Source organism: Diabrotica undecimpunctata, chromosome 5 (assembly GCF_040954645.1).
Source record: "Diabrotica undecimpunctata isolate CICGRU chromosome 5, icDiaUnde3, whole genome shotgun sequence".
Taxonomy (NCBI): domain Eukaryota; kingdom Metazoa; phylum Arthropoda; class Insecta; order Coleoptera; family Chrysomelidae; genus Diabrotica; species Diabrotica undecimpunctata.
Window position 1 is genome coordinate 53333344 of NC_092807.1, and position 243793 is coordinate 53577136.

General features: G+C 33.4%; 3 protein-coding genes across 5 annotated transcripts in view; 2 read left to right on the forward strand and 1 right to left on the reverse strand.

Annotated features, from left to right (window-relative positions):
• The window catches only part of LOC140440628 (nose resistant to fluoxetine protein 6-like), a 131310-nt gene extending 52346 nt beyond the window's left edge, over window positions 1-78964 (reverse strand). Inside the window, exons 1-6 of one of the 3 annotated variants that reach the window (XM_072530994.1) lie at window positions 78777-78964; window positions 45717-45853; window positions 41437-41651; window positions 29249-29322; window positions 24974-25170; window positions 13984-14153 (exon numbers count right to left, since the gene is read on the reverse strand). In XM_072530994.1, the coding sequence (XP_072387095.1) occupies window positions 13984-14153; window positions 24974-25170; window positions 29249-29322; window positions 41437-41489 (494 nt within the window). In that variant the 5' untranslated portion in view covers window positions 41490-41651; window positions 45717-45853; window positions 78777-78964. The remainder of the gene's footprint in view (window positions 1-13983; window positions 14154-24973; window positions 25171-29248; window positions 29323-41436; window positions 41652-45716; window positions 45854-78776) is intronic. The other 2 variants (XM_072530993.1, XM_072530995.1) reach the window with 2 other exon arrangements.
• Window positions 78965-114387: 35423 nt separating this feature from the next.
• On the forward strand, window positions 114388-149179 carry LOC140440629 (uncharacterized). The gene is made up of 3 exons (XM_072530996.1): window positions 114388-114653; window positions 132651-132787; window positions 148961-149179. The coding sequence occupies exons 1-3, from the start codon at window positions 114599-114601 to the stop codon at window positions 149177-149179; spliced, it is 411 nt and encodes a 136-aa protein (XP_072387097.1). The 5' UTR covers window positions 114388-114598.
• A 9023-nt stretch (window positions 149180-158202) lies between these two features.
• LOC140440630 (O-acyltransferase like protein-like) lies at window positions 158203-236381 on the forward strand. The gene is made up of 9 exons (XM_072530997.1): window positions 158203-158270; window positions 173694-173890; window positions 185059-185231; window positions 196246-196414; window positions 200543-200736; window positions 206986-207133; window positions 208993-209164; window positions 210464-210606; window positions 236105-236381. Exons 2-9 carry the CDS (start codon window positions 173765-173767, stop codon window positions 236267-236269), a joined length of 1290 nt encoding a protein of 429 aa, XP_072387098.1. The 5' UTR covers window positions 158203-158270; window positions 173694-173764; the 3' UTR covers window positions 236270-236381.
• The last annotated feature ends 7412 nt before the right edge of the window (window positions 236382-243793 follow it).

Here is a 243793-nt window from a genome sequence, read left to right on the forward strand (position 1 = left end):
TACGCTGTGACCTACGTTTACCCATGACTCATCTAAATTGGCGATATTGTAGGCTTCTTCGCTGTATCGAAGAGTGAATCGTAGGTAACGACGACGCCATGAAATTATCCCCTGTTTCTCAATTAAAATCGACTTTCTGCAGCGTTTTTCAAACTTTAACTCAATATCGCACAAGTGATATAGTGGGCTTCTTGAAAAATTGAGCAAATGCCCCGCAGAGTTAACTGTAGCCAAAACATAGTTTATTTTCCGTGGTTTATTTTTCCAAAAAAATTTCGAAAGTCTCAACAGGCCAAAAGACAGTCTTTTTAAATGGAAAAGCTACTAATGGGTCTATTTTGGATCACCAATGGGTTAAGTAGTTGACGGAATCACATTAGCAATAATCAGAGTATCTAGTACTGTAAAAGGGCCCGCTAATTGATCATTATGAGCTGAGGATAAGTAGATAAGACCACTTATTTCTTCCTGTTGTTCGAGATTTTGAACTACCTACATTCCCTATTTCTCTTCAATGGCGCTACAGCCCAAATCGGGCCTTGGCCTCCTCCAAACTATGCCTCCAACCTAGTCGGTCCCGCGCTGATCTTTTCCAGGTTCTCACGTCTAGCAAATTTTGCGCGTCCGCTGCCACTTCATCCTCCCATCTTTTTCGTGCCCTTACTTTTGGTCTTGCGCCCTGCATTTTACTATCTAGGGCTCTTTTCGGCAATCTTTCTGTCTTCATTCTTACTACATGACCAGCCCAGCGAAGTCTCTGAAGTTTAACGTATTCTGAGATCGGTGTCTCTTTGAACAGTTGGTAGAGTTCATGGTTGTACATGGATATTCCGTTTTCGTTAATAGGTCCAAATATCTTTTTTAGGACTTTTCTTTCGAAGACTTCCAGTTTTCTTTTTGTCTCTTCTGTCATCACCCATGTCTCGCATGCATAACATACTATTGATCTGATAATAGTTTTGTAGACCCTGATTTTCGATCTCCAGTGTGTGTTTTTGGAGCGGCATAGTAATTGTTTTTGACAGTATAACAGTTATTATATAGAATTACAGGAAATGACAAATGACAATGCCTCATGACTCCTAAGAAGTCTTGATAATTTTATTTGTTTCTTGTAAGTCGGCGAACCTCGGGCCTACATAGGTGGTTCATATGAGATGACAGTGTCAGGGAACCCCAGGCAATATCATTGTTCGCGGTAGCTCCAATTCACCAAACTGTATTGAGTGTGGCCTATATGTAGAATCAGTCACCGCGATCTTATCTTGTCCTTGTAGTACATTTAATATTCACATAATTACTGGACTTTCAAAAATAACTATTTTTTACTAAATTTAACATATTTTAGCCAGTTTGATTTCCCCAGATATTAGTCATTTTAAAAGAGTTTTTCTTCAGTTCCCAAAGATTCTTAATTTTTTCCAGTTCTGAGAAAAAAATCCCCAGACCTGGCATCCCTGGGCAAGACAAGAGTCAAGGCCAGCTTCACCACTGTTTTTTTTTGTGACTAGAAGCACGGTAACGTTATTTTATTAATAAATTCCCAAGGTTACGGGAATGCATTTACCTTAGGTGCTTAAAATGTGCTCCATCTATTTCCTGACAATAATGCATTTTATTGCTAAACTCTTGTCGTACTTGTTCAAATGTGATGGGGTAAATTGCTCTACAGTCTTAAAAAATTCGTTGTTTCAAAATGTCAATAGTGTTAGGTGCTGTAGCGTAAAGCTTAGATTTCAAGTACCCCCCACAGAAAAAAATTTAATGGCGTGCTTTTCAGTGACCGAGCTGGTCATTTCATCGAACCTCGTCGTCCAATCCGTTTACCATGATATTCTTTATCTAGATAACGTCTTACTGCACCATAATAATATGCAGGAGTACCTTTGTGTTAACGTTATTTCCAAGTAGCCTAGGAGTTCGACTCGAGCAGTCGAACAGTACGGACGTGCTCAAGAGAGAAGCGAGCTTAGGTGGGGGCGACTGACCTATTTTCAACGGAGCTTTTCAGCTCCCGGTGGGTAAGACACCGAGTGTGGCATAGGCACTTGTCCTACATAATAGCGAAAAGCGGATGCGAGGTTGTTACTAGTTAAACCGTCGAGGAGCTGTTTTTATAGGATCCTCGCGGAGGCTATAACAGCTTCGCGTTTGCGAAGAATTCGGGATCACCTCAGTGTGTCGTCAGGGATAACACTGTAAGGCCTTGACATTTGACAAGGTCGGACAAAAACGGCCCCTGCTCCTGAGGTGTGAGAAACAGGAAGAGGATCCCTCACTGTGAATACAGGGAGTGAACTACCGCGAGGTACCTGGGATGGCACCCAGTAAGCCGTACTGACAGCGGTCAGTCGGTGGAAAAAAAAAACAGAGTCGTCTAAGTAGAATTTTCTTATATCTTATGAACTATTTGTTCAGTGCCTTACGGCAATATGAGTGATATTCCCCCCCCCCCCAGAAAGTGTTGTCACGCAGGTGACAACACAAGAAGAAGAAGAGAATGATTTAGCCGAATCATCAAACCCCTCTGTTGCCAGCTCTATATATATAATAGCTGTATAATAAATTTATTAAATCGACTAATCCTGCGATCCACGACATAGAAATCGTGATATCTTCTGACGATGACTCCTATCTGCCCGAGTCGGAGGAAGAAAAAAGGAGCGAAATCGACACCGATGACGATGTTAATACGATGGACGCCATCGACGAAGAGCCGAGCCCAGCTGCAGAATCGCACGAAGCCCCGCCCCCAACAGTAGTAGAGACACAACCCGCCGTGGACAACGTCTCCAAAAATGAAGCCGAGCCCGAAATCGGTAAGAAAATGAAAAGGCTAAGTCCCAAAGAAGACTCTCCGGAAGACGAAGAAGTAAAGAAAAAGGCCAGAGAAATGGCGGAAAGGGAAAAGACCAATGAGCTTTTAAGGTCGGTCAATGTACTGACGGAACAGATCAAATCCCTAAAAGAAGAAAGCCGTATCCGCGAGGAAAAGGCGAATAAACAAATCCAAGACCTTCTCGCTCAGATGACTGAGCTGATAAACGAAAACAAAGAAAAGGACAAGGAGATACAAAATCTTGTACAACATCTAATGGCATTAACAGCAGCCAAGGAGAAAGAAGAGTCAATAATGGAAATCGACCCGTGGAAAGCCTCCCTCGATAATGACGTTGTAAAGCTAGTGGAACTAGGAATCGGTTCACCTCCCCCCGCAAAGCCATCCGGTAGCAAAGGCAAGCCTAAAGAGCCGGAAAGAATCATAACAACCAAAGAACCTGCAGGTTGGACACAAGTCCAAAATAAAAAAGGAAAAAAGACAGGCACCACTACTGCGAAATCAGACAGTAGTGTGAAAACAAAAATAAGCGTCGCCGAAAAGCAGACGCAGATAATAAATCAGCGGAAAGAAAACGAATTTAACAAGGCTGCGAAAGAGGCTCATGAAAGAAGCCAGAAAAAGAAAACTGCCCAAAATAACTTGAGCAAAAATAGCCAAGTTGAAAAAGAAAACGACGTACCAAAAGACTCACCGCAAACAAGCGAGGAGCCTATAGTAAAAGAGCCAATAGTAAAAGAGCCGAAACCACCGGCGATAATCCTAAAAACTGTAGGAGAATACCAAAAAATCCTGCAGAGAGCAGCCAACCAAGGCATAATATCAGTCAATAAGTTTGCACGATCAGGCAGATCGATTGTTATTAACACAAAAACCAGAAAAGATTTCCTAGGAATGGTACACATCCTAGAAGAACACACTCCAAAAGTAGAATTCATCGCATATCCCATAGATAGCGATAAACTAAAAAGAGTCATTATAAAAGGGCTATCTGCTACTACTAGCACAGCAGCAATTAAAGACGAACTATACAATAAAGGAATAGAAGCAACAAGGGTGATCAATATGATCTCCAAAAAAGCTGATAAAAAAGTACTGCCACATTTCATCGTCACTCTCAAAGAGGAAGACGTTGCAAAAATTAAAAAAATATCTGATATATGCTACATGCGCATCTATGTGGAGGATGAATTCAAAATCACAAAAGACACTCTACAGTGTTATAACTGTCAAGGGTTCTACCACAGCTCAAAGGCTTGCCTACCACAGCTCAAAGGCTTGCCATTGCGGATCCAGATGTGTAAAATGCGGAGAAAACCACATCAGTAACGACTGTGAGAAAAGCCGGAAAACCGACCCCAAATGTGCAAACTGTGGTGAAGCGCACACAGCAAATTATAGAGGATGCTCTAAGGCCCCCAAAAAGAAAACAAGCCCCATAAACAGCGCTCCAATCAACAAAGGAGTCAGCTACGCACAGGCAGCGAAAAAATCCGCTGAAACCACCACAGAAGCTCTAGCACAACCACAAGAAGTGTCGGTACAGGACGCAGCTACCCTCATCGCAAACTTCCATACAGAGTATAATAACAAAATGATGGAAATGATGTCCATGATGGACAAAGCAACAAAAATGATGACTGCATTTGGAGAAGCCGTCCGAAAATGTTAGCAAACCAAAACGAAGATCTACGCATTGGGTCATGGAATTCCGGCGGAATATTCAAAAAGATCAATTTTCTGGATGAAATAATAAACAGATTAGAGCTCGATATCGTGGCCTTTCAAGAAACCAAACTAGTGGAAAGGAAAAAAAAACAAAATTTCCAGGCTACCATATCTATAGAACGGATCATAGAGCATTATCAGGAGAAACAGCTATATTAGTCAAAACGGAACTCGAACACGAGCACATCCCAACACCAGACGGACTGGTGACAATGGAAGCCACAATTATTCGACTTAAGGCCAACAACGAAACACTAAAAATAGTGTCAGCTTACGTTAGACCACATGATCCGATTTTCAACGAAGATTTGAGCCTAATACTGAACTCAGAAGAGCCAACTATAATTATTGGAGACCTAAATGCTAGATCTCCCAATTGGTTTGACAGGACGACCAATCGAAACGGAAGATATCTCTGCAACCATCTCGAGAACAGACCGAACACATATGTCATCGGACCAACAGAACCGACATGTTTCCACGGAGAACTCCCTACGTATCTCGACATTGCAATCCTACACAACGTGGGTCAACAATACGAGATACACTCTCTAAATGAAGGCGATTCGACACATAACCTAATCGTCCTGACCCTGGGCGCAATAGAATTGAACTATTTGCAGACCCACAACAGAAAGAAGACAAGTTGGCCAAACTTCAGAAGAATTGTGAGCGAGAACATCGGTAACATCCCAACAATTAATAATATTACAGAACTAGAAGACAGTGTAATAAAACTAGAACAAGCAATATACAATGCTATCGATGCCAGCTCCAAAACCGAAACAATCACAAGACAAAAAGGAAGATTCAGGGATATAAGTATAGAACTTCAAAACCTAATCAAAGAGAAAAACGGGAAAAGAAGAAGAGCCTACCGCACAAGAACGGTAGAAGACAAAAGGATTGCAAATGAGCTAGACAGGGAAGTGAAAAAACAACTTCAAAATCATAGAAATGAAAACTGGGACTCCTATATCGATGAGCTAAATCCTAACAAATCCGCCTTCTGGAAGTTATCTAAAATCCTCCGAAAGGACAAGAAACCCATACCTCCCCTACACGGAGTAAACGGGATTGTCCATACGGAAATCGACAAAGCCGAAGTCATGAAGGACGAACTAGAAAGGGCGTGTAGAAACAACGAACACCTCGACGATGACATAGACTTTGAAGAAGAGGTAGAAAGAGCAGCGAGAAGACTTAGAAGAAAAAAGGGCAGAATAGGTATTACACATACATCTCCCGAAGAAATAAAGGAACTTATAAAAATGACAAATGCCAAAAAAGCCCCAGGACCCGACAACATCACAAACAGGGCGCTGAAAAATCTACCAACAAAAGCTATTGTTTATATCACTAACATAATAAACAGCATGCTAAAACTACGATATTTCCCAGATAGATGGAAAGAGGCACACGTAATAATGATTGCAAAACCTGGTAAAAACGGCACATTTCCGCAAAAATACAGACCTATCAGCTTATTATCATCTATGAGCAAGATAGCGGAAAGAGTCATACTAAGAAGACTCAATGAAGAATCACAAATGATAGGGACCATACCAGAGGCTCAATTCGGGTTCAGAAGCGAACACTTCTGTGAATTACAGGTACTGCGACTTACAGAATTTATCACCAAAGGATTTAATGAAAAAATGTACACAGCTACAGCTTTTCTGGACGTCAGCAAAGCCTTCGACAGAGTCTGGCACCTTAGAACAGCGAGAAGACTTATAAGGAAAAAGGGCAGAATAGGTATTACACATACATCTCCCGAAGAAATAAAGGAACTTATAAAAATGACAAATGCCAAAAAAGCTCCAGGAGCCGACAACATCACAAATAGGGCGCTGAAAAATCTACCAACAAAAGCTATTGTTTATATCACTAACATAATAAACAACATGCTAAAACTACGATATTTCCCAGATAGGTGGAAAGAGGCACACGTAATAATGATTGCAAAACCTGATAAAAACGGCACATTTGCACAACCATACCAGAGGCTCAATTCGGGTTCAGAAGCGAACACTCCTGTGAATTACAGGTACTACGACTTACAGAATTCATCACCAAAGGATTTAATGAAAAAATGTACACAGCTGCAGCTTTTCTGGACGTCAACAAAGCCTTCGACAGAGTCTGGCACCATGGACTCATCTATAAAATAAATGAATTTGGTTACAGTGAGGCGATGACATGCCTCCTTGCGTCATATCTTGTCAACAGAAGGTTCAGAGTTCGAATAGAGGCAACCCTATCCGAAGTCGGGACCCTGGAGGCGGGTGTGCCTCAGGGAGCGGTGCTGTCGCCGTACCTGTACACCATCTATACGGCCGAAACGTCAAAAGAGCCAGGCTCTCTGTTGAGTCTTTACGCTGACACAGCAATAGCTGTTAGCTGGAGAAACCCGGATCATGCAGCTAATCATCTGCAAAGAGCACTAAACAGATTCCAAAGATGGTGCATAAAATGGAAAATAGCCCTAAATCCAGACAAAACACAGGCTGTAATATTTAGTCGCAAAAGAAGTGTACCAAATCGCGAAATTACAATCGAAAACACCCCAGTAGACTGGACCAACCAGGCTAAATACCTAGGGGTACATCTAGATAAGAAGCTAACGTTCACTGAGCACATCAATCAGCAAATACGCAAAGCCAAAGCGTTGAAAAGTCAGCTCTCAACACTTATTGGAAGGAAAAATAAACTACGATTTAAAACCAAAATCAGGGTTGCGAATAGTATTATCCTGCCAGTCCTAACATATGTAAAACACACCTGTAAAACAAACAGGAAAAAGATACAGACCACTCAAAATCAAATAGTCAGAGATGCCCTTAAGATACCAAGGTACGTACCCTTAAGATATGTATATAGAGACTCAGGACAAACAAGAATCCTACGCACGCTAGACGAGAGAGCATATGAAATTGTCAACGGACTAAGAAACCACCCAAGCAGAATGTTAAGAGAGCTGACTAACTACAATCAAAACTCAAGGACGGTACACAGAAGACCAAAACAACAGATAGCTCGATATAGGGAGAACCCGAACGAATAAATAAAGAATGAGATCTTTGCAATAAGAACGAACAAAGAAATGCAGTCAATCAGAAAACACACCAAAAAACTCTGGCGAGAGGGTACGCTGTTCTGTTTTAGGTTTTTAGGTTTTTAGGTAATTATAAGTCCAATATATACCGGGGTGTGTGAGAGCATTATACACTTGGGAATGCACACCCCAATACACGCACACAGATGGGATTAAGGAAAAAAGGAAAGAATTGTTGCCCAGGCATTTTATAGTCCCGAAGCCACAAGGAAGTCCACAAAAAAAATGTGTTTTCTGATTAAATTACGTAAATTCATATTCATATATTCATACTTTTCATTCAACCGTTTAACGTAAATTTACCTTATAAAGCAAATATAGAAGGGGGCCCGTCAGGCCTTTTATATACCGCTCCGCGGACTAGGCCCTTAAGGCAGATCGAATGAAAGATCTACTCGCGAAATTTGAGCACTGAGGTCATGTGCGGCATACATGGGCTTGGTGGCCGGACCCCTCTCGGGTGCTCAGCCCGCGAGGAGAACAAAATTTATTTTGCCAAATCGGCGGCTGAGTGACCGAGCACACACTCTTTTCCGGACATAGAGTCATCAGCTCAGGCTATGGTTGGAACACACGCTCTTTTTTCTTTTTTTTTTAGGGACTCAAGTCCCGACTTAAAGTAGAGTAAAATCAATAGAGTCAGTAAAGTAAATAGAAAAAAAAGCCTAGATGTGGCTACCCCTACAGTTAGGTGGCATAACCACGTTCACTAAAAACCGAGGATGTCCTATTACCCAGGGCATCTTAAGTAAATTTCAGATCATAAGCCTCCTCACGTAAGTCACACGATGAGGAGGGGTGGTGGAAAAGCCTGGGGGTCAGATAGGTACCACTTCGACTAGCGAAGTGTGACCGGTTTGATCTTCGGACATGTGGATCCCATTCTTACATTGGTATACACATGTTCCTAGGGGCAGGATTGATCACTGCGTGTGTGTGTGTGTGTGTGTTCCAAGTAGCCTAATCATCTGGATTATTTTTCGGAATTTTAAGATATAACAGCTTAATTGCGTTTTGTAACATCACTAGATACACTTTACTAGTTAAGTACCCATTGAGAAAAAACAGGTCCAACTATATGGTCTTCCAAAATATCTGCCCAAATATTTACTTTTTCTGGAAATTGAGTATGTTTTTTACGAAAGACATGAGGATTTGTGTCACTGCAATACCTCACATAATTGTTTTTATGTAGTCTGGTTGTTGATTAATTTGATTGGACTTTTGATTGGAATTTTCACAGAATTCTAGTCTTCGGTCGGGGCCATCTTCTGGAAGTTGGTGCATAATTTTTAATTTGTGTGGATGAAATTTGTTTTAGCACTTGGCGCACTGTCCTTTGACTGATTCCACAGATAGACGCAACTTGAACTGTAGAAGAGATAGGGTTCACTACCATGTTTGCAATTATGTAAATTTTTTTGTCGTCCTTAATAGTTGGTCGACGAGATCGTTTGGCATCTTGAACACTACCTGTTTCCTTAAATTTACCAAAAAGCTTCCTAAAAAAAGTCCTTCATAAAGGGATATCGGAATACGTCTCATTAAAAAGACGTTTAGCTGCATTGAAATTGTTCGCTACATTAACCAATTATTAAGACATCTGCTGCTTTGTCGGCTACAGCCAATGTAAACATTTAAAAGTCTCGTTAAATAATAATTTAACTTAATATTCTAAGTATAAACAATTTTACAAAAATTTGGCATGGTAAAATGAACTAGAGAATTGAAAAACGCTAACTTTTTTGACAAATAGCAAAAGGTGAACGATAGAATCTTTATTAATTAAATCTTCTTCTTCCTATGCCGTCCCCATTAACGGAGGTTGGCGACCACATTTTTAAAAGTTTCTCTGTCTTTTGCAACGTGGAATAATTCGTCTACAGTCATGTTTGTCCAATTAATTAAATGCAAACTTTTAATTTTAGTGTATATTTTATTTTTTCATTAAAATCAAATTAAACCGAAACAAAAATAGTATGACTGAATAGTATTGTTTATTACCTTTCAAACGAGATATCACTTGCCATTAGGTCCCATTTAAAATTATCGGCCAGAGTGCCTCTGTAACGTTATCCATAACTATAAGTCACCTATTATGATTTAAAATAAACGACACTTCAAAAGAGGAAGACCCAGATTAGAATGGCAACATGGCGTAAACAAGTCCATGAGTGAAAGAAATTTAACAACAAACGACTGCGAAGATAGGAAGAGATGGTGTTTAGGTATCGAACAACGTCGAAAGACGTTCTAAACCGATGTATATATATATATATATATATATATATATATATATATATATATATATATATATATATATATATATATAGATATAATAATATATTATGCTTTGATAACAAACACTCTATTAAGTGTAAAGAGTACTTATTTGACAAATAAATACCAATTGGTGCATTGTCTGATATTTTTAACAGAAAATGTGATCAACCTTACTGTCATTTTGTATATGCTACAATAGATGAAGCAATATGTTTTATTTAAGCACCATAAATATGTAAACAGGTAGATGTTGAATTATACTCAGAAAAGTATATTAAGTATTCTGAATGCAGCGCACATAATGGTAACAAGATTTTGTGACACCATATCAGCCACAAATCAGGCAGTGTAACATTTGACAATGGATTAATCAGCATTGGCTTAATTTTTGATATGTTATATAGCAATTAATTTACTAGCAGTGACTCCATTGTCAAGTATTTTTGCTGCTCATCTACACTGACCGGAAAAAAGTGGCCAACCCATAAATTTCCGAAAATAAAAATCCATTGGAAGTTTTATGCACTGTGTTTCATATTGTATTATACAACATCTTTCATTTTTAAAACAAAAAATGTCCATTACTGCTTAATTCCTTAGCATAATTTATTTAATTAGAAGGCTACAAAAAAAAAATAGTGTAATATCGAAACGAATTACAAACAATAAAAATTACGAGTGAACTTGAACAAAATTGTCCAATATCGGGTATTATGCCGTACATAAATAACCGTTTGCATACAGTGTGGAAGGGAAAGGAACAAATTTTAAAAACTTTAACGAAATACGTTCGTATTGTTCACGAAGCCTGTTTTGAAGTTCTGCAAAACTTTCTGGCTAGCCTGGTTGACCATTAGCCCCACGGTGAAGTTCATCCCAAAGATGTTCGATGATATTCAGATTAGAGCTGCAGGCTGGTCATTTTAGAGTATTAATTCCTACTTCCCCCAAGTAATTTGTCAGGATTCTTGCTGTATGCGACCGTGCATAATTATACATAAAGACAAAATTATCCCCAATAAATGGACCAAACAGAACTACTGCTTATAAAACATCCATTATATAACGGTGAGCATTCAGGAAGCCATTGATGAAAATAAGTTCAGTTTGAGCTTTAAATAAGATTCCAGTCCAAACCATGACACCACCGTCAAACTTTCTTCTCTGGGACATACAAGCTTGAGCATACCTTTCATTTCTCCATCTCCAAACCCTCTCTTGGCCATCGCGACTTTAAACAGAACCGTCATTCATCAGTAAAGAGAATTCAGCTCCAATACTGTAAGTTTTTTTTTAAATTAATGTCTGTTTTGTCTCTCTGATTGTGTTCTGTTTGTCCCTAAGTGTCTTTGATTGTCTTTATTTGTTTTATTATAATATATTTGACATAACAATTTTCTGCCAAAACAGAGACCAAATTAATCTACCGCAATTTGATAATTACAATTTAGAGTTATTGCCCACCGACTTTCATTTATTATCATATAGCTATCCTTTTAATAAACAATTTAATAAATTAACACACATTTCTAAAAAATATATCTATTGAATAAATGTAAATGACTTTAAATAATATAAAACATCACTTTTTTTTTAACAAACAAGTACACAATACCTACATCCTATTTCACTTATTAATATCTCTCCCCTCAAGAACTTCCCATCTAATTGTCAGACAGTTGCAATAGAACCGATGATTGCTCATCACCAGCAATCCAGGATAGTTTGAACTATGTTATATAAATTACTAATTAATAATTGTTGTACCGGCATGTAAGTAGTATTTTTAGTTATTTACTATTTTATTTCAATTCGTTAGATTATCTTATGTCATTTTATTGGTTTTACTTTGTCTGCTTTAACTAATTTTTATTCATATTAATAATCATAGACATATAATATTGGCATAATTACTGTAATTGTTCTCTTTATAAGACAACACCCTAATGTGGGTTTTTTTTGTAATTTCGAAACGAACGCGAAACCGGTCGTTGGTGGTATAATTAAATTGATTGTGAGTAAGTCTTATTTTATTTCTTCTTACCTATTTAATTAAATGTTTTCAACTTAGAAGATAAACAGTAACTACAGAAAACAACAACATAAACGTGAAAACTGTGAAAAATAAGCATACATGATCGCAATAAATATTTAAATTAATACGTAATACGAAACAGTGCACAAAACTTCCAATGAATTTTTATTTTCGGAAAATTATAAGGTCTTCTTCTTCTTCCTTCTTGTATGTAGGCTTTAAAGCATGTTTCTTCTTTAATATTAGCCTCCTAAATTGTCTAAATTATTGCATCATATTATTTTTCTTGGTCTGCCAATACTTCTTCGTCCATTTGGTGACTTATCTCGTGCTATTCGTATTATCCTATCCTCTACCATTCTACTAATGTGTTCGTTCCACTCGAGTTTCCGTTTTGTCACCCATCCATTTATGTTTTCTATATTACATGCTCTTCGTATCTTTTTGCTTCTCTCCCTATCCAACAGACTTTTTCCTAATATTCGTCGGAGTATTTTCGTCTCTGTTGTTTCTAATAGTCGTCTCGTTTTAGATGTGTCTGGTCTTGTCTTCGAAGTGTATGTTAATATAGGTCTAACTGCTGCTTTATAGATTCTTGTTTTTGTGTCTTTTCTTAGGTGTTTGTTCTTCCAGATTGTGTCATTAAGAGAACCCGCCGCTTTACTTGCTTTTAAGCTTTGTTGTCGTACTTCTTCTTCAACATCTCCGTAATTAGTTATATTTATTCCCAGATATCTAAACCTTGCTTTCTGCTTTATTATTTTCTCATCATTTTCGATTTTACATCGTAGTGGGTATTTAGATGTTGTCATACATTTAATTTTTTCTGCTGATATCATATTGCATTTCTTGGCCGTTGTATTGAAGATGTGTGTTAATCTTTGGAGCTCGTCTTCCGTTTCGGCGATTAATGCGGCGTAGTCTGCATAATATAATATTTGAATTTCTTTGTTCCTTATTCTGTAACCATGACCTTTACGTACTGCTTGTATTATTTTGTTCATTATTATATTAAAGAGAAGTGGGCTTAACGAGTCACCCTGTCTGACTCTGCTTTGTACTGGCATGCACTGTGTTGCCATTTATCTTTGCCTGTATTCGATTATGGAAGTAGATATTTTCGATAGTTTGTATAATATTGATTGTTATGTTTCGTTTATACAGTAGGTGTAAGACGTCTTGGACTTGGATGCGATCGAAAGCCTTTGTCGGGTCTATAAAGCATAGATCTGCTGGTTTATTGTACTCGATGGCCTTTTCTGTGATTTGTCTTAGTACAAAGACGGCGTCTACGCAGGATCTTTCGGATCTGAATCCTTATTGTTCGTCTGATAAAGTTGTTAGTTTATTGATTTTGTTGTTTAGGATGTTTGTCGTGAGGTTAAGTGCGGTATTCAGTAGATTTACACCTTTATAATTGTTGGGTCTTCTTTATCTCCTTTCTTGAACATTGGTATCATTATGCTGTTTCTTCATGCGTCTGGTATCTTGGAGTGCAATATTAGTTTTTGTATAAGTTTTGTCATCTCTAGGGTTATACTTTCTCCTCTGTGTTTTAGAAGCACGTTGGTTATTCCATCTCGTTCTGGTGACTATATATTTTTGAGTGAATTTATGGCTATTTATACTTCCTGAAAACTGATTTATATTTCGTGTCGTTATTCAGGTAAGTTATTGTGTTTTGTTGATTATTATAAATTTATAGGGTGGCCACTTTATTTGCTTTACAGTGTATGTATGTATATCCATGGAAGTATAGATCCTTCTTCTACTGACAAAAGTAAGCCAGATATTGTAACCATTTACAGTACCTAAATTTCATAAAAATTTAAGTTTTACCTATATTTTCACGAAAAACATAAAACACTGGCCAATGCTTGTATTTATTTTGAGTATTTTTGATTTAGATTTATGTAACATATAATAGCTTAATCTAAGATTTTATAAATATTATTGACTTATTGGTATTGTCTTTCTTACCTGAAATATCGGTTTATTATCAGTATTCCAACAGTCTTCAATGATAGTTGGCCTTTTTCATGAATGTTATACATTTGAATCGTCAGCAGCCACGACGATATAAGGAAAAAGTAAAGAACAATGAGCACTGGCAAACAACCTAATATACTATCCACAATAATGTGGTATACCTAAAATATAAGCTTATATTCATATGTAGTATACTTTTTTTAAAAATGTAAATTATTTTTATACATTGTAATAAAATTAAATAGTTTTAATAAAAAGTGAAAATAAGAAAAGGTCAAAACTAAAATTCTACAGATACAAAAGCCTTAATTTTCGATATTTTTCGAACCCTCACGACCGCATTTCACTACCTCGGCTATATAGTTAAACAGTCTACAAAGCACACGTCCCGAAAATACCACTTAACTGTCGCGACCGACAACGCTGACCCGACGATTGGTGTGTGTTTGTGTGTGTGTGTGTGCGTGTGTAGTTTCGTTGACCGACAAAAATAATTGAACACGACAGTCCAGCCGACCGATTTAGTTTTACAATCGCGACAGCTAACTTCCCCATAGCCAACCGATCGAGTCGGGACATGACAAATATTTTTGTAGACCAGCAAGCCTTTTTTTTTCGTCTTTTATAAGGGGAATGGGTCCAAATGTTCGAAATATACCTTGGTCCTAGAAGGTGGGCAAAACCGCCTTCCAGCCTCAGTTATGCCGGATTCCTCCAGTGTGGTTACGATGATATCTGAGTGTCTGATTGGGACGCAACATCGGCACGGTATTCACCCGATCTGTCATTTACGAACAATTCTCATGCATTCTAGCCCTTTCTTACTACGAATGAATTCTTTTGTCCTTCTGTTCCTTCCTGTTCATATTCAATCTCACCCCTTCTTATTCTGTCTTATCTTCTTGCTTACTCCTGAGTACCCTGCCTCCCTTCGGGTCGTCTTTCTTGTTGTTCCTTTTTCTCCAACGTTCTTCTCACATAAATATCTCCGTACATATATTTGAACTACTATTCACCGATATGAGCACCTAATAATCTCCACCAGTTCCGTAACTGATTGCACCCTGCTTCCTAGCTCTCCTGCTGGGCTCCTCTTATTTATCCATCTATCGCATACCAATAGAGTGTGTGAGATAGTATCCAGTATTTCACAGTACAGGAATTTGTCATTTTCTGCCTTTGCAAATCTGTAAAGGTATACACTGAAGCAACCATGTCCTGTGAGCATCTACGTCAGGAAGTATTTCAAACTCCGGTGCCCGCACTCCATCCATCTTCTCAGATTAGGAAACAGTGACTTCGTCCACTACGCCACCCTTCTCATCTCGTCCCATTCCTCTTGCCACACCATTATGGACCTTTCCCTTTCTTCTTTTTTTAAACGTTTTATTGCTATGTCTTTATTTCTTTTCTCTTTCTCTTTTCTTTACTAGCACGTGAATCGGAATACACCCAGTGATAACTCCCAGTGCCTTGGCGAAGACTGTTCTGTATGCACATGCCACACTCAATAGCCGCTTCCTATCTGCTTGGGTGAGCTGCTTTCTTTACGCCTTTGTTAAAACTGCAGTACTCCAGACAGGCGCAGCGTAGATGATTGCAGGATCGATTGCACAACAAAATGAAGTCCCCCCTACTCTCAGTTTTGGGCCCTTCGATGTTGGGCATGATCCCCTCATCCAGCTAACAAACTCACACATACACTAATTGTTAGGTTTTCTTGTCGGGACGTGTGTAAGCCGTTTTAATGTGTACTTATACACTTATAAGTTGGGTAGTAGTAGAGTAAGATGCATATCAAAGATGAAAGCACAGACCTAAACAACAACAAATGCTTGGTAATATCTTCACATGTAAAAATCCTATGTCACTATGTTCGTTTACGGTAATCTCCGAAACCATTAACCGATGGCAATAAAATTTTGTGAAAGGTTGTTTCACAAAATTTGTTTGGTTCAACTTACAAGATAGGCTATTTTTTATATCAATGAAGGAACCTTATTTTTTCAATTTTCAAATCATACATCCATTATTATTGGTCCGATTGGAGCGTGTGATGGGATATATCAGATGTAACTATGGATGAAAATAGATTTAGTATTAGACTATAGATTAACAAAATTAATAACAAATAGATTTAGTATCAATTTTGATTTATTAACTTAAAGAAGGCTCCTGGCTGAGTACAAAATTAACAACAGATCTAATTCTAATATGCGACAATGCAAATAAAAGAAGAGGACTTACCGAACATATTAAGATAGAAAAACAAACAAGGCAACAAACAAACAACAGGCAATGAAGTATGTGGGTAATAAAATTTTTTAAATATATGACAAAGTACACATAATGTCCAAAAGTTTGGAATATTTGAATATTTCATCTTTTCATTGATTTTTATATATCAATTCATCTGAATAGTTAAACATCATTTTGTTTTAATTCTTAACAATACTAAACAAATCTCAAAACCAGATAAACGATATGCAAAAAAATGATTTACTTTCTTGGAGTGAAAAACTTACAATGTACAACCTACATTTAAAAATAAATTAGTATAGAAAAAAATAATTTTTAGTAAAACTAATAATGACAATGAGTATTTCCTCCATTGGCCCGTATGCATGCCTGTCGGCGATTTGGCATGCTGCCAATTAACTGGTCGAGCTGAGTTTGCGGAATTCTCTCCCATTCTTCACGAGCAGCATCTTTTAGTTCTCGAAGTGTAATAGGGGGATTGTTTTGCTTCCTGATGCGTGTTTTGAGAGTGTTCCAAGCATGTTCAATAACGTTCATGTCGGGACAATTTGAGGGCCACTGTAATGTAGATATTCCTTCTTCCAGAAAATTTTGTACTGCTGCTGTTCGATGAGGCGGTGCGCTGTCATGCATAAACACAAATTTACCACCTACTGCCCCTCGGAATAGACGTACAACAGGATTTAAAACTTTCTCGATATACACAGCACCAGTGACTTTTCTCTCCAGAACCGGCAATGGCGTCCGTGTACCACTGATAATACCAACCCAAAACATAATACTGCCACCTTCAAATGGGACACACGCGGTTGGGCTGTTTCTAGTCGGGCTTGTCGTCCTGGGGCCCTCCAAACCAGTGTTCTTCGCGAATTAGATACCAAGCCAATTTTTGACTCATCAGAGCACATCACGTTATTCCAGTTAGGACCATGATGCAACCTTACTATTGTATCCTTACTATTTTCAGTTGGTAGGTTAGTTTAGGAACACGTAGCGGTCTGCTACGATACAAATTTACCGCATTTAGTATGCGTGTTATTGTTTGCCGTGAAATATTCAGTCCTAGAAGCCTAGAAATTTCTCTGGATATACCACTTGTAGATTCCAGACGATTTCTACGAGCTATTAATGTTATTTGCCGGTCTTGTGCCACTATTGTAGATCGATTTCTACTACTTCTGGGACGATCATTTGTATCTTGGGTTTTTGTTTTTAATTTTTGATACAGCACTCTGAGTAGCATCAACAATATTCGTGATATAACTTTGACTAAAGCCCTGTTGTAACACAGCAATTACTCTAGTCAAAATAAGATATCACATTTCTAGGAATTTTTACGGCTCAATTCAAATTTAAACAAAGACTGAAATAATGTGTAAATACGCTAATCAGTTGAATGTGACCAAAATCATATAAAAACGATTCAAATTTTTTATCATTTTCATTTAAAAACGCTCTGGAATGAAGATCAACAATAGTTTTAAAACCACCATAGGCGTAGATATACTATTTGTACGTATTCCAAACTTTTGGGTGTGTGTACTTGATGTATGACCTGTAAATGTTTCGGGGAATAGTCGAATTTGTCGGGGAATAACAAAGTAATAAAATATGTATTACCTGAGAGATCCTAATAAATCAGATATAATTTAAATTTGTAGAAAATTGTACATAAAAGTTATTAGTTTAACTGATAAATGTTTTATTAAGCGATATTACTTTATTAACCCTACGTTAGGCGCGTGGTATTTTGTAGCGGCCTTGGGCGCGTGGTCTACATATTTAGACCATTTTCTTTTATTATTAATTGACATCTGATGTGATAAATTTTTAAAAGGATATTTAAAATAGATTTTTTTATACATATATTTTAACATAAAATTCATTTTAATTAATATACATATATCTGTGTGTAGTTATTTAAAAAAAAAACGGAAAGCATGTTTTTCTACCTTTATTATTCTGGGATAAGTTTTGAACAACAACATAAAATTCTTAGTGCGCTAAAATTAAACCAAATGTAATTTTCCCATACTAATACATACTAAGCTTACCTAATATTACAAAATTGACAAAAAAAAAATCATTTGAAAGTGAGCACAAAATAAGTATATATTTAGTCGGTCAAACAGCTAGTGCACATATCTGCCATGTGTTGTTTGCATGCGTAATGGTTGCATTTTACACAAGCTTTTCTTGTAGATTTGTTGCAGGCTCGAGGACAAATATGACAATGTCCTACGTAATTTTCTGGTTTTACCGGTGGAGCAGGCGGGCTTCAATTCCAATCGCCTCTATCTGAGGCTTGATCAATTCCCAAGCAAATTGCTCAATAAACTCACTTCTCTTGACTTTGGTTTCAAAGGGATGATTTCCTTTATAATATACGCAAAGAGCGTTTATACCCGATATATTCAAAAGGTCGAAAAATATTACCATTGGCCAACGACACGTGTTTCTTGCGACATTGTAGTTTACACATAACTGATCGACACAATCTACACCAATTTTAGTTTTGTTATATCGGGTGACGATATCAGGTTTTTTGGAATCCCTTGTTTTTGGATCAATGGCATTATCGTGGTGCATTGAAGATATATATATACAATAGCACTAAAGGCCTTAGAGGCCCATGGCTTAAAAAGTTTGTTCTTTCTTCATTTTCGCTTTTCTTTATGTACTGAGATCTTCTCTGGCTCGATATGTGATTTTTCTCCATTCCTTCTTGTTATTCATTTTTCTTTTCTGGCCTTGTAGTCCAATTTCTTCCATATCTTTTTCTACCTCCTGATTCCATCTATTTTTTGGTCTTCCTTTTCTCTTTTTTAAAGTTATAGTGTAGTTCATTACCCTTTTTGAAGTCCTCGTGTTCGGCATCCTTTCTAGGTGACCTCGCCATCTTAGTCTCTGTGCCTTTATGACTCCTATTATGTTAGGTTGATTATATAATTTCTTTAACTCATCATTTGATCTTCTTATCCATAAACCGTCCCTTATTATTCCTCCATATATCTTCCTCAGGATTTTCCTTTCCCATATCTCCAGTAAATTCTGTTCATTTTTTGTCATTGTCCATGTCTCACTGCAGTACGTTACTATTGGTTGTATAGTTGTTTTGTATAACTGTATTTTTGCCTTTCTTGATAAAAACTTGCTTTTCAACATTCCACTAAGAGCATGTACACTTCTATTGCCTGCCATTATTCTAGCTTGTATTTCTTCTTTAATGTTAGGTTTGCGTGATATTATTGTACCTAGGTATGTAAATCTTTCTACCATTTCGAATTCGTATGATAATCTTTCTTCTACTTCTACTTTAAACTTTTGTCCATCCCTGAACTGATCATCTGTCCACTGCATACATTTTGTTTTAGTTTCATTTATGTAAAGTCCCATTTTCTTTGCTGCTTTTACTATTCTCTGTACTATCTCCTGTAGCTCTTTTTTTCCTCTTGCCAGCAACACTATATCATCCGCAAATGCCAAAACTTGGTGTCTTTTATGATATAGGAGTCCTTCTCTATTGATTTTCGCTTCTCGCATTATTCTTTCTAGGCATAAATTGAAGAGTAATGATGACAAAGGATCCTTAATCCTTCGTTTACTATAAATTTGTCCGATACATGATTGTTTACTTTGACTCTGTTTTCTGTATTCTCTAAAGTAAGATGTATCATGTTACGCAACTTTCTGCTAACTCCCAGTTCCTCAAGGGTCTCTTTTAATTCCTTCCTTTTTATTCTATCGTATGCTTGCTGGAAGTCGATGAATAGCGCTATCGTTGGTAAGTTGTGTTCATAGCTTTCTGCTTGTAATTCTCTGATTATGAATACTTGGTCCGTTGTGCTTCTCCCTCGTCTAAATCCGCACTGGTATTCGCCTATTATATTTTCAACTTCTTTTTCTAGCTTATCTTTTATGGATTTTGATAGGATTTTATATACGGTATTTAGTAACGCTACTCCTCTGTAATTACTGCATTCTGTTTTGTCTCCTTTTTTGTGTAATGGGCAAATAATGGCTTCCTTCCAATCTTCGGGTATTCGTTCTTTTATCCATATCTCCTTTATGATCTTGTATATCCAATTATTTAGCAGTTTTCCACCATATTTCATCATCTCTGCTGTTATGTTATCGCTTCCAGGGGATTTGTTGTTTTTCAGATTTTTTGTGATTTCCTCGATTTGTTCTTTGCTGGGTGAATTATCTTCTATGTCTTCTAAGTGTTCGATTCTTGCTTCTGTTTCCACGCATTCTCTTTGGTTTGACTTATTATTGCCATTTAGTAATTCATCAAAATACTCTTTCCATCTTTCGGCAATTTCTGTTTCCCCGCTTATATTATCTCCTGCTTTGTTTTTGACGAATATGGGTTTTTGTTGGAAACCTTTTTTTTCATTTCTAGCACCTTGATATAGGTTTTTTATTTTTTTATTTCTGTAATTCTCTTCTATTTCTTTTAGCTTATTTTCTATGTGTTTTCTCTTCTTTTCTCTCAGCACTCTCTTTACTTTTTGTCTTTGCTCCCTATATCTATTCTTTGTCTCTGTTGTTTCTTTCGTGATCATTTCAATCCTTAATGATTTTCTTATTTCTATTTCTTTTTGGCACTCTATGTCGAACCAGTCTTTCCTCTTTTTATTCTCTTGTTTGTTACATTCTTTTGCTGCTTTGTTCATTATTTGCTTTATGTTTTCCCATTTGTTCTCAGTTTGCTCTTCTATTTGTATCTTTTTTAGTTCTCTTTCCATTGTTTCCTCGTATATTTCTTGCTCTTTCTTTGTTGCTAATCGAATTGGGTTATGTATACATTTCTTTTTTTTCATTTTGTTTTTGTTTTCTGGTATCAGTTGCTTAATTTTGATGCCCACCATGTAATGATCTGAGTCGGCGTCTGGTCCTCTGTATGTTCTTATCTTCTTTATACATTGCTGTTCTTCTTTTTCGATTAGCACGTGGTCTATTTGGTTTTTAGTCTTTCTATCTGGCGATATCCAAGTTTCCTTGTGTATTTCTTTTCGTTCGAAATATGTGCTCATTATGATCATATTTTTTTCTCTTGCGAAATCTATCAGGAATTGTCCGTTCTCATTAGTTTCATTGTGTTTACTATATTTTCCTATTGTCGGTCTAAATACTTCTTCCTTCCCTATTTTGGCATTTGCGTCGCCTAGAATAATTTTCATATCGTATCTGGGTATATTTTCGATTGTTCTGTTTAATTCATTGTAGAAACATTCTTTGACATCATTGTCTTTTTCTTCTGAAGGCGCGTGAATATTTATGAGGGTGATTTTTTGGTATTTTCCCTTAAACCTGATACTACATATGCGGTCTGACACTGGTTTAAACTCCACTAGTGCTTCTTTTAGCTCTTTTCTTATCATAAAACCTGTGCCTAACGTTCGATTCTTTCCACCGCTGTTAAAAAACATTGTATCTTCTATTTCTAATATATCATTTCCCAGTTGTTTCGTCTCCTGTAAAGCTACTATGTCAAAATGGAACTTTTCGATTTCTCTCGCTAAGTGTTTAAGTTTGCCTTCTCCATATGTGCCTCTTACATTCCATGTTCCCAAAAGTAAGTGTTCTTTTCGTAATGTTTTCTTGTGTTTTGGTCCCGTTATCATTTTTTTCCTCTTTTTTCCTTTTTTCGTATTATCGCTAACCTTGTTCTGTGCTTGTTTCGTCAACTTTATTCCAGTAGTACATTTAGTTGCTAGTTTTTTGATGTTTTTTTACATATTGCGCCTTCTTTGTCATTCCACTTCCATTCGCTGTTATTTACCCATATTTTTTTTACTCCAATCTTGACTTCATTTCCTTTATTTCTTTCTTCTTGAGCAATGTTTCTAATTGTTTTCTGTATTTCTCGTTCTTTTGTGGTTGCATCTTCGTTGATATATATTTTGTACTCTTTAATTTCTTTTAACTTGTGCTTTTTTTCCATTATTTTTCTTTTTTCTTCCTGGTTTTCCAATTCAATTAGGCATGTTTTTTCGCCTAACTTGTGAGCATTCCTTATTTTAACCTCTACTCCTATATGTTGTTTGATGAAATTATTGATTGTTCCTTTTAACCCTGCTTGCTCATATGTGTCTATCTTTAGGCCGTACATAACTATGTTATTTATTCGTCGGTGTTTTTCCATAACTTCCATGTTTTTTGTTATTTCTCTGAGTTCTTCCTTGATCTCTATATTTTCTTGTTTTAGTTCTGAATTTTCTTTTCTCAGCTCTCTGTTTTCCATTATGAGCTTTTCTATCGTTTCCTTGCATTCTTGTTGATTTCTTTTTATTTCCTTAATATCATCGGTGAGGTGGCTCACCATTATTAGTAATTGATCAATTTTTGTTGCCTCATTTTTTTTCTCTGGAGTTTTTGTTGGTGTTCTCGAAAACTTCTTGCTCTTTCTGAAAATGTTATCTTCTTCCTCGCTGTCTTTATATCTGTCCTTCCTTTTTGCCCCTCCTTCTGAAAGTGTATCATCACTGTCTAAATTTTTCATATATTTTTCCATTTTCCGGCGCCAAACACTGTCTTCCACCTCAACAGTTCAGAGAAGACAGCGTTTACCGTATTTATTTTATGTTTATTAACCGTTGTTATTTTTCTGTGTCTACCCCGAAAGTCTACTCACAACGGCAACGTCGCAATTTCAAAGGTCAGAGTTTCGTTTCTATGTTTTGATGTTAATTAGGCTTATCAATTACAGCGATCTTACTTTTTATAGGGCCTTGGTGTTTTCGGATGTAATTTCACCGATTTTAAAGTTTTTTTCTTAGCACTCTCCTTCACTTAATGTCTTATATTGTTCACTGGATATTTTCAATAATTTATTTCCCGTTACAACTCTCAGAAATTGAGTTTATTGCAGACGACAAATAAAATATTTGTTTACGTTTTGGTTACCGTGTTGCCAATCGCATTGAAGATATGTACATGCAAAATAACAGACTTGTTTCTTTTGGGACAATAAGACACCAACGTCATATCCTCCTGATAACCAAAGATAGAGGTTTTCTCTTCTCTTTTTTTTTTATTAGGCAAGAACTCAGCGGGGATCTCGCGGAAATAAGTTAATTTTTTTTTTTTTTTTTTTTTTCGATGTAGCAATTTTCTGGTCAATGGAATACTGGTGAACCAATTATCGCCTGTAATATTACGATGAGTTCCCTCTATTGGCTGCACCAATCGTAGTACAATATCTTCAGCAGTATTGCTAACCTTATACGGGCCATCAGGTTGAGTTCCGACATATGTTTCGAGATTGAAAGTGTAAAAGGTTTTTGTATCAACCAGCGCAAACATCTTTATCCCATACTTCGCTGGTTTATTGGGTATATATTGCTTGAATGAGCAACGTCCTCTAAGAGCCAATAATTGCTCGTCAACAGTCAGATACGCACTAGGGATGAAATTATTTTGAAAATTAGCCAAGAAAATTTCGGAAACATTTCTAATGGGTGCTAATTTGTCTAATTGCCTTTTTTCTGTTCGTGTATTGATATCATCAAATCTTAAACAACGGAGTAGAAATCTAAACCGTTTTTCGCTCATAGCGAGGTAACATGATTCGACTCCATTGCCTTTGAAATTATCCCATACTTTGCGAGCGTTTTTTCTTGAACTTCTCAGTGTTCCTATTAAAAACAAAATTCCTATCAAAGCTCTTATCTCCGTTTCATCAGTTAATCTAGCATCCCGTTCCCTACAAAATCGCTCTTTTATGTTCTGAATATATATATTCGTTGAACAAACTATTATTCGAATGATTGCGTCAGACAAAAAAAGTTTAAGACAGTCAATTGTAAGCATTGCATTAAGGGCATCACGTTTTGGTCCGGGTAAGTATGTTAGAAGAATATGAGAACGCGTTCGCACTTGTACATTACCACAATCCTTTCTCCACTTTGTCGTCATATCCTTACCTTTGTAAAACTTGCCATCACCAATTTGTTTATCGTCGCTTTGTGATTCATCTTCATCTGATGTGAGTTCTAGTTCTGAGTCAGTCTCATGATCACTTCTTTCCACTATATTTTCATTTTCTTCTTCTTCATCTTGCTCATTTTCATCTACTGGGCTCTCGTCTCCACTTGATTCCTCTTCAAACCATCTTAACCATACAGCTGGGTCTGTACTACTCTGTGTACGCCTTTTCTTAGAGTCAGACATATTACTCTGAAACAAAGAAGAAAAATATTATAAAATTATGTATCAAAATAATGCATACATTTGTGCAAAAACACAAAATTGAATATTTGACAAATATGAATACATTTCTGAGAAGTACAATTCAAGAAAAAACAACACTTACCTAATTTATGACAAGTTTATTATATAAAAACACTACGTAGGTATAAAAACCGTTTTACTCGAAAAATAATTTCACACTGTTAGGCGCGTGGTCTACAATCGTAGACCAATCGTGTTTACACGTGTTTAAAAATTAGTTCAGACATACTAAACTTATAGATTACGGTGTTATTAATAGCTACTGAACGGCACAGCCTCATAGTATATCCCAACTCAAGACAATCGTCGTTCAAACAGATGTGGTCTACAGTCGTAGACCACGCGCCTAACGTAGGGTTAAACGTATTCCTATAAATATTAAGGAGTAACTGGAAACGTTTCGGGAACTCAAATTCTTATTTCCTTACCAGGATATTCCTATAACCGGTATTCTAGTAAACAGGTTCGACTGTATATTACTTACATGTTCATATATTTCAGGTTCCGATATAAAACTTGTGTTATTTGCTACTCCAACATGAATTAAAATTATAATTAACATTCCGAATACGCGACCACCATTCATGTTTATTAAGTTTTTAAAATCTGTAGTATTAGGTATTGTGGATCTTAATTTCCAGGTGTGGAACAACGACAATCTTGAAATTGCATATTTGATACCTGCAATAATAAAAATACTTATTTTTATTTATTATGATTTTAACAGTATTTAAACCTTATATCTGTGATTGCTACAAGAAGTGCCTAAGTCAGTTTTTCGCACTTTTGACATTTTTGGGCTAAGTGTCTTAAAAAACCACAACGGTTTCAGTGCAAGACATACCTAAGTCTATCTAACCTTAAATCACATTTTCATAAAATCAAGAAACACCTATCTCTCAAAGTCTCGTTTAAAATTAGTACTAGAAATACCTATGTAGACATAGGTTTTCTGGTTAAACTGAAAATTTGTACAAGAAATGTATAAGTCGACTTGGCATTATTGAGATTTAAATTTTTAATGTCAGAACTGCCTATGTCGTCACCTAACAGTCACTTCTTGTTTAAATGTATGACCGACAACATCGCAACGTTTTAAGGGTTACTTTATATTTGAGATTTGTGTAGTCTCTATGTCAAATTTAAAGATAATAAAGTGCTCGATGTGATTTTAGTTTTTCCATTCATTTAAAGTTATTTTTGTGACTAAATTAAGTTCGGTATAAAACATTGAAATAGACAAGAAATGTATAACATGTATTAAAGGGGAAAAACTTTAGAGCAAATGTGTATAAAGAATTCTGATAATGTTAAGTTGATATCATCTACTTACCATTCATCTACCTCAACTGGATTACATTCACCATCATTAGATACTAAAACAGACGAAGATTATGAGGACGCTGACTTGCACAATAATTTTTATTTGTCTGATAGTTCATATGTTTATGAACCATCCCATGAGTCGTCATTTGGTGATGAGTTAGTTGAGAATCCTTCCAATTCTCGCATAAAAAAGGCAAAGGAAGAAATGCATTGACAAAAGAACAGAAAACAAGAAAGAGAAAAAGAAATCCAATTGGTTGGCAGCGTAATAAGTGCCGGGATGCAAGAAACAAGGAAAACCCCTATTTTTCAACGTCAAATAAGTTTGTTCCTGGAAAATTTTTAAAACCTGCTTGCTCATGTAAACCGAAACTTTATGCACTGGACGTAAATTCTCAAAATGTTTATTGCTCAGAATTTCAATAAAGTTGAATGACTTTGACACAATCGACAGCTAAGCAAAAGACAGTTTACAATTTTTTAGTTTCTAAATAATGAGGGACAAAAAGTTTGCCGTTCTATGTATTTAAATACTCTCGACCAACCAAAGCTTTTCCCTAAACCAGAAAAAATAAAAGTATTATCTAAGAAGAAAAGAGACTATACAAGTGGTATCTGCCCTGAAGACCAAAGAGGAAGGAATGGATGCCAACAAAAAGTCATTGACGAAGCAGTTACGGCAATAGAAGACCATTTTTCTTCTTATGTTAGCCATTATTGAGCCAAAAGTAAATAAAGTAAGCCAAAGATCATTGTAGTTCCCATAATGTAACACCTGAACAAGTCATTTTATAGAAAAATATTTGCCAAAAAATTTAACCTGTCATTTCACCCTCATTCTAATAATATTTGTGCAAAGTGCGATCGGTATAATTCATTAATTGATACAACTTCTGATTTGCAAGAACAAGCAGTTCAAAAAGAAAATTATAGTCAGCATCTTGCCATGGCAGATCAAGCATACAAGGAGAAAAAAAAATGATAAATTCTGAAGCTGTAATTCTGAAAGTGTTGCATTTTTGTCATTTGATTTAGAAAAATGCTTAGCTAGACCCATGCTTTAAAACAATATTTCATTTTATAAAAGATCATTATGGACTTTAAACCTCACTATCTACAGTTGCATAGATAAAAATAAACATGCCGTTTGTTACGTTTGGAACGAATCAATAGGCACTAGAGGAGCACAAGAAATAGCATCCTGTTTGAGACAATATATATTTTTCTCACTGGAAAATATTAACGAAATTAACATGTACAGTGACTGCTGTTCAGGACAAACAAGAAATATTTATGTTGCTGTTATATTGTCTCTTTTGATAGAAAATTTTAACAGAAATGGAACAGATCTTGTGATCAATCATAAATTTCTTGAACCGAGGCATACTAATCTAGAAGCGGATACGATCCATGCAGCTATTAAAAAATTCAAGAAATATACAACTGTCAAAATAGAAGTCCAGTCTCGTCTAGTCTAAGAACAGAGACTGGGCGAACTTAATTAGAATGGTTGCGAGACATCCTTCTATTGAAAATATAGAAATGAAACAAAGAGATTTCCTGAATTTCTCACAAATTTTAAAAAGTCACTACGTACAATGAAAATATTTCCTGGCTTCACATAAGATGGTTACAGTATCGCACAGATGCACTTTCAAAAGTTTCTTATAAAACTTCTTTTGATTCAGATTATTTTAAGGCAATGGATTTATCAAGCTACACATTCACCTCAACTGTCTGGGCTTGCATCAAGCAGTAGTCTATGCGAAATTACGCTAACCCCACTAACCAATCAGAGAATTCCACTATCAGATAAAAAAATTAAAGACCTCAAGGACTTAATGCCTTACATTTCTGTATCAAGCAGGTACTTTTATTAATGTATTTTTGCTAGACCAGCACCAGCCCAAGCTGTAGATGATGAATATTTACCTGACGAGCGCATATATGAAGATGATATATGTAAACACCAGGAATGTATTTGCCCCTCTTTATTTTTAAGTAGAATATGTATCACAGATAATTTGTATTAAATTGCCTATGTCAACACACAATTAATAATTTACCTAAAATTTTTATTTCAAGAAATGACTATGACATTCAAAAATATAAAAAAAAGAAGAATTTTTGTTAAATTTTTAGCTGCAACTTATAAACTAATTTATTATCTCAACAAAATCACATGGTCGGTGTCAAAGATATATTAAGTAAATTATTTGTACAACAACACAATTTTAAGGGAGACAAATTTGGCCTTATTGAAAAACATCAAATTTTGACTTATGCACTTCTTGTACCAAGCCACACATATATAAAAAAAGAAATCAAAAAACCTTAATGCCCTAAGCTGAAAATGCATGCTAAGAGAGAGGCAAAGTAGATTAAATATCCTATATAAGGATAGGAAATAAGTTGTTCAAATTTGAAATAAGTAAACATCTCTGTAAAATTTTAAAGTTTTATTTAAATTTTCAAGTCATACTAAGATAATTTTTCGTAGTCGAAAATGAAAAATTTTATCAAGTATTTTTTTATTACAAAAACTAGAGAACTATTACACGACTGGATAAAAAAATACGTATAGTAAAACGGTTTTCATAGCGTAATATACCTTCTCGTTCATAATCGTCACTCCTTTCTATCTTGGTACTCTTCTTTCCTAAGATTTGTTTCAGACATTGCCTTCGTGGTGCCCTTCATCCATGTTGTAGCTACTCTTCCTCGTTTCCGTTTCTCTGTCCAGTGCGATATTCTTTGGGGATTCTGCTTTCTTTCATTCGCCTGATATATCGGAACTATAATACAAGTTTTTCTATGAATTCTATTATATTCCTCCGTATTCCGACTTGTCTCCTAATAGCCCAGTCGTCAGAAATTTGATCTTTAAAAACGACATGAACTAGTTGAATTTGGCTAGGAATGTCAATTTTAAACCCCCAAAAATACTAAAAACAAGTTTTTCACTCTTACCCCCGGACTACTTCCTAAAACCCCCACGTGGGGAGTGGGATGCTTAAAACCATCGATTTACCAAGAATTTGTACGCCGTAGACAAAAAAATTCAAACAAGAAATGTAGCTAAGATAATTTTAAACGAAAATGTTAATTAGCACTTTTTCTGTAGAATTAATTAAATTAATTCTGTTAATTAAATAAACATTGTGCGATTTTTGCCATGTTTTATTTCTCAATTTAATTTTAGAGGTAGCGTTTCTCCTGAGTTTTAGTTTTCTCTAGGACTTCCCATAACTTCACTTAATAAATTAATTTGATTTATTAATATTAAGGCTAAATGTATTCTAATCTATTAATCCCAGAACTGATTTGTAAAATTACTATAAAGAGAACCAGCAACTCCCATTTGTTAGACTGTTAATTCAATTCTTAAACTTGGTATGATCACGCATTATAAGAACTCAACAAGTATACTCACCTTTTTCCTTCTCATAGCTTTTTTCCTTATATGTGGCAAGTATTAACAAAATATTGTACAAAACCACCACAATCCTAAAAATATACATAAATGCAGGTACAGAAAAAAAAAATGATTTAACATTTTACAAAATAGTAATTTACGTAACAAGTTCCAAAAGTGATATTTTACGAGACGAGTAGGAAGTTTCCAGGGCGAACCGTAGGAGAGTCCTGGAATCCTTCGAGTCTCGTAAAATTACTTTTGGATCATGTTACGTACAATATTTTTTCTGCAGCCGTTTTGTATGTTAAAAAGAATATATGGATAAACTTTACTTATCAACTTTTATTAAACACTTTAAAGTTACTCTCGTAAATTCAACATTAGAAAAATCTACTTATGAATATTAATAACACAATTATAACAATTATTTACATTGATATCGTTAGGAATATAAACAAAAGTGGCAATATTGAAATTAGTGTTAGACGTGTCAGTACTTTTACTATTTTTTAAAATATTAACTTGGTTGCGACCATCCTTTTAAAGCCATGGTGTCTTTTCAAGTTGGTTATAGTACCACCATATAGCAGAAAAACTGAAATACAACTTAGAGAAATGGAACCTAGAAGCAAGCAAATACAACCTAAACGTAAACAAAGAGAAGACTCAAATAATGAAAATATCAAGGAAACAAGGGACGGAAGATCAAATAGAAGTAATGATAGACCAACAAAAAATAATACAGACAAATTCATACAAATACTTAGGAACAGTAATCAACAACAAAGGAGACATCGAGGATGACCTTAACAACAGAATGGAAAACACAGGAAAACTATTCCAAGCACTAAATAGAGGATTCCTTAATAACAAAGAAATATCAACAAAGACCAAGATGACAATATACAAAACAATATATAGACCTACAGTGACATATGGAGCAGAAAATTGGATATTAAACAAAAGACATCAGAGCAGAATTCAGGCAGCAGAGATGAAATACCTCAGAAGAACGATAGGAGTAAAACGAACTGATAGAATCAGAAATGAAGAAATAAGAGAAAGACTCAAAATCAAACCGATACTCGAGACAATCAAAGAGAAAAAATTGGCATGGTTCGGACATCTAACCCGGATGGACAATAATAGACAAGTTAAAAGAGTGTGGGACGCCAAACCAATAGGGAAGAACAGAAGAGGAAGACCCATTAAAGAATGGAACAGTGACATCTCGCAGATACTACAGAGTAAGGGTAAGACTTGGCAGGAAGCAACACAGATGGCATCCAATAGGAAGGAATGGAGACAGTTCGTTAAGAGCTAGGACACCTCAGAAGACCGTCAAATAGTGTAATGTAATGAATTGTATTTTAAACGGCCCAACACCGAAAGGTACAAATGGGTCTACTGATTAAGTAAGTATAGTACCACCACTATCAGCCAGTAAAGTGGCTGAGCTCCTTCGTAGACAGTGCCCGGTGTATTCTTTGGGATGCGGTAATTTAAGAAATTCAGCAATAGTGAAGGCGATTTTTCCAAAAGTGTGAATACCAATAGGTTGTATAGTAAACCTTCCATTTTTATAATATACAAATAATCTACGATGCGGTGTTTTTGCTTGACGTAACGACAAATATTTTGTATATAAAGAAATGTTATTTTCTCTAATAACCACAAAGGCTCTTTCCATGTTCGTTTTAGAATTAGAAATTTTAATCACTAACATGGTTATCCTATCTTCTCTATATCATCTAAACTCATTTTGCAAAGTTCCTCACGACGACAAGCGCCTGCCAAACCAATTATTAATGCAACCTAAAATTTACAAAAAAAAATAATAATAAAAAATGAGAAATTAGATTTAATTATATAATCTCTGTCATTCAGTAGATCTTTTCTTCAGCTTTTGATAAAAATTTATCGATTTCTTCTTTATTCAATACTTTCGAATTTTTTGGTCTTGTAGCCGATAGATTTTCTTTTAAGGAAAGCAATAACTTTGGGATAGCGGCTTATATCTATATTTAATTTTTAATGTTAAGTATGGACTTAAGCATCGAGTAATTGCTCCAAAGGCTTGATGGCTTCACGATATTAGATTTTTCCTTTAAATATGGAAGAATGACTTCTTCATTTATAGTATGTACATTTTTATCATTGCTTAGTTTTTGAAATAAATCGTAGACCAATTCATACCTCTTTCTTGACTTTACCGGCAATAATTCATAAATAGAGGCTTTAGCAGTTTCCCTTATCTCATCTGGAAAAATTTCGGCTTCACTTTCACTGTTGATTTTCATTCTTTCATCTCTTTCATTTTAATTGAAAAACAAAAAACTGAGCGAAAACACACGAATCTTAGGTAAATGACAAGCGTTGTCATAATAAAATACAAAGTTAATGTTATTGTCAAAGCCGTTACCTAGCTACCCAAAATCGTCCCGAAAGTAAAAAAATTAGTCCCGAAAGTAGCTACTTTCGGTACGAGTTGTGTAAAATGGAACTTTTGATTTATTAAATCATATCATACCGAAAGTTTTATTTTTGGGGACGGCTACAGAAAAATATTTTTTACAAGATCAAGTATATGCTTAATGTAATACATATAACTATAGAAAAGGTCACACTGAGAGTGCAGTACGGGTAAGATACGGCAATGCTTTTCTTATGGAGAATAAACGCGCCGTGTTGTCGGTTTTCTCCAGCTGTTGATTGCTCATTGTCTCACAGGACCGGCTTGGATAAAATGTATCTGCCGGCAGTACGAGTAAAATATTTTATATCATGTATACGTATACAGTAGAATAAAAAGGTATTGATGAGTTATTGACAACGAAAACTATGAATTTTGCATATAAAACGTCAACATGAGACATACAATTGAATCATATTCATAAGAGTAACATTTGAACACCTCTTTACAAGAACAACATACAATAACTGTAGTTTTAATGTTTTACATAAAATAGAAAAAACCTACATAATTTTTAGGAAAGAATTTGGAAACTTGGAAATGATAATATTTATAGATATTATATATAATATTCAAATTTCCAATTCTTTCATAGAAATTAGATTTTTTCTATTGTATGTAAAATATTAAAAATACAGTTATGTTGTTTCTATAAATAGGTCTTCATTTCTTTTGTAAAACTTCTGCTACAAATTACCATCATTAACATAATCACCTAAATATGGCCATAAACTTGTTTGTCATAATTAGTATTTGATAAACTCCAAGCTTTCCCTATTTCACCCCCTACCCATCCTTAGGGTGAAAGTGCTTTTAGAAAACGAAACTACACTTCAAAATTTAGTCCGAGTTTCAACAGAGAGCATGGAGTCCCATAAGTTTAAATCCGGTGAATTATTTAACGGTTGCGCTAAACTCGTAGTGTTAAATGTGTTGTGTTTTTTACAAAATACGGAACAACTTAATGTAAGTGCTGCTGTAAGACGTACTTCGTTGATAACTGGTGTTAGCGAAAGAAGCATTTACAATTTCAAAAAAGAAAAAGAACAGAGTGGAACGTTGAAATCGACAAAAAAAACGTAAAAAACGAGTGTGTCAATCAAATTCTAGAATATTCACATATGACGAGGGTGTAAGAAGTATTCTACGGAGAATTGTTCATTGTGAATTTTTCATGAAAAATTTGCCGCCATTCTTAAAGCATATACATAACTTCATACAAGGTAATGAGAATATACAGCCGTTGTCTCTTTCTACTTTATACAAACTTCTGAAAGATATTGGATTTGTTTATAAGAAACGTGACCGAAGAAGCATCATGGTGGAGCGAGAGGATATCATTCATTGGCGCCATAATTACTTGAGAACTATACGACGTGTGCGAAAAGACCATTGCAATATCATATATTTGGACGAATCGTGGGTTAATGTTGGCCAATCTATAAATTACGAATGGTGCGATACTACGATACAAAACAGTCGTGATGCTTTTCTCAAAGGTTTAAGTACTGGCTTAAAAGCACCTACTAAATGAGGTCCACGATATGTTTTATTGCATGCAGGTTTTTCAGGAGGTTTCCTTCCTAGCACACAGCGTGTTTTTCTGGCAAAGAAAAATGATGGCGACTATCACGATGAAATGGATGCCGTATATTTTGAGTCGTGGTTTAAGGAGACATTAATATCAAATTTACCAAATAATGGTCGCAGGAATGTCATTGTAATGGACAATGCATCGTACCACTCCCGTAAAGAGAGATTCCCTAACAATTCCTGGAATAAAGCTGCAATCAAGGAATGGCTAGTGGAAAAAGACATTTTTTTCGAGGAGTGTTATTTGAAATCCGAGCTATTAGAAGCAGCGCGTGCTTTTAAAGATCAATACGATAAGTATCATCTTGATGAGTATGCTTCACAACATAATGTTTATATTTTAAGGCTTCCTCCATATCACTGCGAATTGAATCCTATAGAAATGGTGTGGAACCAAGTTAAGCGAAATGTAATTTAAAATATATTTGTTAGTTTAAATATATAAATATAATATAATATTAAATAATTTACACTATAAACCTTATACCTGCTCATCTGGTCAAGTGTGGGCAAAGAAAACCATTATGCCATATGGAATAACACAAGGTTTCGCTGAAAACTACCAGGTTGCTATGTCAAGGAACTAGGTAAACTTATGTTGTGTGTAAAAAATGCGAGACTGCATTATGTTTTAACAAGGACAAAAACTGCACTTCAGATTTCCACAAAAAAAAAATTCATACTAGGTGTTAAAATTTCGCAGTGATTCAAGTGCGCAACTTCTTTTTTTAATAACATCACCGGGATTAAAAAATGTGCAAAGCTTTTTCGATATTCCCGTTCCTGATAATTTTTCACATATTTACAAAAGAAAAAGTTTTTCTTGGATATTGGGCTGGGTGCACGGAAATCGAGTTACCGGAGGTTCCACCCGGTATATTTATAGCTATCAAGAAATGTAATTTAAAATACATTTGTTAGTTTAATAAAGTATACAGTTTTATAATAAAATTCTCGCTAAAAACTTAAGGTCTTTTTATTCAAATTCATGCCTCTTATTTGGCTACTTGAAGGCAATTATTTTATCAATATATTATTTTATAATAAATAACAGAGCCCGGCGTAGAGATCTGGGTACGGTTCTGTGACTACCACTTGGACCTGTTTGTATCGCCAAGCACAAGGCGTGAAATCCGGCAATTGTGCATTCCTATATTAGCCGTACTGCACTCTCGGTGTGACATTTTCTATAGTATTAAAAAACCCCCACAGACATCATTGTGTCGATAGACAAATAGCTGGTAAATTGTAACACGATGCGTTATTTGCTGGTAGAACAATGTTTTTAAATCTTAAAATACGCATTTAGAAAATTTATAAAATGTCATGGAGCTTTTGTAAAAATTATTTAATAAAATTACACTGAATTAAAGAAATTACCGCACCATCTACAAAAACAAAAAAAGCGATTCATTGGTGTTAAAAAACAAAGTTGCTATAAATTTGTTAATGTCGATAGAAGGTTAGTGTCATTTTTAAGCCGTGTTAACTATCGCTATTTGTTGCTAACATTTTGCTATTATTTTATTCCAAATGAAAAATTTGACTAATAAAGAGTGTGCTCAGATAGTTGTTTTGCACCAAAAAAGTTGGAGTTACAGACGTTTAGGTGAATGGTGAATTTACGATCATCATCCAGCCTTAAAAGTTTACTGCTGAACATAGGCCTCTTCCTCGTGTTTCCGACCCTGTCTATTTACCGAGTTTTTATTTTTTCTTCTCAAATCATCAGCTAATCGTGTAGCTGTTCGAACAACGCTTTTAGTCGATTTTGAAACTAGTGAGAGCACAGGAGGGAAAAGGAGCTGTTTACTGTATCTCTGTTTCTTGTTTATAGATTCCGACGTTTCTTTTTTTAGTTTGTATATACTTTTTGCGTATGTGAGAAAAATACAACGAACGTTTTATTAAAGTGACGATTCTCCTAAGACGAACACAAATAACAATTCTGGGGTTATATGCCGTAAATGATGACTACTCAGTGCAACAGTGCAAGAAAAGGAAGCTTTTGAAGAAGACTTTAGAAAAATCCTGAACGAAATTCCTAACAGCCATGAGATTATATGCGGAGGAGACCTTAATGCCAGAGTAGGAAAAAAGTACAAAGTAAAGTGGTAGGCATGCATGGAGAAAAAAGTGTTAACAACAACGGAGAAAGACTCATAAACATATGCCAACAATATGAGTTAAAGATTTTGAATGGTTTTTTGCCCACAAGAACATACATAAATACACCTAGTATCAGCACACAAGAGGTCTAAAATCGATAATCAATTATTTCATAACAAGACAACAAACTAAGTTAAGAGTACGGCTCGGAACACTGCCTGATAATAGGATTAATATATACACCATTCGTAGACAGGAACCACACAGATATCAACAAAGACCACAGAGAACAAATAGAAAGAACTACGTACACCTTAGACAATCTAGATAACGAGAGCTCACAGTTACTTTACTCCTGGAGACTAACACAAAAAATTACAGGAATCACACAGATCAACGACGGATGAATACGAACATATAAAAAACTGCATGAAAGACGCAGCGCTAGAAGCCTTAGGGCCACAGGTGCGGAGAGTAGATAAACCATATTGGTGGGATAAAGAAGTGGAAGACAAGATAAAAAGAAAGAAGGAAGTATATCTAAAGTTATTACAACAGGGAGACGAACATACAAAACAACAGTATAAAAACTTGAATAAAGAAGTCAAACGAAAAGTGGTTAAAAAGAAAAATAGTGCATGGGAACAAAAATGTCAATACCTAGATAACCATATAGGAGGGACAAAGAGCTCTGAAGCCTGGAGAACTATAAAAACGATGAGAACAATGACAAAAAACCAAGTCATAATAAATAGAATACCAGAGAAGACATGGGTAGAGCATTTTGAGAACTTATTAACAGAGAGAAGAGAAAGGTTTAAACAGACAAATGAACAAGTGGAAGTAGAAGAAAGAATCTAAATATCAATAGAATAAGTGAAATAAGCAGTTAAAGGAATGAAATTAAAAAAAATTTCAGGCCTAGGCTGAGTACATCCAGAGTTGATTAGGTATGGATCATCAAAACTGTTTGAAATGATCCGAAAATTATTCGTAAGATTCTTAAACGGAGAAGAAGTTCCAGAAGAATGGAGACAATCGTATATCTCTCCAATACACAAGAAAGGCACAAAGACGGATCCTAAAAACTATAGAGAGATCGCAGTGATTGCTACTATAGGCCGACTATACTCAAAAGTACTACAAACCTGATAGAAAATGATATTAAAGACAAACAACCCGAAGAACAAGTGGGATATAGGGCCGGACGCTCCACTATGGATAATATTTTCACATTAAAAATTGCAATGCAAAAACGAATGTAGAGAAATAGAGAAACTCATATAGCTTTAATAGATTTGGAAAAAGCATATGACAGTATACCGATCTCCCATCTATGGATAGAAATGGGTAACTTGAAAATAAACCCAATTATTATTAACGCCACTCAAAAATATTACGAACAAAACTTTGCAATAATTAAAATGGGACAAGAAATCACCTTTCCTTTTCAAACAACAAAGGGAATAAGACAAGGCTGCTGTCTGTCACCCACCTTATTTAAAATCTATTTGGACAGATCCTTAGTGAAATGGGTAAAAAAAATGTAGAAACATGGGAATAACGGTGGAAGAAAACAAGCTATATACATTTTTCTTTGCGGATGATCAGGTAGTAATTGCCGAAGACAGCTACGATCTTAGCTATATGGTAAGAAAACTGCAAGAAGAATATGAAGTGGCAGGTCTAAATATGAATATGACAAAATGTGAATATCTCTCAGTTGGAATAGATGAAATATGTGATCTAGTCTTGGAAGACGACAAAATCAAAGACGTGCAATCCTGCAAATATTTGGAGGTCATTTTCAACAAGAAGGGAAATAGCGCAGATGAAATCAGGGAAAGAATATACAAGGGCAGAGCAGCGACCCGTGCCTTAAACTCTCTTCTCTGGCAGAAAACAATTCGACGAGAAACCAAAAAACACATTTACGGTAGTATAGTCCAAAGTATTACACTTTACGGTTCGGAAGTATGGGACGTCACCACAGCTAATAGGAACAAACTTATGACGACAAAAATGGATTATCTGAGACGAACCTGCGGTAGATCGAAACTGGAGAGAATTAGAAAAGAACAAATAAAAAACGAAATGAAAATGAAGAGAAATATCAATGATGATATAGAAAGAAAACAATTAATCTGGTTCGGACATGTTAAAAGAATGCCAGAGTACAGATGGCCTAGAAGAGTACTGGAATGGATCCCTCCTGAAAGAAGAAAGAGAGACGACCACGGAGAAGTTGGCGCAACGATATTGATGAAGCAATGGCGACAAGAGACTTAGAAGAGGCAACTGCATATATGACAGAAAAAGATGGAAATTGGGGGCGGAGAAGCGGCGACAGCCGTAATAAATCCGTTATTATATATATATATATATATATATATATATATATATATATATATATATATATATATATATATATATACTTTTTGCGGAGATTACGAATATGTATCATTTAAATAATTAGGTCCTTTTTTATTTTTTTTAGGAATATTTGAGGTAATTTTTATTGTATATATATTTATGATTATTACATACACTTCTTTATTAAACTTAATAAATATTTTATTTTTAATAGATTTTATAAAAAAAATTAATTATCCTATTCAATTATTCCTAAAAATATTATTGGTTTATGTAATGCTTGGAAAATAAATAATCCCAGATAAACTAGGTTTCATTCCTTGCTAAGCATGCTAGATGTGTGGCTTTTGTCGAAAAAGTTCGATTTAATATCCACGCGCTGAAACTTATTTTATTCGATATTATTATGATGCCAATATGTTGTGTTCAAAAGTTTTCCAAAAAATTTCCATGGTGACCTATGTATAACAATTATTTTTAATAATTTGAGAGTTATTTCAAGGCGAAATTGATTCTTATAATATTTATGTAAAACGCTTACTTTAAACGTAAAGGGCAAATAAACTACTAAAATAGACGAAAAACACAATTTTAGCGGTTTTCGAGGGCATTTTTTAACAGGTTGAACATCAGATGTAAAAAAAACAAAAAATTCAGGATGAAAGCTTAAGTCAATTCGTTTAAAAATGCTTAATTTTATGTTGATATCATGTTGCCAAAGTCAGTTTAAAATATTCATAAACAAATTGATATATCGTTGCATTTTGGAATATATAGACTTGATAAACGTCCAAAATTTAACGTTTGAAACACATTGTTTAAACATATTATACCACGGGTACTTAATATATATATATATATATATAGAAAAAGAATAAATAGTTCAAACAAAAATGAAATTTTTTATTTGTTAGAAATTGTTATAAATAAACAGCTTCCCGTGGTAAGCTTTGGGTTAATTTTTTACTGTGATGTTGTAGCATAATGTTTATTCTTTCGATTAAAATAAGATTCAGTTTACGGGTAAAAAATAAACAATGTATTTTAAACGTTAAAGTTTAGATGTTTGTCAAGTCTATATATCCCGAAACGCAACGGTATCTTAATTTGTTCATGAATATTTTAAACTGACTTATATACTATATCAAATCAAAATGGACTTGCGCATTTTGAACCTATTTTGTAAACTCGCCTCATAGTTTTGTTCTTTAAATTCGATGTATAACCTATTGAAAAATGGCCTCGAAAACGTTTAAGTTAGCATTTTTCGGCATTTTTAATTGTTTATTTGCATTTTAAGTTTAAAATAAATATTTTACGAAAAAATACAAGAATAACGTCTTGAAATAATTCAAATTATTAAAAGAAAGTAATTTTGAACATGAAAAATATATTTTTTTTTTATTTTTTCTTTAAAGTGTTAAATAAATAAATAAAAATAAATAAATAAATAGGTTGCCATGAAAATTTTTTCATTGAGATGACTTTTCCATTGAGAAAAATCTTAAATTTTTATTTGAGATTTTTTATTTTTAAAGAAATATTAGTAGATACTTTAAGGTAGAAAGAATTGAATAGTATAATTTGTTTTTTTTTTCATAAAATCTATTATAAATAAAATATTTACGAAGTTTATTGAAGAATTCTATATTAATCATAAATATTTATTTTTTACAATAAAAATTACCTCAAATATTCCAAAAAAAATAAAAACTATTGTTTTTATTGTATTTTATGTTTATATATTTATAAAAAATGTTTAAACAAATTAGATGGTTTATTTAAGAACCTAGTTATTTAAATAATACATATTTGTAATGTACACAAAAATTACATACGAATTAAAAAAAGAAACGTCGAAATCTATAAACAAGAAACAGAGATATAGTTAACCGCTTCTTCCCCCTCCTGCGCTCTCACTAGTTTCAAAGCCGACCAATTTTTGAGAACCAAAATTTTAAAGCTTTGTGAACGATTCCATTAAAAGGAATCTTTTTCGAATTTTTCACGTTAAAACCTTAAAGTATGTTCTTTCAAATGACCCTAATAAGGTCTCTTAATTGTTATAAACAAAGCTGCTATCAATTTATAAAGTCCTAGGTCAACTTTTTTTTTCTTTTAAATTTGTAAAATAAATCAGCCTGTCAAAATATGAAAAAATCAGTTTTTGCAGTCAATGGTTAAAAAGTTATTCTAATTCTTTATAAGCAAATAATTGACATGCTTTTGCCAAATTATTTTGCAATATTTAAAATTATTTTTCCTCAATAATAATAATAGAATAAGTCTTCTTCTTTTCGAATCTATCCGTATATTTAATATACCTATTTAATTTTCTGACTTTTATTGTTGCAGAAAACATTAATTTGGGATAAGCAAATTTAATAACTTTTTAACTCTTTGACCAATCGACTTAAAGTTTTTATCTTATTTAAGTACCGCATGACCAAATATTGTGTGTAATATAAAGGTTATAAGTTTATTTAAAAAAAGTTATTATTATTTTTAAAAAAACCGAAATTTTTGACTTATTTTGTAACTTTCTAAGAAAAAATAAGGATAGGAAAGTTTAGAAAACGCTATTTTAAAGGTTTTTATATGACTTATAAGTTTCTTTTCTTCTCAAATTTGTTAAAAACGCTTTAGTTTTTGCTGATAGATGAAAAAAGCGAAAATTTACCGTGTTTTGACCTTAATTTGTTAATAATTAATTAATTCAAATTCAAAAAATCGACTGCAGGAAACATATATGTTTTTGTTACAAAGGTCCATACTACTCAAAACAACTGTCGGTTGCCTTGCCGGACGAGTGACACAAACAGGGTAATTTTTTTGCTTATTTCCCTGGTATCAGATTACCTTGTTTCCGTGCAAATCCCGAGGCTGTGTTGGATTGTTTTTTGCATAATGATTTTTTCCTAGTGTCGGCTAGCAGGTCCGCCTCAACTTCTTATTTTCAAAGGACCAATGTTCCTGTTTGTTGATCAAAATCATTTCCATTTTCAATCTGGGGTCGTTATCAGTTCCATATTAGTATGGATCCTTAGTCCCATCCAGTCAGTGAAGATGCATACTTGAAGGCGAATCGTTATGTTTTAATATGGACTAAGGTTAAGACAACGGTTTACGCTATATCGTATTAGGAGATAAACTAAGGCTCGCGTAGACAGGAGTGTATCCCTAAAGCAAATCTGTCATCTATAGGGATCATAGATAAGTAGTTGACCGCTACCTATGTATATAAAACTTAAAGAAAAAAAAATCAATGGGTTAGAATGGTAAACAAAATGAGAGAGGTTATAGTACAAGTAGTAATACTATGAGTAGTTTAGTAGTTTAGTTTAGTAAACGTATTACTAGTCAAGACCTCCATGATCCTTTATTATTTAAAATATAAAATAATTATGTCGCTCTTGTAGTGATTACTTCCTATTTTATTTTAAACTATTCTGACTTGGCAACACCAAACTAAAGAAGACCAATAAGTCAAATGCATTTCTAAAATTGTCTTTTACTTTTTTGTACATCTATTTTATTCATTTAATTGTCAATAATCTCTTATTTCTATTATTTTTTTACGTACACCATTGGATCATATACTGGACATTATTTTACGATTTTATTTATTTTAAATTAGATAAGAATCAATACTTACAAACAAATAATATCAAAGGCATTTATTTCCATTTGTATTTTGTTGCAAGCCATATCTTCAACTTTGGCACTTAACTGAAATGACTTTATTTCTTGATTAACTAGATTAGACGATTAAGAGTAAAGTTCAAAGTCATCTTTTATAAACATTTTAGGGACACATAGAGTTCTATGTATAAATTGTCGGTCAAATTTAGTGGTATCTAAACTGAAGTTCTAAAAAAACATGTAATGGATATAATATACACTTATATGATGACTGCATATATACTAATTTTAATCCTAAGAAACTTAATATATTTTTGAGTAGCACTCAAATAAAATTTAAATAAAATCAAATTCCTCATAAAATTTATTGCGATTAGGTAAAACATATAAATTTGTGAAGATGGAAATGAAGAACTTACTACTATAAAAATTTTAAGAATAGGTTTTTATTAATTTTTTGTTCTTTGGAAACGTATTTGATGACCTGTAATATTTGTAAATATGGAACATTCCCGTTTCGAATCAATAACCTTCTACTATTGTACGCATCTTCTCAGATATCCACATATCCGATTCATCTACCAAAGCTGTGTCAAAAGGCTTTAATTTTTCTGTCACTTTCCATCCCAACTAAGAAAATTATTTTTTAAAATGTAAGAAGCTATTTATCATCTTCTTTCGAACCAAACCGAAGTTGTCATACTAGATGTCGCCAGAATTCTCCGTACTTCCAAACCCCCACCGTCAAAAAATATCAGTCTTTCAGAAAGGCGTGCCCTCAAAGAACTTTAAAACAACCCTGACATTGTTATCCTTCCGGTCAACAAAAGGTAATGCCACCGTTATTATCAACTCTACTCATTATTTCGACAAAATATTTGAATTTTTCAATTCCACGGAATACAAACGCGTCCTAAACAATCTCATCACCTATCTAGAAAAACGATAAATCAATCATAAATAAGTCTACTCTACCTCCAGACATCAAAAAATCTCCTATACCCAGAGAAAAATCAACTTGAATTCCAAGAGTATACGGCATGCCAAAAATACATAAGCCCAATGTCCCTCTAAGACCCATCGTCAGTGCATACAATTGCCTCACTCAAAAATTGGCAAAACATCTCGCCTTATCCTTACAACCATTAGCCGAACACTACTCGCCTCTCGCCTTTTATCAAAAATTTTTTGTGTGTGTTATTAGATCGGGATGTATGTAAGTACTACAAAGAATGCAGAACTCTAAATGCAAAACTCAGAACGCCTGACTGCTGTCTGTGTGCGCCTGGGATAAGGAAAGTGAAAAGAACGCATTGTCAGAAAAGATTGTTTTTTGGGTTATATTTACAGGTAGAGGAAGTTGCCTAAACCCGGGCCCCCATTTTGTTTTTGAATTTAAAAAAATTTCAATTAAAAAAAAACATTTTTCAATATATATATCTTACTATGTTTTATGTAGTAGGTTTCTATTTTATTTATATTTTTTTATTAAGTTTTATAGGCGTGAAATTTTTTTTTCTTGAACAATGCATTTTTGTGTGTTTGAGAAATGTTTCCTAATGTGGGTCCCTAAAAAAATATTAGAGAAAATTTTAAGAAAAACTTAAAAATACAACACTAACAATTTAAATGGACAAAATTGTAATATTACATTGAAAATATAATAATTGACAGTCAAGTACGACAATAATCGCATATATAGTTGTCTTCTGCGTCTGCACACTCAACGTGAGCCCAGAAGGAACACATAAGGCATTTAACCCAACGCTCTCCTTTACAGTCATCTGAAAATTTAACACAACAAAACAAACACTTCGCGTCCTCTTCAGTTGTGATGAAAGATACACCTTGTGGAATTTCTAACTCAGAAGAACCTGAGGATATGGTGTCGTCCGAGTCTTCTCCGGAGCTAGATTCTTCCTTGAACTTAAGACTTTAGGAACCACATTGTAAACAGATTTGCTTGTATCCATCCTGAGTGATGTGCCGCAAATATGGTTCCCGCTGGAGCCTGTTTTTTTCCGTTGATCGCTCAAATTCTTGCGTGGAAAAATGACTAAAGGTGAAACGAAGACTCCAGTTGCGTTCATACAGGCAACGATTCTAATGAGAGATCCACGCTCAGCATATGTCAGTGCAGCAACTTGCTTTTTTCCACCCAAAAAAATTACTTTTAGCCACTTTTGACTGAACGATAGATATACCACTTTCATCTACATTGAAAATTCTATCAGGGGTAAATTTTTCTTTGTCATAAACCTCTTCTACAAGATTAAAAAACTATCGGTATTTTCTTTACTGAATCATAAAGCTTTTGCAAAGGACGTGCCAGTTGGTTTTCGTTCAGATAACTTCTTGTTGTGACGTTTTAAAAAAAGACTTGCGCATTTTTGTACTTGCCAATTGTACAGCCATTTTTCGTAAATCTGTTCGTGTAAGGCCAAAGCATGACGCTTCCATAGCTAAACAATAAGTAACTAGTTCATTCTTAAGTTGTCTGCAAAAACCGGTGTCCTACCAACTTTTGTAAGGGATGCATCTAAGGGATTTCCATATTTTTCTTTGGCCAATCGCTGCAGAGTTGATCTTGGCACATTATACATGTTACTGGCATTACATTATACATCTTTTTAAGCCCATTGTCTTTTTTCGGCGAGCGTCAATCGCCTTTGACATGTCCGAAGGGGACCATGATCTCAATGTCGTTGTTTTCGGCATGATATCTGCAACAATATTATTTATCAATTTCAATTTTACAAGCCAAAAAAGGGACCCACATTAGGAAATTTTGGGGAGCACAGATTAAGCAACGCTTAACTAAAATTTAAATATCGAATTTCTTTTTTTTTAAATAAACTAAAGCCAAATGTTATACCATGAATCAGTAGCTTGTAATGTCTACTTTAAAATAATATAATGGTTAAAGTACTTACCAATATTTTATCAAAAGCGCGTCGAAATTTTTCAAAGATTTAGCTTATTCACTGACAACACCTCAAACGAGTTACGACAGCGACTGAAATGGTCGGCCGTGCTTTGGATTCATAAGGAACTTACGTTTAATGGGCCCGGGTTTGGGCAAGTTCCTTTACTAATTGAAATTTATTTTACTACATATATTTGATGATTATTTATTTATGTTTAGTATAATCTGTAGTCTAATAGTTAACAAGTTTAAATCGGGGAACGGAAATTTGTTTTTTTTTTTAAGAGATATATTAGTCATTTGTTATTTTATTAAATATCGGAAAAACAATTAATGAGGAAACAAAAAGCAAAAAGAGCCAACAATTAGAAAGGATGCAACAAGAACAAATTATAGATAATTTTAAGGAAACACAAAATAGTGATACATCTAAGAAATATACACTGGAAACATCAGCGTTCCAGCAGATCATAATAATGATACAACAGACAAACAAAGAAAAAAATGGGAAAAAAATATTTCGGAATATAAAGTTATTTTATCAATTTTTTTAAATATTTAAAAACAAAATTAGATTCAAGTTTTAAGGAAGAGAAATTTAAATTCAAATAAAAGTAATCTCATAGTGGGAGATCAATGCTGGTATATACAAATGGCTCTAAAACCGATGAAGAAATTAGAGCTGGAGTATATAAAAGGAAATAAAGACTAAACCTTAATGAAATCCTAGTTAATAACTTCACTATTTCCCTACAGAAATTTATGCTATAAAGATGTGTCTGTAGAAACTATTAAAGAGCAACTGCAAAAAAAGATCTGTAAATTATATTGGACAGACAGCTGAAATTAAAGGCACTGGAATCAAGTAAGTTAACTTTAAGTTCGTTTGCAACTATCGAAATAAATATTCCTAGACCCAGTACTTCTTATTGCAATAGCAAAAAGCACAGCTAGAAGAACGATATCAGACTGGGGGAATGGATGAAACATAACACATAACAAACAAATGGATCTGAAACATACGAAAGCTTTAAAAAAAATCCAAAGATCTACTAGATAGCAATAGGAATTATATCCAAATTATCATAGGTCTCTTAACAGGACACTATTGCCTCAAAGGGCAAATAAACAAAATAGGAGTGGCAGAAAGTACAAATTGTAGATTTTAGACTGAAGATGAGACAGCCCTATGACTTCACAGAAGTGTCACCAAAAACCATAATAGACTTTTTAAAAAAGGTTAGATTGAAAGGCTTAGGTCGACTGGAAAGATGCAGACTCCTAATAAACCAAACCTAACACAACCTAACTTAAAAGACACATTTTGTTAATTTATTTAATTGCATATTGAATAAAATATTACTTACCTTTATAAGATTTATAGTGTTTAAATTTGTAGATGGCACAATCAGTCTAACTTGTGCCGAACAATAATAATTACTGGGATCTTCAGCACATTGAGTGTAATTTTCCATTTTATATAAAGGTGGTAACATTTTTCAGTCTAGAAAGGAAAAATAATTTGAGATATGAAATATTTAGTGTTTAATTATTACATTACATTATATATATACTAGTTTAATTTAATTTAACAAAATTTGAGGTAGACCTATTTTGGAATACAGAAATTCCATACCTGATATTTACAATGTCGCCAGATTTGCCGTTTCTATTATATTATTAGTAACTTTGGTTTTTCAAATTCATCACCCTGTATATTCAGTCATTATTGGAATCTCCTATTTAATACGAATGTAACCATATGTAACAGTTATGATTTTATGTAGTCTGGAAGGTCTTAAATGCAGAAAACAGTGCAAAATATGTAGATTTTCATAAATTTAAATATTTAAATGTAGAATGCTGTGATTTTGACATTTTTTTGTTCACCATTTACAATATTATTTAAAACTGACAGTAGTTGTGTTTCGAAAAGTTCTGCAAGATAAATTGCTTCTCTAAAATGGCTCTTAACGAGAAAAAAACGAATTACTATTCTAATGATGAGAGGGTACGGTGACAGAAAAATATCTTAGTGTGAAGTAGCCAACGATCAATGATACTTTCCTAAACCGTTCTCCTATTCATAAGGCGATGGTACAAAAAACTATAAAGCGATTTGAGGAATGTAGAGAAGTAAAAGATAGATATCGATCAGGTAGACCGAAAAGAAATATGAATAACAACAAAACTTTAGATATAGTGCAAAGTTTTGTTGAAGATCCACATACATCCTCAAGCAGGGTTGCACAAGTACATTATGTAGGTAGTTCTTTAGTCTTACGTGTATTACGTAAGAATAAATTAAAACCATAACAAATTAAATTATTCCAAGAATTAAGTAAAGATGACTTCGATCGTAGATTAGAGTTTATTGCGGTAATGATGGATAAAATTGAAAATTATAAAAATTTCGTTAACAGAATATGTTTTTCCGACGAAGCAGCCTTTACACTGTGTGTAAATGTAAATCGACTAAATGTATGTTCAGGTATAGTAGGTACTCAGTTAATTGGGTAATTTTTTTATCGAAGGAAATTTAACGTCAGGTAGTTACGAAATGTTACTTAGAAATAAAATTTCCTACATTGAGAAACTTGTTTGGGGCCAATTTTATTCAGATTAAATTTCAGCAAGATAGAGCTCCAGCTCATTTTGGTGTAAATTTTCGGCGTTATTTAGTTGAGATATTTCCCGGACGATGGATTGATAGACGAGGTAGAATTGAATGGCGTCCACGTTCACCTGATTTCAACCCCAAAGATTATTTTTATTTAAGATACTTTTTTTTTTTTTTTTTTTTTTTTTTTTTTTATTTATTTAAAGGCAGCCGCATCAACCATATTGGTTATTAGCGGATGATTTTAATGAAAATAATAATGATTACAAATAACAAATAAATAACATAGTTATATGTGGTTCAATATGTTACAGTCTCTTAAAAATTTCACAATATTTTCACTGGTACACTCACTAAAAATATCCCTTATAACTGATGGAATTTTATGAGTTAGTCTTTCAGCAGCATCTGTCAAATAAACGTCAAAGTGTAAATACGAATTTAAAAGTTCTCTGCATTTTAAAGTTTTATTTCAGATAGTTTTACATATAAACTCAAGTTAAATTACACATTTTAAAGTTCTCTGCGATTTAGGAAGTCCTAAACACAGTTACATTCTATTTCTATAGTTTAATACATATACATTAGTACTAGCTTAGTCGTCGATCGTCGAAGGCTCCATTTATGGAGTCTTCTAACGGGGGCGAGCCCCCCGATAAAATGCCAAGGGATCAGGATGCGATGGATGATTGCAGTTATGGTTCCCATGGATTTTCATCCCATCAGCTAGAAAACTCGATAAGTAGTCTTAATAATATTAATCATTTAAACACCGATAAACAAACTAACTCATTAACTTCTAGTGAGATAGAAAAAAGCAGACCTGTATATTTATATGATAAAACTGATTTAGGGCCATTTCACATTTTTATTGAAAACAATGATAAAAATTTTACAGGCAAATTAAATGCAGTTAAGATAGGTGAAATATTATTTACCGTACACCCAGAAATTGATAATTATATTAAAAAAATTGATTCAATTGGACGCAACCGGATTAGAATAACATTTAAAAACTATGCTAGTGCAAATACCTTAATTACTTCTAAGTTGCTTATTCAAAAAAATCTAATTGCATATATTCCGAAATTTCAATTATTTAAATTAGGTGTAGTTAGGGATATAGAATCAGATATATCGGAAGAATATCTTAAAGAAAAAATAAAAGAATTTGATCACCATTGTAAATTCTCGGTGGATTACGTGAAAAGAATAAAGAGAAAAATAGTAACAGATGATAAAGTAGTTTTTAAACCTACAAAATCGGTAATTGTATCATTCAAATGTCAAAGTATACCAAAATATATCGTAATTAACCATGTTTTACATAATGTAGAAAAATACCAACAAAAAGTAATTATTTGCTACAACTGTTATAGGTATGGACACATGAGTAAGCAATGTAAAAGCAACCCTAGATGTCTTAAATGTCATGAGTCTCATCCTTCCGATTCTTGTTCTTTATCATCTTTTAATAAAAAATGTCTCTCCTGTGAAGGTGAACACTTTACTAATGAATGGGAGATATGTCCAGAATTCGACCGCCAAAAAAAAATAAAACATTACATGTCTGAAAACAGCTTGTCTTTCAAAGAAACGCTTAAATTATTTCCTAAAGTAACCTATGCATCGATAACAGCTAATAATTCCTCAATAAATTCACATCAAATTCCAATTATGAACGCTCCATCTTTTTCATATTCCTCTTCTCAATTGTCCACATCCCCTTCACCCCCCAATCAGCTCGCCCACCCTACAGTTTCAAACAGATATACAATAATAAAACCTCCAAAATCCAAACGACCCCTTCCTTCCTCGCAAGACCCAATAGCAATGGAACATCAAAAAATAATAAAGTTAAACCCCATGTCCACCAGACCTGGCGGCATTTTCAATTCATCTTCTTATCAATCTACATTTAATACAGAACAAGGATCCAAAATACATGAATCTCCCAAAGAATTGACAGAACTAATATCAAATATAGTTATAAGTATTATTTCTAATATGAATCACAAAAATTTTGAAATCCCAGAAAAATCAATTTTAATAAATTTAATTCAAACAGTTTTAAGTTCTCTCTCATATAATAATGAATAGTTTGGTAATTTGTCAATGGAATTGTAGATCAGCTAACTCTAATAGAGAAAATCTTCTCCACCTACTAGAAGACCAGAAAGTTGATATCGCATTATTATCAGAAACTAGATTTAAACCGGAAAAGTATATTAACTTTCACGGATATAATATTGTCAGAGACGACCGCTTTTCAGCAACTGTCGGTGGTGGCTCGGCAATTTTAATAAACTCAAATCTGTATTATGAAGAAGTCACCATGAAAGTCAAATTATTAAACATCAATACAGTAGCCATTAAAATTAAGTTTAAATCATTCACTGTCACATTTATATCGATGTATGTTCCCCCAGGAGAAAAGTTATCGTTACAACAGTGGAATAATTTCATAACATCTATAGAGAGACCGTTCATAATAGGAGGCGACTTCAATGCTCATCACATTGCCTGGGGCTTGGACAATCATACAGATATAAAAGGCAAAATCTTAATGGACTGTATAGATGATAACAATTTGATATACAAAAATGATGGCTCTCCTACTTTCTTTAGGAACTTTTCGAAATCGGCAATAGATCTGACCATTTGTACTCCTGACTTAAGTCATCTGATCACTTGGAAAACACTTCAAGACCTATTCGGTTCAGACCATGCACCTATAAGGGTCGAATTAGAGGATCAACCAACTCATATATATAACCCGTATTCACAAAAGTGGAATTTAAAGAAAGCCGACTGGAAATTATATGAACAATTTTCGGAAGATATCTTCTCTCAATCTAAAGATATAAATTCATATGAAAAATTTTTGCACAATATGAATACAACTGCATCCTACTGCATCCCCAAATTTAAAATAAAAAAACCAACTTCCAAAGGAAAATACTGGTGGGATTTAGAATGTGAGGAAGCAGTCAGAAGAAGACGGGAAAGTTTTTGTATATTCAAAGATCATCCAAACCAAGAAAACCTACTTAAGTATAAAAAAGATGATGCCCACGTGAAAAAGATCACTAAACAAGCTAAAAGAAATAGCTGGAGAGATTATGTCAGGTCCTTAAATAGGTCGGTCCCTATTAAAGATGTATGGTCAAAAGTTAATAGACTAAAAAATAGAAAAACTAAGAACAAAATCCCTATAATACTACCGGAAGCTTCATGGATAGAAGAGTTCCACCAAAATATCACTCCACTGTCTGCAGAATTAGTAATTCCTGACTTACAAGTGAATGCGCAATATGACTATCCAGAACAAATCCGCTTCTTAATCAAACCATTTTCTGGCACTGAACTTTACTTTTCGTTAAAGAAAAATTCAAATTCAGCACCAGGTGCTGATGAAATCCATTACTCGATGCTATCAAATCTTTCAAAAATTGGTAAGACTGTGCTTCTGAATATATATAATGAAATTTGGTCACGCCGCATAAAGATTCCTGACGATTGGCACGTTTATACTATTCTCCCGATCTTAAAACCCGGAAAATCGTTAAATAATTGTGATTCTTACCGTCCAATAGGACTGGCTTCATGTATACTTAAAACATATGAGAGACTTATTAAAAACCGTCTGGAATTTTGGTTAGAAAAGAACGACCTATTACCAAAAACTCAGTTTGGTTTTAGAAAAGGTAAATCCACACAAGAAAGCCTGAGTCACTTATTGATAGACATTTATGGTTCCTTTACTTATAACAAAGCAGTTAGTGCTTTATTTTTAGATATAAAAGGGGCTTATGACAATGTTAATCTCCACATTCTATATGCGAAAATGTTGGAAATAGGAATACCTGAAATTGTAACATGGAATATCATCAATTTGTATGTTAATCGATCAGTACACGTTAGATTAAATGGAGATAGGTCTAACACACGGTACACATCTTTGGGACTTCCTCAAGGTAGCATCTTGAGTCCTCTATTGTATATTCTGTATACTGCAGATTTAGAAAATAAACTTCCTCAACATATAAAAATCTTACAGTATGCTGATGATGTTGCAATCTATGTAGAAAATAAATCAATAGATAAATGTAATGAGTACCTTAAATCAGGATTGAATATTATAAAAAAATGGGCGACGGATAAGAATTTAACAATCTCGGAGAGTAAATCAACCATTGTTACTTTTACCAGAAAACGATATTCTCCTCCAAACCACCTACAATTTGATAATTATAAAATTCATTATAAAACTTCAATAAAATTTCTTGGCGTATTCTTAGACTCAAAATTAAATTGGAAAGAACACACAAATTATATATTGCGAAGAACGGAAAACGCAATGAATATCATCAAGACTGTAAGTGTCAGTAATTGGGGAGCTGACCCAAACATCTCAATATTACTATACAGAAATTTAATGAGATCGATCCTAGATTACGGATCTATATTTTATGGCTCAGCGTCAAACGCTGTACCCCAAAAAATCGAAAGTATAAAAAATAAAGCACTTAGGTTAAGCACTGGTTATCTTCGTAGTACTCCCATATTGGTCATGGAATGTGAGCTTAATGAACCTCCACTTTCATTACGCAGAGAATTCCTAAGTGAGAAATTTATAGTTAAAGTGGCAGTTAACAATAAACTGTTGTTGAATAAAATTGTACAACTAACCACTACATACCTAACTCATCATTACTGGGAAAAAAAAGAAGCAGCTTTTAGTTGTGGAAAGTTTTCTCAACGTTTTTAGTTACATTGACGACATACACCAAATGGAACAAACCTCGTCTCGAAAATTAAACTATGAAGATTATTTATCTCCATTTAATTGCCATTTAAGTAATATTCTTGCCACAGATTTTCTTACTAAAATAGATCACCTTCAGTATGTACAACATCATTGGGGGAGTTATCAAAAATTATATACAGATGGTTCAAAAATGGACGGCAAAGTTGGATATGCTATATTCTACCCCCAAAAAAGTATAAAGATAAACAACAGATTACCCGACAAAATGACAACTTTCACAGCTGAACTCATAGCAGTCAAAGAAGCCTACAAAATATGTATGAATCAAAAAGAACTAAACTATGTTATATTTACAGACTGCCAAAGCATTGTAAATAAACTGAAATATAATTTACATAATTTTGAAGAAAATTATATCATCAGTGACATCATAGCACTGAATAGTGAAGCTTTGAAATCGGGCAAAAATATCATATTGTGCTGGATAAAAGCACATATTGGTATAAAAAACAACGAAATAGTAGATGATCTGGCTAAAAAAGCAACAATGAAAGAATCCACTCTGCAAACCTATCAACTTCCTATGGGTGATTTAATATCTGTAATCAGGTCTCTCAAACGCACAAAATGGCAGGGACACTACAACAATTCAGACAAAGGCAAATTTTATAAAAGAATCCAACCCACAATTTCCGTCAAGACATGGTTTAAACAAGTTTCCAACAGAGGCTTCATCAAAACTATTTGTAGAATAAGAAGCAATCATTGTATGACTCCAGTATACAAAAGAAAAATAGGACTGGCGAATAATAATGAATGTATATGTGGGGAGCTAGCTGATCTACAACATATGCTGTTAGAATGTCCTTTACATTTTATTGAAATATCAAATTTTTTTACCAAGCTAGTTCAAGTTAATGTTCAATTACCTTCTAATCTAACACATCTTTTAGAGTCAAAGAATCTAGATGTATATAAAATTTTATATGGTCATATTAATTGCTTAAAATTAAAGCTCTGACAATAGAAAAAATAATAAAGAATAAAAAAAATGGAGAACAAAATAAAAAAAAGTTACTAAGAAGATCTAAACCTCCGAGGTGTCGAATCGGGTTTATGTCTTAGCGTAGTAATAAAAAAAATAAATAAAACAAAATAAAGAAAAAAAAGTAAAAAAAAAGTAAAAAAAAAACAAAAAAAAAAATAAAAAAAAAAATAAAAAAAAAATAAAAAAAAATAAAAAAAAAGATACAAAAAATAAAATAGCAAAATCAGAGTAAACTAGTAAGTAAGTTTCTAACATTCCATGTCTTAACTGTCATTACAATAGTTTTAAATTTAAATACTAACAATATCTTGTGTAAAGAGAGAACTCAAAACAAATTGACTGGCCAGTTGGTTGTCAAAACCAGTGCCAATAAAACACACACACACACACAGTCTTTCAGCACTATATTTGGGACACTCCGTTAATACGTGTTTCACTGTTAACGGCACGTCACAACTCGTACATTTTGGTTGAGGTTCCTTCTTGAGATATTCATGTGTGAGTTTGCTGTGTCCTAATCGGAGTCTGGTTAATACAACCTGAAGGAAACGGCTAGGGGCGTTGTTAGTCCATCGTCCAAAATTTGGTTGAATTTCTTTTAACTTTGAGGATTTTTCTTCCCAACATTTAGTCCAATTACATATCAGCTTTTGTTTAAAGTACGGATTAAGATCTTCTGCTAATGGTTTTATTATCGGTCTGATATTTGGGGAATTTGCTATTTCTCGAGCATTTTTATCAGCTAGTTCGTTTCCTTTAATGCCTATATGTGATGGTACCCACACGAAGACTAATGTTTTGTTTTCCAGCTGCTGCATCTTGTTTTTAATTAATTTAGCAATCGGGTTGCAAGTGTACATTTTTGACAGTATATGGAGGGAATTGATTGAGTCAGTAATAATAAGGAATTTATCTAGTTTGACTGTTTATATGTGAATTAGATCTTTGTATATTGCATACAATTCTCCAGTTATCACAGTGAATTCTGTGGGCAATTTAAAACTTTTTATTATGTCTCTTATAACAAATGATGATCCTACACCAGAAGTTGGTTTAGATGCATCTGTGTAAACTTGGGTATATTCAGGGAAAGAAGAAAGTATTCTATTATAATTGCTTATAAATATTTGTGGATTAGTTTCAGATTTATGATATGATGATAGTTCTAAATTTAAAGTAGGCAAAGGTATTAACCAGGGAGGTGGCGTGTTTACGTTTGCTGAATGTGTTGAGGGAAAGTTAAAAATTTCAATAGAATTTAAACTGTTTTTGATCCTTAATTGAAATGGTAAATGTGTTCTTATATTGATATTTGATAACGATGACTGAGTAAGAAAATGGTTTTCAGGTTGTAGTGACGATTGTTTTGAAGCGTAAGATATACTAAGTAATTTCCGTCGTTCATGTAATGATGGCTCTCCAAGTTCCCACTCGAGGCTTGCAACAGGAGTTGTTCTATAAGCTCCAGAGATTATGCGTAATGCATTGTTGTGTATAATGTCTAAGATTTATAAATTTGACTTCGACGCTGAATAATATGCAATGCATCCGTAGTCCAATTTTGATCGGATTAGGCTTCTATACAACAGTAATAATGTATCTCCGTCAGCACCCCATTGTTTGTTGGCTAAACATTTAAGAAGATTTATACCATTTTGACATGATATCGCCAATTTTTTTATATGTGGTTTCCAACTTAAAGTTTCGTCGAATGTTATGCCTAAATATTTTATCTCTGTACTTTGTTTTAAAAACTTTGTGCCAAATTTTAAGGCAGGTATATTAGTGTGAATAGGCTTTTTGGAAAAAATAATATATTGTGTCTTGGCAGCTGAAAAATAGAATCCACTCCTATTAGACCAACTTTCGATTTTATTTAGTTCTTCTTGTAAAAGTTTGACCATTAAGTTAATATTTTGTCCTTTAATAAACATTATCATATCATCAGCATATAATCTGGCCTAATAACAGATGCTTGTAGATGCTTGTGGTGTTCCATTGTCTTAGACAGAGAGTTAATACTAGAAAGTTCTCCATTACTACGTACTGAAAATTTGCGTTCATTTAGAAAGTTATTCAAAAATACCAACATGTTTTCTTGAATTCCCCAAGTCTGTAGCTTTGTTAATATTCTGTGTCGCCATGCTAAGTCAAATGCTTTATGGATGTCAAAGTAAACAGCTATGCATTTCTGTTTGTTACAGAAGGCCTCATTAATTTGACTTTCTAAAGGAAAAACATTGTCTATAGTAGATCTCAAAGGACGAAATCCAGCTTGTTCCGGTATAAGTAAATTGTGATGTTCCAAATGTCACATAAGTCTATTATTTATTATTTTTTCTAGCAGTTTGCAAGTAGAACATGTAAGTGATATTGGCCTATATGATTCTGCCGCTGTAGCCGGTTTGTTAGATTTTAGTATAGGGATGACAATAGCTTGTCTCCATAAGTCAGGAAATTTTTGTTTACACCAGCTTGTATTAAAAATATTCAATAGAAAGTCTAAGGCTTCGTTAGGTAACTGTTTTAAGAATATTGCGGGTATGTCATCTGGACCTGGTGATGTGTCTTTTAACATTTGGATTGTTTCTAATAGTTCTGTTTTATTAATTGGAGCATTTATATCATCGTTATTGGCTATAATTTCTATTGTATTTGCTTCTTCTTCTTCTTCCCGATATCGTAAAAAAGTATTGCTGTAATTTTCATTTGTAGATTCTTGTCTGTATGTTTCAGCTAATTTTTTTGTTTTCATTAATTAGGTTTCCATTTCGTTCTAGGTATTTTATTCCATTTTGTGTATTGACGTCAGACATCTTCTTAACTTTTTTCCATGCTGATGACATGTTTGTATTCCTGTTAATACTTTGAACGTATTTTTTCCAAGACTCTTTTTTAGATCTGGTAGTAATTAATTTTGCATATGCCCTTTTCTTCTTTAGCTCTATTAAGTTCTCATTGGTTTTATGTCTTTTAAAAGTATTTAAAGCTTGTTTACTTTGTTTTATTGCCAATTTACACTCTTCATTCCACCAGGGAACCACTTTGGTTTTTGTTATATACTTTGTTTTTCCCATTGCAATCGTGGCGGCTTCAGTGATTAAGTTATTAAACAATTTTAAAGTTAAGTTTATGTGAAAAAGACAGAAAAGATTTTATTTCACGTTCAAAGCGTCTATGTATCTATTGATACGTATTTCGACTTAAAAAGTCTCATCAGAATAGTTATTCATAGCCGTTCTTAACGTGAAAAATAAAGTTCTCTGTCTTATTAGAAGTAACAATAACATGACTTCGTTATGGACGCAATAGCGACATCTGATAGAAAAATCGGTAAGATAGTTTCGAAACAAATTCAGATTTCTGCTTTAATCTGGAGCCTTCTAAAAATTGCAAGACATGACCAGACGATGATAAAGCTGTTAAAGAAGACATGGGGAATCTAAAATTTGCATTCCACGACATGTCTATTCATCTAGGCAGAAATCCTAACGAATTTGTTTCTCGTACTCATACAGAGTAGATCCGAATAAAATGAAAAAGACAGAAAAGATTTTATTTCACGTTCAAAGCGTCTATGTATCTATTAATACGTATTTCGACTTAAAAAGTCTCATCAGAATAGTTATTCATAGCCGTTCTTAACGTGAAAAATAAAATTCTCTGTCTTATTAGAAGTAACAATAACATGACTTCGTTATGGACGCAATAGCGACATTTGATAGAAAAATCGGTAAGATAGTTTCGAAACAAATTCAGATTTCTGCTTTAATCTGGAGCCTTCTAAAAATTGCAAGACATGACCAGACGATGATAAAGCTGTTAAAGAAGACATGGGGAATCTAAAATTTGCATTCCACGACATGTCTATTCATCTAGGCAGAAATCCTAACGAATTTGTTTCTCGTACTCATACAGAGTAGATCCGAATAAAATGAAAAAGACAGAAAAGATTTTATTTCACGTTCAAAGCGTCTATGTATCTATTGATGCGTATTTCGACTTAAAAAGTCTCATCAGAATAGTTATTCATAGCCGTTCTTAACGTGAAAAATAAAATTCTCTGTCTTATTAGAAGTAACAAGTAACGAAGTCATGTTATTGTTACTTCTAATAAGACAGAGAATTTTATTTTTCACGTTAAGAACGGCTATGAATAACTATTCTGATGAGACTTTTTAAGTCGAAATACGTATCAATAGATACATAGACGCTTTGAACGTGAAATAAAATCTTTTCTGTCTTTTTCATTTTATTCGGATCTACTCTGTATGAGTACGAGAAACAAATTCGTTAGGATTTCTGCCTAGATGAATAGACATGTCGTGGAATGCAAATTTTAGATTCCCCATGTCTTCTTTAACAGCTTTATCATCGTCTGGTCATGTCTTGCAATTTTTAGAAGGCTCCAGATTAAAGCAGAAATCTGAATTTGTTTCGAAACTATCTTACCGATTTTAAGTTTATGTCTTCTTCAATTATAGGGATATTCGATATTTCTTCAGTAATTTTTGTTTTAAAAATGTTCCAGTTGGCTTGCTTAATTTTCCACTTTTGCAAAGGATTGGTTTTTGTTGTTGGGTTGGAAATTTTTGTTATTATTATTGGATAATGATCACTTCCATATAAATCGTCTACGGTTTGCCATGTGTGATTTAGTAACGTCGATGGGTCAGAAATAAACAAGTCAATAGCTGAAAAATTTCCAGTAGCTGCGTTGAAACGAGTTTTAGCTCCGTCGTTCATTACTGTTAAATTCAAGCTATAGATTACGTTTGCTAATAACTTTCCATTTTTAGTTGTTTTTTCGGAACCCCATAGAAGATTATGGCTATTAAAGTCCCCAAGAATTAATTTTGGTGATGGAATTTGCATAATTAAGTCGGAAAGTTCATTTCCTTGGATATTTTGGCTCGGGGGAATATAAATGTTACATATATGTTCATTTTTTGATTAGTACCTATTGTTACTGTTACTGCTATTGCTTCTAAGTTTGTATTAATTGTGATTCTGTTTACTTGTAAATCGGTTTTAGCATATATCGCAACACCGCCACTAGCATGATTTGTCTGTCTATTTTGATAGCAAACATTATATGACTTCATTGTTGCCTTTAAAATTAGTTTCTTGAAGACATATAATATCAGGTGAATATTTCCTAATAAGTACCTAAAATAAGGGTAAAAGGGTGTGAAAACTGTTTAAGTTCCACTGTAAAATATTATTATACATGAATTATATTTTTATTTAAATAATTAGTTTTGAGATATATCACTGTCTAAGTCAGATGAACCAACATGTTCGAGCAGTTGTTTAGTTAATTTTTTACTTAGTCTAGTACATTTAATTTTCATATTTCGATCTTTAGCCTGGGTATGTATTTCATTTAGGATTTCATTCAGGATACGGCAACGGTGTACTAAGCAGATAAAAGTAAATATATTTTTCTCCTACTAAAATCCCAAATATTGCGATTAGTAGCGAAAAATAATTTACAGTTTGTTTACATATGTGAATTTAAAAAGGCTTCGTAATACCACAGTGAGAAATTTCTGAAAAAAAACTCGCTTTCGGTAAAAACTAGTGTTTGAAGTGATAAAAGTAAGTAAGGTTATTTACAATATTCGAAACAGTCATACTGTGGAGGAACTCTTGCCGTTAGTTTTGCGACGTTGCTAAAGTTAAAAATAGTTCTGTAAACTGAACACTGATAGGAACTGCATTTCTGAGCGGTTGAAGCGAATCTAGTTCCTTTCGCGGTCCTTAGAAACAGATATGATGTACACGGACAGTGATGATAACGCGTCAGGAGGCAAGAAGAGAAAAGATAGAATGTCAACTTCATCTTTCTTGCAGAGCAAAAAAACTGCCAGAACTCCAAGCAAAATAAAACCAAAGGAAGAAGATTCGGAGGATTTGGACGACGTTATAAGCATGTTCAAGAAGATGATGGAAGAACTGAAAGAAATCAGGAATGAAAATAAGGAATATAAAGAAGAGATGATAGCGCTGAAAAAAGAAAATATAAAGATAAATCAAGAATTGGAAGAAACAAAAAACAAATTAACCCAGGTTGAAAACAAAGTAGAAAGAATTGAAAAACAGATGAAAAGAAATAACATAGTAATTACGGGTCTACCAATAAACGCAACAGATGAAACACTCTTAAAACATAACGTAAAAGATTTTATGCAAAAGCACCTAAAAGAGAATGTTGAATTAGAATCTGCAATGAAGTTAAAGAACAATATATGTCTGGTTCAAATGAAGGATTATGGCGAAAAAATTAAGGTAATGAAAGAAAAAAGCAAACTCAGATTTCTTACTGGAGAAAAGATCTTCATCAACGATGACATAACCGAAAAAGAAAGACACATGAGGAAGGAAATCGTAAATAAAAGCAAGGAATTAAGAGCTGAAGGTAGAAATGTAAAGATAGGGTACAGAAAACTAACTGTGGTTGGTATAAATTGGGTATGGGCCGGAAATGGTACTTTCAAACGAGAAAAATCTAGAAATATGGACCCAAAAAACGGCATATAGTAGTAGAAAAAGGAAAAGATGGAAAAAACGGACCCTAGCGATGAACAGGAAAATGAGTTTGAACATAAATAGCAAAATAAAAAATAAGAATATGTACCTAAATATTGCGACATGGAATGTTCGAAGAGTATACGAGGAGGGAGCATTAATTAACCTAATAGAAGAACTAAAAAAATATAAAATACACATCTTAGCAATACAGGAAACACATTGAACTGGAAACAACGTCGAAAAGATTGGCCCATACACGTTTTATACAAGTGGAGGCAATAATAGGAATTTTGGAGTGGGTTTTCTGGTACATGAAGACGTGGAGCAGGTATAACGATTCGTAGTAAAATCTGACAAAATGTGTGCAATTAGAATTAAAGGAAAACAGAACATGATATCGTTGATAAATATACATGCTCCAACAGAAGAAAAAGAAGAAGAAGTGAAAGATGAATTCTATGAATAATTAGAGTCATTGTGTGAAGACATGCCCAGACAAGACACTAAAATTATTATAGGCGACGCCAATGCAAAGGTCGGAAGAGAAGATATATATAAAAACATAACAGGGGGTGAAAGTAAACATTTGAATACAAATAATAATGGACAGAGATTAATCACATTCGCAATTGAAAACAGGATGAAGATAATGAGTACCCATTTTAGGAGAAAAAATATATATAAAGGAACGTGGAAAATTCCGGGGTCAAATGGAACTAATCAAATAGACCACATCTTAATACAAGAGAAGTTTGCGAATTTAATAACAAATGTGAAAACGTGCAGAGGAGCTGACGTAGACTCAGATTATTTTTTGGTTAGAATTAATATGAGAGAAGCAATAATTAAAAAGCATAAACGGAAAAAGAAAGTGCAACGTAAATTTAACTTTGAAAAACTGCGAAAATTTGAGGTAAAGCAGGACTATCAAAAGGATATACAAGAAACCTACGCCAAACAAGATAGTACTACTGTGAGTAACATACAACAAAAGTTCTTGAAAATGACAAACACTATAAAGGAAGCTACTCTATAAGATTTAGAAAAAACCACTGGTTCAATGACGAATGCAGAACAGAGTTGAAAAAAAGATCAGATTTGAGATTAAAAAGTTTACGTTCGCAAAAACAAGACGACCTAGAAAGGAATGCCGTACAACGAAAAAAAGTAAAGAGAATCCTAAGGGAGCGGAAACGAAAGTATATGGAGAATAAAATTAAGCGCATTGAAGAAAATTACAAGAAAAATAAAATAAAAATTTTTTATAAAGAAGTAAAATACATTAAAACTGGGTACCAGGGAAGAACGATGAATGTAAAAAATAAGCAAGGAAACCTGATAGTGGATGAAGACCAAATATGTGAAAGGTGGAAAGAATATTTCGAAGAGATACTAATTGACGAAGTGACTACTGAAGAAAATTGTTATGTTTCTAGACCTCAAATAGTAATAGAAGAAATACCAAAGCCCACAAGAGAAGAAATTGAAGAAATAATAAAAGATATGAAAAACCAACAAAGTCCCGGGGAGGAGGAGAGGTCTTAATAAACAAACTTGGTGAGCTAATACTAGAAGTATGGGATGCCGAAGAAATGCCTCAAGAATGGAATAAGTCGATTATAATTCCTATACACAAAAAGGGAGATATAACTGAATGCACAAACTATAGAGGAATATCCTTATTAGAAGTAATGTATAAAGTACTCGCCATACTAATTAAAAAACGATTAGAAATATATATAGAGAAGAATCTAGGAGAATACCAGGGAGGATTTCGGATAGGAAGATCAACAACCGATCAAATTTTTATGCTAAAACAAATCCTGACCAATTGCTATGAATACAACATTTCAGAACAAGTACTTTTCATTTATTACAAAGCTGCCTACGGTACAATAAACAGAAACAAGTTAATAGAAACACTAAAAGAATTCCGTGCCAGAAAAAATAATAAGATTGGTAAAAATGACAATTAGACAAACCATTTGTGCTGTGAGATGCAACGGTACAGTCTCAGAAGAATTCGAAGTGAAAAAAGGTGTTCGCCAAGGAGAGCCGTTGTCTACATTGCTATTCAATATAGTTCTAGAAAAAATTGTAAGGATTAGTGGGATAAATAGGTCCGGTACTATTTTATACAAGGAGCACCAATGCTTAGCATACGCTGATGATGTGGTTCTCATTGCAAGAAATGGAAAAGAACTATCAAATATAATAAAAAGACTGATTCGGGAAAGCTCTAAAATGGGACTGAAAGTTAATATTAATAAATCGAAGTACATGGAGATCTCGATCAAAAAAGGAATAAGCACCAGGGGATCCTTTAAATTGGAGGTGGAGAATGGATCAGTTGTAGAATTCGAGAAGGTAGATGAATATATTATGTACTTATGTACTCTTATTGATCAGACATGTAAAGAAGAAACTGAAATCAACCTGAGACTGACTAAGAGCAACAGGTGTGCTGGAGCCATGAGCAAAATAATTAAGGCCAAAGATATATCTCGTAATACAAAAATAAGAGTATACAAAACTATAATTAGACCCACAATGCTATACGCTGCCGAGACATGGACTATGAACAAAAACGTACAGAACACATTGGAAGCATGGGAAAGAAAGATACTTCGCAGAATATTTGGTGGAAAAGTAGTAGAGGGAGAATGGAGAAGACGAACTAATGCAGAAGTGTATCAGTTGTATGCTAACCCTACAATAACAAATGTGGTGAAAAAACGTAGACTAGAATGGCTCGGCCATCTAGAAAGAATGCAAGGTAATAGACTAGTCAAGAATATTGCTTGGAGAGTACCTGAGGGCAAAAAAAAGAGAGGAAGACCTAGAAAGAAATGGAGAGATGCAGTGATGGAAGATGTCAGAGAGATGGGAATCAGAGATTGGAAGCTGTTAGCTAAGAATAGAAAACGATGGAAATTATCCATCCAGCAATGGGCCTAAAAGGCCTGTTAACGCTGTACATACATACAATGTATTTCATTTATCATTTCTATAAGAGATGGAATATGTAGGGTATAGTCTTTAGCAATGCTTAATGCATCATTACTACCGTGAGTGTTCTCTAACAGATAAGTGAATTGTTGACTATCGAGTGGGAACTTGGGATTGTGATTGTCAATGAAATTGGTTATCTTTTGGGGCAATTCTCGAAATTCTAATGAGGGTTTATCTTTCGACTTCAACTTTTTCTTTGGAACTTTTGGAACAGGTGTTGGAAAGAAAGATTTTGGTTCTGAGGAATTAGTAATATCTGGTGTATCTTCTGGGCTAGGTATTGCAATTTCAGATAAATTTCGTTTGGAGGTGGTAGGTTCAGTTATCGGAGTTGTTTGAAATTCAAAAGAAGCGGGTATGTTGGGATTGGGCTCATTAAATGTAGGAGTAATAAGTAAATGTAGGTGTTTGTTCACATATCATTTCAGGGTTAGTAGTATTTGATATAGACTCACTTAAATTATTGCTGCCTAAGGAATGGTTTAGAGAGGAACTTTGTTGTTGTGATCTAGTATATGAAGAAGTTGAAGTTTGGAGTTGGGGGCCGGCACATTGAGATGCAAAATAACCTGGTTTCTTGCACTTATAGCATAATGAATCTGTTGTAAGAAATATGCGATATTTTAAGTCATCATGGTTAATTTCTAATGTATCGGGAATTTGGAAACTATCTTCTGGAGGAGATATGTACACCTGCCTTCGAAAACTAAGTATGTGACTCTACGCTGGATCGGTTGCTCCAATTCGTAAGAATGTTAGGGGTGACATTAGCTGTAATCCAATAGTTTTTAACTTGGTTTCCAATAAATTATGTGGAATTGTGGGACTTACGTTGGATAGAACAAGTCTTTGTGACGGGGTAACTAGCTTTCTTACTGGTATTACTGTGTTATTAATATTAATAGAATTATGTTCTTTTAAAAATTTGTCTACAGCTGATTTACTTGATAAGTATACACAAACACGGTTGTTTGAAATTCTGGATGAAAAAATTATGTTTTCTTGGATCTACAAGTGGTCCGAGTTCTAATAAATAATCTTGTAATTTGAGGCCCTCTATTGCAGAAAAGATAATTGCCTGATCTTTGCTAGGAAAAGTTGTTGGTGAGTGTATCAATGCTGTGGAGTATTTTTTAGTGTTTGGTGAGTTCTCAGTCTCAATAATCACATTGCCGTTATTACTATTCATTTTGGTCGTTTTCGATTTTTCGGTTTCATCAATTCGGCTGAGTACGGATCTGTTTTATTTAAAAGTTAACGAGCAACCAGATTTTGATAATTGCTCTTTTTATTCTAACCAAATTGTAAGGTTAGTTAGGACAATAATTTATTCAGTTTATTATCATGCAATCAAACAAAATCAAAGTTTTCTGTACTCACGTATGATTTCCTGCACTTAAAGAATCACTATAATCACTTTAGTAATAATTTTAACTTGTTAATTATCGGTTTTTACTATAAATATTTCAGAGCTGTTTGTGAAACCAGTTGCTGGTAGCACGATCAGGTCAGAATCTGATTTAAGATACTTGAAAAATTCAGTTTACAAAACTAAACCAGCAAGTCTTGCAGAGCTAAGGCAACGAATTATCGATGAAACTCGAATAATTTCTATACAATCATGGAGGAATGTGGTAGCCGCGTTCTACAATTGATTAGGGTACTGTCAACTCACAAATGGACCACATTTTGAACACTATGTTAAAAAATGTTGTAATCTATCAATTGTTACGTTTTAACATACTTGAAAATAGTTAGTATTAAAAAATTTATTTAGACAATTAGGCGTTGCCAGACTTCTGTTTTATGTATTTAAGATCTTCCATACTACATAAAATCATAAGTGTTACATGGTTGCCTCGTATTGAATAGTAGGTTTTAATAATAACTAAATTTAAACATGTTTAATGGCCTGTAAAGAACTTAATGAATCTGATAATATTAGTATTTACTCCGATGCAATATTTGGAGGCATCAGTTAAGAACAATTTATAAGTGGAATATTTGAGTAAATTTGTATGATACTGAAGCCTGACCTCAGCAGAAATGTGTGAATGCTTATCATGATTAAGTAAGGAGAGGTTTACTATTGGTAAAGAAACTGTCCAGGGAGGTGTCTGGTATATTTTTATGGATGCCAAGGTGATTTGATTGATATAATACGGTAATCTTTTAACTCATTCGTAAAATTGTACTGTCTTGGTGGTGTAATTTGTGTATGGTTCCAGTGATTCTTCCGATACTAAACTTGCGAGAAAGGTATCATCCTTTAAGCTTAGAATTTTTGAAGCTGTAATGTAAACATAGCAAGGAAATAAAGAAGGAAAAATTAAGGGATAATTAGCCTAATAAAGAGTAATAATTAATTAAGTAATTATTATATATTCAAAATTAATAAAGAATAAATTCGACACAGTTTAACGTATTCTTTACAAATTTAAAACAAAACAATTGACCCTGTTTAACACAAGCCTGAATGTTTAAAAAATTACGACACTTAGACCTTGTTGGAAATTAATACAAGGTGCGAATTGTTAAACAAGTGATAAGAATTGAGCTGACTAAGAAGTTTTAGCGTGATCCAGTTAAACACATGGAATAGATGGCATAATCAGCGAAAACGTAGAAACAAATCTCCACTTCGGACGTGACAAAAGAATCTAAGGTACGAGTTGGCAATAAATAAAAACAAAGAAAAGTGGGTCAAACGGGCAGTAAGAGCTCGGCGCCCGAGAGTGCCCCACGCGAGAGGCGCGGCGATCGGGGTTCGCGCTGTTGTAACTCGACGGGACAGTGTGACGTAGAAGTGCTGGTATCTGGAGATTCGAAGGTTCGCGACAGCGCGCCGTTTTGACTTCTTAAAAACTGACGGATCTCGAATCCCTGTAGGACTGGAGGCGTATTCATTAGCTAGAGCCTAAATACGCGAAGGTAACCAAGATTTATATACTAACCCAAGGTATATCTAATGATACGGAATTGTCCGCCCTTTAATTCCTTGCTTTGTCTCTTCTCGTCTCCCTTCGCGCCTGATCGAAACATTATTGGTCATAACTGATATTTTGTAGTGTACAGTCTATTTAATACATTGTAAACTCGAAATTTGTTTTTTTGTTATTCCCGGCCGTTACAGGTAGAGACTAGAAGACATACACAATTCCGCTTATGCAGTGCTCCGGCTTCTAACGTAAGCCCATAGCCTCTCACTCTTTGCAGGACCTGAAACCGAGAAGTTCTTAATCCCCTTCCTCCCAAAATCTCCCTACCCTCTTGTAAATCCGCGAGGTCGGAACCAGTCAGTCCAGACTAGTGGAACCAGTAAGCCTGGCCCCGCACGCAGGAATAAATATCCCCTAAGAATTGTAGATGCATTGATAAGGATATTGAGACAGACGTCTTCTACAATGGTGACAGCATTTATACACAGGAAGCATACGCAGAGTTAAAAACACAAACGAAAAGGCTAGGTCTGGAAATTAACACAGAAAAAACAAAAATAATGGTACAGACGAGAAGAAATATAATCCCACAAAACATTATGCATGAAGATGACATTGAAACGGTTGGAAAGTTTACATACCTGGGAGTAGAAATATATACCGATGGAGCAGAGGATGGAGAAATACGAAAAAGGATAACGCAGGCAAACAAAGCTTATTTTGCCCTCTCCCATATATTTCGGTCTAAAAGTGTCCACCGAAATACAAAGATGAGAATCTATAAAACTTTAATTCGGCCAATAGCATGTTATGGCAGCGAAGCATGGGTCCTGAAAGAAACATCCAAAAACAAACTCGACACATTCGAAAGAAAAGTACTGAGGAGAATACTAGGACCTGTGAGGGAAAACGGAATCTTCAGAATTCGATATAACAACGAGCTCTATCAACTGTATAAGGAAACACCCCTGTCAGACTTCATTAGAATACAAAGATTGCAATGGGCCGGACATGTGATACGAATGGGAGAGGATAGGCTACCAAAACGAGCACTGAACGCCAGAATGCAGGGAAAGAGACCAGTTGGAAAGCCAAGAAAGCGCTGGGAAGACACAGTAAGCAGCGACGCACAAGCACTTTTAGGAGTCCGTGTATGGAGAAGAGCAGCCACAGACAGACAAGGGTGGAGGCAAAAAATAAAGGAGGCCAAGGCTCATTTTGGGCTGTAGTGCCGTAGAAGAAGAAGAAGAAGACAGCATTTATTAGAGTGGTGACAATTTATTAAAGGGGTTTATTAGATTTATTACAGCTTCAAAAATAAATTATTACAGTGGTGACAGCAGTGGCACCCACCGCTTCTTCTACGTCACACTGCCCCGTCGAGTTACAACAGCGCGCCCCGATCGCCGCGCCTCTCGCGTGGGGCACTCTCGGGCGCCGAGCTCTTACTGCCCGTTTGACCCACTTCTTTTTGTTTTTATCTATTGCCAACTCGTACCTTGGATTCTTTTGTCACGTCCGAAGTGGAGATTTGTTTCTACGTTTTCGCTGATTATGCCATCTATTCCATGTGTTAAACTGGATCAGGCTATGTAAAACTTCTTAGTCAGCTCAATTCTTATCACTTGTCTAACAATTCGTACCTTGTATTAATTTCCAATAAGGTCTAAGTGTCGTAATTTTTTAAACATTCAGGCTTGTGTTAAACTGTGTCAATTGTTTTGTTTTTAATTTGAAATGTATACGTTAAACTGTGTCGAATTTATTCTTTATTAATTTGGAATATATAATAATTACTTAATTAATTATTACTCTTTAGTAGGCTAATTATCCCTTAATTTGTCCTTATTTATTTCCTTGCTATGTTTACATTACAAAGCGTAGCATAGTGATATATATTGTCTTCTGAGGTATAGTGGCATTTCTCCTTCTAGCACTTGAAGGCTTCTTATTGGACTAGTTCTAAAGGCTCCAAAGATTAGTTGTAGAGATGTGGTTTGAATAACATCCAGTTTTTTTAGTTGATTTTTATTTGCTGCTTCATCACAGATGCATCCGTAGTCCAGTTTGCTACTTATTAGTGTCTGATATAAATGAAGAAGAATTTTAGTATCTAAACCCCATTTATGATTGGATAAAACTCTTAGTAAGTTTATTCTTTGTTGACAGGATTTGATCAAATTGTTGATATGTGAAGTCCATGTGAGTTGTGAGTCAAATATTGCACCCAAAAATATGATTTCGCGGACTTGTTTAAGAGACTGACCATTTAGATACAAGTTTAAGTTGTATTCTGCTCTTCTTTTGTCAAACATTATTACTTTAGTCTTCTCAGTTGAAAAAGTTAAACCAGTCTCTAAAGACCACATTTCTAAGCTGTTTAATGTTCTCTGTAAAATTTGCGTAACTAGTTCTATATTTTTACTTTTAACATATATTACTAGATCATCAGCAAAAAGATTAGCTTTTACGGGAAGCTTTATGTGGTTTGTTATATTATTTATTGCGAGTAAGAATAATAGTGGACTTAAGGGATCATACAGGTGGTCCTTGAGGAATTCCATTATGGAGTGATTTCGATGTTGATATGAATCCATTCGTTTTTACTTGTATGGACCTGTTTTGAAGAAAGTTTTTAGTGGAAGCTAGAAAGTTACCATCTATTTTCCAGTTTTTCATAATTTTGAGAATATATTGCTTCCATGTTGTGTCGAAAGCTTTTTTGATGTCGAAAAATATTGCAATTACCTTTTGTTGATTTGTAAATGCTTTATGAATTTCGGATTCTAGTGCAACAACGTTATCAGCTGTCGATCTCTCTGAACGGTATCCGCTTTGTATTGGAGTAAAAAGTTTTTTCTTTTCCAAGTGCCATTTCAGTATTTTACTCAATTTTCTCTCCATTGCTTTTCAAATGTTACTGGTGAGAGTTATTGTACGATAGGAGGATGGTAAGTTTTTTGGCGTATTCATTTTTAAAAAAGGAATTATAATAGCTTGACGCTATATTGAAGGAAACGTTTTATTTGTGTAAATATTGTTAAAGATGTCAACTAAAATTTTCTTTACTGTTTCAGGTAGTTTCTCAAATAAATATTGTTGGAATATCATCAGGTCCTGAAGAAGTTTTTTTTTAGAATTGCCTAGGCTTTCGTTTAACTCGTCTAGTGTAATCGGTATATTGAGAGGGCATAAAATATCTTCTATTTTCATTTGTGATAATTCGGTTTTTTCTTTTTATTTTAAGAATGTGGCGTTGTATTGATCATTGCTCGAATATAGTTGATAGTGATCAGCTAAGATTTCTACAATTTCTAGTTTATCTGAAGTAATTAAGTTATCTGTAGCAATGGTGTCAATATGATTAATTTTGGTTGAGCCCTTAATTTTCCTTATTTTCAGCCAAATATTACTTATTGGTGTAGATGAATTTATTGATGAGAAATAATTGGCCCAGCTTTCTTTTTTGGATTTTTTTATTAGAAATCTGGACCTAGCTCTTAACGCTCAAACAAAACACGCAATTGTTTTCTTTGTTTCAAAAAGAAGTTTCTATTTCGATATTCCACCAGGGTACAGGTGTTTTTGTGGTAGCTTTAGTTTTTCCAATCGCTTCTCTGGGTGAATCTATTAAAATTTGTTATTGTTATGTTTATATCTTCTAATATTTTAAAGTCAAATCAAAATTGGTAGATGGTCGCTGTCAAATAAGTGTGAAAGAGTATTCAACTCAAGTAGTGGTGCTAATGTTGAATTGCTGAGGGATAAATCGATGGTTGAAAACGTGCCCTTGTATGAGTTGAAACGGGTAGGCATTCCTGTATTTAATAGCACCAGTTTTAGGTTGTTAATTATTTCTAATAGAGTTTTACCATTTTTGTCAGTTTTCGCAGATTCCCAAGATTCGTTACGACAATTTGTGTCAGCAAGAATTAATTTAGGAGATGGAATTTGTTCTATCACTTTTTGTAGTTCTAGGAGCATGGATTCTTCCGGATGTGGTAAATATACACTGCAAATATTAAATTTGAAATGATGAAATATTGAGACTGCAATAGCTTCCAGATTTGTATCTAACAGAATTTCTTTGGATTCGACCGTAGATTTCACAAAGATGCCAACACCACCACTAGCTATTTGCTACACCGGTCTATTTTTGATGTATGGTGTATAGTTTTTCAATTTTACATTATTATTAGAAAGTCCTGTTTCTTGTAAACATATTACTAAAGGTGAGAATTCATTTATTAATATTTTTAAGTTTTCAATATGGCTGTAAAAGCCATTCAAATTCCATTGAACTATGAATTTGGTTATTGGATAGAGTTGCTGTCGCTTTCTTCCTCAGTAATAGAAGAGTTATTTGTTCCATGTATCTTTTTTAAGATCCTTGAAATGTTGTGTTTAAGACGTCGATCGTTTGTGTTTGTGTGTACCATTTGCAATTCAGCGCTAAGTCCTTTTAGGTCATTTGTATAAACCTTTGCTACGTTTTCAGGAAACTTTGAACCTTAGCATTTGTAATATAGTCGCGTAGTTCTATGTATTTTAGTGTGTAAGGAATAGTAGCTGACGATAAAATGGCTTCTATAGGTTTGATTGAGGTTTTGATGTTCAAAGCTATTTTAATCCTTTTAGGTGCAGATTTCTTTGGAGCAGGAATTATTATTTTTTGATTTTCTGACTCTATTATTTCAGGAGATGTTGATATTTGTCTTTTTATAGAAGTATGTAGTAATATTATGTTGGTATTATTAGATAGTGATTAGGGTAGGTTTTGTGAGTTGAAAGAGGTATTTGGTAGTGGTTTGGTTGAAGAATTAGCAGGAGTACTGGATTGATGAGCAGTTGGCGTTTCTGATGTAAGGGATGTTTTCTTTACTGGATAATTTTTTCTGTTTCAGAAATATTAACATTTATAGATTGAGATAGCTGGTCAATATTTTGTATATTAATTGGTTCGATAGTGCAGTTTTTATCTTTGTGTCCTGTGTTATTACATTTAAAGCAATTTAGGTTATCTAAGGAAAGATAAATTCTGTAGGGGGTATTGTCATGAGATATTAGAAGTGAATTTGGGATATGATTATTAGTTGTTGGAGCAACAAACACTTGATGCCTAAAGCTTAATATATGATTGTATTCAGATTTTGTCATACCAACTTTTAAAAATGTTATTTTAGATACTGCAATAAGCTTAAATTTTTTGAGCTCTTCTTCGATAGTAGTGTTTGGAAACTGAAGCAGACATTTGATATTACTAGTCGCCTCGCAGGAGTAATTAATCTTCTAATTTCTATGTCGTTTCCTTGTATTAAAACGGATTTGTGACTATGTAGTAATTTTTCTAAGATTGTAGTGTTACTGAGATAAATGTTACTCTGTTATTTGAAATTCTGGACGCGAATATGATATGTTTTGGTTGTACCAAAGTTCTTATTGCTGTTATGTATTCGTGTATTTTTATATCTGGCACTGATGACAAAACAATTGCTTGTTCTTTGGATGGAAAGTTAAAGTTGCTTACGGCATTAAAGTAGGTTAATGTTGAAGAAGAGGTTGGTGTTGAAGTATAATATGGTTTGGTGATTACTGTGTCTGTTTTTAAATTGTTATCCATTTTTAATTTTTAATTTCTTCATTTAATAAAATTATACTAGAGCCGCTACTGACTTTAAGTAATTAAGCCGGCTTATCGGCGTTTGTTTAGTTTTCAATAAAATCCTTTAAATGGTTTTATCTGGATCAAATAAAAATTGTACTTACAATTTTTCTCTTCTGTAATTAGAAAACACTTCAATTTCACTCTTAGTACAAACTTGTATTTAAATTTTTGGTATAAACCAACAAAAAACACGTTTTATTCGGAGCTGAAATTTATCGACACCTTACCTACTAATGAGTCTCGAACTGGATTCACCCGTTAATTTAGTTTAAAAACAAATAAGTGATAAATATTTGTAGGATGAATCCGAAGACGAATCCGGTAAAGGTAAGCACTGGGTTCAAACTGGTATCTCAGAAAGCATTAATAAGTCTATGAAGTATGAAGAATTAACTAATATAAAAGAAACAAGCGACATCTACAATTATGTTAGGAATAGTGATGAGAATACACCTCTAAACAAATTTTCTTCTCGATGTAGAAAAGCTGATCCCTCTAAATGGCCAAAAAATATTGAGAAGAAAAATAAGTTTAACTGTTTGCCCTATAAGACAAAAAGGTATAAAGTCGGCAAAGGTCTAACAACCAGTAAACTGTCAATGTTGTAAATATAAATGTGGTCAAAATTTTTCGGAAATAGATAGAATTAGCATCTGTAAAAAGTACGGGTCCCTTTCTATTTACAAAAGACAGAAAAATTTCGTTTTAAAAATGGTTTAAAAAAAGAACCGGCGAGACCTTTTTTTAAATGTTTCAATTAATAAAAAGAGAAATTGTAGTTGAGCATACTTTCTTATAAACAATGACAAGAAATATTAAGTCTGTCATAATTTCTTTTAAAAAAACTCTGAATATTAGTAACGGTCCAATCAATAAAGCCTTTGAAGGTTCTAACGATGGTGTTTTTACTGCAGAAGATAGACGAGCTAAAAAAATCACATAATAAAATTAAACCAGAAGATGTGCCTTTTGTGAAACAGCACATCGAGATGTTTCCTACACTAGAGTCTCATTATTGTAGGAAAAATACTCACAGATGTTACTTAGACGAAAATTGTTTATTAGAAAAATGTTTTCCTTGTATACTGTTAACTGTAATGAGAATTATCGAATTCCGGTGAGTCATTCAAAGTATAGAAAAATTTTTTGCAAATGTTACAATTTTTCATTTTTCGTTCCAAAAAAGGATCAATGTACTCTCTAATATGGACGCAAAATGAATAGATTCTCTAACAACTGAATTAGAACAAAAATACAACCCCCACTTAGAAAGAAAAAGGACAGGCCACAATTGCTTAAGAAGAAGATAAGATTAGATCTAAAAATAATCCCACATTTATGTTTACAACGCTTGACTTACATAGTGTTTTTTAAATACCGTCTGGTAAACAGTATCTTTTATATTACTGTCGTAAACTCTGCCTTTTTAATTTTACTGTTTATGAGTTACGGTTTCCAAACGAAGCATATTGCTTGCTGTGGTGTGAGGTAAATGGTAGAAAAGGCAGAATGAAATTGGTACAGCTTTAATTCAGTGGATTAATGGATTTCCTTCTTCTTCTTAACATGCAATACACCAAAGTGCGTAGGCGACTATCTCATTACTAGAATTCTGTTCTTGGCGGCGTGACACAGCTCGCCTGTATTGTGTATTCCTGTCCATTTTTTAATATTCCTTAACCAGGATAATTGTTTGCGGCCGGCTCCTCTCCTACCTTCGATCTTCCCTTGTAGGATTAACTGTGGTATTTCATATTTTGCTCCTCTCAATATGTGCCCAAGGTAACCAATCTTGCGTTTTTTAATTAATTTAAAGAGTTCTCTTTCCATGGATTTCCAAGGAATATTAAAGAGCTTACATTGTTTTCATACACTTGTGGGGATCAAAATCGCAATCAGCACATCACTGCGCTTCTGCTCTATTTGACCCAAACTACTCATATTGAAATCATAGAGCAGAAATACCTAGAATCCGGACATTCTTTCATGAAAGTTGACAGCATGCATATTGCCATTAAAAGGGAAAAACGGCATGTGTCTGTTAATTATTCTGTTATGGAGTGAATAAACATAATGAAACGAGCCAGATGTCAAATAGCTGCATTTTTTATATGTTGGATCTTAAAGATCTTTCAAAACACACAATTAAAAATTGGTAGAAATTGGGAGACCATAAGCTGGAGCAGTCACAGAGCGGTTTCAGGAAGGAAAGAAGCATCCATGACCATGTTTTTACACTCAAGCATCTAATACAAAATGCACGAAATACAAGCACGGAACTATACCAAGCCTTCATAGACCTCGAAAAAGCATTTGATAGAACCCCGCGAACCGAAATAGACAAAAGCCTAAGAAACAGAGAAGTAGACAGCAAACTCAAAAAAGCTATTATGAGCCTATACAAGAACACAAGAAACAGAGTAAGAACAGATAATATGGAATCAGAAGAGTTTAGAGTCAATGATGGCTTACGACAAGGAGGTGTACTAGGCCCCATCCTGTTTAATATTGTACTAGATGATGTAATGAAAGAAACTAGAGAAGAAACATCGAGAATATTTGTTGGACATAGAAACCTGGAAATGATACAGATAGCGGAGTGCGCATTTGCAGATGACCTCATCATATTTGGAAGAAACGAGGACGCACTTAAGAGAAACCTCCAGATATGGAGAGATAAACTCGAAAAACGTAACCTGAGAATTAATGAGAGTAAAACCAAGGTCATGGTATGTGGGAAAACAGACCAACATACAAACATTAAAATAAATAACTATACTTTAGAACAAGTCGAAACCTTTAAATACCTGGGAGTGCAACTAGAGAGTAGGGGTACACAAGAAGCAGAGATAAACAATCGAATAGCAAACGCTTTCCGGATATACCACGCAATTAAGAGCACATTCCTATCGAAAAAAGAAGTATCCCAAAAAGCAAAGATAGCTATCTACAACACAGTTTTTGTACCTATCTTAACATTTGGATGTGAAAGCTGGACGCTCACCACCAGACTAAAAAATAAACTGCAAAGTATTTCAATGAAGTATCTAAGAAGAGTGCTAGGGGTGACCAGAATGGACAGGATACGGAACGATGAAATAAGAGAACGCCTTAAAGTCCAATCAATAGAGAAGAAAATCGAAGAAGCCCAACTGAGATGGTACGGCCACATGGTAAGGATGGATAAAAAAAGCCAAGTGAAACAAGTGTGGGAAGCGAGAAGAACCTTGAAAAGACCGAGGGGCAGACCCATGAAGACCTGGGACGATGAAATTGCCGCCATCCTAGACAGGAGAGGAGTCACCAAGGAGCAAGCGAAGAAATTGGCAAGCAACAAGAAGAATTGGAGGAAGTTTGTATATGAAACCTAAAAAGAGACTTTATACCCAACACCTTAGGGTAGAAGGGTTATTGATTATATATATATATATAAATATATATATATATATATATATATATATATATATATATATATATATATATATATATATATATATAGAAATTGGGAGAATGGTAACATAGTCAGATGGCTTGAAATCAAGTCTTTGACATATGAAAACGATAATTAACTGGATATTCAATCTAGACATAATAAAATTTTGCTACAGTTACACAGAGCCCTACATTGTATTGAACGTACGCGGAAGAGGTCGGAAAAATTATGTGAATGAAATTAAAAGAGCTTACAATAAACGTCTGCCTATTAGTAATCAGAAAAAGATATACTTAATAAAGTAATGTAACAAAGAAATTAAACCAGAGGAACTGCATGGGTGATATGCGTCTCTACCAACAGCCAATAATATACCAGATGCAATAACCGAGCCAGCCGTTGAGGGTGACGAAGAAGAGGAACTTTTTAATATTCTTTTTTATTATAACTTATTACGATGTGTTATGTTATAAATATAAGAATATTTAATAATTATATGATATGTAATAAACACTTATTACCAAAACCCATTATTCAAAAAATCACTAACTGATACTATTGCACAAAATACAAATACAGTATCTTCAAAGTATTAGTAACTTCAGATTAATAAATCTAAAAGCAGTAAATATACCTTATAGCCCAGTCTGGTTAAAAAAAAAGGTGGAAAAATGTTTCACAGATATCTGAAGCTTTTAAGACATAGGTGGGGGATACTAGATGATGAATAGATGAAAGGATACTCCTAGTTTTACCTTACGTTTTTTTAAGCAATAATTTATGGTCACAATTTGATTTTTTGTCTATAAATTTTTTCCCTTATATTTTAAATAAACAATATTTATGTCATTTTTTTATGTTAAGAATATCTTTATTTTCCCGTTTTTTTAATTAAAATTGATAAATAATTTACAGAGATATTTGCAAAAAAGCAGTTTTTTTGCACTAATTTATAAATTTTATTAATTTTTTTATTAACAAAATAAAATGGTATTAATACATTTAAACATCAAGGAATTACCATCTTTTAGATTTGTGCGAAATTTCCCCCCGATCAGTCAAATATTTTATAAGTTTATCGCTGAAGCTAATTATTTAAACTATTGAGCTTGCCCTATGCATGATGCTAGACACATTCAGCAAATTTCATAGGGTTCTTTAAGACTTAGACTATCTCAGAAGTTAAATGCATATTGAGTTTCCATCGAAATTATTTACAAAATAAACGTTTGAAAAAGGGGTATGTTTTTTACTTATAAACAATTGTAATAACTTCTATATTTTTCAAGCTACAGACTTGTACGTCCAACCATTGGATAGCTGGTAAACAAGCTCACATTAAAAAATAAAAAACCATCTATGACCAATAGGAACGAAGGTAGTGACTATTTTTAAAAAAATCATATCTCCATTGTTTATAAACATTAAGAAGTAAAATTTGAAAAAAATTTGAATGAAAATCTAAACTTTATATTAGAACTTATAGCTATAAAATTTATCTAATTTTTCGAAACGACGGTACTTTCGAAAGATTGACATAGGAAAGTGGAGAGGATATCTGTTTTAGCTCCGTTTTTTTTACACATACACGTAGGAAAAATTTACATTATCTCGGCTTCCTTTGCAGCTGCAAGCCTCTTTTTTTTATTCTGGGGTAGCTCGTCGAAATATGAATAACTACATAGTTTTCACTGGCCGGAAAATATGGGAAAACTATGGGAAACTTTTTTTTGCTTGAATAGTCTGTCGCAGTATTAATAATGATGACATAATTTTCACCACCCATAAATCTCGGAAAATCCCGGAAAATCAACATATGTTTTTTCATTTTATATCAATGATGTAATAATACTTATATATTTTATAAATTAAATTTCAGGTAATTTTTTACACATTATATTATTATATTCCTTATATTAATATAATTGTTTGTATTTTTAAAATTAACAATATTGATTTTTATTCTATTTTCTTACAAATATGATATACAATATTAATCTAATCTGCCTTACTGCTTTGATAAAATAAGTCGATTTTTTCATCACTTGCCTTATTAAATTTTGCAATGTTTATTGAACTTTACTTTATTTTCTTTACATACATTGGTTTAAAAGTTAAAATTTGGTTCATTTATTCGACTTCACTGTCAGGTCTGAATCTTTTTGTTGCAGGTTGTTTATCTTCACTTATTAAGTCAGTCTTTCCATACATTCACATATTAATGGGCGATCTTAATGCCAAGGTGGGTCAAGGTAAGGTAGGAGAACAAGTAGGAAAATATGGGCTTGGAAACAGAAAAATGACAGAGGAGATCGATTGATGTAATTTTGCCAAAGTAAAGACTTCGTAATAACTAATACCTTTTTTAAATTACCTCATCGACGGTTATATACATGGACATCTCTACAATATACCAAAGAAAAAATAGAATGAAATCAAATACACTACATTATGATAGCAAGGAGGTATCATAATGCTGTTAAATGTACTAAGACGTACCCAGGAGCTGATATAGGCTCAGATCATAACCCGGTAGTTACTGTGATAGAGGCGAGACCAAAAAATATTAGAAGACCACACAGAAAGGCACTAGATTTAAATAAACTTAGAAACAAAAATATACGACAAGGAACAGGAGAAGAAATAAATGAAAACCTCCGTTCAGTGCAGCAACAAATTAATGATACAATCAACGTTAACCAAAAATTAAAGTACATAAATACAGCTATACAAACAGCAGGAAAGAAACATCTTACAAAAACAACAACAAAGAATAAGGGGTGGATGACACAAGATATACTAGACTTGATGGAACAAAGAAGAAAGACGAAGAATTACCCAGACAAACACAAACAAATAAATAAACACATAAAAAAGAGAATAAAAGAAGCCAAAGAGGAGTGGATTAAAGAATAATGTGAAGAAATGGAAACCTATGATAAAAAGTACGATGCGTTCAATATGCACAAAAAAGTAAAAGAAATAACAGGAAGCATAAAGAAATGCCAAATAGGTAAACTTAAAGACAAAGATGGAAATCTTATTGTAGATCTAGAGAATAAAATAAAAAGATGGACAGAATACCTGAATAAATTATTTGAAGACGATAGAAACAACTTATCTCAGATAATCAATGCAACTGGGCCAGACATATTGAAAGAAGAAGTAGAATACGCAATAAGAAACGCTAAAACTGGAAATGCAAATGGACCTGATGAAATTCCTACAGAACTGTTGAAGCTTTTGAATGATAAATCCGTAACCATAATATTAAATTTTGCAGCGAGGAGCTAAAATAGTTCCCCCTCGACTTTCCTATGTCGATCTTTCGAAAGTAACTTCGTTTCGAAAGATTTTAAGTTTCGAAAAATTGGATGAATTTTTTAGCTATTAAATTCAATATAAAGTTTAGATTTTCATTCAAAATTTGTGCAAATTTTACTTCTTAATGTTTATAAACAATGGAGATATAATTAACAAAAAAATTGTCGCTAACTTCGTTCCTATTATTCATAGAAGGTTTATTTTTTTGTTAAATGTGAGTTTTTTTACCAGCTATCTAATGGTTGTACGTACAAGTCTGTAGCTTAAAAAATATAGAAGTTATTACAATTGTTTATAAGTAAAAAACATACCCCTTTTTCAAACGTTTATTTTGTAAATAATTTCGATGAAAACTCAATATTCATTTAACTTCTGAGATAGTATAAGTCTTAAAGAATCCTATAAAATTTGTTAAATGTATCTAGCATCATTCATAGGGCAAGTTCAATGGTTTAAATAATTAGTCCCAGGGATAAACAAATTGAATAACTTTTAAACTATTTGACCGATCGGGGGGAAATTTCGCACAAATTTAAAGGACATTAATTCAATTAAAAAAATTAATTAAATTTATAAATTAGTGCAAAAAACTGCTTTTTGCAAATATCTTCGTAAAATATTTATCAATTGTAATTGAAAAAACGGGAAAATAAAGATATTCTTGATATAAAAAAATTGTATAAATATTGTTTATTTAAATTATAAGGGAAAAAACTTATAGATAAAAAATCAAATTCTGACCATAAATTATTGTTTAAAAAAAACGCCAGGTAAAAATAGGAGTATCTTTTTATCTATTCGTCATCTAGTAACCCCCACCTATGTCTTAAAAGCTTCAGATATTTGCGAAACATTTTGCCGTGAAATCGATGATTTTTGTATAACCAGACTGGGCTATTAAACCAGTTTGCGATAGAAATTTTTAAAAACCTGATTTATAGTGAAGACTTTATCTTTGATTTCAAATATCTCCATAACAATAAAATTATAGTTAAAGACTTCTTGCTGGGATATGAAGTAATGTAAAGCAGTCCGTTGTCCTTTTTTAACTTATTTATACTTAATAAAAAAGCATGCTTACGTTTTGATCCACAATCCACAGGAATTAACTAAATGAATGTAATAAACTAGACATATCTTGAACTTTCTCTACTGGTATGAAACTAATTAATAAAAATTCAATTTTATCAATAACGAACCACAAAAGGGAGGCGACCATAAATTTATTATTGGATACAGATTTACATTCTTTAACAGAAAATAATTTTTAGATAAATTTTAAATAACAATTTTTAGTTTCTTCGTGCAATTAAAGATTATAGTTACTAAACTTTATTGTTTAATTAGATAAAAAAATATTAAACATTTATTAAAAATTTGTTATCTCCAGTTATGTAAGAAATGATACTGGTATAAAATGTAAATAAATTGTAATATTCCTTAAAAAGATTAAATACGAGGCGTCTTTTTTAAGTAAGAACCGTTTTGGAATTAAAAAAAGACGTGCAAAGATATGGCAATAATTTTATTTTTACATGAAAGCCTGTACCTTAATCTACTTTTCTACATAATTTCCGTGAATATTGAGGCACTTGTCATAACGTGGCACCAGTTTTTGGATACCCTCCTGATAAAATTCTGCGGCCTGACTTGTTAACCACTGCATCACAAATGTTTTGACTTCGTTATCGTCTTGAAGACTCTGACCGCCCAGGTGTTTCTTCAAGTGCTGGAACAAATGGTAGTCGCTGGGCGCCAGATCAGGGCTGTATGGCGGATGATCTAGAGTTTCCCATTTAAATGATTTGATGAGATCTTTGGTCTGATTAGCCACATGTGGACGGGCATTGTCATGCAGAAAAATAAGACGCTGCATTGATTGTCTCATTACAAGGTAGAAACTCCACTAGCAATACTCCTTTTCTGTCCCAAAAAACTGTGTACAAGATTTTCCACACAGAAATTGTTTGCTTAAACACACTCTTTTGGGTGATGATGAATGTCGCCATTCCATGGATTGTTGTTTCGATTCTGGTGTGACGTAGGCCACCCACGTTTCGTCACCAGTAACAATTTGGTCTAAAAAATCTTCACCTTCACTGTGGTACCGCTCAAGCAAAGTCAATGCACTGCCTAAACGTTGGGTTTTGTGCAAATCCGTCAACATTTTTGGAACCCAACGTGAACACAATTTCCGGTAATTCAAGTTCTCGGTAACAATGCGATACAAAACACTACTAGAATACTGAGGAAAGCAGTCGGACAATGATGAAATTGTAAAACGTTTGTTTTCTCTCGCCTTTTCGCCCACTTTCTGCACCAAATTTTCATTAACGACCGAAGGACGCCCACTCCGTTCTTCATCATGCACATTTGTGCGTCTATCTTTAAATGCTCTCACCCATTTCCTTACCATTCCATCACTCATAATGTTTTGTCCGTAAACTTCAACGATCTCACGATCAATATCGATCGGTTTTACGCCTTTAGTACTAAGAAATCGTATAACAGCCCGTACTTCACAATCAGCGTGACTCACGATTGTTGGAGGCATCTTAAACACTGGAGTAAACAAGTATACAATGAAGAATCAGACTGTAATGGCTCAGTGCGTAGACAAGAGATGTAGGTAACCAGCGCTCATGCGCGGAACGCCGATTGTAGCGCTGCGGCGGCGGAATCGCAAAACGGTACTTACTTAAACAACATGCCTCGTATATTAAATATATTGTTTATATGTGATTAAGCCACAGTTGATTGTAAGGAAATTTACATTTTTATCTAATGTTTGACGTTTCTTTTTCCACTTAAAAAATAGTTTAAAAAAAATAATATTTTAAAAAATTTTGCGAAAATGTATAACTGTCACAGTTGTTAACATTTTTTATATACACACTCGCAGAATCGTTTTAAATAATCTTTTTTCTAAACGACTTGAGCTTAGGGTTGTTTTTACTTGGGGGGTGAAAGCCACCCCTTTTCGGGTGTGAAAAAACGTACATTTAAAATAAGTTCGGAAATATGTAGATATATGTACTGTAGTCAATACTTTTTAAGTTATTTGTGAGTGAAAATGTTCATTTTTAGGTTTTCATGCGGTTTTTCACAAATTACTTAAAAAGTGAATATTTCATCTAAAAAAATATTCCTAACAAAAATGTAGCTTACAAAAAACAAATAAAAAATTATGTATTTATGAAGTCTGTAAACCCAGTAGAATTTCAACTTTGCCAGTTGCCATTTAAAGCCCATACAAAGACATCGTCTCAGGGTCAGCAAACCCCAAAATTGGGTGTCTTACATTGCCATGCAGAGTATCTGTTAAAAAATTTTCACACCAAATTATTAACAAAAATGTAATAAAAAACAAACTTTGTACCATTTTAAGGATTTGTACCCAAATATTAAGTGGCTTAACTTATGTACATCTGGTAAATGCACTTATGATGGACTTTTTATTCCAAAATCGTTCTGTTGTGATGTAGAACAAAAGGGTTTTCTTTAATAATATACATGTTATAAGCGATTTTTAAATGAAACTTTTATTGTATTTATGTTTTCAAAAAAAGAAAATACTACAAATATTCGAATTTCTTCGTAGGGGGTGGTTTATATAAGGCAAAAAATTATGTGGTATAGTGATATCTCGTATGTTGTTATACGTTCATTAATGATAAAGATACTGTGTAGTGCCCTTTTGGTAGTAGCCATTTTTGTTTTTTCTATCTGAGAATATTTCCCCTTTCATCTGCTATGTCGCATGTTAGGATTCGATGAGTTGTTTATTTTGTATTCAGCGAGAGGCCTTCTTTAAGTCAATAAATCAAAATTTGTCTTATACCAAATCCATTTTTATCTATTAAGTGCCCTATGATACCTCGTATGTCGCTATAAGTTCATTAATAATGTAGATACTATGTGGTAACCTTTTGCTAGTCGCCTTCTTTGTTTTTTCTGTCTGAATCGTTATATCCTCCCCTTTCCTTTGCTATGTCACATGTTAAAATTTGTTAAGTTGTTTATTTTGTGCTCAGCGGGAGGCCTTCTTTAAGTCAATAAATCATAACTTGTCTTTTAGTTAAACGATTTTTATCTATAGTGCCCTATGACATCTCGTATGTAACTATAAGTTTATTATTAATGAAGACACTGTATAGTGCCCTTTTAGTAGTCGCCTTGTTTGTGTTTCTATCTTCATATATTCGCGATATCCTTCCCTTTCATTTGACGTATCACACGTTCCTATCGGTCCAATAACAAACAAAATACGATGTAATGCCCTCTTAGCAATGTCGCAATATTTTTTTTTTCTATCTCAACATATTCGCTACATCCTCACCTTTCCAATTATGTATCGTACATCACGGTCCGAGGAACTATTCTACCCCCATCACAAAATGCTCAAAAAATGAGCAGAATAGACCTTAGCATGTTCTTATCGGGTTTTATATGGGAAATGAAGCAGAAACGGTATAGCAGCGTTTTTACAAGTATAGCTTTTACGTAATTTTATTTAACTTTTTAAAAATATAATTTTAATTTAATTTTATTTTGGTACAGCGTTTGTTAAACGTCAGTTCATTTTTATAGTAAGTATATGTTTATCTTAACCAATGATATATAATAAATATAGATTATACGTCATTGATCTTACCTTAAAATTACAGTAACCTATATTTTCAGCAATTTTGCTAAAAAATTAATTACTGTAAAGTAGCAAAATTTCTAAATAACAATATTTAAATCATCATGTTGTAGAATAAATTATCAATAAATCAACCGTATCGTTTCAAGAACAAAATATGATTGAAATTTCATATCTGGTTAGTTGAGATTTCTTTCCTAGGTGTCGTCGCTACCTTACTGGAAAAACGATGTAACTTGTCGTCATAGCCTTTTATATAGATATATTTCCGGAGTGGAAATCAAAACGTCAACATTAGTTAAAAATGTAATTTTCATTACAATCAATTGCTGTAGCTGAATATAACTTTATCAACAAATTACGTCGTAAAGGTGGTTACGGTGGTGTAGGTATTTTCATGCCAGGAAGGCGAAAAAAAGGAAGGCCCAGAACACTTGGTTGGATGACGTGAAAAACGACCTGAAAACAATGAACATAAGACAATGGAGAAGAAGGCCACAAGAGAGATCTGAATGGAAGGACATAGCCAGACATGCAAAGACCCATCCAGGGTTATGATGCCAAAAGAAGAAGAAGAAGAAGGTATTTTCATCACACAGGCAATTCATTACCAAAATACCGACATCAACAAAAATTTGATGATGGTATAGTAGCTTATGCAGTTTTTTAGAGAAATTAATCTGTCATCGGTGTCAATTTATAGACCATCAGATTTCCTTCATTTAATGTATTATTTAACCTATTCCTTCAATTTAATCTAGCAAAAATTATTTTTCTCCGAGATCTTAACGCGAACCACGGTATGTGGGGGCCAATTGCAGTTGACCGTAATAATAGAATATTAAAGGAGGCCATGGATTATTGTGAATTAATTAACTTAAATGACGGTTATCAATTAAAAACGCCAAAAAGAATTTCTTCAACTAGTAATCACTCAGCAGTTGACTTAACTCTAGCAACTCCCCTGTTAGCCGATCGTGTAGCTTGGTCAGTAAATTCAGACACATTAGGTTCAGATCATTTCCCAGTCAATGTAGAAATTCAAATTAACCCCGTCTTTTTTGTCATAAACTTAGCAACCAAATGAAATGACTCTTGTCTGACGCTCTGGTCTGTTTTCTAAACTACATTTAAATTAGACATTAGGGCGCGCAATAATTTATAATGAAATTTAACTTGAGTAGACAAAATTGAATTTTTCCTCAATGCAATAGCGATCGCAGCATCGAAATCATTGCCTATTAAGACATTTTTTACACCTTCTGTACCAAGACCTTACTGGTGGGACGAGGAATAATCTGAGATTGTCAAAAATCGCAAAGAAGCTCTCAACGAATTTAAAAAACTAGGCAATTTTGCCAATTATCTACACTAAAAAAACATGGACGGCTAATATTAAACGTACTTTTAAACTTAAACAAAAAAACAGTGGAAAAACATTTATAAATAAATTAAATAAAAACACTCATTTGACTGAAATATGTAATAATGTAAGATATATTTGCAATAAAAATTATCAAAAAAGAAAACCTCAATTAGATGAAAGAATTATTCAAAAAGTTCTTGATAAATCGGCTCCTTGTAAAATAATAAATCGACGAATAAACACACATTGTTTAACCAAATTAATTGGTGTAGTTTATCCTTTAGTGACATATAAATATAATATTTAACTAAGACAGGCTGCAGGATACTGCGATTTTAGATGAAATACAGCAGAATGTCGCATTCATTCAATCTGATGACAATGACAAATATTAACCAACAACGTCGACAAAGATTTTTCCATGGCAGATGAGGACGATTAAGCTACCAACAATATCTTTACGTTGTGATCGATATGGGATAGCTGTTGCCGTAGCATTAAGTGTACTTGAAGACATTGGTGTTATAACTAAAACTGATACTTCAAAAGTCATAGACCGATACAAAATTAAAACGAAAAAGCGTAGTGCTAGGAAATTATTACAGCAACAACAACTGCCACAAGTGAACCGAATGGCTTATATTTTAATGACAGAAAGGACAATGCCATAATTATTGAAAAAATTGAGACAAGAAAAGTAAAAGGATTACTTTTCTCATCATGAGAACCTACTGATAGCAATGATATTTGACGAAAGGATACACATTAGAGAGCTAGTACTAAGGAGAGTATTAAAAGCCAGACAGGCTCAAGCCAAGAGCAAAAGTATTAGAAATTTGATTCCTCCAACTTTAAATGTTGTAGCATAGGACTAGATTGAAATAATATACTGAAATTTTGCAAAACTATCTTTTCCACCACTTATTCGAAGAGTTTAAAATAAAGAAATTGAACGAAGTTCCTGCATTTCATCAAGCGACATGCCAGACTTGAATATATCAAACTATCCTAGGCTCACGCAAGCTGTCGATCGGTGCATAAAGTTGGTCACAGAAGCATCGTATAGTGTATGTGGACCCTAATCAAAAGATTTATTCATCAGGGCAACACTTAAATTAAGGTCCAAGGTTGGTTAGAGAGAAGGGTGTGGGTGGAGCTCAAAGTTCAGCCACTTCCTCGTAGTAAGTTCTGGATCGTTTAAATATTGTTATACAATATCTATACAAGCAAAGAGCTGCACAATAGAACTGACTATATAATATATTGAACAAAAATAAGGTAAGTAAATGTTTCTTAGTTTACCAAAATCATCAAAAATTTTAAATTTTTATAGGTTTTGATTGACCTTGGGGGTGTAAAGTTGTGTTATAGATATCACCTTTTATCGGACGACCACATCAAGCGGAAATGGTTCTTGATAACTGGTCCTTATAAGACACCTAACTCTCAGTTATGGCTCCAAGTGCCACACTAGGGCCACTGCATTGGTCTGCAGGCTAAACTAAGTGAGAGTAGCCAGATATAGCGAAAATTTCACCGATCGATTGCCGATCTAAGAAATCTCACACTTGCTAATCAACGGCTCTGGGCGGAAGAATTGGTAGGTGGTAGGACACCCTTTTTGCCTGGGATTGAGAAATCAGTCCCGAAGGTGGATGAACCAATACCTTGGTCAACGGCATAAGGATGTACAATCATCATAGTTTTAGAAACTAATAACGGCGTTACTGATCATGGCCTTCGGAAGCCAAGATCCGGCAGGAGAGAAGAAGTCAAGGACTCTCAGGTCGTTAATCAGCGAATTTCTTGTCAAAAGAACGTAGATGAGAAAATAAGACTGTCCAACACTAGAATAATAATCTGGAATATTTAGAGCATGTTTTAGCCTGGTAAAATGCACAATGTTATTCAAGAAATGAACAGGTTGAATATCGATGTACTGGGTATCAGTAAAGCCAGGTGGCCCAACCCAGGTTGTTTTTCAACAGACGAAGCCACAATATATTATTCCTGTAGTGAGAATAACCAACACGGCGTGGCAGTAATGGTTAATAAAAAATTTAATAGAGTGGTGGAATGTTATTTCCCTATCTCAGAAAGGGTAATGGTACTGAAGTTGGTGACATCTTATGCCAAATAGAATTTGATATAAGTTTATGTTCCTACGGCGAATGCCGACGAAGAAGAAGTGGAAATATTTTACCGAGATACGAAAGAGGCACTGAGAATAGCGAAAAGAAGAAAAATCAAGATAGTTCTAGGTGATCTTAATGCAAAGATTGGAAAGGGATAAAGTGGAAAGTGTATAGGAAACTATGGTCTGGGAAATCAAAACGAGAGAGGAGACCGTCTGTTACAATTCTGTCAAGAGCAGAACTTGATTATTACAAACATATTTTTCAAGTTACCAAACACACGACTGTATACGCAGATATACGTATAGATCGCGGCGATCGCTCGCAGATACATTGGAGAAAGTAGTCAGGAACCAGATAAACTATAATGTGATCAATGAAAGACACCGTAATGCTTTTAAAGCTGTGTGACACATTCCACTTATCGCCAAGATTACTGTCACCCTTAAGAATATTCAAAGAGATCAAAAATTCCCTACAATAGACACAAGAAAACTTTTTTAGCACACGTTTTAGTGACACTCTTGAAACAAATTTAAAGTTCAGGCGTATTACCCAAAGACTGGTTAACGTCGATTTTTATTTATCTCTTCAAAAAGAAAAACGCAAGAGGATGCACCGATTACCGCACCAGTAGCTTGATATCTCTTGAGCTAAAATTACTACTAAAAGTCATCCATAACCGAATATATCACAAACTGGGCATAGACGTAAATGATACACAATTTGGTTTTCGCAAGGGCCTAGGAACGCGTGAAGCAGCTCTTTTTTCACTTAATATACTGATACAAAGATGCCTAGACGTCAATCAAGATATATACGCATGTTTTATTGACTATATTAAAGCATTCCATAAAGTACGACATGAACAATTAATAAATGTCCTGAAACCAAAGAAGATTGACTACAACGGATCATCTCAAATTTATACTATAAACAGCGAGCAAAAGTATGTGTTACCGAACAGCTGTCAGAAGAAATTGAAATTAGACGTGGAGTGAGACAAGGATGTATATTGTCGCCAATTCTTTTTAATGCCCACTCCGGAGATATCCTGAAGGAAGCTCTTTAGGGTGAAACAGCTGGAATAAAGGTAAATGGACTTTCCATTAACAACATTAGATATGCAGACGATACTGTGATCTTAGCCGAAAATATTGAAGATCTTCAGAGACTGGTGACCAGAATAGCGGAATATGGAAAAGAGTACGGTCTAACAATGTACGTCAAGAAGACGAAATTTATGAGAATATCGCAAACTCAAAGAAATAACGAGAATCTTCTAATAAACGGAACCAACGTCGAACAAGTGGACAAATATGCATATCTGGGAACAATGACTAACTTCACAAATGATTCCATTCCGGAGATCAAAATCAGAATAGAAAAGGCTAGAGCAAATTTCAACAAAAAACGAGTGCTATGTTCAAGGGATTTAAAATTGGAACTAAAAGTGAGGTTGGCGAGGTGCTATGTTTTTTTGACTTTGTTTTATGGAATGGAATCTTGAACCTTGAATGCGACATCAATGAAAAAACTGGAATCATTCGAGCTGTGGTTGTATAGAAGAAATCTGAAAATATCGTTGGCAGAACACGTCACAAACAAAGAGGTTCTAAGAAGGATGAATAAAGACACAGAAATTTTAAATACATTTAAAATAAGAAAATTGGAATATCTCGGAAATATTACCCGTGGAGAGAAATACACCTTGCTCCAACTGATTATGCAGGGAAAGATCCAAGGAAATAGAAATATGGAAAGGCGTAGGATGTCATGGATGCGCAACCCGAGAGAGTGGTATGGATGTACATCAAATGAACTTTTCAGGGCAGCCGTCTCAAAAGTCTGAATAGCTATGATGATTGCCGACCTCCGCCACGGAGATGGCACTTGAAGAAGTATATTGACCTTGCGGAATCAAAAGATATTTGTGAAATGCATAAAACTAGTTTTTTTTTTATAATTAAACCATGCAAACTGTAAATAAATTTTACTAAAGCGATAAATAAAACATACGTGGAGGATAAGTAAAAATTTTTTAACAAAAACGAAAAATTTTATTTTTTTCACAATATTTAGGCTTGTTGCGGGATCTGAAGATAAAGTCCGATTTGAATATTTTTTTGTATATATTATATATATATATATACATACATACATATGTGTGTGTATGTGTGTGTGTGTGTGTGTGTGTGTGTGTGTGTGTGTGTGTGTGTGTGTGTGTGTGTGTGTGTGTGTGTGTGTGTGTGTGTGTGTGTGTGTGTGTGTGTGTGTATGCGCGAAGTGTAAAATACATCTCTACATCCAAATTACTTTCATGAATAATTTCACAGTAAATAAATTTTTTTTTGTTTTGGCAAACCCCATCGTTGCGTATACGCAACATTTTGTTATAAAAAAACTAAGAACTTTAATTTTTTTTTAACTTGATAAATAAGTATTTAGATATAATTTTAGCAATAAAATGCAATAAAAAAAAACAAAATTTGTTTTTCTTCTACTCTTGGGAACTAATGGGTTAAGTGGATATTTAGCTGTAGAATCCACGATACTATTACCGTTGATTGAATATTTGGGTTATTCAATAATTAACGCTATTACCCAATATGTCTGAATCTCCCTTAACCCATACGAATTTAACATTATATATGATAAAGCTGATAATTTTAGTATCTGTTGCAAAATTTTTAACATGAATATATTGCTATTATTTGTGACTTTAAAGTTTTGTAATGCATTTAATATTAATAATGAATCAATGTGCACGACAATTTTGTTTCACTAGTCCTTACAACACCATTCAAGTTTTTATGTATAGCATACGCTTCAGCGGAAAAGATGCTGGATTGATTATTTGAAGTAAATGCTTTTTAGTCTTCCTTTTGGTACAAAGTAAGAACTGGTTGTACATGTTACTAATTTTGACCTATCAGAATAGATTGCAATGTAGTCTGAATAGTTACGTAAGATCTCTTTTAGAGTATTCTGACGAAACTCTAATGTTTGTAGATAGATCACTTGTCAGGTGTGGTATGTTCATTGATTCCAAAATAGGGAGAATTTATTAGCTTAAGTTCATTGCAAGTTACAAATGCTTTTGCAAGTGGTGAGAAATCCTTTTTTAAGAAGAATTTAGGTTTTAAATCAGTTGCATTTAATTAATTAATTATTTTAGCATCATAGGTGCACCGATAATGTTGAAGTATTTTCTTGCCAGATACCTATTCTTTGCGTAATAAAAGTGGGTTTTCAGAGACTAGAACCAGTGTGGCTTCATTTGGAGTGATTTTGATTAACTTTAACATAAGTTTCAAATCTTTAAATTTGGATTCTACCAAGTTTACGTAAATTAGTTATACTAGCTAACCCATAAACCAAACAGTCGTATTCTATAATAGATCTTCAATGCAATTCAATGCAATATTTGGGTCTGCACCCATAATCTATTACAAAGGATTTTAAGTTAATTAATACCATTTTCGCAGCTACTACTTGTGTAGTTAACATGTTAACTCCAAAGCAGTTTTCTGTCAAGTATTACTCCAAGGTATTTCAATTCCTAAACAATTAGTATGGCATTGCCCTGTAAGAATACAGTGGCATCTTTAATAGGGTGTTTTCTAGAAAGATTACTACAGCACACTTTTGGTACAAAATAGTGAAGCCATTTATCAAATTCCAGCTATCAAAGTTGTACATTTTACGTTTTACTTCAGTAATACATTCGATGTACGTTTTCTTCTGTGAATAAATGACCTATCATCAGCATATTGTAAACAAACAATTTTGGGAGACTATAAATTTTGCAAATCATATGTGTACAGATTAAAAAGTAGTGAACTTAAAACATCTCCCTGTAGAATTCCTTTTGATGTAATCATTGGTCTTATGACATTATGACCTACTCGCCTCGATACGTTTATGTCTTTATATAAATTTGATAGTAAATATGCCATGGATTTTGGAACTCCAAGAAATACAAGTTTATCACACAGTATATTTAAATCAATATTGTCATAAACACTTTATATGTCGATAAACAATGCACTTGTTGTCACGGAACTGAAAAAGCCAATTTGAACATCTTTAGTCAGATAAACGACTACATTCGTCGTACCACAAGTCTTGTTTGTATCCAAATTGTGTTGCTCGTAGTATACTTGGCAGCCTTATCCAAGTTTCCATTCTCAATTTTAGAATTCTTTAGAATGTAATTATTGTTTCTCATGGCACTGGTTCTCATGGTTCGTCCATATAGTGGTCTTTAAGTTAGGATGTGAGCTGGAATAATTTTTCATCATCGAACTGTTCCCGTTTTTGTAGAAGGCACTTTAAATCAATCTCGATGTATTGATCGTATAATCGAAACTGATTTCCTTCAATTTTCCACTACTGCAGATCCTGATTTTCGTTATGTGCAGAAAAATTCCTCCTATTGCTCCTCATCTGCACAATGCTTATACTAAACAAGGTCTTCAAGATCTTCTTAAACAGGAATGGATTCTATTGCCTCAAAACGAAATTGATAATTTAATTTTAAGCGTGCAAAGGAGGTGTCAAGCTGTAATTAATGCTGCTGAAGAAAATAAAAACTAATGAATACATTTTTTGTTAGATTTTTATTTTGTATACTGACTTTTTTTGTTAAAAATTTCTATTAAATTAATAAACTTTTGAATTCTTCTTTGATTAGTTTATTATAAAGAAATCACACTGTACTAAAATTGAGTTGATTGTATTGCTAACTAATCAGGCATTCTAACGGTATATCACTTTTTAAAATACAATAAAAATTGATGTATATATGAGAAAAATACTTTGTGTTTCTGATGTGTTTTTTTTTAGGTTTAAATCGACTTACATATTGACTTTTTTGTATTTACCACATAAGGTAACAAGCACTGGGACCGCTTCTCAATAACTAAAGAACAAAAATAATAAAAACTAAAGAACAGAAAAGCTGCAGGTAAAGATGGGACACCAAATGAATTTTTTAAATATGGGGGAGCGGCAATAGATCAACTGACAACATTAATTAACAAGATTCTAAGACAGAATAAAATACCTGAAAAAGGAGGACACGCGAGCTAAACCTATTATTTAAAAAGGATGATAAGAAACAACCAGAACATAACTTAATAGATGAACAGCAAGGTTTTCGTAGGGAAAGTCGTGTACACATGCAATATTCGTTATAAAACAGATTACTGAGAAAGATTGATTAATCGATTTATAGAAGACATTTGATGGAGTAAATTGTTTAAAAAAAAAAATTCGGATGAGTTACTTAACATGATTGTTAAGGAAACCAATCTGTACGCAAGGCAAAATAGGCGTAATGTTTTAATTGAGAAAGACGAACTCAAAGATTTTTTTGGATTCCTTTTAATCATGGGATTTCATCAACTGCCTGGGATAAGAATGTATTGGTCTTATGACCAAAATTTTAGAGTGGATAGAGTCACAAACATTATGAGGGTAAAGCGTTATTTTAGCGATTCTACTTCAGCATTGTCTAAACGACAATGAAAAAAGTTCAAAAAAAGGTGAAAACAAATTCGATAAACTTCATAAACTGAGAACAATTATCGACAATCTGAATAAAGAATTTAAATTATTATATTCACCATCCAGAGAGCTTTCAATATATAAAAGCATGGTAGGCTTCATGGGCGCTCATCTTTGAAGCAATACATGCCCATGAAGCCTGTTAAACGAGGCTTCAAAATTTGGGTTATGACCTGTGCACGAACAGATTATATGCTCTCATTTAAAGTTTATGAAGGAAAGATGACCAGTCACATTGAGGGTACATTGGGTGAAAGAACTGTTCTGCATTTGAGAGAGCCATACTATTTCAAAGGTTATGCTTTATACTTTGATAACTTTTTTTCCACAATTGAATTGCTGCCAATTTGCTACATAAGAATACCTTTGCCTAGGTTGCCTATTTTGTAGGAGATGAGTACAGTGGAATATCAGTTTGCAAATGGCATGACAGAGGCAAAAAGTGTGTGGTCATAATAAGTTCTCTTCCCGATCCTTCATCGAAAGTTGAAATTGTTCGAACGCAGAAGGAAAAAAAGGGAAATTGCCCTGTTTACAATCAGAAGCTGAATACAACAAATTCATGGGTGGCGTTGATCTTTTTGATCAAAACCTTGCTTCCTACTCCATCTCATGGAAAAGTCGTAAATGGTGGATGAAAATTTTCTTTTACCTTTAAGATTCTGCAATTGTGAACGCACATATAATGTACAAAATATCAATGGCCGCTGAAAGAAAAAAAAGCCATGTCTCATTTATAATTTCGGTCGATACTAGCCAATGAACTAATTGGTAATCCGGCAGAAAAAAAGAGGTGCGCCCACTACCACAAGCAAAAACAAAATGCGTAAACTTGGTAGATGTTCTATTTCTATCAATAATGCTACTAAAAAAACCAATGTTTTGGGGTGCATTTACCAGTAAAGAGGAAGTATAGGCTATGTGCACGTTGCTCCACCAAAACAAATGTAAAGAGATCAAAAATAGCATTTAGTGAGTGTAATGTTGGTCTGTGTTTAGAATATTTCGCAGAATTTCATAAAACTGAGTAATTTTTATTTTGAACATTTACTATTTAGAATTTGTAGTAATGTTATGTTTGTAAATGTCCCGTTTTAGTTTGTCTCGTTTTCAAATAGAAATATTTTGAAACATTTTTTTGATGTGTTCTTGGTTTTTCAGGACGGTTAGTGACACATATATAAGGCACCTCAAAAAATACTTTGTGATGAAAATTTATTTATAATTTGACACTTTTTATTATATAGCATTTCATTTAAACCAGATTTTACTTTAAAATCCGAAAAAAATAAGAAAAAATTATTTGCGCCTTAAAGGGTTAATGAAGTCAAAAATCTCAAAGTTACCTCAACAGAGAGAGCCAAAGATCTAACTAAAATTTCTCAATTCTAGTTACAGATAGAGACTCTAAATAAAATTGTGAAAATGCTAATGTTTAAACGCTATTCTTAAACATCTGCTTGTTAAGTTAATATTTGTGTATGTTTTATTAGTAATGTTTAAAAGATATTAAGACTGAGCTTCATTTTTCCGATATATAGTTTACAACAAAATAACAGAATTTGATTTAATTCGTCACAAAAAGCTGCAAAAAGTTCGTCGCTGGTAATATAAAAAAGAGCTACAGGTAGTTTCTCATTTTATTGCGTATATTTTTTTCCACAGTTGTCTGGCGTTAATGTTTATCCTTAATCTTTCCAAGAGCGAGAGACTTGACACAAAAATGTATACCATTATTTTACTTTAATGGCTGCTATATACGTAGCCATTTTTTTTGCCTTATCTTCTAAGAAATTGATAAAATATTTCGACATGATCTTCACCCTAGTTTTATATGGTTTTTATTAGTTGCATGACAAATACATAACAACATTAACAGAATAGATAGGATAAGAACCTTTAACTCTTGTTTATATTTATATATATATATATATATATATATATATACATATATATATATATATATATATATATATATATATATATATATATATATATATGTATATATATATATATATATATATATATATATATATATATATATATATATATATATAAATATGTCACAAGCACTTGAACTTCTCAAAAAAAAATATTTTATTTTCAAAATTAAGTTACAATTTACAGAGATATTTACTACAACTAAATAAGAACTAATAATAATAATCGTGGGCTTCTTCCTTCCTTCTTTATAACCTCTGATCTTCGGAATTTGCTGACTCTAGATAGTCGGGGAGCTTCTTTCACATTTCTCCTCCCTCCTTTGGTAACTTCTGCAATTAATTCATTCAGAATTTGAATTTGGGCAGGATGGAGTTTCGTACCAAATAGAATTTGGGAAATTCTTTTTCGTTTTTTAATTAGGAATATTGCTAAAAATGCTAAAACAAACAAAAGTATAACAATTGAAGTGGTGCTCAGTCCCATTGAAAGTGGTGGTAAAACATCTATTGTTTCGAGGGGTTGAATTTGACCATGAGTATTTGGAATTGTTAACTTCTCAATTTTGATCTGGTGATCCGGCAATAGTTTTATTGGAACTATTTTTGGTAGTGAAATGTCTTCGGATGTTTTCTTGTTGAAGTAGATTCCTTCAATGACGATTGGTTCTTCCATCGTTAGTAAACTGCTTGATTTTACTTCTTGTTATTGAATTATTATTGTATGGATTATTCCCAGCAATATCACTTTGCTTGTTTCTTGGAAAAAGTTCTCTGTCACTATGGTCTTTGTGCAATTATGGACATTTGGTATCGTATAATGGGATTGTACGTTTTTGGTACAAATGATGTGGTCACTTTCTCCAATGCAGCTTTCGAACCATTTGTTGTTGACATAATAGGGTGTAGGTGGTAAAATCATGATGTGATCTTTATTTGGGATCGGATAAATCTTATAGGTGGTATAGGAAGTGACGTGGAGAATAGGTATTTTAACTATTATGAGCATTGTATTGGCGGTTACACAGACTAACATTTTGGATGCTTCGATTAATTCATATAGATGTTCATCACTGACAAGAAGCGAATTTCTAGGATACAGTTTAAGAAGATTTTCTTTTAAATTGTCTAATTCTTTTAACGTGAATAATTCGATATTTGGAATATTTAATTGAGATAAAGTAATGGTTCTAATTAGTTTCATTAAAAATTCGTTAATATTTTGAATGTTTACTATTTCATTATGCAAAATTAAATAACTATCAAAATCTGCAGAAAACTTACTAACTGCAGCTACAAGAGCAGCATTATCAGTATTTATCTTTTCTAAAAGTTTATCGAATCTTGTATTAATTGATTGTCGATATGATATTTGATTGTTAAATTTTTTGATTATTTCATTTTGTTTATTTTCTATTGCAATAATATGTGTTTTTAATAGATCAAGGTCAGAGTCATCTGGGTTACCTGTTATATATTTGATGGCAATTCCGAGAAAGTTAAAGAGTCCTCTTTTCTGTTTGCGAGTAATCTTATGCAAATCATCTTTTACTTGTTCGCGTACATGAATATATTGAGAATAAAGTAGTGAGAGAGGTGTTTTCTTAAAATGAGCTTGGAATTGGTTGATTGGGCTAGTTTCTATTATATTCGATAAATTGTCTAGGGAAATATGAAAGAAGTGTCTATGGTAATGGGAGATTCCTTTTGATTTTCCTATCTCCTCAGCATAGTAGCCATTATTCTGAATCTCCTGAATCCTGAGTTGACGGCCCAGCGCGAGGATTTTCCTGTGAACAAGTTTGAGCTTGAGTATTTTTGTCTGTACATTTTCTTGTTCTTTTAACAAACTTAAGATGTGTACTTGTTGAGTTTTGTTTGTCTGTCTTACCTAAAATCTTTGTTTTTTCTTGTTTATCTGGATGTATTATAGAATAAGGTGCTTGTAGTTTTGGTTTATGTTTCTTTTTTGAAACAAACAAAGTTTTTGAGATATCTATCTCGGGAATTTCTTCAGAGTTTTCGTTCTGTCTATCTAATATTTGCTGCCTATTTTCTTTTTGTTTATTGTATAAATATTCGATAAAAGGTTGTAATTCCTCCTTATGTCTTTGATTGTACGTTTCGTATATGGGAAGGTCAAAATCAAAATGGATTTCCTCGGCATAAGGTCCATATAGGACCAGAAAATGAAATGAAAATGGAGAGACATTTGTAGAACTATGAATCGATTGATTATAGATAAGAATGGCATGTGTTAAAATGTCGTCTAATGAATCATTGGGATTTTGGACATGTAAGGTCCTGAGTTTTTCGGTAAGTGTAGAATGGAATCGCTTTACGGGGGAGTTTAAAGATGAGTTATTAACTGTTGTGAAATGAATTTCGATTTTGTGGAGTTTTAAAAATTCTTTTATGACTGCTGAGTTAAATTCTGTGCCACTATCACATACAACTTTCTTTGGATAGTTATTGTGCGTAAAGTAATGCCTAAGTTTATTCAGTATTGAAATGGGTGTTTTATCGTTTAATTTATAACACTGTCCATATTTAGAAAATAAATCGATTATTATTAAATATAATGTTTTGTTACAGAAATTTAAGCCAGAAAACCAAACTAATAATATATAGAACACTCATCCTACCAGTGCTGACATATGGGTCAGAAACATGGACCATCTTCAAAACAGACGCAAATCTTCTGCTCGTCTTCGAAAGGAAGATACTAAGAAGAATAATGGGCGCATTCTGTGAGAATGGTATTTGGAGAAGGCGATATAATTTTGAATTGTACGAGAAGTATAAAAAAATAGTAAATGGTAGAGATGTAATATCCTTCATAAAAATAGGTAGGCTTAGATGGGCTGGACATGTGTCAAGAGCAAATGAAAATTACCCACCCAGACGAACTCTATTATCGGTCCCAGTGGGAAATAGGAGTAGAGGCAGACCACGACTGAGATGGAAGGACGGTGTGGACGAGGACACAAGCAAAATCGGCGCGGCAAATTGGCAACGGTTGGCGATGAACAGAAACGACTGGCGAAATAGACTGGGGAAGGTCAAAGCTCAACTAGAGCTGTAGCACCAATGATGATGATGAATGTTTTGTTGCAATGAAAAATGTCAATGTGTAAGATGTCAAATGGTCTTGGTCCAAGTAATGTCCCTAATTGTGGGAGTTTGTACGGGTGTCTTTCATATTTGTTTTTTAAGCATATTTTACATTTATTTATAAAGTTCGAGATCGTGGTTTGCATAGAAGGCCAATAGAAAGTTTGCTTTAGATGTTTCCACTATTCCATTATGATTTTCTCTGTGATATTTTTCTGCACATTCAACTTGTCGTTCCTCTTCTTCAATATCTTTTAGCAATTTATTGCAGAATATTGTCTTTACTGTTGATTTTATTTTCTCTTTAAAATAATTGCAAATGAAGGGTCTAAATTCATGAGGTATTATAATGGCAAATTTTTGATTCGGTCTTAGAATACTTTGAAATGCATCTGCTATTTCTGCTTGCCAGTTGTCGGTGAGCGTTACAGTGTATTGATGTTTATTAAAAATCTTTTTGTATTGTAACTCAAATTTAGCACATTTAGTTTGGAATATAATTTGGTTTGACGATAGATTAATTGGCTTGGGTGATATTTCAATTCCTGTGATAGGGTGTTCGACAGCGGTGTGTTGTGTATTGGTATTATTTTGCAAATTTTCAAATTCCTCGAGAAAATTTTTTGCGTCAAAAGCATCAATTGCATCTGGAGGTTCAGCTCAATCTGAGCTGGAGCTTAGAGCATTTATTTGAATTCTGCTGAGGGCATCGGCTACTTGGTTCTCTTTTCCTTTTTTATATCTAACTTTAAAATTGTAATCCTCTAACTTAAGTCGCCAGCGAGTTAGTCGAGAAGTAGGGTCTTTAACTTTTTAGATCCAAACTAGAGGATTGTGATCAGTTTCTACTATGAATTTCTGACTGTACAAGTACATACGAAAATGTTTACATGAATCTAAGGTTGCCAATAATTATTTTTCTATTGTAGAGTAATTTTGTTCGGCAGAATTTAGGGTCCTCGAATAAAAGGCAATTGGATGATTATTCTAAGATAGAACTGATCCTATCGCTATATTAGACGCATTCGTAGTAAGTACGAAAGGTTTTTCGACATCTGGGTATTGAAGAACAGGATTATTAGTTAAGAGTTGTTTACATTTTTCGAAACACTCCAAATAATTTGGATTTTTAGGATCTATAACAGCACCTTTACGAGTGCATCTGGAAAATGGAGACGTAATCTTTGCGAAATTTGGAATAAATCGCCTATAGAATCCGATTAATCCTAGAAAGGACTTTATTTCTTTGACAGTCTTTGAAAATGGGTATTTTTGAATGTCTTCAATTTTACAGGGATTAGGTTTTATACCTTGAGTGGTTACTACGTGTCCTAGGAAAGCCACTTCTTTCGTAAGGAACTCAGACTTATCTAATTGAACTTTTAAATTGTTTTCTAAAGGTATCGAATATGGTAGTGATATGAACGAGATGTTCGTGAAGAGATTTAGAAAAAATGATTACATCGTCCATATAGACGAATACAAATTTGTGAACGAAAGGACGGAGAATGTTGTCCATTAGTCTTTCAAAGGTTGCTGGGCTGTTCTTTAACCCAAACGGCATACGTAAGAATTCAAAATGACCATGTGGTACTGAAAATGCAGCTTTTTGGACAGAGTTAGAATGAATTTCGATTTGGTGATAGCCTTGAGTCAAGTCTAGTGTTGTAAAATATGTAGCCTTACCTAAATTATCTAAAATTTCCTCTATTTTTGGTAAAGGATATCTGTCGTCTATAGTATTTTCATTTAGCTTTCTATAATCAATAACCATTCTGAATTTTTTCTTGCCTGAAGCATCAGCATTTTTGGGTACAACCCACACTGGGCCGAATAGGGAGACATTGATGGTCTAATAATTTTATCATCTAATAATTTTTGTACTTGTCGACTAATTTCTTCCTGCATCGCCTTAGGATGCCTATATCCCTTAACATAAATAGGATTTTCATCTTTTGTTTTAATTTCATGCTTCACTGCTGACGTGAAAGATAAACTCTTTTTCTAATCGTAAAATACATCTCTGTATTTTCTGCAAAGGTTAAGTATTTTATTTTTTTCTTCATTATTTAAATGTTGTGTACGAATATTAGATTCTACAAAGTGCGTTGGTCTGGTTGAAATTTCATACTCATCAAGTTTTTGAACCTGAATAGGTTCTAATAATTTTATCGGATAAGGGAGTGTCAGGTTATTAATAAAACCGTTTTTTGCTGTGTGTATGGATTCCGGTAATGTAAAATTTTGTAAGTCTACACGGGGTACTAGAATTTCACCGTCTAGGACGTTAACTGGAATTTTATAATATAATGTCTCAAAATGAATAGTAATTCTTTAATTTGTTAAGGTCAATGTTTTAGTTTGATAATTTAGTATGGAGTTAAAACGTTCTAAATCATAATTTCCAAGTAGGATATCAAAATCTTTGCTCCAATTTGGGATTTGTGCGTCAATGAGATCATTAGTGCCATATTCGGATAATAAAGGGGTTTTAATATTTTGGAAAAATTTTGTTGTACGATTCATAGAGGTTAATGTGAAAGGTTTTTTGTATATGTGGGATTGATTAAAATATTTTACAGCTTTCGGAGAGATTACAGTATCTGATCCTCCAGAATCTATAAGAACTTTAAGACGAGTCATGGGCGTAACAAAATAAGGTAGCCGGGGAGATTTTTGTAAATTATTCAGATTTATAGAGGAGGAGGTTGTTCTTCGGGATATACTAGGGGAAAATCCTGATAATTTTGGTCGAAATATTCTTCCGTGACTTGTTCGGAATCGGAATTTTCAATGTTAACTTCGGAATTATGAATTTGATTTGTAGCAATATTGAAATGATGGCCATTAGTGGTAACGGTCATGGGTTGGTGATTTCTTGTGGAGGATGTTAGAACGCCACTCATAGGAGAATGTGTGTTTTGTTGAGTTTGTGGGTTCCTATATTTATTTATTCTATGTTGTACATTTTGTCGAAAATTTGGGGGTTGATTATTTCTAGATGAACTATTATTATACGATTAAGAAGCAAAATTAAAATTTGGCTGTGAAGTATTATTAAAATTTGTTTGATTATTCTGAAATGGTGGTCTGAAGTAATATGACTGCATGGGCGAGAAGTTTGTGGGCCTATTATTATTAGGATTATTACGTGGAAACTGGTTTGGATTATGTAGCCTTTGTTTGAGCAAAGGTTTTCTAGTTTGTTGGCTTTTTAAAAGTTCATATATTGTTGTTGGTTTTTATGATTATCATAAGCAATGCACTTTTGAAGTGCTGCTTCAAGTGATTCTATTTCAAAATGCAAATATTCGCAGTACGGTTCATTTATACCCGAGCAAAAAGTTTTTAAGGCAATGTTCTTAAAATATGGCGTTTTAAAATATAGGTACAGTAGCAGGATTATCATTTAAAATAATATGTTGAAGCAGACCATTTAAATTGGTGGAAATCCTTTGATGATACTGATCATAGGATTCGTTATGTTTTTGAACTGTTGTCGATAACTGAGTTACCAAAATGTCTTCTGACCTTCTATCTCCATATTTAGTTAGTAAAGTAGGACGAATATCTGTCCAGCTTAATTTATTAGAATAATTCAAAAAATTTCTCAGATCTCCCTTTATACGAGATACAATGTGAGTATTAAGAATAAATAACTGAGGTTTTGTAAGTTCTTGGGTACCTAAGAATGTTAACAAGTTATCTGCAGATTTGATAAACGTAGAAAGATCTTCTTTAGACGAAAATTCTGGTAATGTGGAACACAGACTAGCAATATCGTTATTAGTGACAGGCATTTTGGAATTTTTCTTAGAAGATACGGATTTTTTATTACAAGAAATGAAATTTCTTAGATTAGAAGTTGACGAGTTATTAATAATATTTAAATTCAAATTGTCAAATAATAAATTTAAATTTTCAACACTGTTTTGAGAAATATTGTTAAAAGTGCTCATAAAAATTAAGGAAAGAAAGGAAAAACTTACATAAGGATGATCACAGTTGATTTCCAATGGATAATTTCTTTCTTCTCCAAGGTTCGATCGGTCTCGTTAAACAACTAAAGTTGACCAGGAAACTGATGTATGTTTCTGTACGATTTTAATCCCGTTCGCAGCGCCAAATATGCCACAAGCACACAGTGCTTGTGGCATAAAAAAAAAAGTGGCACTTCTCAAAAAAAAATATTTTATTTTCAAAATTAAGTTACAATTTACAGAGATATTTACTACAACTAAATAAGAACTAATAATAATAATCGTGGGCTTCTTCCTTCCTTCTTTATAACCTCTGATCTTCGGAATTTGCTGACTAGATAGTCGGGGAGCTTCTTTCACATTTTTATATATATATATATATATATATATATATATATATATATATATATATATATATATATATATATATATATATATATATATATAAGAATTACTGGATATTAGTGACTGTGGATATAAACAAACAACAAAGTTTATTAGGGTTGCAGTCAGAAAATTGGCCGGGATGTTAATAAAACACTCTTTTGGCTTTTTGTCTAGCTTTCGGAATGGTTTTATTGCTTTTTGACACGACATAAGTGACTGTAATTTGACAAAACACTGTAATAAGAAAAATATGTAAATATTTATAAAATATCACAATTCTTCAGTGCAACTTACTAGTCGTTGAGGTTATTTGTAAAAGCATTGACACTCAACCATCCGCATACCAAGATCAGTTTAGATGATCTCATAACAATTTTAACATTTAAATTGGACTCTAACATCTTTTTGTTCAATGGTAATTTCTTTAAACAAATCTTTGGCATTCCAATGGGCAGCAAAATATCCCCCATACTATGTAACTTTGTTTTGGATGAACTTGTAAATACCTTTTCACATACCTTTTATTATACGATATGTTGATAATTTGATTTTATCGGTCCCTTAAAACAAAGTAACTGATGTTTTAAACACCTTTAACGCCCAATGTGAACACCTAAAGTTTACGGTTGAGAGATAGGCTGATAATATGATTCCTTTTTTAGACATGCTAATCCATCGTGGCAATGATGGCTTGCTAAGGACGGAGTGGTATCGTAAACCTTGTTTTAGTAACCGTTTTATAAACTTTCATTTTTAACATCCATCTAAGATGAAAACAAATTTGGTTTTGGCCCTGAAAACTAGGGTTATCAACTTGTCACACATCGAGTTCAGAGACAAGGGACTAAAAAAGCTGAGATCTATATTACAAGAGAACTCCTATCCTATAGGGCTGTTAAATAAACTCATTTTCGGTTCTCCTTTTCCTTCGCATTTTTCTGACAACCAAAATTTTCATAACAATGAGGTCCGACAATTGACATTGATGCACAACACATCAGTGATACCATTTAAAATAACTTATGGTTGCCTACCCTACATTCCAGTTCTGACACCGAAGCTAAGGAACATCTTCAAAAATGTTAGTGGTTTAAAAATTACAACCAAAAATGTGAAAACTAAATCGAACTTGTACACAAAAACAAAAGATTCCTTCACAATACAGGAGTCATCGAATGTTGTTTATTCCATACCGTGTACCAATTGTAACAAAATATACATAGGAGAATCATCTCGTATTTTTCACAGTAGGGTGATCTCACATCGTAGCGATATAAGAACCAAAAAAATAAATGCATGTGTATTGACAGAACATGCATTAACGTTGAAACATGAATTTAATTTTGAGGATTCCTGTATTTTGGCAAAGGAAAGGAACCATTCAAAACGTGTTTTCTTGGAAATGTGTTCCATAAATTCTAGTACATCTTGCATCAATAAAAACTCAGACATAGATAAACTGAGCAACATTTATTGTTACTTACTGGAAAAACATCCAAAATAAAAGTAATATCTACATGTACCTACATAAATTACACTTCTATGCATAACATGTTGCATACCATTAAGACAGGTTTAAAAATTAAAATCACCTAAGATGGGCCTCTAAAAGAAATATAATATTAAGTACACCTAATTACTTTTTAATCATAGAGTTTTTTCTTTTTGTTCTCTATGTGTCAGAGTTAAAACACACCAGTAAAAGATGACAAACTAAGTTTTACTATCTGTACCGAAATTTTAAAAATTTTAGAATGTATTTTGTCCATTATTTTATATTTTATATGTGTGTTATTAATGTTGAGTGTCAATGCTTTTACAAATAATCTCAACGAATAGTAAGTTGCACTGAAAAATTGTGATATTTTATAAATATTTACATATTTTTCTTATTAAAGTGTCTTGAAAAAGGAATAAAACATTCTGACTGCAACAATAATAAACTGTGTTGTTGATATATATATATATATATATATATATATATATATATATATATATATATATATATATATATATATATATATATATGTTCCGAAAATTAAACCTAGAGCTAAGATTAATACTATAACAAGAATTAATATTAAACTCAACAGTCTTCCGGGTTGAACCACATCAATTATCATTGCGCCGAGCTTTCGACATCCTCTTTGATGTCTTCTTCAGGGCTTCCAAGGTCTGAGTATCCCAAACCTCCAGTCACTAGAGACTAATCACTAACCAATGCATTACTGCTACTGGAAACAGGGGACAGTTATTTATAAGGTCGATGGTGACGTGGTTTGGGTGGAGGTTGGCGTGGGGGTTAGCGTGGGGATTGATGCAACGTTTCTAACAGTAGGATTTCAATTGAGGGCGAAGCGGACGATATTTTCTTTATGAGAAATCTTCACTTCGAAGGTAATCGTATGTCATCTCGTTTATTAAAGCAATTTGGCCTTTTTTTAATTTCTATAGCTTTTCCGATAATTCTCGGTTTATAGAAGCGGATAAAAGCTATGGTTCTGGAGTTTTCAAAATCAATTTTGTGACCTGTATGAAGATGGTGTTTGGTCTATATAGGATCGGGGGCAATCTGCACAAGGAATTTCATTGGATTGTTTAAGTGTCCACGCCTCAACCTCACAGAAAATTTTTTCATTATGTTAAAAGTTGACCATACAATTTCAATGCGATATCTTATTTCTTCTGTTTAATCAGTATCTTCTGTGATCCATGCTTAATTTAGATTTTTTACCACCGCCACCAAAGTAACAAAATTAAAAATTTACTTTAAAAAAATGTCAGATTGGATTTTCTGTCACGAAATAAGAAAAGCTAATATTTTTCAGCTCATTTTGTTCAGAAATTTTTTTGCAATGTTACAATGTTAATTTTAATGTTACAAATGTTAATGTTTATGTTATTTGAAGAAGTTCCATGCTATAGTTTCGTTATTGAAAAACGAATATAATGTTTCATTAAAATGTTTTTTCAAAGTTTTCTTCAAGTAAGTACAATGGACTACTCATCCGGGGAGAATTCTCGTAGCTCAGACTACAAAAATTATAATCAGCGACAATATCTAATTCCAGACTACTGACACTTCGTGAGTTAGAGCTACTAAAGTGAAGAGCGTTAAAAATTTAAGAACCTGCAACCTATTATGTCTCAGGACATACTAATATAGAGGCAGATCAAGCGATTGTGGTGGCGAAGGTATATGATTAATGTAATGTTCACGAAGGCTAATGATTGTCTGACAATATGCGGTTTGGCACGGTCTTTGGTTTTGGATGGTAATTAGATAAAGAAATAAGATAAAGCTCCACTACCTCCTGCATATAGCGTAGGGCTGTCATATTACTCCCACGGTTTGCTGAACGTGTCGCTTCCTGTCAAATTATGGGTCACGCCTTTCACAACGTCATCTCATTACTTTTCCTCAATTATCGTGCATCCCCAGATAGAAGCATGATTCGTCACTTCTGACCAACTTATTTCGTTTCCCGATCCGACAGAATAGTTTTTCTCTGCCCTAGAGCAAACAGTTAAGCTGATGTTCATCTGTGGGAAGTATTGGGCGATGTATCGTACGCATATCAACCATCCTATGATTCTCTTTAAACCAGTGATTTATCATGGCTCGAGTACAACTGAATCTGTCTCTTAGAGCCAGAAGTCTTAATCGAAGATATTATCGGTCTGTGATCTCTCTGCGACGTCAAGAACAACTCGAGCGGTGTACTAAGCCTTCTGGACTGGGAGCATGAGTTCATGCGTATTCTCACTATAATAAACTACGTAAGGATAGCCATATACTGTAGTAAAGATCTGTTGGTCCTCTTAGAAACTTCTTATTGGCCGGCTTCACGCAATCCAACAATTCGACCCCTATCAAAGTCATCCAGCTTTAGCTAGGACAGCCAGCGAATTCTACGCACTCTATACATTTTGAGCAATGAAAAAAGGCTTCTTCATCAGATGAAAAATAAAATTTAACTGACACCGTAAATTTACAAAAACTAAATTCTTCTTTAATACGATACAATTAAAGCAACCACCACAAAAAATTAACAAATAAACCTGAAAATTGTATCACTTGTTCATGGCAAGATAAGTGGGTATGTAAAAAATTAATGAATTCACATAAACATGCCTGAGTGTTTACCTTTTTTGTCACTTAGTATATATACTTCTGTGCATATTAGCTATGTTTTTACATTTTTGTCTGTGTATATCAAAAATTGACGATTATTTCTTTTATTCGAGGAATGTCAGGCAAGATGACGCAACCGACAAAATGTTCCCCAATCTCTACATATCCCTCTGCCGTTTGCAATTTCAGCGAAATTTTTACATTAAAAAGGCAAATACGCGGAGCTGCTTACGGTTGAATTTGCAGACTTAGGATTCTCTAAAATGTTTCCAAGTTTTAATGCAGTTCTCTCGTATCTGTTACAGAGTGGTAAATTATTATTTTCTACTTCTTTGATTTTATAACAGTGCAGTTTAGGTTAAAAAAAAAATAAAAATTAGATTTTACTGATATTGTCATATACTTACTTGACATTTTAATAGTTTCATGACATGACACTTGGACGTTGATAGATATCATGGGACGTTACTTATTTCATTACTTACGGAATTACGTTATGTAGGTCACCACACACATGTTTTTAATCACTGAAATAAAGAAACATAAAATACATTCAACACCATTTTCATTAGATTACACGTACATATACAACAGCTTGGCGACGAGGACGGTCGAATCTATAAGAAAATACAAATATTGAGGCCAGTAAGCCAGTATACATATATATATATATATACATAACCTCACTGCAGCGTGACCCACAGTAAAAATTTACAAATAATCTACATACATAATTGAAATCCTGTCTAATATTAACAATTACATATAAATTTAAAAGATGACTGAGACTACCATCTATTCAGTTCATACCGTATTTAGCATTGAACCTTACGATACATCCAATAATTTTTACCGGTGCTTACAACGCCTTCAGAGTGGATTCAATGTCTTTGCAGTACCAGAAGACAAGAAAACCGCATACCTTCTACACTACATGGGTCCAGATGACTATGATATTCTTTGTGATAAGATTTCGCCGAAAAAACCAGACGAGAAATCTTATGATGAACTGATAAATACAATGAAACTGCATTACAACCCTGATCCGTTAGAAATATTGTAAAATTTCAGATTTTCACAAAGAAAATGACATGAAGGGGAAAGTGCCAATGATAATAGCTTTACGTAGATTAGCTACAACCCGCAAATTTGGTAATTATTTAAACAAAGCTCTGAGAAATCAATTCGTATTTGGTCGTCGAAACCAAAATATTCGAAGCAGACTCCTAGAATACAAGGATCTTACAATGGAGAAAACATTAGAAGTTTAGCAGCTCGATTACAGAAGTCAAATACAAGTTCTAATATAAATAGAGTTTCTAGTGTCAGGAATAAACAAGGACACATACAACCTACAAATGTGAAAAGAAATGATATTCATTATAACCAAACTAAAAATATATTTTGTTTTAGATGCGGATATTCACAATATATTGCGAACAAATATAATAAAACACACTTAGTCTGTAGCAAATATAAACGAGAAGGCCATGTGAGCAAAGTATGCATGAAAAGTAAAAGTTCGAATCAGGTAGATCAAGTGGAAGAAATTTTTAACATTTATTCAGATCATTCATACCACAGGAAAAAATTTACAATTTCAGTTAAAGTCAACACGGTAAGCCTATCCCTTGAAATATATTCATGTGCAGCTCTTACATTAATTAATTTCAATGATTTCAAAACATATATTCCTAATTTAAAATTACAAAATACCGATTTAAAGTTAGTTACATATTGCAAAAAGTCCTTAGATGTGGTGGGTTTTCCACAGGTAATTTTAAACATTTACATAGTAAACTGAGATATACCACCATTAATGGGTCGTGAATGGATACGCCAGTTAGATATAATGTTCGATAACATTTCAGAAGTATCTGAAATTACAAATAAATAACTTACAAATTTACTTACAAAATATTCATTAGTTGTCCATGAAAGTATAGGAAAAATTCAAGGTTTACAAGCTACATTAAAAGTTAGACCAAACACTTTACCTTTCTTTATAAAATCTAGGAAAATACCATATGCGTTATTACCAAAAGTGGAAAAAGATCTTACGAAGCTAGAAAAGGAAGGTATTTTAAAAAGGCAATAGTTCTGAATATGCTACAACTATATTACCAGTTATTAAAATTGTTCTGAAGCAATTTTAATAATATTTAAATAGTAATTACAGTTATTAAAAGTAATGGTCAAGTACGGATTTGTGGAGATTTTAAAAGTACTTAACAAGCATTTAGTGGTAGACAAATACCCATTACCTACAATTGAAGTTCTATTTTCTACCATGGCTGGTGGTGATAAGTTTACAAAGCTTGACTTACAACAAGCATACCTACAAATGGAAGTACGCTCAGAAGATAGGAACTACTTAACACGTAGTACACCCAGAGGATTGTATAGAAGTACAAGATTAATGTATGGGATTTCCAGGGCACCTGTAATATGGCAGAGAGAAATTAAAAACATTTTAAAAGATATCCCAGGAGAAACAGTTTTCCTGGATGACATAAAAATTACAGCACCCGATCATAAGTTACATTATCAAAGAATCGGTTTTTAGCAGACTTGAAAAATACAACATTAGAGTCAATTATGACAAATCTCAATTTTTAGCAGATATAAATAATAAAAATGGTATACATAAAACCAAAGAAAAGACGAAAGCTATACAGAAAGCAAAATCACCTACAAACAAGAAAGAAACTAGAGCATTAGTAGGACTCATAAATTTAAGCCATACTTTACATCAAATTAACAATCTTCTTAAAGATGAAGTATCTTTCAAATGGGACAGAAAATGTAAGGAAACGTTCACGGCAGGGAAAAGAGAAATGATCTCTGATAAAATTTTGGCACATTTTGACCCAAGTTTACCTTTAATACTTGCAACTGATGCGAGTCCATATGCAGTCAGAATAGTATTATGTCACATATATCCGGATGGATCTGAGAGACCAATTCAATTTGCTTCACAAACACTTACAAAAGTATAACAAAAATATGCTCAAATAGATAAGGAATCATCTGTCATAATTTTTGGTATTAAAAATTTTTACTATTATCTATTTGGTAGACATTCTATGTGGATAATCAACTTTTAGTTCAAATATTTTCTCCAACTAAAAATTTACCTACACTAACTATAACTAGAATGCAATAGTATGCACTGTTTCTTCAAAGTTTTAATTGCACAATTAAGTATAAAAATACAAAAGTCTGTGCAAATGCTGATGTACTGTCAATATTACTTCCTGATACTACTTCTGAATTCGATTATGATGTGGGAGATCAGTTTGAAATCAGTCAACTAGAAACGTTACCTGTTAGTTTTAAAAAATTAAGTTTTGAAACTACAAGAGACCCCACACTACAAAATCTTTACAATGCTCTAGGAAATGGAAAACTGATCGATGCTAGGGATAGATTCGATGTCCCACACATAGAATTTTTTTAACAAGGAAATTGTATTTTTCGACAACAAACAGCAGTAATTCCAACTAACCCACGTAAAAAAGATTTAAATGAATTACATACTGCTCATTTTTGGCATAGTCAAGATAAAGATGTTTGCAAGAGAATACTGCTAGTGGCCAGAAATTTCTATGGATATAGAAGATATATGCAAAAATTGTACACACTGCAACAAAATCAGGAATAATCCAGAAAAAACAGTAGTACACCCATGGGAGACACCTCGAACCACTTTTGCAAGAGTTTACGTAGATTTTGCAGGACCTTTCATGAATTCATACTATTCTAGTGGATGCCTATACTAGATGGACAGAAATACATATTTTTAAAGATTTGACAAGCAAAACTACCATAAACTTACTAAGAAAAATTTTTTGTGCATTTGGAATTCAAAATTGTTTAGTTTCAGATAATGCACAAATGTTAACTAGTTACGAATATAAACAATTTATACAACAAAATGAAATATTTCACAACTTCAGTGCACCATATCATCCAGCTACAAATGGAATGGCAGAGAGGTACGTACAAACGTTCAAACAAGCGCTACGTGTACAAAAAGAGATAATAATGAAAGGGAGCTACAACTCAATAAATTCTTATTAAATTACAGGAGAACCCCACATAGCACAACTGGTGTCAGTCCTTCAAATTTGATGTTTGCAAGAGAGATCCGAACACGATTAGATATATTGAAACCGTTTTACAAAACACCTGTACAAAATCAAAACCATCAGAAGGTAAGAAACTTAGAGGCGGTAGAGAGAGTAGACACTCGTGATTACATACATGATAATAAATGAGAATTTGGTAGAGTCAAACGTAAACTAGGGAAATTACACTACCTTATACAGTTAGATAATACAAGAATATGGAAGAGACATATAGATTAAATTAGATTTACACCTGTATACATTAATATAAAACCGACACATTTTGACCTGGGTAATAATTCATTTGTTACAAATACTTTTGCGCCAAATGAAGCAGCACCATGTCCTTGTTCGAATCAAGATACAGATTTACATGATTCAAATAATGCTTCAACTTGCTTACCGCAAATACTAGATACTACAAATACTGTAGCGAGCTCAGATGACGCTCCCGTACTACGAGAGTCCCAACGGGTGATAAAAAAGCCTGTAAGGCTGATCTTGTAAGTATTATGTTTTTGTTTTTAATTTATTAACCTTACAAGTTTAGCATTTCCTTACGAGGAGGAGAGTTGTCATATACTTGACATTTTAGTAGTTCTATGACATGACACTTGGACGTTGACAGATGTCATGGGACGTTACTCAATTCATTACTTACGGAATTACGTTATGTAGGTTACTACACACATGTTTTTAATTAGTGAAATAAAGGAACATAAAGTACATTCAATACCATTTTCATTACATTACACGTACATCTACAACAGATATTATATTATTAAATTTAAATATTTTAAATAGGGGAGCGTCAAGGACAACCTTCAGGCTAAAGTTTTATGAAATTTTCAACTGATTTCTGACCAATCTGCAGTCTTCAAAAGACAAATAAGTATGTTAACTATTTTAGTGCTATATGTATAAAAAATGTTTGATTATGATTGGAAAAATTATTTTCCAAATACATATAATGTATTTTTCAAAAAATACATTATATGTATTTGGAAACTCAAGTAGTCATTATCTCTCATAAAAAAATTGTATCGACGTATTAAAGATGGTTCCGTTTAATTTAATATTAATCTACCTGTATCTACCTGCTTTTTGCGTGACAATATTAAAGAACAAGCAGGCTGGAGCGTCTCCATGTCTTAGACCATTATTAATATCAAAGATTATAGAGTTTTCTCCTTAAATTCTAGTGCAAGAGCTTATGTTTTGCATTATTAGTTTTGTCAATTTTAATAACTCAGATGGGATCTCAAAGTTAACCTTTGACTTATAGTGCAGATTTCTTAACACTGTCATAGGCTTCTTTACCCTACCCCATCCTATCCATACCTGTACTTGTGCTTCGACCTATCCGGTACCTGATATAAACGGCTAAGTTACCAACAAGCAATAATCTAACGCTTGCAACATTTGGATGCATTTCTAATGTCTTATAGTAATTCAGCAGTAGCATCAAAAATACTGCACCTACATCTAAACAAAACTAATGAATGGTTTAAACTCTGAAAAATTAAAGTTTAGTAAACCCCTCAAAATCTACAAATATTACATTTAACGAGGTACATGTCCCCAAGTTAACCTCGATGGACATCCTTTACCCCAAAAGGATGACATACAATATCTAGACATTCACCTAGACAAACGATTAACATGGACCAAATATATATGGACGTAATTACAAAGCCCGTTTGGCCATAGGGTTTGCAGCTCTGGGGTCAGCCAGCAAATCTAACGTTATGAAAATACAAAGATTTTAATCTAAAATTCTACGCCTTCTACTAACAGTCTCTGAAGAGCGCAAAAGAATTTCTGAACAATATCAAATGAGGTTTTGCGTGCATTCTAATAGCCTGATATATAATCTTTTTAATAAACAACAGGCGAAAATCTTGACGCGAATTGATCCCTTAGCCCAACCTAACTGATCCTGACTTTAACAACTAATAATTTAACAGAACATTTGTTAATTCTAAAGGCGGGGTCCCACCAGTCGCGCCGTGCTGTTTGTTTTGATTCATTTGTGCGCAGAGTGAGGTTGAGCGACTAGTGGGAACGACAAGTAGCGCTGTGCCGTGCAAGTTCAAACAAGAACGAACATTATCCGTTGGTTGTCGGTAAAGTAGTGTAGATCAAAGAAAAGTGCGCGTTCAGTTGGAACGGTGTTTGTGATTGAAGACCATTTTTACAGATTATTGTGTTTTTGTACTATTTTTGTGATAAGTTTTGAGTGGAATCATGAAGAAGTTGAAAAACTTATTGAGGCATACAGAGACAAACCGGAATTGTGGAATCCGAAAAGCAATAATTATCATATAAAAAGTAAGAAATATGATGCATGGGTATTTATTGCAGACAATATCGGTTGTTCCGTCGCTGAAGCTAAAACAAAGATGACGTCTTTGTTGTCTTCATATAGAAGAAAAAAGGTGAAAATGAAAAAGTCAATGGGCACAGGCAAAGGTAATTTTACATTTTAATTTCAGTAGACATTGATAAATGTTTTGTTTCATTTCTATGGATAATTGAATTTTTTTTAGGACGAGATGATATTTTTGTCAGTACTTGGTTTGCTTATAAGCATTTTCAATTTTTGACAGAAAAGGATGCACGTCAATCGAATCGACATAGAAACACGTGACAACAGAGATAATATAGAAAATGTAAGTATTTCAAAATTTATTTATTACTAAAACTAATGTAGGTCTATTGTTAACATTATACTTATGCTTGCTCCTCTTGCCAAGCTACATGTCCATCTGTAACAAAATAGTCAGCAAGTTCATTGCAAATTGCCTGTGCATTTGAAGAACTTTTTCTTGGTATTTTTCTTAAACTAGACAATGAGGATTTTTTTACCTTATTTCTCCAAGATCCAGCTACTTATTCCTCGTTAGAATTCTCCCTGTCAAAAGTACCTTCTGGGGTATATATATTTTTGGATTGTGCACTCTGCCTTAAAAAGTTATGTAAGTAGACAGTTGTTAAACTATGTCTCTGGCTTTCTGCGGCTACAAAAGCATAGGTTTTCTTAACACTATGAAAATGGAGCTAAGAATTCCAAAAGCATTTTCAACGACCCGTCTTGCTCTAGAAAGGCGGTAATTAAATACTCTTTCTTTTGAACCTTCGTCGTGAACGCCAGAATAAGGTGTCATAATGTTTTCATATAATGCGAATGCCTCATCTGTCAGAATAATATATGGTATAAATAGATCACGTTCGGGAAGTGGTTTACCCTTAGGTATATTCAGGATATTTTTCTTTATTTTTTTCCATAAAACAGTATTTTTAAATATACCGCTATCGGATATACGACCCTGTGAACCTACATCAACAAATAAAAAGTTATAGTTTGCATCCAAAAGTGCAAACAAGACAATGCTGAAAAATGATTTGTAGTTGAAGTATTCACTGTTGTTACTGTTCATTGGTGCTTGTAGTGCCACATGTTTACCATCCATAGCCGCTAAACAGTGTGGGTAGTTCCATTGTTCTTCGAATTCATTTGCACATTTTAGCCATTCTTCTGAATTTGTGGGCATTTGTAAATAAAAAGAATATTAATTTGGATATGTATTACTTACAGGTTTCCGATAACGTAGACATCGAACATGACATGCCAGGCGTATTAGACGAAATGAATGAATCTCAAGAAAATATATGCCATATGCCTACAGAAGAAGCAACTGAAAATGCTATTCAGCACCCTAGCCCATCAAACAGGGTTGGTCCGCCTAAACGGCAAGTTCTTGCTACTCCAAACAGGTCAAAAAACACAAAAATACTGACGATCCCCGGCTAGTTAGAGCCTTTAACATTTTAGATAGTGTTACCAATGTATCACGGGATGAGTGTTCAACATTTGGAGAACATATCACTGAGAAGCTTTGAAAATTTACAGAGAACAAAAGAAGCATACTGATGCATAAAATAAACCATCTTATTTATGACGCAGAAATGGAACTATATTCCAAGAATCAGTATGTGTCAGCTAGTTCAGAATCTTCTTCTGGCTATACTCCCCAACAATGCCCTACGTCAATACATGATGCTGCCTTAGTAATTCAGTCATCCATTATCCCCACTCATGTTTCCCAAAATCATCATACTAAATACCACTCACTCACTTTCTACTCCTCATTCGCCTGCACTGCCTACCCCTGTTCCACAAGAACATTCTATGTCGGTACATTCACAAAATTCACATACATCACTTTCCTCTGTTCTTTCCTCACAACTTTCTCCTATTCAGGAATATGTAAATCATTTTAATGTGTAAATAAAGCCATTATTATAGTGATTTTTATTATTTGAATTTGAAGTTATTATCTATTATAATGTATGTTCTATAAAAATTAGTTTTACTTACGCGTATATACTGTTTGAGTGTTTCATTGAGAGCACCACAAACTTCCATAACACTCCGTGATACAGTTTGTTTGGGCACTTTGAATGTATACATCAGACTGCTAAATGAATCTCCTGTTGCTAGGAATCGTAAAGTTATCGCCAATCTTTCCTAGCAGATACAGCAGTTCCGTAATTAGTATCCTTTTTTTTTTATTACTGGTTCAATAATTGTTAACAGGTACTCGAAATCGTGCAACGACATACGACAAAAATTTTGAAACTGTCCTGCAACTAATTCACTTAAAAGATTATTTCCATTATAAACTTGTCTACTTTTAAATATTGGTGTAACCCAATAACGACGTTTCCTCCGGGTCTAAAAATGGTTAATTACTATAACAGCAGCACTTGCTATTGCTAATTTTGTTTCCATCGTGCGCGTGTAAATAAAAACTGGAACTTATTTGCTCCTCTAGGAGCACATGCGCAAAGTTGCGCCGCTCTGTGTATTTCTGCTCTGCGCTGCTCGACGCAGAGCGGCGCAGCGCAGAATAGCGCGACTGGTGGAACCCTGCCTAAAGGTAGCAGGAAATTTTATTGTATTTTATATATTTTTGTATTTTGAGTCAGATATACTTATTACGAGTAAATCTATCAGTTATAGCATGTCTACAGAATTACTATAACCAACCACATCCGAAGAGATGTTACTGATGTTTGTTTTCTTTGCATTATTTCAGTTTATTTAAATTTATTTAAACCACAAATAAATAAAGTAAAATTATTTGTAATTTAAAAATATTTTTAATATCTGTCTTCTTTATATTTTTAATGTATCCGGTACTATCTATTTGTGTTAAACCATGCTTAAAAAACTAGGAGAAAGTTCTTTAAGCGCATAACTACCAAACAACTGGTACCATTTACTTTCCAAACTGTTCATTCATTTGCTGACTAGTTACAGTCGTGATACTTTTAAGAGAGATGCGGTCCTCATTATAGTCTAATAAAATATAAAACGAAATTTTATGAATTTTGTCGTATATTTAAAAGTGGTCTCAGTTACAATAACTTTTCTTTAAAAGTGTTAACGAACAGTAAACGACCATTGTGAAATTATTCGAAAAATTAATACAAAATGGATTATTGTGTAGACAGAGTTCCAGAGAATTTACAAACAAATGTCGCCGTAGGTAAGTAATAAACACTCATTATTAGACTTCTTTAAATAGTTAAAAAGTGTAAGGAAACATAAACAATTCAAAACAGTTGTATGTATTTATCTTTCTTTTCCGAACAATATCTGATCTAATTGATAGTTTTCATAATATCCAATTGTTTTATATCGTGTATCTTGTAAATGTTTTTGATCTACCTAATCTTACAGTCTATTAATATCTTTCATGCTATTATTTTAATTTTATTTGTCTCTACGTTTCTTTGCATTGTACTAATTCCAGAAGTTGTTTCTGCGGTATAAGCCATAACAGGCCGGATTGCAGAGATGTGTATGTGCGTTTTTGTTTATATTTACAGGTATATATGTTTCAATGATATGTCGTTCACGCAAGCAGCTGTTTTGCTTTCTTTTGCCACTTAATTTCACGGTATTTCCTTTATTGGTTAATTTGATACTACCAGACTTTTCGGGGCGATATTTTTTGGTGTTGAGTTACTTAGGCTTAAATTAAACTGATGTCTCATTCTTTCCAAATAATCGCATTCTCTGTCACCTGTGTAGCATTTTTCTTGATGTGCCTATCCGTGACGAATGTATGCGATCATCATAGAAATCTTCAGCTTATTTGTAGCAGCTCAAAATGAATTGATCATATGTTGTGTTAAACCAGCTCCTGAGGTTCTTTAACCAGGATGTTCTTCTTCTTCCTGTACTCCGCTTTCCAAATATTTTTCCTTGCAGGAGGGTTTGTAGGAGGGCATATCTGGATTTATTTTGCATAACGCAAAATAAATCCAAATGTAGGAGGGCATAAATGGATTTATTTTGCATAATTATGTGTTGTAAGTATGGTAACTTTTGAGGTTTGATGATGGTCAGTACTTCTCGGTTCTTCTTCATTCTTCTGAGAATCTCCTCATTTGTGACTCGGTCAGTCCACGGGATCTTAAGTATTTTCCGATATAGCCACATCTCAGATGCTTCATATCTTCTGCACATATCTTTGTTGAAGGCCCAAACTTTAAAACCATTAAAAAAGACAGAGAAAGAAAAAGAGATAGACCTACTTATACCAAGAGAAAGGCTCTTAAAGAAGACCCCCATTATGTTGAACATAGATCTTTCGAGTTGAAGTGCGTCACTCTTACTTCTGCGGTTTGACTGACGTAGAGTTGACCTGTTATCGTTTTTTTGCTAATTTTCATGAGCTTGGTTTTATTTACGTTTATATTGAGTCCATATCGTTGACTATAATACGTGATTTTGTTCATAAGGACTGGTAGGTCTTCTAGGTTGTCCGCAAATACTATCGTCTCATCTGCATACCTTATGTTGTTTAACCAGTACCCGTTTAAATGAGTGCTTTTTTCAGTCCGGTGCAAATCTTAAATATTTTTTCACAGTAAATATTTATGATTTTCACATATTTGGTGTGTTCACCTTTTATTTCTGAGATTTTCGGTCTGATTCGAATACAGATTTCTAATTATTTTTTAGATCTTGGTTGTTAATTTCTGCTTCTTTTAGTATTTCCACCATTTGCGTGCTGCATTCGATCAAACGCTTTCTCGTAATCAACCAAACAAGCATATAAGTCGCAGTTAACGTTTCTTCATCTTTTGAATAAGACCTTTATAAAGAACAAATTAAGAATGTATATATATATATATATATATATATATATATATATATATATACATATATATGTATGTTATTATATATATATATATATATTATATATATTATATATATATATATATATATATATATATATATATATATATTATATATATATATTATATATATATATATATATATATATATATATATATATATATATATATATATATATATATATATATAAAATAACAAAGAGGGATCGTAAAAGAATTGAATGGATACGGAGGCAAACCCAGGTGACTGATGTAATCCAAAGAATAAAATTCCTGAAATGGCAATGGGCAGGACATATGGCAAGAAGAACAGATAACAAATGGACCACTAGAACAACTATGTGGTACCCCAGGAACGCTAAGAGACCAAAGAGGCGCCCAAATCTCAGATGGGATTATGATATTAGAAAATTAACAGGAACAACGTGGTCTCGAATAGCACAAGATAGAAAAATATGGGCGCAAATGAGCGCAAATTATTAGAACAACGTATAACTAAGACATCGTCGAATATAGAATAACATTGAAATAAGGGAGGCTGCACCGTAATTGGAAACGGTTGATAAAGCTGCACATGATGATGATGATGATATATATATATATATATATATATATATATATATATATATATATGTTAAGAACAAAGCCTTTTTCGTTTCGTACCAATAGCATTTATGAAACAATACATTTATTTTATTTTATATATATTTATATATATATATATATATATATATATATATATATATATATATATATATATATTTCTTTGTCATTAGGTATCTTTTTCGTCCAATGTTTGATTAAATATTTGGATTTGGAACAGTTGTTACCTATATATGAATATTATAATTTTTTAATTATAGTCCAGTCAGAGAGTTGACCCCTAAAAATCATACAAACAAGCTAAATTTTGCCGATAATATTAATTTTGGGACCCCAAAAAAGGTGCAAAAAAATTTACCACTATTACCCCCGGGCTTTCCCCTAAAACCCCCCTCGTAGGATGGTAAAAGCGCAAAAAAAACCGATTTACGAAGAATCTGCACGCCGTAGAAAGAAATGTTTGAAATAAAAAATGTAGCTGAGATAATTTTAAATAAAAATGTTTATTAGCACTTTTTGTGTAGAATAAACCGTTCTCTCAGAAACAGCGCTTGAAGCGACCGTCGATTTTGACTGTCAGTCAATTTGTATCAGCTCGATGGTAAAAATTCGATATCTTTTGATCAAGTGTCCTATCGACAAAAATCAAGATACGTTTTAAAGATAAAGAATGCAGCTTGCGTATGCAGTTTCTGTATTATGCAGCGAATAAACTGTTTTTATAAAGGTCTTAAATAAACAAACGTGACGCGATTTTTGTCATTTTTTACTATTCTGGTGAGATCAATAAAATTGTAAAATTGATCACTTTCATTGATCGGTTGTAGTAAAATTTTCATTTTTAGAGATCAATCTTTAAAACACATGACATAAAATTTTAATTTTGAGTAGTGCCAATAAGGATGAGGCATTTTAAATATGAATAAAAATCGCAGAATTTAATGCATTCCATTTTAAACGATCGCACGTCATGGTAAATACCTCCAAGAAGACGGCTTTAGGTGTAGTTTATAGCAAAAGTTTGGTTCTTTTGAAACACGAGGTAGTTTAATTTAAAAAATATATTAAACGTTTTAGATTGTTTGTAACGCTAAATTTTATGTCCAAAGTTTTTTATGTATATTTCAAAGGTCTTACATTACGGATTATTATTAACTTCACGTCATAAATGTACATTAACAAAGATTAAGATAATTATATTGTATACAGTTATAATTTCCTTTATTTTTAGTGCTCAATAAACAATTAAGGTCCTAAGCCTAACGAGATCTAGACGGTGACGTCGTCAAGCCTCAAGCAATAACGAACCTACGACCTTAAATAGTGATTTAAGCAAAAAAATGAAAGAAATCAGAATTTTAAAAACATAATTCTCTTCATTTTTTCTTACGTACATTCATGTCGTAAAGTTAATAATAAAGTAGATAATTCAATAATTATGCTTCTCTCTCTTTCATTATTTCTACCTTAAACAATTTGTAAAAAAGAAATTGTCGGAAATTGCATTTGCAATAATTTCAGCCTATACTCCTTTTTTTTTGATAAAATGAAAGGCAGATATCGAGCACACTTTTCTTAATTTAATCTTGCCCAAGTACTTTCGCTATCTAAAGCATCATCAGGGGCATTTCGTCAATTTGACGCATTGACGAAATGCCCCTGATGATGCTTTACATAGCGAAAGTACTTGGGCAAGATTGGGCTAGATTAAATTAAGAAAAGTTCATGTATTCGAGCATTCAACCTTATATAAATTTATACTCTTTTTGTTTAAAAGTTGAAAATGAGTTATATATGAGGCAAAAACGGTTCTCCTTTTAAACCAAGATGGCGGCTGGCGCAACGACGAAATTCAGTGGCGATTTTAAGCTTATACTATTATTGACCTCTTCTAAAGGTTAGAATAATAAAATTTGGAGTAGCTTACCATGCAATGTTTAATTCTATCCTAACTGTAATAAGAATATAATTCCAAATAACTTTCAGATTGGACCGCTGACAAAACTTGTCACATTGTTACCTTAAACTTCTTCTTATAATGCCGTGCACCTATAGTGCGTTGGCGAATTATCTTAAGGCCAGATGACTGTCTTTAGCGGTATGCAAAAGATCGCCAGTGTTCATTATTATGCTTGTCCCAGTTCTTTATGTTCCGTACCCACGACATTTGTTTGCGACCTACTAAACTCTTGCCTTCAATCTTTTCATGGATGATTAGTTGAGGGTTTGCGTATTTTTCATCTCAGAATATGGCCGAGGTATCCAATTTTTCGTACCTTGATCAAATTGAGTAGTCCTCTCTCAGTATTTGCCTTTCTTAAGACATCCTCGTTTCTCACCCTATCTGTCCATGGTTTGTGGAACATTCTTCGCAATGTCCACATTTTGAAGGCCTCCAACTTATAAATGGAAGGTACTCTTAACGTCCATGTTTCCACGCCGTATAAAAATATGGACCATACATAGCATTTAGCCATCCTGTAGCGGGGATTGAAGGAAAGATTGCGGTTACATAGTAGCAGTTTAAATTTGATAAGAGCTTGTTTTGCTTATTCGGTAAGGCATTTTATTTTTTGTTGAGGATCCCATTGGTCATTCATCATCATTCCCAAGTATTTAAATGTTTTCACTTGATCAATTGGAGCATTATCTATCTAACTGCATATCATGTTCGTTGTCTGTTATCATCGCGGTGTCGTCGGCGTAACGAATGTTATTTATCGGGAACTTGTTTACCTTTATTCCACACTCAAAGCCTTCCAGTGCCTCTGCCAAAAAGTGCTCCACATAAAGATTGAACAGCGTAGGAGACAAGATACACCTCTGTCGCACCCCCTTAAAATTTCAAATTGAACAAATTCCCCTTCGTTGGCTCAGTGAAGATGTTCGTTCAGTTGTAATGGAAACACCAAATAATAGTAGCAGAGTTTATTGTTGAGACGTACACTATGGGTGTTGACCCGGGATTACTTTGAGTAGAGACTGATGAAGTTGATCGTTGAAGACTATCAAGTTTGTTGAGTGAATATTGATTGAATGCTTCTCTAGGCAAGAGATTTAGTTTTATATAAGTTTTAATTAGGTCAATATTTTCGCGGACCTTGCGTGATATGTGTATCTAATTTATGTAAATTGTTTAACTTTGTCAGCACTTTTGACTGATGTCCAAATTATATTATTGATAATTGACCAAATGTGTATGTAACCTAATTAACTACGTGTGTATATTTAATAACAAATAAATTCATTCGGTCTACTGGGTGATAAAATTATACTGTCCAATTTCGGATATGAATTCTGAAGATTTGATATTGGACACTAATTCTTCTGTGTTGGTTGATTTGTTCAGTCTCACTCGTGCTTTTTGATTCCAATAGAGATTCTGGATAACTCTTATATCTTCCTCGTCAATGTTAGCGTTGTGTAGCATCTTTATCATTGCGTCATGTTTTACGGTGTCAAACGCTCTTTTATAATTGAGGAATATTATGACTATATCCTTTCGGTGATCCATGCAGTTTTGTACAAGCGTATTCAAGCAGAAAGCTGCTTCACGTGTACACGGTCCGACCTTAAACTATTCGTCTGTAATTTATCATCCTAACTTCCACTTAATACATTCATCATTAGGATATTTATAAAACACTAGTAATTCCGTCCGTCACTCTGCAGTCACTCGTAAAATTTTTAAAACAATAAACTTCTTTCATGTAAACCAAGTAAATATAAAGTATGATCTGATACTCTTTTCACTCTTCTGATCATTTTTTACTGTATCCTGTATATGTATATTTTTTGATGACGCGCTATATACTATATCTACTACATGTCTCATCTCGTTTTATTTAATATTTGATATGCTATTTGATATGCTAGGATTTGGCTAGTTGTTTATTTTGTACTCAGCTACAGGCCTTTTTCAGGTCAATAAAGCAAAATACAGATACCATATAGTGTATCTATTATCATCCATAGTGTCATGTGATATCTCGTATATCGCTATACGTTCATAAATAACGAAATGCTGTGTAACGCTCTTTTGGTAGTCGCTTTGTTAATTTTTTCTATCTTATTATATTCGTTATATCCTCCCCCTTCATTTGCTCTGTCGCATGTTAGGATTCGGTCAGTTGTTTATTTTGGACTCAGCCAGAGGCTTTGTTTAAGTCAATAAATCAAAATTTGTCTTACAGTAAATATATTTTTATTCATAGTGTCTTATAATATCTCCTATGTTGCTATACTTTCATTAATTTTGAAGATACTCTGTACTGCTCTTTTGGTAGCTGTATTATTTGTTTTTTCTCTCTTAATATATTCGTTATTTCCTTACCTTCCATTTAACACATCACACGCTCCAATTGGACCAATAATAACAGATAACAGAGAATAATAACAGAGATATGATATAATGGCTGCAATACCCTTTTGGCATTGCAGCCATGTTTATTTTTTCTGTCTTAACATATTCACTACCTATGTATCACGATCCGACGATCTATTCTACATCCACCACAAAACACTAAAAATCTATTTAAATCATCAATACGACTTTTTATCGCAAAATTGTGTCAGCTATTCTTTCCGTACAGTTGTTTGTAAAAAAACATCTTAGGTTAGGTTAGTAATATAAATAAAAAAAGTATTAAAATAAATAAAAAAAGTGTCTAAATTTCCATATCAATTTGATACAAAGAAGCGATATACACGCTCTAAATCAATTATAGTTAATATATTATTTTATAAATTTTCTAAAGCCTTTATTTCTTTATAAACAATGGTATTTCCTTATTAAATAAATATTTCTTTATAAATTTATAAACCAGTGACGTATGAGGTGTAATATATACGTGATTAATCAAAACAAATACAAATACATGGCAAATACAAAACCACAACAACGATGTACTGAACGAACAATAATTAACACCGGCTCAGAAGAAACACCCGACATAACCAACTATGAAATAAGAATGGCCCTAAATCAACTAAAAACGAATAAATGTCCGGGAGAGGATAAAATTACAGTCGAAACGTTGAAAATCGGTGAAAGAAAAATAGAACAGCTATTAAATATTTTATTTAATAAAGTAATTGATGAAGGAAAGATTCCTCAAGAATGGTACAAATCCGAAGTCATTTTACTATTCAAGAAAGGAGACAAAGCAAACATCGAGAATTACCGACCAATATCCTTACTCTCACATCTGTATAAATTACTAACTAAAATCATAACCAACCGTCTAACACATAAGCTCGATTTCTATCAACCTATCGAGCAGGCTGGATTCAGAAAACATTTTAGTACCATAGACCACTTGCACACCGTAAGAACACTGATAGAAAAATGCACCGAGTATAATGTTCTAATTCATATGGCGTTCGTCGATTTCCATAAAGCATTCGATTCCATCGAATTATGGGCAGTGCTTGAATCTCTAGAAAATGCACGTATAGATTCAAGATACACTAACATACTTAAAAACATATATGAAAATGCCACCATGCAGATAAAGCTGGACGAAAGCACAAAAACTAATCCCATAAGACTACAACGGGGAGTAAGACAAGGAGACACCATCTCTCCCAAACTATTTACCCTTGCTCTAGAAGACATTTTTAATAAGAAACTAGAATGGAACAATAAGGGTATGAACGTCGACGGATCATACTTAAACCACTTGCGATTCGCAGATGACATAGTTTTAATAGCCGATAATATCCAAGAACTAAATGATATGTTACAACAATTAAATGCAGTTTCAGGAGCGGTAGGCTTAAAAATGAATTACAGCAAAACAAAAATACTGAACCGAAACCAGACAAATATAACAATACAAAATCATACCATAGAAAATGTTGCACATTATGTATATCTAGGTCATGTTATCAAACTAGGAAAACCAAAGCAAGATGCCGAAATTAAAAGCAGAACACAACTGGCATGGGGCGCTTTCGGCAAATTAGCATATATCTTGAAAAACACCTCCATTCCTGTAAACTTAAAGAAAAAGGTGTATAACACATGCATACTACCAGTTTGTACTTACGGCTTGGAGACAGTAGCCCTTACCAAAAAATCTGCTAAAAAATTAGACGCAAAGAGCAATGGAACGAATCATGCTTGGAATATCACTAAGAGACAAGATTAGAAACACCGAGATAAGACGTAGAACGAAGATTAGGGATATTGTGGAAGAAATTGCAAAAATGAAATGGCGCTGGGCAGGTCACGTAGCCCGATATAATGACAACAGGTGGACACGGACAATTCTGGAATGGAGACCAAGGACGACAACAAGAAGCATGGGAAGACCTCAAAAATGATGCGTAGATGACATAAGAACAGTAGCAGGCAAACAGTGGATTAGATTGGCGCAAGATAGAGAAAGATGGAAGCAATTGGGAGAGACCTACATTCAGGAGTGGATGGAAAATGGTTGAGAAAGAAGAAGATTAATCAAAATTGTTAGCAATAAATCAATTGTATCGTTTTAAAACAAAATATTATTGAAATTTCAGATTTATACAAATATTTTAAAATCAAAATTACCTAGGTCGGGTTGATCCGACCTTTCGATATTTCTCGAGATATTTCTCCGATATTTCTCGAGTTGTTATAAAAAAGTTGTGAAAAAAAATTAAATGATGTCTTATGAATTCGATAAGTACAAAAACAGCATGTACCTTCTTGCATATAAACCAAATTAAATTAGAGCAACCAATATTTTTGTCAATTTTGCGAAAAAAATAATAATAAATATTTGTATTATTAATTATCTATATAATTAATATGTGTAATTAATATTGTTAGTATTTTTAATTGAACGTATCATTTCAAGAACAAAATCTGAATGAAATGTCAGATTTGAGTAGTTCAGATTTTCTTTCCTAGATGGCACTAGGAAAGAAAGTTTTAAATCTAAAATAACGTAAACCTTTTCATTGTTTTATAATAAATTCTACCTTAAAAATAATATTAAAATTAATTATTACTTACACTGACCGGCAAAAAAGTGGCCACCCCATAAATTTCCGAAAATAGAAATTCATTGGAAGTTTTATGCACTGTTTCATATTATATACTCAACATCTTTCAATATTAAAACAAAAAATGGCCAAATGGTGTAATATCGAAACGAATTAATAATAATAGTCTCCCGTTTTATACGGCGTTCGCGGCTTTGGGAGTATAGCAGGGTAGTCTGCTATATCTAGGGCCTACGGGCCTACAAGTAAAGGTAACATCTAAACGAATTACAAACAATAAAAATTACGAGTAAACTTAAACAAAATTATTTAATATCGCGTATTATGCCCTAAAGCATCAATAACCGTTTACATACGATTTGGAAGGGAAAGGAACAAATTTTAAATAAAAACTTGAGGAATACGTTCAGATTCTTCACGAAGCATGTTTTGAAGTTCTGCAAGACTTTCTGACGGGCCTGGTTGAGTTCTAACCCTACGATGAAGTTCATTCCAAAGATGTTCGATGGTATTCTAATCAGGGATGCAGGCTGACCATTCTACAGTATTAATTTCTACTTCCCCCAAGTAATTTGTCACGATTCTTGCAGTATGCGGCCGTGCATTATTATACATACAGACGAAATTTTCCGCAATAGATGGACCAAATGGAACTAGAGCTTCTGCCAAAACATCCTCTATATACCGGTAAGCTTTAAATGTGATTCTAGCTCAAAACATGACACCACCATAGCCAAACTTTCTCCTCTGAGACATTAAAGCTTGGGCATATCTTTTATTTCCCCATCTCCAATCCCTCTCTTGGCCATCGTCAGACTTCAAATTGAACCGCAAATTATCAGTAAAGAGAATTCGGCTCCAATCCTGTATATCTTAGTGTTGATGTTGTCGAGCAAAAATTAATCGATTCCTACATTGCCTAGGTTACAATTCGGGAACAATAGCCGACCTTCTTGCCATTAGTCCTCTTTCATTGACGCGTCTTCTAACCGTTCTCTCACTTACATTCACATTGAGAACCTCCTGCAGACGGTTTCTTGTAGCAATTGCGCAGAGATGGTGATTTCTTAAAAGTTTTATCACAATAAAACAATAATAAGGTCGACGTGAGTATGTACCAGTCTCTGTAAAGCGATGAAACGCTCTCCGTGCTGTAGTTCTCGGAATACCTATAGTTTTGGAAGCATGAACTTAACTTCTTTCGTCTTGTAGCAATGCAATAACTCGAGCAACATCTACTGTAGATAACACCATATCTTAATTATTCACTTAGTCGAGAGCCACGTTTGAAAAGGTTAATTACTGTTTAATTAAATGTTTTCAACTTAGAAGATAAACAGAAAACAACAACAACATCAACGTCAAAGCTGTCAAAAACAGGCATACATGATCGCAATAAATATTTAAATTGAGTCGCAGTTTATTTTCGGAAATTTATAGGGTGGCCACTTTTTTTGCCGTTCAGTGTATATTAATATAGCATTTCCGTCGACCATCCATTTATGATTAATTTTAACACCCTCAAAATCATTGATTAATGAAATGATTTTTTATTAATGAACGATTTTATTATATGCAACACAACATACATTGCTTGTATAAATTAATTTAACCACATTTAACGCTCTGTGATTGGCAGTGACCTGTGGTGTAGGCAACCAAACATATAGGTACCTATTTATATTCCCACTAAAAAAATATTTAAAATGACATAGCCGCTGTAAGTACTGTCTGTCATTGTATGTCATTATTTATCGTTAAGTAAATAAAAATTTAAACTAAGATATTTTTATTTCTGAAAAGTTCGGTCGACGGAAAAGTTTTGTAACGAACTCGTGAATTAAAATGGCGATTAACAATTTCAAACATTAACGCGCTCGCTTCGCTCACGCGTTAAAATATCTCAATTGTTAATCGCCCTTATTAATACACTTGTTGGTTAAATAACTATTAATACAGTATTATTATTTAAACGTATCTTTTCAAGATGAAAATGTGATTGAAATATGGTAGTTTATATTTCTTTCCTAGATATCGCCGTTCATCATCATCATCATCAACCTGTATGCGTCAACTGCTGGACATAGGTCTCCCTCAGCTCTTTCCATCTCTCTCTGTCTTGTGCGGCTTGCATCCAGCTACTGCTAACACGCTTCAGGTCGTCAGTCCATCTAGTTAGTGGGCGTCCTCTACTCCGTATTGCTTCTTGCCTTGGTCTCCACTCTAAAATACGTTTTGTCCATCGGTTGTCTGATAATCTGGCGACGTGTCCTGCCAAATTCCATTTTAACGACGCGATTTTTTCGAGTCTGTTGTTTTTGTTCTACGACGTATTTCTTCGTTTGGGATTTGGTCTCTCAGAGAAACATCCAACATCTGGCGCTCCATGACGCCGTTATGTGACGGGAATTACAGTGTGACCTGTCACTGTCATCGTAGCCTTTTATATAGATGGATATTGCTTGCATAATATTAAATGAGACGTTACATGACCGTGTGTGGTAATTGTTTATCCACAATTTAAATTCTAGGTTGACATGTGTGACAAAAGAGACGAGTTTGTAATATTCCGAAGCTGTCTGTACTAATTGTATACATAAACGCGGTTTTTAGCAACTAAAGTCAAAAGGAAACCGTAAGAATTCTTCTAATAATACAGTATGCTTTTGATTTATTCTATCGATTTTACAACACTTCTAAGTTTTAGTTTCTCAGACGCCAATTAAAATATTATGGTTGTATTTTTTGGATCACCCGGAATAGATAATCTCCCAGCGGAATTATATAAAGAAGGTGGCCACGATATCATAATAGCCCTACAGCAGCTTATAAAAGAAATATGGATACAGAAGTCCCTTCCCAATGATTGGAATATTGGAATACTGTGCACCATACACAAAAAGGGTGATATCTTTGAATGCTCTAACTATCGAGGAATTACGCTCCTAAATGCAGCGTATAAAATATTCTCCAATATACTATGCCATCGTATGGCACCATATGCAGAGCGAATAATAGGACAATACCAGGCTGGTTTCAGAGGTGGTAAATCAACAATTCATCAGATTTCAACCCTAAGACAAATTCTAGAGAAAACACTGGAATACGGTGTAGACACGCACCACATATTTATAGACTACAAGGCAGCCTACGACTCTGTAAATAGAAGAGAATTGTTTAGAGCAATGATAGACCTAGGAGTACCAAATCAGTTGGTAAGTTTAACCAAACTAACCCTTGAAAAAGTTGAATGCAAAGTACGAATCCAGGGGGAACTCTCTGAACCTTTTAAAACAAATAACGGGCTACGTCAGGGAGACCCACTCTCCTGTATACTATTCAATCTAGCTTTGGAAAAAGTAATACGTACGTCACAAATCACAACTACCGGTTCAATATATAACAAATCTGTGCAAATCTTAGCATATGCTGATGATATCAATATTGTTGGGAGAACGGAAAACGCAGCACGAGAGGCGTACGTAGCATTAAAGGAAGCGGCTACAAAAATGGGTTTAATAATAAACACCAACAAAACAAAATACATGAAAATAGGTACGCAACCACAAACACTACGGCCACTTGTTATAGAAAATGACGTCATCGAAGCAGTTAACGAATTTGTATACCTGGGAACGCTCGTCAATACTGAAAATGACACTACCGCAGAGATAAACCGCAGAATTTGCACGGCTAATAGATGCTATTTTGGGCTTAATCTCCTTTTTAAATCTACAGTTATATCAAGAAATACAAAAGTAAAACTCTACAAAACAATAATATGCCCAGTCCTAACATATGGTTCAGAAACCTGGACTTTAACAAAAAGTAATAAGAACATGTTAGGATGTTTCGAAAGAAAAATACTAAGGCGCATCTATGGAGCGGTAAATGAAAATGGTGTCTGGAGAAGACGATACAACTTCGAACTCTATAGGATATACCAGGAACCAGATATCGTAAAACACATAAAGATAGGACGTCTAAGGTGGGTAGGCCATGTTATGCGGATGGAGCAAACCGACCCAGCTAGAAAAACGCTCCTTGATAGACCTATTGGTCAAAGAAGAAGAGGAAGACCCAGAACAAGATTCCTAGATAACATCGATGAAGACATGAGAAATATGGAAATACGTGCTTGGCGGAGGAAGGCGATGGATAGGGACGACTGGAGAAAAATTCTTGGGGAGGCTAGGACCCACACAGGGTTGTAAAGCCAAAATGATGATGATGTATTTTTTGGTGTAGTCCAGTCGGGATAGCATTGGACCTTACATGGCAAGCTCTCCCAAAGTTTATTATTCCAACCTTTAGCAAATATTGACCAATTTCACAGTAACGTGGGATGCCAACCGTTGGCGTTGTCTCTTTTCTGATCGTTAACATCAATTTTCTCTGTCTCTTTTCCGACGTAAACCAGCGAGGAGCGTCATTCCACGAGCTGTCTGATTCCGGCTTTATGCAGGCAAATCATGAAATTTCAAGGGAAAAATTCAAAAACAGTCAACAATGCGCTCCGCTCGAGTACTGCCGCCGGATTACAATTCTCACAGTGGCCTTATATCCAATTTTAACGTTTTTAAAACTGCTTTTTTTTAATTAAACAAGTACGTTTTTAAAAATTGTTGTTTAATTAAACAACACAACTTAAGCTACTAATATATCAAATACCTTCTACATGGACTTATTTGCCGTGACGTAATATCGTTTGTAATGTGAAAGTTTAAATTCGGCGTTTTTACGACATGTTTTAAATGCCCCATGTTTGTTGCAAAAATTACAATCAAAATTTCTTGTTATACGTTTTAAAAATTAGGCTCTAATAATTGAAATTTCACATCACCAGGTCAACGGAAGAGATAAATTTTATTGATCTCTTAGAATCGTAAAAAATAGTAAAAATTGCGCAACGTTTATTTATTTAACAGCTTTATACATACTTACTACAATTGCACTTTTGACGTTTAAAATAGAAAGCTGCACTTTTGACGTTTAAAACAACTGTTATATTTAACTCCGGTAACGGTAACTTCAAGCATTGTTTATAAGCGAACGGTTTATTAAAAAAAAGTTATAAAAAACGTTTTTGTTCAAAATGATCTCAGCTACATTTCTTGTTTAAAACATTTTTTTCTTCAGCGTACAAATTCTTAGTATATTAATGTTTTTGTTTTTCCCCCTACGAAGGCAAGTTTTGAGAAAAAGCCCTGGGGCAGGAGTGGAAAACTTTTTTTTATCTTTTTTAAAGATTTTTGTCCTAGGTTGTAACTCAAAGTTTATATTTCATATTTTGGAAATTGCTTTTTTATGTCTTCTGTTATATGTAGCCTTGTCTTTTACAATTCTTGATGGTAGGTGGAAATCCTTTGTAATTTTTTTTCTGTCAGTTATTTCCTCTCTCCTCTGGTCTTTGATCTGCATTATTTATATTCTACCTAATTTTAATTTAAGACATTTTGTATTTTTATTATGTTTTATTATCTTTTGGAATTGTGCTTCTTGTCTTCTAATCCTCTCTGGTCTAATCAACTTTCGGATAGTTTTGTTTATTTCGGTGAACTCTCTGGAAATTAAACATCCTTTCTTAAATATTATGTTTATATGGGATTAAGCCGCAATTTACTAAAAACTAATAAAAATATAACTTTCGTTACAATAAATTGTTACTTAATCCCGTATAAACATAATATTTAACTTTTAGACATACCACAAGAAAATAGTTTCAGAATTCTCTTTCCTTACTTTACCATTTTTTACTTCCCTTGGGATCGTTTTTATTTTAATTTTCTCTTTAGTAGCTACTTTTGCATTACCGTTTATAAGAGTCTTCGTTGATTGTTCGTTAATATATTCTATGTTTTGTTTTCTCAACTCCTTTTTGTTGTATAGTGTTGGTCCATTTTTTTTTATATATAACTTAATTTATTTTAGTCTATTAACGTCAACTTGATTTTAAAAAAATAAATACAAGGTGTATATCTTGTCTTATCTTGTGCATATCCACTTCCGTTGTGCTTTGTATGTATAGACTGTGATCATTGCATTCATAAAAGTTACTTTCTTCGTTTTTTCTGTTAGTAGATTAACAAATATACCACCTCTAATGTATCATTTCCAACATCCATATTCTAACATTTTGCTTTTAAATAATGTACAATGGTGTGTCTGTAAATATGCCATGCAGAAAGCTGTACTTCTCGCGACGTCGAGATGTGTACGAAAAATTTTGGGAGATACTCCAGCATACCAAGTCACCTAGGGCTCGATAACATGGAAAGAGTCCCACCAGAGCTCAATCCTTTTGATACCGTAGGTATCTGGGATGAGTGAATTTTCCCCTTTGAGGGTTAGATTGTCTAGAAATTTATAAATATGAGTGAATGTATTGCTTAAAGAGCCTCACTGCTTAAGGAGCTTACTGGAGCCTCATGATGGGGCAAATATTGCCTTGAAACCGATAGCCCACAATTCACTAACTTTATTAAATAAAAACTACTTAAGATTGTGAGTCATTCTAGTACAAATATAGTAATTAAGAAGAAAAAAATATTTTGACCCAGAAGGCCCGGTAATTTACCTGACAGTTAAAGTGTTAAAGTCAGTTTACGCAACGAATAGCCAGTCATTTAAAAATTAAAATTCATAACATTGTTCCTTAGTTTTTCAACTTCTATTAAAGGCTTGAATATTTACATTGTTTTGGTAATTGAGACTTTCATTGGATCGGAGTTTACCCGCCGACCGTCATTTGCCCATCACTAATCCATTGTGTCACAAAGCATTGCAGATAATGTAATAGGGAAACTCGATACCAGGGCCGCCGCTAAGGTATTGGCCGCCCGTGTGCCACTTAATATTTGCCGCCCCCCTTCCAACATTTTAGACATACATACATAATGTGCAGAAGATGCATAATATAACAATAATTTTTGTAAAAAGATAAATACTTACATGGAGACTAATCTCCATGATCCATGATATTAATGTAGATCCTAATATTCTAATATCCCATCCTAATATCCTAATTTAAACGTCCTTTATTCTAATTTAATAACCATGATCCAACGTCCAGAATATGTATATCCTAATATCCTAATTTAAACGTCCATTTAATTAAAATAAACCGTGAATAGGTGAAAACTTTTCGGGCTTTCGTCTCGGAAAACTTTTTGACAATATCTTTAATGTCCAATGTCGCACAATCTTCATGTTCTATAGATAACATTGCTAAAGCAGAAATTCTATCTTGCTTCATTGAGGATCGCAAATAGTTTTTAATAATCTTAAGTTTTGAAAACGACCGCTCACCCGTAGCTACAGTAACAGGTAGAGTTAGGAATATAAGTACTATTATAGTTAAGTTGGGAAATGTTGATACAAGATTATTTTCGTAAATATATTCAAGAATATCACTAGGCCTTTTTTCTGAGGAAAAAATGGTTGAATAGCTTTAATTTCTTCATATAAATCGGATGCACATTTGCAACCGGATTCATATTTGTAGGCCATTTTCCGGGATCATCTGAAACCAAGTATATGCTGGAGCTTCCTACACTGCAATCCAGATTAACTGGAACATTAATTGTTCTGTCTTGGTTGGTGGTTTCAGGTTCAGGCGTTTCAGCATCAGCACTCCCACTATCGCTATTATTGTCATCAAATCCTCCGTCTCTATCCTCAGGAATATTCAATTGTTTGGTACTTTTGTCTATGGTTTGAACTTCGCTTGAAGTTGAAGGTCCTAAATTTATATCCGAGTCTTTTATATTTTCATGTATGTTTTTCATCCAAAATAATTCCAGTGCACCGCTAGGTTTTTTTTGTCCTCAGTTTTTGCCTCTTTTATTTTTCTATATTGAAAGCCTGAAAGTCGTTTTCGTTTTCTTTCGGACATTTTGAAATTATCACTTAAGAACGAAGTCGGGCGAATTTAACAAAATAAATCCAAAAACACTTCAAATAAGTTGTCCAAATAATGTTTCTCCACATAATATGTAGCCGTAACGCGTATACGAATAAAATTGCTCTGATCTCGAAGTTACTTCGAAATACAGTGCCTATGTCCTAAATTACCTACTGTGCAAAAGAAACGGGTACACTACTATATTTTACAAACAAAATCGTTTATCAAAAGCGTGTCTAAATTCATCGAATTCTCAACTAAGACTGAACATCTATAAACATAACCATAGGAACAATATTATAACAGAAACTTTACAACCACTTGCCCAAATTCTTGTAAAGTATCTACGTGTGAAATCCCAAATAACTGAAGTCGGAAAGCCGCCAGCCGCTTTGAATTAAAAAGTATTTCTGAAACTGCTTTATGACTGTACCTGCAAAAGGGCGGCAGTTCATACAATAAATAATATTTTCTGACATTTTTTTTAGATTAGGATGAAAAAAAGAAGTATACATGATAAATGAAACGCATTTGAGTATTATCACGTACTGAATAATTATTATTGTTTGGAATATTAGAGTTCACAGAATTATCTGAATCATTACTATTTAGTTATTTGAATTTATTTTCGTTTTAAAAAAGTATCATCAGTGGACTGCTTTTGGCCGCCCCTATTGTTGGCCGCCCGTGTGCGATGCACACTTGGCACACATGGTAGCGGCGGCCCTGTTCGATACGTTGTTTAATATGACAATATAGATTAGCGGAAATATAAACTCAGTAATTCAAACTAAAATTAGGTGAGGATAATTATTTTTATTCGTTTTTATATTTATTTTAGACACCCGGACACTTCCTCCGTTGTATGAAATGGATGATTATTTAGAATGCACTCATGATCCATATAATAAATATTGCAATATCGAAGCACAACTAGATAGCACTTCAATAAGTGAATATTTAAACGAAATTTTAACGGTAAGTAAAAGTAATATTAAATTTAAAAGATATTTAACTCCTTTAAATTGTTCTACACTAATTTAGTTTACACATTTTTTCGTTGAATTTTATTGCAAATAGTCATGTTTTTATTTAGACGCCTTCTATATCACTAAAGATAGGCCATCTTTTTTTTTGTTCTTGTGTACTACTCGATTATCTTGCTTTGGCTATCAAATTGGCTATACTAATTTTGTTGACCGCAATTTATTTTTACTACATCTCTTTCAGCAAAGTGTCTTTCTCAAATGATGTATTTTTACTATGCGTCTACACTTCACTGACATTAACTGAATAAGTTGGGGAAGGGAGAGCGGTTTTTCCCAAGTTTATTATACAGAATTGTATCTGTATTTTAAATTCATTAATTGCCATTGATTCTAATAAATATAGCTTAAGGCGTTTATTTTAAATGTGGAAAATTTAAAATTGGTCTTTAAAAGAATGATTATGATCTAGGAGGTGAAGTTCGTACGTAGAATCTGTTTTGTTAAATCTGTGTTCTTATTAAAAACCCTTTTGTGTTCTCCTATGCATTTGTTAGATTATACCAGTTTGACCGATGTAAGTTTTTGGGCAGACGCCACATATACGCTTGTATACACCTGTACAACACCTGCATACCAAGCACTGTTTTCAGTGTTTAATTCTTAGATTTGTCTCCATTATTGGACGTAGATGGCTGTATCTACATCTTCGATATATAGGTCCTAGATTTACTATTTGACCTACACATGTTGCTTTGTTGAGTTCTTTACAAGATCCGAATTTCTAGTCTCTTGACTTCACTTACCCATCTCATGCTCTTCTGATGTGAAATTTATGTTATGATGATATGTTAGTAGCAGTTCTTATTGACGGTTTTCAGAATTTTAGTCGCATCAATCCTTGACCTAGTTTATTGATGTTTGCTTTTGTTAATAGTATTGAGTTATGTTGTATTTTTTTCTACTACAATTTTAAATGCGTCTAGTCATCTTTCTTTAAATGGATTAGGGCGTTAATTTGTCTGCCATATTCTGCAGTTCAGTACATTAACACCAGGGCAGTCGGTATGATGATATCTGAATTTATCCGCCACAATGTAATTGCGAGCTTGAGGATTATACTGTTGCGGGTTTTTACTTTTGCTACAGTATTTTAGTTGCAAGTGTTTAAATGTTCAGGTGAAGTCTTAACTTACACCGAGATATTTTAGATTTAAGTCGTGATTAAGAATAGTATTTTTGCACTAATGATTGTTAGTGCAAGACTGTAATTACGTATTGTTAGAGTAACAGAAGGCTACTATGATCAAGAATATCGATTACTTAATGTTGTATTGATAAGAATTTTTGATTTCAGAATCGAAATGTGGCTTGTGAATCACTGTTTAAGTATTGAAGGGGGCTACTGGAACACTATTATTGAATATAATGTGGAAATTCTGAGTCATGAATGTTCTTTAGGGTCGTATTAATAGTTTGAATATTTTCCTAGTTTTCATTAATCATTGATGTATTGTGTGTGTGTGTGTGTGTGTGTGTGTGTGTGTGTGTGTGTGTGTGTGTGTGTGTGTGTGTGTGTGTGTGTGTGTGTGTGTGTGTGTGTGTGTGTGTGTGTGTGTGTGTGTGTGTGTGTGTGTGTGTGTGTGTGTGTGTGTGTGTGTGTGTGTGTGTGTGTGTGTGTGTGTGTGTGTGTGTGTGTGTGTGTGTGTGTGTGTGTGTGTGTGTGTGTGTGTGTGTGTGTGTGTGTGTGTGTGTGTGTGTGTGTGTGTGTGTGTGTGTGTGTGTGTGTGTGTGTGTGTGTGTGTGTGTGTGTGTGTGTGTGTGTGTGTGTGTGTGTGTGTGTGTGTGTGTGTGTGTGTGTGTGTGTGTGTGTGTGTGTGTGTGTGTGTGTGTGTGTGTGTGTGTGTGTGTGTGTGTGTGTGTGTGTGTGTGTGTGTGTGTGTGTGTGTGTGTGTGTGTGTGTGTGTGTGTGTGTGTGTGTGTGTGTGTGTGTGTGTGTGTGTGTGTGTGTGTGTGTGTGTGTGTGTGTGTGTGTGTGTGTGTGTGTGTGTGTGTGTGTGTGTGTGTGTGTGTGTGTGTGTGTGTGTGTGTGTGTGTGTGTGTGTGTGTGTGTGTGTGTGTGTGTGTGTGTGTGTGTGTGTGTGTGTGTGTGTGTGTGTGTGTGTGTGTGTGTGTGTGTGTGTGTGTGTGTGTGTGTGTGTGTGTGTGTGTGTGTGTGTGTGTGTGTGTGTGTGTGTGTGTGTGTGTGTGTGTGTGTGTGTGTGTGTGTGTGTGTGTGTGTGTGTGTGTGTGTGTGTGTGTGTGTGTGTGTGTGTGTGTGTGTGTGTGTGTGTGTGTGTGTGTGTGTGTGTGTGTGTGTGTGTGTGTGTGTGTGTGTGTGTGTGTGTGTGTGTGTGTGTGTGTGTGTGTGTGTGTGTGTGTGTGTGTGTGTGTGTGTGTGTGTGTGTGTGTGTGTGTGTGTGTGTGTGTGTGTGTGTGTGTGTGTGTGTGTGTGTGTGTGTGTGTGTGTGTGTGTGTGTGTGTGTGTGTGTGTGTGTGTGTGTGTGTGTGTGTGTGTGTGTGTGTGTGTGTGTGTGTGTGTGTGTGTGTGTGTGTGTGTGTGTGTGTGTTCATCTATGCTTGATAAAAGTAAAAGTAATTAATTTAACTACAAAATTATATATTTGTATACTGATAAACACTTTCTGGATTAAACAAAATGTTTACTGTGTGTAGATTAGATAGAAATAATAAAACTAATTGTTTTATTGTTTCAAATTGTATGTTAGTATACTAATTCTATCTTATAATATTAAGTTCTAGGTAGGAAAATATTTATTTATTGATAAAAAGTATATCTTTGTATACTTATAAACATTTTCTGGATTATACTGTCCACTATAAAGAATGGATAGCTACAAATAATGAGACCAATTATTTTAGTATTAAAATTAAATCTTGGGATCTTAATTGAACGGCCACGGGAAAGAACGATCAGACTCCATTTTTGGTTGGAATTTAGATATTGGGGCCATATTTTAGCTTTTCTTGAAAAGAACTCAAGCACGGTTTCGTTTGTACAATAACGATCACCGTACAGAAGTAAATAAAGGGGAAAGATATAAGCCAACGGAGAAGAACGATCAGATTCCACGCGTTGAAGGCTAATAACGATCAGATTCCGATGACCTTGTAACTAAATGTAGATTGTTGTTTGCATCTATAGCATCTTAGCGTCAGTTCTACTGTGTAATCGCTAGGCTAGCTGCTGCTGTTTTGTAGTTTTCGTTAGTTTGTTTTTGAGAAAATTCATAATATCAAGTGATCTTAGTGATAGTGATATATCTAATGGAAATAATCAGCCAGGTGAAGTTAAAAAGCAGAGAAAACCCGGCAAAATGAGTGATATAATGAAAAAATTACGTGCCACCACTCACGAGGTAGGGGAAGACTGTAAGTGCATTCGTTACAACTGTTTTCAAGTCATCCCTTCGAATGAAAGACAACGATTAATTTCTCATTTTAATGAGTTAGGGGACTACAATGCTCAAAACAAATATTTAACAGATCTTACAGAGAAGCCAAACCCTGAAGCTGAAGCAAGTTTTAATTAATCTTCTTATAGCCATAGAGTTCGGGTAAATGTGAGTGGCTCGTTTCAAGATACTGTTGTTTGCTATAAAGCATTTTTGTCTTTACACGGCATCACTAATCGCCGTGCTCAAACCACAAAGAAAAATTTACTTGAATTTGGCAATACTAAAGAAGATGGTCGTAAAAACAGACCTAATAAGTTGACCGATTAAACCAGAACAATGGTAATGAGTTTTATACAGTCCCTGAAAGGTAGGAAATCTTATCATTCTTTGCATGATACTAGTAAAATATAATTACCTGCAGAATTTAATACAACCAAACTTCATTAAATGTTAAATGAATCACACAATAATAATAAAATAGGCAACACTACATTTCATGAGATATTTGTGAATAATTTCAACATATTATTCGGCTACCCACGTAAAGATACATGTAGCTCTAGCGACACTTTCAAAGCTAACGTTGCAATTACGACCGATAAAATTGCTAACTGCACTGATGAAGAAAACAAAACATCATTGACAACAACACTGCAGACACTAATGTGTGAAAAGACAATCCATTTACGGAAAAGCAAAAAGTTTTACTCCATGAAAAAAAAATATAGAAAAGAATCACGAAAAAAACGAAACAATGGAAGCCATAACGATGGATTACCAAAAAAACCTCCCCACTCCCAACATCTTAACATCTGATGTTTACTATCGCCGACAACTCAACTTCATATCAATTAATATTCATGTACTGTCAAATGCAACTTCAATGTTTTATACGTACGACGAAAGTGTTGCCCGAAAGGGTGCCGATGACGTTTGTTCGATGTTGAAACATTTTATTTTGCATATTTTGGACTCAAACATATATGTCATCTAATAATTTTTTGTGATTCGTGCGGCGGACAAAACAAAAATTTAATCGTAATTCGATTTCTCCACTACGTAGTGCACAAGCTTAATCGATTCGACCTAGTGAAAGTGATATTTCCTATTCATGGATACTCTTACCTAGAATATGATAAGGACATGAGTTTTGTGAATTCCAAATCGTATACGGAAATACCGGGCGACTGGAGAGATGTATTAAAGAATAGTCGCATTAAACCATCACCATTCAAGGTAATAAACTGTGCAGATGAAGTTGACTATCAGACATGGACCGAGTATTTGTCCCATCTTTATGAGCCAAAATGTCCTACGGCAACTAGGCCTATCAGGATTTTAAAAATAGAAAAAATCACCAACGGTTTGTGTTATACAAAGACCACTATTGTGGCCTATATCTTACAGCTGTGGTAGTTCCGTCAAAAAATTAGGCACGTAAGAGAAAATTGACACATGTTCCACTATAGAAGCTATATAGTCAACCTCTGCCTATTAAGACTGCTAACTTGCATGGTTTATTGCACCTAACTCAATTCCTGAGAAACCCTGAAGCGCATTTCTTTTACCAAGGACTAGTTTTCGATGCCGGTAAAATACAAATGAAGGTAGTGATGTGGAATTTGTCGACGATCCACCGATTAATTACAAATTTGAAGATTTCAAGTATATATATAATTAGCAAACTATTTTTTTTGCATTTTTGTAATAAAAAGTCTTATAGTAATAAATTGATAACTAAACATTTTGTATTTAATTTTTTTGAACCAAAATAAACGACTTAAAACTTTAAAATTCGATTTGTACAAAATGTGAGTCTGATCGTTCTTTCCCGTGGCCCTTCAATTGTTATTTTCTGAATTGTAAATTACGTAATACGCATTCGAAGTTCTCGGTATGAAATATTTGAAAAATAAGGTCGGTAAGTCTGAATAATAATTAAAAACAATTACATAAATGTAAATAGAATATAAAATTAAAGGCAAAAATACTTGATTTTCATCAAGCTGCAACAAAATACATACAATAATCTTAATTTAGAACCATTAATAAATAAACTAACCAATCTGTAATGCATGTAAGCACAATACCTGCCGGCTTTTATTTTATTACACTTAGCTGATAATTAGGAAACTTTCTTAAAAATCTAGCACCTGTAGGAGCCGCCTTTCCATGACTCATTAGGACATCAATGGGCGAAACTGTAAATAACTATGCAGGCTTTTTTTAGGAAATTCTTGATCGGTCCTCAAATAAGTAAAATAAAAATATATTGTATATATATTCTTATATGTAGTTTGTTTCTATTTTATTGAGGATTTACATGCATATATAACATATAATATGCGTTAATTACCGCCAAATCTAAAATATGATAAAATAAGCAAAGTGGCTACCTTCTAGTTCCTCTTTTGCAGGTATAATCTGACGCTAATTTATCTAAAAATAAAAATATAATCTGACGCTATTGTATTCTAAAATAATGTCTGGTTTCTTATGTTCTTGCAATGACACATGGTCATCTAAATGCATCGAGGACAAAAGAATAACAGATTTACCCTTTTTAGGACTATACGAAACTAAAGGCATATTCTTCTGAAACCCAAAAATTGATAAAATCAAAAAAAGAGAACTTCTTTCTTTTTATTTGGTAGAAATTTAACTGAAATAAAAGTTTTATTCTTTCATAATGTTCCAATTAATGTTAGTTTACGTTTTAATAATTCAGTCTCATAGTTTTTATAATTCGTAGTTATGTTTCGCCCAGAATTCTGAACATCTTTTATAAGTCGTAAAACCACATTTCTGCCCTAATGCACATCACGGGGCTGATTTTCTGCTTTTCCTGTATACACTTCTGCACAATACACAAACCCAGTTTTGACATCAGATAAAAACCATAATTTAATTCCATATTTCCCACGTGGTTTTGTTTTAATATACTGTCTGAAGGGACACCTCTAAATGGTACAAGTTGTTCGTCGACAGTGAGGCTTTCATATGGAACAGACATTCTGGGAAGTTGTGCTACAAATAAATCAAAAAAACTTTCAATTGGAGCTAACTTGTCGTGCCTCCGTCGAATAGGAAAAGCGGCTGATGTTACAAAATCGTTTCAGAGACATAGTAGCTCTAAAAATGGGCCTATCATCAGAATTTCTCCAAAGTTCCCGCAGAGATTCTTTGGCACCTTTATGAACACCAGCCAGAAGAAGTAAACTTAAAAAAAAATGCAAAATTTCAAGTTAATTTATTTTATAACTGTAATTAAAATATTTACCTATAGAAGCTTCTAAGTCTTCCAGTGATATTTCTTTTATAGTTAACATTTTTTCATTACATATACGACCACGTTCTCTTTTAGTTTCCACTAAGAGTAAATTGAGCATTTCATCAGTGAAAAACAATCTCATTGAAGACATAGGTTCATCGGTAATTCGTTGAGTGGCGTATCTGGCGAGACCTGGCACAGGATTTAGTATATTGATGGATCTAAACAATATACAACGCAATTAGTAAAACCCACAAATTTAGTAAGAAAATATGTGTAGCACTTGAACCATTACCTTACACGTGACTGAGGTGGTGGATATTTGTTTTAAACTGTCCCATCGCGAGCAGTATATTTTAAATCTTGTTCAGGAACTTCTATTTCATTTTCCAAATTTTCGCATTCATCTTTGTCATCATCAACCGTAGATACATGATCTTCTTCAGAAAATTTTTCATCTACTAACTCTTCATCACTAGTAACGGTTTCTAAATTGGTAGATTCATCTTCATTTTCTGAGTCTTCTTCAAGGATTTTTCGTAATTCCTCTTCCGTGGGTCCTCACCTGGAGCTCATTTTTTCAGCAAACGCTCATTATTCTGTTTTTCACAAATAATTGTACATCACACTCTTAACTCTAAACTTCAAGCGATCAGATCTGGTACAACACTAAAGATACTCGACAAACGCTTCCGAAAATAGAATCCACAAATTCTAATTACCCTTCTTAGAAAAATAAACAAAACAAACATCATGTACATTTGGAAACACTTCTGGGTACAGGTGGACCCATAAACATCAGATGTGTTTCTTTTATTTCGAAGAAAACTAAATTGATATTTCAAAACGCAAATAAGTTAAATTGTATATAGACCTTATCTTAAGGATATCATTAAACATCACGTTTTAAATTTACGATATAAAAAATATATAAACATTTGACTTTTATTACTGGGTCCAGGCGTACCCAGAGGCAATACAAAGGTTAAGCTATACCATTGAACTAAACGATTTACATAAAGATATACTAATTTGCCCTGAAAAATTAGCACTAAAAAATTCTACATTAAAAAAATTGTTAAGAACGTTACCCAATGAAAAAATATATAATTTACTATAAAACCTTAAAACAGGCGTTAAAACATGAACCATTTCTTACAAAAATATAAAGGATTTTATTATTTAAGCAAATAAATTGGCTGGCAGTTTATATTCAGCTAAACGCTAATCTTAGAGCTGAATCAAAAAACGACTTAAATATAAGAATTTTAAACTAATAGCCAATGCTCATTACGGTAGAGGGATGGAAAATATGAAAAAGAAGGAGTTTTAGGTTAGTTCGAAAGTATGAAGGAAGGTATGAAGGAAAGAATTTAATTGCTTATCTAAAAATTCATAGTAGAGTCGTAGAGATTTAGAATTATCGTCTTTTTAATGGACGATATATAACATAATGAATAAGAAAAACATGTCATTTTCAAAAAAACATTTTCATTGTGATTTTATGTTAAAACAACATTTATTTCAACAATTCAAATTGTTCTACATTGATACTGACAGTTTGTTATACGAGATAACTATAATAAGTGATCAATATTAGCTGCAATCACTTGTAAATCATAAATTCTCGTAAATTTTTATTTCGATCATTGGTAGCTCGTAAGAAAATATGTTTCTTTGCAAGTCACTTTACATACTATAGTATTATATTTTTGCTTATAATAATAAAAATAATACGTCTGAGCGGAAGATAGAGAGTCGACTACATACCTAAAGATGTAAAATAAACAAATTAGTATATTCTTCTTATTTTAGAATTTATATTTAGATATTTAATTATTTAATTTATTAATTGAAAGAGTAGTAGCAACCGCAGATGCTTGTTTGGTCTGCATGTACGGAACATCTTCTTAAATATGCCAAAACGTGTTATTTAGAAGAAGTTAGACCTCAAGTTATGCATTGCATGAATCATATTGTTTCTAATACAATCCTTCTCGCAACTGATTCTATCAAAATTCGAAGTTTATTTCTGAGAAAAATTTAATATGCCAAAATAGCTACTCTATTTAATAGCGGAATTAATCCTGATAATAATAAAAATGTCCTGACGTTATGTGAAAATGTGTTATTTACACAGCGGAATAAAGACACAACAGATAAATCAACTGCTAAATCAACGATTGCTGCAACTAAGTAAATAATTTTATTTTATAAGCGTTAATAAAAAACTGAAAATTCCTTCAAACTGGAATACAAAGTAAACATTTAACTGGCATGGTATGAAAAAAAATATTAATACAGCCAACAAAATAAAAACAATTAGTGCTTTAATTTTAACTTCGATCGAAAAGATATACACAAAGCCAACTAGATATCACCAGACAGACTTACAATAAATAGGATAGATATTATTGTAAAGTCAAGAGACCAATTAAATATAATAAACGTCCGTACAAGGAGAGGAGCAAATGCGGATTGTGATTACTACCGAGTAGTAGTATGAGTCGAAAGTAGGGTAAGGGCCAGAATTTTAAACATAAAAGGATATAGGTTCTACACATAAACGATAAAAAGCAGGGGGACTCAAAGATATGAACAAAAACATAGAAACATTGAATATAAATAAAATAATAATATCAAACTAGAAAACCGATTGAAACATGAAAACAAAAGTGAAGAGTAGGAAAGGTACAGAAACATCATTAAAAAAACAGATGAAGAATTACTAGGCATGGAAGTTAAAAAAAGAAGAACAAGAACGAATGACTGGTTTAATGAAAAATGTCAGATTATAACAGAAAGAAAAAACAAAACATATTGACTTATGCAACAGGAGCACAAAACTCGACAAGCAAAGGAGGAATATAAATAACTACAGAAAGAAGAAAATCAAAAGAAAATATGAACCAATAACTTCAGGAAGACCAACATGAACAAGATTCAAACAAAAGATGTGAAGATATAAGGAGGGTAATATACTGACAGAACAGCAAGAAAAACTGCGAAAAAAGAATTTAATTATGTGTTCTTATTGTTTGCGATATGCAAAATAAAAAATAAATTCTCCGCTACTGACATGGTTCCTGGTAAAAGTAATAACGACAGCTAAATGATACGATAAATTTAGTAATCACGCATATGAGTCATTTCATTTTTTATTTGATAAAGTATAATTATAAACTAAATAATGTTTATGATATTCCTTAAGAATGAAAAATTCCTAAATTAATAAAACCAAAACAGTATACATACAAGTTTTTTAAATAAATTTATAATGAAAATAGCAAAGAAATTTCTTTTAAAAAATCAAAACGTATTAAAAAAACGTAGCAAAAAAAATAATTTGTATTATTTAGGAAATAGTATAAGCAAGATCGCATCACACCGTGAGCTTCGATCGATACATCACATTGTTTTAGTATTAAAAAAAAAAAGTTGCATTAGTTGCGTTAACGCAACACATTGAATGAATTTTTTTTTTACATGAATACTGAAGTTTTTTTATAAATGGCGGATAGTATTGTGCTATGAAAGATTTAGCAATTCAGAAAAAACTTCTACATGCAAAAAAATATAATTCAAAATAGCGTTAAAAATAGTAAAATAACTATAGATAATATTACAAGCGAGATACGTTTAAAAAAAATGCTTTAAAATATTTAGGGATTATTATTTTATCATTCACAAGATATTTTCATCGCTTAGTGACATAAAGTAACAATATTCTAAACGTAAAATTTATTTTTTTAGTAAATAATGTCGTTTCAGGACTTTGAATATACCGTTGCGTTAACGCAACTATGGGAAAATAAGTTTAATATAGTATAAGTATAAGAATGATCCTAAAAGGCCCTTGACCATGAAAGAACTCAAAGCTATAGTTAAAAAACTGGATGTAGATGATGAGATAGATGTTTGTTTAATACATCCAGAAGTTGAAAGCCTAACAGATGAGGAAGATGGAGATCAGGATGATATGGCTAATATAAATAGTTTGCCGAAAGATGGGCCTGGGACATTTAAAATAACAAATATAAAGAAAGAAGACGAGATGGAAGAGACAAGTGTAAGTCAGTCTCATGTGCAATCATCAAAAGCCAAAAAAAAAATAGAGTCGAAAAAGTAACCTGGTGAAGAAAACCCATTGAGTATGGAAGTGATGCTGATTCGAATGAAGAAACTCGCTTAAAAAATATCATTGAGGAGTTGGATGAAAAGTTGGTACTGGACTATTTTGTGGAAATGTTCAATGAAGATATTTTGCAATGTATTACATCAAATTCAAAAAAATATTCAGGAGTTCGGAACCGTCCCAACTTTGACATGGATCGAAATGATTTAGAAATATTTTTGGGATTGTTGATTTTGAGCAGACATCACACTCTTTCCCGTGTAAAACTTTACTGGTCTTCTGATGAAGATAAGGGAGTTCATTTTGTGAAAAATGCAATGTCTCGAAATAGATTTCTTGAAATAACGAGGAACATTCATCTTGCAGATAACGATCAGCTAGATAAACATGATAAATTGGCAGCAGAAAATCGTCCGATCATCAACCTGTTAAACAAAAGTTTTTTAAAATATGGTGTTTTCAGTCAATACTTATCAATAGATGAACAAATGGTCCCATACTTCGACCGTAATTCGGCAAAAATGTTTATAAAAGGGAATCCCATTCGTTTCGGATACAAAGTATGGTGATTTGCATCTAGCAATGGATATTTATACAATTTGTTCCTTATGCTAGAAAATAAAACCAGAATAATTCAAAAGAGTTTAGAGTAAAGTAGTTGTTATCAAACTTTTAAAAGTCGTGGAAGACAAGTCTGCACACAAGATATATTTTGATAATTTCTTTACCAAATACAAGTTGTTAGTTCATGTGTAACAACAAGAATACTTTGCCACTGGAGCAATACGTGAAAACAGGCTGCTAAATTGTCCGTTGGAGAACACAAAATACATTGGAAAAAAGATCGTGGCACTATGGATTGTCGCTACGATTAAACTAATAAAATAAGTGTTGTGCGTTGGAACGATAATTCTGTGGTGATAGTGACAACCAATTGTGATCCAGTAGAGCCTGTTCTTCCCGTAAAACGATACAATCGCAAGGTAAGACAAGATATCGCTATCTCACAACCCAATATGATAGCTAAATATAGTAAATACATGGGGGGAGTGGACTTACATGACAAAGAAATGGCTAATTATAGAATTAATATCCGTGAGAAAAAATGGTGGTGGCCGTTATTTATAAATATGTTAGACTCTGCAGTCGTTAATGACTGGAAACTCTATAGAATTGTACATGAGAAAAATTCAATTTCGCAGTTAGATTTTAGGTCAAAACTTGTGCGAAGCCTTGTTAGTGCACAGAATCTATTAGAGGTCATGGCTCTAGTTCATCCTTACCATCTACCTTGCGTTTGGATAATGTGGGCTATATAATTGAATGCAATAATAAAAAACTGGAGAAGGCGTTGTAGCTATGTAAAAGTACAACTGTTTTTATGTGTAGAAAATGTAATATACCATTTCATCCACATTGTTTCAAAGACTACGACAAGTGAAAATAAAAATGTTTTTATGTTATACGTATAGTCCCAATGTTGTCTTACCGCAACGTTAACAAAAATGGACGTGTATTTTTTTTCTTTATGTAGCTTTTAAATTATCTTTATTTGTGTTTAATTAAATATATTTAATAAAAAATCATTGGTTTTATTATGCTTTCTCTAAGTGGGCCTAAGTAAATGGGTTTTAAATCCTTTTGATAATAAAAAATATTTCTTTGAGAATTTTGTTGATACATTACCATTACAGTATATTGTCATAGTATAATAAAGTAACAATTTTCTTACAGATAATGATGAGCTCAGAAATACAACGTGTTAGGAGACTATGCGAAAATAACAACAGCCTCAGCAATATTATGTATACGTCTTGTTTACCTCACAGTTTAAATAAAAATATTTGTAAAAAATATCCATCATATAAATATCAAAAATTACTTATTGAGAATGTCTTTCCAAAAGTAAATATATTTTTGTATGAAAGAATTTGAAAGTTATCTATGTAAGACTTGTATATGTTTTATTATAAAATTTGACTGCTTATATTTTGAAGAACACAATTCGAATTTATATCAGGGATATATTTTACTATTCCACCTCTTTATTGCAATTATAATTAAAAAATCTCTGTATCGTAAACCAACAAAACAACAAGAACAAAATTTAACAAGCTTATCCTATTTTAGTTTTACATACATTTTAATTTTTAAATTTTACTAACATCTAGTTTAAAATCTACACATAACGCAAAAGTCTAAGGATATTTTAATAATTTGACAATACCAATGACAGAAATTTCATGACCATATGAATTTACTTGTACTATAATTGTTGATACAGACACTCACTTCTTATGAAAAAAAAAATTGTAAAACTGATAGCAATACGTGTTTTAGAACGTTTTTTATACGGGACAAAAAAATCGACACTTTTATGTTTTGTTTATTTTTAATTTTAGTCACTTTATACCACTCTTGCTTAATAGGTGAGTTAAAGCTATTGTCTTTTTACCATGCAACGACAATATTTAACGTTGGACGAGATGGATAGAATCGTGGGCCTCCTTCAAGCTGGTATGCGACAAACTCCAGTTGCCGACCAGCTGGGTGTCTCTCAAAGCATCGTAAGTCGTTTGTGGCGTCGGTTTAGAGACACTGGGAGTCCAGCCGAGCAACACCCAGGACGTGGTCGCTCTACAACCGTCGCTTAAGACAGATATTTAATTTTAAATGACAGAAGGCAGCCAACAATCACAGCACCCGAGCTGGTTAATGAATTACAGCTTGCACATAATGTAACAATTAGCAGCAGTGCTGTGAGGAATCGTCTCCATGAAGCCAACCTTCGTAGTCGGCGACCACTGAGATGTCCACCTCTATCTAGAGGCAATCGCGCTGCAAGATTAACCTGGTCTCAAGAGTTTCAGAATTGGACTGACAATGACTGGGCCACAGTTTTGTTTAGTGACGAGTCTAGATATGAATTTCATCCAGATTCTCGTCGAACAAGAGTTTGGAGACGACCCAGAAATGGAGAACGATTACGACATCTTCAAGAAGTGTATGCATACACTTATTGTGTATGCATACGTGTATGAGGTGGTACATTAATGGTATGGGGAGAAATCATGATTGACGGAAGAACTGACCTCATTTTCCCACGTGGCTTTCTTACAAGTCAGCAATATTTAAACACTATTCTTGAACCTGTTGTGCGCCCATTTGCTGCTGCTGTTGGAGAACATTTTTACTTTATGGATGATAGCGCTCGACCACATGTTGGACATATTGTAACAAACTGGTTGGATAACGAGGGTATTGATGTATTGCCGTGGCCAGCACGATCACCGGACTTGAATCCCATTTAGCATGTATGAGACATGCTAAATGTCTCATACATGCTAACGAAACTGTCTGCAAACGAAAAAATATTCCACATATGGGTAATATCTATAATGAGTTTCAACTAAAAGAGCTTCTGAGAGAACAATGGACACAACTACCTCAAGCAGACATTAACAATGTGATTCGGAGCATTAACAGTAGATGTAGAGCTTTGATAAGCCAACGTGGTGGCCATACTTTATTTTAAGTTTATATTTCGTATTTTTGACATTTTATGGTGGTATAGGAAACATGGGTGATTTGCAATATATTTTTTTTGCTCAAATTTTCTGTTTTTTTGCAATTTATGGTTTTTGACATATTAAACAACAATTAAAACTACAAATTTTGTATTATTTTTTTTAAGTTTATTACAAATAAACAAAATACGCCTATTTATAAAAATATCCCCAGACTTTTGCGTTGTGTGTGCATTGTTATGAGTATGATTATGGTAAATTGGGACAGGGCCCATTTGTGAGTCATTCAGAATTTATACTGTTACTAAACATTTAATTAGAACAAGGAACCTATCAGAAGATTAAATATAATAAGAAACTGAAGATATTCTTTGTGAATTTAAAAATTAAATCTTTACCGCTTAGTAGTAAAAGTATTTTTAATAGTTTTAAATAATAATTAAGTCCAAAAAAGATACTTGTAATCCATTTTTGTGAATATTAAAGTATTATTACAATTTCTTGTTGTTTTTTTGAGTTGGTTAATAACCAATATTTTCCCTTCATCCAATCATTTACCAAATAGAAGAAAAAAAAGCAATTAATACATTAGTTTACCGTTGAATGATGAGAAAAAACGCAAACAATAACATATCAGGATGTGTAACACCGGATTTTCCAACACCGATATATTCATTGGAGAACAACAGCATTTATATCTAAATCCAAATAAATCAAAGTATGTCTCAGTGTGCTTATCCCACCAGTTGAATTGTGGTCCATGTATCATATTTATTATCTTGATTAAAGTGTCAAAATACTGTGGTGTTAACCGAAGAAACCTGGAATTACTTTTTATCCTACAAGACAACTATTGATGACTTTTTATCATCTATTTACAACTCAGATTCTATGTATGCTGGTCTGTTTTTCTTATAATTTAAACTATTACAATATCTTTCCGTAGCAAACATTATAACTGGTGAGTCCAAGTTTTGTTAGTCCATTTGTTAGAGAAATTGAAAAGGCAATAATTAGCTACAATGTAGTAATTTAAGAATGATAGAATAGGTGCAGCTGCTAGTGATAATATTCAAGGGGCATTAGAAATTATAAAATTTATCGAATACGTAAATGCTTTATTATATAGCTGGCTAATGGAAGTCATTAACATACATCTAGAACTTCTATAGAAACCAGAATTGCAGTTATGACATAAAACATAAAAATCTGTTTGCCTTAATGATGAAGCATATGTAGTTCATAGCATGATTTTGGGGCAATTTTCTTATAAATCAGCTCATAAAGCTTATTGAAAAATTTTATCTGTAGATAGACATCGTTTTAAAAAATGAATTAAGGGTGTTAAAAACAATTTTCTTTACTAAAGCTATAATAATAAAAAATCCTGTCGGGTTACATCACAGAACGTTTTCGGAATAACTATTCCATCATCAGTGCTATCTGGATGTACATGTTTGAAGCCACTAAATATGTGGATAAAAACCCTTTAAATGTAGCTTGATTAATTTTGAATTCATCATCATCATCAACCTATATGCGTCCACTGCTGGACATAGGTCTCTCACAGCTCTTTTTATCTGTCTCTGTCTTGTACAGCTTGCATCCAGTTATTGCTAAAACGCTTTAGGTCGTTTGTCGATTATCAGGTGATTCTGATAGAATCTGTTGCCTTTCAATGTTCGCTGAATACCTACGATACAATTTGTAAACTGTTTGATTTTAAATAATTCGTTAATTTTAATCGAGTTTATTAATTCTGAATTTATTTTAGAATTCCGACAGAAATCTTTGGACATTTGATAAGAGGGTACTGCATAGGGCCCTTTGTATACCTAACCACAAAAATCAAAACTTGCTTGATATTTACAAACACTCGACTATAGTTATAAATGACAAAATAAAGTCTTACAATATAAGTGCTGAAATTGATACCGCAGTTTGTACCAAAGTTTACCCAGAGATTTCTACATACGATGCACTATATCTGTAAGTATATATTTATATGATACATAATGGAATATTCAAATTCCATTCCATCAAATTGACATAACTAAAAATTATAAAAATTATAAGTAAAAATTACTCTCGATTAGTAGGTATGGTTTTTTTTAATCAGGAGGAGCAATTTAAATTTACCGCGTTGTATTGTTTGTTTGTAATTGGTCCAACCGCAGGCAAGTTTACTCCACTACATTATGACATTCTGACACGAATGACATTTATGAAATTTTAAAATTCAAAATTTATATCGACGATTTTTTGTATTTTCTGCATTATTTCTTTAATTTTTAGATTTATCGATTGCATTTATATAAAAAACAGTTCTTTCCAGAACTATTTACCGACATAGTAATGTTATTAAGATAACAATATGGATTCAATGCCAAGTACTAGTGGTAATTATCTTTCTCCACCTAAAAAACGCCGAGTAGATTTGAGTCATTTATCATCAAATGAAAACAATGCATTATAAATATGTACAAATAAATAAAAATTGATAGTTCTGGAATAAACATAACAGCCATGGTAGCAAAAATAAAACAGGCAAGACAGGTTAGTTTTACAGAATAGTTATTGTTAAAATCAAGATCATATAGTTATCTTATATTAATACTTATTGTTAAAAAAAGTTATCCCATAAAAACTGGTTATAGTCCATTTCCATCATATTGATAGCACATTATGTATGCAAATCCTTAAACTGTTGATACGGGTGACTCAATGAAAAATAGATATTTGTCAACAAGTTTACAGAAGTATATAGGAAAACAATTTTAAATTGAGTATGACCACCAGGTATAAAGGTTGAAGCAGAATAGAATACAATAGTCTTGAGGATTACTAATCCCTAAATAAAGTTGCATTTCTCTCAATAGTCCCCATAATTTCTTGTTGCTTATGATTGGTAACTCTTCGTTTTCTCTAATTAATGTTTGGATTTTGTCCAATGTTGGAAATTCTTTGTTAAAAAAAATGAGTGGACGCTGCTTCTTATCATGTTTTTATGTATTTCTTCAATTTCCAAGGGTTTACTCCCTCCACTCTTTTCTAAATTCTAATTTATATTATTGGCATAAGCTGTAATGTGGCATAAAAACTACTTAAACTATCATTAGTGAAGCCTTATCAGTAATTCCACGTAATCGTTCAAATAAGGCATTCTTTTTGTTCAGGCGATAACTTGTATAGAAAACAATAATCACCTTTAAATTACTGTTTACATTAATTTATTTCGTGAAACATTCAATTCTCTCGTTAATCACCCGTGTATAATTAACAATAATCGTGTGGCATATATACCGACGTTTTTTACGCACAAAAAAGGTATAGTGAGATTAGTGGACACTTATTTCACAGAAGATTTTTTAAAAGATAATGTATTGTTGACGGCATCTTAAAATATTAATTTTTTTTATTTATTTCAAAACAAGTATAGGGTGACACCTGTTGGTATGGTTTTTTGACCTGTTGAGGATTTGCATACATAATGTGCTATCAATATGATAGAAAAGGACTATATATTCCTATAAAGCGGCATACAATATTTGTTGTTTAAGTTAATGCGCTGATGAAATATTGTAAAATTCCATTGGATTTTAGATATAATTTTATCACGAATATATCGCTTTCGTATACGTTCCGGACGATTTTCCTCTACAATGGAAGTGAATTGGAAAAAATAATTATTCAAACATAAACAAAGTAAGGTTAGAATCGACGTGAGACGTTGTCCAATACTGATTAATGGATTACCGCAAGGCCGAGATAATCAACCAAAGAAGAAGATGTATTTCGTGACTTTTCTAGTAAATTTCTTGGGTGTAAATCTGTCTTTTTAGTTTACTCCTCCTGGTTAAAAAACAAACCATAGTAGCGGATGGGATATAATGTGACTCTGTGGATTGAATATTTAAAAAACAGTTGTAATCTATCATAAGTATGCTAGGTATGGAATGTAGATAGAACTAATATCTGGTATAGTGGGTTGTACTTTGAGAAAATAATTAGCTGACATAAATCGAAATGGTTTTAAAATAGGTTTGCGGTTTTAATAATATTAAAAATTTATCATTTAGATGTTTTGTGATGGGTTAATAATTGGAGACTGTATAATTTTTTACTTAATAGCAATACAAATAATTTTCTTAATAGCAATTTTTCTTAAACATTATAGAGCAAATTTTGGAAATCAGAATCCTTCACAAAAATAAACTGACTTATCAAAATCACCTTTTTTCATTGAGTTACATAGAGCTAAATTTATCGTTATCCTTGAGATACACTAACAGTGTGAGGTAAATATCATTATCTGATATACCAAAACATAACTATGGGAAAACCAAAAAGATTTTCAAAGGAGTATTTAGCTATATCCCTCACTACTGATAGTACCACCTTTAACGGAGAATATTTTATTGGGCTTCCTACTAAGGCGCTCTGATGAGTCCTAAAAGGAAGAAATACGTATAAGCGAATTGTAGGAGTACTATACGTGAAATCAAATCTTAACTGACTTTTTTTATTAAAAATAGTTTAAATAGATAGTTGCACTGCAAAATTAAGATGTTAATAAACTAATTCAGTATATTACAGTTCTCTTTTTCGGTGAAAACTACATTTTGTAGTTTTCTTTCTGCGGATTTCTGTGAGCAACTCCGTCTTCAAGGTCCATCAGTAACTAGCCATCGTTCTAATATTTCATCTCGCATGGTAACGTCTCTCTATCACCTTTATGGATTGATGGAACCCCTCTCTCTGTTCTTTGCTAACTGCTTTAATGTGTTCGGGAGAATAGTCAATATGAGAAATTAGAAAATAAAGTTTGACGCTCATATTACATCCCAGCTTTTTTTTTTAATTTTCGACCATGAGGCTACAATTTCTTTGTAGTTTGGAGACTGGAGAAAAAAAAATGACTTCTACGAAAGAACTCCATGCTTTGGATTTATCCTAGGTTATTGTAGGCTGAAACAATTTGTTGAATTTAGAGGTTCGAATTTAGGGCTCTATAAAAATTACTTATTTAAGTTTAGCTTCAGTGTTTTCCTTATTCATAGTCATTTTAAAAACTTAATAAAGTAGGACTATTTGAGATTTATTTGAGAATATAATTAATTATTGAAATAAAAAGAAGAAACCGCAAACCATTACCTACTATAGCCACACAAAATACAAAGCAAACGTTGTAGATCAGATGTCCAGACAGTGTTCAACTAAATAAGCTTCAAGAAGATGGCCGTTGCAAGTTTTTTTTAATATTCTAGAAATGGCAGGAATAAACGTTTGTATTTTATATAACGAAGTTACGGGCAGTCAAGTATCTAGGCAACATTTCCTACTTCAGTTAGCAGAAGAATTGCGTCAAGATCATATGAATAAGGGTAGGACAACATCAACGGATACGAATCCAAGGGGTGTAACAAAGCAATCAAATAATAAAAGTACACAATGCCAAACAGAAAAGTCCAACAAAAATAAAACATGTGAAATTGGTCATATGTAAAAAATTTTGTGTAGGTCCTTTACAAGCAAAATTGAAAAAAATTTGCTACTGCATATAAATATAGGTTTTTTTTTAATAAAAAGGAATAAAAAAATTGCTGGCGATAGAAAATTCCAATACCCGTCATTTTGACCACTCCGGTGCTTCAAGGTATGCAAAATGGTGGTGCGTCTAGTGTTAAAAGAGTCACCTTTTTATTTAAAGCTTTGACAAACTGCTTCATCAATGTCAACTTTATAAGAAGGGGAGACAAAAGAACTAATTTTGAGTCAACTTATATAACTGCCATTCTTTCTTAACGTATTATAAATTTCGTGCTTGACTGCCCCACTCGCATAAAATACATGGATACTTTGTGAATCCAGACTGCTGACCCAAAAGCATGGATATTATTTTGAAGTGTCCACAGAGTTGCCAACAATCTTCAGTATTCTTTGTTTTATTTAGTAACAGCTCATCTTTACATATGTTTCTTCACCGATGCATAAGTAGTACCATTGTGCAACAAGACACCCTTCATATTGCTCTTAAAACAATCAATAGATATCCATCATAATGTGTTATCGCAATTATCAGCTCCCATTTTTATGATTACTGCAAGCATATTATTAGAATACACCAGTAAACCCTCTTGAGGAAAATATTCTGCGAATTTCACGGCGCCTATACCACGAAAATGTGGTTTCTGGAGCCAACGAATTTTTATCTTTCAGTCGTGATCCTGAGATTTGTGCAGCATCCTTCAATAGGCCCAAGTATTTCACTACGCCGTTTAGTTTAGCTTGGATAATATGTTGAGGTTGGGCTTTATCAGGATATTATTCATCTTCATCGGTTTTTTCGTTTAAACTTTCATTTGATGATTGCTATTGGATGGTGTTAAAAAAAGATGGAGAAATAGAATTCCCGGACAGGTTGTGTCTCTTCCTTATGAACCATGTCCTTTTAGATCGTTGGTTACTATCATAGCTATCTTAATTATTTAATTCACTGCCACCCTAAATAGCAAGCTTGTATTAATACCATACTAATCTCGCAAGTTCTTTATTCATGAAGTCTTTCTTCGTACTACGCTGTGTTTGACTTCCATTTTCCATTGCATAACATTTTGTAACTATCTATATTTGAGACCTCTCATTACATGTCCAACGTACTCCAGTTTTCTCTTTTTTAAAAATCAGAATTTTTAAAATTCTTTTATAGCACCACATTTCGAAAGACTCAATACGAATTAAATAATTTTTATGCACAGTCCAAGACTCGATACCATAAATTAAGACGACCGAGAACACATAGCAGCGATTTAGGCGGATCCTCAACGCCAATTTTAGATTTCTGTGACATAATACCTTGGACATCCTTCTAAAAGCAACCTAGCTTGCTTAATTCTGGATCTATTTCACCATGACTCTCTGCGTTACAGTTTAAATAATATCCAAGGTAAACAATTTAATCGATTTGCTTAAATTTGGTACAATTTACGGAACTATAGACGGTCTTATATTCCGTTGTTTACTTACTACGATTATTTTGGTTTTCCGTATGTTCAGATCCAAACCTGGTTCCTTACAGCTCTCACTGACACTGTGAAATAATGTTTGCAGATCTTTTTAAGTAGAGTACTAAGAGTACTGTGTCACCCGCATATTGCAAATTATTGATGATTTCATAGTTCACAATGATTCATTCCTTTTTGTTTTTCAGAAGGTGCATTTCTGAAAATTCTTTCGGAGTAAATGTTAAAAAGCAGGAGTGACAAGAGGCATCCCTGCCTTACTTCTCTTTAAATATTAAGAGCCTGTTGTTCCAAACCATCTACTAAAATTGTACTTACTACATCCAAGCCAATGTCTCTTTGTGAGTGTGTCTCACAAAGTGAGTGTTTAATACGATCAAATGCATTTTGGAAGTCTAAACACCAACAGTACATATCGACAGATTTATCACGATATCTTTATGTAAGTACATTTATCCTAAAGAGGTCGTTTAGTAGATGGTAAATCAGGATACTAAATTGTACGTTTATTTTCCGAATGAAACCCTTGACATCGCAGGGCGAAAGTAACAGTCATCTAAATTGCTTTTTAGTAGCCTACATACCATAGTAATGCCAAAGGGTAAAGATAACGTGTACCGTTTTGTTTATTTTCTCAGTAGCTCGACATACTAAAAGCACACTTTATGTAGAGCTCAAGGTTTGTCCTGATCGCCAAGCTTTACACCGAAGTAAGATAAGCTTTCTTAATAACTTTTGTTATGTTTCGTTAATGAGTTGCTATGGTGTAATTACCACGCACATAACAAAATATATCTGGACTGTTTTTAACGCACTGTATGACGCACTAAATACTCAGAAAACAAAATACAACTCGATGCTACAAACAACTGACGCTAACTAACTAATTCTTAAAGACCTGTTGATGCCGTCAATTTAAAACTTAATGCGTATTATTTCTGTAATAATTAGACGTCAATTTCTGATTCTTTATCTAAATACATATTAAAAAAAAATAATTATTTTTATTTTAAAGTTAAAACGTTTACTTCTTATTGTAGTGGATGGTGTGCTAAAATGACATAACAATGTTAAATGACATGCCCTTACTTATTTCAAAAGTACTGGAACCGTCTAGTGAACAGGTACGGTTTTATGAAACAAAGAGCAACCAATTTATATGGGGACTCCATTTGGTTTGTAACTATAATATATCAAAGTTATCCTCAAAAAATTATTTTTACTAGTGTAAAAGTTTTATTGTGTTCTGCTGTAACTTAGATTTTACTACAAAATAATATTTGTTTTAAAGCGAAACCAACACTAGGAAATAAGTGTAAGCAAATACTACAGATGAACATACTTGAAATTGTGGTTGAATGTTAGATAAAATAATTCGGTGAGAACAACGTGTTGTTGCTGCTAAACGGCCTAGCTATTCATAAAGGTAAAGTGACATACTAAACAAACAAAAGAGTATAAACAAAAGAATAAATCACTAGAGTATATTAGACCACCATTTCTGTGTCTGATTGACCTAAACAAAGTGTTTGATAGAGTAATCAATCTTCTATATAATAAAGAAGTTCCCGTAAATATTATAAAAACTATCCAAAACATCTACTAAAACAACAAAATGAAAGTCAGAATAGATGGACAACTTATAAAACTTATAGAAATACGCAGGGACGCCATCGTGGGATGAAGCAGCAATAAAGAATACTATTGAGGCTGTAAAAAGTGGTCGAATGTGATGGTTTAAAGCAAGCAAACTCTTTAATGTCCCCCAGACGATTTTATCGATCGTGTCCAACACCACAAGTTAATGCAGATCCTCAAGAAAGTTGATATAGACCAAAAAGACATAAGATGCATTGAAAACTTGTACTGGCATCAAACGGCACAGTTAAAAATAGACAATTCTATATCCAAACCCATACATATAAGAAGGGGCGTTCGACAGGGATGTGTGCTTTCCCCTCTTTTATTTAACATTTATTCGGAAGCCATATTTCAAGAGTCTCTGGAGGATGCAAAGATGGGAATCAAAGTGAATGGAGTACTGATCAACAACATACGATATGCTGATGATGGTGTCTTAATTTGTGACAACATAGTCGATCTTCAACAACTTGTCACTATAATCGGAGAATACGGTAAGCGAATGGGATTAGAGATTAATACCAAAAAAACCAAATTTATGATCATCTCCAGAAACTTGGATGCATTTGAAAACTCCACCATAACACTGAATACTAAGTCCATTGAAAGAGTGAGTAAATTTAAATACCTGGGATCGTGGCTTTTTGAAGACTGGGCATCGGACAGGGAAGTAAAATGTCGCATTGAGCAAGCTCGACAAGCTTTCGTAAAATTCAAGAAAGTACTGACTTGTTCAGAGTTCGATCTTCAACTGAGACTAAGGTTTACTAAGTGCTACGTGTGGCCAGTGCTGCTATATGGCGTAGAGGGCTGGACACGCAAAACGAGGGATATAAACCGATTAGAAGCTTTCGAAATGTGGCTCTATCGCCGTATCCTAAAAATACCATGGACAGCGAAAATCACAAATATAGATGTCCTTAAAAGAATAAACCAAGAACGCCAACTTTTCGAAACCATCAAGAAAAGGAAAACGGCGTATCTAGGTCACATCATGCGAAATGAAAAATACCAGTTCCTCCAACTTATAATCGAGGGTAAAATTGAAGGCAAGAGAGGAATGGGACGCAAGAAAATGTCCTGGCTCCGAAACATAAGGCAATGGACAGGGATTAACGACATACAATCTCTGATACATATTGCAAGAAATAGAGAATTAATGGAAAATGTGATCGCTAACATCCATTAGTGGATTTGCATCTAAAGAAGAAGAAGGCGATTTTAAGACGAATAGAAAATGACGTAAACTAAAGAGTGCAAAAATTTTGGGACGGATTTTTCCAGGCAAGTTTTTTGAACCAGCCGAGACCACAAATAGAATATTAATAACAAGCAGTACAGAAGCAAATACTTCTAATATACCAAGAAAGTTGGTCAGAAAAGAAATAGAAGAAAGTAGTGTTATGAAAAAAAAAAAAAACGGCGCAACAAGAGTAAGATAATACTCGAAATAAAAAAAATGAGACCAGAGGTGATTGAAAAAATAACAATAAGAAATAAAATATACCTTCAAAAAAAAAAAAGAATTACACTGCATAAAATTGCTCAAGTACTTATAGCAAATGAAGCTATAAAAAAAGTCTAGACAAACAATCTCCGGAGTTTGAACAAATACTAATTTGGAAGAACTCAAGCAGAATTAAAAAGTGAAAAGCCATGAGAATGTTCATCGATTTAAAAGGAACTTTTTATGTAAGCCAAGTTCCACTGTACAGACCGAAAATGAAGATCTGTTTGTAGCCGAAGATGACGAGGATGATGAGACTTGTCTTAGTGCAATGGTTTATTTACAAGTTCTCGCCCCAGGGAGTATTAATTAGTGGCATAAAATGCAATTATGGGGCACATTGTCAAAGAGCTGGGGTGTCTGCAAAAGTAAAAAAAAAAATTTATTTCTTGTTTTGGTTATTTATCTACCTACATTTTTATATTTTTATGTTGTTATCATTTTACCATTTATTGTGAGCATATAAGTCATTATAAACCACAATGACTGTGTCATTTTACATGATAGATGTTTGTAAAATAACATAGTGTAAATACTTTGTTACAAGGAATATGTTACATTTTTTGTCAGTTCAATATTTCGAATGGTACCTACAAAAAATGTTTCAAATAAAAAGTATGTCATTTTAGGACACCTTCTCCTATTTTTTAATGCCTCGATGACTCCTGTACTGCAAGCTAATAACGAAAAAAATATTTGGTACATTATCATGACACAGCGAAATGTTGCATTGTTGCAATACTTATCGGTTATATAATTATTTTGTAAAATCTGACAATGTATATCTAATTTTATTTACAGTTAATGTTATTATAGTAACATATTCTGTTATATTTTTAGGGCAGCAGTAATAACATATGCGTTACTCGTAACCTTTGGAACTGTATACGGAAAGAAGTTTAGACAAGAAAAAGGTTGGTATCTAATTTCATCTATTATACAGGATTCTGCTTAATTTTAAAATATATTTTTAGTATGACACTTAAAAAACACCTTTCAAAAACAATTCTTGTGTATTAATAAATGCTAATTAAAATATTAAATTGATATGCAGCATCGTAAATATTCAGTTAAACCATTGGAAATAATTATTTTCTTAACTTCTACAATATGTAATTCTTAATTAAAAACAATTTTTGTGGCCTCAATAATAAAATGTATACAATTTTTTATGGGTATATAGTAAACAAATGAATGAAAATAATGTTTTACTTTGAAAATAATGTGTTTTATTAACCCGTTAATAGCCAAATTTTTATTTTAGTGAAAATAAAAGGTTGAAAGGTCTATTAACGACAGGTATTTAACAAAAATCAAGAAAAATACATATTTTATTTACAAAAAAAATCAATCTGGGTTAAAGGCGATTTAAAAAGGGAAAAACTTTTAATTGGGTATTTTAACATTGATCCCTATTAGTCTCCAAGCTAGATGAAACAAATATAGATCTTTCAAGTAAAGCCCTAACCTTTGTCTATCTAGTGAAAACTCTAGTATATAATAGAGAACCTTGTTCGTCACGAAGTACTCCTGTTAACACAAAACATTACGTCTAGACTAACAAGTCCATCAATATTCCTGAAAATGTAATGAAGCGTTTTCAGTATCCAGATAAGAACTATAAAAGCTGATTTAGTGTCAGACTTTTGGGCATATAACTACTACGATTAATAAACCTGGGTCCTGCATGAGAGTCAGAAATTCATATAGATCATGGAAAATTTATAATATAACACAATGTAGATGCAAAGAGCAGGTATCAACAATATAAGGTGACGAGAATCTGCTAAGTTCACTAATAATGTTGCCGAGAGGGGGCGTTTGGGCCCGTAGGACCCATCGCCGGCTCTGCGGACTTCTTCCTGTCCTCGAAATTAGACCGGGTGTTGACCATCTTTGCTTGTCACTGATAAAATGGTTTAATACTTCTACTGGTATAAAATAACGGTTACCGTGACAAGTATCTGTTATAGGTAACAGTTCCAAGGAACAGTTACAAAATATCAGATCAAAAATAGAAAACAGAACAGGTAAAATAGTCTAAGTATTCCTTGACTTACGGAAGGAATAACTTAGTAAACAAGAAAAATAAAATGGTGGTGGAGAGAAAATCTACCTGCTTTTATGTAAAACAAATCCTTTGTTTTACGTAGCGAAAGTGGAATTTCCCTGCATCGAATCAATTAGAAATTTGGATTTGGCCAACCTTGGAATTCCCAAGTATTTTAACCGATATCCAAATTCCTTGATGCGTCGAGGACATCCCCCCTCCTCTGAAAGACCTAACGGTGCTAAGAAAATTTATTAAAACAATAGAAAAATACAATTTAAGAATAAAAAAAAATACAATAATAAAATTTTTACCCTAAAAGAATATAATGTAAAAGACTTAAGATAAAAAAAAACTAAGATATTGTACTTAAGATATTTGAACTTAATTGTATATGGTCCAGTAGGCCCAGGTGGTCCAGGTGTGCCGGGTGGCTCGTCTGCTTCCGTCAGGGCTACTTTATTCACCCTGAGGAGGTCCTACGACGTCGTGAAGATATAAGGCTACTCAATTCACCTTGATATCTCCACGTGTCGTAATGGGACCTTATCCTTGTTCATCTTTGGCGGTCGGCTGCGCTGTGGTTCCTTCATCCCGTCCGTCCGGAGGGGTCAGGGTCCTATGGTCAGCATCGTCCACCATCGTGAACTCTTGGAGGAGATTCTCTTCAATCTCGCTCCTGGGTACGTCTTCGGAGGTTTGCTGCTCGCGTCTTCGAAGTCGTTTCTTTCTCTTGTGTGTCCGGTGACTTCTCCGGATTTCCTCTCGGAGTGGTATGTCGACCGGACCGTCGAGGATGGGGTCGGTGTCCTCCTCCTCGTCGCCGTGCTCCATTGTCTCTATCAATAGAAGGCATTCGGCGTCTGGCATGTGATCTGCTGTCAGGCTAGGTTCTTCCTCCTCGTCGACGTCCTCCATCGTCTCTAGTAATTGAACGCCGTAGGCTTCTTCTTCTTCTTCGGGTGTGCCTGTACTGATGTCCGCTGTTTCGGTTTCTTCAGTGGTCGGCTGACGTGGACGGTTGTCTAATATTTCATTGTCCTCTTGGGTTGACTGCTCTGCTTGTTGGGATGGGGTTTGATGGAATTCCAGCTGTTGTGGTTTGGCTTGCCTTTCTGCTGGGGTCGCCCAGTAGATGGTGGTTCGGCAGGCAGTACCAGCGTGTAGACATTTTCGGGGTATGTCTACATTGGCCTCTTCCTGCTCCAACCAAGGCATCCCTAACACAACGTCGTGGTTCAAATCCTCCATAACCATGCAGTTTACAGTCGTGTCCAGAGTGTCAATGTTCATATTGACTGCAGCAGTCCCTAGGGTGCGGGATGTGCTGCCCGTGCATGCCAGCTGAACCAGTCCTGGTCCTCGTTGCAGGTCCCGTCTCTGGATCAACCTCTGGTGAACGAAGTTCCCGGAGGCACCGGTGTCGACCAAAATCTTCACTTGCTGCCCGTTGATCCTTCCATAGAGTTGGGGGAGGCCTGCTGTTGAGGGTTGTACCTGAATAGGATTCAGTTGGGGCACCATCTTCACAACAGGGTTCAGTTGGCGCCCCGATTGACGTTTCCCTGGTTCTGTGGGGTTGGAGGTGGTGGTTGGTCCATTGATGGCATCCTGTACTGTCCGCTGGGGTTCCTCCATTGGTCTATCGCCTCAGGGTGTCGTGGAGCGTTATCCTGAAGTAGGGGACGGTACGGCTGTTGTTGCTGCTGCTGGGGTTTGCCGGTCCGGCGGATGTCACATTCCATGCCCTGGGCGATTGTCAGAAGGTCTTTCTCGGTTCTGGGGATGTTCGCTCTCAGGCAGATCGCGATGTCGGGTCTCAGTAAGTTCGCTATCGTTATACACCTCTGGTCCTCGGGGGTATGTGGCATGAGACGTCTGAATAAGGCAGATTTCTGGTTAATGAACTCCTCCGTGGATTCGTCTCTACGTTGATGTTCTCCATGAAGCTTCGACGTCAGGGTTGAAATTGCAGCAGGGTCATTGTATCTCCTTAGTAGACGGTCTCGAAATGTGGTGTATTGTAGGTCTGTGTGGGAAAACTTCTGGGCCCATTTCTTCGCGTCGCCGTGGAGTGAGTTGTCGATGAGGTAATCTATCCAATTGTCCTCGTCCACGTCGTATTTTGTCAAGAAGGTCTCGGCTTTGGTTAGAAAGCTGAGAGGGTTTTCAGTGTCCCGGCCTGAGAACTGAGGGGGCTTCATATATGAAATCCTGGGCTTCGGTGGCTCAGGATGAGGCATCTGGGGTGTGGTGCCTTGAGTGGTCGATAGGGCCATCATCGCTTGCATAAGGGCAGAGATGAAGTCAGCTGTGGAAGGCTGGCTCGAAGACGGTCCTGGGGTCGTGGATTCGGTTTTAGTTGGTTGGGCGCCATGTTGCCGAGAGGGGGCGTTTGGGCCCGTAGGACCCATCGCCGGCTCTGCGGACTTCTTCCTGTCCTCGGAATTAGACCGGGTGTTGACCATCTTTGCTTGTCACTGATAAAATGGTTTAATACTTCTACTGGTATAAAATAACGGTTACCGTGACAAGTATCTGTTATACGTAACAGTTCCAAGGAGCAGTTACAAAATATCAGATCAAAAATAGAAAACAGAACAGGTAAAATAGTCTAAGTATTCCTTGACTTACGGAAGGAATAACTTAGTAAACAAGAAAAATAAAATGGTATAAAAGTACAATGCAAAGAAAATGTTTCTAAGTGTTTCTTGACTTACGAAAGAAACAACTTAGAATAAAAAGTAAAATACACAAGATAAAAGAATAGAAAAATGCAGAAATATTCCTAAGTGTTTCTTGTCTTACGGAAGAAACAACTTAGGACAGAAATACAAATAAATGAAATATGTAAATATGAAACAAGGTATGGAAATATTTCTAAGTGTTTCTTGACTTACGGAAGAAACAACTTAGAGTGAAAATAAACAAGAGAATCAAATATGGAAAAATAAGAATACAAATACTTGTGTTTGAAAGTGTTTCTTGACTTACGGAAGAAACGACTTACAAATACGAAAAATCAAATACAGAAAAGATGTGGAAATATTGCTAAGTGTTTCTTGACTTACGGAAGAAACAACTTAGCATAAAATAGAAACTGAAAGAGACAAATATATTAAGTATTTTCTCAACTTAACGAAGAAAATATCTTAAATAAAATATCGGAAATGTGTTCTTTTGACTTACCGGCAAAGAATGGCTTAGACGCACAATTAAAATAACAAGTCAAATATTCAGAGAAATATTTCTGAGAGTTCTTTGACTTACCGGAAAGAACTACTTAGACAAAGTACAAATCAAAATATAAAATAGAAAAAGCAAGATAAATATTTCTAAGTGTTCTTAACTTACGGAAGAACAACTTAGACACAAAATACAAGAAAAATAAACAATCAAAATAATCAAATAAAATATCAAACAATCAGTACATGAACAAATATAGATCAATGTATTATTCTAACCTGAAAAGGTCTGAATATACAATAATGCTAAAATAAAAAGGTATACAGAAAATCAGAAATAAAACAATAACTTAGTTGGAACAATAATAGCACCGACTAGGTCTACAGTAGAAGAGGCAAGCTCGACTGACCGATGAGAGAAAATCTACCTGCTTTTATGTAAAACAAATCCTTTGTTTTACGTAGCGAAAGTGGAATTTCCCTGCATCGAATCAATTAGAAATTTGGATTTGGCCAACCTTGGAATTCCCAAGTATTTTAACCGATATCCAAATTCCTTGATGCGTCGAGGACAATAAACAGGGTATTATTTATTACTGGAAAAAAAGAAGCCCACTATATTAATTTGATGGAAAATTGGATTTATTCATCTTATCGTATCGCCAATATATTAATATATAAATTGAATTGGCGATAATTCGTTATGCAAATATATCTTGAATTGTTAAAGGATACTAAATATATATTAAATTGTAATATGCATTGTATTTATTAATTACTATTTACACACGGATAACTTATCGATGGCATTACTTAGTTAAATGATAAATTAAGACTAAACGACTGTACTACTTAACTCCGATTGCTTACCTGTTTATTATTTTATAACACATCGGTTATTAGGCCAACGACGTTATTGAAATAACGCTGAATCTTCACAGTTGATCTTTAAGGTGCAACACAGTATTTTAAAACTAGACACACATTGTTATACAATGTGTGCCCTAGATTTCCGATTGAAAGCAATTTACGTAATTTATAATTAGTATTATTTTTGAGGGAAAGCATTATTTCCGATTTTTTTATAAATCCTAATTTCTTTGAAATATGTCTTTGTATATATTACACCACTACAGATGTGGAATTGAATTTCATATGTCGAAAATCGTTGTCATCTTTGATCACTGGCACCTCTATATAAAATAGTATTATGCCATTGTAATTTAAATCATATAAAATTAAGCTTCTTAAAAATTCCTCGCCATAATTAGCCTCTATATAATTTATTGTAATTTGAGCATTTCTATCTGCATGGAAAATAAAACTCTTGCAACTCAACTCTTTCGAAAATTCAATTTGTTTTTGAAAGTTCGGTTAAAAACTTTTTAAATTATTTTATTTGTATATCTGTATAATCAGCTTTAATTCCATACACAGATTGGAACAGTTTTTTCTTTACTGTTAATATTAACATACAAGGAATTTCTACAAACGACTTGTTTTGCCAGTAAAAGCCTTCTTTCCTTTTAGCTAAACGAAAAACTTCGCCTATTTATTATATAAAAACCTTCTGTTTGTTGTGTGTCTAAACTTTCAAAGAATAAAGAAAACTCTCTTCACATTATCTTTATTTTGTGTTCTATCGCACCACTAACTGACTCTTTAACATTATAAATCAACTTCATAGATCACATGTTCAATAATTAATAAAATATAACTATGACTATATTTCATATTGTTCAAAACTCGAAGCTTCTTTGAAACTATAAATTTCCACTTTTAGCTCCACGAGGAAAGCGTTTTATGACCAATTGCAAGTCGTAGATCAAGTCAGAAAGAAGATAATAATATTGTAGGGATTTTAACGCTCAAACAGGTAAGGAAGTTATACCCGGCATTAAACAAAAACATAACGAGAATGTTTAAAACGAAAATGGAGAACTGATGATGAACTTCATGAATAACATACTAAGAATAAACAACACATTTTTTGACCACAAAGACGAACAAAAATATACATTTAATAACACCCGTGGACAAAGATCTATGATAGATTATGATGAAGCCAACAGAGATATACCATCATATATCCATCAAAAATAATCGACGTAATACTTCCCACCCAAGAGAGCGGCGCCAACCCAAACAAAAATCAAAGTCGAAGGACTAAATACGGAATCCACAGAATATTTATACAAGAAAAGAATATTAGAGAAGATTGCTGGGAATGGAATATAAGAAAACTATATTATCCAGGGATGCTGGGAAAAACTCAAAAATAACGTAATTAACGCAGCAACATCAACAAGCTATGCCAGCTATGACCCCTCCCTATCGTAAGACATAACGAATGGGGAGGCTTTGCAGTAAACGTTTCTTTGACTGCCCTGGGTAATGGAACATGCTTGGTTTGTGTGGTTAAGTCACCTGAGTTTAGGGGTAGATAAAAGAGATTCTCCCTATGAATGATTAAAGTTAATTGAATACTTAACTTAGAACTTGTGTCACCAGAAAGTGTGACATCTAAGTCGGTGTCTCTCCATTCTAAATGTGTGTGGTCGGTCACTCAGTCCCCGAATTTAAACAATAAATTTTGTTATCCTCGCCGGCTAAGTAACCCTCTGGCCATCGAGCCTACGTTTGACGTTGTACCTCGATGCCTACAGTTCGCGATTTTGTCTTTTGAGCTAACTGAAGGGTATTAGGTGCTCCAGACTCGGCTTAATTATATGAGAAGTTGACTTTCAGTCACGTGGCCAATCAGTTTCTTTGGTTAGAAAAGGGGAACGGATTTTTGCCGTAATTGGACGCACATAAATGCTTCTAGATTCAAAAAAATTCTATGGTGTTAAAACTGTTTTTAAAGGTTTCTCTTGGTCTAACAAAGAAACCTCTTTAAAATTTGCTGTCTCCTATTAAATGTGCCATTGTAACCGTTTCAAAAGATTTAAAAGAAACTCATATATTTCGATTATATTTTTTTTTAATAAAACTAATAGCCCCATCTATCTGTCAAGTACCTACCTGTAGCCGACTCAAGGATTCTTCTGTAATTCCCAAATATATCCGGTAGATGAGCATATTTTTCAACTTGTCACTCACACCCAATTTCCAGATTCAGGCGCCATGATAGCGCTTCGCTCTTTTCTGTTAAGACCGTCCAACCGTTAAGACGTGTTTCCAAAGTGGGTCTCAATTCAGAGGTGAGCAAATAAATCCTTTTCTTGTCCATATTTCAGATAGATATTTATTTTTTTAGACCCTTATTGGAGAGGCTATAATGCTGATATTATATTTCTAATACTCGTCGCAAGATAGTATTGCTATGGAGTTATTCCAGATCATGGCCCAGTAGCAGTATCTTTTTATGGAATCCCTAACCCCTCTTATCTAGGATGGTGATTTGATATAGTACGTAGCTGAATCAATGGTTTATTTGGTGACTGATTAAATAAGAAGAGAAACAGAGCAGATTAAGGTTGTACCAATTTTTATTATACCTACTTTCAAGACAACAGAAATGATTATGAACTCAAAAAAAAATGAAAATATAGTGAAGTGTTCTAATTTAATTTAAAGGTTTATTTTCTTCATTGTTCCTAGTTGATAAATAACTATATTATTTTCAATGTAAACAAATTTCGAAATTTGGGGTTAATATATATATATATATATATATATATATATATATATATATATATATATACATTCATTTTCTTTATAACCAATTCTTAATTTAATACGATACAAAGATTTTTTGTTTATGATAATGTTAACATAAAATAATATTTTGGAATCCCTTTGGGATGACGTAACTTTTAATGTTTTCTTTTTGTTCATTGCTAAGAAATAATAAAGAATAGTTTTCTTGTAAACTTTCAATAAATCTTAATTTTTTTTTTGCTCTTCCCCTTTGAGGATAAACCAGGGGTGGCGTCCAATAATAAATTATAATTTCATATTATCTAATTGTGCTTGAATTTAAAATACGATATAGTTTCTATAACCCCGCCCTAATTCTCTTCGACAACGAGCGATTCTGGCCTTGTAATATTATTGTAGCACGGCAAGTGTTACATAAATGGCGCGCCAATCGTGGAGCGTGTATCTTCATTATAAAAACAACGTAATATGTTTATGATTTCTGTTTACATTTCGTATTTTAGACTCAAGTTGTTTGTGTATTTGCTTTTACCCAATTTTTGTTTAATCAGTTTAACTGGTACGATTTTCGTTTTCCTTTAATTTAATCTTCGTAAAATTGCGTAGAAATATTCTCGTCGTATTTTTAATTTTGTGAAATACATAATACGTATTTGGAATGTTTATTACGTGTGCATTTTAATGGTCGTATTTTGAATGGTAAGATAATCGTCTGTTTATTCCCCGTCCGCGTAAGGTAAACATTCCATATTAGAGAAATTTTGTTTATGTCCATAAATTAATTCGTATCTAAACGATGGCTTTCTTTGCAGTTCAGTCTTATTTGTTGATAGAACCATAATAAATATATTCCTCAATGTGTTTATTTTAAATAAACGAAATGGCTCTAAGCGTTTGTTATTTGAAAAATCAATTAAGTGAATTTTATTTCTTAACCTTGATTCATGGTTTTTATTTGCGGCAAACAGCCGGGAACTATATCTATATACAGGCTGTCCCGACCTACCTAATTTTAAAATGTGTTATCTGGATTTTTGCAGAATACTTTTTTGGGTGTTTTTGATATAATATCTGTTATCTGTTAAATTTTCTTTTTAATTTGTTTTCGTTTATTTTAAAAATTTATTTTTTCATAGTTTAACTTTTTCGTACTTTGAAAAGAAAATTTTATTTCCTGAAAAGGAAAATGCTTTCTATATTTTACAGTCCATTGTTCTTTTGTTTTGCATGTATAAGGAAGTAATGATATGACTTCGTTTCTCTCTGCCTAAGGCGTCTTTGTTGAGAATATAGAGCGGAAATATTGTTATTTTCCTTCTGTTATGTTAATTTTATGTCTTTGTGTGGTCAGATGTAGTAGAAGTATGTTTTTGGTACTGGAATATATTGTTATTTGTGGTTTTACCTTTTTTTCTCGAGATGTCCTGTAGGACGTACAGGCACGTGACCTGTATTATTGTATCTTGAGTTATTTGTGTGATGTCAGACTGTTGTATAAGCAGCAGCTTTCTTTTTTTGTCGTTGACATTTTTGCGGTCTTCTAATAGTTTATTAGACCACATATATCTTTTGCTTTGAGACTTTTGGCTAAGGCTCAAAAGCTTTCATTTATTATCTTGTGTTCACGATATGGTACAAGTGAGGTTGAAGTAGTTTGCTGTTGTCTATTGTGACTCTTTGTATATACAGAGGTGAAACAACCCGCTGCCGCCTATTGTGAATTTATCTTTTATCTTTATGTCGACGTTAAGACCACGTTTGTTTAACAATTGAAATAGTTCTGGTGCTACCGTAAATGACCCACTGAGAATGAAAAGTTTATATTATTTTGACTGTTAGAGTTCTGCTAAAGAATGGTAAACATTTCTTTGTGATTTGTATGACGACCATATTGGATTCAATTAGGTGTCAAAAATGTTTTACTGTTCAACTTTTTTTTATTGTTGTGGTGTGTTACATCCAACATCATGATTTTTTTTATTACTGACGATGGACTGTAATATTTTTCTACTTCTTTGGAAGATTGTAATAATTCTTCCGTTCCTTTTAAGTCTTATCGTAAGTTTTGTTTCGTGGAAGACTCTTACGATTCTTTTTTTTGTTTCTTTTGGAAACAACAGTTTTAGACTAAACTGTTTGTGTATCGATTATGGTTTGTATGCCATATATCCATTTTCTTTCTTCTTCTCCAAGATTGTGTATTAACGGTTTGGATTTATTTTCTTCTTTTGTCCTTCTGGAAGTCTTCTTGCTTGGAAATTTTCCACTGTGATCAATCCCAGAGGATATTCTTATGGAACTATTGGCCATCCTGTCTTTCTTCTTGTGCGTTAGTTCAATTTTCAACCAGTTGTTGGAAATTCATTTATTGCTTGACTGTGATAGTCAACTTTATTATTGTTTGATGCTATTTAGGTTGTCTACCTAGTGGATAACCATAGTGAAGCTTGTTTAAGCTGTGTTGTTGGCCACCCGCCTTTGTTAAGCTGGAAGTATCCCTCTTTTCGCTCCCAGAAACTTTAACACTGGTCTGTTCCACACTTTTGGTTAGGCTAGAGCCATGTTTATAGAAATCTACCATTGGTCGTTGTGACTAATAGCCAACGAACTGTACCTGATGTCGATTCATCAAATCGAGCATCCAGTTTAATTTTGCATGTAAATATGTCGTGATTTTTGTTTATTTTTTTTTGTTTTATTCAGACCTAAAACTTATCTAAGTCAGTGTTTCGTCGGATAATTCAGATTTGTCTGAAACCAAATAAATCGGTTTTCTTAAAATTTTAATACCTTTCTTCTAAAAGGTTCAGTCCATTCTTAATTTTTAATTTTTTAGTTGATTCCCTTTACGCCTTTGCGTACTTAATCTTTGCTACCTTCTCCAGCGACTATTCAACCCCTCCGTGGCCCGTGTACAGGAAGAGTTGCGCTAACGCGAACTTTATCCTGGAGAGGATTCGTTTCCTTTCCAAATTTTTTTGGCGTGGGGTCAGTACAGCACTGATACCCTAGTACTTAGTACATTGAATACCACTTTGCTTCGGCAAATCTGTCCCTTAGTGCTTCTTTCCCTTCAGGAAGTTGACACGTTTCAATTTTTTTTTGAGCTGTCTCGACAACCCTTGTTTTATGTCGGTGGTGTTGACTATTAGTCAGGGAGCATCCTGCTATAGTCAAGTGGATTAGTGGACCTATCCCTATTCCAATTAATAATTTTGTGTATCTCAGATGTTGTCGCAAAGAGACGAGCCTCTGGAAGTAGTGTAGGAGACTCCGCACGTCGATCTCCAGAGCAACTCAGTTTGGCTCGCACCCCAGTTCGTTGAACTGTTTTACTTTTTATTATTATAATATTGATCATTTATTGTGTTCAGTATGTCTATACATATGTCGTATTTCTTTTCGACATAAATTTTATTTTTATCTTATCTTATTCTACTTCGGTATTATTCTCTCTCTAGTTTGTATTGATCGAGATCTTGAGTTTGTGCTACCCCGACCAAGAACCTATATTGATTTTAAGGGTGTTTGCAAAATTTAATCTCATTTTATTTTTAGAATGCCTTGGTAGAATGTGATATTTTTATGCTTATGTTAGTTTATATTACAATAAATTGTACATACCTTTAGTTGTCTTCAAGTGGATACAAAATTCAATTTATCTTATTTTACGGATTTATAAATCCAAGTAATTTTTTTGGTATCTATACCAAAGATATCAAGATTCCTCTGTCTAGTTACCAATGATAGTTCATTATAGTATCTGTTCATTTGCCTAAGTTTTACTCTTAGTGTGAAGACCTTCGAATTTCGACTCTCTATTCGAAACCCCCCAAAATAATGTTTGAAAAGATTATTGCTGTCTAACATCCTATATTCTGAATGGCCAGACACTGAGGAAGGCTAGGGATGAAGTAAGCGGATTCCCGCTAGTTGACTCGTCGGAATGATAAGCCATTCATAATTGTATTTCAGTTATAAATCTAGAATAACAGCCTCCCGCGTCAGGAAACTTTTTTAGTTCTCCAATACCTGTTTAGTTATGTAATCTAGAATTATTTAGACCCTACCCGAAGTTGACCCTACCCGAAGTTGACCCTACCCGAAGTTGACCTACCAATGTTGTCCCTATTATAGGCGGATGATACACGTTAGTTATCACAAATTCTAGTTGTCATACTAATAACTAAACATCAGCTTTTTTTGTTTCTAAATATAGATGTGTCTTACAGAAATTCTGATGTCTACCTTTCCCAGTAAACTTATTAAGGCTTGTCTTTGTAGAACTTTAATGTACCCAATTTTGAACTATTAGTAACTCTTTCCTTTTATTTGTGTATTTCTAAATGTGTCTATAATGACGCGCTGCGTTATTACCTTATGTTATTCGTGGATTAAGTCATAGATGAAAGACTCTATGCTTCCGAACAAACGATGACACATTTGTATTTTGTATCTTATGGCGTTAATGATACGATTGTATTATTATTCTTATGTTATTCGTGGATTAAGTCATAGATGAAAGACTCTACGCTTCCGAACAAACGATAACATTATTTTTTTTTGTGTTTTATTGTGTTAGGTCTCATAACGACTACGCAGTAAATTATCTGTTTTGTATCTTGGTGACAACACTAGTATATTTTGCTTTATATTACTTATGAAATTTCAAATAATAATATCTTAATTATATTGTTTCGATTGAATGCGAGCATTTGGTCTCAAATAATGATTTGTAGATATGTTTTGTTTTATTCCGCTTTGTTCATGATATTGGTTATAGGTGAAATACCCTATGCATTTTGAGAGTGAGAATGCAATTTTTTTTTGTTTACATTTTTATAGTTGAGTCATTTCTATGCGTTCTGTTTCGCTTTGTTCTGAAATCTTTGAGTTGTTCCCACGTGAGTTGTGAAAGAAGGATTCTGTGAGTCCAGATTGTAGCTATATTTGTCCATTCTGTTTGTCTTACCTCTCCGTATATCTATTCCCACTTTTGAAAAGGTTAGTATGGTGTGCCACCATGCCTAGTCCGATTCCACGCTGGTACCCAGTTGAAATCGTGGGGAGGGCTGTGTAACCGTTTCAAAAGATTTAAAAGAAACTCATATATTTCGATTATATTTTTTTTTAATAAAACTAATAGCCCCATCTATCTGTCAAGTACCTACCTGTAGCCGACTCAAGGATTCTTCTGTAATTCCCAAATATATCCGGTAGATGAGCATATTTTTCAACTTGTCACTCACACCCAATTTCCAGATTCAGGCGCCATGATAGCGCTTCGCTCTTTTCTGTTAAGACCGTCCAACCGTTAAGACGTGTTTCCAAAGTGGGTCTCAATTCAGAGGTGAGCAAATAAATCCTTTTCTTGTCCATATTTCAGATAGATATTTATTTTTTTAGACCCTTATTGGAGAGGCTATAATGCTGATATTATATTTCTAATACTCGTCGCAAGATAGTATTGCTATGGAGTTATTCCAGATCATGGCCCAGTAGCAGTATCTTTTTATGGAATCCCTAACCCCTCTTATCTAGGATGGTGATTTGATATAGTACGTAGCTGAATCAATGGTTTATTTGGTGACTGATTAAATAATAAGAGAAACAGAGCAGATTAAGGTTGTACCAATTTTTATTATACCTACTTTCAAGACAACAGAAATGATTATGAACTCAAAAAAAAATGAAAATATAGTGAAGTGTTCTAATTTAATTTAAAGGTTTATTTTCTTCATTGTTCCTAGTTGATAAATAACTATATTATTTTCAATGTAAACAAATTTCGAAATTTGGGGTTAATATATATATATATATACATTCATTTTCTTTATAACCAATTCTTAATTTAATACGATACAAAGATTTTTTGTTTATGATAATGTTAACATAAAATAATATTTTGGAATCCCTTTGGGATGACGTAACTTTTAATGTTTTCTTTTTGTTCATTGCTAAGAAATAATAAAGAATAGTTTTCTTGTAAACTTTCAATAAATCTTAATTTTTTTTTGCTCTTCCCCTTTGAGGATAAACCAGGGGTGGCGTCCAATAATAAATTATAATTTCATATTATCTAATTGTGCTTGAATTTAAAATACGATATAGTTTCTATAACCCCGCCCTAATTCTCTTCGACAACGAGCGATTCTGGCCTTGTAATATTATTGTAGCACGGCAAGTGTTACACCATTAAAGATCTTTTCTCATATACTCATGCTTTTTCTTTTGTGGTAAAATAATAACCCTTAGGGGACAAAGGTTTACTTCTTTCCGCATTCCTAGGCTTTGTACTTTATTTAAATGAAGAGTTCCTGGGTCCTCATTTCTTAAAAGTAGTTTGAAATAAAGGCACTAAGGATTAAAACAGAAACCTAATACACTGATACTCAATAGACTTTGAAAAGTAGCTACAACTGTACAAAAGCAAAAAAAAAACTACAAAAAAAACAATAAAAAAAAATCGGTTGCCTGTAAAGTCGGTTTTACGGGCAAAGATTTTACGTGACAACGTCTTTTTCTCGGTAGAGTATTTATTGATATTAATATTATTAAATTTCACAATAGGAACAAGGAATTGAATGAAAATAAGAATTGCACAAATTTTAACTATAGAAATATATTTTGTTTACTAAAACATTGTACATGTAAACTTAAACTTAACTAATTTCTATTTGAGTGATTTTGTTGAGGATAGGACGATGATAGGAGAAATATGAAATGAAAGGAAGTGTTTCTGCTGTAATGTGTCTTGAACGCCAAGAACGCTCGAGAAAGACAGAGACACATCACGCACCGATTCAACGCGCCTAATTCTCTAGTGCTGCGCGCGCAGCGGACCGATCATGTTTGAGTGGGAGAGAGACGCAAGGCATTCGCCGGTCCGGCGGGCCTCTCTCTCGTTCGGTGACTCATCGTAACAGACGTGAGCGGGCGTTACACTTTTTCATGAATGACTCCGAGCCACAACCTAATTTAAGACGTTGTCACGTCAACATGCACGATGACCAAAATGTCGTTTAGAGCTGCTGTTTTACTTGTAGATCGGTTTATATTTATTATGTTTGTAGTAGACGTGTGAGGAATACGCATAAGTTTTTGACACAAAAATATGATATATATTTGTGTTTTATTTAGTTTATCTGTCCAAAATTGTATAATTATTTTTATGCAGACAAATCATTTTTGTTTGATAATCACAATAAGTGTGAGAAAACGATCTCCGTTGATAATTATTTTTTGTCCTTAAAATTTGTATTTTCTATAAATGTTTCCTAATCAATTTTTCCCATTATTTTTGCAAAAATATTGTTGCCCAATATTTTTTTTTTCAATAAAAGGTACAATAAAATTATAAATAAAATAGTAATAATTATTGTTAACAAAAGTTAGCACTAATAAAAAAATACAACCAAAATATTATATTAATATTTCAGGTATAAAATTCGTAATATCCAAATTGTCACTAATTCATACATGGAAACAAAGAACCAAAATACCGGATAATATGGATTACCAGAAGTTACTCTGTATGCAGGGCATTAGATTATTTTCAATATCACTGATAGTTATAATTCATCTTATATTAGGATATAATTTTTCATTTATTCTCAATCCAGCTGAGTACGAAAAGGTGAGTATAACGGTGAACGGTGACTTTTTAAACTACACTTGAGTGCAAAAAAATCGACTCAAAATTATTTTGCGAAAGTCTATCTCCTGTTTCAATCTAAAAGGTGTAAATTTAATAATATTTATTGTACAATTATTATCCTCATTATTGAGTTTGAAAAAAGTTTTGGTTTTTGGTAAATCGGGTAACGTATTACAAATAAATAATGCAACACGTAGAGAGGGGGTCAGAATTTGATTAATTAAAATCGACACGCACCGACTTAACGCGTTCGGTTAACATCGTAGGCATCAATTTCCATAGCGATGCACTAAAACATGAGTCAATTAAGTTCGAAACTGCATAACGAATGGATACCACATCTGTCAAAGCAGCTCAAGCAGTAGCATTATTGAGAGAAGACCTGAGCCAGAGGGCCGTGGCAAATCGACTAAATTTAAGCCAATCTGCTGTGTCCCGAGTATATCGTCGGTACCAAGATACTGGTGATTATGTCTGCCGACAAGGAGGAGGCCGTAAACGAACAACAACAAAGAGAGATGATCGATTTCTTGTATCTAAATCTCCGAGAAATCGACATTTTACTGATGCTAATCTCAAAGAAGAGCTTAGAGAGGTCCGAGGTGTGGTTACTAGCGTTTGGACAGTCAGAAGGAGACTTAAAGCAGCCAACCTGACACCAAAAAGGGCAGCTACGAGTCCCAAGCTAATTGGAGCCCTAAAGCCCTAAGTAAAGGCGACTAGAATTTGCTCGCGAACATCTGGATTGGGACGACTATCAATGGAGTCAGGTATTATTCTCTGACGAAAGAAGGATCTGCCTACATGGCAACGAAAAGAGGCGTCGAGTCTATAGAAGGCCAGGAGAACGATTTGCTTAATGTTGTATACGAGAAATTGTGTCATATGGAGGCGGTTCTTGTATATTTTGGGCAGGCATTTCCATGGATGGGAAAACCGAGTTGGTTTTCGTGCCTGGTGGAGGACGTGGGGGAGGTTTAACGGCGGATCCTTACATAAGAGATATTTTGGAGGCAATGTGGTTCCATACGAGGGATTTATTGGTGATGCCTTTATTTTATTACATGATAATGCACGATGTCATACCGCACGAGTCACCACCACCTATCTGACAGATCGGTATACCTACAATAAATTGGCCTGCGTTGAGCCCGGAAATAAATCCAATAGAGTATGTTTGGGATGAGCTTAAACGAAGGGTTCGAAACAGAAATCATGCACCAAGGAGCATAATGGAATTGAGGGCTGCGCTTAATGATGAATGGGAAGCAATGCCTCAAGAATTTATTAGAAAAGTCATCCGATCCATGCAAAATCGACTGGAAAGTGTAATTATGAATAGAGGTGGTAATATCAGATATTAAAAAATAAAAAAAATTCATTTCGTAATGGATAATTTCTCTGTTCATTACGTCTTTCTTGGGATAGTTCCAATGATAAATATTTGAGAAACTTTGTTCGTATAGCACATTGTTTTTATAATGCGTCTTCCAACTAATGAAATAGCGGTTTTTGTAAGTTCAATAATAAACTTACTGTTTGCACATTACATCTTGTTATTTTCATACTTCTTACATTAAAACAGAAGTCGCAAACAGTAAACATTTCGCTTTTGAGTCGATTGTTTTGCACTAAAGTGTAGTAATAATAAAAGATAAATACTTTATACTCTACCACAACTTATGAATATGTCTTTTAATAAAGGTATTTTAATTTGTTTTCATTTTAAAATTTAAACTTTTACAGTTTGACTCCTATGCCCTGACTAATCACCTTTAATTTCTTATTATTAGCGCCCACGAGGATTACCCTCGGAATTTTGTATATAAAGTGATATTAATTTAAGTCGTCATCTAAACATTTACCTATTTATAAACAAAATTTTTGATCCCGTATCAAGTATCTGTACCTTTTTTACCTTTAAGAAAACCTTAAACCAAAACTAAATTCAATCTTTGATGTTCTATTTTATTTTTCGTTAATTTGATAAATGTGCGTGGATGACAAAAAAATAGAGCATATCTAAAGACAAATCAAGCTGATGCACAAGAAGAGTAAAGGAGGAATACTGGACCCTAAGAGGGAAAAAAGATTACATAGAAGGAAAAAAAGGGCAATTTGGAGAAAAGCAGTTAGAAAACATAGAATAGCTAGGAAATCAAAACGAAACTTAATACAGAAATATAAACAACATAAGTAAAGAGTTTAAGTCAAGAATAGGGAGCTGTAAGGATAAAGAGAATTATTAAAATTAGAATTATTCAGAAGCGCGGCATATAAAATTAAGATAGCGATGATGATTTCCAACCTCCGATAGGAGAAGGAACCTGAAGAAGAAGGATAAAGAAGAAGATATCCTAAGTGATAATCATGAACCAATCGGTTAAATTTTTCGATGCAAAATGTAACGTCTATTATATCGTAGAAGCAGATAGCACCGTAGCAGACCAAAACGAATAAGAACAGATCGATACAAATCTTAGTATACGCTAAAGACATCGATATAATAGGACGCAGCAAGCGAGATGTTAAGCAATATTTGCAAGAATTGGAAACGACGGCGAAACAGGTCGGTCTAGTCATCAATTAAAAAGAAACCAAGTACATGTTGGTTACTGAGGATCCTATAGCAAATTAGTAACGGAAAACAGCAATTGGAAGTCATATCTTTAAACGTGTTGACGGCTTCACATACCTTGAAAGAAATTACAACAACCGAAGAAATTAAAAGACGAATAAACCTTACAAATAGGGCATACCATGGACTCAAAAAACAATTCCAGTTAAGAAATATTCAAAGAAAAACTAAAATTATTATATGCAAAGCACTGTTAAGGCCGGTCCTTATATACTGGGAGAAAACATGAACTCTAACGCAGAAAAATATAAAACTTCTGGGAATATTCGAGCGTAAGATACTCCGCAAAATATTTGGAGCTATAAACGATCAAGGGTAGTGGTGCAAACGATTTAATTTTGAACTATACCATTTCTTTAACGAACTAGTAGTCTATTAAGACACGGCGACTTAGATTGGCCGGACACATAATACGAATGCCTGACAACATGATTGTTAAAAGCTAACGACAGGAAAACCCATAGAAAGAAGAAGCAGTGGCCGACAGCGAATAAGGTGGTTAGATGGAGTTGAGACTGACTTGGGATACTAGAGATTAGAAGAAGGCAATACGTTGCCAGAAACCGAACAGAATGGCGACTAATCTTAGAAGGCCAGGATCTATAGAGGATTTTCGAGCCAAGGATGATGATGATGATGACAAAACATTCCGACTGGGCCCTGATTCTTATTTAGTGTGCGCCTTCTTAAAAAGATGAAGTTGTAAAATCTACTAAAGCTTTTTCTAGTGTTAAATAGATAAAACAAGAAAAAAAGGAAACAAAAATATTAAATACAATTAAATATAATGATAAAATCTATTAAACAATTGATTTACTGACAAATATTTACTGATTATTTATCTATCCTGACAACTAAACTGCCCTACTAAGAAAGAACCCCGTATCTCCAAAATTTGAAAAATTGGGATATTTGCACCATATGAATAATTATGATTTATATAACATATTCACATAGAGAAAAACCCGTATTTTACATTTCTAAATATTTTATGAAAGAAAATAGTTTCCCCGTAAACGCCAAAAATGATTATTATGCTTAGTATAAACCTGGCATTTAACGCTTCGTAGTAAAAACCTGGTATATGCTCAGCAGATACGGGTTTTTAACGTAGGATAAAACGATATGCAAGGTTTTTTCTAAGGAATAGAGCAACACCGCTAATAGTTTCCACCGCCAAGTGGAACTATCGTTAAAGAAAAAGAAGAAAGTTTATGATTATCATGATTTCGTCGAGGCCGTTAAAACATGTAATTTGCATCGTGTGGTGGTGAAAGTCGGTTTACGATTTTATTATCTGGAAAGACTTATCATCACAGTCAAAACTAAAGAAAACAGAGTCACGTATTTACCTTATCACAAATTGTTAAAGTAATTGTGAAGAGAGAGAGCGAGATATTACACGTTAAGACGATAGCGAGGAGTTGATATAGATGGACTTTTTGCAGGCCAGAGTATTAAAATTTGGGATAAAAGACCCCACACCTGTGACGAAACCTTCTGGGATTGCTAAGAAGAGAGAATAACAAATATTAAAAAATTTTTAGGTCAAAAAAAGGTCAAAATATACCGGCGAACCGCCATCAATTTTGGGAAGAATTGCCAACTTCCAATTAATAATAATTTTCGTTTTGTATTTTTAAATAAACGTTTTTCGTAAATAGTTATGTTTTATTCAACAAATGTTCATAAAAAATATTATTAAAATATTTAAATATTTTGCCTTTCGAGGTAGTTATATAAATTTTATAATAATTACATAGTTAAAACCAAGTTTAAGACAAATTTGGATAATACGTGGTTTTAGCTAAGTATACTTGACATAATTCTTTGCTTTGTTAGCCCGTATGTCGCATAAATAATGTCCATATGGTAATTTTGCAATTTTTTTTTGAAAAATGTTAACTACGATACTACACACTCTACCCTAAATGATTTTGTGTTATTATTGTACCAAAAGCACAGGGGATTAAACAAAAATCTTTAATCACGTTTTCCTCAAAACTCGCTATAGTGGAGATACGGGCTTCTTTCTACTAGGACAGTAAAGCTGCGCAGCTCAAATTAGATTCGTTTCACTAAAGAACATATCTACTACTTTAGAGAAATTATGAAAAAAATTAATTTTGTAAATTAAATTATTTTCTGTTCCGTTTCAAAAACTTTATATTTCCACAATATTGTACAAAATTTACTCTCTGTTTACGTTAGGGTAAGTTCACATGGCAATGTCCTACACGCTTTTTTGCAGGATTTGATTTTAAATGTATAAAGAGCCGATGATCACACGATTCAACTTTTATTCGAAAAAAAAAACATACCCGCCGCGGTTTTGCGGAAAACATAATGAGAAATAGACGTTTTTATTGGATCCGCGTATTAATAAACCTTTATATTGGTATTGAAAGCGTCGCGTCGTCGCAATTATAATAGACAATTTTGGGTGCATTGTGTAAATCGAGGAGCAGAACGTGCCAAAACATTTAATAAATTTTATAGTAGGCTAAGAACCGATAAGAGTAAGTTTTTCAATTACTTCCGGATGTCCATAGCAAGTTTTGACAATTTATTGATGTTACTCAAGAATACAGGATTACAGAAATAAAATACAAATATGTGAAAGTGTATCAAAATTAAAATGAAACTGACTATATGTATAAGGTAAGTTTAAAAATATGCGTTTAATGATATTAATCATTAATTCTTGAGTAAAATACCCTCCTTGACTATTTGATGCAGCGCTAGTGAAAGGAAACAATTAGTGACTTTCATTACCCAGACTACATGATAAAGTGCTTGTGAAGGGTGACAATTAATGACTTTTTTTACCAAATACTGGTACTGAATGATTTTGACGATGATTTCTTTTGATATTTAATAACAACTGTAGAACTCCCATTTGAAATTCGAGAACTTGATTGTCATCAATTAGTATCCAATGTTGGTAATATTCATTTAGTTATTGCCAGAGTATAACGATTTTATTTCTGTTTGGGAATTATTCTCCTGATCTTCGGATTGCCCATTACTATTTTCTATGATTAAACTAGTAACTGTCTTCCTATTTTGGATGAGCTTCTACACAAAGCTTAATAATTGTTGGCTATATACATAGGGTTTCATAGTATTAGAGCCACCTGATCTTTTTTGTTCCTGAATTTTTTCAATAGAACGATTATAATTATCCCTTATATGCGTCTATTTTCCAATAAATAGTTAAGCTTTAAAAAATTTAGTATTGCAGTTTATATATTCATTCAAAAATTATTTTATTTTGTTCTCTTAATTTATTTTATCCTTGTTTTAGATATTTAGCATCAGGTTGTTCTATGAAGGATTTGCATTATTTCGATAAAGTTTAAGTATCAACTCTAAGTGAAATCATCTGGAGTGTTTGTGAAACACTACAAGATGTTCTACAACAAGAATTTATTCAAACGCCGTCTTCAAAAGAAGAATGGATAATAGTGGAAGGATTCTAAAAAAAAAAAGTAATTTCTCTCATTGTTCGGCTGCCATTGACGGCAAATATAAAAGGATTTTAAAACCCCCTGATAGGCAGTGTTATTGGCAGTTGTTGATTCGTAATACAGATTTCTCTATGTATATATATATATATATATATATATATATATATATATATATATATATATATATATATATATATATATATATATATATATATATATATATATATATATATATATATATATATAATATGTAGGTTCATATGGTAAAGACTTCGATTCAACAATTTTAATTTAAAAAACTCTGTGTTATGGAAAAAAAAATACTGATAGTTGTTTACATACACCAAAACCAAACCTCTATCAAAGTCTGGAGATCGTGTGCCTTTCGTATTTGTAGGTGATGAAGTATTTGCTCGACATAACAACTTATTACGCCCTTTCAGGGTAGATGTGCGTAAAAAAAATTTTAACTACTGTCTGAGTAGAGTAAGCAGATACGTAGAGTGTATATAGAAATCATAAAGCCATGCATTGTATTGCACAGTTATTACGTTTATGAAAAAGATAGCTATAACTTTGACGAAGGGACAAGTACTATATTTAAAAAGAAAACACTTAAACTACATGAAACGCACAAGCAAATACCATGAGATCTATTTTTGCTGACTATGTTTTATCTAACAGGTTGACTGCCATGTGCACCAATATGGTGCACACTATCATATTCCTAATCTTGTTTGGGAAAATCAGTATGTCGGTCCACACCTTATTGTTTGTTAAATCGGCTTCTTGTTTAAATATTTTTCATCATTTATCGATTATCATTATCGAAACATTATTTTGAGTCTTCTACAGTATTTTTTTGCAATATACAACAAAAAATATAGTATGTGCACCAATGTTATACTCATGGCTTCATAGACCTGACTAATTTAATTTGACCTTGTTCATCCCGATTCGGCACGAAGTTAATGCGGTCGGCTCTTGTCAGTGTTGAACTATTTATAAGAATAGCAGCTCTTGTTAGTTGATTGACGGTTCAGCAAGATGGATGACCGGAGAAAGAGAACGTGTATTACGAGTGTAAATAGAGATTCCTACGCCTTTTATAGCAAGTGAAAGCAAGTTTGATGATAGTGATTTAGACTTTTACAGACAATTTTATAGCGAATAATGACGATGCATTAAGTAATAAAGGGAGTGATAACTCAACTGACCCCGCTAATCCACCCAGAGTAGCAAATAATACTCTTGTCAGGTAATTTTCATAAAATCATTATAAGTAGAATGACTTTTCTCATATTAACTTTTTTTATTTATTTTTTAGGTACTGTATCTGATTGGAGCAGACCAGACGCCTCAAAAGTTAAAAATATGATCTACATTAATTTATATTTAAATGGGAATAAGCCACAATTAAAGGTTAAAATACGTTTATTGACGTTTCAATTTCCACTTCGGAAATGGTTCTAATTTACTAATGTTTGTATTTTGAGAACGATTTCCGAAGTGGAAATTGAAACGTCAATAAACGTATTTTAACCTTTAATTGTAGCTTATTCCCATTTAAATATAAATTAATTTAAAATGTCACAAGAAAATAGCTTCAGAACAATATTATCTACAATAAAAACAATGAAGATGTAGGTATAAATAACGATATTACCGAGACTTTAAACAATGGAAATCCAATTGATATTTTGACCTATTCTTGGATGATAATGTTATTTCAATGATTGTTCAAGAAACCAATCGCTACTTTATTGAACGGCTAAATTCTCCGAATGTTAAAAGATTTTCTCAAGTGCAACAATGGATTCTCACTAACAATGAAGAAATCTGCACATTTCTTGAATTTGTATTATGGATGGCACTTTACCAAATGCCTTCAATTTCACGTTACTGGAAAAAAAGATAACTATTTGTGATCAGTAAAGTAAGCGACTACATATAAAGAAACCGATTTGAACTTCTACTTAGTATGCTACATTTCTCTGATAATTCAAAAGCACCTGAAGGCAATAGAATATATTAAGGCCAAAACTTAATTGATATGATGATAACAAACTTCAATATAGCACTCTGCTTAACCCAGTCTGTATTTATTGATGATTTCTTTTTTAGACAGACTTCCTTTTCGTTCATACATTCAGAATAAAAGGTATCGTTACAGAATAAAAATATTTAAACTTTGAATATTTAAAAGAAGCAGTGGACGATATGCCAGTATCAAAGAAATTGTTTACGGAGTTAATGTCTCCTTATTTAAATTTTGGACGTACATTACTTACTGACCATTCGCAAAAAGACTGCTTTTAAAATTCTACTCATTTTGTTGGGACACTACGTGCTAATAGAAAACAAATACCAACTGAAGTAGTAAAAGAAAAGTTAAAGAACAACAAAGTTGTTGCTCGTCAAAACGACTGTGGTATTACAGCTCTTAAACAGACAGATAAAAAAGATATTTTGTTATTAAGCACTAAACATATAGATCAAGTTACAGAAGTTCATGCTCGAAGTGGTATAAAATCTAAACCATGTGCCATAATACAATATAATATCGGCAAATCTGCTATTGATTTATCTGACCAGGTGGCATCCTACCATCGAGCTGTAAGAATGTCTGTAAAATGGTATTGAAAAGTTTTATTCGAGATTATTCTAAATACAGCTGTAGTAAACGCAATGTATCTGTATAAATCAGTGACAACACAAAAAAAAATGAAAATTACAGAATTTAAAGAAGAGTTGGTAAAAACTCTTCTAACAAAAAAGACAGCAGAAAGTTCTGAAAATATAAATCGTCACATTTTACAGAAGACAAATAAAAGGGGAATATGCCAAAATTGCTATACGAAAGTCACGAAGAAGGAGGGTCAAAAAGAACACAACAAACTTGTAAAAAAGTGTGGACATGTCCGATTTGTTGTAAATACCATTGCACTGATTGTTTCTTTCAATTGCATTAATCCGTATTTTTGATGTGTTTTTATTTGACGAATAAACTATTTTTTTTCGCTTAAAATAGTGTATTATTTTGAAACATCCTTGCCAAAAAATAATATTTATATAAAATATTAAGTTTGTGCATCTGTACAGGTACATACAATAATTGACTACATCAGCATGGTGTGCATCATGTAAAGACTTTGTCGTTGGCAAATAGTGCTGTACCAATATGGTTCACAAATATAGAATGGCAAATAGTACTAAATCAGCTTGGCAGTCAATCTGCTAGAGAAGGGATCGTACTATGGCAAACTGACTATATTTTGCGTAAAGAGAATTTTGTAAATTATAACTTGTTAAAAATTATTTTGTAACTTGTTAACATTTACTTAGTAAAGAATATTTGGTTTTAAAATTACAATTATTACATTATTTTAATTAATATAATACATACCGTGATCTTGTCTTCACTTTTCATTTTCTGATTCAAAATCAGGATGTATTATCAGTAGTAATATCCCTAGGACATTGATAACAGACGAGATAATTTCATGACAATCGAAAGCTCGTTCCTTGGTAACAGCACGAAGCCGAAGGCTGAGTGCTGTTACCAAGCAACGAGCTTAAGAAATTTGTCATGAAATTATGAGGCATTCATCAATGTCCGAGGGATATTCGGCGGATAATTTTTCGAAAAAAAAAATCATAACTCAACATAACGAAACATTTATTTATTAAAAGTACAGTTAGTGGAAGTACACTTATTAAAATTTAAGTTAACATTAGATTCGTTGCTGTTCTCTACTATAGAAGATCTATTACCACGCATAATATTTATAATCTTGTTGTGGTGTTCTTGATCGATATTCAAGTATGGTTTTATAGAATTCTGATTGCCATGACCAGTAATTTTTAGCAATTGTTGTTCTTCTACACCACTTTTTGCTAATTTGCTAGCAGCAGTTGATCTATTCGAGTGATTTGTTATCTTTTTCTCCTTTACATTCAAGCCAATTGCTTCAGCAGAAGATTTAGTCCATCCATTCATTGTATTTCTTCCAACAGGTACATTATCGTACCTTTTGTCAGTTTCATTTTTCACAAATATATTTGTGACTGTAGCTTGTATTTCTGGGAATTTTTTCTTTAATTAGCGCATTTATACTTTGAACATTCTCATTGCCGAAACGTGACATTTTGAAATTTATTTGGATGAAGTTGTTAAACTCGATCGTGTTGTCATAGGGATTGAAAATTGCACTGAATGCAATTATCAGTCTAATGTTGACATGATTGGGTGAAATTGTTCCACATGACACAAAATGACGAAATTTGAATGGTTGTTAGAACAGTCGAAAAATTATCAATAAAATTTCTCTCCATCACTTTGAGTTGCAACTCGGTTTTTATAAATTTCCGTTGTTTTATCCAATATAACCGGTCTTTGTTCCACTAACGAAATTAATAACTCGCTATCTCGATATGTATTAAGTAAATTATGTAATATAATGTTAACTTCTCTCTATTTCTTATTCAATAATGAAATACTGAATTCTTCATGTTAAGCTAAGTCCGTTTTTTTGCAGTACAAACGTCGTGTGAACTGATATATGTATAACCAAGGTGCCACTGTTTGTTCGGTAGATCGAGTACTGCAAAAAAACGTGCAGTACATTGCTGTACGAAAGAGACCTTAGAGTACATCTACTGCGATGGACCAACGGCACACATAAACATTATACTACATTTAAAAATGATTGATAGCAAAAATTTTATAGCAAAGATCTAAATACAGGCTTAGTCAATGCAGGAAAAACGTAATAATTGATACGTTTATGGTAAGTTCATGAAACCTGCATGAGACTCCGTGGGTTCGATGAGATCAAAACATGTTCTATATGGTGGATAACAGAATTACCTTGTTTAAAAATATGGTTCGCTCATAGAGTATTGAGTTCTGAAAAATATAGTTGACAAAGAACGTGTGCAGAAACAGTACGCTAAATAGCAAATTGTTACTGGTGATACGTATTTTAAATTAAATAAATGAAAATGTAATATTTAATAATATATTTATGTTTTTTTAGATATTTTCCTTAAAAATAATACGGGCAGTATCATTTTTGGCAATATTTGTAGTATTAAACTTTTTTTTAATATCCTCCTGGTTGTTATGCCTACAAGTCTACAATATATTTGAAGAACAAGGAAAGCTTTCAATAGTTAATGTAGGAAATCTTATTTTAAACAGATATTTTAGGTAAGTTTAATTAATATATTTATACGTCAGAGAGATACAACACTATTTCCATTTTTTCAATTTTAATTTTGACATTTTTACACGCATAAACTTTTATCACTTTATTTAAAGGATTAAAGCACTAGGTCCTAAACTATTTACTAATAGAGATTTTAAAAGAACACCAAGTCCATTTTCACTTAGAGGGATAGAACACCATGTGGACTTAATGTTTTATCCCTCTACAGGTATGACAGGTAGACTGTTAGTAATCTAATAGTAGTACTTTTACCATTTATGGTGTGTTTACAGTTGTTTGTTACTAATAATAAGAATAAGGTACCATAATTCTCGTGGGAGAAAGATTTTTGAAATTCTGAAAAGTTCTGCTATTTTTCTATTGCATTTAGAGGTAAGCTACATTTTTGCTAATTATTTTTAAATTATTAAAAAGATAACCTCAAAAAGTTAATGTAGTGATTTAATATCAACCTTAAACTAGCAATATTATTAAATATTTTACAACCATTATTATAAGCCTTGTTTACTTTTAGAATCAAATAATATACAAAGTACTGATGTTTTAAATAAAGAGCAAAATATTAAGGGTGCCTTGAGTTTTGATAAATAAAATGAGTCTGATATAAACAAAAGTTATAATGAACTACTCGTGGTGGAAATGAAATCGGATCTGCAATACTAAAATGGGCAGATACCGTCATTCCTGACAGTGTTAGAGATTACATACATACTATGGTCGGACAATTGTTATGGCCAGAATAAAAATGTTAGCATTATTATGTGTTTATTTTGGATAATAAAAAATATCCCCAAGTAAAAATCATCACTCAGAAGTTTCTACTAAAGGGTCACATCGACATGGAGGCGGACACTGTCCATGTATCCATGTGCTGATAGAGAGAGAAAAACCTTAACAAAATCTCTACTTTAACGCCCTGGGACTGACAGCAGTTAGTCAGACAAACCCCTCAATGAAATTTTAGGTATTTGTATGATGTCAATACATCTCATAATCCGCCTCTGATTTATAGAAAAAGAGACATTAACAAACAACAAATTTTTTCTGTCAAACTATGTTTAACTGTAAATAAAAGAAAACAGCATGGGAATTCTGTTTTTAAAAAGTAATTTTCATGATGAAAACCACGAGGTTAACCGTGTTAGGTTTCAAAGGCGACACCTTACATTGCCAAAAGATTTGCAACTGGTATTAAAAAGTCCAATACCTATATTACAACAAAATCTATTCACATTACTGCCATAAGTTCCTACATATGGCTATGATTTTTATAAAAACTTAAAGCATACTAGTAATACTAATAGTAACTATCCAGAAGGAGACTTACTTGAGGATGACTGAGTGGTTTGTGCCTAAATTACCATTTTGGTTAAATACATAGATGTATTATTTAGGTATATTTGTAAGGGTAAATTATATGGTTAAATAAATTTTGTAAGTCAAATAATGTAGTTGTTATTGAATACCCCATACTAAGTCTTACAGTACAATAACTTTATTAGAGGGATACAACACCATGTCCATTAAAAAGGTTAAAAAACACAGAAAAATTATTTTTTAATTATAGCAAATGCATTATTTATAAAAAATAGACAGAATGTTTTATTAAAATATTGTTTCAATAACTCAATAAATAGCTGCAGCAATACCTAATACTTTTTAGTAAATACATGTTTAAAACTACTCTCCGGTAAAGTTATGAAAATGGACACAGTGTTGTATCCTTACGAGGTACAGATATATCATTAGCCAAAATCAAATAATGTTTTCCTTATTACAACTAATCCGATTAGTAATCTGCCTTGTATGTATTACGGGCTGCATAATATAACGCATTCATAACACATGAATAGCATGGTATTTTTTTCTATAAGTTTGTGTTCAGGCCACAATCGGATGTATTTATTCTCATATATAGAAAATCATTAATTTAAATTAATCAACCTGTAAGTAGAACATACGTTCGTTGTTTATTTATAAGATTTTATCTAAATTAAAAAACTGTAAGATATGTGGCTAAACGCGTAAATTATAGCCAAATACATATTTTTCCTTTTTGTGTTCTTATTAAATAATTGTATTATAATTACCAGGGAATACGCAGCAATAAAAAAAAACAGATAAACTTGCAAGCAGAGGATCAGTACGAGTACGAAAAAGTTTTGTCCACGACCGAAAAACAGATTTTATCTTGACTTCTCTCAGTGGGAAAGTATATCCGGTAGCACACATGGCAAAATACATATTTCACGGACAATTGCGATAAGGATTGAAATTAACGGGACACCTGCATACAATGGGGTTGTTTCATGGAGATTAAGCTAGAGACTGTGTAGCAGAGAATCTGAAGTAGTTTTTTTTATCCCAGGTCAAAAGTGTCTTAACATCAATTAGAAAATAATTTACATACTTATATAAATAAGGGAATCCTTAATATATAACATAAAATATAACACATTCTAACATAATCTATGTGACAAAAATCTAAGAATTTAAGCATATTAACCTTTATCAGACCAAAACTGTGCAACTTTATATAGTGTATTTTTATGTATGAGAGAGTAATAAAACAATTAATTATGTATGCAAATCCCTAAACTGTTGATACGGGTGACTCAATGAAAAACAGATATTTGTCAACAAGTTTACAGAAGTATATAGGAAAACAATTTTAAATTGAGTATGACCACCAGGTATAAAGGTTGGACCAGAATAGAATACAATAGTTGTGAGGATTACTAATCCCTAAATAAGGTTGCCAGTGTCGGAGTGATGGAGGTTAACAGGTACTAATGAATTTTCAAGAAATGTAAGATGTTTATTTTATTGGTTATATATAACCAATAAAAGTTTAATAAGTACCTACCTATTTGCAAAATAAAGTTTAATTCTTTAGATAAAATAAAACGTTTTATTTTATCTGAAATGAGTGCATTCCACGAAGTAAGGGTTTCAACAATCAAACATTTAATTCTTTAATTCCAGGAATCTACGACAGTAATTGACTAGATAATTACCTTCTAAACTTATTTCACAGAAAATGTGATAGTGGGTTTTTCCATTTTGTAGGAAGGTCCAAGTGGCATATTCAAAATTCTTAACAGTTCACTAAAAGTAGGTACTTCAGTTGCAAGGTGCAGTTTATTGTGTATACTAGTGTTATGGAAAATTTGGAAGTGCCGTGTAAACGCCGAAAAATTGGTCCTCTAACAGTTAATGAAAAAACATTAATATTTAATTGTTTTAAATCATTTACAGACAAACGTTTATGTGAAAGTGTTGATGAGACCGTTGAGTTAGTTAGCAGTACACTTGGTGTTGGGAAATCTACGATTTACAGAGTTATTAAAGAAGAGAAATGTGGTAGTTTTCAAATGCCACGTAATGCTCCAGGGAAAACAAAATTTCAAATAGAATATCATTTTAAAGAAGGACTTCGACGGAAAGTGCATGAATTCTTCTTTAGACAAGAATTTCCAACATTGGATAAAGTTCTTGTCTCAGTTCGAGATGATAAGGATTACCCAGAAATCAGTCGAAGTACGTTATGGAAACTTTTAAAAGAAATAGGCTTCCGCTGGAAAAAGAATCCCAGAAAGTCTATTTTATTAGAAAGAAGCGATATTGTCATATGGAGAAGACATTTTCTAAGAACCATAAAGGAAATGAGAAACCAAAAAAGAAAAATATTTTATCTTGATGAAACATGGATTAACGAGGGTCATACACCAAATAAATTTTGGCAGGATGAAACTGTTACAAGTCAAAGGCACGCTTTTGTAAATAACTTATCTACTGGTTTAAATCCACCATCAGGAAAGAAACGCAGGCTGATAATAGTACACATTGGCAGTTCAGACGGTTTTGTTGAAGGAGGTTTATTAACTTTTGAATCAACTTGTACCGGTGACTACCATGAAGACATGAACGCTGATGTCTTTCAAGAATGGTTCGAACAAATGATAGATCTTCTTCCTAAGAACTGTGTAATAGTAATGGATAATGCAAGTTATCACTCCAGACTTATAGAAGGACTGCCCACAACCAAGTGGTTAAAAAAAGACTTGCAGAATTGGCTGAGTTCAAAAAATATTACGTACCATCCCGGATCTATAAGAAAGGAACTTTATTCGTTGTGTGCCCTTCATAAAGAAAAATTTAAAAAATACGAAATTGATGAAATTGCCAAAAATCGTGGAATGACAGTACTTAGATCCCCACCATATCTTTGTGAATTAAACCCGATTGAACTGGTATGGGCACAGATAAAGGGCACACATATACTCTGGGACGTTAGTAAAAAGTGACACCACGTCAAAACTCACTAGCAAATGTCCCGGGTCAAGAGTCACGTCCTTTATACGCTCGATGAAGTGGCCTGCGTACTTGACGAAAGAATCCGCTTCTTGTGCGTACGGTTGTAACTGATTGGCTAAGAACTTTGCGAGCGGCTGTGTGGGTGATCCGATTGAACTAACTATTGGTCGTAGCGGCATTCCCACTTTATGAACTTTTGGTAAACCGTAGAGCTTAGGGCACCTATATGATTTTTCGCGTGGAATCAGCTTGGGCTGATCCTCCTTTTTTATGTTTGAAACTTTGATCTTGGCCTTCGTTGTTTTTTCCAGATACGTTGTTGGATCTGTGGCAATTTTTTTGTATGCTGTGTCGTTTAGAAGATCTGTTAATTTTTTGTCGTAGTCATCTATATTCATTACTACCGTGGCGTTACCTTTGTTCGCTGGAAGGACGATTATTTCTTTGTTTTTCTGCAAATCTCGCAACGCCTCTTTTTCCTCACGTGTTAAATTTCTTTTCGGTGGTTTGGCTGTCCGTAATATCTGCGATACGTCTTGGCGTATGATCTCAGCTGTTTCCGGAGGTATATTGGTAATGGAACTTTCTACTTCGCTAATAATGTTTTCAACAGGGATTCGTGCGGGTGCTACGGCGAAATTAAATCCTTTTGACAGAACACTCGTTGTGGCCTCATTTAATTCGAGATTCGAAAAATTGTAAACCAATTTGTGTGTTTCCGTCGGTGGTGTTTCCTTTTTTCTCGGTCTTTGTTCGGCTGTTAGACTATTGAACTTTTTCAGTTGTTTTATTTTTGTTAAGTCGGCGTTTGTCTCTGCTCGGAAGTTGGATAGTGTTTCCAGTGTATTCCATAGTATTGGATGTAAACTATTATGTAAAATGCTGGTTTTCAAGAAAACCAGCATTTTACAACGCGGAGTCAAACCCGGAAAAATAGTGACAGCACATATAGCTCCCGCGGAAACCTCAAAACAAACACACACATATATATATATATATATATATATATATATATATATATATATATATATATATATATATATATATATATGTATATATATATATATATATACTCATGCCCAAAAATATAAAATATTTAGGAATTTTCTAATTTTTTTTTTGAAAATAAATTCTGGTCAATTAAGTTGTTTATTGTGGGGAATTGTTTATTTTAACGATGTTTAAGGAACAAATTTAGGTTTTTATGCGGAGAAAATTGGGAAAAAATTATGCTTAATGTTAGGTAAATAAAGTTGTTTTACTCTAAACTTAAATGCTAATTTAAATTTCTTAAACAAGCCTTTTCAACTGAAACAAGTGCATGGTGAATAAAGAGTATTCCCCTCTGGCTTTTATTTCAGCTTGCATGGTTCTCGACATGATTTTTAGTAAATTTTAGACATATTCTTAAAAAATTACATTCCATTTATCCTGTGCAGTAAGCCAAAGCTGTTCTGTCGTATCTTGAAACAGATTTCTTTGTCGTATACGGCGTTCTAGCTGATCCCAAATGTGCTCTGTTGGATTTAAATCTAAGCTAAATGGTGGCCAATCCAATCTTCGAATTTTGACCACATTAAGATAACTACTCACTATAGCAGCAGCATGTGATCGAACATTATAGTGCATTAACATGAATCTGTCATAATAAATGTAAACAACATATGTCAAAACATGATCTTGCAAGATGTTTTAAACGGAAGAGTCACCATTCATTCGGACAATCACTTCCATAAGTGCGGCGCGTTCCTCCCAAATAATACCCCTCCAAAACATTATGCCACTACCTTTAAAACTAACTATCTGCAAGAACGTGTAGCTCGCGAATCGTTCTCCAACTCTGTTGTAAACGTTGTTTCGACCATTTGGTTTCCATAATATGATTCCAGTCGACATTCTACTGAATATATGTTCTTGTAAATCCTAAGAGACGAGCTTTATGATTTTGGAGAAGACGTTGTACTTCAGCAGGGCGTCTAGGCTTTAAGGCTGCTAGTTTTAATCTGTATCTCACTGTTTTTGAGCTCACATTAATTTGTCTGACATTTAGTAGCTCATTTCTGAGGAGCATCGATCTCAATGAGCGATTTCGTATAAAATTAAGAACCAAAAAACGGTCATCAATTGCGGTTATGCACCTTGTACATCCTTAGCGAGTCCTTCGTAGAAAATTTCCTGCCACGTGGTACCTTTTTAAAGTATTCAAAACTGTAGATTGACTTCTCTTGGGACGTCGTGCGATATTTTTTTATGTGTATCCTTCCTCATACAACTTTAAAATCTATGCTGCTTGTGCCTCATCGCAGTTCGAATTAGTGGCATACGTATCTTAAACTTAGTTAAATCAAAGCAGTAATTAATTAAAGTTAATAAATTAAACTAAAAATAACCGATTAAATATAGTATTTTATTTACGCGAAAAAGATATTTTATGATAAAATGCACGAATGACACTGAACGCTGAATAAATATCAAAATAAACGTCAAAATATTTAAAACCAATTGTTTAATATGAGCTTATATTTTGATTGAGTATTTAGTTGCAGTCCATATGTCTGAATTAGTTTTATCATAGACTTATATTTTTATTATTTAGTCTTTTATATCTCAGGTCAAGTTTATAATGTTTTTCGATTAACCAGTGCATTATCTAGTTTTGGGCCTATAATCTATTCAGCTATCTGCCTAAGGTGGAGTTCGAGATATTTTGCTGAGTCTTTTTAAGGTATCTGACGTCCTTCAAGAGATATAGAGAGGCCGTACGTAAAATTGAATGACTTCGAACGATTAAGTTGAATTTTTCAGTCCGCGTTGAGCTTCATCTTTTATCATAGTGACGATGTTATCTACAAATGTGCCGATTATTTTTCCATTCGTTATTAAAATATTTAAAGTATAAAATACAGAAGTGCTCCGCAGATGCTACCCTGTAGTACACCAACTGAGATTGGCTTAAAAGTTGAAAAAACTTCTTCATTTGACATCCAAAATTTTCTATCACAAAGATATGACTCCAGTAATTGACAGATGATCCACGCAGTGGTCTACTAATCTTATAGATGAGTTCTTGGTACCACACTCTATAAAATGCTTGACATGAAGAAATACTGTTGAACAGTACTGTTTTGCTTCAAGCGCTTTTTCAATAAACACATGTTTTACTCTGTGTACTTGTAATGTTGAGTGACGATTTCTAAATCGGAATTTAAATTTAGGTATTTTTGACTAACGATTCGATTCTTTTTAGTAGAAGCTTCTCAAATAATTTGGGTAGGGCTAGTAATAGCGAGATAGGTCTATATGAATCTACTTCTTGTGACGGTAAATAGCTCTTGTCTAGGAACTGTGTCGTACGCATATTAACTGTCTCAACACAAACAAGGCATCCTTTGTCCTTCTTTTTGGCATAAACCCAAACTGTTCTTCTCTTATCGATGTTTTCCACCTTAATCTTCGCTCTACAGTTCTCTTTGAAATTGTTATTGTGTGCGACAATAATTTTATCTCTCTATAGTTCTGACCGTCCTGAATGTCCCCTTTACCTTTATACAACGATAATATCACACTCTCTTTCAACGCATTGGGCATCCTTTCTTCCTTACATATCCTACTCATCATTTTCCACAAAATATTAACCAATTCCTCTCCTAGAGCCTTCCAAACCTCAACAGGTATTATATTAGGTTTTACTGCCTTACCATTCTTCATCCTATTTAACACTTCGACAACTTCATCTCTCTCTATCCTTGGTACTACATTTTCATTTAAGATCCCCCATCCTCTGTCTCTCCTCTGGTGTTCTTCATTTAGCAACTTTCTGAAGTACTTATACGATCTTTGCTTTATTTCAACATCGATTCATAACACTCTTCCATTCACACTTCTTATCTGACTCACGTGTTTCATGTCCTCTGATGACTTTTGGCTTGCTTTAGCAATACTGTATAACCTTTAGGTTATACAGAAATATCGTGCAGACGATATTTCCTTAGTAGCAGCCACAGCGCGCTTTACTTCCCTCTTTGCTACCTTATATGTAGCCTTATTTTTCTCTCTTTTAAACCTGTCATACCTCATTTTAGTCACTTTCTTTCCTCTAAACTTTTGTTGCACTTCAACGTTTCGCCACCAAGTTTCTTTGTATTTAAGAGGCTCTTTACCAAATGTTTTTCCCAGCACTTTCTTTCCCACTGGCATCACAACTTTACTGTTGGCTTTATACCAGTCATTTATCCTATCTTTTCCTCAAGCTCTTTCAGCAGTCCACATTTAAAGACTATTGCCAAATCCTTATTCTTTAACTTATATTACTTTCTAGTTTCCTACTTGATTTTCTTTCCATCTCACCTGTATGTCTGTATCTACTATTACCGGTCGGTATTGACTAGCTATACACTGATCCTTTATCACTTTACAGCTGGTAATCTTTTTTAGCTGACTTCTTCTACACAACACAGAATCTAACTTTTCCTTCCTTCACTACCATAGGAAACATACTGATCTTCAGTCTTCATAAAGAACGTATTAATCACAGTCAAATCCCATTTCACTGCAAATTCTATCACACTATTTCCTTCATTATTTCTTATTCCCATTCCGAAACCTCCATAAACTTTTTCTATTTCCGTTCTTTCTCTATCAATATGTCTATTCAAATCACCTCCAATAAAACACTTTTTGTATGCAGGAATATTGAGATCTGGCAATTAAGAGCCATCCAAAATTCTTTCTTTTCCTGTTCTCCATACCCTAAATACCTGTGTAGCGTTAGCACATATGACGTTGACGTTTTTATTGCCTGTATTCAGTGAAACACGCATTGTTATATCACTTCTGCTCATTGCCGTTACACCGTTACAAGATGTTTCTTCCACTCTTTGTTCAAAATAATACCTTCTCCATTTCTGCCGTGTTTCATGTACAAGAAAACAGTTTTGAAACCACCAAGTCCGGGCCTAAGAAATGTTATCAATGTACCATTGTTTGAACTTTTGAAAACATACTTGACGTACTTTTTAAAAGTACGTCTTCCGCTATGCAGATAAAATTGGGCTTATTGAAACAATTTGTTAAGGCACTAAATCGTAACAGACGAGGGTTTTTGTTTATAAAAAAGAAATTTCCAATGGTTAGTAAGGAGAAATTTAAAGAAAGTATATGTGTAGGAACACAAATACGGGCAGTAATAGGAGATGGCGAATTTGACAACTTACTGAAATGAAGTTAAAGTAAGAGTATGAAGAGCTTATGTAAAAATTTTCTTAGCAATGCCTTACTTAGTTACTTAGTGCCCCCAGAGAAATGAGACGTAACATTTCAAATAGAGTCCAAGTCGACTGGTCGATTACTGTTGACCATTAATCCTTGAGAGCCCAGAGAATAAGTATCGTCACGTTACGTAACGTCATCTATGATCATTGCTACAAAACAATTTAATTTTTGTTGACTAGTTTTATCTAAGCTATTTTAAAACGTTCCGGAATATGTTTGAATGTCGACCTAACAAACCTGATAAAATTTTATCAATTCCAGAAGCTTTTTCCGGGTTATTGTTAGTATTAATTTCTTGAGCAGCTTCCATTAGAGTTATTTATTTTTATGTCAATATCTGCTTGATAGATTGGGGTTGGGTCAAAGTAATCTTTATTTGCATCATGACTCATTTTACCAATTTACTTTCCAAAGCAATTCTGGTTGAATTTTTTAAGGTGGTTACTGATTCTATTGAATTTTCTTTTGTCTTCAGGATTTCTGGTTCTCCATCATATTCTACTTGATTTTTTTCTTTCACTTATCTTGTGCCTAATTTCCAAACGAAATTTAATTTTATATACTGGTTTTTCTTTTTTTTTTTCAGGGATAGCGTTCTTTACGTTGCTCGAGTTTGTTGTATTTGATTTTGACTTGTGTTGTGTTTTCCTATGTTTTTGATGACTTGCACGAAAAGTACGTAGAACTGGTTTGTGATCTAATGTTAATTCACATAGATTTTTGGGTTCGACTTAAGATAAATAACTGTAAGAGGCCAGTAATCTTACTGCTGTCTGATGGCCATTAAGTGGACTCACATGCAGCATAATGATAATTAGAGTCATTACTGTTGATAATACGCAGCAATTCATTCTTTGCCTGTCAATGTACAGCCCCAAACCGTATGCTTTACATTCAAATCTTCCCTGTAACGACTTCGTAGGTGGGCTATTACATAACATTATTAAAAACATCTAATCCTGGTACAGATTTTTTTCGAAGAATTAATTATTGGTTAGTTCAATATTATTAATGGAAGATAATAGAAAATGTGATTTGTTCTGATTTTCGGTGAAATGTATTTTTTAAAGGAACACGATAGGGAGCATTTTCCTGCCATGAAAATAAAAATCTATGGAAAGAAAATCTATAGAATAGGAAAAATTTAATAAATATAATTATAAGATTTTTTATAACATCTCAATTTATATAGTGACAGACAATGCATTTTGTTCTTTAGCCATTCTATTGAGTTTGCAAAAAAAAACCTGAAAAATAGTGTCTAATACTCTATTATTTGTTTTAGTTGCTATTCTCTGCGTTTTTTTTTATTGTATACCCTCCCCAAATACTGAACTTTCGTCGCCTTTTAATCATTATTTTTTAATACCATATGTTATAGTATATTAATTTTTTTTTTATTTTTAGGTTAATATCAACAGTGGTTGTAATTATGCTCACTATACCAACTAGCTGGATGATTCAATTTACAGGGCCTTCAAATTTTGCTGCTATTGTAGAATCTCAACAGGCATGTAAAGATAATTGGCTTCTTTCGCTACTGCTTATAAGCAATTTTAATTATTTGTTTAATATCGTAAGTATATGCCTATATTATAGCCACATATTTTAAATACTTGTCAAAATTATTTTTAAATTTTGAAAAGTTTTAATTAAACTTTTTTGGTTAAAGTAAAAACCAGGAAAATTATTTTTTTGTTCTTATGGCGTCTATCCGTTTCGAATATTGGCGACCACCATGGTTATCTTTACTTGGTTAGCCGCAGCGCAGAACACAGAGTTTTTTCGTCAGACACGCTGTGTTTTCTGTTTTTATCAGCTTCGGTATTTGTAATTCTTTTGGAATTATAAACTTTTTCATTCTAGCTATGAGACCAGTATAACTTTATTATATTTACGACTTTTTCGTCCTCTTAATTTCTGTTTGTAAGAGTTACTCCCAAGTAACCAAATTGTCAAACACTTTTGAAAGTGCTACTTCTTAATAGGGTTACGTATCTTAAATAACTATCCTTAATGACTCGGATATCCGTCCTTCTCCTCGTCATTCCTTAAGCCCTTTCCAGGGCATGGTGATACTCTAAATATTGTTAGCTCGCTATATTCATTGGCTGCCATCCTGTGCTAAATGGACGGCTTTATGTAGGGATTTTTCTACCAGAGTCTTCACTTGGTCTGCCTATCTGATCTTCCTTAATCACCATATGTTTTATATGATAAATAATATCATCGAAATCTTCTTGTGATTAAGACAAATTTATTGGCGTAAGTACACAGTACATACTAATGCCTGTGAGGATATATTAAACCTTTAATGCGGATGTTACTTTCATGTTAAATTATCTCCAAGATTAAACTGAAAAATGCAGTTAATAAGGGATCACTTTATCGTAGAGTTCTGTTCATGTTAAAAATGTCCGATATATGTCATTTTATCACTACTACTACTATCGGTTCACAGCGTTCTCCGACGCCTTCCGACTCCTAACCGCCATTCTTCTCTATTTAACCATAGGCATGGAGGGATTTCTGTCATTTTATCATAACTTTAGTTTTAGTATCGCTGAGTATGTATTGAGTGATTCATTATTTTTTTGCGGAAATTCAAAATAGTCTAGTACTTAAAGAAATTCATCCCTGCCTAGTGTATCATTCGCCTGTCGGAAATCGATAAACAACATGTTTATTGCCAAATTAAATTTATAAAGAGTTCGTATTAGCTAAATAAAAATTATATAATTGTCAGAATTAGGTCCATAACTACATTTTTACTCTAAAGTTAACTTGATATTCTCCCAGATTATTTTTAACTTTGATTTTAAATATGTAGATATACTACGGCATTTGTTCTTTGATAAATACCTTATGTATCATTATAATCTAAGTTTTTTGCCACATTCTTGTAGAAACTTAAAAATAATACCGTTTATATCTGGTGTCTTAATGTTTTTTATTCTCGCTAAAATTTCTTTTTTGGCTCTTTAGTATCGGTTTGATATGCTGCTACTTTACCTTCTTTTGTTAGTGCCTATCCATTTGGGATGTTGGCGGCCATCATAGCAATCCAATCTGTACTACGGGCACCACTGCCCTGAAAAGATTTGTGATTATTTTGAGCTAGCCAGGAAATCCGTCGCCTTTCTGGTCATTGTTTTTCTTCTACTTTTCCCGGTAAAATTAGTTGCAGCAAGCCATATCATTCGCTGGTCTTCATGATGTGACCGAAATTTTCGATGTCATCATCATCATCATCATCATCTTTGGCTCGACAATCCTCTGTGGATCTTGGCCGGCTCTAAGATTAGTCGCCATTCTGCTCAGTTTCTGTTATCTTCTGATCTCTATTATCCCTAAGTCAGTCTCAACTCCATCTAACCACCTAATTCGCGGCCGGTCTCTGCATTTTTTTTCTATAGGTGTTACTGTCGTTAGCTTTTTAGCAATTATGTTGTCAGGCATTCGTATTATGTGCCCGGCCCATCTGAGTCGCTGTGTTTTAATAAACGTTGCGGTTGGTTGGTGTAATTCAAAATTAAATCTCTTGCGCTGCTGCTCTTGATAGTTTAAAGCTCCAATTATTTTGCGGAGTATCATATGCTCGAATTTTGCCAGGAGTCTTTCATCTTTTCGCGTTAGAGTCCACGTTTCCGCCTCATATATAAGGACCGGCGTTAGCAGTATTTTGTATATAATCATTTTAGTTTATTTTTAAACATTCCTTTAGTGGAATTGTTTTATTGGTAGTAGTCACTAGCGAGCCAAGGTATGTGAAGCTGTCAACACGTTTGATTTTGGCTGTTCTTAATAAGGTTATTAACTCTTTTCCTTTTTGTATTGCTTTGTGGATAATACCACATTTCGAAAGCATCAATTTTGGCGCAGGTAGTGTCTGTGATAGTTCACGACTCAACTCCGTACAACATTATAGAAAAGTTTTAAAATTTAGATCTTGCTTTCGCTATCCTACATTTGATTTCTAAAGGAATGGTCCAAATTTTCATTGAAATACCAAGATCATACCAGGGTAGGTGTATATTTTTACTTTTTCTATTCCTTGACTGTTTATACTGATTCTTCCAAAGATTTTTCTTTGAGAATTGATTGATTCTTTGATTGTTTCTTCTTCGAGATCATAATACATTTTGTTTTCGTAATATTTAGTGAAAGTCCATATTTCTGAATTACGTCTGTGATCCTATCCATTACCTCGTGAAGGGCTTCGTAACTGTTAGCGAATACCACCGTGTCGTCCGCATATCTGATGTTATTAATACATTCTTTGTTAATTCGAATTTCGGCTTCAACACCCTCTACCGCTTCTTGCAAGATTTCCACGAAGTATATGTCGAACAGCAGGGATGATAGTGATCCCTATCGGCCTCACTTTTGATTTTGATATCTTCAGATCCCCCTGCTTGTGCATGGAGAGACGATATTTGATTCTAGTATAGATTGCTAATAATTCATAGATTATAGGTGTCTATTTCAATATTTATTAATATCTCCATCAGCTTGTCGTGCTTTACCCTACCGAACGCTTTATGGTAATCAATGAAGCGTGCATATTATCGCAATTCACATTTCTAGAGAATTAAAGTAGCACTTGTATGTTAAAGTAACCCTCTGTCGTACCCACTTCATTCCCAAATCTAAAATGTATACGGCTGATTTTTCTTGACACCGTCTATATATTTGACTGATATGATCGTCCGAAAATCATTGCAGGATACGGATTTTGTTTTCTGTGGTAAAACAATAAACATCGACTTCAGCCATGTTCTTGGTATTATTTCGCTTGTGAGTTCAGCATATACATTGTTAGATCCAGGATCTTTGCCATCTGTTAGTTGTGATTTTCTTTTTTTTATTCATATGATGTGATTGCTAAGTGTTCATTACATATGTAGAATGGGTTGTTTGGACTTACTATCAATTAAAAACAAAAATTTTTTAGAACTCAATAATGAGGTTAATCATTGTACACTAAATATTTTTAATTTTGCACTTTTTAGATTAAAACAGGGGACGTAGTTTCGCAAAATGATTTTGAGTCGATTATTTTGCATTCAAGTGTATATATATATATATGAGTATATATCGGTCAGATAAATGAAAATTACTGAGTTCTCGGGAAGAACCGCGTTGAGAATTTAATGCTCGACGTTTCAGCACCCATTTTGGAGCCACTTTCCAGAAGGTCGATTTTTAATATCGCCACCCATGAATGATTATATTTTCTGAACATTATTTACTTCTACATTTTACTCTTACATTCATATTCAACTTATTTTTAATAAAGTTTGTAACGTATTCTACATTATCCTTGAAATCGGATCATTTAATTATATTATTTTGTTTTCTCATTATTTTATACATTTTTTGTATCACGGATTATTTGTACAGGTTAACCATATATGTTTTTAAAAAATCTCGGTTATATTTATAATTTCTTGTATACGATAAGTAAGTTCCCACACTCAATAATCCACTTAAGACGCAATTTGTGGAACAATCAACTGCATACTGCCCGGAATGTGGAGGTAAATATCGAAGCTGCTTTACACACGTCTATTATATCAGCTTATTAGTAATACAATCCTGATTAATTTATAATAATTATTATTATAATAGACATTTATAATTTAAAACCATATTTTATGATAATAAAGGTAATATATTGAAATTTAAAAACGATTATTTTTAGTGTAACCCTGTTACGTGGTACATATCAGCTGACTTTCAAATTTATGTAGCCAATATACTAGTCATCTATATCTATTTTAAATTAAGATTAAGTGGACTTAGATATTACCTGTCCCTTCTACTAGGAGCTGTTTTATTACATGGTTTATATCTGTATAACAACGGAGCTGATAATATTTATACACCATCATTAAGGTAAGTTATTTAAAGATACAGATAAATATATGTAACCAAAATCAATGATGAATAGTTTGAATTGGTGTATATATATATATATATATATATATATATATATATATATATATATATATATGCTGTTAAACTGTCCACACATTAATTTGTGTGGTAGGTTATAAAACACTCTGGCGGGCACGTATGCGGAATGGCAGATTGCTGCGAATCTTAGAATTTTGCTCACCACGTAATTTCAGAAATCTGTACGCCTTCACGTACTTACCTAATCGTTATTTGTCATTTTCTCCTCCGTTTAAAGTCCTTTTAGAACGTCAGGTGAGACCTCGTTAGTTAGAATTGATCTTTGATTCCAAGTAATGCACATTTGCAGTGTTATTGATGCCAAGTGCCATATCAAGTGAGTACTCGTTTTGCTAGTAGTGTCATAATAAGTGAGAATAATGTATAATTGCCAATGACTGCTCACGAATTGGAAGAATCTGCCTATTAACTTAATGGATAACTAACTAGAAGAGATAAGGGATGAATTGGTAATAAAGGAATAGGACAGAGATTGATACTTACACAGATCAAGAGGAAGGCATTGTCACAAAAAACTTTTATAAGTAGCAAATCCGAACAGTCAGAAGACGAATTGGGCATTGTTACATATGCTGACCAACAATGTCAAGAGGAAGATAACCATCGGTTTTTTATAGAACGGGATAATAAAACTATTTGGATCAACAAACTTTTCTCCTCAGATACAATAAAATCAAAGAACTGAATGCCTTTAATTTATTTACAACTGACCAAATGATAACAAAATGACTAATGACATTTTGTCGAATCACAAAATATATATTAAAACAAAGCTGACGATATTGTCAAAAGATTAGTTGCAGTTATAGAAAATACAATCAACTGAGCTTCGCTTCGTCAATTACAGGACTGTAATTACAGTCACATAACATCACCCCCATCCATCGTGAATTCTGCCCTTCATAAGGACACAGTCTCTCGAGACAGACGACCTTATTCTTACTTTGTGGCGTTAGTGGCAACCTATATACAATGTCGTTTATCTTCTTAATAACCAGGTACAGTCTCTCCAGGGTTGCTGCAACTTGGGACTTATATCTTTTCTTCTAGTTGGTTGGTAGAGCCAAACTGCATCACCTTTGTTAAAAACACCAGTCGTGGATTTTTAATCAAACCTAGCCTTCATCCGGTCACTGGTGAGTTGTAGCTTATTCCTGGTAAAAACGTAAACCTTAGCTAAATAACCTTTTAGGCCATTGACATACTAGGGCAGTATCTCGTGATCCACTCATCTGTCTTGTAGATTGCATTGTAGAGTACTTATATTCATTAGTTACCATCTCAGTAAAAAACAGTTTTAACACAAACACAGAAAATGACACTGGTATTTTCACTATTGCAGTTCACATCTTAGGTCACTTTCATCGTCGTCAGTGTCTGACCACGTAATGTCAGAATCATCTTGTCCAACATGTGTGATAAGTTTAGCCAGGTACATCTATTAAATGTTCTTTTCTAAGGTACTCCTGTTCTACTCCAAGAACGTGATCGTAAGCTTGTTCCATATTTCAACACTTCCATCTGCTCCGAGATTGTTAAATTTTTATTCGGCAATCTGCCTAACGTCTGACACTTTAAACGACACATTTTTTAATTGTACATGATTTTTGACACTACTACCCAAATTTCCTCAATCATATTTAGGGTGGTATGGAGGAAGACGTAATATAATGTGTCCTTGTTTTGTCATTATTTTGTATACTACATATTGTTTATGTGTTGGTTTATTTAATTTAAGTTTTGTATAAACTTCGGGTTTTGTATCGGGCACTTCAGAAGAAATGCATTTTTCTGTGCGTTGCTGCATGTTCTTTTTTTCCAAGAAGATGTAGGAGCCGTTTCACAGCCTAAATTGTGGTAGGATGTGTTGTTCAATACAAGCAGGGTTTTCTGGTGCAAGTTGGAAATTAACTTTTCTTAAAGTCATTTTGTAAAGTTCTAACCAGATTTGAAGTTTAGGAGGAAATTTGGAACAAAAACCTTTTTTACTTCTGCATGTTCAATAATTAAACTCTGACCATTGGCAACAGGAGCCTTTAAACAGTTGTTTGAACCATCGTCATATGATTTAGATATTGTATGACTGCTATGGAGATACGTGTCATCAGTATAGATAATATCATAACCATTTGCTCTATATTTTTTTTTATTTTTCTTAGATCGTCTATTTTTTTGGTCGAATATCCATTTTTTTATCACTATGTTTTTGTTGTGCTTGGTTTTTTGCCATTTTAAACCTAATTATCTTACTACTTTTCTGAACGACGTAATAATTGAAAAGTAAAGTATATTATCTTAAACAGCGTTGTAAACAGCTGACATTGTAGGTCTGCTGCCATGAATCGTTGCGATGTATGAACCGTGTTTCTTATAATTTCTTCCTCGTAAATATCGACGTTTGTTTTTGGTTTTAGCTAATTAATTTTTTTTTTCTGTAGGATTTAAAGATGTTTCCTCTCTTTCCTTCTTTAATAATTGTTTGGACGCTACTTTTAGAACCTCCAGTGACTTCAACAACCATACAGAAGATTTCGTGTTATTTCGTTCTTGCTCCATTTTAAACAATTGATACACGTTGTAGATTATCTGTGGGCCTTGACTGTTATTCATTGTGATGTAGGCACTGTAAAGGAAATAAAAATATAATATATTTTAATTAAATAATTATGATTGACCTAAAGATAAATTAAAAAACATCAGGTGTATATTCGGTCAGTGGTATAAAATTTGTTGATTTTTCCATAAAAAAAACACCAAAAAATTAACCCGACCAAGATTTAAAAAAATGTTAAGATTAACTATATACCCATCAAAAATAAGTATTGAAATTTTTATTGTTATCAAGAAAAATTATTTTTTAATTTAAAAAAAGTTTACTTTTTTATAATTTTATTTCGTGCTTTTAGAACATGATGTGTAAAACACAGATTTCAAAAAATATCAGCGCTTCATGCTATCATCCTATTCTAGCAGCGCTTTCAATACGAGACTCCAGAAAAATACCCCGGTTAAAGAATTGATAAAACGCCAGGTAGAATTTTTTAGATAAAAAAGCTGAATTGCAGGATCGTATTTACATAAAAATATAACCAATTTTGAATTATTGAATAGCTCATACGGTCGAACATATATGTATACCTCTTATATAGGATGTCGTAAAAGAAGTGGGACGGTCGAATATTTTGCAAATTAAACCTTAGATCGGAAAACTAAAACACACTTTATATTTTTCCAACATCTATCGAATATCACTAAACACGACCCCCAGCCTCACTCTCCAGAGCGGTGGAGGGCAACTTTAAAATCTTAAACGGAATCCCTGTTTTTTATTTAATCGCAGATTTGGATTCCTCATAAAAAAACTGTAACATTTATAAGAAACATTTTTTCAAATTGTTGATAGATGGCAATATAATCGGAAAAAAACGGTTTATTGTTAGACGTTTAGTAAATTATGGAAACGGTTTAATATATCGAGAAATAAATGTCCAAATGAAAAACTAAAAAACACGAGATTATTATTTTTTTAAAATCTATCGTACGGCACTCAACACAACCCTACACTCTCACCCCCTGTGGTGGGGTGGGGTGCAACTTTAAGATTTTAAATAAGAACCCCCATTTTTATTGCAGATTCTGATTCGAAAATGTTTTTCTGTAATTACTGCACCATCTATCGCGAATCGTAAAAAAATCAAATAAAATTTGTTTACTTTTTCACGTAGAAACCTAATCTGCAATAAGAAATCTGGTTAAGATTTATAGGGTAGCAGTCAGCTCCAGTCCCATGCGAAGGGGATACAAGAGCATGTTTGCTGTTATTTAATAGTTTATTGGACTAGTTAATGAGCCGACCCGATTTGGTCGACTTATTCGGGATATACATCTTAAAAGTACCGGTCCCTTAAAGCTGTAACTGCGCATCAACAGTTACATAGCTAGCTGGTCGATAGGACTATTTACAATTAAAAATAAATTCCTCTCATATTTCCTGAATAATGGCAAACCTATCTTTATTTTTTCTTTTAGTTCCTGTGGTTTTTTCATCGAAAATTAAATTTTTCGCAGCTCATTGTTGCTCTATAAACGAAGCCAAACATTTTGGAATCAAGCATCTCTCTGCTATGAAGATGGTTATCTTTTTGTCCTCCAGAAAATATAAGTAGTCCAACAAGAGCATTCAATTCATTCCTTGTTACGAGAGAATTGGTATGTTTAAAAACTTTAAAATTTTTAGACTTTACGCTGATTTGAGTATTGGTGTGCATTAGCATCTTTTGTCTGTCCAGATATTCCTTCAACAATACGCAAAATATTCCTTTTTGTAGTAGGTTTCCGAAGATTAGATACAGTACACCAGCTATGACCATTTTTGCCTTTGAGACTCGTAGTCAAATTGGAAATATGCAGTTCAGCTTCGTCCACAATGTTTTTGATTTCTTGCTCTTCAACTTGTTAAAAACACACTTCTTCATTACCTTTTTCGTTTTGATGAGGCTGAGTTATTATTTGCTGAAATGAATGGTCTTGTTGACTGTTTGAATGTTTTCACAAAAGAAATCTCATATTGAACTCTACATGAATTGCTAGGCATAGAAACTGGAGTAGAGTGGTTATTAGCCTTCCTTTTTTTCATCTTAGAACTGCTACACTTAAAATCTCTGCTTTCATCACCAGAAAATTCTGGCTCGGAGTACCTATTTAGACGGGCTGAAAGATTTTTGTACTCTGTCTTCACTTTCTAAATTAATAAAAGTTTCTCCATTTGATTGTAGACTACTCATCTAATTCACCCATCAATATTTTTTCGGCCTCCAACTGGAATTCTAATTGGGTTAAGGGTCTTTTATCGTCAAATTTTCTAGCCATTTTTTAATTAAATTGTCCGTGAATAAAAACAGAAATATTAACAAGATAAAAAAACTTACATTAACACTAGTCTTTTGTAAAAAAATACGATGCAACTGCGATCTTGGGGTTAACGACTGCACAAAGAAAGGCAACTACACTGTGAATATACACGACAAACTGATTACCAAAGATACTCAGCTACTCCAATGCCTAGGTGAGTGTTCTAGAGTTAAAATACATATTAGGTACAAAGTTTTCAAAAACCTCATTATTTGCAATTTATTCTCATTTCATTGTAATAGAACGGAAACTCAAAATTATTCAAATTCAATTCAAAATTTAAAACGTACGGATTTATTGTATTTCCAATTCTACAGTCATCGGTTTTGAATGCAACATAATTTGGTGAAAACTGTTTATGCTTTTTAAAAATCTGTACAAGTAATGATGTTCACCACAATTGGCAAAAATGGGAGTTCTTCTTCTTCTTCTTCTTTCTTTATTTGTTTGCTCGCATCCTTCTGTATCTGCTTGTGCATTTGGTAGTATTGCAGCTCGTCTTGGCCTAGGCAATGCTGCAACACTAAAAATCCTTAAAAAACTAAAGTGTTAAAGTTTTGTTTTTGTTTATTTATCTATTTTTTCTACTTGGTCTTCAAATGAGGTAAGTCCTCAGTACCCAATTGTACTGAATGAGCACTGGAAAGAAAGAATATATACATATCCTCTTGATTTATACGGGCCCAGTGCTCATTCAGTACACTGGGAGTGCTCATTCAGTGCTCATTCAGCACACATTCAGTACAAACTGGGAGTTATGGAGTGTTATTATCGCGACTCGTTTATGGAATGGGGTGCGTGCGAACAGCTTACCGACTTCGTATAATTATGACCGAAGTCCCTAGCTCTTAAGCTAACGTCTAAAGGTAGAAAACTATCATTAGTGGTAATGTGAAGTAATGTAAATATGTTTCTATCGATGATTTCCCACCTCTAATAGTTTTATCTCTTTTTATTTCACCACATTATGTTTTTCATCTTTGGCGTTACTTTGCCGGGTCTTAAAACACTTATCACTGTATATATAATACTTAAAATCAGATATATTATTACCAATAGGAAAATATTTGTGTGTGGAATCACATTCCGCGACAGCTAAAGGATTAAATAGCAAAATACATTTTGCTAATTTTCTTATATATACGTATATATATATATATATATATATATATATATATATATATATACATATATATATATATATATATATATATATATATATATATATATATATATATAATTCACTTTTAATTTTAGAAATCTGGAAATGAGAAACTTTGGAAAATCATCTTCAATTGTTGTGTCGTACATGTCAACCAGCTCTATTTGGCCTTCAAGTCTTATTGGTATTATAATGGCACATATTTATTTCGGTATTAGGAACACTTCCATCCGTAAATCAAAGGTACATCCCAATAAATAAATAATATAAAAGATATAATTAAATTTCTTTTTTAAAAAATTACACCTAATGCACTACAGGTAATATATTTTAATATATGTATATACACTCGCGATCATAAAATCCGGGTCATCTTGAAAATTTCAAGTTTCTGGAATATTTTTGCCTCTGGTGCAGGAATAACCTTTTTTTTAGGCTAACGTATTTTTTATTTGTCATCAATGTTAGTTTTGAAAGAAAAAAAAAACGGTTTTTTATTGTTTTTATTGAAAAAGCAGAAAACAAACCAAATTGTTGATAAAACAGGCATACGAAAAAAATGGAAAATACAAAACGTGGTGAAATGTCAGTGAAATTTCAATGACTAATATCGTGTATTATCTCCACTTGCTCTAATGACCTCTTGCAGACGACGGGGCATACTCTCAATTTTTTTGCGGATTACATATTGTGGTATGCTATTCCACTCTCTCACTAACAGATCCTTAAGGTCCTGTTCGTTGTTAGGAGGAGATGTTAGGGGTTGAATACGTTTTTTCAAATCGTCCCAGACATGTTCGATGGGATTCAGGTCCGGAGACCTAGCTGGCCAGGGTAACCTCGTAATTCCAACCTCGTCCAAGTATTGCATACTGATCGTGGCAACGTGCGTTCGCGCGTTGTTCTGCATAAAAACGACGTTTTCTCCAAGCCTTGCCATGGTATGCATAACATGTTCTTCCAGAATCTCCGTAATGTCCCTTCGTGCAGTTAATGACCCATTTTCGATGAAGGTTAATTCTGTGCGGAAGTCGGAAGATACACCTCCTTAAGCCATGACCGAGCCTCCACCAAATGGCATTCTTGGAGCAATGCAAGCTTGTGAAAATCATCACCGGTTCTCCTTCAAACTCTTACACGTCCATCGGATCCAGTTAGGCAGAAACGGGATTCATCTGGGAATAACTTTTTGCTCCAATCATCAATTCCCCAATGCGCGTATTATCGAGCAAAAGCTATTCGTGCAACTCGATGCGCCAGGCGAAGTGGCGGTCCTGTAGCCATTACCCGAGAAGATAGTCCAAAAGAACGAAATCTTCTCCTGACTTTTGCAACGATAACATTGCGATTTCGTACTTCCTGTAGACAATTTCGATGCATAATTGCAGTGGAGGTCCGGTTTCGTAAGGCCTGAAACACAAGAAAAGGGTCATCTCGTACCGTGATTATTCTTCTTCGTCCAGAGCCAGGTCGTCTGGATAGCAAACCCTTCTTCTGAAAGCTTTGAAGCACTCGTTGGACCGTAGAAAGGCTTACGCCAACAGTTCTTGCGACTTGCCGTTGAGTGTGACCGTCTTTCACAAGCGCAACAATTTGTGCCTTTTTAACAACAGTCAAAGGTATTTTTGGCAAAAAATAAACAATAATAAACACTAATAATGGCTCTAATAAACACTAATGGAGGCAATAATAAACGTTATTTCGTTGCGTTTGAACAGAAAGTCAAAGCACAAATGAGACATTTAAAACAAGCGGCAGTTACAGGAACCTATCATTTTGGGAAGTGTGCACTTTTCCGCCAAATCGGCACCATTGAAATTCTTTGGTGCAAAGGAAACCGCTAAGCCGACAACAATTCTCAGAAAGATGTATTAGTTTGTATTTGTGTTATTATTATTTACGATAAAGCTCGTTAAAAATGAAATATCGGTGATTTTCAAAGTGACCCGGATTTTATGATCGCGGGTGTATATATATATATATATATATATATATATATATATATATATATATATATGTGTCTTCATATAGTATTACATACTAATTACATATATTTTTAATTTTTTGTACATGTTTCATCGAACATTTATTTTTATTTTTAGATAATAATTTATTTATGGGCGATTATATTTTTCGGTCTTCCTGCTATAGCCTTATATTTTAGTAGTACCATTCCAAATGGGTATGCCCCTATTATATTAGGATCAATCGTAAGACCTTTATATACACTAGGAGTGGCTGTGGGGATTTTAGGAATGTCTCAAAATATTGGTGGTAATATATATTTATTTAATTGTAAATGATTTATTAGTTTATAAAAGAAAGCTATTTATTGTATATTAAATTTACTACCGCGTTCCCAAAAGTAAGGAACAGCCCAGGTAAATAAGAAATCTAAACCTAATTGACCAGGTATTTGACGTAGTGTACATACCTAGAAACAAATACTTTTCTTTTTCTGTTGTAATTTAGGTGGTAGTTTTTATTTATATTAACACTAAAGTTATAAAAATATACATGTTTAGTATGTATGCTTAATATAGTCTGGCAAATATCAAATGAAATTAGCCATCCAAAATCACGGGCCGTAGGTGTGAAATGTAGCCGAAATCACGTGCTTATAAATATTTTAAAACAACTAATTAAAAATATCTATTATTAAATTATGAAATTAAGTTATAAAAATTACCTCCTCATTTGTTTTCAGTTACATGTAAAATAAGAGAAACAAAAACTGTTAGCGACAGAAACATCGTAATAACTATAATGACGTTAATTATATACATTTTAATTTTGATTGGAAAATTGAAAGAAACAAAAATTGCAACACATAAAGTTTAAAAAAAAAGGAAATTAATCTGAGTATTATTTAAGGACAGATTATTTCGATTTATGTTAGTTAAACTTATAGACCGTCCGAAGTTTGTGCACGATTTTATCCCTTATCTCTTTAAGAGTATTAAAAGATAAAACCAAGGAGAGTAAACTGTGTGAAAACTTTGTGGTTTCCAGGGAAAACTTTTGGTGAAAATTGAATTTTGGTTTTGGGAAAAGTTTTTTTTTGTAAAGAAATTTTCTCCCTCATGCCATTTTACGAACCGATAGAGGAGTATTGATTCTATTTTCAGAAATTCTGCCGTAAGAGCTACCGTTGTTCTAAGATTGTTAATTTTAACTTAAACATGTAATGTTTTTAAGTCAATGTCCGTAATTATCTCTTTCATGCCACTTAAAAGTTTGTTAGTTTTCATGATAAGGTATCTGCAAAAAACACATATTGACAAGTCCTGAAAAATTTTACCTTGTAAAAATTGCGGAAAATTCGATTTCGAAAACACACCCTGGTTAAACTTAAATTATTTTTTATCACATATGACATTTTCAGTACAAAAAAAGACAAAAGGGATAAAATTGTGGTCGAACTTCGTATTGAAATCCGACATTGATTAGCAGTAAATCGTAAATGTATAACGTTATTTGTGTGAGAAACTGAAATTTGTTACTGTACAATATAAATGATAATAGAACTTGAAGTTTTTGTATCGTCATTGATTTTACGTTTATGTGTTTCAGGTGCCATACGAAAGTGGTTGAAGGCAAAATATGTAGTATTTCTAAGTAATTTTACTTACTGCGTGTACCTCACACATTTTGGGATCATTATAATTTTAAATAGGTATACTTATTCACCACTTTACGTAAACTTCTTCAGAATGGTAAGTTAAAAGAAAGTTACACTCTTATTTTTATTTGAATTTATTGCAGACTGTAGATTTCAAAGGCGTCATAGACCTTTCCACACTGCGACCAGAAAGATTTTTCGTGTATAAATATATATCGTATTTACCCTACATCTATGTTTAGTAAAAGACAACTAGATTTCCAAGAAGGACTTCTATTCGTTTAGGAGAGATATTTGATACTTGGCTAGGCTACAGAGAATATGTTCAGCTGTTTCTTCGTAAACTGTTATTCTCAAGATCTGCGTATTGCTCTTTCCATTATGTCCATTTTACAAAGCTGATAATATATTAGTGATCTCTATTTAGTGAAAATAACTGTAAAATTACTCTAAACTCAGTCTTCTGAAGCTCTAAGAGTATTGTTAGCGATTAGACTGCGTAGCGATCAGTTGGGTTACAATAAGATATATTCTATTTTTGTAATAGATTACACCTATTATATAAAATTCGAAAAAGATTATATGACTTGTATATACTTTAAAATATAGGTCAAACTAGCAATAGGTATATGTTCTCAAAAAAGTTGATATTGTGTAAACTTTTATTAAAATAGCTAAGAACTGTCAGCATGCGACATGCCATCTTCAGAGCTTTCTATAAAGAACAATTCTTTAAGAGAATTTCTTATAATTACACAGACCAAAAAAAATTACGTCTTATAGGAGGTTATAAACATCTCATAAAAGAGTTGTTATTAACAAATATTACAAAGAAAAAAAAAACATTTAAAGTCAAACGCCTCTATTATAGGCGCAAGACAACTTTAAAAAGTTGTAAAAATCATATTTAAAAGTGCGTGGTATACCAATGGCTACAGCTTATTTCAAATCGAGTGGCGAGCCCTTCCACGAAATAGTTAATTGCGCAGACAATAGATAATCTATGATCAGACCCATGCAGTGGCGTTGCAATATTAAACAAATTAAATTATTTGAAATCGCGCTAATTAAAAAATTATTACTCACTTAAATGATAAATGGAGTTTGATTGTACACAGATTGTTTTATAGATACCAAACTTTTTGTTTGTTACAATACCATCTTTAATAATTGATACTCTATAAAGTTTGGTAAACGTTAATTTCTAATTTAGTATCAGTAACCTTAAAAACGTAATTATAAAGTTATTATTAATGACTATTTAACGACTCGTTAATGACATACAAAAAACTGATAATAATTATGAAAAAGACAGAAAAGATTTTATTTCACGTTCAAAGCGTCTATGTATCTATTGATACGTATTTCGCTTTAATAAAGCTCATCAGAATAGTTATTCATAGCCGTTCTTAACGTGAAAAATAAAATTCTCTGTCTTATTAGAAGTAACAATAACATGACTTCGTTATGGACGCAATAGCGACATCTGATAGAAAAATCGGTAAGATAGTTTCGAAACAAATTCAGATTTCTGCTTTAATCTGGAGCCTTCTAAAAATTGCAAGACATGACCAGACGATGATAAAGATGTTAAAGAAGACATGGGGAATCTAAAATTTGCTAAGAACGGCTATGAATAACTATTCTGATGAGCTTTATTAAAGCGAAATACGTATCAATAGATACATAGACGCTTTGAACGTGAAATAAAATCTTTTCTGTCTTTTTCATTTTCTTCGGATCTACTCTGTATGAGTACGAGAAACAAATTCGTTAGGATTTCTGCCTAGATGAATAGACATGTCGTGGAATGCAAATTTTAGATTCCCCATGTCTTCTTTAACATCTTTATCATCGTCTGGTCATGTCTTGCAATTTTTAGAAGGCTCCAGATTAAAGCAGAAATCTGAATTTGTTTCGAAACTATCTTACCGATTTTTCTATCAGATGTCGCTATTGCGTCCATAACGAAGTCATGTTATTGTTACTTCTAATAAGACAGAGAATTTTATTTTTCACGTTAAGAACGGCTATGAATAACTATTCTGATGAGCTTTATTAAAGCGAAATACGTATCAATAGATACATAGACGCTTTGAACGTGAAATAAAATCTTTTCTGTCTTTTTCATTTTCTTCGGATCTACTCTGTATGAGTACGAGAAACAAATTCGTTAGGATTTCTGCCTAGATGAATAGACATGTCGTGGAATGCAAATTTTAGATTCCCCATGTCTTCTTTAACATCTTTATCATCGTCTGGTCATGTCTTGCAATTTTTAGAAGGCTCCAGATTAAAGCGCAAATCTGAATTTGTTTCGAAACTATCTTACCGATGATAATAATTACTTTCGAAAATTTCTAGTCACTAGTAATTTAGGCTCATTATGTTGTCGAGTCTCAACAAGAAAGGTGCTACCACGCGTATTAGAACTATTTTGTAGAATGGAGATGGTTAAGTGTAATACGAGTAAACAGATCAGATTGACACCAGAATTAAAAGGAATAGTTTACAATGTATTTAAATATATGCAAATACTATTTCCTGAAGATAATCGACACAATATTAAACAACGTGTGAATAAAGCTACTGGAGTATCTTTACGTACAGTAGAAAGGATCATTCAACAAGCGAGTATGTTAACAAACGCAGAGTCAGATAAAACACTAAAATTTCCAGCTACAACACTTGCTAAAAGGAAAGCAACGGTGACAGACTTGAGGAAGTATGACAAAAAGTTTATTAGAAATACCATTCATTGTTTTCATGAGACTTAACGTTGTCGTGTATCATTGAAGCTTTTGCGGAAAAGGCTTGAAGAGGTGTACGTACGAGTGGACTGGAAATGTGAGTTCTCTCTACAGAATTGTGAAAGATTTGGGATTTAAATCGAAGAAAATAAAAAATAATCGACGTTTATTAATTGAACGAAATGATATTCGTGATCTACGTAATAAATATTTGGACAAAATTAAATATTACAGAAGCGAAGGTAAGTCAATTGTATATATTGATGAAACCTATGTACATGCAGGACACGCTACGCCAAATAGCTGGACAGATGACAGTGAAGCAAAGATGACAGCAAAGAATTGTTCAAAAACATTTCAAAATGAAGTAGGTTGTTTATCGTATACAGTGGTGATGAGATGGGTTTCATATAGTTGATTTTTAAGTCACGAGCTAAGATAGGAGATTATCATGATGATATGAATTTAGAAAATTATGTAAAATGGATGAAAGAACAGTTAATCCGTAATTTGCCTGTTGGATTTGATGTTACTGATAATGCGTCATATTATAATGTACAAATTAATAAAGCACCCACCAGTAATTCCAAAAAAATAGATATGATACCTTGATTGACAGAAAAAATTTACCATTTGTAACGTTAATGTTAAAACCGCAATTGTATGAAATCATCAAACGACAGAAGCAAAATCATATTCAATATAAATTTGACAAAGTGCATTTTTAATGTTTATTTTTAGTTAGAAGACGTAAAAGTGTTGGTGTAACAGGAATTTGCTAGAGTAACTGTAGATAACTGAAAGAAAGTGTGTGAACATGTTGTCAAGGTTGAAGATAAGTATTTAAAAAGTGAACGTCGCATAGACGTAATTACTGAAAAATTAGGAATTGGATTGGATAATAATATAGGTATTATTATGATCATCATGAACAACAAAAAACCGTATCTAATAAATTTAATAACCAGAGAGAGGGTTGAGTTAATGTCCAAAATGTTTAAAGGATTTTTAAACGTAGGGTATTGGCACAGAGAACATTAGAATGCATCTACTGTAATTTTATAATGTGTCTGTCGTACAGCTCTCCATTTAGCTGATTTTATACAGTATTTTCGTTGAACTGGCAACGTTGCCCTAGAAATTAGAATGACATATGACATACTTGAAAAACACTATTTTCGGTTATATGAGTTGTACCAGTTTGTACCATGTAACCTATGTGAATATAAGTTTTCCAAACTGTCCTGTATGTATGTTTTATTTTTTTTGCTTGATTAAAATTATTTCGTATATTCTTCTATTTAACTTTGTAACGTTTAAGTGAGTAATAATATAAATAATAAAGGTTTTAAAGTTAAAACTTTCTTTGTAATTAATATTTATTAATACTGTAATTTGTAATACGAATCAATGGTTTCACATACATACAATATATGTATGTGATATATTATAATAATATGTATTAAAATGTAGTACAATATTGCCAAAAATATAATCTAATATCATTGTTCAATAAATTTTGTGTACCTATCTTTAACAATTTGATTTAAATCACACGTATTTTCTGGAACGCCACTGCTGTGTTTGGTGAGGCTTTACTACTCCTAGAAATTTCCGCCACTACAGTTGAAACATACTCTACTTTGGTGAAATCCTATTATAAGAAGAAAGTTTTTTCTTAGCACTGTCATCAACCTGTTTATTATCAAATAACACATTTATCAACTTATTACTTTGTCTTTGTATAGATTCACTAGGGTGTGTCATCAATGTCAGAAAAAATAGCTATTATTAATGGGTTGTTTAGAGAGTTCTACAATTCTTAGAACTCTTCTTAATTAATCAGTTAATCTACAAGTTCTGTGAGATTTTTTAAGAATTTTTTGTTTTATTTATTAGGTATGCTTATCTTTATTAGGTATGTCAAATGCAAAATTTATTAGGTATGCGTGATACTTGGCCGATTTGAAATTAGGTTCCACCCACGATGCGCATTCGACCACAACACAATTTGTCCTTATTATTTTTTGGCCCTTCGAAGTGCAAGGTACTTGTATAGTCTGCGACAAAGTTTTTTTTATTTTACTTATGTTTAAAGTTACTGTGTGTTGAAGAAATATCGTATTACAATAGATTTGACATTTTAAACAAGTATTGTTAAGTATTTTAAATTATAAACTTGGATTTTCATTCAAAATTAGAATACAAAGTCTTGTCTGGACAAACGAGGGAGGTAATAGCAAATGTAATTATTTTTATGCAGAGAGAAGCGATGCAAAATCCGAATGTTAAAGATTTTAAAAAAGTTCAAGAGCGTGCTTCCTTAGCAACGGGAGTAAGTATAGCCACTATAAAACGAATCTCTCGTGAAATAAAAATATAGAGGAAGGTGCTTCTTCATCATTTTCGACGCCTAACAAAAGAATGAGATCTGCCCCAAAATCTAACTTGGGCGATTTTGACAAAGGTTTACTTCGGCATATAATAATAAATTATTATGTCACGGAAAAACGAGTTCCTACATTGCGACGTATAACAAAAAAAATTAATGATTAATATTACGACAACTCGTATAACGTATAAAAATTAAGTAATAAATGTTTCGTCGGTATGTTCCAGGTATAAGATTAACTACTGTTCTTTTATTCTTATAAAGTTTACTGTAATTCAAATGTAAAGGGTAAAAGAAATATTAAATTAGACTTACTCACAATCAATTTAATTTAACTATCTAGACGACCGGTTTCGCTTTTTATAATATGCAAAGCATCTTCAGGTCTCGATACAAAGTTAAATAAATACTGAAATAATAAAGCCATATTGGGGTGTTGTCTAATAAAGATAAACAAAGATAGATGATATAAATTATATAAATTACAGTAATTATGCCAATATTACATGTCTGTGGTTTATCAAAATGAATAAAATGTTTAAGCAGACAAGGTAAGACCCACAAATTGGTAAATAGTCTATTAAACTGCAATGAATTAATAAATGAACAAATAAATAAAACATTACTTACATGCCGGTACTCTATTAATTGATGGTTGAAAGAACATGGTTCAAACTATCCTGTATTGGTGTTTGGAGAACTCAAGTCTGCTATTGTAATTGTTTGACAGTAAACGGGGAAGTTCTTGAGGGGACAGATTTTATCCAATGAAGTAGAGATAGGTGTAATGTAATTGTTTGTTTGATGAAAGGAATGTTATATACCATTGAATTATTTAAAAGTTATTTATATTTATTCTGGAGATATATTTATGAAATATGTGTTATTTATTGAGATTTTATTTAGAAGGTGACTGTTGTGAGACAATAAATGTGATTAGATGTACAAATTCATTCATAATTAATATCGTAATATTGGCATAGTTACTGTAAGTTATATAATTTATATCATCTATCGTTGTTTATCTTTATTAGACAACACCCTAATATGGGTTTATTATTTCAGCATTTATTTAACTTTGTATCGAGACCTGAAGATGCTTTGCATATTATAGAAAGCGAAACCGGTCGTCTGGATAGTTAAATTAAATTGATTGTGAGTAAGTCTAATTTATTATTTCTTTTACCTTTTGAAATGTACTCACACAAGCAACACATTCATGATTCAAATGTAAAGCTTTCATCTCTGCCAATATTCCTCTTATAAAATTACAGAACGAGACATTTATAAAAGTGTTCGAAAAAACTACCGCTTCAACATGACTGAATGGTCAATATTAATGAGTCAAATAAAATATAATTATTGGAAGAATTTTTTTACCAAGTAACAAAAACAAAATATTTTGTATTTTGAGAAAAATTTCCAAAGGAAAAATTAAAACGTCAAAATTTCATACAATATAGACATATCATAGAACTTCCATTAATAAATAAGGTCACTCTCTGTAAACTTGTAGTATGGAGTGTACCAACGAGGCGAAGAGACCGAGCGCATTATGTATCTCTTTTCCTCCGAATGCTTTCTTACTTAATTTTCTACGCAAGTGGACAAATTTGTCAAGTATCACCTTAAATTTGACAAGCTGTAATATTACGTACCCTCCGTTGGTCGCGCGATTTTTGGGTTTTGCTGACGAGTTTAGTCACGCGTTCGACGATAGTAGACCAAGAGTTTTTTATTGTATAATACTAAATTTTGACAAATTTAACAAATAGTGGTTAAAAACGTGTTTTTCAATGTCTGTACTTTGATATTAGATACGTTTTGTTCCTTAGCTTTGGTAACTTTGAAAATGGTAAAATTAAAACCGAGGTCGTGCTTTTTTGTGTAATTGAAAGTGGTCACAAAAATAAACTCAATTTAGTTAACAATACAATTTTTGAATGCTTTTGAACTTACCTATGACCAATAGTAAAGAATAATAACGAAATGTACATAAAAGTAAACAAAGTACAAAATTATTAAATGGTAAACGTGACACAATTTTAGTCCGTCAAACATTTAGTGCAAACATCCCTGAGTTGATCCTTGCATGCAAATTTGCCACATCTTTGGCATGACCTTCTTGTTGACTTATTATGAACTCATGAACAAATACAAGATCCTCCCACGTTAGTTGTTAGAATATTAGGGGGAGGGCGCACGACGTCTTGAACTCCAGGCAGTACGCGAGCTCGTCGTCTAAGTTCTCTAGGCAGGGAAGGCATAATTGATCTATATTTAATTTGGGGTTAGTGAATAGTTATTGTGCTAAGTTTTTAATGTAGTTGCTTCATGAAACTTTTTCGTTTGTGTTATTAGCTTGATATATACATCAGGCAGTATATCGCAGATATATTTAACGGATTAAAAAATATGCCAATGGACCACCGATTTGTGTGCTTTTTACACCTATTTTAGTATGGTTCTAGAAGGTAACGTTTCGAGTTTCTTCTTGTCTCCAGCTTCCGGGTCAATCGCATTATCATTTTGCGTAGAAGAAATTAATAGAACACACTTATTTTTTTAAGGACAATAGGAAACCATGGTGAAATTTTTCTGAAAACCAAAGAGTAAAGTTCGTTCTCCTCTATTTTTCTAGATAAGAACTCTGATATCAACGTAACTTAGTTTTTCTCTTCTAATAGTTTTTTTGTTAGTAGCACACTGGTAAACCAATTGACCTTGTGTTTTTTTCCTTCTACAGAGTGTAGTTACCTCAAAACTAAATCTTCAGAAGAATTACTTGCATGGTCCTTCGGGTTGTGTTCCAACGTAGGTTTCGAGATTAAATGTGTGGAAGGTCTTTGCATCCACTAATGCGAACATCTTGATTCCATATCTGGCAGGCTTACTAGGTATACAGTATGATGCAAATGTATGGAATAAATTCATTATTTCAGAAACAGGCGACTTTAAAAAAAATCTTAAAACATACCAATTTAAATTTTTGAATGACCATCAACTAATATATATGTGTTGGCATTACGTCATCAGTGTCGGCGTAATGACGTAATCGACGATTTTTTTAAATACAAACCGAGGTCACGCGACAGCTAATTTGAAAGGTCTTTTTATCGATGTAATCTCTAACGATGTAATCAGCTGAATATTTATGTTTACAGGGTTGACGAAAATTATGAACTTTGTTATTTAACATGGAACTAGAATAAATATTCATTTACTGAACTAAAATATACTAAGAAACTCCACTGGGAATAAAACAAAATAGTGTTTTTAGCTGGTTCCGAAAAAAAAAATGCATTAATAACAAACAATGCTACATTATAATCTGAAATTAATTATTGTAGTAAGTATTCTAAGTTATTTTTGAAAAATATTTAAATTTATATTGTCATTGACTCGTCTTTATTTGTCAATGATCTGTGAGTCTGTCAAATAATAGACGTCAAATTTTTACTCTTAAGCATTAATAACAGTATTACAAAACTAAAACTAACAGAAACAGAACGAATCCCGATTTTAATCATGATTGGTTATGGAGATAGAGTGAGGACTTAAGCAGAAGTTCGTAATTTATTTAATGCTAAATACTCCAATCTCGGAATAATTACTCAATCAACAGTAAGTAAAATTGAAAAAAAAAAAAAAAATAGAGAAACGGTCCGTGTTAAAGATCTTCCCAGAAGTAGTAGAAAATCAATATCCGAAGCCAAGAAACTGGACGTTGTACTGGCGTTTCAAGAAAATCCCCATACCAGTTTTAGGCACGTCGCACTAGATAAAAATGTCCACCAATCAACTGTTGTAAGAGTGCTAAAATAGAAGTAATAGAAATAATAGAAATAAGACAAAAGGTACTTTTTCTGATGAAGCGTCTTTTAAGCTGAACGGTCACGTAAATCGCCAGACATATCAATACTGGGCAAGTGAAAATCCACATTGAATGGAAGAGTATAAGACACAATATCCCGAGAAGGTAAATGTTTGGACCGGCATTATAAACAATCAAATTGTAGGGCCATATTTTGTTGAGGAAAACTTTACTGCTTCTTGTTATCTAGAATTTCTTCAGGATTATTCGTTGCCACATCTGAATCAGCTATTTTCAAATAGAAATGATTTGTGGTACCAACATTATGGGGCTCCCCCACACTACGGCGTTGAGGAACGAAATTACCTTAATAACGTTTTTCCAGATAGGTGTATAGGTTTAAGGGGGCCCATCGAATGACCACCATTGTCTCCAGATTTAACTCCGTCAAACTTTTTTTATGGGGATATCTAAAGAGCAAAGTGTATCAAAATCGACAGAATAATATAAGAGTTGAAAAAGCCTATCAGAACGGAAATTGCACAAACAACACCTGAAGTCATCGAAAACGTTAGGAAAGAATTTATTGCCCATCTATCACATTGTATTATTGCTGAAGCTCGTCAATTTGAACATTTGGTGTAATTTAATTGTATTTAAGTTTACATTCATTGTAAGTTAATTGTATTAATAAACCAACAGTTTTGGTTAACCCTCTATAAATAAATATTCAAATGATTATATCATTGGAAAGGCAATAAGAAGACCTTTCAAATGAGCTGTCGCGTGACCTCGGTTTATATTTAAAAAAATCGTCGATTACGTCATTACACTGACACTGATGACGTAATGTCCAACACATAAATTTATTCCATACATTTGCATCATACTGTATATTGTTTAATACTGCAGCGACCCCAAAAAGCGATAGTTGGTCGTCTATAGTCAAAAATTTACTTTTACTGAAATTTTTATGGAAATTAGCTTCAAATATTTCTAAGACTTTCATTATGGATATTGCTACTAGTTTATCTATTTCCTTTATTTCGTTTATTGTTCTGATATCATCAAATCTCAGGCATCTTTTTAAAAATCTAAACCGTTTTTCGTTCATTGCAAGGTAGCACGTTCCAATACCACTATCTTTTGAATTGTTCTAGAGTTTTTAAATATTTTTTCTTGAACTTCTAAATGTCTCATTCAAGAACAAAATTCCAATAAATGCACGAATTTTTCTATCATCCGTTAATCTAGCATCTCTATCCCTTTGAAACCTTTTTTTTAACTTTTTCAATATATGTATTCGTCGACGTAGTTATTATTTCAATAATTACTTTACTTAGGAAAAGTTTTAAATAGTCAATTCCTGAAATCGCATTTTGTGAATCACCTTTGGGATCAGGAAAGTGCTATAGAATATTATGAGAACGGATACGTGTTAAAAATTCTTATTGTTTTTTTCACTTAATCGTTTTATCTTTATCCTAGTTATAATTTTTATTGCAATTGTCTTCTCTTCTGATGAAACCTTTTGTTTAGAGACTGTTTGGTAATCGCTTTTCTCTATAACATTCTATTCTACTTGATCCTTATCTTCTTTATCCACACGACTTTATTCGCCACTCCAAAAATTTTCATACCATCTCCTAAACTCTTCTTGATTTGTATTACTTTGAACTCTACATCTTTTGGGATCGGGGCAGACATAATAATATTATCTGTTCATCTGTAATGTAAAATAAAAAAATAAAAATCAACTAATCACACATACATACACACCAAAACTCTCCCCCACCCCCCACACACCCATACCCTCTTAAAAAATATGCAAACATACTTACCCCCTCTCATGTTCTCATGTTCATAATTTTATATATTATTATCTCAAAATAATCCACTTTATTTTAACTGTCTTATTACATACAATAACTAAATTTATTATGTCAAAGTAAAAAATTACTTACCTAAACTATTTCACAGATAAAAACTTAAAAATTATTAGAACCCTTAAGCTAGCGGGGACACATAAGTGGAATCAAATTTAAGCTACGCCATATTTTTCACTTATTTTTCACTAATTTATATACTCTCTCCCACCCTAATAATTTTTTACTACCTTAAGGGGAGCGATTCTGCTGGCTTAAGGTTCAAGCTAGCAGAATTAAAAAACTTTTTTTCTATAGCATTTTTTTTTCAACCATTTTTTAATAATTTATTACCAACCTAATAAATTTTCACCCCCAAACCTGCCCCTAATAGGAGCGATTCCGCTAGCTTTATATTCAAGCTAGCAGAATTCCAAAAAAAAATTATTTATCATATTCCACAATTGTCTGCTAGTTTTTTACGAATTTAATACCACACTAGTAATTATTTACCCCACAACTACCCCTTATGAGAAGTAAATAATTAGGTTGGGTTAATATTTAAGGTGAAAAAATGTTCTTTTACAAGTTCACTGTCCTCTATTTATAACTGAAATGAAAAAGTTTTTTGTTAAGTTTTTACTAAACTTTAACCACCCTGATAATTTCTTAATTAATCTTATTTGGGAACTTTCCCGCTAGCTTAATATTCGAGCCAGCGAAATTAAAAAAAATATTTATGATATACCACAGTGTTTTGCTAGGTGTGTTGTGTTTTACGAATTTATTACCACCCTAGTATTTTTTTATCTCTCGACTAACCCTTGTGTGAAGTTAATAGTTCTGCTAGGTTTAAATTAAAGATGAAAAAGTTTTTTTTTTAATTTTTCTGTACTCTATAAATAAAATAAGAGACTGCTCTGGTAAGTTTTTACTAAATGTTAACCAACTTCACCAATTCCACCAATTCTACACATTTACGCTAGTTGAATACAAAGCAAATCTTTTTGGCAATATGAGATACTATGTACGAGATTCTCATGTACGCATATATTTGGCAACATTACACTTGGTAAACGGATCCAAGTGACAGCTGTGACATGACAACCAGACATGGACAACACACTTAGGTTAGGGACTCCATGTGAACAAGAATAATAATGTTAATTTATATATCCTTATAAAGCTTAATAAAACCTGTCGTAAGTAGCTTTATGTTATATTTTGTCCCACAGTCCTAAAGAAGCATACATTACACCGATATCTTAAAACATATTGATAGGATGTCTGAGGTAGATAGGCCATGTAATGCGGATAGAATAAAATGACCTAGCTAGAAAAATGCTTCTTGATAGGTCCATTGGTCAGAGAAGAAGAGGAAAACCTAGATCAAGGTTCCTTGATAACATCGATGAATACATGAGAAATATGGGAATACGTTCTTGACAGACAAAGGCGATGGATAGGGACGACTGGAGAGAAATTATTGAGGCTAAGACTTACGTAGGGTTGTAAAGCCAGAATGATGATGATGATGTCTTAGTCTACATCAGGTTATAGACTAATAATAGAAATGTCATACCCTACTCCGGGTTCTACACTAAATTTAGGGCATAGTGCAAACAGTTGTTCTACATCTTTAGGTTAACCTATATTGCTTAGATTTTTTAACCAATTTGGTTTAGTTTTTAAGAAATTGTTTTGAAATTTGTTTCTTAGTTGAGTTGCTTTATTGTTAAGAAATAATTTATTATATGCTCTCAGTTGTCTACTAGAAAGTTTAGTGAAAATTGATAAGGTACATTTTTTAATGATAAGTTTTTTGTATTTATCTAATTGTTTATTAGGTTTAGCTATTTTTTTATGATTGAAATTGATCTTACAATTTAGGAATTTTGTACTCAGTTGTTATGTAAATTATTTTAATGTCAAATCCAGTGCTTGGGATTGCTGTCTATAAATAAGATTCTCTATAGGTTATGCAGCTTTCTGAAGATGAATTCGTAGGTAAGAGTACGGCTTTAGCTTTTAATATTCAGCTGCTAACTAAATGAATACATTTTCGATATTTATATGATGTAGAGTAGACAGCTGTGATCACCTTATTGTAATTTGAAAGGTATGGATTTTCATGACACTATCAGTAGACTAAGACTACAACCGAAACATTTAAGAGCAGCTACAATAGTGTAACAAAATGGTGAAATTGTATAATTTACAATATAAGATAAAACACTTTCTTGTGTGAGGTTGCAGCATAAAGTTATAAAAAAGGTCTCGACATGTTCTTTGTAGTGAATAGAAAAAAATAGAAAATAATCCTGAAAAACTTCCTTATACACCACTTATAAAATCCACGTTTATATCTACATGTGGCAATTTAAAAACTATTTATTTAATTAACAAGCATTTAAGAACAAACAATTATTAAAATACACATATTAGGAAGAACACATTATGAAGTTGTCATGTTTGGACGGGGCATATTAGTTGTCAAATCCGGAAGTGTCTGTCAGAGAACAATGACAGTTTTTGGTTGAGAAGAAAAGTTATATTTAAAATATGAAAAGGGGAGAGTGTGTACCTTGGGTCAATTTTTAGTTTTTATTTTTTTCTAAATCCTAAAATTATATATTTGCAAAGTTTATCCAATGTATTAGTTACTTTGTTTATTTGGCTACATGCTTTCTTTTTATTGACACATTTTAAGCTTAGTAGTTGGTTAAAAAATATATTTTAGCAGGCCCTTGCATGTTGACCCAAGGTACAAACTGGTAATGTACCTTGGACCAGCATATATTGTACCTTGGACCAGCATTATATTGTACCTTGGGTCAGTTATAAAAAAAAAATAGAACAAATCTTGAAATGTTTTATTGAATATCTCAAAATAATCAGAACATTATGATTAACTAATGATTAATTTAGTAAATAAAAACTTATTTGACATTACATCCGCTAAATTTAACATTAAATTTCAGGTGCGCATCGTGACGTGCAGTTCCGCTTATTTTGTGCGGTTGTGGAAATTTACGTACAATATCATTGCGTAAAAAATCATAAGTCTCGGTTGAGTCGTTTATAAACTTATTGGAATCTAGAATTCTACGTAAATATCTAAGTTCATTATTAATTCCACTGTTCAGTATCTCGGCAACATAATAAACAAAAGATTTCTTCCCTGCCACTTTCACTAAAACAAAGTCTCCTTTTTTAATCTCGTTATTTTCAGACAAGTCATATATTTTTTGGTCATTTAATAATTCTTCTTCTCTAGTTACCAAGTCCTCAAATGTACCTCCATCACTTGAACTTGATTCACTATCATACTTAGCAGCTCTCTTTGGCACATTTTGTATATCTTCTGTCGCTATTTGCTTTGTAACTGCCTGCACTTTCTCAAATGATACCGTCTTTCCCTGTTTAAGCGTAGCTATTTCATCTTTCTCTGGAGTATCGGTAAGTATTCGTGACTTTCCTCTTGCTCTTCCTAACTTCTTTTTGCGAACAGGTGCCTTTGGATAGGGTCGCAACATTTCAGGTGTAATAGAACTTCCTGAAGTTCCTGCTTGACGAATATTTGAGGTAGAAGGAGTAGAGACTTCCATTTCATTAACTGTAGTTTTAGTTTTTTCCCCGTCCTGTTCAACATTGACTTGCTCGCGACTGTCAGTAAGCTGGTTTAAAGGACGATCAGTTACATACGAAGACAGAAACTCATTATCTTCAAAAATGTTTTCATTGACGGGATAGAGACCGCTCACCTCAAATCCCTTCTGGATATTAGATGTAGTAAATGCTTTTGGAAATGCCTTACCTGCAAGTTCGACTATATCGTAAATCGTAATAGGTTGTCCAGGGTGCATAATCATCCACTCACTACAGGCGGTATGATGATGATGATGTCTAAGTCTACATCAGGTAATAGACTAATAATACAAATGCCATACCTTACTCCGGGTTCTACACTAAATTTAGGGCATAGTGCAAACAGTTGTTCTATATCTTTAGGTTAACCTATATTGCTTAGATTTTTTAACCAATTTGGTTTAGTTTTTAAGAAATTGTTTTGAAATTTGTTTCTTAGTTGAGTTGCTTTATTGTTAAGAAATAATTTATTATATGCTCTCAGTTGTCTACTAGAAAGTTTAGTGAAAATTGATAAGGTACATTTTTTAATGATAAGTTTTTTGTATTTATCTAATTGTTTATTAGGTTTAGCTATTTTTTTATGATTGAAATTGATCTTACAATTTAGGAATTTTGTACTTAGTTGTTATGTAAATTATTTTAATGTCAAATCCAGTGCTTGGGATTGCTGTCTATAAATAAGATTCTCTATAGGTTATGCAGCTTTCTTCTGAAGATGAATTCGTAGGTAAGAGTACGGCTTTAGCTTTTAATATTCAGCTGCTAACTAAATGAATACATTTTCGATATTTATATGATGTAGAGTAGGCAGCTGTGATCACCTTATTGTAATTTGAAAGGTATGGATTTTCATGACACTATCAGTAGACTAAGACTACAACCGAAACATTTAAGAGCAGCTACAATAGTGTAACAAAATGGTGAAATTGTATAATTTACAATATAAGATAAAACACTTTCTTGTGTGAGGTTGCAGCATAAAGTTATAAAAAAGGTCTCGACATGTTCTTTGTAGTGAATAGAAAAAAATAGAAAATAATCCTGAAAAACTTCCTTATACACCACTTATAAAATCCACGTTTATATCTACATGTGGCAATTTAAAAACTATTTATTTAATTAACAAGCATTTAAGAACAAACAATTATTAAAATACACATATTAATAATAGTAATAGGTTGTCCAGGGTGCATAATCATCCACTCACTACAGGCGGTATTATAATAAGTTTTCATCGGTCCAAAAACTGTTCGATCGAGCGGTTGCATTTTGTGGCTGGTGTGGGGATGAAACGTTATCGGTAGAATTCCATTCTTCTTACAGAAATTAATGACACTTACATTCACGTGGCTATCGTGATTATCCAAAAGTAATATAACTGGATTTTCAACTGTTGGTTTCACATGATTTTTAAAGTGTTGTAGGTATTTCAAAAACAATATTTCGTTTGACCAGCCGGACGAATTTGCACCTCCTATAGTTCCAACTGGACAACCTTTTAGCATGTGAGGCTTAAAATTAACCCTCGGAAATATCATCATTGGCGGAATATGATTTCCGATTGCATTTATTGAGGCTATCAAGGTTACATTTTGACCTCGCTCTCCACTTGTCATTTGACCTAATTGTTTTATTCCCTTAGGTCCTACAATTTTTGGTGGTACATGGACAGTCGTTAACCCTGTCTCGTCACAATTCCAAATTTTTTCTGGGGAAAAATCTCCACGAGACAAAGCTTCTTTGTAGTTCTTAAAAAAGAAAGATATATTTGTTTTATTGAAGGATGTTGATCTGGCCAAACTTGTAGGTTCTGGTTTACGAAGTGATAAATCTTCATGTCTTCTAAGAAACTGCCTCAGCCATTCCTTGCCAGCTATCTTTTTTTGGTCCCAAGAAGGCGGATAAGACTTGTTATTTGCAGTTGCATACTGGTATGCTAAAGTACGAACTTCCATTTTCGTCAAACCATAGTGGAGGCGTGCAGCAGTGAGAAGATATATTTTTAACTCAGCTTCCTCTTCTTTATTAAAAACTTGTTTTACATTATTGGCAGCAACATAAGAAAATTCTGAAGCCCCCGACTGCCTGAAGGATTTTACGTGCCTGATCAGCGTGGTTTTTGATATGTTATAGCACTTTGCTGCTTCCCTAATTGATAATTCACCACTTATGCATTTATTTGCGGCTGCAGTTAAATCCTGGGCATTTAAATGTGGTCTTTTGATACCCACTTTACTTCTCGGCATTTTAAAATGACTATCTGTAACAATAATAAAAGGTTTTTTGGTAACAGACACACCAATTAATTTAAATAAAAGTCAAAATAATGTTAATTCGTAATAAGATTGTACCTTGGTCCGGTCCAAGGTACACGACCTACCGGTGACCCAAGGTACACAACGTAACAATTTCAGCTGTTTTTTGTTTTCTAATATTAGGTTATGCGTTTAGACAAAAAATACATTTATGATTATCAAGCGTAAATATATATTGTCCATTACAGATAATAATAAAATATATATATTTACATTTGAAGCGGATTTTAACAGATAACAAATAGGTAAATAATTTACTTACGATCAAACAAAACACAAAACGCTCTGCAAGTCACCACGCTGCAATTTTTTGATAAGTGTATTTAGATGCCATCTACCGCTGATATTATTAAACCACTAATTCAACCAAATCGAAGAGAAATCTGCAGTGGGTAAGAAAGAAAGTCAACTGACCCGAGGTACAACCCGGTCCGAGGTACAACACTCTCCCCAACATATCTCAACATAATAGTTTTTTTTACAGCATTTTCAGAGATCTATCACGTTATTGATATTTTAAAAGTACAATAAGAAATATGCTAAACTGACCAAAGCGTAATTCCTATTTAGACATAGTAGTTAACGATATCAAAAGTCATTGTGAATACGTGTACAGCATTTATCTGATAGAAGGCTAATATACAGGTGATTACTTTAGGAAGGATTTGCATTGGCTTACAACACCACCATTAAATGGGAAACAGCGGTAGAACAACGATAGTCACGAGTAATGCATTCAAAATAATAGCGATATTGCAAGCAATTTATATGTATCTGAATAATAAATGTGCAAGTCTGGATTTGATTCTGTTTCTAATTAAGTCAGATACAATAAATTGTTTTACTAAAAGAAAGTTATTTGAGCAATAATATTAAATTACCTTCACCAAAAAGAATTATATTTGATGCAGTTGACGCAGAAAAAATTAGGTAAATAGTGAACATATTGTAAACATTTATTGTAAATGCAATTGGTCACCCAAATAAATAGTACAGAAAATAAGTAATACTTCAAATAGACGATGCAATTAGTGATTATTTGGGTGCAAACAGGCTTCGTAACGAACTTGCATATTTTATTTTGTCATTTTACTAATATATTGCTAACTTTTTTTGTTCAATATCTTGCTCTATTTTTCATTTTATAAACATAAAATAACGTATAAAAATATATATTAGTCTAAGTGCCAGGTGAGGATGAGTATGCACTTTTCTGTTCCCTCGGTATCTTGACAATTTTTTGTGTTTTTGTTTTGTGCTAGATTTGATTTTTCGAGAGTATCAGGCTGAGAACCCGTCAGATAATTTGTAATTAACAATTTAATTGTTTAAGTAATTGTATATCCTAAATAATTAGCGGTATATAATTTTACCACAATATAAAAATGGTTCCTTTTAAAAAAATTAACAAAATGGTGGTTGGTAAACTTTGATCCGATTGTTAGAACCGGAGTTATAACAAATTTCGTGAAACACAATTGCAAAATAGGCATTCGATGGGGGGAAGTTCGACTTGAACAGAGCGGACGTGTTTTGAAAGGAGTAACTGACCTGGTAATCAACAGAGCTTATTAGCTCTCGGTGGGTAAGACACCGTAGATGGCACCGGCAGATTGTTTTTGACAAAGCGAAGAGCTGTTTTTATAGGCTCCTCGCGGAGGCTATTAATAACTTCGCGTTTGTGAAGATTATTCGGGTTAACCACAGGTTTCGGGTTTGACATTTGACAAAGTCGGACAGAAACGGCCCCTGCTTCTGTGGTTAGAGAAACTGCAAGTGGATCCCTCCCTGAGAAATTAGGGAGTGAACAACTGCGTAGGTCCCTGGGACGGCACCCAGAATCCGATCTGGCAGCGGCCAGCTCGTTAGAAAAAAAAACAAAGACGTCTAAGTAAAGATATCAAAATTTCTCGAACAATTACTGTTCACGGCCGTAAGGCATCTATGGGCGAAATCCCCTCCCCCACAAGCTCCGAGACGCAGGTGCCGGAGCAAGAAACAGAAGAAGACGACATCCCGTCGCTATTTTTTCTAATAACCTAATTGACTTAATATTATAACCGACAACGCGATGAAAAATTGAGATGAGGACACAGAGGATACGAGAAGAAATCGAAATCACTCCGATTCGGAATCCGAGGAGTAGGAAGCAAAAAGAATTAAAGAAATGGAGAAGGAGAACAACGAAAAAATGGAAAAAGCAGAAATGCTCCGGGCCATTGATAAATTAAACAAAGCAATTATATTACAACAAGAACATTACAACAAGAATATGAAGGAAATGAAACTTTAGATGAAGGAGCTGCAACGGATCATCCATGAAAAAGATCAAGAAAATAAAAGGCTAACAGATAAAATTCTGGCCTTAATTGAGAACAACAAGAAGGGAACAAAACCAGAAAAAGGAAAAAAGACCGAGATTCCGGTAAAAAAAACGGAATCAAAGTCAAAATCCAAACGAAGACAATTGAAAAGGAAAAAACCAAGGAAAAGACAAAGGCAACCGAAAAGGAAAAGGATAAAATAATACCAATAATAAAAAATCAGGAAACAGCAGAAGACATGGAGACTGACAATGCCGAATGGCAAATATACTCAGTCAAAAAAGGCTCAGACAAACCTCGCACAGAGGAAGTGGTCCAAATCAGTGTTGCCGAAAGGAAAACTGAAATCATCCAAAAATGCAAAGAAAAGGAAATGGACAAAACAATAAAGCAACGCCAAGCAAAAAGGCAAGAAAAGGAATCTCAGCCGAGCACTAGCAAAGCTGCAGAAAAAACCACCGAAGAAACGAAACAGACAAAAACAACAACAAAAGGATCGCCAAAACCACCGGCGATCATACTGAAAACGGTAAAGCGAACACCAAAAATTTTTGCAAAAAGCTGCAGACAAAAAGATTGTCTCAGTAAACAAATTTGCAAAATCAGGGCGTTCAATCGTCATTCAGACAAAAACGAGACGGGAATAACCTAGAAATGGTGTCATACCTGGCGAACACAAGGTTCAGAGTTCGGATTGGACCAACCCTATCCAGGCTCGGAGTCCTGGAAGCTGGAGTGCCTCAGGGAGCAGTGCTATCGCCGTACTTATATACTATATTCACAGCTGACACTCCAACAGACCCGAGAACACTGGTTAGTCTGTACGCGGACGATACAGTCATAGCAGCTAGCAGTAGAGATTCTAACCTAGCTGCCAGCCACCTGCAAAGTGCTCTGAATAGATTCCAAAGATCGTGCATAAAGTGAAAAATTGCCCTGAACCCCGAAAAGATACAAGCCGTCATGTACAGACACCTAAGAAGTAGACCGGACAGGGAGATCACCATAGGCAACACCCCTGTAGAATGGACAAACGAGGCTAAATACCTCGGAATCATACTAGACAAAAAGCTTACTTTCACAGAACATGTAAAACAAGCAGTCTACAAAGAAAAAGCCCTAAGAAGTCAACTCTTCTTACTAATAGGCAGAAAGAGCAAACTTCGCTTCAAAACAAAAATCAGAGTACTTAACAGCATAATACTACCCTCACTAACATATGCATCTGCCGCATCGGGACACACATACAAAAGTAACAGGAAGAAAATCCAGATAGCCCAAAACTGGATGATCAGAGAGGCATTAAACATACCAAAATAAAAAAAAGAATAAAAATAAAATAAAATAAAGAAATGAGATAGCCAAAGAGGAGTCAAACCAATGTATTTTAGACAGTGAGCACCAAAAAATGAGGCAGAATTCCTGCAACCAATCAAGAGACGGTTGGTTGGATGAGCTTGGATGGTTGTAGCAATTCAGTCACAGTCTGGCGAGACTAAAACGATAGTATAAAAGACCAATATACACCTGGGAATGCACACCCCAACGCAAGCACACATAGTATTAGTTTGGATATAGGAAAAAAATACAAAACCCAAAGAACATATACACGGAGTGTGTGAAAACAGTATACATTTGGAAATGCACACTCCATAGTTAAGTTAGATTAGTAGTAGTATTTTAAGACAAAAAACAAAAATTCGCTCACTGTCTAAACAAAACCATGTCTTCTTTCGAACACCAAAAGTCATCTGCTGTTTGGTATAAAAACATCAAAAAAACCCAATTTAAAAGTATAAAAGGCCCGTCAGGCCTTTTATACCAGCCGTCAGGCATAGGCCCCTCAGGCAGATCGAATGCTGATCCTATCGCGAATTCCGAGCACCGAGGTCATGTGCGTCATACATGGGCTCGGTGACCAGACCCTACTCGGGTGCTCAGCCGGCGAGAAGAACAAAATTTATTTTGCCAATTCGGCGGCTGAGTGTACGAGCACACACTATTTTTCGGACAGAGTCATTAGCCCAGGCTGGTGGCTCTCTGTTCGAAACACACACTTTTTATTTTTAGGAACACCAGTCCCGATGTCAAGTTAGAGTAACTTCTATAGAGTCAGTTAAGTAAATGGGGAGAAAAGCCGACATGTGTACTACCCCTAAAGTTAGGTGTGGCTTAACCACAGTCAATAAAAACAGAGGGTGTCCCATTACCCAGGGCACCCAAAGTAACTTTCAGATCATAAACCTCCTCACGTAAGTCACACGTTGAGGAGGTGAGGTACTTCACACGTTCAATAGCGAAGTGTGACCGGTTTGATTTTCGGACGTGTGGATCCCACTTTATAATGGTATACACATGTTCGTTAGAGGCAGGGTTGATCACATGTGTGTGTGTGTGTGTGTGTGCTTTTGCTACAACTACTTTTTTTTTGCTTTTTGACGACCTTAAAATTCTGAATATATATGTCAGACCTAGTCTCTTACTAATCCTTATAAAATTTTCTCTCCTTTATATTTTTCCCGACGTCCATTGACTAATATTATTCTCTTTTTTTTTTAAATGTCTTTTTCGAGGTAAATGTTTTGATCCTGAAAATACATTAAATTAAATTTCAAATACTTTTTCACGCACGTACGTATAATTAATTCCCCCTTTAATATTTAAATACGGATGTAATTAAGTGACAAACTCTAATTAAATTACATCTGTATTTGCTTATTACATAGCTGTGTGCAGTTTCCAAGTGTTTGGGGTATGAATGTACCTACTTGATCAATATTGAATACTGCTATTTAAGTCGAACCCCATTTAACACGTGTTTAAATTCCAGTAACTGCTGCTTTTACATACAAGATTGTGTAAGTTTCTGGTTTATATAACACGATATTATATAACCTGATGTATTCAGCAAACATTGGGTAAACTGATGGTGAATGGTTACTTTATAGAAATTTAACGGTAAACTTAAGGAAATAGGAACTAAAAACTAGGAAATAATATCGTCTCCAGTAATGCTTAATTAATATTTTCCAAAAAATTTTATTTTATTTGATTAAATTATGTATCTTTAATAAAAATTAACTACAATTTCAATAAAATACATTTATTTTGGCGTTTCGGTTTCCACTTCAGAAATGGACGGTCTTTAATAAACAAATTAAACACATTATTTGGTTTTGACACTTGGTAATACTTTGTAATCAAAATAAACATAAATATACTTAATAATTAAGTAATAAAAAATCTTTTTTACTTTATATGTTTGGTCGCTAACAAAAAGAGAAATAAATAAATTGCTAGTGTGGGAACGTAAAATTCTTCAAATGATATATGGCCCTTGCAGAGACAGCGTAACAAACGAATGGAGGGGCAGATACAATAACGAGCTAGAGTCTCTATTCGGAAAATCTAGTCAGATATATAAAGGCCAATAGACTCAGAGGGGTAGGGCATGTGATACGCAGTAACGACAATCGCCTTATAAACAATGTGTTCTGGTAAAGTCCAGAGGGAAGAAGGTCTGTAGGGCGGCCTAGAAAATGGTGGAAAGATGCAGTCAAAGAAGATCTAGAGAAAATGGGAGTGCGACAATGGGAATTACTGGCACAGGATCGACAAACATGGAAGGCAATAGTAAACGCGGCAAAGACTCACTAAGAGTTGTAGCTCCATTGATGATGATGATGATTATTATATACAGTGCTAGTCAAAAATCCGTTCCCACCTCGTATCTTTTGAACGATTATCGTTATAATAGTGAGAGGTAATAAACAGAGCAGACGTAGGCTTCTCAACTACTCTTAACAGATGACGTAATAGTGACAGATGACGTTACAACGCCCTTGTGACAAATAATTTTAAATAGGACCTTATAGCAAGTGATACCTTGTTTGAAATGTATTGAAAATATCCATTCAGTCATAACAATTTTGTTTAAGTTTAAGCTCATTTTGATGAATAAATTAAAAAAAATACTAAAATTGTAGCTTCTCATTTAATTAATAAATATTTGATAACCAGTTCTTATAGTAAGTGTTCAAAATGTGCTCCATCTACTTCCTGACAGTAATGCATCCTATTTTTTTAACTCTTGCCGTACTCGTTCTACATCTACCACGATATTCCTTATCTAGGTAAAGTCGTACTGTACCATAATGGTATACAGCAGGGAGCACTATCTTGTTGAGACGTTATTTCCAAGTTGCCGAATTCATCTGGATTATCCTCCAGAATTTCATCTATTAACGGTTCAATTCCATTTTGTAACATATCCAGATACACTTCATCGGTTAAGTTAGTATTGAGAAAAACAGGCCCAACCATGTGATTTCTTAAAATATCTACCCAAGCATTTTTTTTTTTTTCAAATTGAATATGTGTTTCACCAAAGACGCGAGGATTTGTGTCACTTCAATATCTCACATTGTGTGTGTTAACATTTCTATTGAGAGGAAAAATACTTTCGTCACTAAAACAAATTGTTTTTATGTAATCCATCTGTTGGTTAATTTTATTTGACATATCTTGACAGAATTCTAGTCTTCGGTCGGGGTCATCATCTAAAAGTTATTGCACAATTTTTAGTTTGTATGGATGAAATTAGTTTTCAGTCAAACTCGGTGTACTGTCTTTTGACTGATTTCATAGATAGATGCAACTTGGGCTGTAGAAGAAGTAGTGTTCAATACCATTTCTGAAATTATGTCATTTTTTTGTTATCACTAATTGTTAGTCGACCAGATCGTTTGACATCTTGAACACTACCTGTTTGTTTATACAATCGAAGAAACTTCCTCAAATAAGTTCTCGATGTAGGGCGATCGGGGTACCTCTCCTATTAAAAAGATGTATCGCTGTATAAAAATTATTAATCCAGCTGCTACATTTTCGGCTACAGTACGTACCATTCTGCCTTGGTAAAAATTTTAATGTCTCGTTAAACAATAAATAAACTAAACAAGAACAACTAACTAAAAACAACTTGACTAAACTTGAATTGACTAAATTAAGCAGAAACAAAAACTAAATATTCAGTATAAACGCGTTTGCAAACTAAAAACAACTAGAGAATTGACAAACGTCAACTTTTTTGACAAATAACCAAAGGCGGACGTTAGTATTTATATTTTAATTTAATTTTATTTTTATATTAAATGCTAAACTAGAATTTTAGTATTTATTTAATTTATTCGTCAAAATCATCTTAAATCCAAACAAGATTAGTATGATTAAATAGGTATATTAAAATAATTGTAGTTTTGCATTTAATTAATAAATATTCTAACGTTCGCCTCTGGTTAATTGTCAAAAAAGTTGACGTTGACTTAAAAAGAGAATTGGAAAACGTCAACTTTTTGACAAGTAAACAGAGGTGCAGATTTTAATATTTATTAATTAAATGCGAAACTACAATTTTAATATTTATTTAATTTATTCATCAAAATTAGTTTAAACTCAAATAAAATTAAAATGGTTGAATAGGTATTGAAAATCGAGGTATCACTTGCCATAAGGTCGTATTTAAAATTATATGTCACAGTAGCGCTCTAACGTCATCTGTCACTGTTATGTCATTTGTTATGACTAGTTAAAAAGCCTACGTCTGTTTGCTGGTGGGAACGGATTTTTAACTAGCACTGTATATATTATATAGTAATTTAAATATAGAGGGTGATTCAGCAATTCTTATCTTTAATAAAACACGCTTTATATTTTTATTTGTTAAAAGATGCTTACCAACTTGCTCTTAACAAACCAATTATGTAGGCTTTATTATGAATCATAAAATATTAAATTTTGAAATTATGTATAATTTTCGTCAAGACGTCACATAATGGTATTCTTTTAAAAATAGGCAAACAAAAAATTAATTTTCGAAACTAAGTATCAATATATTTAGTTTTGTATTTAATTTCTTGTTACAAAGTATACATAATTTTAAAATTTTACCATGTGTTATTCACAATATGTATTGAGTTTGTTATTTTACTAAACATGAAGATGATGGAAAATCCTAGACTTGCATAAATCACCCTGTACATTCAAATTAAATTTAAACGGCTTCCTACAGGTTCCCGTAAACACTTCGTCTCAGGGCCAACAACCCCAATTTAGGACTCTTAAATTGAGATAAAGTATATTCTGTCTGAAACTTAAACATCATCATGAAATATTATCATTAACAATGGAATTTAAAAATAATTTAACAATATGTAAAGGGTTTTTACCGGCATTTTCAGTGGCTTCACTCATGTATACCTAGTAACAGCACTGATGATCGAATAGTCATTCCAAAAATGGTGTGTGATGTCTCCCGAAAGGGTTCTTTTATAATAATACACGTTTTATAAAGGATTTTTTAAATAAAACTTCTTAAATAAAATTTTTCTTACTTGTTTTATATTAACATGAAAGCATTATCATTATTTTTTTACAGAATTTTCACCTATATTAAAATAAATTTAACATGTTCTTTTTTTAGGTACAAGATGGAATTATAGTTTTAATATTAAGTTTTGTATTTGGTATTTTTGTAACTCTGGTCATAGAGGAACCTGGAATAATGCTCCAAAAGACATATTTACCTCAAATTAGTAAATGGCGAAAAATTTCTCGTGTAGCTAAAAGTACTGAATTAAAAAAATAAATATTGTAAATAATACAGCAGTGTTTATAAAATTTATTATATTTGTAGATAATTTAAAATAATTATTATTTATATGCGTTTATATATTTTTAGAAAAAATTGTAAAATAATAAAAAATATGTCAAGTTTAAGAGTAAAAGTTTTATTTTCGGACGGGTGCGCGGCATTCATTTGCTGCACGATTCAGTATCATCCATGTTAGTCATCAAAAACTCTGATATTGGATTATACCATTTGTATATATAGCGGGCGGGCATGTTTTCGACGCTAAAGTACCTGAGGGTCTTAAAAGTATCCTTGTTTTGGACGCTGCCGGAAGGATTATCGCAGGTACCAGATATTAGATATAATTAGGGTTTAATGATGGTCATTGAAATTTACTTAGTTACTAGTTATTAGTTTGTCAGAGAATAGTGAAAAGTGAACATGGAAATTTCAACGTTAGTAAGTAATCGTGGTAAAATTTTGCTCAAAGTGAACAGTTTTACTTTTTCTCAAGATAAAGTACTAAAATCGGGAGAAACGTATTGGAGGTGCGTAAAACGGTCGTGTAAAGCGAAGATATTCACGAAAGGGCCAGAAAAGTTAGTGATCCGAAGTAATCTAGAACATAATCACGAGTGTGATATCAAGACGCTTAATAGACAGATTGTGCGTAGCAGTGCCAAAAGGAAGGCTAAGGATAATTTGACCGAAAGGCCGTCCAAAATCATACATAGTGCGTTGAAAGAAAATGTAGATTGCTTGAGCCACATGTCTGTTAAAGACGTTAATTTAATACGAAATCAAATATACAGTGAACGGCGAATGGCTCAACCGAAACTGCCCAAAAGTAAAGAAGAAACTATTGCTGCGGTAAATATTATGAATATCAAAGACGAGAATTTTATATTTGCGGTTGAACTAAGTTCTAACATTATCATCTTCTCGTGTAACACTAACATGCGTTTTCTGTGCGGCAGTGAAACGATTTATATGGACGATACATTTAGTTACTGTGCTCAATATTTCAAGCAATTTTTTACCATACATGTATTTATCAATGGACATTATATACCATTGTGTTATTTTTTACTTCCCGACAAATCGGAACAAACCTATATAAAACTATTTAATGTTTTGAAACGCAAATGTGAAGTAATTGGTCTAAAATTCAATCCAAAAATCATTTTCTCCGATTTTGAAATTGCTATCCACAATGCTGCGCGTTTTGAATTTCCAAATGTGCACATTAAAGGGTGCCGTTTTCATCTTATGCAAGCTTGGTATCGTAATATCGGTGGTTGTGGCCTTATTCGGGAATATAAATTGGCAGACAGTGAAATATCTAAATGGCTGAAATATATTTTTGGGCTGCCATTTTTACCTCCCTCAGAAGTCGAAGAATCTTTCATATATAATTTTATGGCTATTCAACCAAAGGATTCAAAAATTAAAAAGTTTTCCGACTACTTATTGGACAACTACATTGGCGACCACGCAACATTTCCGTCGGAGATGTGGGCTGCGATGAGTGAGAGTTTACAATTAACAACTAATGCTTGTGAATCGTTCCACTCGCGTTTTAATGATAATTTTTACCATGCTTATCCAAATATTTTCCATTTTATTGATGTTTTAAAAAATTTTCAAACTGAAACTTACATTAAAATTAATAGTGTCTGTAATAGTGAAAGTAATAGACTTAAAGATCCAAAGAGTAGAAAAAAAATTATGTTCGTTCGAAATAGGATACATGAGTATCAAACTAACTGTATCGATCGATTCCATTTCGTAAAATGTATGTCGTATTTATTTCAAAGTGACAAATAAACATTATCAAGCTTAATCTCTAGAATTTTATTACCTGACTTTCCATTTACATTTCAATTACACCCAGCGTCCAAATCATGTATGCAGAAACAGGTAATTTTATTTTTCAGTGTCGAATTTTAAATTTAGCGTCCAAATCATGCACGCCCTATATAGCATTATCTCGACAAATTATGGGAGAGATCATCTCTTACCTTACTTTATTAGCAACATCTAATTTGTAATGAACGACGAACCTAGTAACCAAATATAGAGCAAAAGATTAGATAAATTGGTTACTTAAATCTCCAATTCATTATCTATCTATAATCAGTTATCTATTCAAAGGTAAATAGAGTTATTTGATATCCAACAGGACAGTTTTCAAATGATTATAACTGAATGTGCCAAAATTTTTACCGAAAATACATTTGTACTCATTTTGCTTATTGTATTACCTTGAGGATGCAAATAAAAATTTGCGAAAGCTTGTCCTGTCTTCCTCTGCATACCAAAATAGTTGTGTTTGACGTTGTATATATATATATATATATATATATAAATATATATATCATCCACCTGTATGCGTTCACTGCTTGCTGGACATAGGTCTCCCTCAGCTCTTTCTATCTGTCTCCATCTAGTTGGTGGGTGTTCTCTACTCCGTATTGCTTCATGCCATGGTATCCACTTTAAAATACGTTTTGTCCATCGGTTATCTGATAATCTGGCGACGTGTCTTGCCCAATTCCATTTTAACGACGTGATTTTTTCGATAGCGTCTGTTGTTTTGTTTTACGACGTATTTTTTCGTTTAGGATTCGGTCTCTTAGAGATACACCCAACATCTGGCGTTCCATAGCCATCTGAGTTACGCGAATCTTATTAACTACCTTTTTGTGAGTGTTAATGTTGCCACTCCATATGTGAGTATAGGTAACACACTACTTAAACGGGAATAACATATTTAGGTAACACACATTGCTCAAAGATTTTTCACTTTAGGCATATGGGTAGATCCGATTTAAATACATAGTTTAATTAAACAAACGCTGCCCAGGTTAATTCTATGCAACGTGGAAGCTCACATGTCTGGTAATCTCTGCCCAACCGAATTTTATGTCCTAGGTACTTATACGATGTAGTCTGCACTATATCACCTCCATCAATAGCAATATTTAGATTTAGCATCAGATTAGTCATTATTTGCGTCTTTTTCATATTAATATTTAGTCCGACCTCCAGGGAAGCGTGATATAATTTTTCAAACATTATTATTATACATACGATCGGCTGTAAGGACGATGTCATCTGCAAATCTCAAATGATTGAGCTTCTTCTCCATTTATGTTAATACCATGCTCGTTCAGATGTGACTTCTTAAAGATATGTTTTAAAAGCGTCGTGAATAGTTTTAGAGAGACTGTGTTTCCTTGCCCTACTCCTCGCTGTATTCAGAATTTATTTGTTTCTTGTTCAGTTAGTCTTACGCTAGCTTTGGAATTTTGGTAAATATACTTGATTATATTAATGTAGTGATGGTCTAGTCGGCATTCTGTCAATGCTTTTAACAGTTTCTGATGGCTTATGGTATCGAATGCTTTCTCGTAGTCGACAAATCATAAAGTTTGTTGTATTCTGCAGACTTCCCTATTAAGTTCATTATCACTAACAAGTAGTTGTTAGTGCTGTATCCCGATCTAAATCTAGCTTGTTTTCTGGGCTGATAGAAGTCTAATTTACCGTCCAGTCTTTTTTTGATACTTTTTGTAAAAAGTTTATGTGTGAAAGCAAACTGATAGGACGGTAGTTTTTTAAATCTGTTGTCTCCTGCTTGTATAATAAAGCCATAACTGCATTATTCTATTGAGAAAGAGTTTTTCCTTGGTAGGCGCATTCGGTAAAAAGCTTAGCCAAAGCCTGGATAATTTTATTTTCACCTAGTTCGATCTAGGTTATTCGAATTTGTTATTTTTCATTTCTAAAAGTGCCGTTTTGATTTCGTATGAAGTTATTTCTGGCATTAATTCTGATCCCTGGTTTGTTATTTTGGACAGGGGCTGATCCTGCCTTTCGTCGATGCTCTTATACATTTCGTGATAGAAGAATAATTCAACAACCGCCAGACATAGATAGAACCCCATTTTGGTTCTATCAGTAGTAATGTTTTCATCTGTGTTTTTTATTTTGTACATATTTTTGTTGCCTGAGTTGTTCGTATTTCGCCTCAAACCTTTTAAACTTTTGTTTTCTTGAATTATTTTAGTTATATTTCTTGTATTGTTTTCTCTTACGTCTTTTCGGATTGACCGGTGGATATCTTTATTTAATTTCTTCATTGTTGTGTAGCCGGAGCCGTATTTTTTCGTCAGCTGTCTTCTTTTACTTACAAGCTCTTCGGTATTTTGGCTAAATTATTCTTTATGGGTCAGAACGGTCCGGCAGCACTCCCTTTCCATTTCTTTCAGAGCCTTTATTATGCCATCATTTGCTAGATCTACATCTTCTACTTCGTCTTGCAAGTCTTGTATATGCCTGGTTAGTGTATTTTCATATAGGTCGTTGTTTTCTGGAGGAATGCATTTCTTTTTTCTTGTTCTTAGGATCATCTTTGTTCGTTGCAATTTGACATTTAATAGTATCTTATCTTGGATTAACCTGTGGTCGCTTATTATTGAAAATTTGTTGAGAACTTCAATGTGTTTGATTATCTCATTTCTGTTTGTTATGATATAATCTATTTTATTTTTGACACTGCTATCTAGGCTTATCCATGTCCATTTATGCTGAGGCTTTTAATCGAAAAAAAAAATAAATTTTTCTGGTGTAAAAAGTTCAGCAATCTTTGCCCTCGTACATTTCTTTCGCCATAGACATACCTACCCATTGCTACTTCTGCATTATCCTGTTTAAACTCCATTTTCGCATTAAAGTCGCCCATAATTATTGTGTAATTTATTGGTGTGGCACGTAACGTTGTTTATAGGTCCTCATAAAAATTTTCAATTTCCTCATCCGAGTAGGTAATCCTTGGAGCATACGTCTGGATTACCTTAGAGTTGTATCTTGCATTTAGTTTAAAGATAAGATATACAATCCTGGGGCTTATGCTGATAATTTCAACTTTATTTTGTGTGTGCTTTCTATGTATAATGAATCCTACTCTACCATCTAAAGGTTTTCTTCACCTCTAAAATGAAATACGTGTCCTGATTTAAGAGTAATTTGGGCTTCTTCTCTTTATCTTATTGCTCCGAGGCCGATGATGTCCCATTTTATGTTTTTCAGCTTTTCCTCCAGTTCCATCATCTTCTGGTCTGATATAAGAGTTCTAACATTGTATGAAGTAATATGCATTTGTCGCTCTTTGTAGTAGCTTGATTTTTTTTTAATAAGGTATCAGAAAAATTGGCCTATTTGAACACGTAGACCCGGAAACTGGAGTACCACAGGGGCGGTCATATTATCCGGTCTGTATAGCATATATAAAGCAGATGTTTCAAGAACACCCGGAACACTACACAGCCTATATACAGGCGACACTGCAATCGCGACAAAACATGGGAACCTAAATATAGCTCTAAAAATCTACACAGGAACCTGAATATACCTGTAAAAATTTAGAGACGATACTAAATACAGTAATGGGAAATAGCACTAAAATTCAGATAAGCCTCAGACTGTTATCTTCAGAAAGAAAAGAGATAGACTAGAAAACGCCTAATGGTAAAAGACAGACACATTTAATAATGTGGTCGTATTAGACCAAATTTAAACATTCACACCACACGTAAACGCGACAGTCCAAAAAAGAACGATGGCTAGAGCTGCAATAAGAAGACTCGGAGGAAAAAAATGCAAATTAGCAATGAAAAACAAATTTAGACTAATAAATAGCATCATATTACCCATAAATAATTTTTCGTTTACAAGGAGACGTACATTTAACAATAATAAAAAGAAGAAACGGACAGTGGCCAAAAAAATGGTTAAGAAGAGCTGGAAATATGCCCAGATACGTTGCTGAAAGCTTCCTGTGTAAAGACTAAAGCAAGTAATGGTAGTAGAGGTGACATTGTAATTGCAACAACAAATAAACAGTTATGCACAAACATTTACTCCCACTTAAGAAAGTGCTTAGGTCACCATTAACGGAAGGAGAATACTACAACGCGATAAATCGGCGCTGGCTCTAGCTCCAATAGTTTTGGTACGTCACATTCATAATAGGTAATTTAAAACATTAGATTAACCTCATATTCTTCATATTTAAATATCGTATCCAGATTTAAGCGTTGATAGACTCCATGATAATTTGCCGACATGTTTCTTTATGTTATGCATCATATAACAACTGGTCTGCTAGTAAACAAGTCCATTGACGAAGATTTTGGAGCAACGAATATTTCTTTCTATCAATGAATCCCTTTTATTATATCTTTCCGTTTAATATTAATAGCAGTATCTAAGATGTGCTACATCTTATTATATGCCTCCAGTTTCTCGTTTCATTCCAGTTTCATGATCCGAGTTTCACATCCCTATAGTAATACGGAATACATCAAACATTTTAGGAACTTAATTTTAGGTTATAGATCTCAGGTTTTAGATTTAGGTCTAAATTTCATTAATATTGACTGTTTTAAATCCTCAACAAATTACCGAAATGCTATACATCTTAACTTCCTATAAAATTGGATGAGGGTAACTATTTTTACAGGGAAAAGTAAAAGAAAAACGTGGACCAAGAAGGCGAAGGATTTACTGGCTGAGAAATCTACGTATGTGGTTCAACACAACAACGACAAATATTTGTAGAGTAGCAGTGTGTAGGGTAGATACAGCTACAGATGGCCATGATGGACGCCAACATCCGAAACACATAGGCACTACAAGAAGAAGTCACTTTAACGTTTAGTTAAGCACACTTTACCGTTAGTTATAATAATTATCACTCTATGGTTTATAATAAATGAAAAATTTCTTATGACTGGAAAAGTGAAATTGATATATGTCAGTGGTTAACAATTCGGGCATGTAGTGTATATGTACATTGATCACAGTGTCCTATCAACAAAAATCAAGATGCATTTTAAAGATAAAGAGTGTATATTTCGTACTCAATTTTTGTATTTTAACGCAAATAAGCTCAGTTTTTATAACGGTCTTAAACAAATAAACGCAGCGCAATTTTTCTATTTTTATGATTCTCATGCGATCAATACAATTGATCACTTTGATAGACCAGCCACTATGGCGTTTTTATTGTTAGAGCCTAATCTTTAAAAATTTTAGCGGAAATTATAGTTTTAAGTTTTGGCAACAAATGAAAGGTATTTGAAATATGGCTTAAAAATGCTGAATTTAAATCATAAATGTGTTGCTTGTGTAAGTCCATTTTAAAAAAGAGGCAAAAGAAATAAATACGACTTACTGACAATCAATTTAATTTTACTACCCAAGACGACCGGTTTCGCTTTCTAAAATTTGCAAAGCATCATCAGGTCAGTGGTACAAAGTAAATTAAATGCTGAAATTACAAAAAAATCCATATTAGGGTGCTGTCTTATAAGGATACAGATCAATATTATGCCAATATTGGCATAATTACTGTAACTTTTTTGATGTGTATCCTTATAAGACAGCACCCTAATATGGGCTTTTTGTAATTTCAGCATTTAATTTACTTTGTACCACTGACCTGATGATGATTTGCAAATTTTAGAAAGCGAA

What these genes read in the sequence shown, in the direction of transcription:
- LOC140440630 (XM_072530997.1), top strand. Translation starts at nt 173,765, where the DNA reads ATGGATTACCAGAAGTTACTCTGTATGCAGGGCATTAGATTATTTTCA. An exon ending in ATTTTAAACAGATATTTTAG is followed by an intron (nt 185,232 to 196,245) that starts GTAAGTTTAATT and finishes TTTTATTTTTAG; the next exon opens with GTTAATATCAACAGTGGTTG. An exon ending in TTAATTATTTGTTTAATATC is followed by an intron (nt 196,415 to 200,542) that starts GTAAGTATATGC and finishes GATTATTTTTAG; the next exon opens with TGTAACCCTGTTACGTGGTA.
- LOC140440629 (XM_072530996.1), top strand. Translation starts at nt 114,599, where the DNA reads ATGGATTATTGTGTAGACAGAGTTCCAGAGAATTTACAAACAAATGTC. An exon ending in ACAAACAAATGTCGCCGTAG is followed by an intron (nt 114,654 to 132,650) that starts GTAAGTAATAAA and finishes TATTTATTTTAG; the next exon opens with ACACCCGGACACTTCCTCCG. An exon ending in ATTTAAACGAAATTTTAACG is followed by an intron (nt 132,788 to 148,960) that starts GTAAGTAAAAGT and finishes AATTTATTTTAG; the next exon opens with AATTCCGACAGAAATCTTTG.